Source organism: Marmota monax, unplaced genomic scaffold (genome assembly GCF_021218885.2).
Source record: "Marmota monax isolate L192 unplaced genomic scaffold, Marmota_monax_Labrador192_F-V1.1 WCK01_AAM20220418_F8-fsc00156, whole genome shotgun sequence".
NCBI lineage: Eukaryota > Metazoa > Chordata > Mammalia > Rodentia > Sciuridae > Marmota > Marmota monax.
Window position 1 is genome coordinate 2,142,554 of NW_026694013.1, and position 273,990 is coordinate 2,416,543.

The window sequence follows — 273,990 nt, forward strand, 5'->3', positions numbered from 1 at the left end:
TTTTTTTTTTCCCCATAGAAACCATAATAAAGGCTCTTTACTATGAGTTTTCCCTCTTTCTCTGCCTCCTGACTGATTATGGCACTTCTTTATATTCATACCTCCATAACATGACATGACACTCCTCTTGGAAATTATGACTTACAAACGTAACTTTTAGAGTCAATCATCTTTGATCTGTTTGTCTCAGCACACCTAAATAATAAAACCAATCAAAATAGTGCAAGCATGTTATGCCAACTGGCAAATCAGGAGGTGGGAATATCAGGAGTGAATACAATCAACTTGAACAAAAAGATGAGAAAGAGACTTCCAGAGAGGAAAAAAGTTGTGAGCCAGGTTACTGACAGAATTAACTGCCAAGGTTATTATGCAACACAGGCAGATCAATTTTGTTGAAGCAGAGGCACCAAAGAGAGACGATTGCAAATGAGGATGAAAGTTTGATTACAAATTCTAGACTAATACATTTGGACATTGAATGATTCATTTGAGCAAGAGAGAGTTATCATTAAAGCAATGTTCCCAAATGAATTTTAATATTAGATAGGATGTTTTGGAGGAAGAAGGAATTAGATTGAGCTGCCTGGTGAGGCAGGAAATTCTGGGACTGCATGTACAGTATAGTCAGGGTTGTCACTTTGGTTGGCAGTGGGGTATTGCAGGTAAGCAAATCACTCGGGAGATCTTGATAAAATGTAGTGTCTGATTCTGCAGGTCCAAGATGAGGCCCCATATTCTACATTTTGAACAAACTGATGATGTGGGTCCCCAACCACACCATCAGTTGCATGGAAATAGATGACCTCTAAATTTACTTACAACCTGTGGTTCCTTGATTTTATTACTTATCATGCTGAGAAAACAGGCTGAACATTTGCATCCAATATCATCTTGAGCTGTTCAGCTTGCCCTTATTTGTGAAATTGTGAATTCCAGAATGCCAAGCCAAACCATGCAAAAAGGATTATACATAGCCTCTTGCCTTGCTTTCACCTCACCACTGAATTAATGGGGGCAGGAAAAAAAATGAGCATGAGATTCTGAAAAGATTGGAGCTAGATTTGAAATTTAGAGAGGAAAAAAAATGTAATATTCAAAACAAAAGATATAAGGGGAATAATTGTGGGGTTTATTCATAAAAATGAACAATATATTTGATTTAAGAATACAGTTAAACCTTTTCCTTGAATATAGAGCTTAATCTCATCACATCATCTTATTGCTATGAAGCTGCACATGAACTAAATTGTTTCTTTTTTAAGTTTTTAATTTTTTTTAATTAGTTATACATGACAGTAGAATGCATTTATGCACTTCATATCATACTTAGATGGGATATAATTTCTTATTTTTCTGAGTGCACATTGCAGAATCATATTGGTCATGCAGTCCTATATATACATACAATAATAATGTCTGTTTCATTCTACTATCTTTTCTATCCACACATCCCCTCCCCTCACCTCCTATCACTTCCCTTTACCTAATCTAAGGTAATGCTATTCTTCCCTAGTGCCCCCTGCCTTGTTGTGAATTAGCATCCACATATTAGAGAAAACATTCAGCCTTTGGTTTTGTGGAATTGGCTTATTTTGCTTAGCATGATATTCTCTAACTCAATAGTACAGAAGAGAGGACACAGAGACAAACCCATATAAATATGGTTATGTCATACTAGACAAAGGTACCAAAAACATTCACTGGAGAAAAGATAATCTATTCAATAAATGGTGCTGCAAAAACTGGAAATCCATATGTAGCAAAGTGAAACTAACCTCTATCTCTCACCCTGCACAAAAATCAACTCAAAGTGGATCAAAGACTTAGGCACTAGAACAGAGACCCTGAGCCTAATAAAAGAAAAAATAGGCCCAAATCTTGACCACATCAGCCTAGGATCTGACTTCCTTAACAAGACTCCTAAAGCTCAAGAAATAAAATCAAGAATTAATAACTGGGATGGATTCAAATTAAAAAGCTTTTTCTCAGCAAAAGCAGCAATTAATAATGTGAGGAGAGAGCCTACAGACTGGGAGAAAATCTTTACCACTTCTACCTCCAATAAAACATTAATCTCGATTTTGAAGGTTCCTTTCCTTGAACTTCATGCAGAGAGCACAGAGTATGTGGGTCGTGCTGAGGATGCCATCATTGCCCTTTCAAATTATAGACTTCACATCAAGTTCAAGGAGTCTCTTGTTAATGTTCCATTACAGCTTATAGAAAGCGTTGAATGCCGAGATATATTTCAGCTTCATTTGACTTGCAAAGACTGCAAAGTTTTAAGGTGTCAGTTCTCAACCTTTGAACAGTGTCAAGATTGGCTTAATGGACTGAACAATGCAATCCGACCACCTGCTAAAAAAGAAGATCTCTTCTCATTTGCATACCATGCTTGGTGCATGGAGGTCTATGCCAGTGAAAAAGAGCAACATGGAGACCTGTGCAGACCAGTTGGCTTTCAGCTCTTGAAAGCACAAAGTGGCTTCATCACCTATCTGTGCTTTTGAAGTTGGCCCTTCTGGTGGTGCATGCTGTGGATTGTGACCAGCGACCTGTACTAGTGCACTGTTCAGATGGCTGGGACCGCACCCCTCAGATTGTGGCACTGGCTAAGCTCTTGCTGGACCCTTATTACCGAACCATAGAGGTGAAACTGGTGCAGCATACCTATTCCTGCCTCTTTGGAACATTCCTGTGCAACAATGCCAAGGAGAGAGGTGAACAGCATACTCAGGAATGAACATGTTCTGTATGGTCGCTTCTTCGGGCTGGCAACAAGGCTTTCAAAAACCTACTGTATTCCTCCCAGTCAGAAGCCGTACTGTACCCTGTGTGCCATGTGCGTAACCTGATGCTGTGGAGTGCAGTGTATCTGCCCTGCCCATCTCCTTCTACCCCTGTGGATGACAGCTGTGCACCATATCCAGTCCCAGGGACCAGCCCTGATGATCCTCCCCTGAGCCGCCTACCAAAGACTAGATCATTTGACAATCTGACCATAGCCTGCGACAGCACAGTGCCTCTGGCCAGCCGGTGAAGCAGCGACCCCAGCTTGAATGAGAAGTGGCAGGAGCACCGGCGATCTCTGGAACTGAGCAACCTTGCTGGTCCTGGAGAGGAGCCATCTGCTGACACCCGGGTGCCCAGGGTGCTGAGCTGTCCGTGGCAGCTGGGGTGGCTGAGGGGCAGATGGAGAACATTTTGCAAGAGGCCACCAAAGAAGAGAGTGGGGCTGAAGAGCCTGCACACAGGGGTAGTGTGGAGATGCCACAGATCAAAGAGGAGAACAGGATAGCAACTGAAGGCTCAGCCATTGTACTTTACCAAGAAGCAGAGTTGGGGGTTGCTATTCTGAGGAGCCATCCAGACTCCAGCCTGTCTCTATTCTCACAGGGTATTCCTGAAGAGCACGGTGGGCCCAGTGTTCTCTCCAGTTCACTCCAGGAACCCTACAGGGGAGAGGATTCTCTGGAGGTTCCTTTGGAGCAGCCTCCAATAGAGGATATTGCAGAGAACCAGGAGGATGCAGCTCCTTCCATCCCAGTAGATGTAAAAGTTGTTTATGGTACCTCACTGTCTAGTTCTCTGCCACCTTCCCAAGTCCCTTTTGAGACCAGAGGACCAAACATGGACATTTCCATGGATATGTTGATGGAAGATAATGTGAAGTCAGAAAGTGGACCCCAAGTCCACCGTAAGCCTTGCCTGGTTATCACTGGCAGGTTCAGTGGCAAAGACGTGCTTCCCCCAGCACTGGAGCCCAGGCCTGCTGAGAGGAGCCTCATTGAGAAGCCACAAGGGGGGTCTGTGGTCCACAGGACTTCTCCTGGCAGCACTCTTAGCCCAACACAGGCCCCTTGTGCCTTGCCTTTAGCCGAATGTAAAGAGGGGTTTGTGTGTAACGGTGCCCCAGAGACTGAAAACAAGGCCTCAGAGCAGCCCCCAGCACTTGGCACCCTCCAGAAGAACTCCACACCCAATGGGCACTGTGCCAATGCGGAGGCTGGGAGGAGCAAGGACTCGCTGAGCCGCCAGCTGTCTGTCACAAGCTGCAACTCTGTCCATTTACACTCTTGGAAACTTGCACCACAAGTGGCTGCATAGCCACTCGGGGAAGGCCATCCGCAGTCAGCAGCCCTAAGCACCCTTCCCACAACCACCTGGATGATGATGGCATGCCTGTGTACACAGACACAATCCAACAGCACCTGCGTCAGATCGAGTCAGGCCACCAGCAGGAAGCGGAGACCTTGAAGAAACAAGTCCAGGAGCTGAAGAGTCGCCTGGAGAGCCAATACCTGACTGGATCACTGTGCTTCAATGGGGACTTTGGAGATGAAGTGGTGAGTGGGTCATGGTTCCTCTGTAGCCATCTGAGAGAAGATGGCAGAACGAGGATGGGCACACTTTTTTACCCAGTGCATGGTGACTGGTGAGGATTTCTAAATGAATTGAAAAGGTTTAAAGTAGCCCTGTTCACGGAGGCTGAAGATCAGCCTCAGCCATGTAAATGGAAGACTGTCTCTTTTCTGCTTTGCTTACTTTCATGTCTTGTTTGGGCAGTTAGAGAAAGGAAAGAGCATGCACTACATGGACCTTCAGATCTCTTCAGAGAGAGGATTCTCTGTTTTCAGAATGACATTTGAAGAGTAATGCCAAGTATTTTGTGAAATTGTAAAAGCTAGTAAATTGATAGGTTAGATTTTTTTTTTTTTTAAACAAATGTTTGTATCCACTTTTTGGTAGATGCTGGCAGTAAAAATGGAGAGAAGGAATTGGTTTCTAACTGATGAAGCTTGCCAATCAGAAATGAGAGTAACAGAGTAGGGTTTTCAAAGAGGGGCTCTCTTCTTTGGTGGGTCTTGTCAAGTGCAATTGTGAACTGGGCTCTGAAGCTGTCATTGTACATTAAAGGCGGGCACATCCAAAAAAAAAAAAACATTAATCTCTAGGATATGTAAAGAACTAAATAGTTTCTTAATTTCCTAATTGCTCTTGTTAGACCTTAAAGCTATGGTCAAACAGAAAATGCTTCATTAGAAGCATGTTAAAAATATTTAAGAGTCACAAACTTTCATTTTAAATTTTCTAATTATTATTATTATTATTTTTAATATTTATTTTTTAGTTATTGGCGGACACAACATCTTTGTTTGTATGTGGTGCTGAGGATCAAACCCGGGCCGCACGCATGCCAGGCGAGCGCGCTACCGCTTGAGCCACATCCCCAGCCCTAAATTTTCTAATTATAAGCACACATTTTGTGTGCTTTTAATTCTTTGACCTGATCACTTACAAAATTAGTTATTTTTTTAAAAAATTTTCATTTTAACCTCTCATTAAAGTACTTACATGTTGTTTTATCTTTTGGCAAGGTATGAAGTTGATCTTTCAGAGAAACAGAATGAAAACTGATAGTGAACAGAATAATTCATGTGTATGATACTGGGGATTGAACCCAGGGATACTCTACCATTGAACTATATCTCCAGTCCTTTCTGTGTTTTTGTTTGTTTGTTTGTTTGTTTTTAATATTGAGACAAGATCTCACTAAATTTTCCAGGTAAACTGGCCTTGAACTTGCAACCCTTCTGTCTCTGTCCCAGTGAGTTGCTGGGATTATAGCATATGCCATTGTACCTAGCCAGAATTACTCTTAATATGAAATATTAGAAAAGGGCGAATATAAAATAAAACATGATGAAGCTGACTTGTTTCAAAATCAGATGACATTAACTTTACGTATGAAAACAGGTTCTATGATTTATGTTTATAGAAAGCATATTTCTTCTAGGATAATGGAGTTTAAAAAATGGTAATTATTCTTCGGAATCGCAAATCCTACTACCTTCATTTTACAAATGGGTAAACCAAGGCTCAGAGAAGTTAAGCAGCTTGCTCAGGACCATTTGGTATATTAATGTCATGGTTACTAATATACTACATTCTCTCTCCACGTCCTAAGCTCTTTCAACAACAGCATATTAATATATTTTGGATAATATAATGTAGTAATAGCATCATTACTAAAGTTAAATATTGTCTATCAGAATCATTTAGAAGAGAGATATGAGTAATATGCTTTTTAACCAATAATATTCCCAAACCTTAGGTTCTTCTTCCCGGGAGCAGACCCAATACAACACCAGAGAACAATCAAATGTTTATTCAATGTCTGGTAAAGGGGGAAATGGGAGTCTCCATTCTCAAATTGTGTTCTCCTCTGAGCAAAAAAAAAAAAAAAAAAGATTATTTTTATAGATCTTTGGGGTGTGGAGGGACCAGTGGGCAGAATATTCATGATTTTTCCACAAAGGTGCCACTTTGTCTCTAAGAAACTCATTCCCTTTCACCTACAAATTCACCACATTTGGTCATTCCCAGGGTTTCCATAGAAATTGTAAACTTGTATGGCACTAGAGAGTGGGAGATTTACAGAAATGCACTACAAGAAGGTGGAAATGAAACTAGAGGGCAAATGCCATCAAGATGGTATTCAAAACGTCTTTAAACCTGTCTGACCCTGCTGAGTCTAACATCCTATTTTGCAGACCCCCTTGGTCATACATCTTACTTTCTGTAGAATTAATCACATCTCTGGCAGAGATCAGGCTAACCCTGGAAACTAAGGATATTGACTAGTTAGGAGTATTGGGCAGCACAATTGGACGAGAGGATAAAGGAGATACAAGAAAACAAAGCAGGTTTTTGAACTTGACGTTATCAAAGTCAATGGGCCAGAACCAATGTTGTACCGAGAACCAACTAAAACAAGTCAATTATGTGCTTCTTGCCCCAGCTTGCAGTTTGGAAACATCACCTTAATAGCTTGAGACTGACCATGGTCGAAATATTTACTCCCTGGGAAATCGGCAAATCGCTACAAACTAGAGATTTTTTGTTTTTTTTTTAACTCACAGGAAGAAGGGGAAATTGAGAGAGGGCTCGGGAGATGGGACTCTCTACCACCCAGTCTAACAATAGGCTTTAGGGCTTGGTGTTCATAGATTCAGGAGAACATGCTTCTAGACCTCTGGAATCATAGAAATCAAGATTTAAGGGCAGGCTCTGCCTATGTTGAATTGTACAGTCTTGAGGGAAGGACACATGGTTTCTGAGCTTGTTTTCTCACCTGCAAATGAGAACAAAATCTTCCTCAGGGGAGCGCTGAGAGGATGAAATGAGCCTCTAAACACAAGCATAGTCCAGTTTCTTACATTCAGAGACAAGTGTTAAAAAGATGTTACTTCCTTTTCCTTAGTACAGTGACCCCGTAACTTATCAAAACAAATGGAATGCTGTTGAGAACAGAGGGAGGCACAGTTAACAATTACACCTGGACAATGGATACATTGGATCATCCTGCAGGTTGCATGATCACTTTTTCTCTAGGTAAAATTTTCTGGAATGTGGATTGATGCTGGCACTGCTATAGTTTGGTAAAGTCAGAGTAGTGCTTTTTCCCCCTTTTTTCTTTCCTTATTAGAAATAGACTTTATTAAAAATAAACTTCTTTTTTCTTCCTTATATTGAGAATAAACTTTCATTTTTAGAAGTTTCATATTATCGGAGAGTTTGCAGAGAGTTCCATATGCCATCATCTCTACACATATGATTTTCCCTATTAACATCTTTCTTTGGGAAATTCATATGAAAAAAATAAGAAACCCAGAGTAGCTAAAGCAATCCTTAGCAGGAAGAGTGAAGCAGGTGACATCACTAGACCAGACCTTAAACTATACTAAAGAGCAATAGTAACAAAAACAGCATGATATTGGCACCAATGGTACAGAATAGAGGACACGGAGACTAACCCACATAATGACAGTTTTCTTATATTAGACAAAGGCTCCAAAAACATACATTGGAGAAAAGACAGCCTCTTCAACAAATGGTTCTGGAAAAACTGGAAATCCATAGGCAACAAAATGAAATTAAGCCCCTATTTCTCACAATGCACAAAACTCAACTCAAAGTGGATCAAGGACCTAGGAATTAAACCAAAGACACTGTACCTATTAGTAGAAAAAGTAGGCCCAAATCTCCATCATGTGGGATTAGGCCCTGACTTCCTTAATAAGACTCCTATGGCACAAGAATTAAAACCAAGAATCAATAAATGGGATGGATCCAAACTAAAAAGCTTCTCAGCAAAAGAAACAATCAGTGAGGTGAATAGAGAGGCTACAGAATAGGAGCAAATATTTATCCCTCACACATCAGATAGAGAACTAGTCTCTGGGGTATATAAAGAACTCAAAAACCTAAGCACTAAAGAAACCAAATAACCCAATCAATAAATGGGCCAAGGAACTGAACAGACACTTCTCAGAAGAAGATGTACAATCAATCAACAAATATATAAAAAAAATGTTCATCATCGCTAACAATTAGAGAAATGTAAATCAAAACTACCTTAAGATTTTATTTCACTCCACTCAGAATGGAAGCTATTAAGAATACAAACAACAATAAGTGTTAGTGACGATGTGGGTGAAAAGGCACCCTCATACATTCCAGGTAGGACTGCAAATTGGTGCAGCCAATTTAGAAAGCAGTATGGAGAATCCCTGGAAAACTGGGAATGGAACCACCATTTGACCCAGCTATCCCACTCTTTGGTCTATACCCAAAGAACTTAAAAACAGCATACTCCAGGGACACAGCCACATCAATGTTTATAGCAGCACAATTCACAATAGCTAAATTGTGGAACCAATCTGGATGCCCTTCAGAAGATGAATGGATAAAGAAAATATGGTATTTTTACACAATGGAATATTATTTAGCAATAAAAGAGAATAAAATCATGGCATTTGCAGGTAAGTGGATGAAGTTGGAGAATATAATGCTAAGTGAAGCAAGCCAATCACAAAAAACCAAATGTCAGATGTTTTCTCTGATATAAGGAGGCTGATTCATAGTGGGGTTGGGAGGGGGATCATGGAAGGATTAGAGGAACTCTAATTAGGGCAAAGGGGTGCATGGGGGTGGAAAAGATGGTGGAATGAGATGGACATCATTACCCTAAGTACATGTAGGAAGACATGAATGGTGTGAATATACTTTGTATACAACCAGAGACATGAAAAATTGTGCTATATATGTGTAATATGAATTGTCATGTATTCTGCTGTCATATACAACAAATTGGGATTAAAAAATAAATAAATTAAAAATTTTGCTTTGAGGTCATATATATACATAGTTTATACTAAGTTCACTTTGTGTTGTACAGTTCTATTACAATATCATTTTACACATTTTAAAATCTACCTGTGCCCCACTTCTTCTTTTTTTTCCTGCCTCCAAACCTCTGGCAACCACTAATCTTTTATTCTCTTTATAATTATGTCTTTTCTAGGCTACAATGTACTTGGAATCATCAGTATGTAGTCTTTTTTTTTTACTTTTCTGTTTTTATTTTATTTTTTTTTAATTTTTAATGTTGGTTGTTCAAAACATTACATAGTTCTTGATATATCATATTTCACACTTTGATTCAAGTGGGTTATGAACTCCCATTTTTACCCCGTATACAGATTGCAGAATCACATCAGTTACACATCCATTGATTTACATATTGCCATACTAGTGTCTGTTGTATTCTGCTGCCTTTCCTATCCTCTACTATCCCCCCTCCCCTCCCCTCCCCTCCCCTCTTCTCTCTCTACCCCCTCTACTGTCATTCATTTCTCCCCCTTGTATTATTTTTCCCTTTCCCCTCACTTCCTCTTGTATGTAATTCTGTATAACCCTGAGGGTCTCCTTCCATTTCCATGCAATTTCCCTTCTCTCTCCCTTTCCCTCCCACCTCTCATCCCTGTTTAATGTTAATCTTCTTCTCATGCAGTATGTAGTCTTTCCTGACTGACTTAACTTAGCAATATGGGTTTAAAATTCCTCCATGTTTATTTTTAATTTGTGGCTTGATAGTTTATTTCTTTTTATTGCTGAATAATGTCCCACTGTATCAATATGACACAGTTTGTTTGTTCTTTCCACTCATTGAAACACATCTTGATTGCTTCCAGATGGGACAGTTATGAATACTGTTAGTATAAACATTCAAATGAAAGTAGATGTAAGTTTTCAGCTTAATTATTAAATTCCTAAGAGCACGACTGCTATATTTTATGATAAGACTGTGTTTAAGATTTATAAGAAACTGCCACATTGTCCTCCAAAGTAGCTGTGCCATTTTGTAGTCGTACTAGCAATGAACAGGAAGGAGTTCCTGCTGCTTTGCTTCTGTCAGCATTTGATAGTGGCAGTTTTAAAAATTCCTCCTGTTTCTTTAAGATTGTCTATAATTTACGTAGGCCTCACCATCTAAGTAGATTTCCTTAATGCTGTAAATCACTTTGTGCTTGTATCAAAGTAGTTGAACTTCTTCACCAAGGTGGATCTCCTAAAATTTACCAATCATGGCTAATTAAAGAGACAGTCTTAGGCGTCAATAATAAGTTAGACTGTTGTGATTACTTTTGGTCAGATATAGGATTATATAAGACAGTGTTTTCTTTTTTTATTAAATTATTTATTTATTCTAATTTGGTGTACATGATGGCAGAATGCAATTCATTTCATATTACACATACAGAGCACAATTTTTCTAATTGCTTTTATCTTTTAAATACATGACAGTGGAATGCATCACAATTCTATTGCACATAGAGAACACAATTTTTCATACCTCTGTTTGTATATAAAGTATGTTCACACCAATTCATGTCTTCATACAAGTACTTTGAATAATTATGTCCATCACATTCCACCGTCCTTACTAACCCCTTGCCCCCTCCTTTTCCCTCCCACCCCTCTGCCCTATCTAGAATTTGTCTATTCCTCCCATGCTCCCTCTCCCTACCCCACTGTGAGTCAGTCACCTTATATCAGAGAAAACATTTGCCATTTGTTTTTTGGGGATTGTAGAGCACAATTTTTCAAGTCACTGGTTGTACACAAAGTGATTGGCTTGCTTCTCTTAGCATTATATTCTCTAACTTTATCCATTTACCTGCAAATGCCATGATTTTATTCTCTTTTAATGCTGAGTAATGTTCCATTATGTCTGTATACCAAAGTTTCCATATCCATTCATCTACTGAAAGACATCTAGGTTGGTTCCATAATTTAGCTATTGTGAATTGTGCTGCTATATACATTGATGTGGCTGGGCCCCTGGAGTATGCTGTTTTTAAGTTCTTTGAGTATAAACTGAGGAGTGGGATAGCTGGGTCAAATGGTAGTTCCATTACTAGTTTTCCAAGAAACCTCTATACTGCTTTCCTGATTGGCTGTATCAATTTGCAGTCCTATCTGCAATGTATGAGTGTGCCTTTTCCCCCACATCCTCACTAACACTTACTGTTGTTTGTATTCTTAATAGCTGCCATTCTGAGTGGAGTGAGATGAAATCTTAAGGTAGTTTTGATTTGCATTTCTCTAATTGCTAGAGATGTTGAACATTTTTTTCATGCTTGTTGATTGATTGTATATCCTCTGAACAGAAGTGTCTGTTCAGTTCCTTGGCCCATTTATTGATTGTTGTTTTTTTTGTTTGTTTGTTTGTTTTTGGCTTTTTTTTTTTTTTGGTGTTAATGTTTTCTACAAACTATTATTGTTATTATTGCTATAATGGTACAGAGGAGTTAATCAGGGATGTTCAACTGCTGAGTTATACCCTCAGCTTTTTTATTAAAAAAATTTTTCAGTTTAAAATAAGGTCTCATTATGTTGCTGAGATTGGCCTTGAACTTGTCATGCTCCTGCCTCAGCCTCTTAGGTCACTTGGGTTACAGGTGCATCCTACCGTGCCCAGCCCATAAACTATTATTTGGAAATAAATTTCTTTTAAACTGAAAAGTAAAACAATTTTTAAATATTAACATTTATATTTTCATGTATTTCATTACATTTTTCAAAATGTGCCACTATATAAATGAGAGAAAAAGAGAAAGAGAAGCATGTAGCAATTTATCAAATACCAAGGCTTTGTTTGTTCATTGGTGTCTTATTTGTTTTGTTTTTGCCAGAATCACACTAGCTAATTGCCTTTTTCATATAAAAATCTTTAATTAGGAAATGAGTTCATAACTTCCCAAATTTAATACCTGTTTGTGCATTAAGTGTTCTGAACAGGATCTGGGAAAAAGTGAGAATAAAGCATGAAATTGCATGTTTAAAATGAGCCGGGCACCATGGTGCACACCTGCAATCCCAGCAGCTCAGGAGGCTGAGGCAGGAGGATCATGAGTTCAAAGCCAGCCTCAGCAATGCAAGCCACTGAGCAACTCCTCTGTCTCTAAATAAAATACAAAATAGGGCTGGGGATGTAGCTTAGTGATTGAATGGTCCTGAGTTCAATCCCCGGTACTCCCCCCGCAAAAAAAATGCTTAAAACCAAACACATCACCTCTCAACTTCACGGACCTGTCACCTTTTCCTGCTGCCATCCCTCTTTTCTGTTTTCAAGTCCCTCTTTATCCATGTCACCCATACTTGAAATTTTAATATCATCTTTGACTCTTTCTCTTCCTTATTGCTTAGGTATAACCTATATTCAAATGGAAGGTTTTTTGTTTTGTTTATACAATTATACATTTAGATCAAGTGAGAAAAAGATTGCTCAAATATCCCCAAATGTAACTTTTGTGTCACATTTCCAGCCTGGTACTTATAAAATTAAATAGTTCAGTTTTTTTTTTTTCATTAGGCCGGTGGACTTTATAAAATGTGTTCTCCTTAAGATTTGAAAATTATGATCTTACGAAGGCACCTCATATGGTTCTTGTAATATTGTGAAATACGTATTTGGTTTTGCCTCCTTTCCTGGCATCTAACTCCTAAAATATTTGGAATGTCCAAAGTAGTAATTGTCTTGTATGCTAATGTTGGCTGAAGGGTGTCAGCAACTCCTTAAATTCAAACTAAGGCTGGACCCCTCATCACCACAAAGACTAAGGCAGAATTAGAGAGTTGGGATTCCTAGCCCCACTTCCCAAACTCTAGGAATGGGAGGAGTGTTAAAGTTTAAGTCAATCACCAGTGGTCAGTGATGTAATCAATCATTCCTATGTCATGAAGCTTCCATAAAAATAAAAAAGGACAAAATACACAGAGCATTCTGGAGAGGTTCCTGAATCACTATGCACTCTGAGAGGGCATGGAAGCTCCTCAGCTCTTCCATATAACCTCACCCTGTGTGTCTCTTCATGGGTATCCTTTATAATAGCTTTGATAATAACCGCTAGGCAAATCAGGTGTGGCGGCATAGTTCTATAACTCCAGCAACTAGGGAAGCTAAGGCAGGAGGATCACAAGTTTGAGGCCAGACTCAACAACTTAGACCTTCAATATTTAAAAAAAAAAAGAAGGAGGATTAGGGATGTAACTCAGTGGTAGAGTGTCCTGGGTTCAATCACCAGGAGGTGGGAAGGGAGGTGGGAAAACCAAGGTTAGGTAAGTGGCATAAAGAACTATCTCTCCGTGTTCCGTGGGTTGCTCCAGCAAAGTGGCCGAACCAGAGAAGAAGGGCTCATGGCAACCTCTACCTATCGCTGGTCGTCTGTTTGCTCAGAAGCACAATTAAAATAAATTTCCAAGACTGGCATTGGAAACAGTCTTGAGAGACAGTGCTTGAGCACTCAGGAGCACCAGCATGTTGTCATTCTACGATGACCTTGCTTGTCCTTGTACATGCTGGAAAGTCCACCCTCTGAGTTTCACCCAACCATCTCATTTTTTTTGCATCATGTCCTCTTGGAAGCTTACACTAGTCACCAAAACTGAGTTTATTCATTTAACAGGAGTTTATTGAGTGCCTATTACATGCCAAGTGTTGCTCCAGGAGCTAGGGATGCTGATGTGATCAAGGTAGGTCAAGTTCTTACTCTCAAGATTACAGAATAGTGCAGGGTAAATAGAGCACTATGGTTTTAGTGTCCCACAACAGTTGATGTTTTGGGAATTTGGTCCTCAGTGTGGCAATGAGGGAGCTGATGGAACCTTTAAATGATGAGGCCAACTGGGAGGTCCTTGGCTTGTGGCAGGTGCTGCCTTTGGAAAGAAACACTGGTGTTTTGGAGTGTGTTCTTAAGGGAGTGAGTTGCAAAGGCCTGAGTCTGACCCTTGAGTTGCTCTCTGGCTTCCTGTTTTCAGATTTGATTCTTCCTTCTTCATGTGCTCCTGCCACAATGTGATGTTGTCTGGCATAAGGATTTTCCACCAGAGATCAAACCAATGCCCTGTCCAATCACTTGATCTTGGACTTTGAAACTCTGCACTGAGAGCTAAGAAAACTGCTTTTCTTTACAAAGTTAGCCTTCCCCAGATATTTTGTTCTAGGAAAAAATCCTGACTAATACAGGGGTCTTTTCATATAAAATGTATAATAATAATTATTAAATGATTGGCAAATAAGGTAAACAACAGCATTTCAATATTGCTATAGAAGTAAGAACAAAAAGGCAATGTAATAGAAAGACTTGGGTGGGGAAGGTTATATGTGGTTGTTAGGGCAATGAACTTTCAAACATGTCCATACCCTAATCCTGGAGTTCTGTGACTATGTAATCTTATATGGTGTGTTAGTAAGCTTTTCATTGCTGTACCAAAATATCCAACAAGAACAATTTAGAGGAGGAAAAGTTTACTTTGGCTCATGATTTAAGAGGTTTAGTCCATGCTTAGCTGGTTCCATCTCTCTGGACCTGAGGTGAGGCAGATCATCATGGCCAAACAGCACAGCAGAGGAAAGCTGCTTATCACACAGTGGTCATGAAGTAGAGAGAGAGTGACGAAGGAGCCAAGGGCTCAAGATAGACTCACCAAGCCCTGCCCCCCACCTCCTCCACTTACACTCCACTTGCTCATCAGGCAACTCAGTTGACTCAATTAGGGTGAATTGACTAGGTTACGGCTCCCATACTTTAATCATTTCACCTCTGAACATTTCTGCATTAACACAAACGCTTTGAGGGGACACCTCCTATCCAAACCATAACACATGACATAAAGGATTTTTGCTAATGTAGTTGTCATTCCACAATGACCTTGCTTGCCCTTGTACATGCTGGAAAGTCCACCCTTAAGATCCTTGAGTTGGGAGTATTATGTGACAATTTCCTCGATTCCATTCAGGGTGTGTGTGTGTGTGTGTGTGTGTGTGTGAGAGAGAGAGAGAGAGAGAGAGAGAGAGAAGGAATATTAGTGGAAGAAGAGAAGTAGAAGCAGATGATGCAGTAATACTGGCTTTGATGATGGAGGAAAAGGACCTTGAGCCAAATCGTGAGGATCCTAGACAATGGAAAGGAAAGGAAATGGATATTCCCCAAGATCATCTAGAAAGGAAGACAGCCCTGCTGATACCTTGCAGCTAAGCCAGTGAGACCAATGTTAGCCTTCTGACTTAGAGGACTATATTAAGTAAAATTATATTTATAATTTATAAGTAAGATTATAAATTCATGTTGTTTGGGCAAATAAATTTTTGTAACTTTGTTAGATCAGCAAGCATAAAGCAATGAAGTAGGCCAGTTAGTCTGGATGATTTGTCTAAGGAGTAATTCTTGAGCTGAGACCTAAATGATGAAAAGAAATCAACATTTTAACTTCAGGGGAAAGAAAAGCCCAGGCAGAATGAAGAATAAGTCTCTGAGGTTGAAGTGACCTTGGCATGCTATTTTCTAAAGAATAGTAGTGAAGGCCGTAAGCCAATGTGGCTGAAGAGACCTGGAGAGAGAAATTAGTCCAGGAGGAAATCACTGTCCATGACAGTGACAGGCATCTAGAATCTTAGCTACCAGGACATTTTTTTTTTTAATTTTTCAGTGCTGGGGATCTAACCCCCAAGGCCTCTACCACAGAGCCATGACTTCTACTATGGCAGTGTCCTAATCAAAGTGTTCACATATAGCAAACCCCTCATCACACCCTAGACAGCCTTAAGACCAGGGACTATTCCCATTCACCTTTGACCCCAGCACAAAGTAGATGTAATGCCTCAAACAGAGCAGACCTACAAATGTATAGTTATGGGATGGTTGTGTGAGATTCTTTAGAAAACAAAACAGTAGTAAAATTAATTCCTGTGTCTTTGGGATTATGCTACCGGGAGCTTCTCGAGTTTTCATTTCTTTCCAGTGGTCAATATCTGAGTAATCATTTTGTGGAACACCAAGGGCAATGAGATGTAGTGGTATGTGAATCAAAAGCAAAAATCAGATAAAAGAAATTGTTGGCTAGAATTCCCAGGAGGAATTTCCTCAACAGTTCCACCATGATCAGGTATATTTCTAGCTTTAAAAATAGGAGCCCTTGGGTATTTATAAGATGAAGAATTCTCCTACAGTTAAATAAATTCTCTGAAATCAAAGTGGAGATATGTGCATTCTATTACTATAAGTGAGTACATATATCCCTTGGTATTCTTGGGCGACTGGTTCCAGGACTCCTGCGGATTCCAAAATCCATGGATGCTTAAGTATTTTATACAATATGGCATAGTATTTGCATATAACATATGCACATTATCCTGTTGTACTCCAAATCATCTCTAGATTACCGATAACACATAATGCAATGTAAATGGTATGTAAATAGTTGTTGTATTGTTTAAAGAATAATGACAAAAAAAGATCTATGCATGTTAAGTACAGATGAAATTTTGCTTTAATACTTTTGATCTGTGGTTGATTGAATCTATGCATGCAGAACCATATGGAGATACGAAGGGCCAGCTGTATTTGCTGAAGGCTCATTATGTACCAGCAGCTCGTCCCATTCAAGCTTTGCTCCACTCATGAGCTAGGTGCTTGCATCATTCACATTTCACAAAAAGGAAGGCCAGCCACAACTGAGTTAAGTAAACTAGCCCAGTAGATATCAGCAGTTTATAGACTCTGACCCCAGAATGTTCCAGAGGCTACATTCTTAAATACCAGACCATGTTAGTCAGCTTTACATAGCTGTGACCAAAATATCCAACAAGACCAACTCAGAGGAGAAAAAGTTTATTTTGGGCTCAAAGGTTGGTTTCAGTGGTTCAGTCCATGTGAGCTGACTCTATAGTTGTGGGCCAGAGGTGAGGCATCACATCCTGGGGGGAAGGGTGGAGGTGGAGTGAAGCTGCTTACTTTGTGGCAGCCAGCAAACAGAGAGAGGGAGAGCCTCAGGGAAGAAGAACCCTTCCAGAGCATTCCCCCAGTGACCCACCTGCTTATGGTTACCACACAGTCAGTCCACTCAAACTAGGACAAACAGATTAGGTTACAGTTCTCATATCTTAATCATTATACTTAATCATTATATTCCTGCATTAACAGAGAAGTTTTAGAGGGACATGTCATATCCAAACCATAACACAGGCCTCACCCGTCCCTTTTCCCCAAGAAAGGAGTATAAATAGAAATTGAACATTAAGCCTTTCAGGAAAAAATGGCAGAGAGTTCATATTTCATGTTCAAAATGTCTACTATAGCGCAAGTCAGAATATATATGTATAAGTATATATATGAAGAAATGCACATCAGATGTTGTCCTGGATATTTTTGGAGGTGCAAATATAAATCTCAATTCAATTCTAACCTTAAAAATATTACAGTATAATGGTATAAGTATGTATTATAATAATAGTATAATATGTTAGTTTAAGTATAAATACTCTGTGTGTGTGTGTGTGTGTATTTTTTCCCTTCCTTGAAATTACTGTGGGATTAAAGGAAAAAAAAACATGTTTTTAAAAAATATTTATTTTTTATTTTGTAGTTGGACACACAATACCTTTATTTCACTTATTTATTTTTATGTGGTACTGAGGATGGAGCCCAGGGTCTCGCACGTGTGACACAAGCATTCTGCCACTGAGTCACAGCCTCAGCCCAAGAAAAAAACATTTTAAAATACACTTTTGGTGGAGCAAAAGGAGGGAGAACTAAGAAGGCATACCTTTCTTTAAACTGTTAAAAATAATTAGCTTGTTTACTAATATTATGATCAGAGGGAAAAATGCAGATGCTTTTGTCACTGTGATGAGTGTAATAAAATATTTTATATTTAGATGATTTATTTCATTTTTACATTTGAACTGCCTGCCAAGACAGTTCCAATTTGTGAAGTAATCTCCAAACATTTATTTCTTTGTCTCTAATTTGAAGGAGTCTGGCAATATCTCTGATTCAGATGGGTAGTTTGTATATTTAACCAGTCAATGCTAAATTACTTTTAATAAAATCCATTTGGACTGCTGCTGTCATTGATGATAACAGTGAGATATATACATATATATTCTCTGCCTGGTTAAATTGCCTGAGATATTTTAGATCATTCTGAGGAAAATAATAAATGGGAGAAGTAAAATCAACACATGAAAATAATTTGTTCTATGTATACAGTAGCTCCCATCCATTAGTTATTCTATTTAAATTATAATGAATTGGCACAGAAGGATGTATGTCATTTGAGATTGGGTCTGGTATGTGGAAGAAACTAAAGAGGAGAAATAAGAAACTACTATCAAGTTCTTATTCAGTTCTCTTATGGATACACAGGATAGCAGGTTGATAAATTATATCACATCTTATTTGTCCTGCTATTGACATAAGAACAGTAAGAGTAAAATCATGTGAATATGGCTTCATTCTTCATCTATACCCATTTATTCATCAAATACTTGATGTATGTCAGACATTGTTGGAGGTGCAAATATAAATCTCACTTCAATTCTAACCTTAAGAATATTATAGTATTATAGAATAGATATACATCATCATAATAGTATAAGTATGTAAGTATACTATGTGTATAAAATACCTATAATAGAAAGACTATAATTATAGCAATTTCATATATTAATCTTATGCATTAAGACCTAAATTTAGATTTAAGATCTAAAGTCTCATCTTCAGTGAAGCCTTCCCTAATTCTCCCAAGTCTAAGTTGTCTGTCTCTTCACACAGGATTTGCAATCAGAGTTTCTGTAATGATCATCAATAGCAATACAGTTGATGCTTCTCTTTCTTACTGAATTTAAGGCTCTTGGGGGAAGAGAGGGGACTCAATACTCTTTGTACCTCCACTGAGACTATGTCAGAGAGAGCTGGCAACAGTGTTTGCTAAATGAGGAAATAAATGAATCAATAAATAATGCAAGATAGAATTTCTGAGGGGAATAGATGAAGTCACAAGAAAGGGGCAAAGTAATAAGGAACTTTTATGAGTTATGGTTAACAAAATTCTTGGGATGTGTTGTGAAATAGTGAAAAAAAAAACATGGGCTTTCATGTTCCCTAGGAAAGCTAATAACTAATAGCTAAATTTCATTAAGTGCTCAGTTACATGCTAGGCACTTTTCTAGGTGTTTTATGTGTAGCATCTTATTTATTTCTCACAATAAGTAGAGTCAATTATTTCCATTTTACTGAAGAGGAAACTGAAGCACAGAGGAACTGTCATATGTAAGATTATGCAGATGTGCTCTATATGCGTAATATGAATCATAATGCATTCTGTTGTCATATATAACAAATTAAATTTTTTAAACAAAGATTGTGCAGGTAGAAGCAGTGAAACCATGATTCAAGTCTAGAAAGTCTTAATTGCTAGTTAGCTACATCAATGTTATCTATCCAAGCCTTAGTTTTAATCTATAAAATAAGTTATGTAGGTCCACCCTTATCAAATTGTCACAAATCAATAGGTAAAAGTATACATAAACTGTCTAAGATAGTGCACAGCAAAATCTACATCTCAAGAAGTGTTATTTCCTCACTTTTTGTCAGTCAAAAGTTCTTTTAGAAATAAGTTTTGAACATGTTAGATAACAAGATTAGAACTATACTTTTTATGCTATCAAGGGAAGATTTGAAATTGTTCCCCTGGATTCATTTAGCATTGGAATTCCCACGGGGAGACCAAGTCAGTCAGCATCACAGGAATGCTAGAGGACAAAATGCCCTATAGCCCATAAAAGAGTCACTTTGACACTGAGCATATTTGTATTTTTCCTCTATTGTGTATAGTTCCAATCACAGCTGTGCACGTGAATGTGATGTGTGTTGATAATCTATGTAACAGGTTGTAATGGTCAGTTTCATGTGTCAACTTGATTGAGCAACAGTACCCAGATATATGGTGAAACATTATTCTGGAAGCTTCAGTGAGAATGCTTTTGGGTGGGTTTTACTTTTAAATCATGGACTTTGAATAAAGCAGATTATTCTCTATAATGTGAGTGGGCCTCATCTAGTCAGTTGAAGTCCTGAAGAGAACAGTAGACATACCTACCAGAAGCAGAAGGGAATTTGGCCAGCAGGCAGCCTTAGAGACTGAACTGCAGAATTGGATCTTCTCTGGTTTCCAGTCTGTCAGCCTGTCCTGCAGATTTTGGACTTGCCATTCTTCATAACTGCATGAGCCAATTCCTTACAATAGATTTCTTTTGCCTGGTGCAAAGGTGCATGCCTGTAATCTCAGTAGCTTGGGAGGCAGGAAGGCTGCAAGTTCAAAGACAGCCTCAGCAATTTAGTGAGTCCATAGGAAACTTAACAAGACCCTGTCTTAAAATAAAAAGGTCTGGGAATGTGGTTCAGTGGTTAAACAGTCTTGGGTTCAATCCCAGGGGTGTTTTTGGTACCAAAATCAATCAATCAATCAATCTCTTTTTACACATATACATATCTTATTGGTTTTATTTTTTGAGAGCACCCTAATGGAAGGCATCCTCTAATTTTTAATTGAATGATCAATAATAGAATTTTGTAGTAGAAAAAAAATTTTGTGTATTATTGTTGAAACACTGAAGATATGTTTGTGTGTAATCTCAAGTTTATTTCTTACTGTAAAACTAGTTAATCCATCTTCTGTGATCTTTCCATTCAGTTGTATTTTGAGTGTGTGTGTATGTGAGTGTGTGTGTATGTGAGTGTGTGTGTGTGTGTGTGTGTGTGTGTGTGTGTGGTGCTGGGGATAAAACCCGGGATCCCTCATATACTAGGCAAATGTTTTACCCCTGAGCTGCACTGCACTCTCAGCACCATTCATTTGTACTTTGATTTAAAAACATGTATTTATATTTATTGGAAATATATAACAGTCAATATAAGTTACAAATTATAAGATATATTGTCAGTTATAGAATAGCTTTAAAGTTCTCCCTGCAGATGAAGATAGGCACTGGGGATAGGAAATGGGTGATACTCTTGGGGAAGAAAGTGCTGGGGTCAAAGACTTACAGTGTAGCTTCTTGGCATCTGTTTTTTTTCTGATTTACTTGCTGCTCCAAAATTTCTTAAGATTGTCATAAGACAACATAAGACCAATGATGGTCTTGAGACTATGCTTCGATTTACCTCAAAATTTCAAGAGAAATTGTCCCAGACGGTAATTGACCTAGGTATATGGAGAAAAAAAAACTTTTGAAGATAAAAATTTCATTTATCTGTGATTTGGGGGCACAATCTTGGCAGTTGGTTATAATATGTCAGTACTTCCCCAGTGATGTGGTATTCTATATATATATGGAAAGTTAAAGGATACATACCACCTACTTTTCTCCAGAGTAAATGTCAGTTTTATTGAAAAAGAATAATTTGCTCAAACAGTATGTTAAAATTGTTGTTTCTTATTGACATACACATCAATTATATTATGGAACAGAATGCAAAACATGCACATATTTGAGAAGTTCATTGTCTATCCCCCCCAACCCCAACCCCCAGGACTGGGAATTGAAACCAGGGCCTTGCACATGCTAGACAAGTGCTTTACCACTGAGCTACATCCTCAGCCTTTGTTATTTTTTATTTTTTTATTTTGAGAGAGGATCTCACTAAGTTGTTCTGGTTGTCCTTGAACTTGCCGTTCTTCTACCTCAGCCTCTTGAATAGCTGGGACCACAGGCATGTATCACTATGCTCCGCCCATACTTTACAAAACTTCTAAGAAAGTTTGCACTTATAGATGAGTGGCTTCTGGTGGTTTCCTAGCTCCATGAACCAGTGGTGCTTTCCACTGGTTTGTACTATAGCCCCCAAAACACCACATTGGTTCATTATATTTCTAATACTACATTTTAATATTATACTTTCACCATTCTCAGCAGTATGTTTTGAATGAAGAATTTTCAAAAGCATGGTCTTCCACTAGTTTTAGAAAGTGATAAATATTGAAGAAAAGGGGAAGGTAGTAGCTCCATTTGAGATGAATTAAAAAACGAACCCACTCTCTTAAAGAAGAGGTAACAGAAAGCCAGAGAGTTTTAATGACACTATTTTATTTTGCTTTTGCTTTTCTTTTCTACAAAAGCTCACTTTTTAGTAAATGTTTTTACAGCCTTCATTTTAGTTCTTATTTCAAGCGCAACAATTTATTAAGAACCTCTAATTCTAGGTCTCTACATGGGATTTCATAATTCTCCTTTCAGCAACTCTATGGGATAGACACAACAAATAACTTAGTAAATGGCACAGATTTGTCTTCAGGTCTCCAAAGCCTAGGGTTTTGGCACATGGTCATGCAGACTCCCACCATCTTTGTTTTCCAGCTTTACCCAGTGAAACTCCTTTGCTGGGCCGTAGACATGTTAGAGGTGAAGGTTTGTGTCCAAATAATGCTGTGCAGTTTGTTTCAAGAAAGTCCATGTTTCATGAGCCTGCAACAGAGGTAAACACAAGTCATGATCTATGAGTATGGAAAATATATACTGCTTTGGTGATTCTGATTATCATGCAGATTTTCCTAAAAGGGGAGAAATATGATGGAAGAATTGTATCCACTAGCGTGTAATTTTCATACTTTCAGTGATCTGTTTGTGGCTTTTTTATGATGCTTGGGCTAGAACCCAGGGCCTCATGCATACTCACAAGCCCTCTGCCACTGAGCTACATCCCCATCCTTTTTATTTTAAGACAAGGTTTGGCTAGTTGCCCAGACTGGCTCGGAATTTGTGATCCTTCTGCCTCAACCTCCTGAGTTGCTCGGATTGCAATATGCATCACTGCACTGCTATCTATTTGTTTTATGCTCAAATGTGTTGTAGCACTTGTGGGGCTACAGTATGGACCGATATGGGAGTCTTGTTATGTTACAGAATCTGTCTGTTGATTACAGAACTGTTCTACAATCACAGGCAGGAGTGTGCTTGAAAATTTCAACATTCCATAAAGAAGACACAGTCTGCCAGCCTCTGTAATTATTTAATTTGCCAAATAAACAAATGTCTTGTTTCAATACTTCTAAATGATGCCTGTTGGAGGAAAACAGGCATAAAACTAGATGTGATATTCAAGCTGGTGGTTTTCATCAGCAAATGCTAAGCAGAAACAAGATCATCCTGGTAGAGCAGTTAAGACCCAGCCATGCGAGTAAGTATAGGACTGAGGCTACATGAAAACAAGAACATTCAACGTTTTATAACCTTATACAACCCTCATGCCTGGTGATGGTGAGAGTCTGATACACGTGGAAAGAAAGAATAAATAAGTGAATGAGAATTAATGAAATGATTTGTTGTATAGACTTTCCCCCTTGAAATTGTTAAGTTGTAATAGAGAAATTGCGAGCAATTAAAATCCTCAGATAATTTAGCAATTTCATTTGGCTCAGAGTTTCCATGTTTTCTTCCATCAGAAAAGTACACGTGAGATAAAACTGGCTAATACAAGTTTCTTCTTTATTTCTCTTGCAGTGGGAATGCAAATGAATAGGAAAATGTACAAAAGCCAAACAAATGAAGGAAAAACATAAAAGACCTGGAGAATTATCACAGGGGAAAATTACCCACTCTACAGCTGAGAGTAAATGACAATGGACCCACTATCCATTTATCCATCTAGCCAAACATGCACTCATTTATTAAGCCTTGATTGCATAACAGTCATTTTACTAGATCCAAAGGATAATTACCCTCATTGATAAGACATAGACATTATCTTTATAATCTAGATAGGGAAGTTGCATCATGAAAGAAATAATTCCAAAATTTCGAGAGCTATTCACAAAAGAGAGGGACAATTACTTCCTTGAAAAGAATGGGAAGACTTCAAAGAGGAGAGCACACTTGAGCTTGTTTTTAAAGAAAGAGATGGCATGTATTAAGTATGAGCCACTTTAGGGAAAGGAAAGAGCATATAGCCCAGAACAGTTAGAGAGAAAAAACTGAGCCCAGGCTAGCAGTATGCTACCATCAGCTGATGCACTGCCAATTTTAAAAGATAAATGGGGAAGGATGATTTGTTTCAAAGAGAAGTACCTGATGAGCCAGTGTGATTCCCCACCCATTGGAACTGTAATCTGGGTCCCAGTAATCTTGCAAGTATACATGTCTTTTGAGACGTAGGAACTGGTTTGCTGGGTCCTCCAACAAAAATGGCGCTCCCAATGCTCCTGCAATTCAGAGTCCAAGAGCATCACATCTTTTAGGGCAATAGTTTACATTTTGATGTTTCCTCTTAAAGAGACACAACTGTGGTCTTTGGAAGTCTGGATGCCTCAGAAAGAAACTCTGGAAAAATGAAGTCCTGAAGGAGATGGTTACTCCTTGGCCCTTTGTCACTATTACAATGTCACAACTCTGACCTGCATGTAGTTCAGTGCAGAAGCCAGCATAGTGTGGTGGATGAAGAAGGATTTCAGAATTTCTTTACATGCATGGGAGCCTACAGGCCTGGATTAAAGTTCAATCTTTATCTGCTCCTTCTGGCACCCTTAATTTTTGAAAGTTGCTTGATTACTCTGAGGTTCAGTGTTCTCATGTGTAAAGGGGTGTAATGATAATAACACACCCCAAATTGCTATGAGGACTGGATAAATTAAAGAACATAGGCTACCAGGTTGAAACAAGCCAGCCAACAAATCTTATTCTTGCTTCTCTGGCCTTCTAATATAGATTGTGTCCTTCAATTTGAAATAGACTGTTTCCAAATCTGACTCTGTGGTTTAAATTTTTAATATTCATAGAGCCCTCATTAAATCAAACAAGTTTATTATTTTGTATCTTCTTCCTACTCTAGAATTACTGTGGGAGGAATGATAATTTTTGAAACCCAGACTTTCTTAGGACCCTGAAATTTTAACTGTGTATATTGTATTTTCATTCCTAAGTAACACAAAATACTGTTCAAAATCGTAATTTGAGTCAATAATGTTCTCATAATTGCTTCTTACCTATATATGGCAACAATATAATCTGTTTCTTATTTGTGATATAGAATCATTCATTGCAAAATATAATTATAAGTAATATTACATTAGGTATCTTACAGCCTTATAATTAACAGGTTTTGTCGACCAATTCTCCATACAGACAAGCATTATATGAACTATATAAATCTCCCGTTTGTAAGGCAGAAAGTTTAGTTGGAATCAAAGGTCAAAGATACAAAACAGAATAAAACAACACATGATTTGATTGCATAAGAAGACCAGGGATGGCATTATTGAGCATCAAGCAGGTGTTTTGGCACGGGCAGGTGTTTTCATGGTCAAGGAAGTTGCTGAACCTTTTTCTTGAAGGGAATATTAGATTTAGTTGGATGGGAGAAGAGGCCACATTATTTATTATAAGCTGGAGGAATGATGTGAGCAAAAGAATTGGTAATCTTTAAGATCAATATCTGGAAATAATGGTGATAGGTGCTAGATAGAAAAGTTTTTAATGTGAACATTTAACTTCAAACTATATTAGTGACAGATGCCATAAGTAATACTGCCCTGCTATCAACCAGCATGTCTGCAGAAGCCATCCTCTAGGGTGACTCCCAAAGATCATTGCCTCCTATCCTTGTGCAGCCTTTCTTTCATGTAACGGGGCTGCCCTGTGTCACCATAGGACATTGCAGAAATGAAGGAGTATGATTTGGGGGGCTAGGACATAAGGAAACATTATAGCTTCCATCTTTCCCTGACTTGGTTCATCAGCTCTAAATCAGATGTTATGTTCTGAAGAGACTCAAGCAGCCCTGAGAGAGACAGGCTCACAGGACAAAAGAAATAAAGCTTTCCACCCACAATTATGTAAGTGAGCCACAGTGGAACCTGATGCTTTTGCTCCAGTCAGATGACCGTAGCCCCCATGGACATCTTCACTGTAACATCATAAAACAAAACAAAACAAACAAACAAACAAACCCTGAGCCAGAACCCCAGAAATAAGCCACTCCTAAATACTTGACCTTGAAACTGAAATCATAAATGTTCAACATTTTAAGGTGTTAAGAATTGAGGAAAATAGTTATGCAGTAGTACATCATAGTTACAATGCATTTTAAGCGTTTACTAATGCCAAGGTAAATTGCTAATCATCAGGGTTGGATCTAGAGTGAGGCAAGTGAGGCCCTTAGGGGTACAAAATCCTAAAAGAAACTCATGGGGTTATGCACATTTTGTGCTCTAAGTCCCTCAATTTTCTTACTCCTCACTCTGATAATCATTGCATGGGAATACAAACAAAAAATAATCCTTACCAATCACTACTGCATGGAAAGATAGGCAATAAACTGCTGATGTCATCAAGGAGTTCACATTACAGTCAAAGTTCCTGGACAATTAGATCCTCATAGTGGAGGTGATTAATTCTGATATTGACACGGAGGATCATGCAGAAATTGATTTTGAGTTGGGAGTCAGTGGATATACACAGTCTCGATGTCCAGGGGGAAGGGAGTGGAAGCAGAGTGTGTTCCAGACTAAAAAGGACTGGAAACCCAAGGCGCAGAAGAGTCACTCGAGATCAGGTTCAGGGACTCTCACTTTGCCAATGTGTTTAAAATGTTGGGCTTTGGGACCGACCTAGTGAGAATGTTGGAAAATTGAAGCTCCAGCCAGAAGGGTTTTTACTGTCATACTAAGGAGCTTGCACGTTATTCTGCAAATATTTAATGATTATTTCTGAACAAGAAGATGATAGGGCCAGATCCAAGAGTTTGAAAACACTTTTACTGTGATAATATTATCTAAAACGTATGTAACATAAGAATTATCACTTAACTTTTGTCGAATGTCTAATTCAGTGGTATTAAGTACATTTACAATACTGTATATCCATCACCACTGTCCACCTCCAGAACCATTTCATCATCCCAAACAAAAACTCTGTACTCTTTCAACAGTAACCTTGCACTCCCTTCGCAGTGCTGGGTAACCACAATTCTCCTTTCTGTTTCTGTGAATGTCTATTCTAGGTACCTCAAATCAGTGGACTCATACAATATTGGTTCACTTAGCATAATGTCCTTAAGGTTCATCCATGTTATGAGAGAGGCAGCATTTCATTCCTTTTTAAGGCTGAATAATGTGTTGTATGTCTGTACCACATTGTGTTCATCCACTCAGATTCACTCTGAAAGATCCTTTTGCCAGTGATGTGGAGGACAGATGGGAAGACAGCAGAGTGGGGGACACAAGGTTGGAGACTCTTCCAATGACTCTCAATGAGAGATGATTAATTGACAGCAGGGACGGGAAGACACGATTGATTTGATGAAAATTCAAGGGAATTTCCATTTATTCGCCTAGTATGAGCAAACCAGCACTGGAAGTTTCTGTTTTACCTGAGAGATACTAATAGGCAACTTTTCAGAATTCTTTTTATTCTTTTTGTTAAAAAAGTGTGAGGGGGTGTTAGTCACAGTGTTACAATATCTATGTATGATCCTGTTTCCAAACAAAGAGAGTAGCTATGTGAAGTCAATTCAGTACTGTCAATAAGTAATAAATATTTGTGAATAAATGAGGCTTATGATATAATTTCCAGGTAGAAAAATAAGCTATAGTAATGGCTTACCATAGTGTTATTTGGAATCACCCCAAAGTAAAACCTATATTCCACTACAATTATTCTGGTGTATGGTACAATCACTATGAAAAAAAGTACTAGTATGTAAATCTTGGCAAAGAAAGATGCTTTAAAATCGTGCCATGATTGTTTTAAGCTCTAATAATTCTGTCTTTCGTAAATCTTCTATCTTTTACTCATGGAAAATATTTCACTGATATAATCTTCTCTCTATCTCTCTCAAAGGTAAAACTCCTACTTCAGCATTATAGGTCCAACAGGCATCCAATAAATATTAATTGATGGTGATAATAACATCACCCAGGAGAGAGACAGAAAGTAGTATTTATTATCCTGCATTACAAATGAGAAAATCGACACACAGGGATGAAATGACTCACTCAAGGTCACATAGTAAATCAGTGGCAGGATTGGAAATAAAATGCAAGTCAGATAGAAGGGCATGCTATTATCCTCTCTGCTTGAGAAATTTCTCCACCCTTTTTCATTTTGCCTAATCAACCTTGAAAGTTAGTGAGAACAAAGCCAGGGTTTTGAGTTTGTGAATCTATATAATACTTCTAGGGCTTGAAAACTCAAACCTGAGTTTTATTGCTTTGTTGGTTTTTAACTAGGTATTTTTTTAAATGTAGTCACTATCAGCTAGGTTAATGCCTTTTATAAAGTTTATGATCATGAGCCATGAAAAATATCTTTCTCTTTTTCTTTCCAACTCCCTGCACAACCTCTTTCTCTTCCTCTTGCATCAGTCCATTTTAATAGGATTTGTCAATGTTCTTTCTAAATATTTCACAAATATCTTCAGTGGAAAATTCTGTACCATAGAAATAATTCAGTCACATCAGAGTACGGAGCTATTCAGAGTCACAATTCCCCAGGTAAGCCAAGAAGATCCAAGTCTTTTCCTGGCCCTGCTAGTGCTTAGCTAGTTCACTGAGCCACTTCTTATTTCTGCACCTGTCTTTCTGTTGTCAAAAGAGGCAGAATTGCCTTCTCTCTAAGATCTCTTCTTGATTAATTGCTTTGAACTGGAATGTATTTATGACAAATAGGTGATTAACCAGAAACTCTCTTCTCTGCATGTTATCATGTTAGTTACATACCAGCATATAGAATAGGCTAAGTGGGCACTAGACCTTGCCAATAATGAAAGCAAAACAAAGGAAAACGTATTCACATTATGAACAAAGGGCTGAGTGCCCATCCCAAGCTGACGAAGAACCCGTGAATACTGGAAAGGGCACCTTTAGAAATGGGAAGACACCTCTCACTAGCATACTAGCATCACCCAGGAGGGCTGCAAAAGTCTTTAAACTTAATGGTAAAGAAATGACCGAATATTCTATATACTTATGATGAAAATGATACTTGCAGTAGGAGCCTCTGTACTAAAAAGATCAGAAAGCCTAATGTGAAACTTCATGCACAGAATTACAGGCTCTGATAGTAAATTCTGTTTTCTTTCACACACAGGCACTACTCTTAAAGTAAATCTCGGGTTCCTTTTCACTCCTTTGCATACCCTGTCCCTGGAAAGAGCAGTGCCTCATTCAACTGATAAATCTGAGAAGCATAACTTGGTATGTCTAATTCAGCTCTTGCTTTTTCCTCTTGAGTGAGCTGCCCTCAGAGGACACTTTCTCTTCTGTTTCTGCAATCAACAATTGGATATTAAGTTTGCCAAATTTGGATTCAAATCATCCAGCCCTTTATGCACTTTGACTAAGCTACGTCTTCCAAATTAGCTTTTCTCAGTAGAAAGGAAATAGATTGCCTTGTACAATCAGCTTTGGTTTATTTCTCAGTTTGTTAAGAACCAGGAAAATGAAGAGGAGTGTTATCTACTGGAATGAGGGGTGGCTTAGAGAATTCAAAAATTGGTTGTCTCAGAGATTCACTAAGAAACAGGGAAATTAAAAAAAAAAAATGAGCTCAGACCAGAGTACTTTAGCCAGTGGGAACTTGTCATCCCTGGACAGCCATGACTGTGAATTCCTTCTCCCATGTAACCTTTGACACCTATATATCTTTGAAATAAATGAGATGGATTTAGTAGGGGCAGAAGACATATAGCATCTGCCAGATCTACAGGATAGGTCTGCCTCTTGCTACTTCCACTGGGCTCTGGGTGATACTGATATTTGTGGTGCTGATACCTTGTAGTGGAGATGGAGGATAAGCCCCATAGTTCTCATCAAGTTAAAAAATACTAAGGTACAGGATACCAGAAGTAAAACACTGAGCCTTCAGTAAAAGTGTTTAAGGAATAATTCTTTTTGCTATTTCAAATGGACAGTCTCAGCCCCTGCTTTTAGTATGTTTGTCTTTAAAGAAAAAATTGAAATACATGCCTAGGAAATTATGTGCATACCTAAATTAAGAACTGAAATAAAATATATATGGTCCCTAGCAATTAAGCATAAAAGAGGATGAGGAGAAAAGGATATACAAATGTCTTGGAATGTAAAATTTTTAAAAATGTCCTGTAACTGTAGGAGACATTTTATGATAGTGTAAGAGATTAAAAGACTCATGTTTAGTTTAATATTTTCTTAGATATAAATATTCTCTGTGTCAACCATTTTTTAAAAATAATGAAACAGCTTATCTATTTTTATTTCTCATTCATAAAATTGGTCACTGAATCAGAAGTTTGTGTTGGAAGAAAGGATAATTGTATTTAGTACAATAGGTTCTCTCTTGTTATTTTAATGCAGATAAAAACTGGTGAGATAGAGAAAGAATGGGAGAGAAACAGTTTGGGTTATAAGAGAAATGTGAAGGAGAAAAGGAAGACAAAGAAAATAAGAAATGGAAGAGAAAAATCAAAAAAGTCAAAGAAAGGATAAAAAATAGAAGGGAGGAAAAAATGACAGAAGATTACAAAAGGTTAAAAACCACCTGAAAAAGAACAGGGCAGAAAAAGGAAGTAAAAAGGACCAAGAGAGTGGACTGAAGGTGACCCAAGAAACAGAAGAGAGCCCAGTTGCAGGACCACCTTAGCTTCTCTGTTCCAGTCTATTCAAGTGTCTGTTAATAGGGTAATTTGGTGACTTAACTTCCAACCCAGACATTTTTGCTTCGTTGACCTTAGAATTACTGATGTGTTGAGAATTTTGAAATGTAACATAAATGAGAATCACTTTAGGGTAACTTAAATCTGTTTTAAGTCGTTCTCAAAGCCCATGCAATGACATCGGCGCTCACACATGGCCATGCAACTTCCCTGAATAGGCTTTGGGACCTAACAGGATTTTTGTTAGTTTTTAATCCTGTACTCTGGGAACTTCGTGACACACGGAAGGCAGCATTATATATGATGGAACAGTGACAGCTTCTGGGCCCATGCCTGTGTGTGTAGATGGGATCCTCCTCTCCACGGCCGTGATAAATGACACCACGTGGGTTAGGAAAATAGACAGTATTTCTACAACATCTGGAGCACTCGATGAATCTAGTCATGAACAATGACATTTTTCTCTGATCCAATTGTTTCCCAGTTTATTCTCACTAACATTGATCTTAAGTCCAACTGAGTAGATAAAATTAAGAACAAAATCTTATAAAATACACTAAAATTATATGAGGGAATACAGACTCTCCAAGGAATTGGAGGGCTGAAGGGATGGCTAAAAGGAGTTACTCTTCTGGCTGAGGAGAAGGCAAGAGGAGGGACTGAGGTGTTGAAAGTGTCATGGGGAAGAAAATGTGAGCTTAAGAGCTCTTGTCAAAAAGCAAAACTGAATAAAAAATCCTGCAAGATAAATTGGCTTTAGTTACCAAGTAGGTAGTGCAAAACAAGAGCTAGAACTCTGAGGGAAAAACAGACCAAAGACAGTTTGTTTATTTATTTTTTTCTGTCTACAACCAGAAGATGAACCCACACTTTATGGGTAGATGGGATTGCAGGTCAATAGTGTGGCCATGGACCCCCAAACTGCTTCATATAGGGTCAACTCCAACTGCCAAATCAAGTCAGGAGAACATGGTTGCTGAGGGAAAGAAATCTATTTTTTTATTTTAGCAGAGTAGGAATGAAAGCAATCTTAAAAAAATAAAATAAAATAAAAGCAAATTAGAAATAACCAAAAACATTAATTTAATTCTTAATAATGTTCAAAGATTGGTTTACTTAGTGAAATATTTTTCAAATATATTTTCCCTATTTCCTCTTTATGCTTGATTTTAATAAATGCCCTACAGATGCAAAGTGCTGAGTTCAGTGCACCTCGCAGCTGTCATTGAAAGTTGTTGGTTAGGTGCTGGTGCTGCTACATTTTGTCAGATAATGTCACTCAGCTCCCTAACTATTGCTCTTTTTTGGTGGAACCAAGGCTTATACTGACTCTACTGCTTTTTCAGGAGGAGATCTTGCCTGAGCTCTGATACCTTTTGCATCTCTGGCATTGCAGTACCAGGAGGAACAGATTGTGTGGTAGAAAGGATGGTTTGCTCTCATAAGTTCTAGATGTGAAAATTTAGATATGTACACAGCATCCACTACTGGTTACTTATGTAGCTTGGTCATGTCACTTTTCTAAGCCCTCAGTTTTTTCTTGGTAAAATGGGATGCATCTCACTTGTTTTCAGAATGATCCTGAGGACTGAACTTACATGTAAAGCCCCAGATACATAAAAGGAACTTAGAGTAGTACAATTAACATTTTCCAATTTTACTATAGAAGGCAGTTGTTAACCTAAATGTTCAATGGTGGCGTATTAATTTATATTTTCTATTAAATTATGACACTCGAACTTCTTCTGTGACCAGGGAATCGGTTCCAATGTATCTAAGTTATTATTTTTGAAAAAGATCAATAAGATAATTTGGGAGCCTTGTTGATAAATTTAATCACTTGAGTAAGGCCTGTCATCATTTTCAGTTTCAGCATTCCTTCAGGAAAGTGCATAATGAGACCTTCTCCCTGCTGACCTTAAATCAAGTTCTAGAGAAAAGGAATTCATTAGGCAGCTAATCTGACCTGGAGAGAACTTTATTTATTTATTTACTTATTTATGGTGGTGTTGAGAATTGAACACAGGGATGCTTACCACTGAGCTATCTCCTTAGCCCCCCTTTTTTAAAATTTTCTTTAAGATGGGTGTCTCAATAAATTACCAATGCTGGTCTGGAACATGTGATCTTCCTGCCTTATCCTCCAAAGTTGCTGGGATTATAAGCATGTGCCACCACACCTGCCTTGAAAAAACCCATTTTTTAAATATTAAAAGTAAACAAATTCCTTTTCTGGTTATTTTCTTGTGATGAGCAGAAGGGCTCTAGGGAAGTTCAGAGAGCAGGGTCCATTCTTGAAAGAAAAAGGGAGCCCAGCAAAGAAAGTTGATTCAAGCAATTAGTCCCTACTCTAGAGCTATTTGATTTAGAAAATGTCCGACGAACTAGTTGGGGTGTTTGAAATGAGTCTGCCTATAACGACTATCAGACTCCTCAGCCTGCAAGTGGCACAGGCATCTGTCCTAAGCTCTGAAGGGCTAACCCAGCAAAGTAAATATTTCTCTGTGCTTTCTTTCTATTCCCAACTTATATTTTTACGAACTCCAACTACACAACTTAAATATGTATTTTTTTAAAGTGAAGTCAGTCAAACTAGTTGTCTGGAAGTTCATGTATGCTTGTTTCTGAAAAGGGTATATGAGAAATTATGGCATTTGCTGTTAAATGGGTGGAACTGTAGAGTGTCACGCTAAGTAAAACAAGCCAATCCCCCCAAACCAAAGGCCAGATGCTCTCTCTGATATGTGGATGCTAACACACAATAAGGGTGAGGGGGAATAAAAGTTCATTGGGTTAGACAAAGGGAAGTGAAGGGAAGGAAGGGAAGGAATAGGAAAGACGGTAGAATGAGTTGCATATAACTTTCCCATGTTCATATATGAATACAGGACCAGTGAAATTCCACATCATGTACACCCATAAGAACGGGATCCTAATTAGAGTAAGTTATACTCCATGTATGTATAATATGTCAAAATATACTCTACTTTTAGATAAAACAACAAATTAAAATATAAAAAAATAAAGTATTTTAGGTTTCCTAAGGGATTTGGCAGAAATGTTTTCTTTTGTCAGATACTTCTGACCCTGCAACTTTCTTAGGGGAATGTGGCCCAGAGTAATGTGTCAGCTTGCAGGGTTCTGCCATTGATCCCTCTAACTGCTGCTGCATGGGTGGGGTGGTCAAGGTAAAGCATCACACCAATAGTTACAACCAGCCCATGACTAACTTCCAGTGTGCTCTCAAACACTCGCTAAAACTGAGCCACCCTCACTTTTCTCATCTAGATATGTGGTCTGGATCTATCATTGCATATGCCTTGGTTTAACTGCTTAGTTATAACTTAATTAAAAATTTCTAAATCATGTGCAATATTTAAACCTGACCCAAATGCAAAGTGCAATGTTGATGATTACAATTCTTTAATAAAATTATTTCTGTGCTTAGGAATTAAGACTAATCACACACACACACACACACACACATACACACACGGCTGTTGCTATCTGTCTGAGGCGTGCATCAAGCAAGAAATAATTTTTTGCATAGGTCTCAAGCTTATCATAGAAGCAGAAATTTATTCTGATTTAAGCATCTTTATCAGAAATATTTATAAATTGTATAGGTTTAACTGAAAGTTAATTTATGCCTTTGTAAGTATTTTCAGTCTGTTACAAAGAAAACAAATGACTGCTCAGTTCAACTCTAATACCAACCACAGAATTACCAGGTCAATTTGGCAGCAAATCAGCTGGTCTCTGGTGCCTTCCTTGATCTGCCTCTAAAACGCCACTTCTCTGTGCTGTAGCTCAGAGAAGGTTAATGAATTCATGCTCCCAAAGTACTTTGAGGTCTCCTTATAATGGTATTCTGTATCACTGTTTCTAAAAGATATTTTAAATTTTTCTTTGTTCAGGGACACCAGAGCACTTCTTTGGAGGCAGCAATTAAATTGACTTCTTAGCAAGAGTAACGTGTTAATATGTTAATACATAATTAGGAATTAAATGATCTTACTTTCACCATTGACATTAACCTCTTCAAAGCCACAGCATAACACAATTGTTTGATCCCCTCAATGCTTTAGAATGTGTCCACGCATAAAACATGTTTATTTCTTTTAAAAGTTAAGACAAGTATCAACCCAAAAGTTGTAAAAGATACAATAAATGAAAAGGAAATGGACTTCTTACCTATAAGCAATGTGGAACACAGGACTACTTGGAGCATTTTATAGGCCATGATCCTGTTTTGGAAAGAAAAGATTTTTTATTTTAATTTAACCCAGATGAAGGTTTGAGGCATATTGGGTATTTTCTAAAAGCATAAAGCATTTGCTCTGTACCTGGAGGCCCTGAAAACTGAAACAAGTCAGAGAAAGGCCTTTTCTTGAGCTGGCTGTTTTATATACCTCCACCTTTTTACCCTTTGGACTTTTTGAACTGACTTTTTATAGATTACTCTTATATGTGTCATTTACTTATTTACTAATGTTATCACCCACATATATTTTTTTTAAAGATGGAAAAAGCAGATCACTCATACATTGCTGGTGGATATTGAAAGTAGTACAGACACTTTGGAAAATAGTTCAGCAATTTCTTAAAAATTGGAATATGTAATCACTTTCCAGCCCAACAATTGACCCACTGGGCTTTATCTCAGGGAAATGAAAATTTATATGCACAACAACTTTATTAGTAACAAACAAAAACTGAAGATGTCATTCAACACTAAATGATAAATTTGTGGTATATCATAAATTACTATCAACAATAAAAATAAGAACTATTATTTATGAATAGGACAACTTGGATAAATCACAAGGGAATTACATGAGTGAAAAAGCAAACCTAAATAGTTATGTACACCTGTGGTTCCATTTGTATAATCTTCTTGAAAACAACATAACTATGGAAATGAAGACTGGATTAGCAGTTGCCAGGGAATAGGGATGAGGGGAGAAGGTAGATGGGTATAGTTAATAAAATGGAATTATGAGAGATCCTTGTGGTGGGGGAACTGTTCTGCATGTGGACTGTGGTGGTGCATATATGAACATAAACGTGGTGAAGTTACATAGAACTAAATGCACACATCATACACACACATGTACATACACAAATGAGTACATGTGGAGCTGAAGTAAACTGAGTAAGACCAATAAATTATATCAATGTTGATATAATTGATATCCTGGTTGTGATATAGTGCTCTAGTTTTGCAAAATGCAGTCAATGTGGAAGGTTCATAAAAGACACATAGAATCTCAATGCTTTAGGGGTTTTTGTTTTGTTTTGTTTTAAACTGGCAATTGAGCCCAGGGTCATTTAACCACTGAGCTATATCCCAGGCCTATTTTGTATTTTATTTAGAGACAGAGACAGGGTCTCACTGAGTTGCTTAGTGCCTTACTGGCTGGCTTTGAACTTGCAATTCTCCTGCCTCAGCCTCCCTAGCTGCTGGGATTACAGCCGTGCACCACTGTGCCTGGCTCTGTATTAGTTTTTACAAATGTGTGCAAATCTACATATCTCAAAATAAAAAGTTTACTTAAAACAAGGAACATTTAACTGCACTGTCAAATTTGTTTGTTTCCAACAAATGCACATAATAAATAAAACTAGAACACTACTTCCATTTTTCAAATAATAGCTGTCTCAGTGGCATGATGAGCAGTTAACCAAATAAGTTTATCATCTAATAAAGTTTACTCTTAATAAGTGATCATAGGCAAATTGTACATCCATTATCCATGGAATTAAGATTATGCAATCTGTAATGAGTAGCTATAAATATATAATAAAGTTTTAGTGAATAACTTTTTTGATGCCTACCTTTTAATTAGAAAGGGTGTGTGGAAACCTAGATCTACCCAGCTGGGATTTCTGCCTGCATTTTCGGATAGATGAAAGGCTTGGGAAGAAAGACACTGAAAACAAGCCCAGCAAAATACAGAAAGCCTATCCCACGTGTTCATTTGTAAAAAATTCTGGAGGCATAACTGCCATTGCCACAATTCTGTAAGCCCTCTTCTTGTTTTACTTTGTAGAAATGTGAAAATTTTAGTTATGTGATGTACTAGAAGAATCACAGAAAAATCATGGGGAAATTAAAAAATAAATAAATAAAAACCTTTAAGGCCGTAAAACCAAAAGATAATTTTTTTTTCTTTCCTCTACTTCCATCATTCTTCAACTTGTGGACTTCAAATGAACATTTTCTGGAGGACCAATGGGGCAGGGTTGCTTCCATATCTTTTATCTTACTTCTTTTGCAAAATGGATGGGATATATAATGTAAACAGAAAATGATAATAGCTATTCTATGAATTTTAAACACATTATCATTTAAACACTTTATCATTTAAACTCATTTACTCCTCACAGCCATTCTATACAGAAGATATTAGTATTGTTTCATAGATGAATAAAATTAGGTCAGAGATTTCCTAACTCATCTAAGGAGTGTTCAGAAATTATAGGGTGAAACTTTGCAACAGAAGTAGAAGGACTACTTATGCATAGGGGCATAAGCCATGCAATTAGATCAATTAGGTGAATGTCACCTCAAAAGAGGCCCACAGTTGAATGTGGCCTGAGCAACTTGGCTTTGTAGGGGAGGTATAGATATAATATATGATCCTTTTTAGGCCAGAAAATGTCCTTCATGATGAATGAAGCCTTCCTTGACCCCCAGTCAGACTGGATTGTTCTTTCTCATATCTGCATCCTGTAGTAATTAGGCCACATTTCTCGGCATCATAGTGACATATGTAAATTTCAATATTATTGAGTAGATTGCAAGCTTCCTGAGGGCTGGTATTGCATCTTACTCCTGTTTGTTTGTCTTCAGTGCCTAGTACAATGGCTGTCATATATAAGCATTATGGAACATGATTGAATCAACTGGTTCAAATTAAACTAAACTGCATTAAAATGAGTCACTGGTCTGTCATTTCATAGCCTTATCCAGCTGGCTATAGAAAATGAGTATAAGGTAGCAGGTTTGTTTTTATATTGCGGTTTGGACTTTAAACAATTTTCCCCAGAGATTGCCTCTTTTTATTATCTGTGAAAGAAAAAGTTTGGAATCCATGAAAATTGGCAACCTTGATTATAAAGAAATAGAAATGCTCTTTGAAATAAAATTGGAACATCTATCTTTGAAAAGCAGAAAGATCAAGTGGACGAATTAATGAAGCTCATCAATGGGAACTGTTTACATCTTTGATGCTTTGTACTTAAAAATCATTAATATGCTATGATAGACCTTGATAAGCCCTCATAGTCTCTTCCATATCAATGAAATATAAATGTTAGAAGAAAAATATGTGAAATCACATCCAATAATGTTAAAAGATTTTTTTTAGAGAAGAAAAATAAAGGAAAGAAAAGTTTATTCAAAAGGAATAAGACAATTTTTTTTTTCTGCTTAAAGACATGTCACTAATACAAGCAGAATCAACAAGCTGCAAAGCTTTGGAGAATGAAGCACTCATTTATAAAAGTCTGATAACAAGTGATGGAGGGCATGGTACAGACTGACATGACACAATGGCGTCAGCATCTGTAAGAGGTGGAGGGTCAGCCAGTGCCTTGTGGGAGGAGAACTATTAGTCCTTATTAAATGTTGCACTGAACTTTCAACTGCATTCAATCTCTTGGAAATGAGCTGGTGATAGCACTTCTTCTTATGTAATTATGTGACATTCTCAAAAAGCTACTCCATGAGAACATTTTACTGTAGCACTGGTAAAGTGGTCATTTTAAAACCAATTTGACTGCAAGTACAGGTTTGCTCTGATTTTTATTCTGAGTATCCTACAACTGAAGGAATATCCCATTCCTCCTGGACTTACCAGCTGATTTTTTAGGCAGAGAATGACACAGCAACCACTTGCTAAGAAGAAATAAGGGTTTCTATAAAGTTTCAAGCTACATGCAGACAGTAGCTCTTTAGAGAGGCACAAGATGTCAGATTCCAACCCAATTGGCATAATGCAGAAATTTTGATTTACCTTGTAGAATATGGTTTTGTCTTGGAAAGTGGGAGACAGAGATTTGGGGTTCTTTTTTGCTGTTGTTTCTTTTTAGGTCAATTTTTAAGTAAAACGAAGAACAAAGACTTGTTTGGACAAACATCAGGCATAGTCTCTCTTATCCCTCCACTCAAGGCCACTATTTTCCCTCTTACCACGGTTAATGGAGACTTCGTTGCGGCTGTCACCAGCATACAGAAGCATACATCCACCAAGCATTAACTGTAGGAGCAAGACTAATTCGAACAAACTGGCCAAACGTGTATTCATTTTTAGCATGGTTGCTTTAGGTTTAGCAATTTGCTATAGCTTAAGATGTCATAGGTTTAATGTAATTTGGAAATGTAGTTTAAGAATTTTATAATAGACTTCCTTTTTAGCAGATGTAGGTAGCTCAGGGTCTTTGAAAGATGGAACTGGTCCAACCTGATTTCAGGAAGAAGGGGTTTCCTATTATATGGGGACTGATTGTCATCTTAAGAAGTAAGTCACCCATATTATCCAGGGTCTCCTTATTCTCCCTCACTCTCATCCATTTGCTAATTTGTACATACAACACAGAGGAGCATAAAAATGCAACGAGGAATTTGTGGTCTTATTCTGCAGTTGCTATTCATTCATTCAGCAACTACTTATTGGGCACTTCCTATGTTTAAGATACTTTTCAAAATCCATTTATTCTGAACACATTTCATGTGCATTGTTTCAAGAAATAGGGTCACGAAGAGATAATAAAATGGTTTCTAGTGTAGGAGAAAATAATTTCAAGGAAGTTTCCCATTGAGGTGAATTGGAGTTTCTCATAAAAATTCCAGGACAGGAAAGCACAGGTAAAGGTCAATACATCAATCAGGCATCGTTTGGGACTGCCTCAGTGGCATTTGTGAATAGTCTACCTGTGTACGTTAAACGTTCTTGGTGTTATTGATGTTCAATAATTTTAGTGACTTCTATTGATTGTCACTATAAACAAATTGTACTAATTTAAAGATGTGTCATTAATACAAATGTATACTGTTTAGCAGTTTAAGTAAAAATGCCAATCTGTTTTCTGATGTGGCACCGGAATCACACAGCTTCTTGATTAAGCTTTGAGGCAGCTTTTGCCAAGGCATTATCCTCATTACACACTGAATAATTGATAGTTGACAATATGCGACATTTATTGAGCATCAGCAATGTGCTAGTTAGTTTACAGAGCACAGAACTATCAAGGGGCCCTGCCCAATTGGCTCACTGTCAAGATGCAGTCTGTCATTTGCTAAGTCTTCCATGCTTGGCAAAACTAAAAGCAAAGAAAGCATTTCAGGAGATTCACTGTAGAAGTGAATGGGACCAGATTTTTCTCCACAGGTAGCTCTGTGGGCGTTAGTATTAGTTCCATGGGAAGGCAATCTGTTCCTATGGCTCTGGTAATCTCAGAAGATAAACTTGATAATGTCATATTGGTCTGAAATAAAGGCTCTTGTCATTTTATGATCTTCTTCTGCTGTAACCTGTAGTTGAGCCTTCATCAGTGTCGCTTTCTCAAACTCAAAATCTAAGAGTGTCTGTTTCAGCCTTGTGCATGTAAAAACAACAGTGGGATTCTCCAGGGAAAGGCTTAGTGTTAAATGGTTTAAAGTATTGCTTGAAATTCCCGGATCCTTGAGAGAAAGATGGGAGACTTAAGATAGAGCAGAGAGACACAGGAGAGGGCCATGAAAACTGAATGCCATGATAGGAAGCAGAAGTGGGGAGTATTCTTTCCGAGTTCTGGATGGGAAGGTTGAAGCAGTTAAAAGGAGAAAATGAAAGATGCATGGTAGCTGGCTGTGAATGGCAGCAATTACTTCCCGCTGATTGGTGTAGGGTAGTTGTGTTAGTTTGCTAGGGCTGCCATAACCAAATGCCACAGACTGAGTTTTTGCATAATTGAAATTTATTTCTCACAGTTCTGTGGGCTCAAAGTTCAAGACTGAGGTGTACTTTGGTTTCCTCTGAGGCCTCTCTTTTTAGCTCCATTTTGGCCATTCTCATGCTGAGTCTGCACGTGGCTGCTTCTTTGTGTACCTGTGTGTCTCTGGTGACTGTGACCTAATCTTCTCTCTTTATAAGGACACCAGTGATATTGAATTAGGGCTCACCCTAACCATTTCACTGTAAAATAATTCCCCTGATCAAAGGCACTTTCTCCAAATACCAGACACATTCTGAATTATTGAAGGTTGGGATTCTACATTTGAATTTTGAGGGGACATTTTGGTTCAGAACATAGAATAGAAAAAGCATTAAATTGCAGGTATTTCTGTTTCTCCTTACTCTTGACTCTTGTTTTCCATAACAATTAGGAATATTGGGAAGTTTGACAGAGAATATTAGAGGGAAGGAAGAGCCATAGTGAGGGTCTATTTACTGATGGCTGTTTTTACTTTGTGAGATTGCCTTTCTCTCTTGGATGGAATAGAGATTTAAGAAAGACAAGAAGCCTTTCCCACAGTCTTCCCTCTCCATCTACCCGGATTCAGTTTCTTTCATAGAAATTCCAAATTTGTGAAATTATTTGTATTCCTGCCACTTTCAACACATTGAGGTTAATGTACAATTTAGTTCCCATTCCCACTGAGATTAACCAATAAGTTGATAGATTATTTTTCATGGAAAAATGATATGTGAGGGCAGGTACAAATGGGAAATATTGAGTTGGGAAACTTGGCAAGTGTTGGTTTCATTTTTAGGAGATTACTCATAATTCACAAATTTCTCATAAGCCCCCCAAAATAGATTATTTAGTTGTTCTGTTATATAATAAGAATTAAATGGATTATTACAGTCACTTTTGTTTATTATCAGTTGTAGTATATTTCTCATGTAAGCCTGAGAATATTATCCTTCAGACTACCCAATCAAACTTGGTGCATAGTCCAAAGCTCTTGAAATTATTATTATCCCCATACAGAGAATTCCTAGAAGGGATTTTTATAGAGCTTTAACTTTTAATAGAGGTATAATGCTTACAAAGCCCCAGGCCCTTTTAATGCCCCAGTGCCCTCTATATAAGAGGGGTATCATATTTTCCACAGTTACCATCAGATTTTCTGCTCAGGATTAATGATCCTTTTGGTCACTTAAGATGAAAATTTATAGTGCTATAAAAGGTGAGCTTTGGGTAGACAAGTGAGGAGGGGAAGTTCTGCAAGGGAGAATGAGAAAAACGAAAAGAAATTATAAACCCAGAAAGAACAAGCAACACTGGGACTCAGTCTAAGATAATTAAAGATATTGTGCGTTCTGAATGAGATACGGGCACAAAGATAAGTCCCTCATGGAAGTTGGGATATGTTTGTGCACCAGGAAAATGAGAAAGAGAAAAGAGGGGTAATCATATGATCGGCTGTATGTTATGCTATCATGCATCTCTCTGTCATGAAGAAAGTTTTGAATTCCTAAGTTGGTAAAATAATGTGGGGCAAAATTTAATAAAGCTATCCAAGTACCTTGAACTTGGAATATCATGGCATACACCTTTCTAGGGGAAATTCTGCCAATGGGAAATGGATAATATTAGGAGTATAATTGATAATCTTACAATAATATTACCTCTGGAATTCAAAGAGATTTTTATTATTATTATTATTATTATTATATATGTCCCCTTCTCCACAGGGCCCAGGACCCCATCAAGCTAGGAAAGTCCAGCCAAGCCTTTGAGTCAGAAGAGCAGGGTAACATCAGCTTCTGACTCGGAACTTCAAAAACTACTTACTGCCACATTCAGTCCACGCTCAGCAATTCTCTGTCACAACCTATCATTTTTCTCCACAGTGAAATGAAAGGCTTCATGCCTCATTGAAGAAATTTAAGTCTACAAATAAAAAGATAGAGTGTTGGGCCAAAGAAGGTAGAGGGTCCCTGACATCAGGTCACAGGCTCCTTTCCTTTATATATTGTTTTTTTTTTTTTTTTTTTTTTTTTACTTTATTGTCATATGATAATTATGGTGGCACAGAGGTAATTAAAACTCAACAATATAATACATCAAACAAAAAGCTATTCCCAAAAAGTGTTATGTAGCTTTGGTTACACACAAACACCAAGCCTGCTCTGCAGTTCTTTTGTTAGAACAGGCTTTGAGCTTATCTCCAGTGACAGAGTTCTGGCAATTGGACATGGGAGTGATGTGACAATAGTAAGAAACAACCAGTGAGCAATTTTATTAAAACAATAGTTTATTTGAATGTCTACATTAAACCAGGTATTTTTCTGGATGTTGTTGTGGTATGATATGAGGTTAAGATAATGTAATTATGGGTAAATAATTTTCCCAGACAGAAAAGTATCCTTTGAAGAACATACAGGACAATTTGATTCATTTAAAAGTTCTGCAATTTAGAGTTAGGAAAGAAATTTAAAGAGATATTTCTTTTTGCCACAGCAGGAAAAATGTGCTTATCTTTCCCCTTGGAATTACCAGTGATTCATTCCGTGTCCCTAAGTGCTGAGCTCAAAGGTCAACATGCGGATCTTGCTTACATGCGTGAGGGTTTTTTCCTACCTTTGAACTTTTAAAGCAACTTTTATTACGTAGTGCCCCAAAGTTCAATGTGTCTTGTTTTATCAATTTGCATTCTAATAATGCTTCACAGTTGGCTATTTGCAATGGTTCTTAAAAGGGTTATGCTGAAAAGATGAAGTAAATTTGATTGAGATTTGGACACATTATTTTCCCTTCATTTCCCATGGACAAATCCTGGGAAATATAATTATCAAAATCCCTGTATTGTCTTTTCAGACGGAAGATGGAGCATAATTCTTGGAAGTCAAGACATACCATCTCAGTTCAGGATTGGACATCAGTATCTAACTGGGGGTTCTGTGAAGAAATTTTTCTTTACATATTTTTGGCCAATTTTGAAAAATACTAACTTATATCCACAAAGTTTGCATTTCTCCATCTATTTACCTCTGTTTCTATCTATCTCCTGGTATCTTTAACAGGATTCTTCGATTTCCGTGAGCTTCTTAGCTTTTTATTTCAGAGGCATATAAGGCTCAATAACTTTACTAACACTTTCCATAGCTCAAAATTATATTTCATTGAAAAATGACAGCCTATTGTTAGCTACTTCCATGGAAGACAGAAAATCTATATATTTATTTTAACTGTATTGACAATTTTCTACTACTTGGTTGTGCTGTTTAATGCTAAATCCTGCCACGCCAAAAATGAACTCATGCTCTTCTAATTCTCAGTTTGATAATTTTTTTTGTGTGTGTGACTTGCCCAATATTCTCACCTACAATGCCATGATTTAAAGCTTAAGAGCATAGAGTCACCTTAGCCCCTTTTTCTTTTCTGCTTTCCTCAGACCCCAAAATAACTGTATCAAGCCACCTAAATTTGTATTCTGCCCATATAATTACTGCTGTCTGCTGATCCCTCTGTTAGTCAGCTTTTTGTTGCTGTTACCAACACCTGAGCAAAACAATTAAAAGGAAGAAAGATTTATTTTGGCTCATGGTTTCGGGTACTTCAGGCAATGGTCAGCTTTGGGCCTGAAGTGAGTGAGGCAGAACATCATGTCGGAAGGGTGTGGTGGAGGAAAGTTGCTCAGCTCATGATAGCCAGGAAGAAAGCAGGGGAGGGTCCAGGAACAAGAAATACACTTCCAAGGCACCTACTCCCCCCCCCCCCGCCCAGCAACTTAATTCCTCCCACCATGTCCCACCTACCTACACTTTCTATGGCTTCCCAATAGTCCATTCAGCTATCCATGGATTAATCCATGTATGAGGTCAGAGCTCTTGTGATCTAATCACTTCCCTAGAGCCCCACCCCTGAATATTGCTACTCTGGGAGCCAAGACTTTAATGCATGATATTTGGGGGGGAAATTCCAGAACCAAATTGTAATAATCCCATTTCAGAATGCTTGCTTGACTGATAGTCAGACTCCCCTGCCCCATGATCTGACTTCCACTTCCTTTCTAGACCTCTCTAAACTTGCACCCCTCTGTTCCTACCCTACTCTGTACCCCATGCTCCAGACATGATTTAGCTACTTACTGAATTCCCAGGCAGACTCATGTTTTTCCTTGTTTTCAACTGAGCCCTCTATCTAAAATGGCAATCCCAATTCTATTTACCTAACTAGTGTAAATTCATCTTTCAAGGCATGGTTCCAATTTCATTACAACTTTAAAGCACCTCTCTGCTTGAAGCCCGACTTCTCTCAAAGGACCTATAACACCGTAATGCACTAATTGATGTCTTAAAAAAGCCCATCAGTGTGGCAGAAATTGCATATTGCCTCCCTTAGTCTCCTTGCACTTTCTCTCTGATCTGATTAGAGAGATTGAAAAGCTAGAAACTGCATTTGGATGCCTTAGTAGCATCTAAATCCTATCAATTATGGTTGTACCAACTTCTGTGAGAAGACATTGGATGCATCTCCCCCTTTTCCTTTACTTCAGTGCTATCGTTCTCTCTCCTTCTCTTTCTTTTTTGATGCTTTGCTGCCCACATGCAGGACACAGAAATGAGTGTTGAAAGGCAATGGCCAACTTTCGCAGTCCATCACCAAGAAGCTTCCTCCCCAGGAAGTGAAGAAGCTACAGCAGTGGTATCAACAGACTGCTGCCTTCTATTCTGCTGCTTCCTGATGGGAGTCTGAGTTCAACTGTCCAGTGGTGGGTCCCTCATTTGGGCACTTATTCCCTCCCAGAGGTTTTGTGCTTCCCTGTATTTTATTTCTTTGCACCTTACATACCTACAATGTTTTTTTTTTTTTTTCTACACTGAATCCTGATATGATTTGCTTCTATTAAACTGTAACGGCATTGAAAGTAAGAACAAGGTGTTTCTGTTTTTAAATTCTTGTGGACACAGTGGACTTTCTTCAAATAAATAACTGATTCACTGAATGAGCCAATAATGACTGTAAATTATGTATCACACTAAACAGGAAATTCACCCTGAGGCACAAATCCCTTTTCTAACACTCTTATTCTTTCCTGGCCAACCTGGTCTCAGGCTCTCCTGTAATTCAGTCTAATGATTCTAGTTGTTACACTTTGTGCAACTATGTTTTGTATCGTTCTCTACCTTCTTGTTCGGATGGCTGCTCCTGTCTACAATATCTTCCTTCCTCTCTGCCACCACACATTCACCAGTATGGGAAAAAGAATACCCAAACATCACACTCCATAATAAATACTCCTCTGCTCATGTCAGAATTGATGGAAAGAAAGTATGTTTTTTGGGGGAATGAAGGTTTGCCTCTCTCAGTTAGAAATAGTTTGGGCTGTAGGTATAGGAAAATACAATTCTAATGACTTAAATAAGGATTAATTTTATTTATTTATTTTATTTATTTTATTTTTTAATTTTTTATTGTGGGTTGTTCAAAACATTACAAATTTCTTGACATATCATATTCCACACTTTGATTCAAGTGGGTTATGAACTCCCACCTTCACCCCATACACAGATTGCAGAATCACATCAGTTACACATCCATTGATTTACAAATTGCCATACTAGTGTCTGTTGTGCTCCGCTGCCTTTCCCATCCTCCACCCTCCCCCCTCCCCACCTCTCCCCTCCCCTCCCCTCCTCTCTCTCTACCTCCTCCACTGTATAACCCTGAGGGTCTCCTTCCATTACCATGCAATTTCCCTTCTCTCTCCCTTTCCCTCCCACCTCTCATCCCTGTTAAATGTTAATCTTCTTCTCCTGCTCTTCGTCCCTACTCTGTTCTTAGTTACTCTCCTTATATCAAAGAAGACATTTGGCATTTATTTTTTAGGGATTGGCTAGCTTCACTTAGCATAATCTGCTCTAATGCCATCCATTTCCCTGTAAATTCTATGATTTTGTCATTTTTTAATGCAGAGTAATACTCCATTGTGTATAAATGCCACATTTTTTTTATCCATTCGTCTATTGAAGGGCATCTAGGTTGGTTCCACAGTCTTGCTATTGTGAACTGTGCTGCTATGAACATCGATGTAGCAGTGTCCCTGTAGCATGCTCTTTTTAGGTCTTTAGGGAATAGACCGAGAAGGGGAATAGCTGGGTCAAATGGTGGCTCCATTCCCAGCTTTCCAAGAAATCTCCATACTGCTTTCCAAATTGGCTGCACCAATCTGCAGTCCCACCAGCAATGTACAAGTGTACCCTTTTCCCCACATCCTCGCCAGCACTTGTTGTTGTTTGACTTCCTAATGGCTGCCAATCTTACTGGAGTGAGATGGTATCTTAGGGTGGTTTTGATTTGCATTTCTCTGACTGCTAGAGATGGTGAGCATTTTTTCATGTACTTGTTGATTGACTGTATGTCCTCCTCTAAGAAGTGTCTGTTCAGGTCCTTGGCCCATTTGTTGATTGGGTTGTTTGTTCTCTTATTGTCTAATTTTTTGAGTTCTTTGTATACTCTGGATATTAGGGCTCTATCTGAAGTGTGAGGAGTAAAGATTTGTTCCCAGGGTGTAGGCTCCCTATTTACCTCTCTTATTGTTTCTTTTGCTGAGAAAAAACTTTTTAGTTTGAGTAAGTCCCATTTGTTGATTCTAGTTATTACCTTTTGTGCTATGGGTGTCCTATTGAGGAATTTGGAGCCCGACCCCACCGACTGTAGATCGTAGCCAACTTTTTCTTCTATCAGACGGCACGTCTCTGATTTGATATCAAGCTCCTTGATCCATTTTGAATTCACTTTTGTGCATGGCGAGAGAAAGGGATTCAGTTTCATTTTGTTGCATATGGATTTCCAGTTTTCCCAGCACCATTTGTTGAAGATGCTATCCTTCCTCCATTGCATGCTTTTAGCCCCTTTATCAAATATAAGATAGTTGTAGTTTTGTGGATTGGTTTCTGTGTCCTCTATTCTGTACCATTGGTCCACCCGCCTGTTTTGGTACCAGTACCATGCTGTTTTTGTTACTATTGCTCTGTAGTATAGTTTGAAGTCTGGTATCGCTATACCGCCTGATTCACACTTCCTGCTTAGCATTGTTTTTGCTATTCTGGGTCTTTTATTTTTCCATATGAATTTCATGATTGCTTTCTCTATTTCTACAAGAAATGCCGTTGGGATTTTGATTGGCATTGCATTAAACCTATAGAGAACTTTTGGTAATATCGCCATTTTGATGATGTTAGTTCTGCCTATCCATGAACAGGGTATATTTTTCCATCTTCTAAGATCTTCTTCTATTTCTCTCTTTAGGGTTCTGTAGTTTTCATTGTATAAGTCTTTCACCTCTTTTGTTAGGTTGATTCCCAAGTATTTTATTTTTTTTGAAGATATTTTGAATGGAGTGGTTGTCCTCATTTCCATTTCAGAGGATTTGTCGCTGATATACAGGAATGCCTTTGATTTATGCGTGTTGATTTTATATCCTGCCACTTTGCTGAATTCATTTATTAGCTCTAATAGTTTCTTTGTAGAGCCTTTTGGGTCTGCTAGGTATAGAATCATATCATCTGCAAATAGTGATAATTTAAGTTCTTCTTTTCCTATTTTGATGCCTTTAATTTCTTTCGTCTAATTGCTCTGGCCAGTGTTTCGAGAACTATGTTGAAGAGAAGTGGAGAGAGAGGGCATCCCTGTCTTGCTCCAGATTTTAGAGGGAATGCCTTCAGTTTTTCTCCATTCAGAATGATGCTAGCCTGAGGCTTAGCATAGATTGCTTTTACAATATTGAGGTATGTTCCTGTTATCCCTAGTTTTTCTAGAGTTTTGAACATAAAGGGATGCTGTACTTTGTTGAATGCTTTTTCCGCATCTATCGAGATGATCATATGGTTCTTATTTTTAAGTCTATTGATGTGGTGAATAACATTTATTGATTTCCGTATATTGAACCAGCCTTGCATCCCAGGGATGAATCCTACTTGATCATGGTGTACAATTTTTTTGATATGTTTTTGTATCCGATTCGCCAGAATTTTATTGAGGATTTTTGCATCTAGGTTCATTAGAGATATTGGTCTGTAGTTTTCTTTCTTTGAAGTGAGGATTAATTTTAAATATTGTTTCATTACGAAAAACCTGGAACTTTGGGTTAGTAATTCAGAATGGTTTGGGATGCTTTCATAGAGTCTCTTGACTTTTCCCTCATGGATGCAAATGACAACCAAAGATCCAGGTATTGTGCTTGTTTTCAAGATAGAAAGAAGGGAGATGGAGCCAGCCCTGTGTGTGCCTTTATCAGGAGAGCAAAGGCCTTCCTACAAGCCACTTAGTAAATGACTTTTGCTTCTATTTCATTTATGATAGCCCAGTAGCCATCCCTTACTACACAAGTCCAGGAATATAAGTTTTCAGCAAGTTTTCCTTTGTGAAGGAGAGAAAACAGTTGGGAATGACTGTTGGATTATTTGACTGGAAGGCAACCATATTTTCAAAATCACTTAGTACTTTTGGCATTCTTTTGGAAAGCTCTATGCCTCATATTTTCCAAGTCTCCAGAGGTACTTACTCTGCCGCATACCTGGGTGTAATGAAAACCTCACCAATGTGCTACATGGAGTAAATTAGAAGAGAGGAAAACATATTACCCAGACTCAGTCTTGCCTGAATGCAATTAAATGAGCAGGAAGGTCATATGTTGCTTTCAGAGACATTTTACTCTTCTCAATTGAGCATCATTGGTCTCTTTCAAACATCAACAATTTAATAGCATTCACTTTCTGTGTTTATTACAATATGCTAAGATAACTAATTATAGTGCTAGGTATATGGCATACCAGTGCAGATAGTTGGTAAATTCAAACACTAAATTTTTATATTTATAAACTTTATCTCAATTTAAATATTCATTAAGAGTAATGAAATGTTGGTTCATACTTATGTCAATAAAAGGGAAAGCATAGTTTGAAAAGTTTAAGCCATTATTTATGACTAGAATGTGTGTGTTGCAAATCTGAAATGTTTAGTTAGGAAGAACTGAAGAGTCTCTTAGCCCAAAATGACTCTCCTTAGAATCAGGATCAATCATATGATGATCAAAGGGCCTTCTCATTTTAATTTTCCCTCCCTGTCACTAATGTAGTATTTTTGTCATGAAATAATGTTGAAATGAATCTTGAGGGAGGTGAGTCAAACTAGAAATCCCAAAAGCACATCTTGAAGAGGAGTGAGTTTGTCTTTTTTGATGGGAGAATGGCTGAACAGAGCTGAAATAGGGAAGGGGAAAAGGCTTTTGGTGGATTTGTGCAGTGACTCTCCAGCCTCTTTTTTAGAATAATCTAGTGGATTCTCCTCTGTGTCTGTCAACCAGGCCAACCCGTACTGCCTAGTGCTTTGGGGCTGGCCACATGCGGTTGAAAGGCTCTGTTCAGATTATTAGAAGGAGTGCTTCTGTTATAATCACATCCTTCCCTTTGGTAGAAATTAGATATTACAACCTCTACTAATTACAGGCTGGTGGCTCTGGTGCCCTCCCAGAAGCAAATTGCTTTGAGATAGCAGCTGGAAATTGGGGTTATAAAATAAATCCAGAAGAAGCTTGTCAAGCTTTTCTTGCCCATAAAATGAAAATAAAATATCATATTTGTGAAGTTCCATGGAAAAAAATTGGAAAGATAGCTTAAGTTGCTTAGTAAAGAGAATTTTGCTATCAAAACACCACCATAGCAGCCACTGTTAAAAACAAAAATGCAATCAGGAAAATTACTTGAAATGTTTATGTTTACTTTCAGTCTTCAAATTAAAGTAGAACATCATGTTCCTTTGGGTTGCCATTCAAATTCTCTCTTCCTCTCCTGATTCCTATAAATGCAGTAGCTGATAAATTTCTCTCTTTTGAAGTAGAATGACTCCTCAAAATTTAACATTTTTTTTCTTTTCTGAGAGCTTTCTTGCCTGTATGATGCCCGAAATCACAAACACATCTAGTTCAAGTTCCCGTAAAATAGATGCTTCTTTCTGACTTTAAGACTATCATGTAAAATTTTTGCTGAATATTATTAAGCTATTTTAATTTCCCAATCAAATAGTTACAGACATTAAATCAGAGTTTGACCTCTTTTTAGAGGTTGGCTAGGTCGACTATTTTCCCATCCCAAATAGGAACATTCCCTTTAGCATCTTTGACAAATTCTATTTCAGCTTGGATTTTGGTGACTCAGAGTAGAGTTAAAAAAAATGTGGACAGCTACAAGGTGGAAAGAGCCCTCTCTCCACCTTGCACCTGTCCAGTTATGTCTTCTGGAACATTACTGAATGTCTAGTCCTTGAGCCAAGTCAACGCATCAAATAGTTGAATGTCAACCAACAGGTGAAGATTTAGTGACCCATGCAGATGGGAACAGCTGTTCTCATAGAGGGACAGGCAAGCCTCCACATTGCAGCTAAGTCCAAATTTTGTTCTCATTGTCTTCAGCTTTTCTTTCTGGTTTATCTCTTTTTTTCCTTTTCTTTCTTCCAAATGGCAGAAGCATGATTAAACTCAAAAGGCACAGTAGGGTAAGCAGACTGCACAAGCAAAGAGAAACTGCCTATTTCTCCAACAGGAACTCACAAAATTTTAGTTCTCTGCAACACAAAGCAGATTCTCTACGTTCGTGTGTGTGTGTGTGTGTGTGTGTGTGTGTGTAATTTCTGATCAAATTTTAATCCCACAATTTCCAACCAGAGAATGACTGAAAGGGACAGCAAGAAGAACAATAGTCTGGGAAGGTTATAGAAATCTCAATTCCTGAGAAGGGACCTAACTCTGATGCCTTATTTTCCAAACGAAGGACTCAAGACCAAGAAACTAAGAACCTGGCCAGATACCTGAATCCATTGCGCAGGGTGAGCTTTGCGCCGCCCACAGGGGGCGCTGGTGTTTGCCCATCCGCTGATCCATGCGTGGGCGTGGGCGTGGGCGTGGGCGTGGGCAAGGGCTTGGCAAGCAGCTGCGGTTCGGCGTCGCTGTCCCCTCGGGTTGCGCGGGTCGCGTTCGAGGACATGAGCCACAAGTATGCTGCATTGCGTCGGGCCCAACTCCATCTGGATTTCATCCATGCTAACTCGTGAGTGCCTAGCTGGGGTCAGAGAGGGGTAGGGTCTCCACGCAATGGAGAAAAGTTTTGTCCCCGTCGGAATCAAATACCTGATTGAAAAACCAAAAGAACTTGGTGTGGTTGATTTATGGATTTCTTTATTTATGTTGTATATGTGTTTCTAAAAACATTGAGCAAGTGATAAAGATGTTGATATTCTTCAATTAACACCAAGTGGTAGAAAGGCTTCACACTTACCTTTGAATGAAACTATTTAATTGTTGGTCAGCGGGTCGCTTAATTCTACCAATTCTGCCTGCTCCAGACTGATCCCCACCACGATTGAAAGATTCAAGTGACCTTTCAAACGCAGTAATTTGCATTCATTGATTTCAACCTCTTTGGTCTCCTGAGGTTTCCAGAAACCTCTCTGAAGATAGGAATCTCACTTTTCATTTGTTATTCTGGTACTTTTTCTGCTCTTTCCAGGCCCAGATGCCTTTTTGGGCTCCTTGCCAGGTGTTATTTGGAATACAGTGTTCATGGGAATGCTGTCCCAAGGCCCCCTAGTGGATGCCTGAAATTGGGAATCATATTGAACCGTGATAGATTTACAAATTAGGTACAAAAAGAGATGAACAATCACTAATGATAAAATAGAACAATTTCAGCAACATACTGTAATAAAGGGGGGACCACTCAGTGTTTCATCATGTTGTTCAGAATGGTACACAATTTAAATCATTAATTGTTTATTTCTGGAACTTTCCATTGAATAATTTTGGTTGGAGATTGACCAGTAAAAACTAAAACCACAGAAAGTGAAACCCTGGATAAGGGGAAACTGCTGTGCTCAGATTGTAGAGGCAGGTGACGGAATATTCCATGTCATTTGCCGGTTCTAGTACTGCAAAGTATAGTGATGAGTGCTGTGTAATTCACAGTGGTATGTCAGTGTTTGGGAATCTTTGTGTTTACTAAAAGTAGCAGCTGATAGAATGGATGTATCAAAGTAGAAACCACAGAAATGGAGGAATAAAGAAGGCCAGGGAATGCCAGCCTTGTTATGTGGGACAAACTGTGCAATTTTAAGATAATAGAGTAAATCAAGCAATATCCAGTAATATTTAGTTTTTATATCTCTTTGGAGAATGACTTCTAGCTGGTGATGGTGGAATAAATACTTAAAAGGTGGCTGGAGTAGAAGAAAAATGAAGAAATAGCAGTTCTGAGTGATTTTAAGAAAAACCATAAGTCCAATACTGGAATGACTGTGAACTTTATTTTGGGAAAGTTACTCAGACTCCATTTTGTATCATTTCTGCAGCTATTACTTTCCAGCTTCCCTCTCCCCTGAACCACTCGGTGATAACCACTTCTCCAGCCTCTCTCCTCCTCCTCTTTTTTTTTTTTCTTTTTTTGAGATACTGGGTATTGAACACAGGAGACATAGTCCTGCCACTGAGCTATGTCCCAGCCCTTTATATATATTTTTTTGAACTTTGAGACATGGTCTTGCTAAACTGCCTAGGCTGGCTTTCAACTTGTGATCCTTCTGCCTCAGCCTCCTGAGTTGCTGGAATTGCAGGCATGGACCATGGGCCTCTCCAGCCCCTTTTCAGTTGGTAAATATTAATATTAAAAATAATACCTTTTAAAAAAGACAGCTGCATGAAGCAACAAAAAATCAGGTACAAATTGACATCTTCTTAGCTGTTCAGATAAATGTTGGTTTGAGACTTCCATGCATAAAAGAGAAGTATTTTTAAAAATATCTGCTTTGCTTCACTGGGCATTCAGCCCATCAAGGGTATGCTTTCTCTAAATGTGTCTTACATTCATCCATTTCTCTTTGACTCCACTGCCATTGACCTTAGGGGAATCCACCACCATGTCTTCTAGACCACCCTCCACACAACCTTTTTCTTTCTTTTTTTTTTAAATTTATTTTTTACTTGTAGTTGGATGCAATACCTTTATTTATTTATTTATTTATTTTTATGTGGTGCTGAGGATTGAACCTAGGGCCTTGCACGTGCTACCAGGGCCTTGCATCTTTGCATCTCCTGTTCTTGCTGGAAGGTTTTCACTCTGTCCCTGCAAGAGACCAGGTTCTCATCCTTCAAAGATCAGTTTAAATGTTTTCTATCAAGAGAGGTTTCCCTGGGCACCCTGCCCTCCCCCAGCAATTACTCTGTCCCATTATTGCTGTGAAGAAAGTATTTAACCACCACCTGTGAGGTCATCATTGTGCATTTATTTGTGTGTTTTTCACATACCCCACCACCTTGATCTCCAAGATAGCAAAGACCCTACCTGTACAAATGGTTACAAGGTGGGTAGTTACAAAAACTCTTGAATGAACTAATACAAAAACTCATATGGCATTTTTGGTCATAGTTATTACAATGACTTTCACAAAGGATATGTATATATCGAATTGTTGTGTACTGAATCATTCAGTATACAAATTTTAAATTCACCAGAAGGGCTGTGGCTTAAAGTTCTGATTTTATAAAACATGTCACTTATATTCTCTTTTATAGAGTATAAAATTTTTATACCAGTTGTGTGTGTGTGTGTGTGTGTGTGTGTGTGTGTGAGAGAGAGAGAGAGAGAGAGAGAGAGAGGGAGAAGAACATCTTTTTAAACAAAAGCATTATTTAGTAATTTCTAGATTTTTTAATAAACTTTAAAGCTGACCATACTCAAGTGACCTTTCATTAGTATCTATGTTTAAAGTTTAAAATCCCCCCAAATGAAGACACATGCATGTACACACACACACACACACACAGAGAGAGAGAGAGAGAGAGAGAGAAATGTAATTTTTAAAATAAATTTTAAGTTAAGGTATTGTCTCATGTCCTGAGGTGTGTCTGGAGATTTAGACATTGCAGTTGATGCTTTCTCTTATACAAATGGTAAATGGGTTTCTTGCTTTTGCAACCTGCTTACTAAACATAAAAAGGAAAGTGCAAATATTGAATTTTGAATTTTCCCTTGATGCCCTGATAAGGTTGCTAATTGAAATAGCCACATCAGAAAAGGAAAAGCAAACTTGGAACCACTGAAAGCAACCTGTTCACCCACAGATATCCCTTTAGCCTTCCAAGTGTCATGAGTAGTGCAGGCTGTTTACCATGTTCTTTCACCAAGCAACTGGTACTGAGGGTACAGGAGCAAGGGACTAAAGATAATCCATAAGGTCATTTAAAGAGTAGGCTTTTCATAGGTGGAAAGCTTCTACAGAGATATGGAGATTGGTAGGGTGAACAGCAGCCTCCTGCCAATTTCTTAGCCAACCAATGGAACCCTGTGGCTTTTTAGTAGATTAAGGTCTTGATCAATATTGCTCCTTATTTATTTGGTATTAAGTAATACAATTTCAATGAAACTTCTTTAGAAATAGTACTTGAATATGTACTTGTAAAGAAAGTTTAAAACATGAAAGTTTGTTCCTGCAACAGTAAGATCCTCAATAGTCTTCATTATATTAGAAGTAAACAAGATATTTTGCAAATGAGTTCTTGCCTTGGCTTTATAATATAGTATGTCCTTCAGAATCTTGGCCATGCTAAACACACTATTTCTGGAAAAAATTCAACATTGATTGTCTAGAACTGGGGAACATTTGTGTGTTGAGTGTCTTAAAGCATTTGCCCTGATTTAACTTCCTGTTTTCCCTTTCTCTCTTCTCATCAGCACAACCCACAGTTTCCTTTTTGGAGCTCTGGCTGAATTGCTGGACAATGCCAGGTAGGTTTACCTGTGAACAAAGGCTGTTGTTGGAATTCCATGACATAAATCTAGTCCAGTTATCTTTGAAGATAAAGATATACTGTCATTTCCCCCCATTTAGAATGTTTTGCTCGATTTCTGTTTTAGTCAGCTTTTTTTTTTGCTGCTGTGACTGAGGAACCCCACCAGAACAATAGTAGAGGAGTAAAGGTTTATTTAGAGGCTCGCAATTTCAGAGGTCAATCCATAGCAGCAGGCTCCACTACTCATAGATCAAGGTGAGGAAGGATATCATGGCAGAAGACTCACATGATGATCAGAAAGCACAGAGACTCCACTCTCCAAATATAAAATGTATACCCCATAGCCATGCCTCCAATGAACCACTTCCTCCAACCACACCCCATCTGCCTTCAGTTATCACTCAGTTAATCCCTATCAAGGGATTAATTCACTGATTGGATTAAGACTCTCACAACCCAATCATTTCTCCTCTGAACCTTCTTGCATTGTCTCACATGTGAACTTTTGGGGGACACTTCACATAAACAACCATAACAATTTCCAGCATAATCAAAATACTATGGGAAAAAGAACAGATGAAAGAAGGAATTAGTCACCTTTGTTTAATTTGCCTTTATGATTAAACTTGAAATGAAGGCAAACTGGACTTCTGCATTAGTGTTGATAGCCATGTAATAGCAGACATTTGGATGTTTCTTCAGTTACAGATCAGTGTACACTTTGTCTTGAGAAATGACATTTGGGTTTGAGCCTTTATTGAAGTCTGCCTTGAGGTGAATTGTGTGGTTAGTCAGAAAACAGCTAACTGTTCTCTTCTACCTTTGTGAGTGACATGCGCAGTGTTCACTCATTCATCCTATGACATCACCCTGAGGGGGGAATCATTACCCTGGTTTTACATATGTGGAAATCTGTGCATAGAGAAGTTAGATGATTTATTCAAAGTTCTATAATTACTCTTTGGCAGAGATAGAGTTCAGATTTGTACCATTTGGCTACAGAACCCCAGTACCCTATTTCACTGTCTCTGACAAAGGAATGGAGGTTTAAAGAACCTCTTTAATCATTTTAGTTCCACTCAATAATATATGTGTGGAGAATTGGGAGGGACTCAGTTTTCTAGCTAAACTGAATACGGCCTTTGATGGTTTTTATACTTGTACTTCACTGTTGCACAGATTTTTTTTGTCCCTTCTCTGCAGAAAGCAAAGTCTATCTAGAAAATAATGTGCCGTTGTTAGATCAGAGATCCCAGTAGGGGGACTTAAATTTCCTGCCACTGGTTTATAGGATATGTTAGCTTTTCGTGTTTATCTTCCATTTTTGACCTTCAAAGAAATGACCTTTCTGACAGGGTGTGGTCAGTTAACCAGCCATCCACGAATTTCTACCCAGCACTGTGCCCATTGCTAGGTAAAAAATTACTAGTTCCTCCTTTTATGAAACACTCTGTAGGGATAATGCAATCACAAAAAGGGAGGGAAAAAGGAGAAAAAGCATAAAGTTGATTGGTCAGGGAGTCATGAACCCAAGCAAATTAGAAGGAGCTCACAGGGAAAGGGCCTGGGCAGATGAACACTCATGGTTAGTTTCTTTGTGGGAGATAAGACTGGCTGCTGTTGTTTCTGAAGCAAGGCTTTCCTACCTTTCCTTTGAGGACAAGTTGCTGAAAAGTGCTCCTTTTCAGCAACTTGTTCTCAAAGAGCACATTTGTCCATAGCGCCATCTGTCTTTTCTCCTCTGAAGTTGTTTCGTTCATTCATTCATTCTACAAGGCACAGGAAATCAGCACGTAGCAGATGTAGAACAATGGGAACACTTTACGTGATTGAGGGTGATTGGGTGACTGGGGAAGAAAGATTAACTTTGGACTTGAAGGAAGGAGAGAAATGTGATCAATAAAGCAATTCTTAGAGCAGCATTTGTAAACTGGCAGCCCCTTGACCAGGTCTAGCTTGTCTCATGTTTGTTTGTCTCATAGTGAAAGTTTACACAGTGTTCAGAAACAAAAGGAAGAGAAAAGGTAATTGTAAGGTTTAAGACACAAGAGGCACCACATACAAAATCGGGTCCCCTATTTTTCCTGAAAGATGAGAAGGAGAAGCATCCTTGAGAGTACACTCCTCTGGGATCAGGGCTGGAGGGGGAGCTGGGGCTTTGGTGGGACCAGCCTGTGCCTTCAGGTATGTCTCATGACCAGTGTTACCCCAACAGCTTGAACCTCTCAGTTCTTCTGTCTTCCATGGATACCTCAGTTCTCTGCCACTGCTTAGATGCTAGTATTTGACAGCAAATGAAACTATTTTGCAGACTTATTCAAGATGCTCAGTTGGTCTTATGTGTTATTTTAAGAATTTTCAAATATTATTGTATTCAAAATTTTGGTGATACCCTGTAGTTGTGAAAATTATAACTGAAAGATATTAAAAAATATTGCAGAGAGAGGAGAAAAATGTGATGGTATAGGAATGGATGATTAGGGTCCTCCTCCTAATACCTCAGCTATTCAAAAAGCAAGTATCTAGGGCTGAAACACAAAGGTCATTATAAAGTGTCTTAATATGATAAAAAGGTGAGTCCTTATGTTATGCCTCAACTGTAAAAAGAAACTATTTCTTTATAAACTTTCTTTTCAGTATATTGGCATTTACTGAGCACATACTATACAATGTGGTACTTTGTACAAAGCATAATTACATAATAGAGATATTGATACATACATGTCATGGGATTGTGGTAAGGATTAGAAGAGAATTTTCAAAAAGACTTCATTTAGTGTTTAGTTGATACATGAAATGCTCCAGAAATGGCAGTGGTAGCTCTAGAACTTCTGTGTAAGGAGGACTTAGAAGCATCAATTGACTAGAGGAACGAATTATAAAGAACTAACTTCTAGGGTCATAGGGCAAATACAGTGTTACTACTCAAATTTGTTTGGGATAGTTTTAGCTTGGGACTAAAGGAAATTTGGGGCAAGACTCCAGTTTCCCCATCAGAGTTGCACTCATTATCTTACCGAGCTTCCCTTTCTAAAAGGATCTATCATCCTTCCCTTCCATACTTTCTTCCTCATTAGCTATACCTCCTTTTTCTCATACCTATGAAACATATCATGAAAATCATTCTATGACTTCTGGATCATTCTTTGGCCAGTTTTTTTAAAAATACAAAATTCATGTTCATTCTAATGAGCTTTTTTGTGTAACTACCACTAGATTCCATCTCTTTTTAAAAATTTCTGAGTTTTAGCTTTTGTAATATTCTCAAATCATCAGTGATGATAGTTGTTAGTATATAAATGCACAGTGAAACATTATAGTAATTGATTTTGAAGCAATTTAAGTGGCTTTTTGTATTGTTTGATATCTGACAGTAGGTTATACCTCACATAAGCAAGTTAGATTAATGTAATTTTTTAAACATAATTTCAATTGAAGCTGTGATATTTTTATATTGTTTTCAGAGATTCAGGGGCTGCAAGACTTGATGTGTTTTCAGGTGAGTAGACTTCCTTTCTTCTTTTTCCTTCTTTTTCTAAGGGAAATTCTTGTAGCTATTTTGCATGTATTTTATTTCATGGAATCAAGTCACATTCTATAGATTTTAATGTAATCTAAGTGCTTTGTGAACGTAGGAACCCTATGGGGAGCCAGGTCGGGAAAAGTACACCCTAAGAGTCAAATTGTTCTTTTATTAGAAGACCCATTTACAAAATTAGGCCTTCCAGAGTTTTGTGAAAGAACCAGAGTGGTTTGGAGCTGTAGATTTGTTTGCTGTGAGAAACAGTTTTCTTATAAAAAGCAGATTAACTTAATGGTTATTCATAATTAAGCAAACATTATTTTAAACTTATCATAGTTTTAAAATGCACAAGTGAATGTGCAGTATGAATATTTTAGTGCTGCAAAATTCAAACCAAATGTTTTCTTCATTGACTTCATTTTGTAGTTCCAAGTTTTTATTGCACTTATTAGTTAATCTCATTTAATATGATGCCAGTGACAGTAGGTTCTGCAATCCTGCCCTGTATATACTCAGTGCCACCCAGAAAATTGCCCCTAATGCTAACACCGCTTCTCTACCCTGATTCTGTCAGCTGCTCTGTTATATTGGTAATTGATCACAAGTGAGAGGATATTGTCCATGATGTTAATCCATGTCGGCACTGAAAAAGCAACTCAGTTCTGTTCGCTTTTCTGTGCATTTAGGATTCTGAGCCAGATGAGTGCCATGGTTCATGAAGGAGATAGATGTGGATGTCTTGAGGTATCTGAGGAAACAATAAATGACACTCTTTTCCTCCTTCTACTCTCCAAGTCCTGAAAAGTTTGAGAAATAAATGCAAGAATCATCCTCTGTCGCTGATAGATGTTAGGTTGGAGCGTCTAGCTTTCATGACAGAGTGAAGGTCCCAGGATGGGGCTGCTCACAGCTGTGGAATCAGCTTCCACCCCAGACTGGTCCACTCTGGGATGAAGGGAGCAGACTTCAGGCTGTCTGTAGGCAGCTCTCTCCCAAGAGGAAAAGGGGTTTGAATTGAGCCTCACCAGGGGTTCTTCCCTCAGGGACCAATAAAAGGAGGGAGCCTATATTGACAAGGGAAAATGAGTCAAAGAAAGAGTGGGGCTCCTTCATGGAGGAAAACTAGCCTTCCCTTTCATATTCAGTTACAGATGCTCTTTGACTTCCAGTGGAAACCCACTGTAAGTTGAAAATACCATGAGTTAAAAATGCATTTAATACATCCAAGCTACTGAACACCAAAGCTTAGTCACACAGGATTCTGTAGAGTATTGATTTGTTTTAATCCTGAAATTGTGTGGCTGACTAGAGACTGTGGCTTCTTGCTGCTACCCAGTATTGGGATATAATATTCCAGGATCATTGCTAGCCCAAGAAAAGATAAAAATTTAAAGTTTAAAGTATAATTTCTACTTTGTTTGTATCATAGAGTCAAAAAAGTTTTAAGTTAGAAACCATCATAAGTTAGGGAACTTCTGTGTATAGCGTAATATAAATGTCTCCTATCTGGGAAAGAATCAGAGTATGGTGGAAACCGAAAGAAGACATTAAGTTCATATTATGGATCTAGAGCTTGAAATATGGAGGTGATTTTTCTCAAATAATCTAGAAAAATATTCTTGTCTGAAGAATTATTTTGAGAAAAAGAATGGAGGTAGAGTAGTTGAGGGATTTATTCATTTATTCAATGACAATTTATTGAGTGTCTGTTACTGTAGGTGCTGGGGATAGAGTATTGAGCAAAATGTTCTGTGCTCTCATGGAACAGGCATTCTATTGGGGGAGAGATGGACAATAAAGAAATGAACAAATAAATCATATTCCAGCAATAAGAAGTATTAAAAGGGAAATAACAAGAGCAGATTTGGACAATAGAGAGTGATGGGAAGATTGTAGTTTTACACAGGGGGCGGTTCCCTTAATAGGTGAAATACCATTGAAGACCTGCGTGATGTGGGAGTGAGGCATGGAGATAAGTGGAGAAAAAGCATTCAGGAAAGAGTGACTAGGCTCCTTGGCTAGAGCTAAGGGTCAGAGGCAATTGGATGAGTGTCTTGAATATTCTGCACAGTGTCATTACCCTAAGTAGACATGTCCTCTTTTTCTCTTTTTAAAGAAAGATACTCCAGTAATAGCATAGAAAGTATTCTGAGGAAATATGAAAGCAGGGATCACAGGGAGTGTGGCTATGAAAATTAAGCAAGATTTCATGAAAATTTGAATTAGGGCAAGGGTCCTGGAAATTTGAGAATAGAGACGAATGTAAGCGACACTTCATTCAGAGAATGTGCAGTATTGGCAAGGGCCAAGAAGACATCCAGAATCACAAAGTACTACAAATTTCATTAGAATGCACATGCTACACTCTGGGTGTGTGACAGGACTCCAGGAGGGGATGGGAGTGCTGATTTCACTGCTCAGTATTATCATATGCAAACAAAATAGGATCTAGGCTGATTAAAAATGGAGGTGGTACTCGTTCTTTCTTTAGGTTATACGTATTTTGTGAAAAACCGAATTTATCATTTTCAGTTTTAAATTACCTATTCATATTGTAACATTTTTTATTGCAGAAAACCATCATTCATATCACTTTCAACCTAGTAAAATTGATTTTTTTAAAGCGAGGGCCAGTGCTTAATACTCATAAATAGAATTGTTCTGGGTATGCATAGTTAATCTAAGATTGGACTAATTTTCAAATGATTTACTGAGGCCTTGAATTACTCCCCAGTTGGTTTCCTTCAAGTAATTTGAGGTCTATAAAATTCAAACTAAATATGTTTCACTGTGGTGTTTAAATGCCTCTGTACATCAATTCTAGTAAAGATGGATATGCATTGAATAGATTTTTTTTCAGTGCTCACCAAGTGCCAGGCACTAAGCTAAGTACTGAGTATACACAGTGCTCACTTTTAAGAAGTTGACATCCCTGTGCAGGGGTCCATGGAAAATGTATTATATATCTACATGGGTGGAGGATGCATAGATTTTGTCTATCTCTGGGGTAACTGTGATCCTCGAAACTAAAGGAACCATTGATCTGGAAGAGAAGTAAAGACCTATGAAAGTGGGAAAACACAAGTTAGGAAGAGAACATTCATTCTGGGCACACAGTGACATTGCAAGATTAAGAAACCTTTCTAGGGGTTGGGGATATAGCTCAGTTGGCAGAGTGCTTGCCTGGCATGTGCAAAGCCCTGGGTTCTATCCCTAGCACCACACACACACGCGCACACAAAAGTAATCTTCCTAGGAGAAGTCTTCTATGAACCAGTCCACAGGGACAGTAGACGTCCACCTGTGAAGAAGGCATGGGAAAGATGGGTGCAGTGCCTGTGACGCCTTGACTCTTAGGAGAACTGTGAAAACCTGCGATGTTCAGGATTAGTTCGAGGGAAGTGTTTGTGTGCAACAGGAGGGTGGCAGCATTGGCTGGTCAGGAATGACAGGAGATGGGCCTGGAGAGGTGAGAGGGCCAGATCATAAGGGGCAAGCATTTGCTAAGTGGTTTGTGTTTTATCCTGAGAGCAACAGGAAGCCATAGAAGGTGTTGGCAGGAGAGTGGCAAAATGCACAGATCACTGCAAACAGGCTGCACCCTTTGATTTAGGGATAGAAGTTAGGGAACAGTTTTCATAATCCAGAAAAAAAATGATGTCTTCCTAAACCAAAGCAGAGTACTGGGGATAGAGAAAGTGGTCAAATCAGAGAGGTGGGGGTCTACTGGGAGATAGTTAGGTCCTTTGAACCACTGCCCTTGGGAGGGACTAATGCTGGGCTCATAGAGCAAGTGAATTCTCACATAAGTGGGTTGTTATAAAAGACTGAGGGGCTTGGGTTGTAGCTCAGTTGTAGAGTGCTTGCCTAGCACGTGTGAGGCACTGGGTTTGATCCTCAGCAACATAAAAATAAATAAATAAAATAAAGGTATTGTGTCCATCTACAACTAATATATATATATATATATATATATATATATATATATATATCTTTTTAAATAAATAAATAAATAAAATTGAGTCTGACCCCTAGGTCTCTGGCTTCCTGTTTTTCCATGTGATCACTCTAGCATGTGCTCCCACATGCCTTTTGCCAATGTGACACCATTTACCATGAACCCATCACCAGAGCTGAAGTCCATGGAGGTCTCAAACCTCCAGAATTGTGAGATAAACCTCTTTTCTTCATAAATTATCCAGCCTCAAGTATTTTGCGATAGCAACAGAGAATGGGCTAACACACTTATAAGATATGTCTTTTAGGTATTTATTCATAGGCTATTTTAAACATGATTTAATTTTTAAACGTGAGTGAATGAATTCTAGTTAACCTTTGAACAGAAAGATTTGCTTAAATGTATTAGAAAGTACTCCATGGAGACAAAGCAGATTATGGATTGCCTAGGCGTGAGACAAGAGTGAGGGGCCATGAAAGCAGAAGAACGGAGGGAGTACTGAGGGCGAGGAGGAAACATTTGGGGTGATGACTATGTTCATTGCCTTGATTGTGATGATGGGTTACTGATTTGTCAAAATTTATCAAATTATGTACTTTAAACATACACAGTTTATTGGCAAAAATTATTTCTTAATAACAGTTATCAAAAAAGGAATGTTCTTGAACTCATATATCCAGCTGTTTGAAATTATCTTCAGAGTCAGTTTACAAACTGTGCACTGAAATTATTCTCATTAGTTTTAGTTCCCTCTTTAACATTTTTAAAGCCAGAGATTATATTATGTAATTTAATGGTGTCTTTTAATTATCAAAACTGATTTCAGATAACTTAGCCATTTTCAAAAACCCAAATGCATTTTCAAGAGGCAAATATTTGCTGCCACAAAGAAACACTCACAAAAGACTCTTTTGGGAATTAACTACTTAGAAGGGAGCCTGATGAATTTAATAAGAATGTCCTAGATTTATTTTAGAATCAGTGCTTTGGTGGAAAGGCATAAAGGTCGATCAGTTTGACAGAGGGATCCTGGGGTCACATTGCCATCTCCCTTTTTCCTTCCCCTTGGGAAGAAATACCTGAAGTTGAAGGGATTGGTCCAATTCCAGAGCAGGGCATGTCCTGCTGCACACATAATTCCTTAACATGTAGATGTTTTATGTTAATGTAAAGCCTTTGTTGCATGGTTGTTCTTCCCCTGCAGTTTCTTATGAAGCTGTAGCCAGGACTCCATTCTGAGCTTCGTCATTGTGCCATAACTCTGTCATTCTCTGGCTGCAATTGAGAAGGACGAATAATTATGCGAGCAGCATGACTTTCTGACGAACCAATTAAGCCCAATATTTATTAGTAATAACTCCTTTCTCTTACAGTGGATAATGAAAAACTGCAGGGTGGATTCATGTTATGCTTCCTGGATGATGGATGTGGCATGAGCCCTGGTAAGTTAATTATCTAGACACCTAACTGGCTGTTAAAGGGAACAGCCTGAAAACCCATAAAATAAATAAAAATAAATTGAGCTCTCTATTGAAAAACAGGTATGGATCTATTAGGGAAAATAAAGCCCAGACTTATTGTCAAAGTTTTCAGGTTTAAATATTCCAGCTGGCAGAGTAAATTCATTACAATCATCGAAATCAAGATAAAAAAGTGAAAGTAAATAAATTTTGTCAGAAAAATGAAAGACAAATGGTACTGATTGCAAGACAAAGTATCTTACCTCTAGTATCTGAATGGGCTTTAAGATTGTTTTAGTCCATTCTTTTAGCTATTGTTTACAAGAGCCCCAAGGCAGTTTCCAGTGCCTTTAGGCTATTTTAAATTTTCCCTGTAACCCTGAAGAAAAGGTCACTTCTCCTTGTCTTTAGTAGTTTGCATGGATTTTTTTTTCCTCTGAATGTTCAAAGGTTTAGTTGTTTCAGATAAATTTTCTCATCATAACAAAGACATCTACAATATATTGCATGACTTATCCTTAGATATTTAAAGCTACCACAAAGCCAGCACATAGTAGGTGTGTTCAAATGCTGTGTTGTTGAAAAGTTACTCCCTCTAATAAAAGCTTTGCATAGTTTTAGTATTCATATTCCTGAATTCTTATAATACTTTGTGTATCACAAGCTACAGTCTTGGCTACTATGCTTAAAAAATGCTGAGAGAGTTGAGATATATTATGGAAATGTCCTGGTTGGCTGCACATCTGAGGAAAGTGTGATAATCAATGCTGATATAAGCTGAGAATACGAAGTAGAGCTAATTACCTTCTTCCAAATCTGAAGTCTCCCCTTGGTCTGAATAGTCAAAGAATATTTATTAGCAAGCTTAGAAAATGCTCAACTGTCCCACCCATTTCTTGTTCTGACTTTGTTGGAATAATTTTGATGATCTCAGTTCATTTTGGTTAAAGTATTATTGATTCCCCAGTGTTTAAATAAGAGAAGATTAAGAGGCTGTAAGAAAACCATGCTGAAAATGTCTTATTTTTCACTACTAGCCTGAATGCTAAGTGTGTTTTCCTGAATTCTTAAAATAAATGACAGAATATATGTGAAATGGTCTAAAGGAATGCCTTACAAAAAGAAGCAGTTTTAAAATATGGGTCATGAAGAAATCATTAAAGCACAAACAAATTTTCAGACCTTCAGAAGGAACTCATACCTCAGTAGACATACAGATGGTCCCTGTCTTAGGGCCATTTTTTGACTTTACCATGGTACTGTAGGGATATGCATTTAGTAGGAACTGAACTTTGAATTTGTGTCTTTTCTTAGATTAGCAGAGTACAACTGTTAGGTTGTACTAGAGTACTCTTTAGTGATGCTGGTCTATGGTAGGTAGCCTGAGCCCCAAGTCAGCCTCATGATTGTAAGGGGAAAGTAGCACGGTCCAACATGTACTGTGTAGCTGAGGTATTGATAGTGTTAGGAGTATTAAATGAATTATCTACTTTTTATACTTTCAATTTATTATGGATTTAGCAGGGATGGATTTAACCTCATTGGAAATTGAGGAGCATATTCATGTAGTAGGACAAGCAGAGTATTATTGAGAAAGCACTTCTTAATGAATATTGGAAATCAAGTATTAAGTTTAAAGGAAGAGTTTATCTTAGGTGACTGAATATAGAACTTACCAGTTGTTCAAACAGAGCTTGACCCATAGAAGATGACTACAGAAATTTTCAAATTTTGGTTTCTTATTTTCCTCCTGTGTTTCCCATCATGGTCTGTTCCCTATACATCAACCTTTCTTTTTTTTTTTTTTTTTATACCTTTTTATTTATTTATTTTTATGTGGTGCTGAGGATTGAACCCAGGGCCTTGTACATGCTAGGCTTGTGCTGTACCACTGAGCCACAACCTCAGCCCTCAACCTTTCTTTAAATATTATATATTTATCCTGTTGAATCAGTGATTTTTCCATTGCATAAGAATAAAATTCAGTAACACTCTCCAGATTAACTTCTGAGATCTTGCTTATTTGGCTCTGCCCACCTTCCTGGCCTTTTCTAGTTCTGCTCATTTCCAAGCTCTGATTACACTCCAGCCATTCCTGGTTGGACCCTCATCATTTGAATCTCTCCCCAGATGTTAACCTTCTGAAAGTGGCCTTACCCCTGAAGACCATACCCCTGTTAAATTTTTAACACATTTTCCTGGTTTTGTTACCTTCACTTAATCCTCTCAAAAATTATCTTATTTTCTATGTATTTCCATTTCTTTCTCCTACAATGACACAATGCAAATCATAATATCTTCCTTGTAGATTTATTATAAATATTAAATAGGAACAATGAATGTCAATCAATCAATAACAAACAATCAATCAATAAGTGGCTAACATTGTTATCATGGATTCCTTCCTCATAAGGCTCATCCCTGTATGAGAACATAGGATCAAATGTCCAGCACACACCACCTACCAATTGCCCCTGAACTATAAACATGTCTGTACCTGACACAGGGTCCTCAAGACAATTCTAAAACATGTATCCAGGTAGGCTAACAAGAATATTCTTGGTTCTAGAGATCAGAGTATTCTGAAATCCAGAAGATTCCTCTCTAGAACTTAGGAACTTCTGGGAGAGATCAGGAGAATGACTCTAAAGGTCTGAGATGGTTAGCCATTTTCCCCTACCTAGGTGGTGTCGAAGCAGAAGCCATTCTGTCCCTAGTCTCACCTGGGCCTGGATAAGGGCCAAATTTATGACGAAATTATTAGTAGTACAAATAATTATAACACTTATAATCTCTTAACGCTTATCAAGTGCCAAGTTGTGTGCCCAGAGTTTCACAGATACGTCTTCTTATTTAAGTGTTTTCTTCATCTTCATCAATAACTGTGATAGAAGTGCTAGCATTTCTATCGCTTTTTTAAAAATATTTTTTAGCTATTGATGGACCTTTATTTTATTTATTTGTGTGTGGTGCCAAGAATCGAACCCAGTATCTCACACATGCTAGGCAAGCGTTCTACCATTGAGCCACAACCCCAGCCCCAGCAGTTCTCTTTTAAAAACAAGGAAATCAAGGCTCAGAGTTTTAAACTCTACCCCTACCTGGTGAGGTCACAGGGTATGGTCTATCTGACCTCCTTCATTATAACTGCTTTAAGATCCTGAAGTATGAGATTTACAGTAGATACATCAGTTTAAAAGAGGCTTATATAAAATTAACATAAATTAATCCCAGAAACCCAAACCAAACTTTTTCCATTCCAGTATATTGTTATTGTAATTCTGATATTTTCATAGCACTATAGCATCCATGGAAATTCTTCAATTCAATCACTATAGATATTTGAGGATAAATGTTCAAGATTATTTTCACATTTTTATTATTATGACTAATAAGACAGTGAACAATCTCATACAGCTATCCATCTCTTTACCTGTGTGAGAATTTTCATGGGATTCATATCTAGAAACAGACTTGCTTTGTCAAATTAAACTTGGGCTTTGAAAACTGAAAAAAAAAAAAAAAGATCCTTCTCAGAGATTATGGGTCCTGACATGAATCTTCGTCTTTGGGCTGCCCAAGAGCTGTGGACTTGTCCCACAGTCCTGTGGTCCATGTGGAGTCCTGACAACTGGGCCTTAGGCTAGTGTCGAAGTCTGTTCCTAAGCACCTTAAAAGATAGTCTTTTGTCAATTACAGAGGAAGCTTCAGACATCATTTACTTTGGCACATCCAAGAAACGGTTATCAACCTTGAAGTTCATTGGACAATATGGCAATGGTCTTAAAAGGTGAGAATTTCCCCCCTTAGGGCATGTGTTATTCATACTGGAAACACAGAATGTTGCAAACCTGTACAGCTTTTAAAAAAGAGCATAAATCCTGGGAGGGAGTCTTGTTTTGGAATCTCCAAAACTGACTAGGATCTTTAAAGCATTTAAAAAACTAATTCTCAGATATATTAAGATGAGTCTTCTTGCAGGCACTTCCTGAAGCAGTAACTTTGGAGTTTTATGTTCTATTATTTCTCAACATTCATTTTAGCCAATGTGTTGTGTGTCAGCTTTTTCTTACTTTGCTTCAGTGAGAGGTGAGGACATGGTGCTTACCTGAGTGGTTCCTGCTTCTGGGTTGATCTTTGAACCTTGGATGGAACATTATCCCAGTAGCCATGTCTCAAACATGAGTTGGGGCTGCATCCATTCAAATTCATTGTCTCTGTTTTGAGAAATAATACTTGTGCTCTCTTGGTGATGGGTCAGTAAGACCAGTTGCTAAAAAGAACAAACCCATGCCCACTTGTTTCTTCTTGGTTTAGTGTTTGAGATATAAATCATTATGTTATTTATCTTTGATACAGTGGGTCCATGAGAATTGGAAAAGACTTTATTCTTTTTACGAAGAAGGAAGAAACGATGACCTGTGTGTTTTTCTCTCAGACATTTTGTGAAGGAGAAGGTCTTAGTGAGGTAAGATTTGAGGATTTCCTTCCATTCCCATGGCAATAATGCTGTTTTCATTTATCCTCTCAGGAGGTGAAGTCTGTTATGACTGAAGGTGCCTGTGCACTCTTGGGGGGTCACTGGAAGCCATTGCTGAGATTCCAGGTCACAGTCTCACACATGCTAGGCAAGTGCTCTACTTCTGAGCAGCATCTCTAGCCCCTGGAAGTCTTTCTTAAGAACTTTATTTTCATTCTCCTTATGTCCAGATCTCCCAAAATAGAGGCTTCCTTGCATATAAGGAGCTTTCTAGAAGAAGCCTGCAAAATCTTTCTACTGTTTGTGGCATAAATGTATTATTGCTTTTAAAATAAATAAAATATTAGGGGCAAAGACTTAGAAAACAAAATGTAAAAAAAAAAAAAATGAATGCAAAATAGACTTAAAACCATAATTCTTGTGACCATACTTTTAACTTAGCATTTGCTGACCCAGAAACATTTTATTAATGTCAGTTATGATTCAGTACAACAAATGGGTGCTGGGGAGCGGCTGTGTGCTCAGCACTGGACAGACTGTGATGGGCAGAAAACTAGCTAAAGACCAAGTGACCATCAAAAAGCTTTCAGTCTTGTTGGGAAATAAGGTAGACACGTGATTGGACAAATGACAAATGAGGCTATATAAAAACAATGTTGTTGAAATAGTGCGTGTGAGTGTTGTTATGGAAATTGTCCAAAACTGTAATAAAGAGGGAGGATGAGAGAGCTTTGAGTGGTCAGTGAGTGTTCTATGGAGAGAGCATGGCTCGAAGCTGGACAGGCTGGTGTATGGAAAAAAATGGCCCACAGCCAGTCTTGGGCTTGTAGATGCACTGGAAAGCCAGGTGGAGGTGTGAGCCTGTCTTAGGGTGGGGTGGGGCTTGACAACACGGGTGAGGGGCAGCTGTAAGGGGTGGCTGAAGGGAGCCTGACAGCAGGAAAAGAGGTGCTGTCAGTGGTTATGTTGAACCTTGTACCTGTGAAGAGCCTGGGGTTTGGGCTAAAGCTGAGGTCATAGCTCCCCAAATGGGGCATTTCCCTATTTATTTATTTGTTTATTTTTCATTTTTTAATTGATTTTATTTTTTTAAATACATGACAACAGTGGAATGCATTACAATCCTTATTACACATATAGAGCACAATTTTTCATAAAAATAACTCTTAAAAACACTCACCACTTTCGCATCCACAGAAGCAACTTCTTCCAACCGTATTAAATGATTTCGTTGAGATTTACCTGTGTGTCTCTAAGGAGCATGCTTGCACTTGAATTTATTTAGGTGTTCTCCACTAACCTCCTACTATGAAGGGGATTTAAACCTATCTACCTTCTCTTCTGTGCTCCTGTCACCCCTGGACTTCCAGCCCTCCACCTCACTAGCGCTCTCCTAACTTTGGTTATGCCAGTGCTCAGTGTGTCCATTTTAGACTGTGTATACACTATTCACAGGAGCTCATGTCATAAACTGTTCTGTTTTTCCTCATGTGTACAACTTTTTATTTCTCTAGAATGACTGACTGCTTTCTTTTCTGGACACTCACCACTGTCGCTGAAAACTGCCCTGCTTCTCTGTTACACGGCATGGTTAATCCTGGTCTAGCTCGCTCTCCTCAGCTCCAGCTTCCTGATGCACTCTGTTCAGAGCCCTGTCATGTGCTGCAGCTCCCACTCCTGCTCTCCATGGCCGGAGGTCAGCAGGCATCCTAGGATCTGCCCTTGCAGTGGTCCTGGGTGTCAGATCTCTTCTCTGTCAGATCCCAGATCCTAAATCTCATGTCTTCTTTCACAACTTGTATAACATAGTCTGTCATTTTATCTTGGGATGCGAAGCAAGATCTTCTTAGACCACCACACATTAGAATGCTGTTATTCTTCCCCAACACTCAGTTATAGTTTGGGTTGTTATCATCTTTGAGCTGAAATTCATTTTCCTTCAAGATTTTATCTTTATACCTTTTCATTTAGTACCAGTGATTGAACCCTGGGGCGCTTAACCACTGAGCCACGTCGCCAGCTCATTTTTATTTTTTATTTTGAGACAGACTCTCACTGAGTTGCTTAGGGCCTCACTAAGTTACTAGCTTTGAACTCATGATCCTCCCGCATCAGCCTCTTGAGACGCTGGGTTACAGGCGTGTACCACTGTTCCTTCAAAATTTACTGAGAAAACTGAAGCCATTGAATTTTATTCCTTAATCTCTACTTTTTGAAGGTCAAAAGCAACTTTGTCCCCAGTGTTCTGAATTCAGAATTTTACCTGTCTGATCTATTTATATCCATTGTCCTTGGCACATACAGAATCTTTTCAATCTGGAAATCATATCCTTGCAATTCTGGGGTAACCTGCTGTAACACTGATGAATTTCTCTTCTTCTTCTCTCCCTCCCTCCCTCCTTTCCTCCCTCCCTTCCTTCCTTTTTATATCTTTCTCACCCATTTCCCTCCCCCTCTCTCCCTCTTTCAGGACTGAGGCCAGGAGTGCTCTATCACTAAATTACATCCCCAGACATTTTAAATTTTTAATTTGAGACAGGGTCTTGTTAAGTTGCCCAGGCTGGACTTGAACTTATGATCCTTTTGCATCGGTCTCCCAAGTAGTTGTGATTATAGTTGTGTGCCGCTGTGCCCTGCAACACTGATGATTGTCTTTCATCCATATTTTCTTTACTCTCCTTTTGCCACTGTTTTTAGCTCTTGGACTTCTATAAGTGGTTCTTTGATTTTCTTATTTTTCTCTTCTATTTTCTGTCTTTCATAGTTTTGTTTTCTGGGAGATTTTTAAACATTTATTTTCCAATTCTTTCATAAATTTCTTTTATAATTATATTTTTAATTTCTAAAAGGTCTTTTTTTATTCTCTCAATAATCTTTTTTCCAAAGATATCTGGTTCTTATTTCATGGATACAGTATTTTTCTTATAGCACTGAAGATTTTAATAATGTTTTTTTTTTTTTTTTAATCAAAATTGTCGTCCTCCTCTTATGGTTTCTATTTCCACTGAGATGCTTAGTTTTTATTTGTTGACCTGGTTTCTGTTTATCATATTAGAGGCTTTTCTTAGATGGCTGTTATTCCTAAACATTTAAAAAAGTAGTCCAACAAAATGCTGATTGAGCTGGGCGTGGGAGTTTCAATGATATGATCTAAACAGGTTGTTTTATTGGGGGATTCTTGTTGTCATTTTCTTTAGGGCTTTCCTTCTGAGCTGGTCCGATTTCTAAGAGAAGACTCTTGCAGTCTTCTGCCTGGAGGCTTAGCTGCCAGCCTTCTGGGGGCAGATGAGACGAGATGCTGAGGTTTTTGGCATCCAGCATGTACACTTTGACTCAGTCCCTTACATCTCAATAGGCTTCCCCTAACAACTCTGTGTCTTCTCATCCATAAACACATTGTTCCAGTCTTCAGAGAGTGAGCATCCAGGGGCTCTGGGGTTTGGAGGAACTGTTGCCAGATGGGGATCTAGATGCTGCTTCTGGCTTTCATGCCATCAATCTGAATTGTAAATCAGGCTGACTCTTCTCTTTTCTGGCAAGGGCTGTGGACTGTATTTCTTGGTATGCTGTCATCTGCTTTTCCATTTCTAAAGTGCTGATACTATTGTTTCCTCTGCCATTCCATCCATCTTTCAAAAGGGCATGGAGTTGGCCTCCATCTGTCCGCACATTCCACAAGTATACAAATTTGTTATCTGTCTCTTCTTTATAAAACTAAAATATGGGAGGAAAATAAACTTTTAACTTTGTATTTTATGATTTGTTTGAATAGTAAATAAACTAGGATCAGACAAAAAGATGGTGGGTCTTGTGAATTTAATAATAAATCAATGTGGGCTGGGGATGTGGCTCAAGCGGTAGCTCGCTCGCCTGGCATGTGCAGGGCACTGGGTTCAGTCCTCAGCACCACATTAAAAAATAAAATAAAATAAAGATGTTGTGTCCACCAAAAACTGGAAAATATATATTAAAAAATTCTCTCTCTCTCTCTTAAAAATAATAATAATAAATCAATGTGTGTGTGTGTGTGTGTTTGTTTTTTTGTTTGTTTTTAAACAGGTTGTAGTTCCAATGCCTTCATGGCTGACAAGAACCAGAGAATCTGTCACAGATGATCCACAAAAATTCTCAACAGAATTATCTATAATTTATAAATACTCCCCATTCAAAAATGAAGCTGAATTAATGCAGCAATTTGATGTGATCTATGGAAAATGTGGTAAGATCATCAGAATTCTGAAATTTGATGGAAGTTTTTGTTTTGGTGTCTTATGAAAGTCACTCTATATATGTTTTTATGTTAATAATATCATGTGAATTCTCACATGGGGGCAGCCATTCATTTTAGCCATATGAATTTTGTCTTAAGAGAATTGAAACAGGAGTTGCTGTAAATCCTTGGCACAAAGAGGAAGGTTCATTGTGCTTGTGGAGCTTTGTGAAACTGAAGGAGAAGAGGATGATGCAGGCCATGACCCAGTGCTGTATCATGCAGCAGAGTTATTTGTTATTTGCACCATGTAGCCGAGATGCTTATTACATCTGAGATTATGAGTTACAAGGCTGATAAGACTCACAAATTTATAAAACAATGAATCTATGCTTCTGTGGCAGAGATAGCAAGAGCTTTGTTGATATTCTTTTCCAGGATTTTCAGATTTTCCCTCATTCTCTCCTTCTCTCCCAACTTTCTGCTCAACATGTAGAATGTACCATCTTTGCTGATGTTTCCAGTGCCAGTCTTTCTCCAGATTCCCATATTTCTCATACCTTGCTTTAAGGAAAACTGTGAAACTCTTCGATTTATGTATTGTTTGTGGTGAAATTTTATTAAAATTATTTCAGACTTGATTTGCTTTACCTCAAAAATTTCTCCTCCATTCTGTGGCATTTTGTTTAAAAATGATGTTTTAAGTCACTTCTCTTTGTCTCAGCGGAAAAATAATGGCAGTTAAGTTGGTATTCTTTTTATTAATATATACACAATATATTTTAAGAACAGTGATTCACTTCCAATTGTGAAATACAAACATTAATGAAGAGTTTCTTTTTGAATACTTTCCCAAGTGCTTTCTAAAAATTAAGTTATTTTATTCTCAGAACAACTATATGTGGTAGGTCCCTCGTGATCTCCATTGTATCGAAAAATTACGTTTAGAGATAATAAAAAATTTACCTGAGATTACTGTACTAGTAAATGGTTGACTCAGTATTTAGACACAGGCAGTTAAGCTTCAAAGTCCACATTCTTAGCCACCACACTCTTTTTATTTCTACCAACAAAAAGTATAATTATCTTTCTTTTAAAATTTTTCCAACAGCTCGGTTTGTCAGGAATCCAACTTTGTAAATGATTTGGACTTCTTTGATATGAAAAGTTACTTAGAGCAGGGGTCAGCAAACTATGGTGACATACCTGTTTCTCTAAATAAATAGAATACAACTACACTCATTCAGTTATGTCTTCTCTGTGGCTGCTTTCATGCTACAGTGGCAGAGTAGGAGTTATGAGTAGATGTGACAGAGACCATATGGCCTGTAAAGCCTAAAATATTTACTGTCTGTCTCTTTGCAGAAAAAGTTTGCCAATACCAGCAATAGAGTCTAAAAGCAACACTTTGTACAAATTAAAAAACTCGCCTTTGTTCTCTTATGCATTGATTTCAAGCTCACCAATGAGAGCTTCACTTATAATACAAACTTGGCTCAACTTCCTAACACTTTTCATAATGCAAATTATGATGAGTGCTAAAGTTTGAAAGACTTACAATGAATTGAATTAGTAATAAGAAACACCATATTGTAGCAATTCAACATTCTTTGGCAGAGAGTAGAGTTTGCTATAAGATATGAATTTTGGAACATAGTCAAATATATTATTTATTGAAGTGCAAAAGGAAGCTTAGTTATAGTGTATTTAGTTATTCCAAGGATGAGATGGTAGCACAATACCTAGCATTTAGTATGTTTAAAATACTGGCAAGTCAAACATCTCCTTTTTTTTTTTACTAGGTACTTTGCTGGTTATTTATAACTTGAAGCTGCTGCTTAGTGGAGAACCAGAATTGGATGTTAAAACTGACAAAGAAGATATACTGATGGCTGGGGCTGATGAGGAGTGAGTAATGTGTGTGTATGGAGAATGTCTTTCCACAGTGGCATGAGCTATGGTTAGGAGACCTTGCATCCGGGTTCCAGGTCTGAGGCCCCTGGGCCTTACAACTGGCACATAAATTTTACACAAATTATAGAAATAAGAGGGCTAGACCAGGTTCCAAAACCATGTCTAAGTTTCAAAGTGATCTTAAGGCTTCTTAAGAAATAAAGGGCCCTGGGCTTCATCAAGACCCACTGAGTCAGAATATCCAGAAAGCAAGCTTAGAAATCAATACTTTTTAGATATTCCCCACGTGATTCAGAGATATCAGCATGTTTGGGGATTACCAGATTATAAGACTTCTGAAGTTCTGTAATACCATAACTCCCTTTTACTTCGTATTTTTATTTGTTATTCTTAGTTATACATAACAATAGAATCTATTTTGATATAATTATACAAGCATGGAATATATCTTTTTCTAATTAGGACCACAGTCTTATGGATGTACATGATGGTATATTCTCTGTGGTGTATTCATATATGAACATAGGAATGTTATGTCAGATTCATTCCACTGTCCTATTCCTATTCCACCTCCCTTTCCTTCATTTCTCTTTGTGTAATTCACTGAACTTCTGTTCTTTTTTAAAAATTAACAGAATTATCTTAGAGTAGTTTCGATTTGCATTTATCTATTTGCTAGTGATTATGAGCATTTTTTCATATATTTGTTGATTGATTGTAGATCCTCTTCTGAGAAGTGTCTGTTCAGTTCCATGACCCATTTGTTGATTGGGTTATTTGATTTTTTTGGTGCTTAGCTTTTTGATTTCTTTATATACCCTAGAGATTAGTGCTCTCTCTGACGTGTGAGGGGTAAAGATTTGCTCCCAAGATGTAGGCTCTCTATTCACCTCACAGATTGTTTCTTTTGCTGAGAAGAAACTTTTTAGTTTGAGTTCATCCCATTTATTGATTTTTTATTTTAATTCTTGCACCAAAGGAGTCTTATTATTAAGTCTTATCTTGCTCCAAAGGAAGTTGGGGCCTGACCCCACATGATGGAGATTAGGGCCTACTTTTTCTTCTATTAGATGCAGAGTCTCTGGTTTAATTCCTAGGTTCCTGATCCACTTTGAGTTGAATTTTGTGCATGGTGAGAGATAGGGGTTTAATTTCATTTTGTTGCCCATGGATTTCCAGTTTTTCCAGCACCGTTTGTTGAAGAAGCTATCTTTTCTCCAGTGAATGTTTTTGGTGCCTTTGTCTAATATAAGATAATTGTAGTTTTGTGGATTAGTCTCTGTGTCCTCTATTCTGTACCATTGGTCTACAAGTCTGTTTTGGTGCCAATACCATGCTGTTTTTGTTACTATTGCTCTGTAGTATAGTTTAAGGTCTGGTATAGTGATGCCACCTGCTTCACTCTTCCTGCTAAGGATTGCTTTAGCTATTCTGGGTCTCTTATTTTTCCAGATGAATTTCATGATTGCTTTTTCTATTTCTATGAGGAATGTCATTGGGATTTTGATCAGAATTGCATTAAATTTGTATAGTGCTTTTGGTAGTGTGGTCATTTTGATAATATTAATTCTGCCTATCCAAGAGTAAGGTAGATCTTTCCATCTTCTAAGGCCTTTTTGATTTCTTTCTTTAGAGTTCTGTAATTTTCATTATATAGATCTTTCACCTCTTTTGTTAAGTTGATTCTCAAGTATTTTATTTTATTTTATTTTACTTTGAGGCTATTGTAAATGGGATAGTTTTCCTGGTTTCCCTTTCTGAGGATTTGTCACTGATATACAGAAATGCCTTTGATTTATGGGTGTTAGTTTAATATCCTGCTACTTTGCTGCATTCATTTACTAGTTCTAGAAGTTTTCTGGTGGAGCTTTTAGGGTTTTCTAGGTATAGAATCATATCATCAGCAAATAGTGCCAGTTTGACTCCTTCTTTTCCTATGTGTTTTTCTTTAATTTCTTTCATCTAATTGCTCTGGCCAGTGTTTCAAGAACTATGTTAAACAGAAATGATGAAAGAGGGAATCCTGTCTTGTTCCAGTTTTTAGAGGGAATGCTTTCAATTTTTCTCCATTTAGAATGAGGTTGGCCTGGAGCTTAGCATAGATAGCCTTTATGATGTTGAGATAGGTTCCTGTTATCCCTGTTTTTTCTAGTGTTTTCAACATAAAGGGATTCTGTATTTTGTCAAATGCTGTTTCTGTGACTGTTGAGATGATCATATGATTCTTATCTTTGAGTCTATTGATGTGATGAATTATTTTATTGATTTCTGTAATGTTGAACTAACCTTGCATTCCTGGGATGAATCCCACTTGATCATGGTGCACGATCTTTTTGATATATTTTTATATTCGATTTTCCAGAATTTTATTGAGAATTTTTACATCTATGTTCATTAGAGATATTGGATGGAAGTTTTCTTTTTTTGATGTATCTTTGCTTGGTTTTGAAATCAGGGTGATATTGGCCTCATAGAATGAGCTTGGAAGTGCTCCTTCTTTTTCTATTTTCAGAAATAAATTGAGGAGTATGGGTATCTGCTGAGATACAAATTGGTCTTCTTTAAAGGTCTTGTATAACTTGGCTGTGTATCCATCTGGTCCTGGGCTTTTTTTTTTTTTTTTTGGTTGGTAGACTTCTGATAGTGTCTCCTATTTTGTCACTTGAAATTGAGCTGTTTAAATTGTGTATATCATCTTGATTCAATTTGGGCAAATTATATGACTCTAGAAATTTGTTATTCTATGCCTTTGATATTTTCTACTTTATTGTAGTACAGTTTTCAAAATAATTTCTAATTATTTTCTTATTTCTGTAGTGTCTGTTGTGATAGTTCCTTTTTCATTATGTATGTTAGTAATTTGAGTTCTCTCTCTCCTTCTCTTTGTTATCATGGCTAAGGGTCTGTCAATTTTATTTTTTTCAAAGAACCAACTTTTTGTTCTGTCAGTTTTTTCAGTTGTTTCTTTTGTTTCAGTTTCATTGATTTGAGCTCTTATTTTAATTATTTCTTGTCTTCTACTGCTTTTGTGTTGATTTGTTCTTTTTCTAGGGCTTTGAGATGTAATGTTAACTCATTTATTTGTTGACTGTTTCTTCTTTTAAGGAATGAATTCTATACAATGAACTTTTCTCTTAGAATTGCTTTCATAGTGTCCCAGAGATTTCAATATGTTGTATCTGTGTTCTCATTCACCTCTAAAATTTTTTAATCTCCTCCTTGATGTCTTCTGTTCATTCAGTAGCATATTTAGTCTCCAGGTGTTGGAGTAGCTTTTATTTCTTATTTTATCATTGATTTTTAATTTCATTCCATAATGATCTGATAGAATTCAGGGTAGTATCTCTTTTTTTTTATATTTGCTAAGAGTTGCTTTGTGGCATAATATATGGTCTATTTTAGAGAAGGATCCATGTGCTGCTGAGAAGAAAGTGTATTCTCTTGTTGAAGGATGAAATATTCTATATATGTCAGTTAAAGTCTAAGTTATTGATTGTATTATTGAGTTCTATATTCTCTTTGTTCAGCTTTTATTTGAAAGATCTATCTAGTGCTGAAAGAGGTGTGTTAAAGTCCCCTAAAATTATTGTGTTGTGGTCTATTTGACTCTTGAGCTTGAGAAGAGTTTGTTTGGTGAACATAGATGCTCCATTGTTTGTGGCATATATATTTATAATTGTGAAGTCTTGTTGGTGTATGGTTCCCTTGAGCAGTATGTAATGTCCATCTTTATCCTTTTTGATTGACTCTAGCTTGAAGTCTACTTTATTTGATATAAGGATAGAAACCCCTGCTTGCTTCCACAGTCTATGTGAGTGGTATGATTTTTCCCAACCCTTCACCTTCAGTCTGTGGATGTCTTTTCCTATAAGATGAGTCTCTTGAAGGCAGCATATTGTTGGATCTTTTTTTTTTTAAATCCAATCTTCTAGTCTATGTCTTTTGACTGCTGAGTTTAGGCCTTTAACATTCAGGGTTAGTATTGAGACATGATTTGTATTCCCAGCCATTTTTGTTTAATTTTGGTATTTAACGTGATTTGGTTTCTACTCTGATTAGGTTTTCCTTTAGTGTAATACCTCCCTCTGCTGATTTTTATCATTGTTTTTAATTTCCTCTTTGTGGAATATTTTGCTGAGGATGTTTTGTAGTGCAGGCTTTCTAGTTGTAAATTCTCTTAATTTTTGTTTATCATGGAAGGTTTTTATTTTATCATCGAATCTAAAGCTTAGTTTTGCTGGATATAAGATTCTTGGTTGGCATCCATTTTCTTTCAGAACTTGATATATGTTGTTCCATGATTTCCTGGCTTTGAGGGTCTGGGTTGAAAAATCTGCTGAGATACAAATTGGTCTCCCCCTATATGTAATCTGATTCTTCTCTCTTGTGGCTTTTAAGATTCTATCCTTATTCTATATGCTAGGCATTTTCATTATAATGTGCCTTGGTATATATTTGTTATAATTTTGTACATTTGGTGTCCTGTAAGCCTCTTGTATTTGGTTTTCCAATTCATTCTTTATGCTTGGGAAATTTTCTGATATTATCTCATTGAAGAGATTGTGCATTCCTTTGGTTTGAAACTTTGTGCCTTTCCCTATCCCAATAACTCTTAGATTTGGTCTTTTGATGCTGTCCCATAATTTGTGGATGTTCTGTTCATGGTTTCTTACTATCTTCACTATGTGATCAACTTTGTCTTCATTATCTGAAATTCTTTCTTGCAAGTGATCTAGTTTGTTGATTATGCTTTCTATTGAGTTTTTTATTTGGTTTATTGTATCTTTCATTTCGAGGATTTATGACTGTCTTTTTTTTTTTTTTCAGAGTCTCTATCTCTCTCCTGAAGTAATCTTTTGCTGCCTGTATTTGCTTTCTTATCTCTTTGTTGGAGTGATCAGTTTTTGCCTGTATTTGCTCTTTTAGCACATTCTTTAATTCACAGATCATTTTAATTATGAACCTTCTGAACTCCTTCTCTGACATTTCATCAATCTCATTGTCCATGGGTTCTGTTATTATAGTGTCCTGGTTTGTTTGGGGCACTTTCCTCCCTTGTTTTTTCATGTTGTCTATGTGTCTTCCTTTCTTGCAGTGTGGATCTGAGATATGACAGTTTCTACCCTACATTCTTGTAGTACTTGTGCAGATTGTCTGTGGTGGCAGCAATAACTGAGGTAATTCGTGATAATAGTTGAGTGACCCAAGATGGAAGCAATGTCTTACAGAGATGGGGTTAAAAGGGTGGGCCTCACTCACGCTCTCTTTGGGATGCCTGCTCTGAGATGCAGATGCTTCTGGGCTCTGTCTGTTGTCAAAAAGTTCGGGACTACTGTGTGGAGAAGGCTATGGCAGTGACTACAGTGTCCCAAGATAGAAGTGGTTTAGGCTTAGGCTCCAGGTGGGGAAGGGGGAAAACTCAGACCTACCCTGGACCTGTGGGTGGATCTGGGTCAGGCCTGGGCTCCTGTGGCAGTTTGCTGTTCGGAAGTGGGAGTCCTGTGCCGGAGGCTGGGCTCAGGTGGGTGCCCGCTGGTGGAGGGGATGGACCTGGGCTTAATGTGAACCTGGGTTCCTGCAGGCTGGTGTCTGAACTTCTATTCTTACAGTTTCCCCATTATTGTGGGTTAGCTTCTGCATAGGAAAGAAAACATTTGACCTTTATTTTTGGGAGATTGGCTTATTTCACTTAGCATGAGAGTCTCCAACTCTATCCATTTACTGGCAAATGCCATAAGGTCATCTTTTAAGTAGATATGAAAACCCACAGTCCAAAATTTATTGTTCATTGCAAATCATCAAAAACAGATATTAGCTTGTATGAGAATTTATCGAGAAATTAAAAGGAATATGACCAAATGGAAATATTTTTATTTTGCCAGGATAGCCTTATAAACTTCCATTTGAAGTTTTCAAATAAATAGACGCATTCATTCTTCTTGACTATTAGAGATCCATGGGAAACAGAAAGAGAAGGTCAAGAGGGGCTTTTATGACTAAGTTTGGAGAAAGAACCAAAGAGTGACAAGAGCCAGGTTTCTCATTAGAGACCTATTAACTTGTGTCTGCTGTTTCTTAATGTCAGACCTGTAGATATAGAAAAGATTTTAAAGGTAATTTAATTCTCAATTTATTTTATATACCACTGTTTGATAGTAATGTAAGAGCTACAAATAGGAGTGACATACCTAATCTTAAATTTTCTAGTAACCACATTAGGTAAAAGGAAGCAAATGAGATTGATTTTTAATAATGTTTTAATCTAGTATACCCCAAATATTACCATTTCAGTTTCAGTATGAAAAATATTAATGAGATCATTTAGGTTCTTTTTTTTCAGTCTTTGAATCCAGTGTGTGTTTTACTCATACAGTACACAGGAATTTGTATTAGCGTCCAATAACCACTTTGTTACTATATTGGACAGTGGATCTTTAGACTGAGTATTGAGAGACCCAAGTGAACAGACCAAATTACTAGACACCCTCTTTTCTTTTGCCTTTGAAGTGAAATTTAGAATGTCCCTTTGACAGATAATTAAATGTTTGACAACACACCCTTGGATTATTGTTTCTACTTCATTCTGATGTATTTTTTCTCATATTCCAACATGTGGATTTCTGAATATACATAGATAGGATGTTTTTGTTCTTTTAGGAAAAAATACATTCAACCTAATTTCTGTTGTAAAAATGCTGGGAACCCTGTTGCCCACAGTAAAATGCTAATTTCAGTAAGGAGGTTCAAAATTGTTACCGGCACCTCCATTACTGTCTTCTCCTATTCCCACTGCCACTGCCCTCTGCTGAACAGCTGGTTCCCAAACCAATATTTCATGCTATTTAAAAGCTTTGAATACAAAGTCTCTAACAATTATCTGTCAGAGTGTCTTGGCATTTCAACACCAGTGTCAGAAAACAATGCGTTACTAGAGGAATAATTTGACACAGCCAAGTTTTGAGGAAAGTTTTTGCTGTTTCTAGAGTATTAAATGAAGCCAGAATTTCTCAAGCTATTTAAGCAGTTAATAAGAAAAGAAAGAAAATGAATCACATCCATGACACATACAGTTTCACTCTGGAAAATTGACTGCTAGAATTTTTTTTCAACAAAATTTTTCATCATTTAGTCACAAGAAAAGTCTTTCCATGACAGGGATAGGGTTTTGTGAGGAAGGATTGTTATAAATAGGAGACATAATTTCTGTAACAAGGATTCTGTACTTCACGGCTCTGATGTGAGTTCTTTCATGGGTCCAAGAAGCCACCGTAGCTTCTTTAGTGGTAGTAAAGCCACTCCTGTTTTCTCTGCTGTCTCCTGCCTGTCGCTTGCAAGCACCTTTAAACTAAGAGCCTGCATATTTTAAATTTATTCACATGTAGCAATTTGCTGCATACGGTTACCAATTATGGGCTGATCAGTTGTTTCTGACCCAACTCCTCCTCACTAAAGGACTAGATAAAACATAGCTCTTAGGGCTAAAAGAGTAATTAGTTCTAATCCATTATGGGTCTTTTCCTTGGTCCTCCTCTGTTTATGGCTTCTGATATTTAATCTTCTAATTAGGTGAAGTTTTCATATTCTCAGTTTTGAGAAGAGGTGGTGTGTAATATAACAAATCCTCTATATTCCTTTTTCTTGTTATCCTGTCTCCTGATAACCACTGGGCAGGACTCTGAATCTGTCCAAAACAGATTTCCAACCTTGAAACTATAATTTTAAGGTTTGGTTTTAAATGGGGGTAATACTGATGATTCTGTGAAAATAATTAAATTGTATAGAATTATAAAAATTAAAACTTTTTAAGCTCTTATTGTCCTCAGAGAACAAGTTTTTTATGGTATCATTTACTTTCCTCCCATTTTTTTTATTTATTGCAAAATCTGTGAAAAATAATATTTTAAATTTTTTAAAGAAAATGAATTCATGTGTCATAATTGATAATTAATTTTATTATTGCAGTCTAGTGTTTTCAAGTGCCATTTCTCATTTTTATTTTTTCACTTATGATTTGCTACTAAACTGTCTTTTAAATTATTACATAGTTTTGGTAAGTTGAATTTCTTAATAATTTCATAATAAAAAGCTACTCATAAAGTAGCTTTATAAATAGTCCTTTGAATTGATTTGCCATAATTTACATAACTATTCCTATATTTTTGGGTAGTAGCATTGGTCCTAATGCTTCACATTCTTTGGATAATATTGAAATAAACATTCATACTGGTAGTTTTTATTTATTCCTTTGGATTATTCTCTTATGACACATTCCCAGGTAGGAAACTACTTACTGCATCAAAGAGTCTAAATTTCACATAGATCTTATGAATATTTGACATTGATTTTAAATATAGAAATCAAAATCCTTTATCATTCTGCTTTAGGCAAAGGCTCTAGCAGTAGTCATCAGTCAGTGGGAGGCAGAAAGAAGGCAGTGTCTTCTTTCACAATGACAGTGACATTATGAAGATTTCTGTAGCGATGATGTTCAAACACATAATCAGTGGTATTAAATAATTTGGCAATTATCACTCTCAAGATGACCCTGTTTACAATTAAAAATTTTAAAATCTCTTTGGGTAGATAACACTCAGAAGATTTTTAGAATGCAACTGACACGGAAGTTTGCATTTTATGTGTGATATACTAAATTGGATTTTGAAACTGAGAATATGGTACCTGGACAAAGCCAGGGAATCACACATAGGTTCCAGGCTGCAGGTAGAAAATGGATTGTACTTTCAGTGTTAAGAATCATCTTAAATTGAGGGCTGGAGTTGTGACTCAGTGGTAGAGCACTTGCCTAGCATGTGTGAGGCCCAGGGTTCAATCCTAAGCACCACATATAAATAAATAAAATAAAAAGATCCATTTACAACTAAAAAATATTTTTAAAAAAAAGAATCATCTTAAATTGAATGTCAGGTTAAACTTAGGCACAGTTCCTTGAGAGGGAAAAATACATGAAAATGAACTTCATAAAAAAATCAAAAGAAAATCAAGAGTTTGAAATGAGAAAGGAAAGTACTGAGGATATTGAATATTGAAGAAAACAAAAATGCACTGATAGATAACAGAAAAAGAGATGGTGTTTTTGCAGAGCTGCACTGTGTATGTGTATTAATTTTATGTTGTAGTGATTTTTTTGAAACTCCAGACTTAAGCCCCATAGCTCAAACATTTGTAAACTTTTTTCCCTATCAAGTTGTGCATGTTTCTCCTCTTTTGAAGGAGTTCATTTTCAGAAAACAAAATCTTGAGTGAATCTTTTTCTCTTCTTCTTCCTGGTAGATGTTTGTAATCTTCAATCACAATCACATAGATGATTAAAATTTACAGTTATTTTCAAAGGTCCTATGTTGATTGGGCACAGTAGGACTGAGAAAATGGAAGATGGATGGCTGGTGGAGGGTTTTAAAATGCGTCTGTGCCATCATTAACTCATGTGTTGTTAGCATGAATTTTCATCTGCAAAATCCACAGGATTGTGATTTTACTTCCACATTCTTGCCAGATATGGAATCACAGTGCTACAATTCAGATGTTTTTAATTTCATTCAAAGGACATAGAACCTTTTATGTGAGTACAGATGTGGAATTATAATTTCGTGGTTTGGATTTGCAATCTCATGTAAGAGATGCCTTTGAATGCTGGATCTAAGCATTGGTTTTTTTTACTCTTACACCTCACTTTCCTCTCCCCTGCTTTCCTGGCTTAGCACCTGTCCCAGGGGCATTAATCTTTGGATCAGAGGTGGAGTGGGAGCGAAGGAATTTATTGAAAAGTATTCCAACTTGCATGAACATAAAGCAATGTAAAAGTGCCTCTTGATTCATTCAGCTCCCTCAACCTCCCTCTCCTAGCCATAGAAATTATTTTGCCACTGGAGTTTTAAAATGCATCATCTAGATTTTTCAGTATCTGTCATTCACATTAGATTTCACCCACTGTTTTTTTTTCTGCTTTTTATTTTGAAATAACTTATTCAAATCTTTTATGTCTTTCTTAAGATCATTTTCTTAATAACTCAGTTTCTGGGAGCAGTCTGTTTGGATCTTCTTCAACATTTAGGGCTTGTCCGTATTTCTTGCATTTCTTCTAGTTTTGGCTATTTATATTTCTGAGTCATTAAATTTGTGACTTATATATCATTTGCAGGGAGGACCGGGATGGGGGGTTACTGGAGAATTAACTACTGAACCAAATCCCCAGCCCTTTTTATTTTTTATTTAGAGATAGGGTCTCATTGATTCACTTAGGGCCTCACTGAGTTGCGGAGGTTGGCTTTGAACTTGCCATCCTCCTGCCTCAGCCTCCTGAGTTATTGGGACCATAAGTGTGCACCACCATGCCTGGCATAATTTGCATATCATCTTACCTGAACATTTTACTAATGTGTAATATCCTTATATGTCCCAGTTAATGTTTCTCCCTTGTTTCCATTTTGCTGAATATTAACCTCTACACTTGCTCTTTTTGGTTAACTTTTCTTACTCTATATGTTGCCCCAACTTTGTTTCCAACAGTGATATTTTGATTTTGGCTTGTCTCTTATAAACAATATATAAATTTCCTCTCAATTTGAGTGTGTTTATATTTTATTTAATTTACATTTATTATGACAAATGTGTGGTCAGACTCACTCTCTCATATTATGTTTTGTATTCAACTTCTTTTGCTGTTTGTCTTTTCTTGTTTTTCTATGTTTTCATTTTATTTTGTTCTTTATTTTCCCTCTCTTTCCCTTTGTGAGAATGGTTGAACTGTGAATTTTTTTCACATTCCATTGGTTTGAAAATTGCTTGTTCCATTGTATTCCTTCAGTGGTTTACTTTTACATTTTTATAAACATGTTTTAACTTGCAATTTTATTAGTTGTAAGTTAGTTTTTACTATATTGTATCACAAATAAGACAATACCTTACTATGCTTTCACTTTTTGAACTCCCCAGTTCCACCATTTTGTATTGGTTTATTTAGAAGTTTAGTTACACATTTTTACACTGTCTCATCATGCATAAATAACCATTTACCCTAAATCTTGAGATTTACTATTTTCTTTACTTACTACTCTATCTTCCACCCCATTCTCTTGTTTCTTGAATGTATTGGTTCATTTGCTGGATTATATCCTTGAGTGATTCTTTCAAAATGTGTTAGAAATAAACTTCAGGGAACTTTGTATTCTAAGAGTATTTTTATTTTTCTCTTTCATTATGAAATTGTTTAAATGGATATAGAAATATTGGTTCCAAAATACTTTCCTTTAGAACTTATTAATCTTTTGACTTCTTAAATCCGTGTTGGTAATGAGAATTCTGATGTAGATGTGCTAATTGAATTTTTATAAATGACTTATTTTCCCCTTGAATAGCTTTTTTCTCTTAACCTTTAATAATCTCCACTGTGTGTGTATCTGTGGGTTTTGTCTATTTATTATTTTTTACATTCAGCCATCGGAGGGCTCTGATGGGCTTTGTTCATATTGGTTCTGCCTTAAAATAGATCCAAATCCAACCATTTATCATCTCTACTGCCACAATCCTGCCACCATCATATCTCACTCACCTGGTTTATTATAGTAGTGCTCCACTGGTACACTGGTCTCTCTGCTTCTACCCTTGGCCCCATCTAAAAACTATTCCACCATTGCCCCTCAGTAGCAGCCAGAGCAGTCTTCTAAATCCTCTGTGTACAAAGTCTTTGATGACTTCCTGTTTCACTCTGCGAGAGAGCTGAAGTGTTAACAGTGTTCTGCAACAGGCTGCGTGATACGCTGCCTATCATCTCCTAGACTGGCTTTCCTGGCTCTCACTCCTCTCTAGACTCACAGGTGTCATTAATATTCTTCCTTGGTTGTCGCCAGGAGACTAATGTATTCCCACTCTGCCACACTGATTCTGTCTTAATTTTTCAAAACATGTTCCTTTAACTGGTGGCATGGTTTGCCAGCAGAGATGTTAAGATTAATTGAATGGCTGGGGGCTGTTGGTTGTCTAATGTCGCATCATTTACTCTGTGTATAGTAAGGTATGTATAGAATTAGAAAGCAGTGGCACCAGATCCCCATTTGTGGTAACAAGTTGAAGAGACCAGAGTCCGCAGCTTACTGTCTATCAGTGGCTTGAGTTCTGTTGGAAGAGCTGTTTTAGTGACAAGTTACCTATGGTCTCTGAACTTCTCTGGTTTCATCTATAAATTCAGGCTGGAACACTATCTATGGGCTGGGATTGTAGCTCAGAGGTAGAGCACTTGCTTTGCATGAGTGAGGAGGCCCTGGGTTCAATCCTCAGCACCACATAAAAAAATAAACAAAAATAGAAGACTATCTACTTCCTATGAGTGCTATTGAAACAGAATACACACAGTACCCAGCACATAGAAAACCTCAGTGCATTTTACTTCCAGCTCCCTGTAGCCATTCTGCTTTCCCCTACATTTCTTTCTAGCACTTGCTAGAATGTTTCTTAGCTTCTGTAATAGAAAACTAAGTCAGTGCTGGTGCATAGCAAACAATAAATGAACTAACTTCAGGTAAACTGAATGAAGTGTCAATGTCTAGGTAATTTTCTAAGGATATGGCAAATCACTCTCAGTGATGAATCCCCGTGTCCTCCATCCCTGAAGATTATTGGTGGTATTTATTAGGCTGGAGAGGGGTAGTTTCAGAAGTTTTGTAAAGTGTTTCTGTCACCTTCAGAATCTCTTTAATCCCAATAGTGTTTTTCCTAATTCCCCTTTTGGGGGTCAAGATCATCTGTCCTTTTCAGCTGGCCAATATAGGCAGACACATGATTTCCTTGTGCTCTTAGTGCTTTCCGTTACTTAATATCTTCTAAACATTGTAAATATTATCTATATTTAACTTTGTAAAAAATTGAAAGAAAGTGCAGATTCTAATTAAAAAAAAAAAAAAAAAGCATGTTGTAGAATTGGCTGTCATCAGAGGGGCCTGCCATGTCCTTGGAATCCACATGGCTGAGGAACTCAGGCATTTAGAGAAATCGATCCAAACAACAGCTCTGAGACTGATGACATAATACAGATTAATGGAGTTAAAATTTTGCCCTAAGTAATGTTTTGAAATTAGGTGCCACGGCCAACATGTTTCTTAATTGACAGTCATTGGGCAGCATTCCATAATGTCTGTAGTTGTGTCTTAACTGAGCCGGCTGGGAACACTTCGAGTTACAGCATCAAACTGTCTTACTGTGCTGCTTGCCATACCATAGTTGTCACATAAGACTTGCTTTTATTACTTCGAGGAGCTTATAACTTTTCTTTTAAATTACCTTTTTGAGTTGCCATTTTTTCTTAGATGTAATCTACCCTTAAGATTAAATTTAGATAAACCTTCAAAGCTCAAAAATTCAACTAGTTAAAAAAATTTTAGGTAAAATTCAGAAAACAATTTATATACAGTATTTTTGTCAATGAAACAATTTATATACAGTATTTTTGTGAATAAAACTTCTGAGATATTACAAAAGGGACCTGTTTCAGTGCCTAGAATTAGTGTCTCAACTAAGCATCTAATAAGGTGCTTTACTCTGTTTTCTGTTGCTATAACAAAATATTTGACTTCAGGATATATCATAGAGAATAGTTTTATTCAGTTCATGTGTCTGGAGCCTGGGAGGTCCAAGGTCAAGGCTCTTCTTCTGACAAAGGCCTTTTTGAAATTGGAGTTTTCTGTTAATTCCCAAAGCAGCAAAGGACATCAGTAAGAGGGGCCCATGCAAAAGACAGAGTCAAATGGAGCTTTTTATAATAGACACACACTTGAAATAACCTACCAACTCATTAATCTGTAAAGCTATGAATGCATTATTCTGTTCAGGAGAGCAGAGCTCTTGTGACCTCTTATAGATCCCACCAGGTCCCTCTTCATACTGCACAATGGGGGTTAAGTTTCAATTTGAGTTTTGATGGGGACAATCAGACTGTAGAATAGGGGCAGCACAGTTGTTGGACTGGTTGGGGGTCTGTTGTCTTTGTGCCCAGTGTGGACAAATGTAGAGATGGTATTAGGTCTCAAGACCTGCAAGTTTTTAGGCAACATGCCTTATATACCACCTATCCTCTAGGTCTGCTGGGCAGTGGTCTATGAACCTGGCAGAGTTAAAGGAGTCTTATGGGCACTTCTAACAAACTCACATTCTCAACTCTACACACAGAGCATCTGAATCAGTAAAGGAGATGTGACATTGATACAGAGCCCTGCAGCACCAGCCCACCCACCATATGCCATGCATAGAGCAGCATTTTAAACCACATAATGTGGACAAGTTGGGAGAAGAAAGAGATCACACGGAAGGTACAGCCAGAGCTGAAGGATACAGTGGGGAGTGACTTAAGAAACCAAGGCTGAATAGGGACAATAACATTGATTCTACTCTGTCTCCCTTTATTATATTCCACAGACTCCAAAGCCACTTACAGCCATAAGATACTCTTCTTCTTTTTCATGTCTGTCATGTGACTCTGTGTGTCTGTCTACATGTTGGGGAGTTTTCCTCTATCTTCTTTTGTTCATTTCTTTGCCATAGACACTTAAGTAGAAAGTAAGAATGATACACATGATAGAGAGATGTAGATTTCTGGTAAAGTGAATTGAGACTGAAAAGAAAGACACTTAGGCGGAAACAAGACAAGAAAAAGCCCCGAGGAGCATATATTAAGTGGTTCCTTATGAATGGAGAATAACAGTATTATTTTCTTTCATCTTCTGAAGATGTCCTGACTACTGAGCACATTAATTTTTCAGTTTCCCAAGTGAATGGCTTTATTTATAAAGATGATAGTATCATCATTGAAAATGATTTTCCATCAAAAGTCCTATAAAGAAAATTCTCTGCTGTTCTTTCTGAAAGATTGCCATTCATTCAGCAGATATTCATCACTGAGGATATTAGCCTCACGGATTTTACACCCTGATGGGGAGACACATATACAGGCAGGTGCAATGCTGAGGGGTAGGTGATGCAGGAAAGGAGCCCTGAGGAGAAGGCTTCACCATTCTTGGGAAGTGATGGAGGACTTGGAAAGGAAGTGAGATCTCAAAGCCGTATCCTAAAGGGTGGAAAGAGCTAACCAAGAGTGACCAGAGAATTGACTATGCCATGCCTTGGAGATGAGAAAGCAAGATCCCTTGTCTGGGAACTAAGAGTGGTCCTAAATGGCTCCACTGAAGTGGACAAGAAGAGATGAGGCTGAGAGCCAGATCACGAAGAATCTTATGCATTATCCAAAGAAGTTTGAAATGTATACTCCATTCCATATACAGTTTTTTTTTAGAGAGAGAGAGAGAGAGAGAGAGAGAGAGAGAGAATTTTTTTTTAATATTTATTTTTTAGTTTTCGGTGGGCACAACATCTTTATTTTATTTTTATGTGGTGCTGAGGATCGAACCCAGCACCCCGCGCATGCCAGGCGAGCGTGTGACCGCTTGAGCCACATCCCCAGCCCAACAGTTTTTATATTTAACCTTCTTTTTTTTCTTTCTACCACAGACCTCACAAGTTAGAGGCATTACCATTCTGTTTTTCACAAGTAAACAGACACTTGGAGAAGTAGGCATGTAAGCAGAAACATAACTGGTGTCCAGGCTTGCTTGCAAGGTTGGCCCATGGCTGGATTTGGGGAACTTTATTTTTTTTATTTTTTTTGGGGGGGGAACTTTAATGAGACACAATTCCCAATATGGATATAAAATTTTTCCAAACTGAGAAGGGTGGATTTCTATGTCTAGACTGTGCAAACAATATGACATGCTAGAAATCTACTTTCCTTCTGTGTTCCTGGAACTTTGATACATGCTAAAGCAGAAGATGCCTAAAAAACTTTAGTATTGAGTCTCTAGGGGTCTTTCCTAGACAGATACATCACACATATGTTGCTGTATTTTCATAGTTGAGTGAAGAGTGTGTTCTGTGTGATCCTTCTTGAGAGGAAGACAACTTAAGAAAGCTGACATATGGATTCCTCCAGTCTCCATGTATTTTTTCCTCCCATGAACCTCTGCATATTCTTACTACAACTCTGTGATAAAGCTTAGTCATGAATACAATTACATAATAAGAAACATGAGGGGCTGGGGATGTGGCTCGGGCGGTGTCGCGCTCGCCTGGCATGCGTGCGACCCGGGTTCGATCCTCAGCATCACATACAAACAAGGATGTTTTGTCCGCCGAAAACTAAAAAATTAGTATTAAAAAAAAATTCTCTCTCTCTCTCTCTGTCTCTCACTCTCTCTTTAAAAAAAAAAAAAGAAAAAAGAAACATGAGTCCTTCCAGGAGTCTTCTAACAGAGCGAGGACATCCAATATTCATGCTATGAATATTTACCTATCAACGTTTATAGAATGAGAAGATAAATTGAGCTTTCAAAAGGTAGAGGTATTATTCAGATATACACACAGGTATACACATATTCCGTAGTTATACACCAAAACTTGTTTAATCAGTTTGATCTCTCACCATATTTCTCAAATTCTCAAACACCACTTTGACTTACTTTTGACTCATCCCTTTAAATTATAGATATTTGCTAGCTTTAGGAGAATATAAAGAAGGAGCCGCTCATTCTTAGGGTAATTTCCAAACAGGAGATCCAGAAAGGGCAGAACTCCAAGGTATTTTTTAAAATGAAGGTGAATCCATAAGAAATCCAAGGATTTCCTGGTTAGATGTGAGCAGTCCCTCTTAGGTAAGCCTTTGGGATCCTTTCCACCACGTTTGTCTTGCTCTGGTCCAAGGAGGAATTGTGAAAATGATGCATTTACTGCTCCCTGCTCTCTATTTGACCTTGGAGCCCTTCAAATCAGGAGATCCAGAAAGGGTTTCAACAATGGCACAAGCCCTATGGATGTTTATAACATCCCAGGAAAGCTTTCTTCTTTTCTTTTATAAGTGAAGAAAGAATTAATTGTACAACTTCTGGTACTCTAAAAGCAACCACATTATTGTTGTGTGTCACTCTAATGAAGAAGATTTTTCTGGTTACATTAAAAAATGCATTAGTGTTGATGAAGTAATAGCCATGGACTAGATTCTTTTATTAATTTATATTGGGAAAATTCTACTCCAGGCTTACTTTAAAAGAATTTCCCTTTAAACAATTAAAAGAAATTCTTGACCTTTTCATTGAACTTTGGATAACGTCTGAAGGAACTTATATTCAATCAGGAAATCTTGGATTTCTTATGGCTTCATTTTCAAAAATACCTTGGAGTTCTGTCCTTTACTGAGAACTGGCAATGGGGTAACCGTATTGAGTAGTCCTTCTTAGGTGGGCCTTTTAGTTCCTTTTCATAGTCGTCTCACTCTGGTCCAAGGAAGAATTGTGAAGCAATGGGCTTACTGCTCCCCACTCTCTATGTGATCTGGAAGCCCTTCATGATAGCCAAGTTCGTCTGCAGTCTGGAAGTAGAGAGCATCACTTCCTAAGTGTGGCTGGGCTGGTTTTTATCTTTATTTCTTGTCTAACTGCTTGTTTGATGTCAGGTCTTGTGTAAGCAAAGAGGACTTACGGTCTGTAAGTGGACTTTGACATAGAAGTCCCTGGAGCTCGTCTACGTGGTGATTTCCAGCAACGTGCAGCTTCTGAGGGAAGTTTTCTTCCTAGGCTCTTTGCACTGTTTCTGCTCCTACTTTGTTGCCTTCCATATTTCACTTTTCTCTCTTTTCTTCTTTCACTGATTGCATTGTCAGATGTCTCCCCCCAGCTGGTCATAAATGTTTATCTTCATACTTACTGCACTTCCAAAATGTAGTGTTGTGTGTCTTGTTCATAATTCTAAAAACAAATGAAGCATTTTACTGTATTTCCCTCTTTATAACAGCTTAATAGAAATGCCCTTTATTCATATGAGCCTAGATTCTTTCAGTCATGTTTGAACAGGGGATTGTTTTATTTATTTGACTTCATTGTGTCCTTCTGGGTCAGTTGTTCAAGGAAAGTATATTTCAATTGCTGATATGCCTACCTAGAACCAATTGAATGCCAGTAATAGTTGGGTTTTAACCAAAGTGTAGGTTATGTATGCAGGCCCTTGTGTTCAGGGGATTGATTAATGAAGCGAGTGTTGGGGTTTTCATTGTTGCTTGTGGCATTGTTAGTTTCAGAAGAAAAATTTCCTGAGGATTCTAGTAGTATAAAATCTGACTCTCTTAATTCTCAAAAAGAAATAGTTATTGTATTATGTTCATTGTGGCCTTTTGTATTTTCCTTTCCAGTTTTCCAGAGAGATGGTCCTTCAGAGCCTACACATCTGTTCTGTATTTTGACCCCTGGATGAGAATATTCATTCAAGCCAAAAGAGTTCAAACAAAACACCTATGTTATTGCCTCTACCAACCCAGGTAACTCGCCCTCCTTCAATTATCTTCCTAGAGCTTTAATTTAGAAAATTGATATACTCCCCCAAATTGTCAAAGTGAGGGCACTAGCTTTGATAGTAAGATTTTTATTTTGTAAGCAAAATTCAAACTGCATTCAGGAAGAATCTCTTTAGCAAAGACTTTTTGCTACAGAGTGCTCACATATGACAATATTTGTCAGTAATTGGAACACACTGAAGTGAGCATTCAAGGTTAGATAATCACCCCAAAGCAGGAAGTTGTTTTTCACTTCAGTGAATCTCATGTGCTTTTATTATGATTGGTTCCATCAAGAAATCACAGTTCACTTATAATTTCTCATATAATATATTTGAACTATTAAATAATATGTTGTCTGTGCTCACATGTTTTGTTCAATGATGGACTGCATGCATGATGGTGGCCCCATAAGATACATGCCCCTTTAGGAAGCAATGATTGAATATATGTATTTACCTATATTATACATATAGAATGAACATCTATTCATACACACTTGGTTTATTTATATTTAATTTACTTTTTTGTGTTTTAGTGTGAAAATTTTTAAATTTAAATTTTCTTACCAAAAAATATATTATCCAGCTATCCATTAAGTCAGAATGGTCATGTTTTGTGCAGTTATTCACTTATATGCCAAATACTTATAAAAAATCAGAGAGTCTGATCATTCTCAAAAGAATAAATACAAATGGCTGACAAATGTATGAAAAATGTTCAATATCATTAGCAATTAGGGAGATGCAAATCAAAACCACACTGAGATTTTATCTCATTTCAATGAGAACGGCCACCATCAAGAAAACAATAATAAATGCCAGAGAAAATATGAAAGAAAAGAAACACTTTTACACTGTTGGTGGGACTATAAATTAGTACAACCACTATGGAAATCAGTATGAAGGTTCATCAAAAGACAAGGCATGGAACCCCATATGACCCAGCTATACCACTCCTTGGTATCTATCCTAAAGAATTAAAGTCATCTTAACTACTGTGATACATTCATACCCATGTTTACAGCAGCATAATTCACAATAGCCAAACTGGAACCAGCCTGTTTCCATCAATGGATGAATGGATAAGGAAAATGTAGCATATAAACACAATGGAATTTTCTTCAACCATAAAGAAATATGAAATTAAGTCATTTGCAGGAAAATGGATGGAAATAGAGACCGTCATGTTAAGTGAAATAAGTCAAACTCAGAAAGTCAAGGATTGTATGTTTTCTCTCATGTGTGGAAGCTAGAGAGGAAAAAGAAAAAGAAAGGTGGGAGTGGATCAGTAGAGAAAGGGACCAAGGTTGGAGAACAAGAGGGAAGGGAGTAGTGCTGGAGAGTGATAGTGGCCAGATTATATTGTTCTATTGTGTGCATGTATGAATATGTAAAACACATCCTATCATTATGTCAACTACAATGCACCAATAAAAATGTGGGGGGGAAAGAAAAAGAAAAGAGAAAAAAACTGTATGAGATTGTACTGTACAAAGCATAAAAAAGACAGGGTTAATTCTAATTCTCAGGAGTTTAATATCTACTGGGAGAGACATTTACTTGCACACTGTCTATATATGTGTCTTTGTACCTGCATTAGCGTTTGATTTCTGCAGTGATCCTGTGGATTGGTTTTCAATCACCATTTTAGACATCAAGACAAGAACCCAAATAATCTGGCTCCAGTTCTTTACCTATCCAAATTTGATGCTCCTTTTCCTGTATCACATTCACTCTTTATAATAGACCAACATTTTTCATGTTGTCTTATTTTCATGAAAAAACATTTGCTGACCTGGAGCTTTGCAACCATTAGTGTAAGTATTAAAATAAAAAATAAAAATAGACCTCTGTGTTTCCCTGATGACAAACAGTTTTACTGATTCCTCAACTGTTTTACTTTTTGTTTCTAATTATATCAAAGATCATTTTTTGAAAATAAAGTATACAAAGCTGAACTTTTTCGGTACGTCCATTTCTGTGTTCCCTAGCAAATATCAAAGCAATGTTTCCTTTCAGTCTCATTCTTCTGGAAGGTACCCAGGATCTCTTGGATTATTCAGGAGAGCTGATTTTTTCAAATTAATCATTCTTCTCTTAGAGGTCATAGGTAAAAAAAAAATAGCTAAACCAATAGAAAATGTGAATTTGTCTCTTTCCAAGGGAATTTTAGTAAATTGAGTTTCATCCAGCAAAATTACTTCCCTCAAGTGATAGGTGTTTCCAATTCTAGTATGTTTTTTATTCTCCTTTCAAAGTAATATTCTTAGATATATAGTACCATGAATAGATACTGTAATGTGTATATATATATATATATATATATATATATATATATATATATATGTTTGTATGTATTTGTTTGGTTTCATAAAAAAAATTCAAAGAGGCTTAAATCTTAGCCAAGTTTTATTTAGAGTGCTGATAAACTGTTAAATCTGATATTTGTTATCTACCATATAGAAAGATGTCTTTTGTGACCTTATACCTTAGGGTTTGCCTCTCTATTTGCTTGCCATCTTTACTTATATATAATTCCCCTCAGATTCTCTGGTGGCAGAAATCTTGCATAAGAAATATGTGGAATTCCCTAATGGGACAACCCCTATTTTTTCTTTTCTAAAAGACACTGTAGCTCCAATGTCTGCATTAAAATATATTAAGAGCTGGGATTGTCCCTGTTTGACCAAAGTAGAGGCATTTAAAGGGTATTAAAAAGTGATTGCTCTGTCCACTTGGCCACCCTGGCTTCACCCTGGAAACCAAGGTTGCCCCTAAAAGAACTCTGTCATCCTGAAGTTTTATTTACAAGAATATGTGACTACTCTTCATGATCAATTATTCTTCTACACTTTTGTAACAAGCAGGAAAATGTCTGGATCCATATGGGTCTGTAGTTGCTTTAGCAGTAGCCCTCAAATATGCTTAACAAGTTCAGAAGAGGGGAATTTCTGATGTCATGTCATTGGTTTCCTTCCTTGATCATATTCTGTTCAGTATTTTTATTAGTGACTTGGATAAAAAACAAACTTGTGTATTTCTAAGAGGAATGTCTTACATTCCTAACAGAAAGAATATGTGCAAGAGTTGAAGTCCAATAGATATGTGTGATATAGACAATGTATAGATCAGAATTATTATGTGAGTGTAGATTTGACAATGATTTACATGAAAAATTGCATGCACACTTTAATTGACCACAAGGTCACTACTAGCTGATTGTGTTTTAGGGTTGCTAAAACATGGTTTTGGAATACCAATAGGATAGTTAAAATACCAATCCACCGTGTTGTGCTTACACTATGTTTAGAGGGAGATGCCCAGACAGGAATCCTTCAAGAGGGACACACTGACTTACTGAAAAGTTTCCAGCTCATAGGAAAGTAACTATCTGGTAAGAGAATAGCTATGGAACTGAGGCTTATCCATGGAAGAGAGAGAGTTTACAGCTGAGTGGAAACATGAAATGCTATCATGTGATAGTTGGAATTCCTGAAGGCAGAACTTGAAAGCTAAATGAAAGTAGAAGACAGTTACAAATGGCTCCTCATGGAGTGTTAGGCTGTTTTTACAAGGAAGAGACAAATGGATTTCCTTTTTCCATTGGTGTTTAATATAAAGATAGTCCTAGGAGTTATGTAGTAGGGAGTGTTAAAACTGCCTCACCGTCAACATTGACTCAGTGTTTCAATGCCTGTGATGTTCTGGAGAACACAAATGATAGACCAGTGTTGCTCAGGATATACGTTAGTTCCACGGACCTCTTTGCTGAGTATACGCAGCATTTGGTCCTCTCAGGGAGTTTTCAACCATAAAATTCAAAAGCTTCCCCATTGGGTTGAATTTGGGGACCAGTCACTTGAGAAGGCTTTACTGCTTATATGGCTTCCTTAGGTTGAGCATGAGTCCCTAGTCTATTTAGCAGATTAGGGGTTCAACTACTAAATCTAGTGTGTCCAGGATAGCAGATTAATTTCTGTGGACACCCATGGCACAGGGTATAGCAACTCATAGAGGGCTATGAATGTAGCATGAGATCAATGAAATGCCTCATGCCCTCCAGCACTAGAAGAAAGTCCCACCCAAAAAGAGCAGTAGAGATTTGTCTTTTGAGGGATGTAGATTGTGGAATTATTAGCTTAGGAAGAATTTTAGCAAGATGATATCTAGCATCGCTTTTAACTTACAATTTTATAAACCTCTAATTCCTCTTTTATAAACCTCTACTTAAATAATAAAGGCAGGTTACTATATAGCCATGTTACTTACTGTTTAGGCAACAAGCATCACTAATTTTCTTTGAATTTGAATTCTACAGAGAAATAACTCTCAGATTTATAAACACATTAAAGCTATGCACATTAGGACTAAAGAAGGGAGTAAAATGGCCACCTGTGAAAGCTCTTCAAGGGAGACAGAGCCACAGTGTCTGCTTGAAGAACTCATTTGTCATTAGCATTGCTAATTTATTGTAGACCCACAACTTGGAAAGAAGCCCAATGAGATGGAATTGGCATCATCCTGCTTTCCTCAGAGTAGCATGGTCCTTTCCTCAGAGTAGCATGGTCCATTCCAAGCCATTTAGGGATCTCTTGTGAATACTGTGCAACACTACCTTCTGGGACAGTCTTCATTTTTTTCAGTCTGTTCTCCACATGATCACAGCCTAACCACATAGACTAATAACTTGTGAAAAGTGTCTCTTACAAACTCTGTGTCTTATGTATCTGTTCAAGAATTTTTTTTTCTTTATTTATTTTACAATACAATTCTTAATACAAGAATTTTTAAATTTTAGAATATTTAATCTTTCCATTTGAGATACAAAATTAAGATCTGCCAAACCCAGGTTAGTATTTCAGTTGTGTCATTTGCTAGTTGGAGACCTTTCTCAGCTACTTAAGCCTCACCTCTCCTTACTGTGAATTAGGAATTCCTCTGCCATTTAGGGATGTTGTGAAGATTAAAACAAAACTGTGTGTTTTACTTTAAACATAAGAACCCTCAGCAAAGTTCCCAAAGTATTTGTAAACCAGCAGTAGTTATTACATGAATGAATATAAAGTGGATGGAATGACCACTGTGTGCAAGGCACTCCTGCAGGCACTGGGAGTTCAGCATAAGCAACAATAAAAAATTGCTGCCCTCATGGTGCTTACATTCTAATGTGAGTAAGATAGTAAGTTAATAAAAATATAGAATACATTATTGGGTATTTTTAAGTGCTACTAGGAAAAGTAAGGTAGGGCAGGAGATTATAGGAACATTGGATGACACTTTTAGAAAGGGGAGCAAGAAGCAACTTTTGTGCAGAGAATTGCATAGTTGAGAGAGTGAATGCATTGGTAATCTATCCAGGCATAACACACCAGCCCCCAATTTAGTGGCCAAATGTTAAAAATAACCATTAATTACCTCTCAGTTTCTGTGAGTCTGTGATTTGATGGTATCTGTTGGGTGTCATTGGCTTTCAGTCTCTTATGCAGGTGCTGAGAGATTTTGACTGGGTTTGCTGATGGCTTGGACTGGAGCTAGAAGACCCACTTCCAAGGTGGATCACTCACAAGTGAGCACATTGGTTCCTCTTTACAGGAGTCATTGCTCAGCACAGGTCTTCCTGAGCTTTGTCATGGCAGAGGGACTGGCCTCTACCAGACTGAGCAATTCAAGAGACCCAAGTGAAAACTGCAGCTTTTTAGAACCCGGCCTCAAAAACCACATATCATCTCCTCTATAATATTCTGCTGGTCACACAGGTCAGGCTAGATTCAGTGTGTGTGTGTGTGTGTGTGTGTGTGTGTGTGTGTGTGTGTGTGTTTTGGGGGAGACTCTACACAAAGGCATGAATACCAAGATGTAAAAAATCCCAGGGGACATCTAGGAGGGTGGATTGCTCAGTGAGTCATGGAAGTGTTTTGGGAGGGGAAGGCTCTAGGAAGAGAAGACAGCAAGTGAAAAGGCAGAAGTCAAAGGTGTTAGAATGAGAGCACAGTGCTCAGGAAGAAAATGGAAGGGGCAGATGAATGGATCCTGGAGCAGCAGGGCCAGAGGAGGGGCCTGTACTGAGAATGGAGTAACTTTGGAGCAGAGGAGTAGCATTATTGATTTCGATTTTTAAAAGATTACTCTGAGTGGAGAATTGGTTTTATGGGACCAAAAGGGAGGATGAAAGGTCAGGTAGAATAGATACCATTACTTTACTTGAGTGGCTTGGGCTTAGGAAGTGATGAGAAGAGCATTGTTACAGATTTGCTGGGAACGGCAACCAGCATGATTTGCAGAGGGTAGATGTGGAGCAGGGAAACAATCAGGAGTCTGGAAGGTTTTCTAAGTTTTTTTCCCTCATCAAAAATTTGGGACAGGAGCAGTGGTGCACACCTGTAATCCCAGCGGCTCAGGAAGCTGAGGCAAGAGGATCATGAGTTCAAAGCCAGCCTCAGCAACAGCGAGGCACTAAGCAACTCAGTGAGACTCTGTCTCTAGATAAAATACAAAATAGGGCTGGAGATGTGGCTTAGTGGTCGAATGCCTCTGAGTTCAATCCCCAATGTCCTCCCCCGAAAAAAATGGGAATTGGGGTAGGTGCAGTGGTAGGGATTAGGAGTAACAGTTGACAAAGTAATCTCTGCTTCTTTCTGGATACTTTACATTTGAGAGGTCTATTTGACATCCCAGGCCTGGCTATCAGCGTTGACTAGCCAGAAAATTCTTGATCCTACCTCATTACATTTTAAGGAATGATTAGGATTACAACTATTTACAATACAGCTGAACCAGGTAAACTCTCATAATTTAAAATAATTATGATGTGAATACTAAAATATAATTAAGATTTTTAACTGTGGGCTAATTTTTTTTCCATTTGTAAAGAAGTTCAGAACTGTACTTGTCTTGTAATCTTTTTCAACTTAAATTTTAAAAAATATTTTCTACTAGCCAACATTTTTTGGACAAATGTATAGCTATGTAAATTAAATGTCAATAAATTTTAAATTTCTGCAAGTTGTTTTGATCAATCAGTCAGTCAGAATGATGTATCATGCTGTACTCCACTTTGCCAACAAAAAGCCTTAAAAGTTACTCAATGTTTCTTTCTATTTTTAAATTCTCTTGTGTTGAGAATTGTTATGTTTTGTTCTTAAAATAGTAAAATGAATAAAATTTCAAAAGTACAGAATTAGTTATGGGGAAAAAAACCCAAGTAACAAAGAGCCTCCTTTATAAACACATTTATTCTGTGTTCTAACAATCCATTATCTCTCCAAAAGGAGAACCTCTGCTACGAGTTTACTAAATACGGTTGCAGATTATTTTCAACACATTAGCATGCATACTCAGTCCTTTTGTTAAAAAAAATACAGCCTACTCTTTTCACTTAAAATTAATCTTGGAGATCTTTGCCATCATTAAATATGTCATAGTATTCTGTGGCTTAATTATTTTCTTATTGGTGTACATTAAGAATTTTTAGGGTTTACTCTGTTATAAACAAGGCTGAAATGGACACGCTTAGGTGTCTTTGAACATATGTATTTATGGTCATATGCAGTTATTTCTGTAGAACAGATTATAGAAGTGAATTTCTGGATCAGAAGGAATGCATACCATTAATCTTGATGGGTGCTGTTAATTTATCCTCTAAGAACTGGGAATCACTTTGTTCTTATACCAACAGTGGGTAAGACTGCCCTTTGTCTCATTTCAAATCAACACTTAACAGCCAGACATGGTGGCGTACACCTGTAATCCCAGAGTTTAGGGAGGCTGAGGCAGGAGGATCGAAAGTTCAAAGCCAGTCTCAGCAAAAATGAGGCACTAAGCAACTCAGTGAGACCCTGTCTCTAAATAAAATACAATAAAAAAAAATTAGGGCTGGGATGGCGTGGCTCATTGGTAGAGTGCTCCTGAGTTCAATCCCTGGTACCCACCCCATCCCCACTCTCCCCTCAAATATCAACACTTAATATTAACAGTGTTTTCTTTTTTCATATGTGCTTTATCCAAGAAGCAAATTTTTTTTATATTGTTTTAGTTTTTATTCTCTTCAATATTTTTCATTAACCATGTTTTCTAGCTCTTTGGAAAGAAAATATTGAATATGTTGTTTTATGCTGAAAGCAGACATAACCAAAATATTTAAATTCAGTTTCACTGGTGGAAAATAGAAGGTGAAATGTGTGAGATGAAAAAGAGTGGAGGCCTGAGATATGCCCAAAGACACGGAATTTATAGAGAGATGGCAGAAAGAAAGATGGAGGCAGAGGCTGTGAGCTGGCTTTATGGACAGAGAGGCAGGTAAATGCAGAGGGTGGACACATGATGAGTTTGAAGAAAAGTCCAGCCACTGAGGCACGGAAGGCCTGTCCTGGAGAGGACACACTTCCCTTCCCCTCCACTGCAAAGACTGAAGAGTTGAGAGCTGACTGGGTTCTCTTCGTTCTCCTCCATGGATGCATCACACTGGCCTTTTTATCTTCAAGAGTCCAGTTATAGGAAAAATAGAGGAAGTGCCAAGTTTACACAGGCTCCCGATTCTGGATGTAGATTTCAACAAACATTCTTTCATTTATAAGAGACAGATTAATTGCTCTGGAATTATAGAAGTGAGTGAGTACATACACTTAATTAGCTTGTTTAAATGGTAATGAGCAATTGTAAAATTCAAGTTGCACACGGGCATGCAGATCATCTGGGATCAGGCTACCTCACTGATGGACATGGAAGACAGCACATTTTGGGACCTTTGCTATTTAAAATTAAGCACTAATGCAGAGTTGGCACCTTTTGTGCCTCCTTTCCTTTCTATAAAAAAATACTTAAATAGGTTAACTCACATCATTTTGAAGTATTAACTCATTGTTTAGTCTCCTCTTGATTTCCTCCTGATTCTGAAAAAATGATTTGATCTAAAATAAATGATTCAAACCAGATAAAGCATGAGATTAGTGTTTTCTTTTTAAATGATATTCTAGTATGTAGTAACTAAATATTTTTTTTTTACATTTAAACTTAAGTTTTACTGTTTTCTTAATGTAATAGAGACTAATTTGGAATACACATAGGTTATCACTTAACTGAATAATGTTCATTGTAAAAGAAAACCAAGGGAATAAATTGATAATTATTTTACATTAGATTTTATGGGTATTTCTTTCTTGTAGTTACCCATATAATCATCTCTGAAATGGTCTTAAATTTATCAATAATAAAAACAAAGTTATTATAACTTGAATTCTTTATTAAGCCATTGAAGTAGATGACTATAGGATGATACGTAGGGTTTTTTTGTTGTTGTTTTCTTTTGGGTACCGGGGAGTAAACTCAGGGGCACTTGACCACTGGGCCACATCCCCTAGTTTGTATTTTTATTTAGAGATAGGGTCTCACTGAGTTGCTTAGCGCCTCGGTTTTGCTGGCTGTGAACTCGTGATCCTTCTGCTTCAGCCTCTAGAGTCGCTGGGATTATAGGCATGCGCCACTGTGCCTGGCTATAGTTATTTTTTAACATTAGCCTTTCTGTGTTTTAACCCAGCAAATTTCTATAAGTCCTTCCAACTCTTAGAAGAAAAACAATTCATCCACTGACTCATTTCATTTTCCCATCTGCAGTGCACTTCTCCAAAACACTTATTGGGGAAATTAGATAATAATGAGGCACAATGAGCTCTTACTGTGAACCAGCTTTGTTCTAAGTTCTCTAGCTGTATTGACAGCTTTGCTTCTCATAATAGCCCTGAAGACAGTCACCATTGTTATCACCCACTCAGAGATCAGGAAGTAGAATCATTGGAAATACTATCTTACACTACAGTAAGGGGTACACCTCACCTTGAACCCAGGTAGATGGACTCCAGACAGTTCTACTTTTAACATCTAATCATGAAGTGTTTTCTGTCTAGAGTACATCTGTACTGTTTCTGTTGAGATAATGGAAGAAATTCTTAAACTATAAACAGATTCTAGCTAAGAAACATTTAAATTATGTGTGACCTGTTTGATCAGCAGTCAGCGAAATATTTGCATTACTGCTTACATTGTTTAAAAGTCAGATCATATAAAGGCAATTCTAAATCGAGCTATCATTTAACAGCGATTACTATTAACATAGATTCCAGAGGTTGGCAAACCTTTTCTGTAATAGGCCTGATAGTAAATATATGTGTGCATTCAGTCCTCTTACATCATTTTATTTTTTTATCCTTTACTTTTAGAACCATTGAAAAATGAAAAACTGATCTAGGTCTGAGGCCGAACCAAGAGAAGTCAGTGGCTCAGTTTGGCCCATAGGCTGGTATAAATTTATTGGTGCATATGGGTTTAGACTCCTGCATCTGCCTGAGCAAACACCTGTTTTATACATCTTAAAACATTTTGGCTTCAAGAAAGATCTATAGGTCTCTGCCTGCCTCTTGCTGAAATGTTGATATCTTTATTAGGGTTCTCCAGAGAAACAGAACCAATAGCATAAAGTCAGTGACTTTATTGTGGGAATTCTCCCTCAGGATTATGGAGGTTGTGAAGTCCCACAGTCTGCAGTTTGCACACCAGCAGACCAGGAAAATCCGATGGTACAGTTCAGCCTGAATCCAAAGGCCTGAGAAGGTGGTGCAGCTTTCATTCTGAGGCCAAAGGCACAGGAACTAGGCAGGGAGAGATGCTGGTGTAAAACCTGGAGTTCAAAGGCCTGAGAACCTAAATTTATGATGTCCTGGGTCAGGAGAAGATGTATGTCCCAGTTCAAACAGAGATTACCTTATCCTTCCTTTTTTCTATTTTGGCCTTCAGTAGATTGAATGATGCCAATCACATTGATGAGGGAGGACATTCTTAGGCTACTTATTCAGAGGCTAGTCTCTTACAGTAAAACCCTCACAGACATCCCCAGAATGTTTTACCAGCTATCTGTGCATCCCTCAGCCCTGTCAGGTTGACACATAAAGCTAACCATCATATGCCTTATAAACATTGAAGATGTCAGAGAATTATGCACTCCTGACATTCCCAGAGTTTGAGAGTGAATGCTGCTGCTTTAGGAGTTGCAAGGGACTAGACTGGGCCACAGGTTCCACAGTGCCACTTTAAGAGACTAGCAGAGGTGAAGACAGGAAGGAGCTTTCATCAGTGTGGCTGCACCGAGGAACTGAGAAAGGTCGAGGATCTAAGATCTGTGTTCCAGGGGCTGACAAGTACTTTGAGGCTACAGAAAAAGGGAACAAAAGGAAGGGTGGATGTGTTGCATAGCTGGGACTTTTCATAGCAGGCAAAACAGACACTCTTGATCAGACAGTTATCAGATTGATCATTATCTCAGGACTGGTTCCATAAAACTCCAGGGAAGTCAGCATCCCCTGAGAGGCCAATTTGGTTCCCACTGTTAGATGATTGCTCTTGCTTAAGGAAACAGCCTTGGTTTCACTCATGGAGTGACTGCCCCTGCTTAGGGGGTAAAGTCATCGTGGGGTGATCTGTCTTCAAGGCTTGCTGCTGCTTTGGGGTCATTTTGGTTCCTTGTCATAAAGATGCTTATATATAGATCTGTTGTTCCTGGATCCGAGCTAAAGAACAGCAGAAGAACTTAGGAGGAAAAAAAAATGTCAAAAAGGCAATACAGAACCAGGGATGGACAAGATGGAGCTAGTTAAGTCAGTGCCTGGATTTTCCTTCACTGAGTCCGCAAACCAAATATTATTCTGGAATGTTTCTTTCCATGATGGTTTAAACAAATATTTAGAAGCCTAGTTCCAAGAAAAGTCCTCTATAACAGATTCAGATAGTGTCAACTGTGTTCATGGAGCTTCTGCTCTGCAGAACTCTTCTAACTCACACTTTGTTCTCTTGTGTTTATAGAAATATACATTTTTCTTTTTCCTTGATTGCTCTAGAGCTCTTTGCTGTCACTAAAACAATGGACCTTGAAAATAGGTTTTTTGAGCAATAATGTAGAAAATGTGCTCTTAGTAGCTTTAAGATGATATGAATGTGTGTTTCTGCGCAATTCAGTTAGAGATAATTGTTTGGAGACTGGGAGAAGAATTTTATCCAGTGCCAATGATGATCTGAGCAAGAGGGCTGTGCATATTGACCAGAAACTTTGACAATGGGGCACTTGCATAATTTTTTTTTCTGTTTAAGAAAATGACCATTTTATATGTACAAGTGAACGTGTATGGGGGCAGAGATTTTCTTACCTTGTTCCTGAAGTTCCCTTACCAAGTATTAAAAGGCAAGGGATTACTTCTCAGGTATAAAGTTTGCTAATTTACCAGCTGGATGTAACTTACTTGATGAATCTTCCTTAATAATTGCCTATCTCTGGAGTATGTAGTAAGTTAAGGAATATTCCCTTATTCTCTTATATTACTTTAAAATGACATTATGACTTGATTAGGTTCTTTTTTTTTCTTTTCAGAAAGTATCTGTATGTCACATGTTCTTTTAAAGGAACACTTAAAAATGAAGTAAAAAAGGCAGAAGAAGCAGTAAAGATCGGTATGTGGTTACCTGTGGCCCATGACACTACTGTTCATTCACTCAGCAAATGTTAATCAGGCACTTATGAGACATTCACTGCTGTAGGTGATGCTGGAATTGAATGTCATTCCTACCTCTGAGAAACTTCATAACACATTCCTTTATCTTTATCCCTTTATCTCTGGGTTTGTTTAATTGTGATCTGATTTGTAATTTTAAGCATGATCCTGATTATACTTGGAACTCGTTGAAAACCTGGTGGTCGTGATGCTGTGTTAGATCACAAGTGAGACCAGCATCACATCTACGTTAAAAAGGCTGTTCTGCACATTCAGTCCTCCCACAGCAAGGACAAAGCCATGCTTCCCCTGTCATCTTGGGGTAGAAATAGCTCTCCATCATATTTCATAGATTTTAGAGCATTTTCAGTCAGCCAAAGGTTGACTCATACTTTTGAATTTATGTGTAAACTTAGGTTCTATAAATTGTCATGCCTAAGAAGAAGCCCAATAGAAGAGATTTAAAAGGCGTATGAGCTATGAAAGGTTTTCCGCGATTATAATCAGTATGCCATTATCTCTGGTCATGACTGTGTGTATAGAAAACGCTCACTTAAAAATTGCTTGCAAGAATCTCACTGTATTATAACTAACTATTAAGCTTCTGCTTGTAGCTGAACTTTCATTGAAAGAAGCACAAATCAAAGTAAACCAGCCTGACATAACTTCTTCGTCCTCCGCCAAGGTACGATGTGGAAAGAGTGATCTTAAATGGCAAACAACATGACTTGCTTTTTCTTGGGCATAGATGTATGTCCCTTATCATTTACTTCCTAAACTCTTAAGCACAGATGAGCTCCAAAGATTAAGTTGATTTTAACACAGGTATACAGAAAAGTTGAATTCAGAGAAAAAAGAGACCCAGCACATAGGGGGATGGCTGAGACAGCAAAGATGAACGAAATGTGGGTGAATTTGGTATGTGGGGAAGAGCAACTTATTTAAAAGGAAAGTAATAATAAGAAAAGGAGAAAATAATGAAAAGCTAGCAGGAAAAAACTAGCGTATCCAGTCTCCTTGAAAATATCTATTCAACTTTTAGCTCTCCATGGACCCAAATAAATGGGGAAAGCAAGAAGAGGACTAATAAGCAGTCCTTCTTTCTAGTGCTAGGAATTATATCCCATAATTATGAATATTAATAACAATGCTTCCAGCTTACAAAGCTCTTTTATTATGAGTTGCTTTGCACAGTTCATAAACATTCTTTGTAATCCTTGCAATATGCCCATGAGTAAAATAAGTTATAAAGAACTATTATTATTAATTATAGTATATTGCAGCTAAGAGAAAAGGAATATTGCTGCAGGATATGTATTGTAATCTTGCTAACTTTTACCAAAATTATGGTACAAAGCTTTCCTCACTATGACTCATTGAGCAGAATATCTATTTGCTTGAATACAAAGGGATGAGCAGCAATATGGGGGTTGGGGGCGGGGAATGCTTTTCTTCACCACCTTTTTCTTCCCCTGGCTAAATGTCTGAACCTTTTCAATGACTTGCCCTTAAGCTTTCAAGGGCCAGGGTGGGGTCTGAAAAAGCTCCCTCCTAGCTAAGGGCTGGGAGTAAGGGATCAAATCAAAGAGCTGTGCTTGGTAATGCCCCCAAGCTAAATCTATCTAGGTTTTCTCAAGATTCTCTTACCTTTTCTTTTCTTTCTTTCTTTTTTTTAAGTTAACGGTAAACCTATCTTATTGTTATTGATTTTTTCATAGTTTAAGCTTTTTTATTTTGTATCTAAGAAATCGATTCCCTTTGCTTTCTGTCGTTGAGAGTAGAGAAAAACAGACTCTAATAGGCCAGACCCTTGCTTTGCTGCCTCCGCCTGCTTCTTCTCACCACCCCTTTGCTCTGTGCTGATACCAGGAAGGGTGGGGATGTCTTTGACTAGTTTGCTTTGTTGCTCTGAGGTGCCCTGGTTACTTTAATGCAGAGAAGGGAGCAAAGCAGAATGACCTGAGTTTTTGACCTTTTAAATACTTCCAGGCAGTTGAATTTGAAATGAAATGCTTACCAACCATTTTTCATTGTATTACTTGAAAGACAAGGAAAATAGTATCTGTAGGTGGTATATCCATCAAAAGAGATATCCATCTTTTACTTCTGGTGAATAAAACTCATTAGAAGTCATTTCCTATTTGTGAGAATGATAGTGACCTGTTTTTCCTTTTTCTGCCTGGGTTACAGCATACTTGAGATAGGGTACTGAAGTAGCCAGTGTATGAAATCACTGACATTAGAGCAGACTGAAAGGGAGAAAGCCTCCACATGGGGTATTCTACGCAGGGAAATTTGGGGAGTATTGTTCAAAGGTATCTAACTTGATAGTAAGGAGACATTTTCTTCTGGCTATTAGCAATATTTATTAATAACTACTTTTTCTCTGAAAGAAGTCTTAGATAACATAATTGAAAATAACATTTTCTGTTCCCAAAAGCCAGAGCCTAGATACAAGAAATAACTTACCCAAGTTTTCATGAAGTTTATGTCAGAGGCATTGTGGCATTATGGGGTGTACAGATTCTTTCTCTTTTTTAGGACATCTGAATATGTGCGAAAAGAGACAAGTGGGTTAGGACTGGTTTTTATGTTCTAAGCTTTTGGAACTTAAGGGTTTCTCAAATATTTACTGAGTATCTACTATGGTAAATTGCATTAAGCAGTGTGATCTGCCTTGAGATATTTGGATGATAGGATAATAGTACTCACCTTTCATTAATTTAATGGCTTTATGTTCTTTCTCAACCAAATGTACTTCTCTAGGATATATTACAGAAAGCTTTGGAAGATGTAGAAGCCAAGCGTAAGAATCTTAAAGAGAAACAGAGGTAAGACATGAGTTTTTCTGTTTGAAAGAATCCTCTATGCTGTGTTAAAACAAACTCGGATTTCTAAGTGGACAGACTTGGTGGTTATTGTGACAATTTCTCTTTTTCAGCTTGTGATATCTTAGTATATTCATCCTAATATGATCAGCATTCTTCAACCAAGATAAAACAGTGTAAAATGTCTGTAACTATATATTGGTGTGTGTACATATGTATCTACATAATGTTCAAACTTCTGAAAAATAGTGAGAAACGAGTCCAGCATTGGTAGTTGAATCTGCCGTTATGTCGGGATAAAGAAGTGCACTGCCCAAGAGATCCACAGACAGCTTTCCTGTCCCTCTGTTCTTTTTACTTAACTCTGGAGGGTTGGTCCCCATTATTTCCTTTGTCTAGTGGACTGAAACTTAGATAGGAAATAATATATCGTTTATATGTGCCTAAAGTAAAATTAACAAGATTATGTAAAAAAGAAGTAAAATATTTACATTTGTAAGGCTGACTGTAGCACAAATACTGATCAAATTAATTTGGGTATAGCCACTGCCGCCCAACTAAGGTCAGATTTTGAAAACTGATACTTTTGGGAAACCCATTTTTTAGGGAAAAATGATTCATTTTGGTTTTCAACATTACTTTTTGGTGAATCAGCCACTGTCATATAACTATAATCTTCCTCAAAACTTAAATTTGAAATGTTACTTATGCATTTATAAGAATAATTAAAGAAATGTCATAGAAATTTTAATTGAAAGGCAACACTTTCTCTAAAGTCTTCAGAGTGAGAAACCTTGTGGATGACTTGTTTATAATATAGTGTAATTTATAAAAAGTGAATGTCTATATTTCACTACTAATTATGCCAATTGCCTTGAACTTGTTTATGTAGAAAAATGATACTTAAAAAAAAAACTTGAACATAATCAATATGTCACTTACCACAGAGTGACATATCATGTCCTCTTTTGTAGTCCCTTAAACAGTACTCTTGTTTAGAGTTCTGATCTCCTAGTTGAGTAAAGATTTTTGAGAAAAAGTTCAATCCTTGCTTACCTAAGATATACATGCATTTAATAAATGCATACTATGTTGACCCACGCCTACAACTTCTCATTGAGTCTGTGGTACTCTGTGATACCATATTCACAGAGGTGGACAGATGGAACTTCATTATTTCCTTGAATCATCCCAGTAGGTCTATCATGTCTGTTGTAATAGTACATGGTCATGAACCTGGAGAGAACAGCTGTGTTTGTGGAGGGAGGGAGGCTATAGGGGGAGAACAAAGAAAGAATTCTACTAGTTGTCATTCTTGGTTAGAAAAGGAAAACTATTTATTTTGCACTTCATTTGTTTCAGGTTAATATTTTAAAATTATCTAGGTAGATGTCATCCCCATGTTTTAGGTGAGATGGAATGTTTTAGTAGTTCCTCTGTAGTTGCCCAGTTGTTACAATGGTAAACTTGTGTTTGAAGTCAAGTCCACCCCTTCATATGACACAGACTTTCGACAGTTCGCAGTAACCTCTTCAGACTGTAGTTCTTTCTGTCACATTCTTCTATTTCTCAATTTCTGAGAAATATATATATATATATATATATATATATATATATATATATATATATAAATAATACTTTTAATAGAAAAATCACACAAAACATAGTACAGGACAGAAAAATAGGAGCTCATATCTGTTGCTCTTGTAAACTTGCCTTATTAACTTTTATTTACCTTTGATATTTAGAAAAGGTTAGAGAGAAAGCTAAAGAACATCTTTTGACACATTCTGATCTGTATCAGATATTTGGAGACTTGAGAACATTCTGAAAGTTAGAAGTGACATCCAGTGTAAGAAATAGCTAAAATTTTGAAAAAAGTCAAATTAACATTTTCCAAAAATGCTAAAATGTACATATCAGATCAGTTAACATTTCAGAACTCTTTTGGCTTTTTCTGGCTTTTCTAAGTTTAAATTAACAGGTTTGTTTTTGAATCAAAGAATGCTTATGTTATTTGCATCATATCTATGCAGAAAACTTGGCTATAGAGATACTGAGTATACCCACCAGGTTTTGCAAAATATCTGGAAATGTTATATGTCATTCCTTTTATGTGTACCTTCTGAGTTTAACTATTAGCAGTTTTGTAAACTGTGTATTTTATTTAATAAAAAACTTTTCTACATATAACTCTAGAGAATTAAAAAAAGCAAGAACGCTCTTCCTGTTCTTTGGAGTGAACATAGAAAACCGAAGCCGAGCTGGCATGTTCATTTACAGTAATAACCGTTTGATCAAAATGCATGAGAAAGTGGGGCCACAGTTGAAACTGAAGTCCTTGTAAGTATGGTTTTGTTTTCAGATGCACAAGCAGGAAAAGGGAGATTGTATTAAGGGTTTGTGGAATGAGATGAATGATTAATCCTAATGGGGGCAGGTGTCATATTCTCTGTTCACCCTTCCTGTCAATATGCAGGCATTAATTTGCCTAATTTATATTACCAGTGAAGCTGTGTGCTTGCTCTAAAGCAAAAACACACTTTTGGAAACATTTTTTTTTCAATGCATTTCTTAAACAGCTTGATGTTTTAACCATACCTTGAGCCATTTCTTTGGGTTTTTAATGTTTCACCAATTTAAAAATAATACAGACACATTAAAGAAATTTTAGAAGAGGAAAGAGAAGAAATATCCACAGGCTTGGAGAGCAACCATGTTTAACATTCTGTATAGCCCCTACGTGTGTGAGGTCTTGCCAGTGACCTTCATGAGGACATGTTTTTTGAAGACTTCAGCCCCTTTAAATTCCAGAGTAATACATTCTGTTGTTTTCCAATGGTCTGTACTTCACAAGCGGCTTTCATCAGTCATGTAGAGGCCTGAAGAGACACCATACAAAAGGACAGAGTCAGACAGAATATCCACGCAGAGTAGAAAGGGTCAGGAGCACTTATCACCTTCCTCTTGAGGAATAGCAATTCATTTATTATTCACGCAGTATTATTGCTGTTTATGTGCCAGGCACTGTACTCAGCTTTTAGGACAAAATGCTCAAGAACTAATAAATATCTTTTGCTAAAGAACATGTAGTTCAGGGAAAGAGATAAGCATTTGAATATGCTTTTTTTTTTTTTTTTCTTTTTTGGTGCAAGGCAAGCACTCTACCTACTGAGCTATGTCTCCAACCCCTCAAATATGCATTTTCTTTTAAACAGCAATAATGAACTTTAAAACCTGAAATAATTGATTCTTTTGCTTAAACCTCAAAGCTGTTTGTAGAAATGCCTACTACATCTTCCAGGGATCTGGCCTCTGCCTGGCTGGGAGCCCCACTCCTTTGCCCATCCCCAAACTCTTTGCATTCTGTTCCTCCCATCACCTAAGCTCATTTCTGCTTCAGGGTCTAGGCACTTGCCCTTCCCTGGACCTTGAGATATGTGTCCTATTAGACCTTCCTACTGTTGGTCCTAGTATGTCATTCAGAGCTCTAAAGTTCCCTCTGTAGGAAGGTCTTCCTTCATTGAATAAGTAACTCAGATGCTGCTGTCACCTTCACCTGCCACTGTTTGCATATTACAGCACCTACTGCATTTTCCTCATACCACTTATCACCATCTGAAATGACCTTGTTCACTTATCTGTTTATTAGAATCATACCAGTCACCCTTTAGTAGATGGGAGAACCGTCCTAACCAGGACCTTGTCTTTCTTGTTCTTAACTATATTCCTAGTTCCTGGAATAGGGCCACGTATCGTGCTTGAATGAATGAATGATGGAGTAAATGAATGAGTACTCTATTAGAGGTGAACATCAACTACAATAAAAAGCATTTAGGAGAGGCAGTAAACCAAACTGGGGGAAGTCGGGTCAGGACTCCTGGATGAAGCGATGCCCACATTTAGACTTATAGCAGGAATAATGAAGGGAAGGCAGGTGGAAGAGCAAGTGATGAGAAGCACAACAGACAGGCTCATTGGTCTGGGAAAGTGACATTTGTGTTCCAGGGTTGGGCAATGGGGAACCTCCAAAAGTGCTAGACAACCAAAGCTTTTTCCCAGAACAAACAGGATGGGCAAAGTACCCCAGGTATTTACAGTCTGTGCCACTAAAAAAGTGGAGCAAGCAAACCCCCAAACCCTCTGTTCTAACAGTCAGATCCTGTTGCCCTTTGGGATAATGGAACTCTCTGTTCCCTAGTAGAATTCACTGAGCACCCCATGGGCCTCTGCAAGGTGTAGAAATTCAGCCTGACACATGAAATAGGGACAAAGAAAGTGATTTTCTACCAGTATCATTCAAAGGATCATGCTGGTTTGTTCAGTTAGGTCCTCCATCACTGGTGTTTATGCTAAAAAGCTTCTTTCCATCAGCCCTTACTGTCCATGTAAGGAGATAGATTTGGAAGAAGAGTTACATTGATTCAGTAATGATGTGCTGAAGGGATTTCATATGATGTGACATCTAGGATAACCATTGATTTATGATAATAAAATACAATCATGAGATAACTTGTTTGACTTTGACATGGTATAAATCAAGAGAATGAATGTATTATTTTTTAAAGTTGATTGCACCCAATAACCCCATCATAAGTTGAATGTGTCATAAATAAAAAATGCATCTAACACACCTAACCTATCAAACATCATGGCTTAGCTGACCAGCGTTCTGTAGAATGGGAATTATTTTCTAATTGGGAGCTGTGGCTTGCTGCCCCCTGCCCATCGTTACAACAGAGTACCATACTGCATGTCACTAATTCAGGAAAAGATCAAAATTCACAATTTAAAGCAGTTTGTTTCCTTCCTTCCTCCCATCAGCCCACCCGTCCTTCCTTTCCAGTACTGGGAATAGAACACAGGCTTGACAAAGGCTTTACTACTGAACTACGTCCCCAGCCCTGTTTCTGTTGCATCTGAACAACTTCTACACTATCAAAAAGTTGGAAAATTATAAAATTCAAGCTATCACAATTCAGAGACTGTGAAGAATATATTTGGTCTTGGTACTTCATTCCTAACACAAAGCCCCTAAAATTTATAATTTCCTGAGAGATAGGAGTATCTCTTGATCCAGTAATGTGACTCTTGGCAGGATGGGTGTTGGTCACTAGAAAGACAGCACCTTGAATCCAAACCTAGTATTTTCAGTACTACCACCCCTGATGGAATAGAAGACAGGAGAGAAGCTAGAGATAAGTCAATCACGAATTGATTATATCTAAAAAGTGGTGTTTAGACAGCTTCTGGGCTCATGAATGCATCCACATGTGGGGAGGGTGGCAACTCCATGGGACAGAAGTGATCCTTCCAGACTTTACCAATGTTCCTCTTCATTTGGCTCTTCATTTGTATCTTTTATAAAATCCTTTATATTAAATTGGTAATCATAAAAAAGTTGATTGCAAATTACCAGCATATATTTGATATTTCTTTTTGTGCAGCTAAATTTCATAAAATTTATATGTGTGTTTATTCCATCAGACTTGGTGCAGGTGTAGTTGGAATTGTTAACATACCCTTGGAGATCATGGAACCATCCCACAATAAACAAGAATTTCTCAATGTCCAAGAGTATAATCATCTACTGAAAGTCATGGGACAGTACTTGGTTCAGTACTGTAAGGACACTGGGCTCAGTGAGTATTCAATGCTTATAGTAAGAGATGCTTAAAAGGGTTCAAACTGTGTGATTTCTTTAAGCTGAAATGATTATATAGGTATCCAGTAACCTAAAGCCCCAAAAGAGTTCCAACTTTAAAAACAGAGAGAGAAGGGCTGGGGCATAGCTCAGTGATGGAGTTTTTGCCCAGCGTGCTCCAGACTCTCGGTTTCATCCAAACACTGTAGAAAAGAAAGAGAGAAAAAAAAAAAAAAAGAAAGAGAGAAGAAAAAAAAAAGGTGAGATAGGAACTAGTTTTAGAACTTTTACCAGAATTTCATATGAAAAACAAATCAGCAGACTAGAAATTATAAGAGGGCATCCAGAGAGCAGAGTGTGGTTGTGTCTGACTATGAGGAGGGAGACAGAAGGTCTCCAAACACATTGAGAAGCCACCAGAGGACACTGAGACTCCACAGTGCAGGAACACATGAGCCTGCACAGGCCCTCATAGACCTTAGTAGCTCTTAGAGCCTTCCTATATCACACCATACAATAGTAATTATTGTCCCTGGGTAATATGTTAAACATTGTTATATATATTTAACATTTATTAAGAATGTTAATTCCAGAGAGATTTCACAAAATCAGTATGTTTAGAAACTTCAAAGATAAACTTTAGTTGTCTGGAGAATTTGACCAACCCAGGTCGCCTCATTCCTCAGTGATACTTAAACATTTAGTTGGTGTGCTGCTTATTAAAAATGCATCTAACACATCTAACCTATCAAATATAGTGGCTTAGCTGACCAGTCAAATAGACACTTGTTTTTAACTTACTCAGATGTAGGACTTCATTTATGGAAAGAAATTGACAAGCTACTGTGTATTTGTTATGAATTTGTTCAGTGATTTACATGAAAGTATGTATAATTCATTTGTGTCCAAAAAAAAAAAGTCTCTCCTTGAAACAACTTAAAATCTTATTGCTAGGCTTAATGTTGGAAGTTTAGAATATTTTCTTTTCTTTTGTACCCACCTATTTGGACCTAAAATTTTCTCACCAGTGAACCAGAGGGAAGAGTACAGGAACTCAGGGGGAAAGTTAAAACAGGGAATGAGATTGCATGGCCTAAAACCTGCTCAGTGTGTGATCTGTGCCTCAGCAGGCATTTGTCCACTTGGAGGTTGTTAGAAAGCAGAATGAATTCGAAGCTCCACTTGAGACCTACTGATTTAAAATCTGCATTTTCACATGATCTCAAAGTGGCTTCTCTGCACATTCAAGTTTGAAAAGCACTGCTCTGAAGAGCACACTCATGAAATTTTTCTTTGGGTAGACATACTTTTTTCACATGTGCTTTTTTTTCCCTCAGAGAGATGTTTGAAATTCCAATATAGGAATGACTGTATTGTTCGACAGGGTTTGTTTAAAGCTGTGGAAAATGTAGGAAGATATAAATATAAAACATAAATATAAACAGGGAAATATAAATCACACATCCATGTCCTGGTTTTTAAAGGGTGTCATGACATGGTACTAAAGGAAAACACTATGCATTGGAAAATTGTCTAATTCCCCATTATTTTCATATCTTCACTACGATCCCATCTTTGTCTTCCTCACAAAGATGTAGGTATTGAATATAAGGTCAGAGGAGTCATCTCCATCCAGCACACACTTAGGAGAGGTATCGATACCTACACCCTGTTCGTGGGTGGACCTCTCATCCCCTTTCCCTGTGTCTGGGTACAAACCCTGCAGTTTTCTCTCCAATCTGGGTATCACGTGCCAGCCTCTCTACACCAGCTCTATGTAACTCTTTGTCCTTATCCTATCTATTTTTTTTCCAAACATTTCTTAAGGGACATAATAGGGTTCAAAATAAATATATTTATATTTTTATTGTTACTCATTTATAACATCTTATTTTCCTGTTTCTATAATTGTCTACAAGTTGATTTAGGGCTAGCAGATTCTCTCACAAAATTGTTCCTCTAGAAGGAAGACAGAGAATGGAACAGGGATAGAAAATAGCAAGCATGTGTAGTTGTTCATACATCTCACAACTTCATTCCCAAACTTCATTATCAACCTGAAATAAATCATGAAGGTCAGGATTGATAGTCTCAGTAACTTCTGAGGAGCTCCGTCTTCAAGGTCTTTGCTTATCAATTCCTACAGGGGTGTGGGACAGAAGTAATGTAATGCTTGACTAATACTCTGAAAGCTAGTATTGCAGGGCACACATTTTTAATGAAAAGTATGTGGGTAGTTTTTTTGCCTTATAAATAAAAGATGCAATCTTTGTATTTGCTGTAAATCTGATCTGATTCTGTGGAAAATTGGGCTCTTGTAAAAATCGAATCAGCAGAAAGGGAAATGGAAAGGTAATGACTTTGTGTCATTTACAAATCTGCATTTACTTTTGGCACAGTGGATGCTAAGAATCTCAGAAATATTTTTCTTGACTCTGAATCTGACCTCAGCTCGCTGTCTGCTACTGTTTTCTAAAGCTTTATGCTTCGTTGCAATAAGATGGAATTATTATTTCAGCTTTGGGAAATAGGGAGAGAAGAAGACAGAAAAGATGGAGAGAAACAGCAAATGAAGTTTGGGTTAGAACAGAAGCAATTATGTAGAAATGTGTTACTAAACTTTTCCAAAATGGATCAGAATTGAGCTGATGTGTTAAAATGAAATCTGTGGTATAAAATTATGACATATTTTTTTCCAGCAAATTCAAATCATAGGTCCTCAGTTTACAAAGAGGCTAAATTACATTTACCCAATCACCCTAATCCCCTGTACCTCACAGTCATTAAAGCCTGAGCAAGAAGGGCTTCCCATGAGGAAAATCGCTACCTCTTGAGGCAGGCCATGAATCTTGGCACCACTCAGAGTTCACCCTGTCTGGGAACTTTCAGTTCACAGGACACTGTGGTCTTGAGTGCTTGCGTTTGCACAAACTGATAAGTTGAAATTCTTCTAAGAGGATGGTTTTGCTAGGAGGGACCTTTGGGATAAGTCATGAGAGCAGAGGCCCCCTGATTGGGATTGATGCCATTGTGAAGGAGACACAGGGAGGCTCCTCACCACTGCACCAAAGTGAGGTCAAAGGGAGAAGATAACTCTGTAAACTAGGAAGTGAGCACTCACCAGTCTCTAAATCGACCAGGATCTTGATCTTGGGTGCCCATCCTCCAGAATTATAAGAAATAAATCCTATTGTTTATAAGCCACCCAGTCTAGGGTATTTTGTTAGAGCAATCCAGATGGTCTAAGATGACTTGACAATTAGAAGTAGGATTGGTTCCTAACAGAGAAAAATGAAGCCAGAAGCCAGTTTCTGGGAAGTGATGAGTTGTTAGCCAAGCCAACTTGATCCTTCCCTTTTGGGGCCACGGGATATATGCCTAAAGCCTTTCCAGAGCACAGCCTTTCAGGTATTTGAAGACAAGCTGATCTCCCTCTTCAGTCTTGTTTTATCCTGACTAATATTTCTTTTTTTTTCATTTTTAAAATTTTAATTTCATATATGTGACAGCAGAATGCATTACAATTCACATTACACATATAGAGCACAATTTTTCATGTCTCTGGTTGTACACAAAGTAGCGTCACACCATTCGTGTCTTTATACATGTACTTAGGGTAATGATGTCCATCTCATATCCTAATAGTTCTACGTCTTATTATTGTTCTTCATTTGACATGGAATTGAATATATTTGCTATTCTAGCATGACAATGATAAGTTTATTGCCTAGAAACAAAATGTTCCCAGTGAAATCTGGACATCCTCGAGTGAGATGGAATCATTATTTTTCTTCTGAGATTTTGTAATGTTGATGGTGTAACCTAATCATATACTAACTCTCAGTAAGCACATTATTTGACCCTTAGTGTCTTTATTACCAAAAATTTTCAACAAAATTTCTAATGCGTGTTCCTATAGAGTTATACTTCTCTCTACACTTCTCTACGCTTCTCTCTACTTATATTTTTCCAGTTAGTGTTTTTGGGCCTTACTGTACCATGAAGCACTTTTCCTTATTAAATTTTATCACCTTATTTGGTTTCATTCATTCAAATTGTCAGGACTTTTCTTTGAATCTAGTGCTGACTTATAACTAACGTATTGTTTTTCCATATTTGTGCAAAGCCTGGCTAGCATTTTCTCTGTGATTTCACATAAATCCTATTGCATAGAGAAAGAAACACAAGCTCTGTGATCTCTCCTGATATAGAAATGGGCACATGGCACATGATTGAGGACAGTGAACCAATTATAGGTTTTCCTAGTGATGCTGTCATCTAACTCTTGTCAATTTCCCAGTTTATGCACAATATTTGTAAGATGAATATTTCTGTTAAGATAATGTCTAGTCGTGGATATAGCTAGCTTCTCACAACAAAATTTTCTTTCATTATGTATTTAGTCTCTAAAATCTCAAAAGTGCACTGTCAGAAAATGAAATATGGGCTGGGGGTGTGGTTTAGTGGTAGAGTGCTCGCCTAACACTGGGTTCGATCCTCAGAACCACATAAAAATAAATAAGTAAAAGTATTGTGTCCAACTACAACTAAAAAAAATTAGAAAAAAATGAAATACAACTTCTAGGCTGGGGATATATGTTGAGTGGGAGAGATATATAAATATTAAAGGGGGAAAACATGAGCAAGTTTAAGATATAGGCTGAGAAACAATTGATGTCTTGTTAATTTCGTTTTCCAAGCTATAGGTTTTATGTATTTATTTTACTTTGTCTTAAAACATTGTGTTACAAATATTATATTCTATTGTTTATATAAATTTTTGTATGGTGTTTTGGATAGAATCATGTCCCTCTCAAATGCATATCTTCAGGCCCTACTTCCAGTACTTTAGAATGTGGCTGCATTTGGAGATGGGCCCTTTAAGTAGTATTTAAGTTAAAATGGGCTCTAATCCCCACTGACTGGAGTGTAAAGGGAGGAAATTTGGATACACAAAGAGACACCAGGGATGGGTTGAACAGAGAAAAGATCATGTGAGGCTGCAGCAAGAAGGTTGGGACCCTCAGAAGAGACTCTGCCTGCCATTATCTTGATCTTGGACTTCCAGCCTCTGGAACAGAAAATAAATTCCTGTTGTTTAAGACACCCACTCTGTGACATTTTGTTATAGTAACCTTAGTAAACTAATCAATATGGAAATTTCAAAATTAGAAATAAAGAGAATATTGTACAGAAGCCATATAAACCCATCATCTAGTTTCAACACTTATCAATTCATAGAGAAGCTGATTTCATCTATATTTCTGGCTTTTCTCTCACCTCAATGAAGAAGACAATTCCAAAATTATTTCTAAGTTTTTAGCATGTATTTCTAAAAAAGTAAGTGCTCTTTGAAAACCACAGTACAAATATCACACCTAAAAATTGTCAATACCTCTTCAGTATAATAAAGTACCCGATTGTTATTGTTCCTATTTCTAATGATCTCCTGTCATAGTATAATACATAGGCCCCTCCCTTCCTTCTGACCTCTTCGTCCCCACTTGTTTATACTTCCTATTTATTTGTGGGGCTGATTGTCCTATGGTTTCCACACAGTCTAGATTATCCTGCAGTATGGCACATTCTTCCAGTCTGTTTATTTATTTTTTTTTTTTGTAAATTGGTAGATTATGGACTAGCAGTTTGATCAACTTCAGGTGTGCTTTTTGTGGAGTCATATTATCCAATTATCTCTCTTTTAATGATATTAGAGAAAATAACGATCAATGCTCAAAATCCACAGAAGTTAAAAAAAACTTGTATCGTAACACATTTTATTATTTCACTAGCTCTAATACTTCTATCAAGAAAAACTTTCTTACATATACTATTTGGTTATATATATTAGTTGGTAATTTGACTATGTAACAAAAGCAACAGAACTATGCTAAAAACTTGCTTTGAATAAAAGCTTAATGTAAGAGGAGTTAGAGACAATTAAAACATTAAGACACGATTGACTCTAATTGTTTGTGCGGCATCAATGTATGCTTTAAAACCATTACTTCATGTCAGCTGCCAGCAAATAACAAGATGATTCAGAAGTTCATCAGATTGACTTTTCTTGGGGGAAAAAAATCACAGTTTCAGATTTGATCCATTTACATTGCTTTCACCTGGTAATTGGAATTATCACCATTGAAAGCACTTATGCTTCCTATTCTTTCTGACTACACTTGTATTATAATGATAAATGACATTTTTTACATCTACAGTCAAGTTTCTTGCTAAAATATCTCATAGGATCTCACCCATGTTGCAAATAAAATACTAAAAGTCTAGCACTATTATTTTGTCTGGGAATTTGATACCATTTGATTCTCACAGTTCAGTTTCCCTCTCCAATTTTGAGCAAGACTTCAAAACTCTCTTCACCAGTCGGCTAACGTGTACCTTAGTAAAGAAGAATAAGTTATATTCAACTACTCTGCACTTAATGCAACCAGCAATCTAATGTACATTATAAAGACTATAGGGAATAAAATTATACTATATATTGATTCATGCTAAATGAGTATATTTTATCAGCTATTGCCAAAAAGACAAAGAAAAAAGGTAACTGTGAGATGATGGATAAGTTCAACGGTGTCACTATAGTAAGTAACCTTTATATTAACTATATGTGTCACATAAAGACTTGTATACCTTAAATAGGTAGCACAGTAAAATTTATTTAAAAATATTCTTCCTATTCATGAAAAATAAAGCAATGCAATCAGAATTGAACATAAATTGTATTAATGGGAAGATCAAATATGAATCTTTAGCATTTTAAGAACATTAACTAATTCAGCAGGCTTCCTATATGCCTGAGTAATGTAAGGAGAGTCCTTGTAGAAAGTTAATCTGTCCTAACCCAGATAGTAGGGAGACACATATCTGACTAGGCTATTATCCTCGATAGCACAGAACTCTAAATATGTGTTTTTGATTATTAAATTGAGTTTTGATTTCCACATTTTAGAGAGAATAAGAGAAATGAATGTATCCAAAGGAAAACAGTGATAGTACTAAATAGAAATGTAGCCTAAATAGAAATATAGCCTAAGTACAGAAGGTAAAAGTTATTTCTTCCTGAGAAAAGAACCAGAGGAAGCACAGCTTTCCTCAGTCTTGCTTTTGAGGTCAAGGAGGTCCCTAGACCTTCTCCTGTACTTTCCATGCACATGTGGTTTTCATTTGGGAGCCAAGTTGCCCTGGGGAACCTGAAAGTATACTAGGCAGTTCTTGAGTAACTTGGTGTGCCAGTTATTGTCTAAAACGGCACTATACATCATTCAAAAATATGCTACACATGTTCAAGCATATGTAGATGTAGTTGGGAGTAGTAAAATATAAATTTTCTCATAAGTATTATTAAAAATGGTGCTGAGAAAACTGGATGTTATTTGTAGAAAATGGAAATTTGACCTCTGTCCCTCACCCTATACAAAAATCAACTCAAAATAGATTAAATACCTAAAAGTAAGATCTAAAACTACAAGAAGAAAAGAGAGAACACACTTTTAGACATTGATACGAGAAGTGACTTTTCTGGATGTGGCCTCTACAGCATACCAAACAAAATTAAAATAGTCAAATAGAATTACAGATAATCGGGCTAGGGATGTGGCTCAAGTGGTAGCACGCTCGCCTGGCATGCGTGCGGCCCGGGTTTGATCCTCAGCACCACATACAAAAACAAAGATGTTGTGTCCGCCGATAACTAAAAAAATAAATATTAAAAAATTCTTTCTCTTTCTCTCTCTCTCTCTCTTTTAAAAAAAAAGAATTACAGATAATCTGTCAAATGGAACAAAGTATTTGCCAACTGTTAATCAAACAAAGGACTAATATCTAGAATATAAAAAGAACTCAAAAAGGTTAACAACAACAACAAAACCCCCCAAACAATCCAATAAAAATGGGCAAATAATCTGAATAGACACTTCACAAAAGAAGTACAAATGGCTAACAAATACATGAAAAATATGCTCAGTGTCATTAGCTATGAGGGAATACAAATCAAAACTTCAATAATATATATCATCTCACCCCAGTTAGAATGGCTATTATCAAAACAATAACAAATGCTGGTGAGGACCTGGAGCAAAAGCAGCTTTCATACACTGTTAGGAATGTAAATCAGTGCAACCATTATGGGAACAGTAGGGAGGGTCCTCAGAAAAATAAAAATAGATTTGCCATATGACCCAGCTGTCCCACTTCTAGGTATATATCTAAAGGGAATGAAATAAGTATAGCAAAGAGATACTGTATGTTTACTGTGGCACTGTTCACAATAGCTAAACTATGGAATCAACCTCAGTGCTCATCAACAGCTCATCAATAAAATTTTATATATATGCATATATATATATGCATGCACACAACAGAATATTATTCAGCCATAAAGAAGAATGAAATCCTATCATTTGCAACAAAAATGGATGGAATAGGAAGATTTATGTTAAGTAAAATAAGCAGGACATAGAAAAACAACTACTACGTGTTCTCTCATATGGGGAAGCTAATGTGTTGTCCTGAACATAGAGTGATTATTAGAGGTTGGGAAGGGTAGAGGGATGAATAAGGGAAGGCTGCATTTGTCAAAATATCACATTTCATTAGTATGTAAAATTTATGCATATTAATAAAAATAAAGCATTAGAAAGTTATTAAATTTATAGTTTGTATCATGTATTTTCTTAGGTTGGGGGAATGGTTCTGAATATTTTTGCAGCTTAAAGAAGTCCTCATATTTAAGGTGGATAACCACTGGTAAGGAACTGTAGAGTGACAGTTCCCTTTCAGCTCCCTTGCCAGGTGAAATAATGCAGGTAACAGAGTGCGCTGGGCCAACTCTGCAGATGCCTGGAGATTTGCTCTGCAGCATACTGTGCTTACAGTACACTGTGTAATGGAAAAGCAGCTGTCACATGCTTCTACCACTGACTGTACCCATAATACCTGACTGCCAAACCCCACTCGGCCAAACCCAAGATCCAAGAGAAAGAATGGGAAGGAGGACTGTGGCACTTCACCACCACATTTCTTGCCTTGCTTTCCTTCCATTCAAGTACACTGATGTAGAAAGTGAAAAACAAGGGGAACAAACCTGCCTCAGATCTCAGGAGCTTTCTCGTATCACATGAACCATATGTAAGCCATCACAGTGTTTCCTCCTGAGGCAGCAATACCCTGGTGGCTCTTCTCAAGAGTGGTCCAGGCATCATCATCAATGGACCAGAGTTGGCATTATTCTCTGAAACCACTTTGGCCTCCCTGATCCAGAGTTTCCATTAAGAATATAGAGGATAATCGATCACATCTTGGACCTAATTAAGAAGGGTCAAGCGTCTGCCCATTACATTAGCCAAGAGTGAGAGTTGCAAGAAAAACAGGACTGTATCCACCAGAGGAGGAACTGTGATTGAACAGTGCCCTGAGAAGAGAGATAATTTCTATCTCAGGAGAACCTCAAAAACAGAATATCATTGTTGACTTAGATGCAGCACCACCTGAAGGCATCACCTGAAGGCAGGAACCCGATTTAAACAGCTTCTCTAGTTTATGATTTTCCTGGTGCCTTGAGTTTATAAACTGTTATAAGCTCTTTATTTTGATGGAGACCATCAGAGCTTCGCTTTGATAGTTTACTATTGACTTTTATTATTATTGTTTTTCTTCTGACTGATTGATTCCCTGGATGTCACTGTACACCTATAGATGAATATGAAGCTAATGTGCTGGAGGATGTTGCATTTATCCTATTTTTTTAAGAGACAGAAATTAACTGTGTGAACTACTCGTTTAGTTACTGAATTTTGGTAAAATTTGAGTAAGCTATTGCAGTATTTTTGATTATTTTTTCCTGTTCTAAAAGGCTCCTGAAAAATTAATCAGATTAATTTAAGCATTAAGAATCCTCTGAATAAAGTATTCCAAACATAGCTAGCAGTAAATTAACCTTTCACAGTTTTTCTCAAATACTTATTCTAGAAATTGAGACTTTAATTCTGTGTGCATTAATCCCAGATTATCCCATTAATTTAATGAGTTTGTCGGTTTTTAAAACAAAAGTTTCAAGATACAGATTATTTTATAATTCTAAATATTAGCTGTGTTTGCTTTCATTTGTTTGCACTGTACAATAGTAAACTGAATTTTTAAATCAGCCTACCTCAAGGATGCCAAAATAATTGGGAGTCAGTAAATTGTGGATTAGCTGCATGGCTTGTTTCATAGGTACCCTGATATATTTAACACATTTTAGAAAGTCAGTTACTCTTAAGTTTTGAAATTTAGCTCTTGATTTTTTATTCACATCCAGGTGAAAGGGCAATTTTAAAACCTTTGTTAAGACACATTAACACGAATATCAGATATTAAAGCCCAATGTTAAAAACATCAATAATTACATTCCACTGTATTTGTGAAGGCCAACCTCAAACTAAGAATAATTATTGTTATTGGTTTTATTATTTCTTGCAAGACTAGGTCAGACAAGAATTTTTATAAATGTAAACTCTCAGCCTGTTTCCTGCAGATACAGTTTGGAGAATGTCAGTAGGTATGCACCTTCCAACGTCAGTCATCACTATCAGTTTGTAATATGTGGATTTTGAAGAAAACAAGGAGTGGTGGTATAAAACCGTGTAGACTGAGCACTGCATAAACAAAAAGAGAAACGATGTGATGTTTTTCTTCCCACTGCCATCCCTCTGCCTTCTTACCTATCCGCTTGCTGAAGCACCTCCCTAAACCTCCAGAATCTACTCCATGGAAAACTTGTTTTAATACCACAATAAGCACAAATGCAAGTTGTGCATTTTGGAGTCATCTTTATTTGAAGGAAAATAGTTGAGATTCCATTGCTACTTGTCAAAAACTATTTCTAAACTCTGCCCCCAATAACTTTGATTTCTTTACCCTGGTAACTACCTCAAATATTGTCAAGTCTTTTATTAAACCTGGTCTTCAGATGTTTGGCTAGTGAATTTTCCATTTCTGCCTTTCATAGGCAACACTTCTTCAAGAGTATTTACTCCCTTAAGAAAATGGGACTGTGAGCCAGCTACTGTAAATAAGATGCGGTGAATAACCCCTGTCTTCAAGGATTTCACTATTCAGAGGGGAAAATAGAGAGTAAATAAGAGCATAATGTGTAAGTATTTAAGGGTAGTGTGATCACAGAGCAGGAGGGAGAAGATCACTGTGCCCTTGAGGAACACATGCTTATGTTTTTAACAACCTACTAGTTTTACCACTCTTAAACTGTTTGTGTTGGGATCACAGTGGATGTTCATCTTGCAAGTTAGCTGTGTTTTATTAACTGTTTTAATGTTTCTGATGTTTTTCTGGGAGAAACATTATGACACTTCATTTTACCACAAACAACAAATTATCGAGGAATTTTGTCAAGAATAGCAACAGCAACATTTTTTGAGGGCTTTTGAGGCACAAGATGCTGAGCTCTGTGTGGAAGATGCACCAACAAGAAAGCATGGCTCTTCCTTTGGAACGGTGTGGTCTTCCTGAGGAAGTGATGTTTAGAAAGGGGACAAATACAATACAGCAGCAAGTTAAATTTCTGCAGAGTTCTATTGTATCCCCCCCCCCATTTTTTTTAATTGTGGTAAAATCCACACCACATAACATTGACCATCTTCACATGGTGTATAATCCTTTCTATTATGCTGATGAACTCAGTTTGCTAGTATTTTGTTGAGAATTTTTGCATTATTCTCATAAGGAATATTGATTTGTAGTTTTCTTTTGTTGTAGTGGTTTTTTGTTTATTTGTTTGTTTCTGATTCTGACATAGGAGTAATGCCAGCTTCATAGAATGAGTTAAGGAGGAAGGTTTCTTCCTCTTTCATTTTTTCTTCTTGTTGTTTTTAAAGTTTGAGAAGAATTGACATTACTTTTATTGAACATTTAGTAGAATTCACTGGTGAAACCATCAGTCCAGGGCATTTTGCTAGGAAATTTTTGATTACTGACTTAATGTTCTCATTAGTTACAGGTCTATTCAGAGTTCGTATTTATTCATAGTTTAGCCCTGGTAGGTTCTGATTCTAGGAATTTGGCTGTTTCATCTAAGTCATCCAGTTTGTAGTGTGTAATTGCTCACAGTACTGTCTGTCCTGAAGTCCTTTATTTATATAAAATTGGTGGTAATGTTCCCAGTTTCATTTCTGGTTTTGGTAATTTGAATCTCCTCTTTTTTTCCTAGTCCATCAGCAAAGGTTTATCAATTTCATCTTTTTGAAAAACTAAATTTTGACTTTGTCATTTTACCCTATTATTTATTCTCTATTTATTTCTTCTCCAATTTTGTGTGTCTTTGGTATTGGGGAATGAACCCAGGGCTTTGTGCATGCTAGCAATTGCTGAGTCTCTAAGCTACATATCTCAAAGCCTTTTAATTTTTTTAAAGATTTTGAGACATGATTTGGTTAAGTTGTGCAGGCTGGCCTTGAAGTTGCATTCCTCCTGCCTGAGCCTCCCAAGTAGCTGCGATTATAGGCCTGCACCTCCACACCTGACTACTGCTCTATCCTTTATTTTTTTCTTTCTGAAAGCTTTGCATTTGTTCTTTTGTTTGCTTGTTTATTACAGTGTAAAGTTAGATTTTTAAATTTGAGACCTTCTCTTTTTTATTTTTTTTTTAATTATAGCATTTGTAGATATAAATGCCCCTTGAAGCACTGCTTTTGATGTGTACCATAAGTTATTCATGTGGTGTGTTTTTGTTTTCTTTCACCTTTAAGTATTTTCAGTTTCCAATTGTGATATCTTCCTTGATTCTTTAGGCTGTTTTAATAGTACATTGTATAATTTAAATCTGTGAATTTTCCTATATTTCTTTCTTTTATTTGTTTATTCATTTATTTTTTTCCTCAAGATGGTTTCCGGTTTTGTTGTCCAAATGGGTCTCAAACTTCTGGGCTCAAGAGATCTTACTGCATCAGCCTTTCTAGTTCTGGGACTACATTTTACTGTGATCCGAGAAGATACTTTCTATTTTATCTGTTTGTTTATTCTGAATTAGATGGTTTATCATGTTTAAATCTGAGGGGGTTTCTGTAGCTGAGCATAACAAGCCAAAAGACAGCCATGAAATGAATTGGGAAACAAGGGTGGAGACTAGATAAGAGAAACCTTGAAAGCCTTGTTAGGGGATTGCATTTCATTCTTCATATTGTGGGAAGTCATTGGAAGGGTTAAAAGGAATTATTTAAGTCATATTATTTAACCATGTTACTGTGATGTCTGCGTGAAAGTGGATTGTGAAGAGGCAAGAGGGAAAGCATGTCCAGGGGATTGTTTACAGGTAGAGATGTCAAATACGATGTATTAGGTTAGGCTGTTGTAGTCTGGTTGACTTAAACAATAGACATTATTTTCTGGCAGTTCTAGAGGTTGAAGAATCCAAGATCAAAGTGTTAAGATTTTAACTATCTCCAGTCAGAATGGAAATTATCAAGAATACAAACAACAATAAGTTAGCAAAGATGTCGGGGGAAAAGGTATACTTACTTATACATTGCTGGTGGGACTGAAAATTGGTGTCACCACTCTGGAAAGCATTATGGGATTCTTTAGAAAACTTGGAAAGGTACTCACCATTTCACCCGGCTATCCCACTCCTCAGATTATACCCAAATCACTTAAAATCAACCAGCATACTACAGTGATGCAGCCATGTCAATGTTTATAGCAGCTCAATTCACAGTAGCTAAACTATGGAACCAACCTAGATGCCCTTCAATAGATGAATGGATAAAGAATCTATGGTCTATACACAGTGGAATGTTATTCAGCTTTAAAAGACAATAAGATTATGACATTTGCAGGAAATGCATGGAGTTGGAGAATATCATGCTAAGTGAAATAAGCTAATCCCAAAAAAACCAAAGGCGAAATGTTTTCTCTGATATGTGGATGCTGATTCATAATGGTGAGGGGGCGGGCAAGGGAAGGGAAGAATGAACTTTGGATTGGGTGGAGGGGAATCAGTGGAGTGGAGGAGGCATAGTGGTGGGAAAGATGGTGGAATAAGAGAACATCCTTATCCTAAGTACATATATGATTGCACAAATGGTGCGACTCTATATCAGGTACAACCAGAGAAATGAAAAGTTGTGCTCCAGTTGTGTACAATGAATTGAAACGTATTCTGCTGTCATGTACAACTAATTAGAACAAATAAAATTTTAAAAAAGATGCTGGCAAGGTAGAATTCACTCCAAGGCCTCTTTTGGAGGTTTGTAGCTACTCTCAGGAGCTGTTTTCTTGTGCACATACATGTAGGGGAAGAGAGAGAGAGAGTGCAACCGCACATGCCCACAAACTCGCTGGTGTTGCTTCTCAAGATTTTGAAAATAATATTTTCAACAATAAAATTAGTGACCAATTGAATTTTTATTTAAGTTTGATACATGAAAACTGACAAAGTGATTAATCAGAGGAGATTCATTTTTTAGACATAACAGTAATGTTAGCATTAATGCAGGCTTTTTATATATTTTTAAATCTATCAACTCTTAATTTTTAGATCTGGTCAGTTCATTGTCCTGTTTAATTCCCCTGTCTTCTTACTCTTACTTATTTTCTGTCTCATTTTTCTATCCATATTGAGAGTAAGTTATTGAAATCTCCATTTACTATTGTAAAACTGTTTCTCACTCCAGTTTTGTCAAATTTTTCTTCCTAGGTGTATAAATGTTTATATTTGTTTGATCTTCTTGCTATAGTGAACCTTTGATTAAATATAACATCCTTCATTGTCTCTTATAATGATTTTTTATTTGAAGTTTGTTTTGCCTGTTATTAGCATAGCCCCCCCACCCTTGTTGTATTTTGGTTACTTTTTGCAAGAAATACCTTGTTTCATCATCTCATTTGCAAATAATTTGTGCCTAGACAGCATAAACTGGGATCATTTTTAATCCATTCTGCTAATCTATCTTTTGAATGGTGAGTTCATTCCATTTATATTCAAAATAATTACTGATAAGCACTTTAATCATGTTACTAATTGTTTTCTATGTGCTTTACAGCTTTTTTGTTTCTCATTTCCTGCATTACTGTTTCTTTTGTGTCTAGTTGATTTTTTTTGTAGCAAAACATTTAAATTCCTTTTTCATCTCTTATTGTATCTATTCTTCAGCCATTTCTTTTGTGGGTATCACATTTAACACAATAAAGTTAGAACTTCTAATTTGAATTTATATCAGCTTAACTTCAATAACATAAAAAGGTCTCCTTGAAAAGCTCTTCCACCCTTTTCGGTTGTGTCACAAAATGATACATTTATACACTGTCTATAAAAAGCATGAAATAATAATCTTTTAATGCATTAGTCTTTTAAATTCTGTAGAGGAAAAAAGTATAGTTTTACACAATTGCAACAATACTACTAGGTTTTATAATTCTTATGTTTTTACCTTTAATTATATCTGTATTTCTTTAGACAGTTTCTAGTTATTATCATGTATCCTTTTATTTCAACCTGCAGGACTCTCAGTAGCTCCCATTAGCATTTCTTGTAGGACAGGTATAGTGGTAATGAAATCTCTCAGCTTTTGTTTATCTATTTATGAATGCCTTAATTTCTCTCTCACTTTTGAAGGATTTTTTTTTTTTTGCCAGAAATAGGATTCTTTTTTGGATGTTTATTTTGTTTGAGCGACTTTGAATACTGGATCACTGCTTTCTAACCTCTAAGGTTTCTGACGAGAAATCTGCTGATAACCTTATTGAGCATCTCCTGTATGGAATGAATTATTTTTCTCTTTGTTTTCAAAATTCTTTTTCTCTTCACCTTTCAACAGTTTAATTATAATGTGTCTTGATCTGAGTCTCTTTGACTTTACCATACTTGGAGTTGTTTAAGTTACTTGAATGTTTATGTTTTTAATCAAATGTGGTACATTTCAACCATTGTTTCTTTAAGTAATCTCTGTCTCTTAATTTTCTCTCTTCTCCTTTGGTGGTTATTGAGACAAGGCATATGTTGGTTCCCTTGATAAAATCTTCTTGGTCCCTTGGACTCTGTTCTCTTTTCTTCAGTTGTTCTTTTTATTATATTTTCTTCAAATTTATTGGTTCTTTTGCCAATAAATATGCATTTGAATCCTGTCAGTGAATTTTTTTCATTTCACTTATTGTATATTTTTTGCTCCAGAATTTCTTTCTGATTTTTTAAGTCTTCTATTTCTTTATTGGTATTCTACTCTCTCTCTCTCTCTCTCTCTCTCTCTCTCTCTCTGTATGTATGTGTGTGTATATATACACACACACACTACACACATACATTTACCATGATTTTCTCTAGTTCTTTTTTTCTTTTTTCTTTTCTTTTTTAATTTCCTAACATTTTTAAGATTATTGTTTTAAAGACTTTGTGTGGTAGATCTGCCATTATTTCTTTTTCAGAGACAGTTTCTGTTGGTTTATTGTTTTTCCTTTTGAATGAACTCTATTTCCCTCAAATACCTTGTGTGTTTTTTGCTGTTATTTGTAAGCTGTACTTTGAATCTGATAAGTTGTAACTCTGGAAATCAGATTCTCACTATTCCATACTAATGTTTGCTTTTTTGTTGTTATTTTAAAAAAATATTATAGACAATCTCTGTGTAGCTCGAGATGTAAACTCCAGAATTCCAAAACAATTATATTAAGTTCTGTTCATTCACTTTTTGTCTAGGTGGTGAAACAGATTTCTGGTGTCTCTTTTTTTTTTTTTTAAAGAGAGAGTGAGAGAAAGAGAGAGAATTTTTTTAATATTTATTTTTTAGTTTTTGGCGGACACAACATCTTTGTTTGTATGTGGTGCTGAGGATCGAACGTGGGTCGCATGCATGCCAGGCGAGCGCGCTACCGCTTGAGCCACATCCCCAGCCCCTCTGGTGTCTCTTACTCCCAGAATCCTCGAGGTTCTGTTTTTTAAAGTGCCTTCATATTTAGTCTATAATGATGTTGATCCTGTAAGTCAAGTTCTTGTCATCACTCACTTTATGGGTAATAAAACTTGGTGGCTTGCCCACTACAACTAATGCCTGACAGAGCCAACACTCATTTCCATATGTCTTTTAACTCGGTAGAACCCCTGCCTTGATGTAGTAAAGACCAAGGGTTAATATGGAAGTCAGGGAAGCAGAGCCTCAGATTCCAGAGTAGTGCACCAGGATCTACTGTGCAGAGAGGTGAAGTGTGAGGTGGACTAAAACTAAATACTGAGCCAAGAGCTGAAACTGAGAGTTGGAACTGAAAGCAGAAAAAGCAGAATACAAAGGAGAATTTGGGGGCAAGAGCAGCTTGGAATTCTCTAAGGAGACAAGACCAGAAGAAATTTATGAGGTTTGTTTTTAGTCCAGCCCAATAAGTATGTCCATTTAAAGCTGAGATTTTCCTCTACTGGTCTTAAAAGTACATAGCATTCTGGGCCTGAATTTTAGCAGGAATAGGAAGGTCACTTATTTGTGTTTTGCATGAATTACACAGCCATATATCAAAGTATTTCAGTGGTGACACAATTTTATGTATTTCTAGGTTTGCCTTTCAGAACACATTTTTGAAATTTGGACATTGATGAAAATGTTCTGTATCTGTCACATTTCAAGAGCTCGGTAGCCACATGGCTTTGTGGTTAGTGGTTACCATATTGGATAGGTCAGCAAAAATGGATTCTCTTTGTCTTAAAAAAAAGAGGGGAGGGAAGCTTTTCCAAGTAATACATGCACATGTAAAAATACTGAAAATATTCAAAAAAGTGAAAAGTAAAAGTTTTTTCCCTTGACTTCTCTTAGCTGCTTCTTTTTTTTTTTTCTCTAATGATATCTACTATTAAAACTTTCTTTTGTATATCAGGTGCATATGTGACTGTATAACAATGAATTCCACTATCATGTATAATGAATGCACTAATAAAAGAAACTTTCTTTTGTATCTCTTTAGGAAAAGTGTATTCATAACAATTTTTTATGTATATGGTTTATCTATGTGTGTGTTTGTACACACACACACACGCACACACACAGGGGATTGAATCCATGGGTGCTTTACCACAGAACGACATCCCAGTACTTATTTTTCATTTTGAGACAGGGTTTCACTTTGTTGCCCAGACTGGCCTCAAACTTGGGATCCTCCTGCTTCAGCCTCCCAAGTTGCTGGGATTACAGGCGTGTACCACCAGACCCAGTTTGTATATGCTTTCCATGAGTTAAAAAAGTTTATTATGTTGGGAATAGTGTTTTATATCTGTTTTAAAAATTTTAAACTGTATCTGGAAGCTTTTGGTGCAGTACTACACATATTTCTATCTTCCTCTTATTAAAGGGTGCCCAGTGTTCCATTGTTTGGAAATGGAACTTATCAGTTCTCTATTCATAGGCTTTTATAATATTTCTAGTTTTTCCCCAAACAATGTTGTAATATATTCCTAACTATACACTTGTTAGATCAAAGGATAAGAGCACAGCTTCTCAAAGAGGTCTCTACAATGGTCTTCTGTAAAGTGTGATGTTTCTAAGCAAGGAGGGTATATAGAGTTTGGGACTAGGGTAGGGCACAAATAATGCAGACTGAAAAGAAAAGGAAACAGAGTTAATAAAAGATAAAGAAACTCTGGCTCTGTGATGGGAATAATAAATATTTGTATCAATAATTTTAAAAGTGGCCCTTAAAATTTAATTAGTACATTCCTTCCTGGGAATGCCTAAGAATAATACTTTAAATGTCAATATGCTGAATTGTAATTTTTTAAGTAAAAAAATTGTAACTGCTATTGTCTTTAGTTTTATTGTAAAGATAGTGCACTTTCGTTGCAAGTAATTTAAAAAATGCAAAAAAGTATAAATTAGAAAACATTTCATCTATAATATCACCACTTAGAGAACCACTATTAGTATATGATATTTTTGCCTGTATATGTTTTCACACAGCTGAGATCATATGTATTTATATCCAAACATCTTGATAATGTTGATTTTATTTTCTTTCATTATTCTTTGCCTGCTTTCTTTGTTTTAGGTAACAGAAATCTAACGTCATTTTGGAATGAATTTGGATACCAACATAGCAAGGACATGGAGACATCTTTAGATTCTCTTCAGTATCAAAGAAGACAAGCCATGGCCATCCCATTCATGGTACAGTGTGGTATGTATATAATTCCATTCTAGTTACCAAATACTAACGAATATCTAAATACGCAAGTCATGGTGTTAAGAAATGGTGGATTAGGGAGATGAAGATGGGTAAGCCATGGTCTTTGCTTTCAGGGAGGTTACAGTCTAGAAGAGAGGTTAAAATAATTGTAGTAGGGGAAAAGTCAGTTGAACAGTTGGGTCTTAAACCTCAACTAGATCAAGCTAGACAATACCAGTGCCTTGCTGGCCTCAGCTCCAAGACTTCTCCCTGGCTGGGCACTTCCTCCTTCACCATAGACAGGAATTAGTATCAGGTATACATCTCAGCTTGACTATTTATAGTGGAGTCATAGAAACAGCCATTTTTCTATTTTTAATATGTAGTACTCAGTCTAATTCACAAGGACTTTGTAATTGTCAGCTTAATGCATAAATAATGACTAAATAATCAAAGACAAAAATATTATGTTGGATAACATGTTATAGGGCCTTGAATTCTAGGATAAGTTTTAATTTTAATAAGTAATAAGGAAGCATTGGGCATTTTTCAATGGAAGCATTGATTTTTCAATGGAAGAAATTTTCACTGAGCGCTTGGTCTGCTTTCTAGCTATGAACAAAGTGTTATGGAATTGAGGACAGTTTATGTTCTTTGGCAAATAGTCCAATAGAGAAAATAGACAAGCAAACACTAAAGACCCCTATAGCATGTACAACTTCATAGAAGTCTTGACACAGTGCCAGGGGCACCTCCCCAATCCTTTGCCTAGGTGGACCCATCTAGCAAGGTGGAACTTGTATGTAAGTCACCTCAGTGAAGGGTGATTTGTGGAGGGTCAGACAAAGGGAGGAGTCACACCTCTGAGGATCTTTTGCAATCTAAGATCCATATGAGAAATTGTAAATGTCCGAACTAGTGTGTGGCAATAAGACTTTAGAGGAACACATGAAACAGATATTTAGAAGGTCTGAGGAAATCAATGAAAGTATCTGACAACCTATCAGAATATAATAATGGCTAATAATTACTTTATATAGTTTTGATGTGCCAGATACTGTTAGAATTTTACTGTAGTACCTGAGGTCTGGATGCAACAGGGAAAAATATTTGTCCTCTCAAAGGCTCAGTTTCTTCATTTATAGAATGAGACTAGTACTTGTAGTTCCATTGTGGAGGTGTTGTGAGAATATTGTGCATTAATAAGTGTGAAGTTTCCTAACCCTTAGGAAGGTCTTTAGCAATGTCAACTTTTATCATCAACATCATTATGCCATTTAACCTTTAATAACCTTTATAGATAGGTGCTAATGTTAATCATTTTCACAGACCACCATACTGAACATAGAGAAGTTAAGTCATTTGTCCAAGATCATAGAAGTTGTAAGAGCTGGAGCTGTTCAGGTTTTAAACCACCATGCAAACTGTCCCTGTTGTAGATGAACAAAGACAGGTTATTAACTCAATAGCAAGTAGCACTGTGTCAAGAGGGAATCCAGATTCGATTTAAGTGTAACCTAGAGAGAGTGATGTACCCTGGCCTACAGGCCAGCAGGGTCTGTTAGGGGAAATGGACAATCAGAAACTTCATACTGAGACTGGAATAAGAACAAAGGAAAGTACAGAAGAAGAAAATGCATAAATGACTTAGAGGCCTTGATTTTCCTTTGTTAGTCTTGTGGTTGGCGACAGCAAGTGGTGGTGTCAACAATTGAGGAAGAGGCCAGAGGAAATGGGAGAGTCAGGGTCACTGGGATTCATAATGTGGTTTAAGAAGAGGTAGAGTGGAATCTATTAAGGGTCTTCTGGCTAAAAGTAGCAGAATCCAACTGGAAAGAATTGAAGCCATAGTATTAATAGTAACAACTACATTTCTTGATAGCAGCTTAAAGTAACTCATAGAATTCATCAAGCAAAGTGATGTGAGATGAAGGATTCTCTACTTTGGTGGATGTAAACTTGACAGATTTCTGTGACAGATTCATTTCTGATATGGTCTCTTGTGTGTGTGATTTTGTTTTGCTTATCAGATCTTTGCCTTAAATGGAGAGTCTTGCCTTCCTCTATGAATTATCAGGAAAAAGAATTTCATGACATGTGGATTTGTGCTAATAATCCTAACCTCTTGGAAAACAGGTAGTTTTTAATAGTTTTTTAAAAAAATTCTTTGTCCCTGCTTATTTCCTGAAGTCCACATTATGAAACTGGAAAATGTCAGTGATAGATTTTAGCTTAGTAGCTGGTCTCTAGTTGAACTCTTTCTAGCCCCTTGCTACTTGTGAAAAGATCATTTTGTTAGTGTGCTTTTCTACTGGATGAAAGCGATCTGGATGTGGCAATCTGCACGTGTCGGGCATGCAGTTCTGCACTTCCACAGGCAGAGGCTACAGGCTCCTGAGTTCTGCCTTCCAGTTCATTTCCCACACAGCATACAACCTGATCTTACAGGAGTCTGACCCAGGGTGTGTATCCAGGGGCATTAAACTGATAGACCATGTGCCTTTCCTATTTAAGTCGTATATTGATTTCATTGCTTCATGCTCTTAGAGAAAGAAGTTTAGACTAAAACAGGAAAAAGACTGATTAAATATTGATGAATGTCAATGTTATTACAAGCCCTTTTAGATTAATATTCTTTCCCTAGGGGAGAAAAGAACTAGTACTCCTCTTTAACAAAGGCACCCCTAACTCAAACATTGCTTCCACACAGTTAAGTCCACCTAAGTGGATCAATATTGCTAATTTAGACATTGGGGTAATAATTCCTGTTTGGTTATTTTTATCCAGCTCTGAGAAAAAGAGCAAATGTTTTTTAAAAATAGTACATATTTAGAAACTGCTGTTAAACCCTTTCTGCCTAGAGTCTCCAGGTTCGTCATGTTTACAGAATGAAGGAAAATGTCAGGGGGTATAAGGGCTTTTATATTTCACATGACCTGGAGGTTTTTCACTCTCCCTTTCTTGTTTTGAAACATGACCTGTGTTTTCCCAAGTAAAATTTGTCACAGAACTGAAATACATACAACAGATAGATGCAGAACTAGTTGAATGGGAGGCTGGAAACTGAGGACCAGAGGTAGCCACTTCCCATTTCTGTCCCCTACTCTCTACAGAAGGCTGAGTGCTCCAGGGAACATGACTCTGAGACACACATCTAGTTTCACTTCTTCATTGAGAAACATCAGAATCAAAGCCCAAACCTGTGACTAAGACAGCTATTCATGAGCCCTGACCAGGATCCTTTGACTATTATTCTACTTTGAGTGTGCATCCCCCTAAGGAAGGTGACCAGGATCACCATCAACTTGACCATCAACTTGAGTCCATCCCTAACTTGGCACTTAAATGTCTCCTAAATAACAACACAGCATTGGCTCAGTTTCAATATTTAGAATAATTAATGATATTAATCACTTACCATGAGCTAAGAACTTTTCCCAGAGCCTACGATTATATTTAGAGTCCAAACTCTGGGGCCAGACTGCCCAGGGTTTGACTCCGAGCTCCACTGGCTCATGAAACCTGATCAAATGAGATAACGAACCTCTCTTTATCTTGGCTTCCTCTTTCTTAGAATGGGATATAATAAAGAATCTCAGTGCATTTTCTCCAAGTCCTGTGATTCACTTATCAGGACAATCTACAGAATGTTCCTGGCCTTTTGCAGGGGAGTTGGAGAGGGGCTTGATAACAGACGGCCGGGATTGAGGCTACTCCCACAGATTTAACCCCATAGCTGTGACTTTGACCAATCTGGGGTGTCAGCCTCACCGAACAGTCCTTTACAACTTCCTTTATTTACAGTTTACCATGGTCCCTGAATTGACTCATTCTCATCCTCTTCTTTGAAATGTAGGAATACCACTGCAGAACTTTGTAGAATAAGTTTCAAAGCTACATTAATTGTCTCTTACACATCAGAATAACACCACTTGTGAAGAGAGAGGCAAGACAAATTTAGTCGTGTTGACATAAAACTAACAGACTTTAAAATATATAAAATGCAAAAGTGTTTATAATTTTTTAAGTTCTTGTTTCTTTAAATACACCAACATAATATTGACCATCTGTATTTCATTTCCACTGAAGACTGTGATAAAAATATTCATAAAGTGGCAGAGGAGATTTAGGGGAGATGTAAAGAAAAACTGATTCGATTCCATTGTATTCATTCAAAGATTTGGGGATATAATGAAATTTTAGTATACAATACAACCCATACATATTTTTAAACATCTTTTCCAAAATTACTTTTGAAGTTAATTGAGAGCACTTAAATGTCTCTTGGGGAGAAAGAAATTTGTCTGGTTCCCTCAGTCCTCTATTTCAATATGGTAGACTGGGCCTTGCTCCTGCTAAGGTATGCCTTGAAATATTCCCTGAGTCATATGTACCATTAGATTTGAATAGATCATGTAAAATAAGTGCATTAAATTGATGAGGAGTGAAATAAAGCTGTTTATTAGACAACATTGTATGAGTACAGGAACAGAGTAATGAGGTGAAAAGTGGCATTGTCTGTATTTACAGAAAATATAGCTTGTTGTCAGTAGTTAATTGCCACTCGTCACAGGCTTGGTGGCAATAAAGAGCATTTGAATAAACAACGTCCATGTTGTTGGAACAGAACTTGGATCAGAAACAGAATAAGTTCTTTTATAAGTTCTATGAGCTTTCCCCGTTTCTCAGAGAAGAAAACAGGTGTGCTGAGAAAGGTTCAGTGCCTGGCCCAGGATTCCTCTTTAGCGCTGAACTGGAAGCCAATGTTCCGAAGCAGAATCTATACTCTTTCTGCCTTACCAGTCTCTCTCAGAAAGCATCCTTTTACATTTCAGGAAGCCCAGTTCCATTTAAATACTTTATAGTGACCAAAATACACCATTTTTACAAGTGGTAGTATTCAGGGTCAATAACCTGGACAGGGTAAAACGGAGACATTCTTTTTCAAACCACCAAAGCCTCATTTTGTTTTCTACTTTGGGCACAGAGGAAGGCTGGGTATTGATTGTTATCACAGTGCCTGAGAAATAGGTATCAGTACACTTCCATTACGTTCATGCTATGCATTTATCTGCATTGAAAATAGGAATCATTTTACCAGCAGGGTAAAAATGATGCCTTTTACTTGGCTGAGCCAAAAAAAGTCTCAATTTTGAAAAGGATGTTAAAAAAACATCTGTGGGTTGTATTGCATATCCAAATTGTATTATTTTCAAAAATAAATTTTAAATGAAGACAATTGAATGGGCTTAATTTTAATAAAATACTTGAGGTTTTTCTTTTATGAATTAAAATTTGCTGTTGCTGCAAGGTTCTTTTCTCAAATGAAATAGAAGCTTATGTAAGTACCACCCCACAGATGTCTTCAAATCCAAACTATGGGTGGCAGTATATATAGTAGTTGTCCCTAGAATTTGTTTACCTAGCACCTTTCTTTGAAAGTAACAATAATAGCAAACACCATATGTGGGTGGAACTAAGTGTTTTTTTTTCACAGTAGTGCGTGAATTTGATTGTCGTTTCTCACTCTTCTCTGTTGGTAGAGGGCAAGAAAAATATATGCTGTAGCCCAGAAAAACAGAGAAATGGCAGTTTTCATTTGCTTCACTGTTTTATTTTATTTTATTTTTTTAAATTTTTTATTGTTGGTTGTTCAAAACATTACAAATTTCTTGATATATCATATTTCACACTTTGATTCAAGTGGGTTATGAACTCCCATTTTTACCCCATATACAGATTGCAGAATCACATCAGTTACACATCCATTGATTTACATATTGCCATACTAGTGTCTGTTGTGTTCTGCTGCCTTTCCTATCCTCTACTATCCCCCCTCCCCTCCCCTCCCCTCCCCTCTTCTCTCTCTACCCCCTCTACTGTCATTCATTTCTCCCCCTTGTATTATTTTTCCCTTTCCCCTCACTTCCTCTTGTATGTACTTTTGTATAACCCTGAGGGTCTCCTTCCATTTCCATGCAATTTCCCTTCTCTCTCCCTTTCCCTCCCACCTCTCATCCCTGTTAAATGTTAATCTTCTTCTCATGCTCTTCGTCCCTACTCTGTTCTTAGTTACTCTCCTTATATCAAAGAAGACATTTGGCATTTGTTTTTTAGGGATTGGCTAGCTTCACTTAGCATAATCTGCTCTAATGCCATCCATTTCCCTGCAAATTCTATGATTTTGTCATTTTTTAATTCGGAGTAATACTCCATTGTGTATAAATGCCACATTTTTTTTATCCATTCGTCTATTGAAGGGCATCTAGGTTGGTTCCACAGTCTTGCTATTGTGAATTGTGCTTCACTGTTTTAGATGAAAGGCCTTCTTCCTCTCCTCACCATCTTCTTCCTCTCCTAGCCTAACATACATGCATTTTTCTACAAACTTTGACCCTTCCTCCTCTTTTTGGTAACCAAGTGAACCTCCCACCACCTCTCACCTATCAATAATAGAAAACTCCTTAACCTAGAACTTGACCAAGACCTGACCTCAGCATTTCACCCTCCTCCTGCTCCTCCCTGCTATGCCCTGAGTCAGCCCTGTGTCCAGTGGGAAATGAACTTGCTGTCCATGTCAAGCCTTGGTACCAAGGTGAACAAAATAAAGTCTCTTGAACAGTTTGGCTAACTCAGTTTCCCAGAATATAGTCACCAAAGCAAAGGTAAGGAGGAAAAATGGCCTCAAACCTCCCAAACATATGTCTCCAAAGTGTCTCTCTCTCTCTCTCTCTCTCTCTCTCTCTCTCTCTCTCTCTCTCTCTCTCTTTTGTAACCATAATGAGGAAAGTACTTACACACAGAATTCTACCTGAGTCTAGTACAGAGGCTGGGAGGTAGGGTGACTACCAAGTGCAGACACTGACAGCAGCAGAGTGTTAGGGAAGCATGCTGTAGTCAGACATCGGAGCCATTTGGTGACAGGTCTAAAATCTCAAGACACCCCCACACCCCGCCCTGCCCAGACTAACACCTCATACTGCGTCACAGGTCTTCTCAGTGATCCTGAGTCACCAAACAAAGGATTCGTGTGTTTCATAGGCATAATTAATTGATATATTTTAGAGAGAGATATATATTTCTACCCTTGATTTTTTGCGGGGGTGGGGGAAGTGTTTGGCAGTAATGAGATAAAGCTCAATGATCCAAAAAACGTTTTTGTAAAAGCCTTCATTTCATAATAATGTGGGATAAATGAAGCATTAGCAAAATAATGAATAGTCTCCCATCTTCCTAAATATATGCTACCCTCCTCCTTTTCCATTTAGCTTTTTTCCATGTGAATTGGAAATATAAGGTCCTATGTTACCTAAAGTCGTCAATATAATGATCTTTGTTTGCATTTGATCTTTAAAGACAATACAGAAAATATAATTCCTTGCTGAAGTAAACTATCTTTCACAGACAATAGATAGCTTTGCATTTCCTCCTGATGTTAATCTTTTACTTGTTGATTCTGAAGTTGTCGGCAGGTAGAACGTCTGCCTTCCATCCCCCTGGGCACCATGAGCACAGTATTACCATCAAAAAATGAGAAAGAGAAGCAACTTAGAGAGTCGGTCCTAAGGTATCAAAATAAACTGGCAGAACAGCAGTCACAGGTGAGCTGTAATTAACTCTTTACAAATTCAAGTGTGACTCTTGAGCTGTTGGTTTCATATGTGCAAATTGACTAATGTGGTTTATTCAAGAAAAATGTGTAGGCTCTTTTTTTCTTCCTTTTGTTATTTTCTTTTAATTTTTGATCTAAGAACTATTCCAGAGAGTGAGTCCAAGAAAGGTAGAGAGTTCTATAAAAAAAAAAAAACTTTGCACATGTGATACCTAAGCTTCTCAACGCAACAACAATGCCTGTGAGGAGCAGGAACATTTATTTTTACTTTGCAGCTGCAGGTGAAGTTTCATAGAGTTCAGCCAGCATGTCCAAGGTCACCTGGTCAAGATGGGGATATGAATCTATATGATTCCAAAGGTTAGGCTATTTCTGTTTCATTAGGATTCTTTCCTGAGGGTGGACATTTTTAGGTAAAGAACTTTTTAAAACAGTATTATCCTATTAACACAGAAAGTCAAAGTCATATTTATTTGTTAAGAAAACTCAATAAATAAAACATTAGTATTAATAAACATGGATAAGCGTAATAGTTTCTGGTGACATGTAGAAAAATTGTTTTATTTTCTTAGTAAAGTAATTATGTCTCTGTTTATTTTAAAGAGTTAGCATCCAAATTCAGTATTTTCACCTTTATTATGTATAGCCTGTCAGCTTTTTCAAATAGCACTTGAGATGGTCAGCAGCATATGTCCAAACATGTTGACTCCTCTGTAAAGGTCAGGAAATAAAAGGCTCATTAGAATAGAAAATTCTGTGATGGAGCTGGAGTCAAGACCCCCAGTCTTTCTGGACTCTTCCAAGGTAAAGAGTTTTACCTTCATATCTCTTACACCTGGTGAGAGATCTGAAGTGCAGGTCAGACACAGCATGAGATGACAGACACACCTGACCCTCCTTTAGCAGGGATTTTGGTCTGTCTTGGAAAGATCCTGAGAACCTCTTTGGAAACATTTTCTGAGCACTCCCATATCCAGACAATAGCTAATCTTTCTATACGAAGTGGAATTTCTAGTCATTGGTTTGGTAACAGAAGTCAGAGGTAAAGTTATTACAGCCTGAGATTATTGTAATAAATAAGCAAGTAGCTCAATTCAGATCTTCCCATTCTGGAACATCTTACTTATGTGTAGTTTCTTGTGTTGCTTAGCACTCCTTGCAGCTTTGTAAAGGCATGCAGCATATCCAGAATTGATTTTACTTTTTGGCTGTCTCTGGATTTTGTTTTTTCCTTTCCTCAAGAGGTCAGAGCAGACCCTTGGATATTAATAGTGTCAATCATGAAGACTTAATTAGCTTGTTTGTTAAGGTTTGAATGTTTTATTTATCATTGAGGTAGAAATTTTGATGGCAGCTGATGGAATAACAGATTTGGGCCTTCAGTTCCACTCAGTCTTTCTTGATAGTTGATTTTTCAGTAAAAATGTAAGCCAGGGTTATAGATTCAGTTTGTTTCAAATATAACAAAGAAGTTGAACAGTACTTATGTAGAAATCTACTGGTATTAGTTCAGAGGACATAAGAATCCTCACTATCCTTTTTTTTCCTTTTGTGAATAAAAAATTTCACAAGATCCATTTGTGAAAATAGCCCTAAAATCTTTAAATACTTTCTCATAATCATTGCCCTTAAGTAACCTACCCATAGGCAATCAACCAATTTTGAGGTGGTCACTGAATACAAACTTGTCCTTTAGGCTGTTCCAGGCAAGGCATTGTGGGGAATTCAGAGTAACCCTAATATCAGATTGTACCTTGAGAACAGGGATAGTCTCAGCTATACTTACTGAGACTCTGTGTTACCTAAAACAATGCCTGGCACATAGGTAAAACACACATCCGGACAATATACCAACCTCAAAGAAGTTTAAAAAATAGTAATCACTAATAAGGCAATCTTAGTTCCATACTTGTCTGGTCATACCGGACACTGTAATAGAAATTTGTTATAAGATAGTAAGGGTGCTGTCAAAGAAAGTTCCATAGAGGAGATGGACAGGAACTTATGCCTTGAGTCTATTTAGGGTAAATAGAGGGAAATGGACTGAGCTTTCCAGTTGACAACAACATAAAGAAAATCTTGTAAATGAGCACTGATTTTTTCCTTCATGGAACCAACCTTTCAAATTACCTGCCAAGCTTAAGTCTTTTAAAAATAAACCCAGTACTTATATGGTGGATCAGTCTTTTTAAAACAATGCAATTCTTTATTAAATATGGTCATTGCTGAATAGGAGATTCTGAAAGGTCACCTTAGTTCCCCTTCACAAAAATAATCCATCAAACTGTTCAAAAACTCCATTTTGATGCTATCCACCTGATGCTAGCAAGAGGACTCACAATTATCTGATGCCGTGTGTGGATTTACCATGTTTCTGACTGTCATTCAGGAGAAGTGTTCTTAGGATGTGATCTAAGAACAGGTGGGGACGCCAGAAAAGCAGGGCTCTGGTTCTGTTCAGGTGCAGTGTAGACAGGTTCAAGTGTGGACGAGATGCCTCTGGAAGATCAACCTAGCTTATCACTGTGATCCACTGTGTTTATTGCCCATTCTCTCAAGTCAGGAGACCATAAGTTTTATGCCATGTATGTTTTGCCCACCTCCACTTCTCTCTTCCTGCCTCCCACTACCAGCTGGGGAACAAGCAACAGAAATGACTTAAACCTGCTCACTTTATTTCATACCCTCTTACATTTCAGCTCTGATGGCAGCTGGCATCCTGATTTGGAAAATAAAGGCGGGGTTAGGTAAATCCAAGGTCTTTCTGGATCTCAGGCTTTGTGGTTCTAGGTGTTGTGTTACCAATACTCGGGAGAGTAGAGTGATGAGAGGAATGGTACTATTGTAATGGGAGTCCCAGCTTGCACACATCTCACCCAGGTGTAGGGACAAAGTCTGACTTCCACCAGTACCCCCTAAACGCAAATTTAGGATTTGTTTCCTTTTTTATTTTTGCCTCATTCCAGCCCAGTTTGTTCCTAGTCTCACAGGATAAATTCAGACAAAAGGACATAAGAATATTTACAAAGCAACAAACTAATTTATTGCAAATTGTATTTGTTAAAGGAAATAGCCAAGTTCAGTAAACCTAACAGGAGAGGGCAAACTCAAGAGCTATCATCTGTGGTGCATTTCATAGAGTAAAGGGCTGCCCTCATGCAATTGATAAGCTGTGTCGACAAGTCAAGACCCTCATTATGGGTTGTGCTGCTGAAGGACACATTCCAATCTTTCTTTTTCTGAATAGATGACAGAGTAATCTGTGCCTGACTCCACTCGGCTACATTCCTCATTACAAGCCGTTTCTATACTGAGTGACAAGTGCCACCTGCTGGCCAAATAAAGCGTTTCCCTTTTCACTGCGTCACTTGATTGCCTGGCTGCTGATTGGCAAATTAACTGGATAATTGTTATTCTGTTTTTCGTGTATCCAGACAATAACTTAAAAACCTTACAGCAAGTTATAAAACCAGCACCTGCGCATTTGAGGACTTTCTCAGTTTCGAGTCACAATTAGATTTCTCTTCTGCCTTCCATTTTATGACGAGGATGACTGTGCACACAGATTGTAGTTTTAGTTACATTTCATTCAGGATTTTTTTTGGTACTACTTAAAATGCATTTGATACTCCTCATCCCAATGAAAAGACAGATCATAACTTCATTTCCTGAATTAAATTACACTATATTGACCCCCATTGAATCTAGGTAATGTTACTAAGTATATATTTGTATAATCAGTCAGTTTGTGCAGAGAATACCTTATTGCTTAGGTATCCTCTAGGCCTTTCTGAGTTAATAGTTCCTAATTAATGCTAAGTTGTTATTCCAGTGTTCAGGCTCACTCTAATCTGACACGCCTTGCCTTTCTAGCTTCACTTTCTTCCATTCTGCATGGTGCTTTTCTGAGCTGCTCTGTGTCCACACACCCCCACACCACTCCCACCCCGTGATCTCCACTTCTACTCTGAGTGCCTTTGTCCCCACCATTCTTGTCTGTCCTGGCTTCTGGTCCTCCCCAGTCCCTCAAGATCCAAAACCAAAATGCCAAACCCTTATGAAATCTTCTATTTTCCTGTCCGAAAAAACATTTCCTTCCTTTCAATTCTTTTCGTCCTGTGTATGCCCTTCTTAGAGCATGTTTTTACCTTCTACCTGGTATATTATGGCTACTTATGCATCCAGTCCATCTCCTACATTAGACTATAATGGCCCTTTCTTTGAAAATAAAGAATGATTTGGTGGGGGGTGGTGTACTGAGGATTGAACTCAGGGACACTGGGTCACTGAACCACATCCCCAGCCCTATTTTGTATTTTATTTAGAGACAGGGTCTCACTGAGTTGCTTAGTGCCTGACTTTTGCTGAGGCTGGCTTTGAACTGAGATCCTCCTGCCTTAAACTCCCGAGCCACTGGGATTATGGATGTGTGCTACTGTGCCTGACAAGAATGATTTTTTATTCATCTGGGTATTCTCATCAGAACATAGGCCAGGATTTTTCATGTAATACGATTGACCAAACAATGAATGAAGGGTGGAAGGAATAATTTGGTTCATAAAAAATTGGCTTCACAAGACAAACAATTTTTATTTGATCAGATTGGCTGAGTATAGGTTGAAACTTACTGACTTTTGCATATATTATTGGAAACTAAAATGTTCTTACATTTGTTCACAATAAAAGAGTTATGTTTGGGATTACAGAGGCTGAATTTGGATTTCATTTGTTATGTTCCCAGCCTTCCCACCAAATGAATATCCCTCATAAAATCCCATGCCTATGGAAAAGGAACTTCAGCAATAGCGTCTGATTCTTTTACAGTGCTTATATGGACTCACAAAAAGAAAAATGAAATGGTATAATCTAGCAATTCCCATGTGGGTTGTTTTAGCAGTAAAATGTAGAGCAAAGGCGGCTTGATGAACTTTTAGCTGTGTGTTTCAAATTGAAATTGCATATTGAGTACAACTTTGTAATGAAGAATGTGAACACATTTTTCCATTTTAGAGTTTAATCTTTTTAATGCGTCATTATTGTGCAGGATGCCGAGATCTCCGATCTGTGTAACTATAGTGACAGATGCCTTTGAAAACATATTTATTCATCCAGAGTACTTTTCATCCTCCTTACATAAACTGCCATGATCTAAAATTTATGACACCAAAAGACCCTTGTCTTTTTTTTTATTGGTTGTTCAAAACATTACAAAGCTCTTGACATATCATATTTCATACATTAGATTCAAGTGGGTTATGAACTCCCATTTTTACCCCAAATACAGATTGCAGAATCACATCGGTTACACATCCACATTTTTACATAATACCATATTAGTAACTGTTGTATTCTGCTACCTTTCCTATCCTCTACTATCCCCCCTCCCCTCCCCTCCCATCTTCTCTCTCTACCCCATCTACTGTAATTCATTTCTCTCCTCGTTTATTTTCCCATTCCCCTCATAACCTCTTATATGAAATTTTGTATAACAATGAGGAAGACCCTTGTCTTGCAACAGGCTATTATACTCATTGTAGTTGAAATATTTTACTTTATTACTTTTGCTACAAAGATCTCATTCCTCTATGGTGATGCATTGCTTTCCCAAGAGGGATAATGCCTCATGTGTTCACACTTGTGGGCCCTGGGTTCACGGCATACCAGATGAGATGGTAAAAGAATTGATGATGATTAACGAGTCCAGAAGTCCCCCGAAGGCAAGCATCAGGTGCTGCTCCTCTTCTCTGTGCTTCCCACCACCACCACATCTGGCTCCGCTCTGGGCAAGTAAGTACCTAGCAGAAGCTGTTCCACTTCTCAGTTCAAATTGCTTGTCTAAATTCTTTCTTACTCATCCCTTCTCAAGTAGTTGATGTCACACTTCCTTGACAAAAGAACATTTTTAGTTCACTAAAAGAAACCCAGACAGCCCCAGTGTTAGTGTGACATCATAGCAGCCTGGCTTTTGTGGCATGGTGTGGTTCAGGGAGCCCAAGATATTCTGTCTCTGGTTTCATAAGTCATCTTTTTTTCCTGGAGATGGGGACTGAGGAATACTGTTCACTGTCTGCTCCTGCCTTTCATGGAAGTGACTAAACACTGCTGCTCAAGGCCAAAATGAGTCTGAGTCCAGAGGGGACACAGCCTTTTTCTGAGAAGGTCAGAAACAGCTTTGACAGAGGCCAGCAGTCATGCCACAATACATCCCTGTCTGCATGCCTCACATTCCTGCTCACATCAACAGAGACAGAGAGGGGGAGAGAGGTTCCGGTATGTTGCCTGAAATTGTTTTCACTGGAGAGAATATTGATTTGGATTTTAATACAAATACACCTGTTTGATCTCTGCTCCACAAAAACTCCTTGAGCACCTGAACTATGTGTCCAACCAATTCTCAGCGAGTGTGCATGCCAAGCAAGGAATCTCAGGCTCCCTGGTATCCTGGATATACTTCAGGGCCTGTTTTCTGACTGCTGAGTAAAATACAGGTATTTGGCTTCCTTCTAAAGCAAGCTACTCCCCAGCATGCCTATGTCCTCCCACTCTGAGCTTGAATCTTGTTTGTCCTAATTTCTCCTCTTACTCAGGACCCAGCTTTGCATTTTGAATTCCATTTCAGGAAAGTGGACTTCATGGTTTCTGTTTCAGTTTTGAACTTAAACCCCTTTCATCACATCCCTGATTTACCATTGTTAAATCTTTGTCTCCTGGTAATTTATGGTTCCTTCCTCTGGCCCAACTCTATAGGACTAAGTGAAATTCAAAACTCAGGTCCTGTTTTCCACCTTGAATCTTGCCGATGTGTCTTTAAGACTCCCATTCCTTTGGCTGGTCTTCCCTGACCAGCTCCAGCCTCCTATGCAGGTGGGAAGACTGCGGACAAATGAGAGGTTTTCATATACCCCTAGAGAATAGGCCAGTGTTCGTCCATGACCTTTGTTCTACAGTGGTCTAGAATCATCTTTCTCCTGTTCAATAGAATCTCAAGAAGGCCCTCTAGATATGAGCTAAGACCACTGTTAATAATTCCTAGCATTTTAAGATAACTAAGTATTGTTTAAAATACTTCAGAACCAGGGCAAATCTAAGTCTGGTTTTTGTAGGCTTTTATATCATCTTGGGGACCACTATTTTAAAAAAAAGAAAACAGCATTATAAATACAAAGTTGTGCTAGGATCATGAAAGAAGTTCGTCTAGGGGAGGGGTACTGAAGTTTAGCTTCATTTGCTTCATGTTGCATCTGCCATTTGTTTCTAAATATGCAATACAATTTGATTGCCATGGGATATTTTAATGTACAAAGCAAAGACTTATCGTAATTCTAATTCCCTTTCTTCTTTCCAGTTTCTCCCTCAAGATTTCCATAATTCTGTATATTTTTGGTGATTTTAAAACTACCTGAATGATTATTATCACTCGACATGTCACATAGATGGAGGAGCTTAAATGAGAAGGCTGAATGGAAGCATTAAATACTAGCACTTAGAATGTGACCCTGTAAAAGGTGCTCTAAATGTACTGACTTATTTAATCCTGATGATGGTCGTATGGTTGTTTGATTCCTGTTTTATAAATGAGGAAGCTGAGACACAGGGAAGTAATTTGCCAAAGATAGAGTTAGGAACTGCAGAGCCCTGATTTCAACAAGTGCACTCTGTCTCCAGACCCAGCCCTCCTGCACTAAACTCTATTTCCTATCTGGATAAGGTCACATAAACAACTAGGAATAAAAGTAGATTTTACACATATGATTAATTTTAATTCGCAGCTGTTTAAACTACTGTGTTCTTCTTTGTTCACTTAAGATTGATACTTTTTCTGGGTAGGGAAAATTGAAAACAGCTAATACTAATTATATATATATATATATTTTTTTTTTTTTTTTGAGGAGCTCTGTGAATAGTAGGCAGATTTGGAGAGCAGAGTGGTCACTTTGGAAAGCTGTGCAGAAGGAGTGATGCTCAGGAGCTCGTTGAAGGAGGAAGAAGTAGCAGGAGGCAGTGACAGCACTGGCCTGGTGTCAGGGTACCTGGTTTCAGGTCCTGACTGTGTAGTGTATAAGTTGAGTGACCTCAGGTCTGTCTAATGTATCTAGTCCTCCATCATTAAATCACCCCCACCCCCAGCTCTGTAGAAAAAAGAGGATTAGGCTAGACACTTGCAAGGACCCACCCAAATTTTAGAACTATGAGCACTGGTTGCACATCTCCTATCCTAAGCTATTATTTTAAAAATATCTATGGTTATTAGTATTATTTTGAATGCAAATGTGAGAATAATGGAGGAGGGCAGATTGTTATTTAATTATAGTACACAATTATGTGGATTCCCCTTTACTCTAGTTCTTACCTCTAGGGTGAAGGATGCATGGAAGTAAAACCAGATGTTCTCCTGCATATGCACTGGAGTTTGTATTATAGGCAAGGAATTCTGAAAGAAAAAGAAAATTGAATCTGGGCATTTATATAGGACAGTGGCAGTCCTCACACTATTTTGCTCTTTGGAAGGAGCCTGGGCTTTTACTCTTATTATATGGAGTAAAAATAAGTTTTTCCAGGGTGAGATAAGACCAGCTTCTGCAGCTTTACAGCAAAGGTGCATCTCTATGGTCCCAGATCCTATCCCTCCCTTAGAATGTAAGCACACCCTCCAGAGACCACTGTCCCCAGGGAAGTCCCCCAGGTGCTGTCTCACTGATAATCAGTCATACATTAAGTTCCAGGATTCATTCCTTTTAGCCCAGGTCTCAAGTTCAGTAAAATGGAATCAGAAAGTACTAACTGCAGAAACACAGAAGTATTCTCTCTATAGTCCCACACAGCATGGGTATAGAATTAGAAAGGAGAATCTCCAAGGCTGTGAATCTAAGATTATTGGACCATCTGTTTAAGAACAACTTCACATGTTTGTAGAAAAGCAGATTCCTGGATCTACACCACATGGACTGAACAAATATCTCTAGAGCTGCAATTTCAAAATCCGGATTTCTGTCTCTTTCTCTAAATCGTTCACCACAGATATTTCCCTTTCATTCCTGGCTAAAGGATTCCTCAGTTTTTCCTGCTCCAGAGACAGTTCATTTTATGCAGCTTTCACTGATTCAGTTTGAGATTTACAGGTCTTTTTGAAATGTAATAGTTTTGTCGAAAGAGTTTATGACAGTCATTTAAAAATAACAGTGATATTTGCAAAATTTCCAGGGTAATTATTCTTTTTTGATATTTGAAAAGATGATGATGATGATAAAAAAGACACTATCATTAGTAAACAGCTACTCATTAAGTAACTGAGACAGAATTTGAAGTAGATTAACTGTTGACAGATTTCTATTTTGCAAAATGCAATCAAAGATATAAAAATGTATTCCTCAAATTTAAAAATGTGATTTTTAAAAAAAACTGCACTTTAAAAATTATAGGCCAACCCCCAAACCAATGCTGAATATCATCATCTATTAGCAGAAATATATTTTAGATGAAAACTCCATTTCTAATTGGAATCAAAGAGCAAATTTTTAGGTAAACTTTTTAACTTTTTTTTTTATTAAGGTCAACTTCATATACTACACTTAACATGCAAATTTATTTTAGTGCACTAATTATATATGTATTCCTATGTCCTATGTCAACAGAAGGTGTTTCAATTAAAAAAAACTCTTTTTTTTTTTTGTATTTTGCTTTGGTCTGTTGTCTTCCATTCTGCTGCATTATTTAGTTAAGTAGGCAAATATGTTTTTACTACTAATATCTGGGCTTTGTGCTAAATCCATTTGGGTTTTATAACTTAAAGGTTCTCATTTAGACCACTTAAACATAAGTTTTAGTACTGGTAAACACTGAGAAGTATCATATTATCTGATCAGACAGTGGAATAAAAATGTATAGTCATTAGGAAAAATAAAAAAAGGAAAATGTAATCTATCATTACCACCCAGCTAATCCATTCAAGTGGATTAGTTCACTGATTGTGTTAAGGCTCTCATAGCCCAATCATTTCACCTCTGACTCTCTTGCATTGTCTCACACTTGAGTTTTGGGAGGACACCTTATATCTAAACCATAACAAAGGGATGAAGAAGCTCTGTAAGTACTAAAAGAGAAAGAATGCTAGGAAATATCTTTAAGTGAAAAAGTAGGGTGTGGACTGTGTACATAATACACTATCATTTTTCCCTACCCCCAAAATGGGGAAATTTACATGTAAGTACACATATAAGTATATAATGTATAAACAAATCTCTGGAAAGATAAACTAGAAAGTGGTAGCAGTGGTTATGTGTTGGTGGACTATGAGCTGGGTAAATGCAAAACACAGTGGTAAGGAAATTTCTTTTTAATGTACTTTTAAAATGTATGTTGTCCCAATGTAAATATGTTATCTACATAAACATCTAAAAAGGAACAATGGCATGAGGGCATAGATGATAAACAGTTAATTGGGCAATTGGGGTAAGTATTTGGTGTGGATAATTTTTAAACTGAGATTGAAAGGGCGAGTGGAATTTGACAAAAGGACAGGCTTGCTAAGGCCATCCTAGGACGAGGAAATGGATTATTCAGAAGCAGGACAGCATGGAAGTGGGTTGTAAAAATGTAATTGGGCCTTCAGTGCATGAGGGCAACTTGGTGGAGGTGGATGGGGGATGACTCAGAAGAGGATTTCAAAAGCCCACCTGCAACTGTTTGAAAACAGTTCGTGTGTTGTGCCAAGTGCTGTTAGTTCCACTCAGTAACCCTGCACTGACTGTGTATGCCATTCCTTGTACTGTAGAGTGAGTCTCTACCCTCCAGGCTTGTGGTACTCCATTCCGACTGTATATTAGAATCCTTTGGAGAACATGTGAAAGGACTAAGCCAGGCCCCACCCCACATAATTAAATGAAAGTTTCTGATTGTAAAGACATGGCATCGTTTTTCTTTTTTAAAGGCTTATCAGATGATTCTAATAATATGTATCCAATTTTGAGAATGTTGCTCTTCTCTGCCATTCTCCATCTTCTCTCTCATCCTCTTTATTTTAATGAAAGGAATAACATGGTATATAAAATGGTTGTGGCATGGGGCTAGAGAAATCACTGAACTGGAAGCAGGAAAAGAGGGGATAGGCCTTTAGAAAGGGTGTTGACTTGAGGTTACTGAAAGATTTTGAATTTATAAAAGACTTAAGTGCAGAAATTCACTGATTAGGTATGGGGTGTTGTCTTGATGAACCAAGACAAACTGGGGCCTCTAGTGTGGTTGTCTCAGTGTTTGGTGATGCTGTTAATCGAGAGGGAAGTCAAATTAGGAAGTACTGATTGGGGTGAGTGCATATGCAGAGGTGATATGATGAATTCAGTTTGGAAGTATTGCCTTGAAGCTACCTGCAGGTGTAAGGTACCACTTAGAGGCATTTGAATCTAAGAACACAGAAAAAGACACTATTTCAAAATCTATACAGGCAAACTGCATCAGAAAATTTTTCAACAGAGCATATCCAAATCTTAATTAGAACTGGGATTCCAATTTATGAGGTAAGGTACTTACAAGAGTGAGGTAAATGGTCTCTCCTGGAGAATCCAGACATGGAGCTGGACACCACGATGAAGTTTGTGGCCCAGGAAAGGACAAGGGGCATGTCAGAAAGGAAGTACAAGCAGACACCTAACTAGAATCTCACAAGAGCAGAAGACCTGGGCCCAGAGGGCAGGGTCTGCACTACTCCTAAACGATCTTGATCACATCCAAATATTTAAAGGGAGTTCCTTTTTTGGAGAGGGCAACTACCTGCCTGTTCCCTCACTGTGCTTCAGAGTACAGGGCTAACAATGGATGCTGAAGATACAGCAGCATTTCTGTTAGTAGGAAAACAGGTAGAGTGAGTTTACCCTTGGAGTCCATTGAATCTCAGATCCAGATCTCTGAGCCAGAGAGAGCCGCTGTCAGAGGTCAGGAGTCACTACAGACCCTGGGTCCTACAGGTGGGGAACAGAGGGTCTCAACAAAGGGAAGACAAGGGATGCAGAGGCTGGACAGAGGGAGAGTATCACACAGACACCCCAAAGTTACTCACAAGACATTTAACCTTCAATGTTTGAACAAACCATCTGATTGTTTTATAATAGTCATTACTAATCAGGACAGCGTTGCAGTACATCTAAAGTGTTACACATGGGGTGTGTATCTTGACACTTCTTTCACAAATAAGAAATACTGAATTACTATAATAAGCCAATTGAAAGTTATTTTTACTTAAATCTGTCTTATTGATTTTTCCCCCATAAAAGCTTAGATTTATACCAGCGAGTAGGATTGCTGAGTTCACTCCCACCTGCCTTACTTCAACACTTAAGGTGAGTACTTAAAGTAGGTGAGAGCCACTTTTTGTCATATTTTCCATGTGAAAGATGAGTCTTATCAAGGGCCAAATGTTATATGAGATTCAGAGAGTGAAGCACTTAGATTTAATGCCATTGTTTTTGTTTTTGTTTTTTTTTAAGAGTGATATCTGTTTATTAGGGGAAACTTACAAAATAAAACATAAACAAAATTTAAGTCACCAATAATTTTACTGCCTGAGCATGATGACCATTTAAAATATTTTAATGTATTTCTTTCCAAGATTGTACGTGTGCATGTGGGAGAGAGAGAGAGAGAGAGAGAGAGAGAGAGAGAGAGAGATGGGGGAGGGAGGAGGAGGAGAGAGAGAGATTCAGTCCATGGATGTACATTTGTTTAGAAATTTGTTGTATATATTGTATGTACAATTCCTACGTTCTTTCTTGTATTTGCTAAATGTCATATAGTATCATATTTCTCAAATGTCTATTATCTAAAATTTAAAATTCAGAGAACATTTTGAACCTTAGAGCTTCTTTAAGAAAAATATTTATAAAGTCTTAGAGCCTCTTAGTCTTATCAGCCACACACACACAAATATACAAAAAACTCTTTGCAATTTTAATTATTAATATTTCTAAACAGGCAGGTGATGAGATTGAGAAGCCCCAGCCAACCTTTAAATAGATAGATAGATAGATGTAAATATTTATGTCTTTGGTTTCTTCACTATTCAAGTTAAAAACTGGAAACTTGTTGCAGAGTGTCTTTTTTTTTCTGTTTTCTTTATTTGCTTCTTCTGCTTCTGTATCAAGGAGTCAGGAACTGATAGAGTGTTTTAATACAAACTCACAATACAGTTCCTCTTATAGGAATTTTCTTAAAATCACTACATAGCTAAATTGCACAACCAGGCTCAGAATCTACTGACTTTACTTATACTAAATTATCATCATAGTCTGAGAGTTAGATCAGGAACAGGATTTTCCTGAAGTGGAGAACAGGAAAAATCATTTGCCAGTGACTCGCCATGAGAAATAAGTTCCTAATGTGTTGGCAAAATATTAATAAAAACCTACAATAATAATATACTCTCATGCCTTAAGATTTTACCTAAATATAAACAAAGTAGTATATACAACTGTAATGCGACTTTACTAAGTGTGGGTGGTTTATATGAAGGAAAATAAGAGCTGAACACTTACTTGAGCCCTCCCAATGTTGAGGAGAGGGTTCACTGAGCAGTAGTGGGTAATGATACGCTTAGAAACTCTACAGTGTCCCTCGTGCTACACTCTTTAGTCTTCTACTCGTTACTTTTGGCTTCTTATAGGAGAGAACAAACTCTCAGGAGCAGGCACATATAGACTAGTTCTCTCAGCAAGTGTGTCCTCCATTGGTTGAAGCCACAGCCAGGAAGGTGCAAGAAGCAGGATGTGAGATGGAATAGGGATGGGGACCGTCTTGCATGCACCAGGGAGCCAACAGCAAGTAAATCTTTGTGGGAGAAAGACAGAATGTAGTATGCCCTCAATCTGAGGTCTTCTGCAGCCTCAAAATCAGACCTCTTGGTTCAGCCCTGCTCTGCAGCTATTTCTGAATCAAATTCTTAATGAGTCATTACAGCAGTGTACACCTGCTAAAGTTGACTAAGCCTTTGATTTTTAAATGTTTTGTTAGCCACAAGAAATATCACCTACTGTAATATTAGGGAAATGGCAATTGATTATAAAGAAGCTGGCTACCAAAAAAATAAAAACATGCTTTTTGTTCTTCAAGGAAAATACCAAAACTCAGAAAATCAGACCTTCAGGTGTTGATTTGAAGCATGAATCTCTTTCACCCATTGAGCTTTCAGTCGGTCAAAGAAGCCAAAAAAGAAACACAGAACATACAGACTCTGATGTAGAGTATGTTTCGGATTATAAAATTATGAAAAAGTCTGTGCAAAAGAAGATGAAACCCCTACAGCAGAGACATGTGGTGCCAGAAAACATCCAACTAGCTGAGAGACCTCAGGTATTTTTTTCTTTTTTCTTATTCATAAAATGGATAACAATTCACTTGTTCTGGAAATAGCATTAGCTAAAGGTTTTTGCTTCATTTTCACATTTTTTTAAAGCACTCTAATTATAGGATATACATTGCAATCTGTGATTTCTGGACAGGGTCCCGATTTCTATTTTTTCCCTCCTGTATTCTCTGTTTTGGGAGAAAAGTCAGGTTGTTAATATCAGCACAGTGTCTGGAGAACTCAGCCAAGTGGAGGCCCCCAAAGAATGCCTGGGTGGGCAAAGGATTGTAGATCTCTATTTAAGAAAGAAATATTCATATAGAACAAACCTTAAGTTTTAGGATTTTGCATTCAAAACATTATAGGAAAAATGCTTAGCTAAAACATATAGGTTGTTACTCCTGTAGTCTAGGTTCTAGGAAATGCAGTATTACCAGGTACAATAGCATGTACCTATAATCCCAGCAACTTGAAGAACTGAGGAAGGAGGATTACAGGTTTGAGGCCAACCTGGGCAACCCAGAGAGACTCTGTATCAAAAATTTTTTAAAGAGCTGGAATGCAGCTCTGTGGTAGAATGCCCCTGAGTTCAATCTGAAAGGAAGGAAGGTAGGAAGGAAGGAAGGGAGGGAAGGAGGGAGGGAGAAGTAGGGAGGGAGGGAGGGAGGGAGGGAAGAGAGGAAAGGAGGGAGGGGGAAGGGAGGGAGGGAGAGAGGGATATAAGATCAATTTACAACTGTGTTGCTACTGATTTTAATAATTGTACCTCCCCAGAATTCCTCTGTTTTCACATGAGCTTGTTTCTTTTAGAATAATCACAATACATTCATTCTTACAATGTTACTATTATTTAATTCATTTTTGAGAATTTCCCCTAAGATTCTGTTTATAATAATAATAATGCCTACAATCAAATAGGCATTTACCCTGTGATCTTTCAGTGCTGAAAGATTATAAACATTATCTTACTCATTTTCATTTTGTATCTTTCATAAGCCAAAATTTATTGTCTAGGTTATCTACCTTGTTTATCATTTTTGGCTTCTAATGCCTTTTAACTATTTCCAGAATTTAAATTCACCCATAAAGGGCAGCTATGGGCCACCATGGCAGATACATGAATTGCCATAGGTTCACACAAATTGCGGTAGGCTCTCTGAAAACAGTGTAAATTTATCTGATAAGAAAATATCTACTGAGCTTCTGCCCTGGGTAGACACAGCATTAAGCACGGTGGGAGACAAGATATTTTGGGCATGGTTCTTTCAAAAGGAATTATTTTTGAACAATAGTTACTTTACTATCTCACACATTCCTTTGTTCTGTCTTTTGGCAAATAGTGTTCAGACTCTTTTTGAAAATCTTTAGTGAAAATCTTTACCCCCTGAAGAAGTCTTTTCTTATTCTCTTTTTGAGTAGCTCATCCTCTTAAAATATTTGAAATCCATTTCCCTGTAATTTGGAATTTTTGGTCCTTCATCTTTCTTGAAACTATAGGAGCCAAGCTGAACTTGTTTATCTATAGAATTTTATTTTTTCTGTGACTCTGAATTATCTGTCATATTTGAATATGTGGGTTCATACAGTCAGTAGGTATTTACTCAGTCCTTGCTGTGTTCAAAGTACTGCATGTTTATAATAGAAAAGGTGGTTTAATCGTATCTCCTTTAACCTTGAATTCCAGAAAAACTCATTAGCTGTGCATTTCAAGATCTTTGTATTTGGGAGCTTATTTTGTATACATGTTGTATGTTTTAAAAAACACATAATAGATTGAGAAGTAGAGAGTTTGCCCAAGTATTAAAACAACACACTTTGGACTCTGGATAGAGGGATTAACTTAGTCTAGTATGTATGTGTGTGTGTGTGTGTATATATATATATATATATATATATATATATATATATATATATATATATATACACATATGTAAAACTACACAAAGTAAATACATTTCCACAGTGTATATACATGTATATTTATATACACACTTTGTGTACCTTTATGTATTTATTTATACACACATGTGATGTTATTATGTTCTACTCAGTGTATCACCTTGGAAGGGGGTTCAACTGTAAACAAAGCCACATATAGTTCTGACTCTCATCAAACACAGTCTGATGATAAAGACAAATAATTCAGTAATTATTTGAATTACAAATGTAAATTGCAACTGTGGCAGCAGAATCCCCGCCCCCCACCACCAACCTCCCCCAAGATAAAGTCCCAGCCTGGCCTCAAACTGCTGGGCTCAAGTGATCCTCTTACCTCAGCCTCCCAAGTAGCTGGGACTAGAGGCATGTGCCACCACACCTATTTGTGGCAGTTTTTAGGACACAATAGCACAAGTGCTAATAATGGGGGATTCAACTGTATCTGACAGGAGAGTGATAGCTTCCCAGAAAAAAAAAAAAAATTAATTCCTAAGATTTTAGGATTGAATTCCAATTAAATTGGTATCAAAAGAGGAAGAACATTTCCAAACAATGCAAACAGCATTTGTTAAAGAGGGACACCATGATGAATACCAAGTGTTAAGACAGGCAGTGGCAGGACAGAGAGATGGAAAGGGGATGTGTAGGGAATAACTGAAACCATACAAGTCCTGTGGGCCTTGAGAAAGAAGATTTGCATCGATTCCCAAAGCAGTGGGAGGCCATGGGGAAGCTTCATGCAGGGGAGTGGTGTGACCATATTTTCCTTTAGAAAAGTTTGCTTTGGCTCAGTTAGGAAGTAAGGTTATTAGAGAGCAGAGGTGTTGAGAAAAGCATTCTCATGCCATGCAGTCTTTTGACCCCTGCTTGGCCAACTAATAATAATGGACCTTAAGCCTGGGGCATTTCCTTACCAAGAGATAAAGAGCCCACACAGTGTGCTCTAGTCTTATCTCCTTGTGTGGGAATATCCTTCTCTGTTGCAAGCCCAATGTATGCTCTCTGTTTAAGTGTTTGTTTCACAAGATCAACCCCACTACTACATTTGTCTTTCTTGGGGAGGAGAAGGGGCTACTGCAGCAAGAAAGGAATTTGTGTAGGCAATTTCCCTGCCTTGGCTACCAGGGTTCCTACTGGCACAGGGGAATGATGCACACTACTGAAGTTAATTTTGCTCTCTTCTTTCTCCGTAAGTAAGACATTTTTTTTTCCATCTAGAACTTGACTGCATTGTTTCCTTTGGAAATTCCAAAATGGAAAGTGTTTAGAGTACTCGCAAGAGATTGACAACCAGTGCATGGTATTCTGCTTAAAATTTATGCTTAATAAGAGTCATTAGGGCAGAGCAGCTAGGAGGCTTTAATGGAGAAATAAAGGTAGCACAGCCTAGGATGATGGTTGTTATGCTTTGTATGTGAAATGTTCGCCGAAAAGCTCGTGGGTGAGAAAATGCAAGAAGGTTTAGAGGACCAGTGACTGGATTATAAGAGCCTTAATCCAATCGGTGAATTAATACCCTGATGGGGATTAACTGAGTGGTAACTAAAGGCAGATAGGTTGTGACTAGAAGAGGTGGTCCCTGGTTGGTGTGCCCTTGATGTATATAAATTTGTGTCTGGTGAGTCTCTCTCTGCTTCCTGATCATTATGTGAGCTCCTTCCCTCTATCAATTTCTTCCACCATGATGTCCTGCCTCATTTTGGGCTCTGAGGAATGGAGCCAGCTGTCTATGGACTGAGACCTCTGAAACTATGAGCCCTCAAATGAACTTTTCCTCCTCTACAATTGTTCTGATCAGATCTTTTAGTCACAGCAGTGAAAAAGCTGACTAAAACAATGGTGGTGGGTTACACTGCCCCCCATCTTGGTGATACATTGGGTATAGAAGGTGAAGCAGAGGAATATGGCAGGAATGATCACAGATTTTTTTTTAGCTCTTTGACCTGCTTGGGTAGTAATCACATCCATCAAAATAGGGATCCTTGAAGGCTTGTAGATAGAAGCATGAATTCAGCTTACACGGTTTGAGATGTCACATATTTGAATCTGGATGTCAGAGCTGAGGTTTTACTAGAAGGCCTGAACTTATAAGGTACTCAGATACACAAGTATCTGCGTGTGAGCAGGGTTGAAGGGGAAGAAGAAAGAAGGACTAGTCAGAAACTTGGGGACTGGGGGACAGTTGTGCGCAGATGGTTTTGGGGGAATCACCTGAGCAGTAAAGGAATTAGGAATTTGTTATATCATTGAAGCCAAGAGGGGAAAAATCGTTCAAGGAGAGGTGGTCCAATGGGCTAAATCCTTTCGAGAACCAACTCAGCTGGCCAAAGACCTACAAAGGGCTGTTTGGCTTAATGACTTAGAAGCAATAAGAATGATTTCAGGAAAAAATTGTTGTTGATGAAGAGGTTGGAAACCAGATTAGAGAGCATTGATTAGTAAATGGGAGATGAAGAAACCGTTTGCATATCAATTCTTGGGAAGGTAAGCTGACTGTCACTTCAGAAGACAGTCTATACTTATGAAAATCAAGCAGTGAGGTGGACAAATAAGGAGGCCATGAAATTCTTTATAAGTACTTATGCTAATTTTATCAGGTTAAACTGCAATTGAAGCAATTTTGGATTACTTGAGGATTACTTGCTCATCTCCTGTCCAATAAACACACTAGGTATTGCCCCTAACAGACAGAGGAGGTGCAGGAAATGAAACTTAATTCCTGTATGAGTCTAAGCAGCATGGCATTAGGAAGACATATGTGCTCCAAGTAAATCTTGCCAAGTGATTCAAAAGTTTGATAAAAATGATTCTGGAATTAGTTAATATTTGGGCTTTTATGTATTACAGTTCAGGTCTATTAAGAGGAGTCATTCATGTGCATGGGCAAAAATGTAACAACGAATCCTGCAATTATGTATAATTATAATGTACCAGTAAAAATACAGAAAAAAAGACAAGTCATTAATTAGCTTATTGTTCTTCCTGGAGGATTGTTTTTATCACACCCTTGCTTTTCTCAGAAGGTTCCACTTTATTTATCTGAAATGATTTTCTCCCTATTTCATGAAGATAGAACTTTCAATAAAAATAATATGCTTATTGTTCCCTATATCTGCACCTTGTAATTCCTCCGAATTTTTCCCCAAGGCTGTTTGTAAGTTCCCTTCACTCAACAAACATATTAATCATTTTCTCTGAACCAGGTGCTGAAGACTCAGATATTAATCAAACACATCCCCCCACCCCACCCCAAGAAGCTGAGAGTCAACCTCTAGCCATTCTAATTAAGGGAGACCTTTTCCTGCATCATAAGTTTCCAACCTTTTCAAGTATGAAAATACTTTTTCAGTGTCACAAAATGACTGCAGACATTCCATGTGATAGTAACCATTGATTAATAGCTATATCTAGTCAGAGAAAACTATCGTAGATACTTTTAAATAAATGCCTATCTCATTTGTCTTAGCAACAGCTACCTAAGTTTGAAAAACAATGTACATCCACACAAGATGTTATTCAGTGTATAATGGTAATTCATGCAGGCCTTGGCAAAATACTGTAGCAACTTCGATTCACTTTTGAGCTCTATGGTCTGTGTGACTCATATTTACCTGATTTGCCTTGTGACATTCTTTTTTATTGTGTATTGTTAGTGAACTTCACATGTGTTTTTCTAAATTATATACATTTTAAGGACAAAGATCAGAAATTGAGTCTATGTTGTATATCCGAGGGATGTCATGAATCATGAGTGAAGGTGGTTTAATGTGTCATTGCTTGATCCTAATCTTTGCACTTTTTCTGTTAATACTTTACAATAGGCCTCTTCCGGGGAAATGAAAAGGAAACAGAGTCTCAACCTCACACAGGAATGTAAGGTGTTGAGTGAAATTCAGACCAGCGACAGTGATCCAGATATAATCCTGGTGAGATAAAATTTAGTGACTAAATAACACCTGAATTTTTTTTACATTTATGAAAATGAGCAGGATCATTAGTGCCTCAAAGTCACCAAAACTTTTAGTTGAGTAACCTAATTTTTTGAAGAAGAAGTAAAACTAAGAAGAGTTGTTTGTCACTTTCCCAAGGCTGTGTATCTAGTAGAGATAACTGGAACTTAGGCCTCCTGACCCCCTTGTCCCTGACCTCCTTTCGTTTCAATTATCATAGTGAGATAGGTTTTTAAAAATTTGTTCTTTTTAGTCACATATGACAGTCGAAACTATTTTGACATATTTATACAACCATGGAGTATATTCTTTTCTAACCAGGGTCCTAGTTTTGTGGATGTACACGATGTTGATTCACTGTGGTATATTCATATATATCCATAGGAAAGTTATGTCAGATTCATTCCACTGTCTTTACTCTTCCTATTCCCCCTCTCTTCCTTTCATTCCCCTTTTTCTAGTAGTCCAATTAACTTCTATTCCCCTCACCTTGTTATGGGTTAGCAACCACATCCGGGAACATTCAATCTTTGGTTTTGGAGGCTTGGTTTATTTCACTTAGCTTGAGTGTCTCCAGATCCATTCATTTACTGGCAAATGTCATAAAGTCATTCTTCTTTATGGCTGAGTAGTATTCCATTGTGTATATACCACATTTCTTTATACCACAATTTCTTTATCCATATTTCTGTTGAAGGACACCTAGGTTGGTTCTATAACTTAGCTATTGTGAATTGAGCTGCTACGAACATTGATATGGTTCTGTCACTGTAGTATGCTGATTTTAATTCCTTTGGCTATATACTGAGGAGTGATATAACTGGGTCATATGGTGGTTCTAATCCTAGTTTTCTTGAGGAATCTCCATACTGCTTTCCAGAGTGATTGCACCAATTTACAGTCCCATCAGTAATCTATGTGTACCCTTTCCCCCACATCCTTGCCAACATTTATTGTTACTTGTATTGGATCTTGATAATTGCCCTTCTGATTGGAGTGAGGTAAAATATCAGTGCAGTTTTAATTTGCATTTCTCTAATTGCTAGAAATGCAGTTGGTCAACAAATGTATGAAAAATGTTTAACATCTCTAGCAATTAGAGTTTTAATATACATTTGAATGTATAAAATTATAGAGATGTATATAACTTGAAGGTTATCTCAAAACTTCCTACCCCCAAATCCAAACCATACCTTTCTGTAATTCCAGCAAGTATAATTCTAAATTGATTTAAATTAGACCACTACCAAAGTCCTGATGAGAGAAGTCCATTCAATAAACATGGGCATGCTTTCCATTTGCTCCTCTAAAGAGTGTGTCCAGATTCTACCCTGATGGTTGATATCAAAGAGCCACATGTCCTGCCTAGTGTAGAGGTGTTGTGGCTTCACTGAGCTGAGGGTGTGTTGGGAGAATCCATTCAAGGGCTGACCATATGAGAAGCACTCCACGTGAAGCCATGTGTAAGATATTGTCTATTGTTATATAGTACCGTATGTGTGATGATAAAACACTAACATGTCTTTACACATTAGAATTTAATGCCAGGAAAGATCTATTTGGTATATTATTTTTGTTGGAGCATAAATTTTATTGCTGTATCTTTCTCTTTACCTCAATTGCTAAGAAGCTTACAGCTAAACTTTAACCTAGTGAAAATAGGTACAGTAGCCTAGATGGTTGCTATTTTTGACATAAGTCAAGAGTATTTATAAAAGAGCCTGGCATCATTGTGCATGTCTTTAGGTAAGGTACCTCAAGATGCTATTTAGAATTATGGATTAGGTTTCACTTACACTTGAGCCAATTAGGAACATATTATTGAACATATTATTTCTTCTGACTAGCCTAATTTCACCAACATCATTGTCACAGGGTACATGATATGACTGTCATGAACATCTTAGTTTTAGAATTTTCCATTGTAGAAAATTACAGACAGCTCTGTTAACTCCCGTGTGCCCATTCTCCAGGTTCCAACAGTGTTAGGCCCATATTAGTCTCATTTATCCATATTCCCTCCCTGTCCCCATTGTTCCCAGGCACTACATCATGTCATCTGAAAATTGTGATTGTCTTAAGAAGCCACTGGAAGGGATTTAGGAAAGGACTAGAAGTGATATTGACAATAAGAAAAACCATATATGGGATGGTTAGAAAGTAAACACCAAGTATTGCAAAAGGAAAAGAGTCAAGTCTTAGTCAGAGGCTAGAGAAGAGGACAACACTGCCACTAGTATTGTAAAAAAGGCCACCGCTTCTAAGCAAAGGTGTAGTGATACCTGTGAACATTACAAGTCATCCCTTGCATTACAGAATCTTTCAAGTTTCTGTGTATTTTTCATGTTGCCAGTACTTTGTCATCCTCTGACCTTTGCACAGAGATTTCAGCAAGTGCTTTTTCATGAATTAGCTGTGACATGTATATTAAAAATATTGTTGTCTTTTTATGTAGCATTTCTGAAGTTTTTAGGTTAGTTGTGGGTATGTGTGTGGTATATGATTTATTTATGTCTCTGTGATCTTAGCAGGAAGTCTTGCTTTCAAAATCATGACATCTAATTAATTTGGATAAACATACATTATCCAGATGTGCATTGATTTCTCTGTCTGTAGGTAGAATGATTCAACTAGGAAGTAATTACTTTAGAAAGCTTATCTATTAATGGGGGCTATGTCCATTGTCTTATTGGGGGGTCTTCCTCCTGCCCAGAGGATGTAAGCCACCCTAAAACTTAAAGTCTCAGATAATTAGTGAAGAACAAAACACAAATAGAAATATATTAACAAAAGTGAAGCTCTTGATAAATCTAGTCCACATGGGTGCTGAACTAGACAAAGGAAAGGTGGATCAAAGGTTTATTTAAAGGGGTGCATCAAAGGCAGGGATAAGGTTTCAAGGGTGGAGTCTTACTTTGTGATGTCTTATAGTCAGCAGGTTGATTGAAATCTTGGCAGGTCACACCCATCTCAGCTGCTGTGTGGGATTTTGGGCAGAGCTTGAGCAGGAAGTTCACCTGCATCAGGTGGGCAATCTCTGTGGGGGGAGGGTGCTACAGGAAGTTGCCAATGCCAGATTTATCCCTTTTATCCCTTCACTAAGCTGTGATGAGCAACATAGTCCACACCCAACCCATGGATGGCTCCTGACAGTTTATACTTTCTTAAACTCAGAAATTTAAAGAGAGAGAGAGAGAGAGAGAGAGAGAGAGAGAGAGAGAGAGAGAGAGAGAGAGGTTCTTCTTAACACCTATCTTCCTTGGAGTGCATGGAGGGGTGTTCTACTTGCTGCCTGTTAAATTTGAAGAAGTAAGGCACTCAGTGCTAACAGGAGGTTGCCACTTAGGAAGAAAAATTATCTATAGCACAGAACACACTCCTCCTACCCTCCAAAGCAGTATTTATTATTTTGGTGAATTTACTGGGTTGGAATCCATGTCTTTATTTTTAGGTTTAAAAGCCTCAGAAATAAGATATGTTCAGCATACCAAAGAAAATCCAATTCACAGGGATGATTTTGCATTATCCCAACTCATGATGTATGATAGCATAATGACAGTTTAGCCATTTAAAAGATAAATACAGCCTTCATTCAACTGGGCAGCGCATATTGATTTAAGCTATACATTCTTTCCTTTATGCCAACTTTCATGGGCTGCCCAGTTACTCTCTGATGGTATTTGAATACTTAAAAGGCTTCCATCTAAAATAGCCTGTTATGTACTTTTCCAAAAGGGATGAGAGTGATGACGTTACCAAAGCAACTGTAGCCAACAGGGCACTGTCTCAGGGCGCCCTTTTCCCACGCCTGCCTGTGCCCCAGTATTGGTGTCACCTTGTCTGGAGAATAACTCCATTCGGATTGATTGGCACATTTTTTTCCCTTTATCATGCAGTCAGTAGTGTCTATAAGTCTGCCCTTTGAAAGATTTTTCTTTCTTTCTTTCTTTTTTTTTTTTTTTTTTTTTGGTACTAGGGATTGAACTCAGGGGCACTTGACCACTGAGCCACATCGCCTGCCCTATTTTGTATTTTATTTAGAGACAGGGTCTCACTGAATTGCTAAGTGCCTCACTTTTTTGCTGATGCTGGCTTTGAATTTGCAATCCTCCTGTCTCAGCCTCCTGAGCCCCTGAGATTATAGGCAAGTGTTACTGCACCTGGCTGAAAGGTGACTTTGTTTGTCTGTTTGTTTCATGTCAGGGTACCTGATTTCCCTCTCTTCCAAGTTCTGAGCAACACCTCACTATGGCTCTTGCACCAACAGTTTATGATTTCAACTGAAATGATAGTATTGATTACTTTTCAGATTTATATTTAATTTTACCGTTGCTGATTATTTCAGCCAAATGATCACTCCTCCAAAATCACCTCCCTGCTATGGCTCAGTGTTATAACAGATTGATGGATTATTTCTTCCTTCTCCTCTTCCACCCAATTCTCGGTTGAATGATTTTTCTTATAACTTTAACACCAAGGCCTGTGGTCTATTAGAGCTGTTTTTAAGAACTGTATTCTTCTTTTGTTGCTTCTCTCCCCAGTGGGATTATCCTTGTTTTCTGATCATGTTTAATGTCTAGCTCCCTGTTATCCACCGTGCCTCACATTTAACACACTCTCAAATGAGTCATGAGCTGCTGAGCTCATTTGTTCTATCTTCAGTTGCTGCTGGTCATATAGATTCTTGGTGTCACTTCCTTGGCATTTCTCCTTTTTTATATTAATTTATGCTTGGCCTTTAAGCCAATGCTGGCCATTCATTTCCACAGTCCATGTGATGAGCATGTTCTTGCTAAGACCTTGCACATCATTTGGAGATGTGGAAGTTTCCAACTGGGATTCAGTTAAAGCTTTGGGCATTTTCTAGAGATTAAAAAACTGTCATGAAAATAATGAGCAGTTTTTTAAAAAGACATCTTAATCCTCTTCAAAACACCCTAGTTAGCCTCCCAGTCAGACCTTTGGAGCATTTGGTGTGGGATTCTCTTGCACTTCAGCGAACCTCTTTTATTACTTTTTACTGTCTTATTAACACAGCGACCATTCTCTCCCCCATTTCAGGACAACTAATATGATCCAGACTTATTATCTGTGACCGTGTAAAACTGAATTGTTCTGATACTATAGGGTGTGTATGTAGGTGTGTACACATGCACAGGTATGTTTTAGTGAAATTAATCATTCCTCCATCACAAAACTCAGGAACTGTACTTCCCATGTATCATCTCATCAAATCCTCCTAATAATCTAAGAGGCAAGCACTATTTTCATCCCCATTTTACAGATGAGGAAAATAAAAGTTGCTGAAGTCACACTGCCAGGAGTTGAGCACTCGGAGTCCTAGCTATTCAACCCCCATTTCTTTTATGACTTTTTCCCTTTATTTTTCACCTGCATAGATGTCCCCTATATCAATTCAAGCAATCCCTTCCGCTCGGGTGAGGAGAAACACACAAACATACAGTAAGTGTAATAGTAATGATTTTGGTTTAGGCAACCTTGCAAAGTTCTGTAGATGGACATCACAAGCCAAGAATCTTCAGTAATTTTAAAAGAGCAACCCATCTTAAAAATGTGGTCTACATGCACAAAAGGATATTATTCATCCATGAAAGGATGAAATTCTGTCAGTTGCAACAACATAGTTGGAACCAGGTTGGGGGGTAAGGGGGACACTCTTATGTACAACAAACCAGACCCAGAAAGACAAATACCGCATGTTCTCACTCATTTGTGGAAACTAAAAAAGTTGATCACATAGAAGAGGAGAGTGAAACAGAGATCACTAGAGGCTAGGAAGTGGGGGGAGGGTAGGGAGGGGGTGGATAATGGGCATTAAAACATGGGAGTGAAGAAGTTCTAAGGTTATATGAAACAATAGGGCAACTATAGTCTACAATAATTATACATTTCAAACTAACTAGAGGAACGAAGTTTGGAGACTCCCAATACAAAGGAGTGTTAATATTTGAAGAGATGGCAATGCTGACTAGCTTAATTTGGTTGCTATACATTATGTACATGGATTAAATTGTGATACTGTTCCCTATAAATAAATACAAATATTAAATGTCAATTTAAAAAATTTTTAAAGACCAACTCATCAAAAACTCCTTGTGTTGGGCTGGGGATATAGCTCAGTTGGTAGAGTCCTTGCCTCACATGCACAAGACCTTGGGTTTAATCTCCAGCACCACAAAACAAAACAAAACAAAAAACCTTGCCTAGATAAAGTTAACTTCCCTTTAGCTTGTTTCTCCCCTATCCACCCTAAATCTGGTCTATGAAATTTACTTCTTTTCTTCTCAGTTACTGGTTCTTGTTCTAGCTAATATAGGGTCCCATAATTATCATCAGATCATCTTGTTAAGGCCTCCTCTACTTTCTGCCTTCTAGAAAAGAGAGTCTTACTTCCATGTCCAAGCTTATCACCCTGGGAATATGAAGGTGGTTGTAACCTTACCACTAACCCCTCCCATGAGCCTTACCTCCAGCCAACAGAAAATCCCTGTTATATACTATTTTCTGTGTTAAAAGCACATGTTCTTCCCTCTTTTTTAAAGAATACTTGATATTTTGACCTGCTTTCTCTCAAGCATTTCCAAACTTGTCTGTAAAGTTCAAAATTGCCCCAGTTAATCCCAGATAGGAAGGAAGAAGAAATTATCCTACAGCACCTCTTATAAGTATGTCAGACTCTGTTAGGAGAATCTGTGTGAGTAAATGTTGCTGTAGTTCTGCTGTTACTGAAGGTGCCCTGTATAACCCTGTTGTTTGCTTAAGTCCAATTAAAAACTCCTGTGCACTGCTGTGTGATAAATTGGCAGGTGAACTTTACTCCAAGCAAAAATTTGACATATGAGCTTTATACCTCCCCAGAATGGGAATTAATGCATCCGGAGTGATACAGTCTGATCTGTGCTTAATAGAATCAATAAAAATAAAAATGGGATCAGATTGCCGAACATTATATCAAAAAGCTAAGTAGGCCATTCATGTTATGTCACAACTTGAGATATAAGAAGCAGTTATAACAGACTAAATATCTTAGGGGATCACTCTGGACGGTAACTGGGAAAATCAGTTGCCAGACCACAACAGATGGTTGGGACAGCAAGTGATAAGTTTGAAGAAAACTCAATTTGAGAAAAATCCAAATTTGAAGAACTGAGTAGAATTAATGAGATGAGACTCAGTTTGGAGTGGTAAAGGTACTGACTCCTACTATACATACACATGCTTTAATTCACCTTGGTGTACTTCATGCTCCAAGTTGACATTGTACATTTTCTGATCCTGAAATGAAGCAGTGTTTACTTTTTTCTTACTGATATTTTCATTTTTTTGTACTTTATAATAACCATTCTTCAGTTACTATTCTGAATATAAGAGATAAACTCAGATTGCTAAAACAAGAAAGATTATCCATGGTGTTATAAAGGTTAGGTTAGACCTGTATAATAGCCAGAAATCATAGAACCTTTTTGATTGCACCAACAACTTAAGCCCTTTTGTCCTCTGTGGCCATTTTTTATTTGTTTTTGTTTTTGTTTTTGTTTTGTTTTGTTTCATTTTGGTTTTGCCTTTCATCTGGCCCTACAGCAGACTAGCAGATGGATGAATTTCATTTCTCCCAGTCTGCACACATTTTAAAAAAAAACTTGATGGCTAGATCATCCCTGCCAGAAAGATTTTAAAGGTTTGATAATGGATTCTCTGGAAATTATTATGAAAGATATTTGTAGTCCCTAGAACAGAGCGTAGCATCTTCTGGGGTCCAAGAAAGATATGTAAATGAAGGAGTGGATGCAACCATGTCTCCATCTCAGAACTGAGCTACATTATTACCAGTTGTGCCTGGTTGGCTCTTTGGGGAATCCTTCAAAAGAAGCACATTGCAGCTCAGAGAAAGGCATGGGCACACTCTGCATCTCTAGAATCATTGACAGGGCTTAACCAACCAAAAAGCAACTACATGTCCCCTACTTTGGCCTCAGTGTTACAAGATAATGAGAGTGAAAAGGTGACCAAGTAACCCAAAGAAAGAGAAAGAATAGCAAACATCCTGCATAAATGAGTATCTAAATCATCTGCAATTCCCCTAAATACACATTAATTTATTTTACTTTTATTTGTTCTTTTCAGTTATACTTGACAATAGACTCTATTTTGATATATTTGTGCAAGCATTGGGATCCTAATATTCTAATTAGGATCCCAGTCTTGTGGTGTACATGATGTGGAGATTCACTGTGGTGTATTCATATATGTACATAGGAAAGTTATGTCACATCCATTCCACTTTCTTTACTATTCCTATTTTCCCTTTCCTTCATTCCCCTTTATCTAATCCAATGTGCTTCTATTCTTCCTTCCCCCTTCCCTTATTTTATGTTAGCATCCACATATCAGAGAGAAGATTAGACCTTTTAATTTTGGGAGATTGGCTTATTTTACTTAGCATGATAGTCTCCAGAGCCATCCGTTTACTGGTAAATGCCATGATTCTATTCTTCTTTATGGCGGAGTAATTTTTCATTGTGTATATAGATCACAATTTCTTTATCCAATCATCTGTTGAAGGGCACTTGGTTGGTCCTATAGCTTAGCTATTGTGAATTGTGCTGCTAAAAACATTGATGAATACAAACGATTTTAAAACTGTACTGGTATTGTAATAACATGCCCTGGATGCTTCAATACATGAGTTCAGATTACTGAAGTTGCCTCAATTTCAAAAGCAGACCATCTGTCAGTCAGCTCTCCTGGCTGATGATCTACCATTGCCTCTTCAGATGCCTGTAAGTGCTGTGATTGTTGCTGACAGTACCAGAAGCTTCATGATCCCAGAATTGCCCCAAGGGCTTTGGAGGAAAAATTACACATACTCAGCCTCCACAGTGTCATTCATCAACTCTCCAACAGACTCTGTAGACAGTCACAAGAGCAATTAGTGAAGCCGTCCCTGACAGAAAGGACATCTTGTGAGCGACTCATAATGGTTCTAAATATTAAGGGCCAGTATGTGAACTACCATGAGCCAATTAATCACAACAAATTTATTGAACAACAACATGTTAGAGATTTTGAGAGACAAAAAAAAAGGTAATGTATGTGATCTTTGCCCTGAAGGAATAGGAAAATTGGAACAATTTTATAAAATCATGGAGAGTAGCATTATATTATGGAAAGAAGGCAGCTTGCACTCTGACAGACTGACCCAGTTTCAAATTCAGGGCTTCGTGCTGAATTTGATCTTCTTTTACACACACACACACACACACACACACACACACATGAAGTAAGAATAATAATATCCCCTACTTTTAAAGTTGTTACAGGATTAATGGGATGATTGATTTGTGATAGAATGAAAATAATTTTTGTGTGATGAAAAGTGTGTTTTAAAATCTACCTACTATAGTTCTAAAGCAGGCAGATTCAGCCTTTATTGGGTGATTCAGAATGAGAATGAAAAGTGAGAATGTAAAATTGCTTTGTGATGGAAAGGGGAGAACTAAAGACCTCACATAGGAGATGAGGGGAATAGGTAATCCCAGAAGCAGAAATCCCCAGAGCTCCAGACAGGGAGGCTTGATGGGGAAAGTGTGCAGAAGTGAGGCACTCACAGTGGAAAGCTAAAAAATAGATGCTTAATGGTAATTTTAAATTGATTTTTGCTATATATATTCATTTCCTCCATTTTCCAGCATGATCTTAAGTAATATTTTGTACAATTGAATTTTGTGTGTGTGTGTGTGGGGGGGGATATGCAACCAAGTTTTGAATTCTGCATTGATGTGACATGGCAAGAATCAAGGTTGCTATGGGGAATCAGTCTTATTTATCTGAGTTACATAGATAAGATGCTTAGCTATCAATGTGTTTAGCTAATGCCAGTAAATGGTCTGCAGTTCACTGTTAATAGTTGTTCAGAAGGAAGAAATCAATATGGGCTAAAGAAAAAATAGGATTTATGTTTATCTTTTTAAAATTTTATTTTTAGTTGTCGGTGGACCTTTATTTCATTTATTTATTTATATGCGGTGCTGAGAATCAAATCCAGTGCCTCACACATGTTAGGCAAGTGCTGTACCACTGAGCCACAACCCCAGCCCAGACTTATGTTTATCTTAAAAAAATGTGTGGAACTTTTAAGAAAGAAAGAGGGAAGAGGACATACCAGACGGAACCTTTGCATGGGCAATGATGTTGAAGTGTGTGTATGGTGAATCCAGGGAATTCTAAAGACAGCCTTTAAATTGTAGCAGAGGATGTTCCTTAAGAAGTATTAAGCCAGGTACATGGCGCATGCTTGTAATCCCAGGGGCTCAGGAGGCTGAAGAAGGAAGATCATGAGTTCAAAGCCAGCTTCAGGAATGCAGAGAGGCCATAAGCAACTTAATGAGAACCTGCCTCTGAATAAAATATTTTAAAAGGGTTGGGGATGTGGCTTAGTGGTTAAGCACTCCTGGCTTCAGTTCCTGGTGTGTGTGTGTGTGTGTGTGTGTGTGTGTGTGTGTGTGTGTATATAAATATATATAAGTTAGAATCACTCTGAAAAGGATTTTGAAAGTCAGACAAAGAGATCCCACTTGAGATAGTAAGTAGGCAGAACTTTCGGGAATCGTTTTTAGAAGGAACATCTAATTATGAGGATTTTGTTTATAAAAATAATCAGTTTGTGATAATGTCTTGGACTGGAAAGAGAAGAAACTAAAGGAAAAAAATGAGAGAGAGAGAGAGAGAGAGAGAGAGAGAGAGAGAGAGAGAGAGAGACACTCAAAATAAGGAAAAGAGTATGAAAGACTATATAAAGCAATGTTGAAATGCCAACCCAGGGAAAAAAGGTGTGTGGAGGGGATCTCATGAAAATAGAAGGCATACAAGGAGATGCCAGAGGAAAGACAGACCAGGAGATTAGAGGAAGGGGACCAGAAAAACAGAGGAGGGAAGGAAAAGGGAAGATACTGAGACTTGATACTGACTGAGTTATATTATCCCATTGTGTGCACATATGAATATGTAACAGTGACTTCTATTGTTATGTATAATTATAATGCACCCATAAAAATATGAAGAAAAAAAAACAAAGTAGCAATCTGGAAAAAAAATGGTGTTATAAATAAGAAGAGGACAGGTGATCAGGGACTGCGACTAAGTGGATAAAAATAAGACTGAAAATTTGAACTTTCAGCAAGATGTTTGAATGTGAGGTTCATGAAGATGAGTTGTATGTAGCTGGAGCAAAGGTGAAAAGTTAGGGTTGTTTAATGCCGATAAAACCATGGTTTACACAATAAAGTTCACTAGCTTAGCCCCCCGAAATTTTAATAAGTCCATTGAGGAATTGAGAGTAGGCAGGAAAGAATAAATTACCCAGGGAGAGTTAAGACACAGAGGGTTACAGAAATCAAGAGAGCAAAGGATCCAAGCAACATTCACATTTCCCTAACTTAATAAATAGCACCACCACTCAGTAACTCAGACCCTAGCCTTGGGAATCATTCGGAATCTCTCTCCTCCTTTCTCAGCCTGCACTCAACCCACAGCCTGTCTCGTGAATCAGCCTTCACACGTGGAACCTGTCCTCCTGCCTCTGCAGCTACCACTCTGGCCAACTCACCACATCTCTTTCCAGAGACACAATGGCAGGCCTAAAAGTGATCTATTTTGTCCTCCACGAACTTAAAAAGCTGAGTAGTCCATCTGAAGGACAAGTTTTATTATGCCATTCTCCTGCTCTCAATCCCCCAATGGCTTCTCATTCTTAGAAAAAAAATTGGTTTCCTTGCTGTAGCTCCCAAATCCCTAGAAGACTGGCCAGATGACTTTACCCCAATGTCTTTGGTGACCTCATCTCCACTGCTCATCCCTTCTCCAGTCCCCTGGAGCCAAAGGGACTACACCTTGGCTTCCAGCACCCCAAGAGATACCAAATAAATACAAAGCCCAAAATGTCCTATCATGTTAAGTAATTTAAATTCTATGAACACAGGTAAGGAGAGCAATGTGAACCTAAGTCTTTTTCTTTGTTCCTACCTGGTCTCCACTACACACACCATCCCCACCATACCACCAATACCACCCATGTCTTCATGACTTGCTTTTTTACTTTTTATTCTGTGTGTTATCAGTTACTGATCTAGATATTGGGAATCCAGCAGGGGAAAGAAAAACAGATAATGCTCCCTATATTCAGGCAGTGTCCATTCTAGTGGGGGGATCAGACAAGAGACAAGATGATTAAGTAAAGCATTTTGCATAACAGATAATGGTAAATGCCAGTCCAGTTACAAGGAAGAGGACAGGAGGTATCGGTGCTAGATATGGTGAGTGTTGCAATTTTTGGCAATTTTGGCACAGCGATCAGTTTTTGGCACAGGATGCACCAAGGAGATGTCAGAGGAAAGACTAGTAAAAGCTGAGGGATCAACAAGTCTGTAGTACACAAAGCCTGAGAGCTGAAGAGGCGTGTGGCTGGCTGCTTGGTGAGAGAGTGGGGCATGGGGTGAAAACAGCGCCACTGGCAGGAACCTTTGTTATTCTCTCTCTCACCTGTATTATTTTTCTTCAGTGAGTTTGCATCACCTGATATTATATTGCATATTTATCTTTTTATTTGTTTAATGTCTTTCTCCCTTATTAGAAAAATAAGTTCCACAAAGGCAGGACTTTGAATTCTTCACCATGACAGTGTCTGACCCATGCTGAGAATTTTATTAATAGATTAATGAGTGAAGGGGAAGGGTCTGGGAAATAATGTTAACCATAGAAGAGTGAAAGCAGAAAGGATTGTTGGATGTGGTGGGAAGACATGTCCTGGTCTGGTGGTCTTGATGAGTCCCTGAATAGGGACTGAGGTGGAGAGAGAAGGGCAAGGCAATAGAAGGAAAGAGACAGATAAAGTGACATCCAGTTCTTGAGTTTCCTTTAACAGCAGTTAATGAGATAGGTATTACACAGCTTTCTGAGGTATGTTATTGTTTTGTCTTCTTCATGATTTATTTATCTTCTTAAATAGATATTTTACAAAATGAAAAATGTGGCATTACCCTGATCCTTTGAGTTCCTTGGGGAACTGACAAGTCCCACCCTGCTTGTTGTTAAATTAATTATAACTAAAGTGTCTTCAATCTCATGTTAAGACTTAACTGTAATCTCATTTACTGTGTGGGAAGTGTTATCTGTTGCATGATTTAGGTAAAAATCTTACGAAAGAGATATTCCCAAACTACAGAGTGTGAACCACAGCTAAGCCTGAGCAAATGAAGAACACTTCTCTAACAAAATGAATTCATGTACATGAAAGAGCTTTGTAGATAAGATAAAAACATATAAATGAAGGCATTTCAAAGATAGCCACATGCCTTGTCTCACCTTGAAAGCATTCAGGTCCTCAACACTACAACTACACCATAATAAAAGCAGCATCTTATGAAATCAGATATTTATAGTGTTATTAAGATACTATAGGCAGTGAATTTATCAAAAAATATGTTTTAAACATTTCTATGTTTTCAAGCTAAAGAATAAAGAACAGACAGAAAGGTAAAAGAAATCTCTCCTTCAATAGAAATGGTCAACTTTGTATTCGTACCGTCTTTGGGGTGAGGGCAGATACCATCCTCAATGGAAACAGCCCTAGCAAGGCAGAGTTCAAAGGAGAGGAGTCAACAATAGAATGTAAAAATAATTAATTTCATGAAGCTGTGTTAATAACACTACCAACAGTTGTTCTCTGGTGAAAATAGTAATTAAAAAAGAGTCTTAGATACTTGCATCTTGTTCAAGTTCATCAAGTTCATAAGAAAAAGTCACTAAAGAAAAGTAACACATTGTGAATAAGATTATCGTGGGTTATAGCAACATGATTATAACTAAAAGCATTAAGAAGTTATCTCATAAGCTTTTGTGTGTGTGTGTGTGTGTGTGTGTGTGAGACTACTATTAACTGTTTTGAAAAATAGTATATACTGCTTTAAACTGATCAAAAAATATTTAGTCCAGATTTGGAAACACTTATATCACATAGATTTCAGCACATTAGAAGAAAACTTTAAATTTTACGTTACATCAGAAATAAGTAAGGCATACATTTTAAAGTCACTTTCAAGATTTTTGCAAAATCAACCTTTAAAAATATGCATTTTTATTATTTCCTGGAGCATGCACTTATTTGTATTGTAAGTATAAACATATTTTGAATTGGACAACAGTAGCTTAAGAGCAGTTTTGTTTATTTTCCACTGCCTGGGAGGCTTTTTTTTTTTTTCTGTTTGGGTGAAATAGAAAATGACAATGTTGGAAAGCTACATAGTAACTTCATTGCTAGGCTACATGTATGCCCATTTAATCTTCCTGACAGAAGTTTCCAGAGTGCTATGTACAAATATGTCATTGTTTCCTGGGACAGGAAGAGGAGGTAGGTTGACATCTTCTCCATACCATGTTTGTTTAGCAGGCTAGAGGGGCTTTAAAGGCAAAGGATACATATTCAATGAATAAACTTCAAAAAAAAAATACCTGACAACTCCACACTTTACACCAGGTAACAGAGGTGAGGGACACAGTTTTGTCTCAGTGTGTATTCAGGAGTCTTAGATCAAAGAGCAGACAGGTGGTTTTTTCTTTCTCTGTTCTTTAAAAACTGCCTGCTTTTCTACCTTCTTACATATTTATAAAATACATAAAGGGAGCATTCTGGGTCTTTTCCCCTGAAGGTCATATAAATTTTTCTCTATCTTTTTTATCTATTTGTCTATTTGTCTCTTTTCCCCATCTCTGTCTCTCTGTCTCATCTGAAGAACTTTAGTACTGTATGTTTGTTTTATGTGAGCCTTGTAAAATGCTTCTTTCAGCATTCCCAAAGTGATGCAGATGTGACTTATGAGTGGCACGACCTACGTTCCACCTGTGCCCCACCCACCCTCACCCTTTCTCCACCCAGACTCCCCACATCACACATGCACATCCCCTCACTCCAGGTGCCACTAGCCCTTCTGGATGCTGCATGCAACACATTAAGACTTTTAGATAGCTTCCCAGAAATTCTATCAGAAGATGAGAGAAAGCACATTCCCCAACATTCCAGGTGAGCTCTCCATCATGCTTTGGTGTCCCCACCTCTTAAAAGTTTTCCTTGCATTGGTGTTGAGTTCCCACACTATGTCTCCTTTGGAGCAGCTGGGATTATGATGAGGCTTGGAATGATAGAGGCTTGATGGTTGTTCCTGGTAAATCAAATACTTGATTTATTTGTTGGAGACATAGTTACATTCATATAAAATAACAGTTTATAAATTAGCTATGCAAGTATCAGTAGAAACATGAAAATCCTATTAAAGAAATGGTAACAGTATCCCAGCAGCTCAGGATGCTGAGGCAGAAAGATCACAAGTTCAAAGTCAGCCAAAGCAACAGTGAGGCGCTAAGCAACTCAGTGAGACCCTATCTCTAAATAAAAAACAAAATAGGGCTGGAGATGTGGCTCAGTGGTCGAGTGCTCCCTGAGTTCAATCCCCGGTAGCAAGAAAAAAAGAAAGAAAAAAAAAGGAAAAGAAAGAGAGAAATGGTAACATGGTAACAGTAAACATGAGGTTGGTAATGTGGTCTTCCTGTGGCACAACAGTATTGTTTTCTAGCACTGTACTGTTCTCTCCTCTAAAACCTGTAATAGCTTTACTGTAGTACCAGTATGATCTCTTTTCTCTGACATGGGCACTGCTCTTCAAGGTATTTTCTCAACCCTGTCGTATGTCCTTGTTTTTGGTACAATTTTAAATAACGAGGTTATCTTTCAGGTTTTAGATAAAAGCAGCACTGATGTTTCATTGAAACAAGAACAAAAGGAAGTTCCACTCATAAACGAAGGTAAAAATAAATCATTTTACAGAGATTAGCTCTAATATTTGAACCACTTTCCATAGGGCTTATGTGACAGCCTGAGATATAATCAGAAGTTTGCCAGCAATTTGTATTTTAGAAAATTAAATTTGTTGTTCCATCCAGAACTAGAAGGAGGGGTGGAGAAAGAATCAAGGGCTAATCTCACTCGTCTGGGTTGGACAGAGACACCTCCTGGTTGAGAACCGGGTCTCCCAAACTGCCACACTGCCTGAAATACCCATAGACTTGTGCCACTCTCTACATTGAATTTTATTTAGAATTTTGCCAAGGATTGATTATCAGGTCTATCATTTTGAGAATCTGTTTTGAAAATTGTAATGAAATTCCTTATTTTAATTGTTTAGTTCCTTTCCTGCCTTTCATGATTCCTCTGAAATCCATAAGAGTATTTCAACATATGTATTTATGAGTTCTTTCATTTCTGTGGGATATATATGTATATGTATATTTAAAGCATAAACTTGCCCTCATGATATTTAAGTCAAATTTAATCTCTTCAATTTTAAAATAATTGAAACAAATTGAATTTGGAATATTTTCATTTCTCAGTGTTCATTCGTCGTCATTACTATAATTCTTGTATTAGGCATTGTATTATTATTATCCCATTCTCTTTTTATTTTAATGTTATCTCATTGGGCCTGGGCAACACGTACATTATTTTCATCATTCTTGTCTTTATTCTGAAATAAGCTTGAAATCACTTCTTAGTCTCTTTAGTGAATCCCTGCTCAGTTGGCTTCATCCTTCCAGCCCTTTTTTGTGCCAATCCATGCCATCATTTTGTGTTCACTTTGGTGGTCAACTCTTCCTTCCTGTACATTCTGTTGCTTAGGTAACCTAATCAGCTATTCATTCACAACTTTATGTTTTCAAGCCCTTTACTGATGTCCCTAAGAAATCACATTTTTTTCTTTTTCATCTTAATTAGGATAATTTGTAATTCCACAATCAGGATTTCTTTTGTAAGACTCTCTTAATTCTAAAGCTGATCTTTTGTAGATGTTTCAAACTATTACTGTGCCTTCAAGCACTTCCAGATTGTAATGGAAAAATTGTTACTATAACTTTAATCCTGAAATTAATATTTAATTTTAAATATCCATCCTGGGTTTGGCAGGAACAAATTGTAAAATATTTTTTAAATGATTGTAATTATAGATTAATTGACTGTTGAGTTAATTTTTTTTACTTTGTATGCAAGTCAGAAAGTACAGCCAATGGTGCTTACCCTGTGCTTGGAAAACCTCTGGCCACCTGTTTTCTTTTATGTTTTCCTTGAAGAACTTGGCAGATCCTCAGCATTCTCCCACCATGTAAAACTTTTCTTCTTTGTGTCCTGTTCTCCTTGACCTTCAATATTCCTAAACTTATTGACAGAGGTCTACTTAATAGAACAAGATATCTGGGTATTTTTCAACAAAGAATTATAGAGAAGAATGGAAGGAGAACAGATTGACTCGTTGCTTACACTGTCTCCAAGACTCTTAGCCAATCCAAGGGAAGCTTATATTTCTACTTACAAAGGATTAGGAACAGATCATCAGCCTGAGGTCCCTTGAGTGAAAAGACTGACATGTGACTCTAGGTCTCTTTCTGCTTTCAAGTTTAGCTCTCAATTGGTGACACATTTTTCATGGGGATCTGTTAGAATAGCTTTGAAATGGAACTCAAAATGAGAGAGAATAAGATAGTAGAGGGCAGACAGTGTATATTTTGGCAGAAGTTAGGGAGCGCAGGGACTATGAACAGTCCTGATCAGTCACCCATACACTCATAATAAACACCAATAAAAATATATACATAAACAACCCACATAACAGAGGCTCTTGAATTATTATTATATATGCAATATTATTATATATGCATTACATACCTTATTAAAATTATTATAAAATACCTAAAGAACATATTTATAGATTGCCTCAAAATTGGTACAATTTACAGGTGGATATTTGAATCAGAACTAAATCATATAGTTAATGTAACAGTCAACATTTTTTTTGTGTGTGTGTGTGTGTGTGTGATTATCAAAATTGACTTCATTTTGTCTCTGTTCTTATGAAGAAAAACAGGAGCTGTGCAGTGATACTCCAGCAATAAAAAGAAACTCTTCATTTCCTAACCAGGAAAGGTGAGTGTACTACAATTATACAAATTCCAAGTAAGTGCAATTATACTGTTGAAAAGTAATTATCAATGTTTCAATACAAGACGAAAGAAAATAGTAGCAACAAAGACAATTAAGAATAGAACCAAATTTTACAGCAGAGACAAGAAAGAATGAAAATCCACCTTTTCCCCAAACCTTCTCATTTCTTTTGTGAGAATTTGGGGATAATAAAATGGAGCAGGATTAGCTTTCTACCCACTGCAAGTAAACAATTCTGGTTACTATGACGTAGTCAAAGCACTAAAATGTCACACACATATGAGGTATGACTGTGAAACCACAAACTGACTTTTTTTTCATGTGTGGGTCATTGACTTACTGCCTGATATGCCTATAATTATTATTATAATTGCATTCTAGACTTTCCTTGACATGAGAATTTTATCACTCATAAAATCAACTGGATATTTTAGAAAATCAGTAGAATTAAAAGAATGCTTTCAAAAAAGAAGATTCTTAACTTCTACTACAGATTTATTTAAGTGGGGTTTCAGGTGTTCAGACTCAGTTTCTCTGAATTCAGATGCTGTGCCTCTTACATAACAGCACATTAAATTAAGGGCAAGAAAAGAGAGAGGACCTTTCATTTCCCTGTACTTGGTAACAGAGTAGTTACTCCAGCACTAAAATCCAGCTTTACTGTTCTATTCAGAAACCTTCAGTTATAGTCAGCTTTTTCACTGCTATGACTAAAGGATCTAACTATAACAATTTTAAAGGAGAAAACGTTTATTTGAGGGCTCACAGTTTCAGAGGTCTTACTCCATAGAAGGCTGGCTCCATTCCTCAGGGCTTTAGGTGAGGCAGAACCTCATGATGGAAGAGTGTGGCAGAGGGAAGCAGATCACATGTTGATCAGAAAACAAAGACAGTCCACTGGCCAAATACACATATATACCCAAAGACATGCCGCAATTTCCACCTCCTCCAGCCACACTCTACCACTTTAGTTACCACTCAGTTAATCCCTGTCAGGGGATTAAATCACTAATTGGGTTAAGACTCTTATAACCCAATCATTTCTCCTATGAACCTTCTTGCATTGCTCTCACATGTGAGCTTTTGGGCAACACCTCCCATCCAAACCAGAACACCTTCCATAGCCTCTGTAGCCCTATCACTTTTAAGGTCAAGTACAGACCTCCACTCCTGCCCCTCCTTCTAATCAACACCTTGCTTTCCAGAAGTTCCAAATTACTTATAGTTTATTTTATCACATTATATCACCTGTTTGTCTACACTACTTCCCTTGCTTGTGTGTCCTCTGCAACTTGTGTACCCATCTCCCTTATCCTTTCATTCAAGCCTCAGTTCAAGCACTCTTTTCTGACTCTCCCAGGAAAACCCAGTTGTTCAGAGTCACTGCTGCACTGATTAGGTTGCATCATCATTCCTTCAATTTCAATAATTATTTGTTAAACACTAGCTAAGTTTTGACCCACAAGGGTGAGTCAAATGGAATTGTGTGGTCAAATATCTGTCTTTGCACTGCACAGATGCTCCTTAAAGACATGTCTTGTCTTCTTTGTAACTCTGAATCTGAGAGGCCTTCCCTGAGAAAAGAAACCTGCCCATGGTGGCAAGTCACATTCCCACTATGAAGTCATTCTGTGCTGGGTTTTTCAAAGCACTGATTACTGTTTTAAATTATCTGTTTTACTCATCCATTTATTTTACCACTTTAATTCTAGCTTGCTTGTTTTCCACTAGACACTAACTCACTCCAACAGAACAGAGTCAATCTTGTATCCAAAATGGCACCAGACTCATAATCATCAGTATCTGCTGATTGAATGAATGAATGCATTCCTTCCTCCAGTGCTGTTGCTAGGCTTTTTCATGGACAATGCTTTAATCTAGAATTATTTATTAAAATTTGAGCTATAATTTAAGATTCATGCAGACACTAAAACATAATTGTGCATGTATTATTTTCTATGACTTTTAGATATTTATTAAGTTGTGGAGGGTTTTTTTTAAATCATTGTTGACTCAAATACAATATGAATGTTAGAACTCCAACCCAACTAAAACAATCTTAATGGAAGAAATTTATGAAATGTATTACTAATGATAGTGATGCCAAGGATAATCATAATAATTATTGGATTCTATTTGACAAGTACTTACTACCAAGTATTGAGATAAAGTCTTTGTATATCCATTTAATCCTCAACAGAACTCTGCAAGGTAGGTCCTAGAATTCTTTGACAGAAAAAGGTCGAGAGAGGTATACCCTATGGTCTGATGTAGCATATTTTGCCTTCTGTTCCCAACACCAACATGAATTTCCAGTATCCCTGAAATATTTTTTTAAAGAAAGATTTCTCTTACTAAAATGTTAGCATAAAAGAAGTTATAACTAATGAACATTTAGACATTGGGTAAATATTCTTTAATAGGCATTCATTTATACAGTGTTCTTAATCTTAAAAAAAAAAGTCAGCTGAAGTTAGACAGTATAATTAAAGCCAAAGAACTGTTCACAATAGAAGTACATTCCATTTGATATAAGCTATTGTCCAATTCTAAAAGGCCATCTCCATATAAACACATAAACCTCTCAGGAACTGTGTCTGTGTGATAGGATTACAGAAATCTTCTTATTACTTGATACATAAGGCTCTGCAAGATCTGACCTCTACCCATCTTCACTTTGCATATTTTACTACCCTTGGCCTTTTGAATTTTTCTGTTCCCACCATTCCAAATCTTTGGTGTCCATAGCATGCTACACTATTTTGTGCTTCCTCACTGTGATGTATTTTCCATTTTACATCCAGGGGTCCTTTTAAAACTTGTATCTCATCATCCTGCCTCTGTGCCTGAAACCTTCCCATGCTAGTGCCTTCTGCATGGAAGGAACACAGTTCCCTCTCCAAGGCCACCAACTCTCTCTCACCTCAGCCTTCTCCCTCTGCTTCCTGCTTCCTCCATCCACCAGCTTCGACCTTCTTGTTCTTCCTTGAACAGCTCTCTACCCCAGGATCATTACACTTTACCTGGAGCACTCTTCCTCTGGATCTTTGCTAGTTATTTCTCTTAACTGCCTTTATTCTTTTTGGTTTTGTGTCAGTGCATTTCTCTGGGTTTTTTTTTTTTTAAAGAGACAGAGAGAGAGAGAATTTTTTAATATTTATTTATTTATTTTAGTTTTCGGCGGACACAACATCTTTGTTTGTATGTGGTGCTGAGGATGGAACCCGGGCCGCACGCATGCCCGGCGAGCGCGCTACCGCTTGAGCCACATCCCCAACCCTTCTCTGGGTTTAAAACAGAACTTAAGTCTTTTCCTGCAGAGAAGAAACAAGTGTTAAATGACTAGTGTCATTAAGAATAAATTATCACCAATGCTGTTTAGTTGTGGCTACCCAAAAACTTGACACAATATATAATAAGAATAAATGGTGATAAGTCTAATTAAGAACTTATTTTATATAATGACTACATATGTGGAAATTTATGCCATTTTATTTGTTGTGTATTAAGATTCCATTTGTTTCTGAAACTATTAGTATCTAATGTGGTTCCTACTTTGGAATTATGCACCCCAGCTCGTCCTTTGCGCCAATGGAAGATTTCAGTCCAATTTCTGGACACGAAGCCAAAGTTTCTGTGGGTGATGGTTGTAAAGTTGCATCTTCACTGGTGACATCTTCTCAAAGCACAATTGTCAAGGAAACGGCAAGAAAACTGATGTCTAATTTAAGGTAAATTCAGTTACTTTGTTTTCCCACATGCTTTGTTGAACTTTCAAAACAGTGACAACTGTGTTTTATTTTTCCTGAGTGGTCATATAATGGAGTAAATTCCATGGAGTGACTTTGTGACTTGTCTTCTAACCATACTGAATTAGATATACCACAGGTTGAAATAGAACTACAGTCACTAACTGCCTACCATCATATGGCCCTGCAGTATGGTGGACATTGGTCCTCATTTGAATGCAATAAAGAATTTGTACTGAAATTGCTTATTACTTTTTTTTTCTCCCATACAAAACCTCTCAGGATACTTTTAGGCCTTTTAAAATATCTATTTTTGTATTAACTTACTGAGAGAAACTGAGCTTTACCTTGTTGTTCGGTGCAGCATGTTGGCACGTGTAGTCATGGTTAGTGAAGAGGTTAGGTATTTGGAGCTCTGTTCTCAAAGGATGGAGACATGGAAGAGTAAAACCCAGGATTCAGGGGCTCTCCAAATAGGGACTGATGATGGAAGGGGGCTTTATGACCAAGCACCAGACATCTGTGTACAAGAGGGCTCTAAATAGGTGTCATGTAGTAGAAGGAGTGGGGGAGCAGGAGTAGCACTGAATTAGCACACCTCCTGGTTTCCTAGGGTTTAGTCTGGGAGGGGCCTCTGTGGGGAGAGGCTCTGGACCAAGGAGAGCATGCAGCATGCTCTAGCTCAAGTAGTGATTTTCTCATCAGTGACTGACAGAATCCTCCTGAAGGGGAGAGGAAGGAAGAAAAGGTGGAGGAAAGGCCTGTCTGGAAGTGCTACAGCCTCTCCTAGTGCTCTGGCTTTGGTCATATTTGTGAAAGTAGACCACTGAGCACAGTGGGCACAAACTCACTTCTGCAGCTGCCCAGGGCTTTATGGAAGTCTCTGTGGCAGTATGCAGGGCTTCAAGGCTCAATTTAAATGGTATGTATTTACCTGATACACCCTAGCATCCATGCCTAATACCCGTCCTGCCCCAGGAGATAGAAAGCACTCTGGTTATAGGTAACAAGACAAGGTGTTAACTGAGCAATTAAGCCAGTGTCCTCATCACTAGGTTCTGACCACCTAGATTGCCTGGGCTACCCAACTTACACAATCCTGGAAGTGAGACAGGAGGAGGATAGACCTTAGCATTGGACAGGTGTCATGAGGTTGTAAAGGCCACTAGTCCAATGATCTGGAATGATATCAGTATTGTACTGCTATGTGCCTCCGCAGAATCCTTGAAGAGTCAAAATCTCCAACTGGCTTCTTACCCTGTGTCAGGATTTTTTCCAAAATTAGTATATAAGAACCTAAGTTTTAAGTTGGGTAGCCTTAAATTTAAATACTGGTTGATTATTAACTATTTCTTAGATTTGGGCAAATCCATTGGTCACTAAAGTGTGGTAGTATGCAATAAATTGTGTGTGTGTGTATGTGTGTGTGTGAAAGAGAGAGAGAGAGAGAGAGAGAGAGAGAGAGAGAGAACAAGAGTGAATGCACACACACACACAAGCACATGTTGTAAACCCTACTGTTAACCAAATATAAATTGATTAAGTGTGAAAAGTCTCCAAATCATCATTGCCTCTTACATTGAGTCTTTCTTGATGATATTAATCACTACCATTTTGAACCTTTATTTTAGGCATTCATTTAAGTATTAATTAATTAATTCCTTAGTTTTATAAATTTACAAGATTGATATCATATTTTTTTCTTTTTTTTCTTTTTTTAAATGGATGAGGAAATTGAAGCTTAGAAAAGCTAAATAACACATTGGAAGTCCTACCAACAATTACAAAGCTACTAAGAATGAGGCTGGGTGTAAGCCCAGAGTCCTTGATTTGAATGCCCACACTCTTAATCCTAGGCAAACAGGTGTATGTCTTTCCTTGCTCTCCATACTAGGGGACTGGAGAGACCCGAGCATGTTGGCAGCAACTTGGAAACACTTCACTTTTATTTCCAGTTGGATAAACTTTCTTTTCCAAATTCATTATTTTCCTTATTTTCACTTAGCTAATTTTTGTTCTTCATATACATTCCTATTTATTTTAATGATTGCATGTGATCAAAAAGGAGGTAATTTCATTCAATGTACTAAGACTTTAAAGATTAAGCATCAATAGAACATTAAAATTACCCACCCATGTCCCTCTCTGAACCTCCTGCCTAATGAAAACGCAGGTACCTCCTTATTGCTTAGAATTGTCACACTACCATCACCCCACCACCACCATCACCCCAACATTCTGAAAGCCAAATGTATTAGTATGTCAGCTCTATTCTGTGCCAACTTAAATTTTCTCTGGTGATTGATTTATTCAAACCATTCAGTGGGGAAAGTAAAGGTGTGCAGAACACAAGTCCTCACTGGAGTAGAACACGTTCCTCATTTTACCTGTTTTCTTCCTTTAGGAGCATTTACAAAGAAAACAGAGTTCTTGTTTTCTTTGCTAAGTGCTTGTTTTATTTTTTGCGCTCCTCTATTTTGTATGTGGTCCACATGTCGTATCTTGAGTCAACTAGACTTTACCTCAAGAGGAAAAAATTGTGGCTGGTAGTGTGTGATATGAAGGGGACAGTGTTGTCCCTACCCAGAATTGCTTACCATCTTCACCTTGATTGTCACATGGCAGAGAGCAATGCCTGACCTTCCTTTGTGAAGAGTCCTGACTCTCCCAGACCTGCTGCCAGCCTCTCTTCCCACATAGCCCCAGTAGGTCTCACCCTCCTCCATTTCATGATGCTAGCTGAATAAATTCATTTAGAAGGTAGCTTTATTGTCTTTTTCATTACCCGATTATGCTCAGTTTAAAAGTTTTTCTTATGTTATTTTTGTTCTATATGTATCACTTTAATTCCCAAATAGAATAAATTCTTTGAAAATAGATTGGCTTTTTCATATTATGTCTAACATTTATTTGCATGTATTCAAAGAATAAACTAAATAGAAAGGAAAATATCAAAAGTGGATAGTGTTGCTGGATGTTAAAATATTTTCATATAATGGGGTGGGACTAAGTCTTGTTAAGTTAGAGGGAAATAAGCTGAACTGGGATACAGACTATTAAATTTTCTAGGCAGGTCCTAAACATTGGAGTAGTATCAAATTTCAAATCACTTTGAACAGTAATAATAGTAATAGTATTAATATAGATTTGTACATACTTGGTATGTACCAGACACTATCTGAAGGGCTTTGCATGTGTTAACTCTCTTAAACTTTACGATGATCTATAACTACGTACTTTTATTATTCTAATTAATGGTTGATAAAACTGAGACATGTACAGGTTAAATAATTTGCATAACACTAAAGTAGCACACCTGGGATTTGAATCTGTCTGTCTGGCCCAACAGTCCTTGCTTTAATTGCTAAATTCTAATACCTTGTTTGGCTTATTATTGTATTTATGAACTTGAAAATATATTCTTGATTTATTTTAACTCTATAAAAACCTGCTCTGTGTTATCTTTAATTTTAAAAATAACAAAAATTCAATTTAAAAAGAAAGCCACTTTTTAAGGTTGCTGCCTGTTGCTCAAGTAAAAGAAAAGACCACAAAAATACAACTAGCAGACAGGTCTGTTAGAAACCATGGCTGGATTCCTGGTTTTAGAAAGTGGAATCCTGTAATTTCCATTGCATCCTGGTCTTTCACTGGGTTGACAAAGAGAGTTTTAATCAACCTCAAGTAGGAGACTTGCTCTTCTTAGCCAGCACTAAGCTGATTAACCAGATTAATGTTTTAAAAGATTCGGTGGATTCAGGTACCTCTACGTGGCCCTGCCCACGTCTGCTGTGTCTAGAAGGGGAATTCTGTTAATTAAGTCAGAGATTCTTCTTGCCATTTCCACTAAGAAAACACTCATTTGGTTGAGACAGTAGTATGATTATGGAATGAAAGGGAAATGACCTTTAGCAGGAACATTCAAAGCTTGTCCATCATATTTAGAGATAGCTCTGAGTGTCGGCTCCCTCATTGAATCCTGTGAAAGCTTCTAGATAGAGATTCTACAGAAATCCAACTGAGATGGGCACCATCGCCAAGTCCTGGAAGCAGGTAGTAGCTCTGGAAGAGTTCTTTGGAAGATTTAATTCTTGAGTTCTTAAGGAGAGAAAAAATGTTAAAGATAAATTCCTGGTATTATTGTTAAGTCTGGATGTAAAACTGTGAGTCAGTGCTTCAGGGGAAGGACTGTTCCTAGGCAGGACAAGAGTCCTGTTGAACAGCAGTATTTGGTTCAGGAGTCCCTTAAAATGGACAGTATCTTCTTAATTCAGCAAAGGAATGAATGGACAGTTGTTTTATTCCTATAATTTTACACTGCATGTCTCCTGGCCCATCTCCTTGAAGGGCCCTTATATATATGAATAGGATCATGTGTCCTAAAGAAAGGCTGAAATTTGAGGGCAGAAGAGGTTTGATAAGATGTACTCTTCAGAACAAAAGAGAACATCTCTGGCGGATTCCACAGAAGACTCAAGCCAGTAACTGAAGGAGTTTTTAAAGAACCGTTCAACGTCTACAATGAGATGTTTGGTAATATTTTAGTATCTTCTATGTGTGATTTTTTATATCTTTACACTTATTATTAATACTAATATTTTTCCTGAATTAATTTGGCAGGAAAAGGAGAGGGCCTATATGTTTGTGCTTAGAGACTGCAAGTCACTGGCTGGGTTATCTTTCTCTTTAGTCAGTCTTGTGGGACAAAATCCCCAAGGGAGAAGCTACTTAGCAGCAACTCTATTTAGAAGAAAGTAAAGATGAAATCCTGAGAGGGAGAGAGAAGGAGAGAGAGAGAGAGAGAGAGAGAGAGAGAGAGAGAGAGAGAGAGAGAGAGAGAGAGAGAGAGAGAGAAAGAGAGAGAGAATGAGAATGGTATAGGGAATCTGCGTTGGCCTGAAGGAGTGTGTCCTTCACAGCCAGAAAACAAGAGAGCTTCCAAATAGGAATCTCTCCTCAAAGTGTTTTCATAAAGATGACATGAAATTATGAACACAAGACAGCAGTGGTTGGCACATTTCTGGAACTCTGTAAAGGTAGTTAGATCTGACCCAAGTGTCTCAGATCTTTTACCAAAAAGAACATACCCAATTTCCCAATGTTGGGTGCAAATGAAGAATACTTATTCACATCCCCACCCCCATGTTTGTCTAACTCCAACTCTTTCTTTGGGGCTCCCAAATATGAATGAGGGCTTTCAAATATAAGCCAGGGCTCCCAAATACATGAGTTAGGGCTCCCAGTAGGAGTCGGGGCCTCTCCTCGGGGCTGTAGTGCTACATGCTCATCCTCTTGGAGCGCTGCCCACATGGTTGTGGAGTGGCCCACTTCTTGGCATTCCACATTATGTTGAATCAGTGCAGAAAATAGTATTGGGATCCTAACATGGAGGGCATGATGTGGGCTCTGTGAGGCTCCACAGAGCAAATGCTGTTTTAGTAGTTTGAAGACAAATTATCCGTGAAATTAATGAGTTTGAGAAAATATGAAATCACAAAAGCTGCAGTGATTTCAGTAAAACCTTCACATGAAGTAGTGTTCAATTGTTAAATTGCATCTGTCTATCATCTATTGATTTGTGGAAATAATAGTACATGTGTGAGACACATTCTTCAGGCTGTAGATGATGTTTAGGGGACATTTTGATGTAGAGACAACACAGATGAGAATTATCCAAAATGAAACCAGAGGGTTTTCTCTCCCCAACCTATCCCTTCACCCCCTCCCACTTCCCCCCAAATACCAGCACCATATATTTGTTTATCTAAGAGTATTTCTTAGATGACTGTTGAATTTGCTCTAAATTTAAATAGCAAAAAATGTATGCTTACCATGGAAAGGGTCCACATTTAGGAGTGGTTTCAACCCTGTGGTGGGGAAGCATGGCAGATCTGAATGGAAGTGGGAATGTTTCGTATGGAAGACTTCTCACCACTCCTGTCCCACCAAACCAGTCACAAGGCCAACAGGTTCCCTTTCCCAGGGACTCCAGTTGCAGCTTTCTTTCTGTGCCATCTGATTTCTTCTCATCTCAGATACCTGGAAGCTCATTTTCATCCCATCCCCACCCCATCCATCTTCTTCTAGCCAGGCAAGTCAGTCTGGGGGGCTGTGTGTATTACATTTAATATTTGGGCAATGCTGAAACTTTCTGGCTTAAATCTCCTTGAAACTATAAATGCAGATAAAATACTAGGAATTCATTATAAGAAAGAACTGTTTTATCTCTGGTGTACCATATTATTTTACAACGGAAAAGATTTTGTCAATCCTTTAGATAATATGCATGAGCATCTTGGAGCTGATCAACATCAAAACACTATACACTTTTAAGATGTGATGTTTATGAATTTCTATATTTCATATTCTCCCAGAAATGAAATATGTGTCATCTAAGTGATTAATCACAGAAAAGCTGTCACATTAGTAGGGTGGGTGCCACTGTCTTTTGGTAAAGTAAAGCACCTGTCGGAGCAATGGCCACCACTGTTTTGAAAGAGCAGACTAGATATGATTTCTAAGAGTAGTCCCAGATACCCTAATGAAGATAATTGCTTTGCAGAATTAAGCTCTTTGAATTCCTTGGAGAAAAAGTCAATAATCGAGGAGCTGCTTATTTTCCTCCAGGAAGTTTGCAATGCTGAGTTCTCTGCAGAAAAGAACACTCAGGCAGGTGCCCGGCTTTCTTGGACTGGTTGGTGACAAATTGCTAGGCTTTGTGAGCTATTTTTTTTCTTCCTGTTCCCATTTTCTTTTCTTTTTCTTTCTTTGCCTTTCCTTCAATATTTTTAAAAATTTTTCAAAGAATGTAAATTTGCCTTCTGTTTTAAGAAATAATGCAGAAATCAGACTGTACCCTTCACTCAGTTTCTCCCAGTTGCAACCTCTTGCAAAACTAATCAGAATGTCGATGTTGACACAGTGAAGACACAGAACATTTCCATCACTGCAAGGGTCCCTTCTATTGCCCTTTTATAGCTACATTCATGTCCTTTCCCCCAGTCTGTGCTTCTTGAAGAGCACTTTAATGCCAATGGTAACAAAATATTTGGGAGGAGTTAATGTTGATCTTTGCCAGATATTTAATACCCAGGGGACAAAACCAATTCTGACAGGTGAATGCTGCACCTCTTGTCTTGGTATATTCCTATTTCTGCTCTGCTTGCATTCCTAGGGAGGTCCTTCTGTATTTTTTTCCTGAGTATCAGCTACCATCAGTATTTGACTGCACATCTGCAGAAGAACTCAGAGCAAGTTCTGAGGTAAGCGGTCTTTTTGGAACTCTGAAGGATGACAAAATAGCTTGGATTTAGTCCTCAGTGAAGAAAAATGTAAAATGGTACCAGTGAGAGAACCTAGAATGGCTTAATGGAGTGAAGATAGGATCTTTATACTGACTTTGTATCAGAATCAACAGTGTCTATGAAATCACATTGGTAGAGCCAGGTGGAGAAGATCTTACAGATGGAGAACAGTCACAGGGATCAAAAGAAATGGGACATGGTGACTGACTCCCCTCTCCCTGACCCAAAATGGTTTCTATTCCATAGATGCAATTCCTCAGTGGCTGGTTAGGAGGGGCTGAGCTGAGGTTTGGGTGGGTCACCATATCAGGTGCCAAGAGCACTAGTCTGATTAGAATCAATAAAACGTCACAAGAGGTGATGAAGATGATTGTATTTTCCAAGCCTCCTTGTGTATGAGTGGAAGGAACCTTGGTCAACCACCTGAGGTGCAAAGGGTGAGCCTAGTTGTCATGTCCCCATCAGTAACATCTAGCAGTACTACACATTCCTCCCGCCCAGTAGGGCTGAGGGGCTACTGAGGAGTGCAGGCCAGCTGGGCAGCTCCAGGGTAGAGGAGACAGCCAGCGCAGCACAGGAGCACAGGAGGACCCTTCTCCACACCATGCTCAGCATCTCTTGTGGGATTGACAGATATGGAAGGAAAGGCTCTCAGTGAAAAGAGCACAAATTATTAATTAGACAAAAGTGCCACATGCCCCAACTGAACCTGGGTGAAATTCCTTGATTTCCATTGTACAGTCTACTTTTTTACCTTCTCCTTTTACCCTGTACTCTCCGTGGAACGTCCAGCTCCATTACCTAACTGGGACCTTCCTCCTCAGTGCCCCCAAGAGCTCTTAGCTGACAAATGCTTAGTCACTTCTCTGTCCTGACTTCCCCAGGCTCTCGACCCAACCATCCCCTTTCCCCTTCCTGGAGCACTCTCTCTGCATGGCTTCCCCGCACTACACACTTCTCACTTTCTTCGACTACCTCCCTCTTTATGGTGATTCCTTTTCTGCTTGGATTCTGAATGTCATCATGTCTGAGGGTGTGTTCCTGAACTGCTTTCTTCTATCAAATGCCATTTCTGGATGATTCTTACACTAACCAGCGACTCCCAGGCTATTTTTTAACTTTCTCTTTCAAGAAATCCAGACTCCAGTTGCCTTTAGACAGCTCTTTTTTCAATATTTACAATTTTATCACTTAATTTTCTTTCAAGCTTATTTTTTTATCACACATTTTTTAACCATGCTGTATTTATTTATGTAAACCGCTTTAACCATTTTTTAGTTTTGTTTGGAATGAAATGAGGTATACTTTAGTTAATTAATTTATTGGGATCCAAGCTTAAAAGACCAATAGTACCACTGTTGGCTGGTTCTAGGTTTGTTTATACTAGATACTTGCATGATATAACTCTGTTGGAGGCACTGCATTCTCCAAAGTTAATATCTTGTTCTCTTATCACTTATGAAAACAGCTGGAGCAATGCCCAGAGCAGACGAACAAAAAGCTGAAAATATGTTTCAACCAGGTAAGTCTGTCTTCAGTGTAGTCATTTATATTCTAAATGACCCATGTTCCAAAGGAGAAATAATATAAATTTCCAAATGTTAGTTTGGAAGGAAATCAAATTTGCATTTACTTATCAAGACTGAGATTAATGTGTAGTACATCAGATGTCATAAAGCAACATCTTTTGAATTTTAAAATGCAAATGTTCCCACAACATACAGCTTATGAAGCACTTGGAGTAGAACTGTTTTGACAGGAAACAGGAAATTCTCAGCCTTTAAGAATTATTTGCCATCAATAAATGGGCAAAAGAATCAAACAGACACTTCTAAAAAAAAAAAAAAAAGAAATACAAATGGACAACAAATACATGATAAAAATGTTTAGTATCCCTAGCAGTCAGGGGAATGCAAATCAAAACTACATTGAAATTTCATCTTATTCCAGTTGGAATGGCAATCATCAAGAATACAAATAATAATAAATGCTAGTGAGGATGAGGGGGAAAATATACACTCATACATTGTTGATGGAACTGAAAATTAGGACACATTTCTGGAATGCAGTATGAAAATTCCTCAGAAAACTAGGAATGGAACCACCATATGACCCACCTATTCCACTCCTTAGTATTTATCCTAAAGAACTGAAATCAGCATACTATTGTGATACAGTTATATCAACGTTTGTAGCAGCACAATTCATAATAGCCAAGTTAGGATCCAGCTCAGGCACCCATCAACAAATGAATGGATAACATCTCTTTGAGTTTTTTCCCTTAGTATCTTATCAGTAGTTACTAAGAGTATGATTTTTCCATTTTAAAAGTAATTATTAATAATCTAAAGAAAGAATTTAAAGAAATTTATCCATTGTCCCATATCATCCAAGTTTACTGATTGATGCTAATAGTTTTTGGTACTTTATTACAACCTTTCTTTCTCTCTATATATAGATTTTTTTAACAGTATCTAGTTTTTAAAGATTTCCTGGGGCATAATAGAGTGCACAATGTCCATCAGTTTTGTGATAGAAATTGCCCTCAATTCCCTTATTTCACACTTTAGGGAACAGGGACTCCAAGATGTGAACTCAGCCAAGCTAAGAGGGGGAATTCATGCTGGAGCTGGGATGACCAGTTGTCATTCAGACATCTCCCTGGTGCCATAAGAGCCTAGAATTTTTCATGGCACAAGATCAATACTGAGATGTCAGGTCATCATTCACACTTTACCTGTGTTTTCTCAGACCTACACCAGCTCCATCACCAGCACATACATTAGCATCTTCTTCCATGTGCTGGTGCCTATAGCCTTCTTCTGGAAACTACCATAACAGTATGCACATGTATAAAGACTAGGAGGTGAATGGTTCCCCTGGAGCTCTTCAAAGCACAGCTGTAAGAAGAGAGCCTCATATCTCTCTCTCTCTCTCTCTCTCTCTCTCTCTCTCTCTCTCTCTCTCTCTCTTAAATTCTAGTTATACATGACACTAGAATGCATTTTGACTCATCATACAGAGATGGAGTATAACTTCTCATTCTTCTGGTTATACATGATATAGAGTTGCACAGGTCATGTTATATAATGTATGCACAAAGGGTAATAATATCTGATTCATTCTACTGTCATTCCTGCTCCCATACTGCCTCTCCTCCCTTCACTCCCCTCTGTCTAATACAAACTACCTCTATTCTTCCCTAGCCCCACCCTTATTGTGAATTAGCATCTACATTTCAGAGAAAACATTCAACCTTTGGTTCTTTGGGATTGGCTTATTTCACTTAGCATGATATTCTCCAGCTCCATCCATTTACTGGCAAATGCCATAATTTTATTCTTTTTTAAGGCTGAGTAATATTCTATTGTATATACATATACCACAATTTCTTTATTCATTCATCTGTTGAAGAACACCTAGGTTGGTTCCATAGTTTCGCTATTGTGAATTGGGCTGCTATAAACATTGAAGCCTCATCTCTTTTATAGAGAATGATGTATACTTGAATATTCATACTTTGTAAGTGAAAAAGAATTGTGAATTCTCAGAAGACATATGACTAGGAAGACTTGAAATGAAAATTAGAACCTAAACCAAATTACTTTTTATAAAGGCACTATCATCATAATATATTCAATTTTTTAGCTTTCCCAAATTTAAAAACCTTTGTTGGTATGTTTGCCTCTAATGTTTCAGACTGAGTGTCTGGTTGACTATGCTAAGCAACTAGGAATGAAAGGAGATTGTACTTAGTTTCTCATTACTGTTTAACTGCAAAGTAAATTTGTTTTCTGAATAATGTTTTTTTTTTAAAAAAAAACAGGAATTAAACATTTTAGTTTGAAGCTATCTTGTCAATGTTTCTTATGTAGAATAAAAGACAAAGTTTACTTTCAGTTTGTTTTTGCCCCTATTTTAGCACTAATGTTATTTTAATCAACTAATATGGAATTGTGATTGATTGAGCCAGATGCTAAAGTCCATTTCTGTATGTTACCTAATGTCACCCTTACAGCTTTGGGAGGCAAGTGCCACTATCTCCATTTTAGCAATGAAGAAATAGAAATTCAGAAAGATAATATCCCAATGCCATGTTGCAAATAAGTATTAGATTTGGGATTTCAATTCAAATTTGTCCTGCTTTTAAGTTCTTTCCATTATACTACTTTTCCCCCATCTTATTCTTATCCAGACTTCAGTGCTTGATCTTTGTGAAACAGTTTGCACATATTACTTGCAGTAGTTCTATTATAGCTCCTCAGCAGGTCGATATTGAAGAATTGTCTTCAAATTATTTGAGACCTTGAAATTATAACATGAGATGTATGTAGTAAAGATGCTCAAAGTGGAATCTTTAGGTATAGTGTGTGTGTGTGGTAGCAGGTTGGCTTAGTGCCCAGCAGGAATTGATTATCCCAAATGAAAGTCTGGCTATGGAGAGTGGTGTTGTCCCACAGGTTTTCATCTAATGATCAGGAACTCCGGTTTATACACTTACGCTATAAAACTTAGAAATCGGTTAAGAATTAGACTGTCATCATTGAAGTTTATCCAATTATGTTTTCCTTTTCATATGTATTTACAAGTGATATTTTTCCCAGTGTCTACACTGTCAGTAAAGGGGCCAGGTTGTTGGGTCTTGGAGGTCAGAGTGAATAATATAAGTGTTAGGGTCAACAGTGTTAGCATATAGGATGACTAGAATCTTCTTGATATTCAGGACAAGTGAGATTCAAAGGATCAAAGTAAGCTAAACAGTCAAGAAGGCAGGATTTCCTGTTGAAACTGAGATAGGGAACAACTAAAATCATAGCTTTCCTAACAATGAAAGTGTGGTCTTAAGGACTTTCTAAATAACCAGTGGCTTTAGGCAAATGGTTATAAGAACCATACGAATTTTTTCTTGAAATCCACGTGAAGGACTAATCTATGCCATTTGCTTTAGGGTGTGTACCTTTAATAAAGAAATCCACATAGAATACTTGGTGAAAGTTACCTCATCTCAACTACATCCGTAGTTTTTGTAACTACTGTTAGAGTGGTAGGTGTTCCGGCCACAGTGGCCCTGCACCATCCGACCTGAACTGCCATCTTTTTTTTTCATTTCTGCTCAAAAGTCATTTGCTCCATCTAAAATGAATATCTCAACATCACTTCAACCTCCATTACCTGGTCTACCTCGGAGCCTTGCCACATGCTGCCCCCTAGCTTATCCATACTCCCAGCCTACAGTGGGTCCTTTGAAGACCTCCCACTCTATTTAGAACTTGTCATGATAATCTTTTACAAAATCATTGCCTTGTCTTGCTGTCTGAAATAAATTATGACCTCTCTGTACTATGAGAGAACCTAAAAATTTTGATTTTATCATTGATTAAAATGTCTACTTTCTATTACAATAATTTCTTGTGTCATTTTCTCCTCAACTGGATTACAAAGTCCTTGAAGTTAGTAATCCTATCTTATCCAAATATGTATCCTAGCAGCATTCAGTAGGTACCTTTGCATCTGGATTTTAACATTTATGTATTGAATCGTAGTTGATTATTTCTGCTGTAGTGTCTTCCTGTAGAAATTCTTACATGAATACCCCCATTTGTGTGGTACAAAAGCTGTAGATCCCACAGGTCTTCTTTATTTCATAGCTTGTTAAGATTGTGGCACTGCAAAGTTGCTAGAGCTGGATTTTATGAACTCAAGGCAGAAGATTTAAATCTTTGTTGAATATTCTTTCCTTCAAAACTTTTTTTTAATTAGTTTCTCATGACAATACAATGATCTTGTCATATCCTTCAAATCTTAATTCTGCTCTGTGACTCTGCCCTCCTGGGTTGAATCATTTACTGTCCTTGACCTTCAGGCCAGGGGAGAGGACAACCCCTAGGTTTTCCTGAAACCTCTGAGAAGCTTCTGAGAAGCCTCCTAGAGGTAGTTGTTGCCTTAGTTTTAAGTTATCAACTTTGTATAGGATGAATTAAAGATGTTCAAAAGTGGATTCCTTATAGCTAACAACAATGTATTATATATGTACAACAATGTATGTATATATGTATATTACAAGAGACAATTTGAAACATAATTCATCATAAAGTTACAAGAGAGGATTTTGAATATACTCATCATAGAGAAATGATGAAAGTTTAAGGTGATGGATATGATATGTTAATTACCATGCTTTGATCATTGCTCAATATATACATTAATCAAAGCAAAACAAAACAAACAAGCAGATTCCTCTCCAAGATGTTTGCAGCCTGGAAAAGCAGGCTGGCTCCATGTGTTTGAAATTCTCTTGCTGTGATTGCTGCATATCTGCTCTCTTGACTCCCTGCTATTTAGTGCTATGTTCCAGACCTTGGAAATGTGGAGAGGAATAAAAATAAATCCTTTTTACATGGAGGTTATATGTAAAGAGGGAGGGACAGATAACAAACCCACAAAGGAAAAGGAATTCAGAGGCACATATTGACAGATGATAAACCCATAAATACGTAATCATGATATAATTTGCCATAAAATAATTGTGCAGGGCCAGGCACAGCGATGGTGTGTTTGGGAAGAAGGAGGTGATTTTCAGAAACAGTGGGCAAGGGGCATCTCAGACCTGAAGCAGGGAAGGAGCTTTGTGCTAATATGAGTTGAATTTACTGGACTGAGAAAGCAGCAGGAGCAAGAGGCAGGAATGAGGTTGGTGAATGCTTAGAAGAATGAGTCCTGGAACTCAGGAAACAAGGCGAGAACAGGTGGACACAGACCAGGGATTTCAGAGTCTAATTCTTGGTGCCTAACACCAGCTTTCAGGAAGTTTAAGCCACTAAAAATCTAAGATTTCTTTACATAGCCATCTGCAAACCTGAGAATTAGTCTCATCTTTAACATGTTGTTATCCACACACACGGCCCATGCTTGATGCCAAAATGGAGTGTTGTTTGGTCCCTGCTCCCACATACTCCTCTCCACTAATGGTGGGTGAAGTGTGTACATAGTCGAGGTGAGTTGCTCATATAACCCAAAGTCAAGTACTCCGAGTCAGGATTTCCATGCTCTTTAATTGAATGGAGACTCCTCACCCTTCTATCAACTCTAACAATACCCAAGCCTTACCTGGGGACATAGTACCCTTTCTCCCATAAGATATAAAGTTTGCATACTTGAATTGGCTCATGCTGTCAACTAGAAAGTTCTTGGGGACAAAGACTACCTTACGTATTGTATTTTTCTATCACCTATAATTAATGCCTCAAATTTACAAAGTACTGATGTTTATTAGAATTATAGATAATACAAGATTTTTTTGTTTAAATAATTTCATAGAAAGAGGAGAAACTAGTGAGAGCAGAGTGTGTAATAGTGATGGTGTGGGCAGTGCCTGAGAAGGGTCTACTTGTGTTCATGAAGGTGATGGATGGAGGTGAGCGGGCAGGGCAGGCCCAAGAGATGAACGTGGCTGCTTTACAATTCTCCTTGCAACCCAGTCATGTTAGAATTCAGAAATCTTCTTATTATAGGAAACATTAAAATGTTTGTCAAAATGGGATTTTTCCCTGTATGTCTTTTCTCAGAATATCCCCTGTTCTCTTATAATGGTAATCAGAGCAATTAATGCCATTCTAAAATTGAAGCATCTTTCCTCTCTGTTGCCTATCCTGCTTTATGAGATCCCCAAGCACAACATGCCATCTTGGAAAACAGCCATGACCTCTGAATTAGCAAGAGGTCAATGGTTAGCAGTCCATACTCTTCACAGTAGGATAAAGAACGTACACAGAGTGAGGAAACAAAATTCCTCATTCTGTAGCTTCTGTGCTTTACAGTTACTACACTTGAGTCACAGATAACATATCATCTTTAAGGTGGCCCAAGCATTGGCCATCTGTCATTGTCCATGAGCTGCTGGTGCTGTGGAGAGTAGGCCATAGGAACCTTCCCCCTTTGTGCATTGAATGATTTTACATTGCTAATGGGAGAAGAAATTCACATTCATGGAGTTCTTCATTCCAAAGCAAGGGTCTCTGAGTCTACCTTGGTGTGCCTCTCCAGTTCTTATAATTATAGGAATATGGTACATATTACCTCCTCTCTCTCCCTTTCCCATCAGAGAGTTAGTTCCTTAAAGGTATCCTCAGTTTGGACCACCTGTCAAACTTAGATGCAGGGTTGATGCTTGGTACATGTGTGCAGTTGGAATATGAAATCACCTCATTTATTAGGGGGAATGGTAATATTTTAAAAACATACTAAGACTGTTTAAAAAACGTTCTCAGATCCAGAATGTTTACATGGTCCAATATGAAAAGAAAATAAAAAGAAAAATGCAGTGCATCATCCATGATGCAAATAGAAGAGGAATTCTTAATGAAATATCTCTGGGACACTGTGAACAAAAAAGAAAAACTACTGAGGATAAACTGAAGAATCTTCGTGTAAAACTGGCAATGTTGTTGCAGACACTTCAGCTGGTGAGTGATGACACTGTATATGAGTAATAGGAATATGCTCTGTGGCTAGACTCCCCTCCTAACATCATCATTTGCTTACTGACCTGGGACAAGTCACCTAACCCCATCCTTGCTGCCACTTAAAGAGTATCAAAATCATCAATAAATGAATTTTGGAAAAAATATAAGAATATTTATAAAATTTCATTCTTTTTTTCTTAAAAAATCAGAATTTTTAATTGTTCTCTTACAGTGATAATAAGAGCAATTAATGCCATTCTATTGGTAAAAGACAATGATCGATCACTTTTGAGTCTCCTCAATAGCATGTGTCCATTAAGAATTTTTTCCCAACTTGGTCAGGAAGCAAGATATTTTATTTTTATCCTCATACAGAAATTAAAAAAAAAACCCTCCTAATCTTAGAGGAGAGGTTGGAGAGGCCAGGAAACATGGAAGTGTGAGTTACTGTCAGATGACTTTGTATATTTTAATGCATAAAGAATTGAGTTTCTATGATAGATTGAACTAATGAGGAAGAGCTCAATTTCTGTGACAGCACATAGAAATGTAGTAAAAATTAAAATGTATTAGCCAAGGTTGAGAAGTATTTCTATAGGTTCTAGAAATAAATTGAAAAATGCAAGCCAGGGCAGTGGAGTTTAGGGAGCCCATGACATTTTATCCTCAGATACAGGCCCTGAGGGCAGGGACAGGAGACAGAATCCTCCCAGGAGAGAACTGTGTAAGAGAACTGTGTCCCCTATAGAAAGCCTGGAGGATGGTCCTGGTGAATGAAGCACATACACTTCACAGCTGAGCCCACATATAAAACCAAACATGAGCAGTGTTGCCTGCCAACCTCTCTCTGTCTCTCTCTCATTTATGTTTGTGGTGCTGAGGATTGAATCCAGGGCCTTGTACATATGAGGCAAACACTCTACCAACTGAGCTATTTCCCCAGCCCCCAAACCTGGAGGATAGATGGGGATGACCTTGCCCATGAATTAGATAGTGGAGAGACTAGGAGACTGGCCACACACTGGTATAAAATGGGACTTTCAAGCCCAACTGCCTGGGTTTCAGTCCTAGCTGTGAACATTTCAAGGTGAAAGTTTATTTTCCCTTTAAAACATATACATCTTTTAGTTTACATGAAGTTTCTCTTATATTAAGTAGAAATTAAATGCAGAAAATGTTTCTGCTTACTATTTGGTAAATTGCTGAAAGAGAAGTTACCCCCCTTCATTAATATAGGCACAATTAAAATGCTACGCTATTAAAATAAAAATGAATGATTAATGCTATGTCTACATTATGGTAACAGTATCCGTGCTTCTATCAACACCACCACTTCAGCCAGTTTTTCAAGTTCATTATTGTTGTGAGAGTGGGATTTAGCAGAGCTCCTTGTGGTCTTGTGGCCATAAATGCTTTTCCATGTAAATGATTTTATAAATAAAAAGATTGGAATGGAACCTGGGCATGGTAGGGTTTCAGTGACAATTTTGGTTTTAATAACAGTGAACGCTTGAAAGAACAGAGAAATTCTGTATCATAGAAATTGAATACCACTTAATGAGAATAAAAAAAAAACCTTAAAAATTTTTGGTTCTCAGCATAGAAAATCTGTTTGGCTAGAGAAAAAAATGAAAGAATAATAATTTACTAACTTTTTAAAAAATTAAAAAATTATCTTCAATACCAAACCCCTTGGCTAATTACCTTGGCCAGTTTTCTCAGACTAGCCAAGATAATTATATTAGTTAAATTTGCTTTATTCACAAAGTTTAGTAGGGATGTGAGGGACTTTAGCCAGCAGAATAGAAATCTTTTACCTAGTATCAGTGAAGACATACCCAAAGAGTTCTGACTCAAATATATTTATCACTCTCATTCCACCACTTGAAGTTTCCATCATTACTTTTCTGACTACTGGAGCAACTGTGGTAAAATAAAACAGAGAACTGAGTTGTGATGGGCCTGAAGCAGATAAGAGTAGGGCAGACACACAAGAAACGGAGTGTAAAATCCACATAAGGTCCTAAGAGGAAGTTTCATCTGCCAGGCAGAGACTAATAGCCAAAGGATTAGACTATACCTAAAAGGTAAGTCCTGGCTGTGTTAGCAAGAGCCACAGGGAACTCTTTGTGGTTATTATATTTGGAAACTTAGGTAAATATCAATGTCATTGAAACCCTTTTGCAGGAACAGGACCCCAGTCACAAAACTGGAACCCTTGTTAGAAAACTGAGCTAGTCTAGAGCAGAAGGAATAAAGCTGAAGCATATTTAATGGACTGAGGAAAGGGAAGAGGAGATGAAGATGAAGGAGTTGGACACTTGGTGGGACAGTAGTAAAACTGGGATAGTTTTTGGAAGGTCCATCCTAACAGTCTCCTCATCCATCTGCTCAGTTGGAGAGATAGTCGACTCCCTGATTGGGCCTGAAGGAGAGAGATTTAGCATATCCCATGGATCTGTCCAGGGATCCAGAAGCCCAGGGAAGGAGACTGTGAAATTACACCGATGTGGAGCTGAGGGGGAGTGGGAAAGGAAGGATAGAGAGACGGAGCAGGGCAGCAAGGCAGAGGCTGGGAGAAAAAAGGCTATAGTAGGAAGAGGAGAAACAGAAGCCAAATTTTTATCTGTCTGGTTTGGCCTAAAAGGCTGAAGATTCATAAATTTTTTAAATAGGACACGAGAGCCTAAAACAGAAAAGGATGATATGGGGGTGGGGAGGGGCAAGTGATATGACAAGTAATTTTTAAAAAGGAGGAAAATGCCAGTGGAACTAACCTCCAGTAGAGAAGAAAATACGATATGAATTCCTAGCCCCTTGTGAGCATAAAATGAGATTAAACGAGAAAACACTTGGAAAAGGTTAAAAGCATTATTCAAACACAGGACAGGTTCTGTTGCTACATGAATCATAGAGAAGACTGTCAGGAGCCTGCCCAGAAAACGTGAGTAAACTCTCAGCTGCTTTCCCTGGTGTGAGTATCGCTTCTCTCTTCCAGGGTGGTCCAGCAGATGACCTGGAGCAGATTGACGTTTATTTAGAAGCTTTGCTGAAAGAAGATGATCTCCTTTCTAGACCCCTTAAACAAAGTGTTGCAGGGCATGGTCTCCCTTTAGAGAGCAATGGAAGGACTTCTCAAAACTAAAAGTCAGCAAAGGTATTCCCTTTCAAAAATGCTAATAAGAAAATTGGAAGATTTTTAAAAAATTCCTTTCTTTATTGTTGTTGTAAATTTTTTTAACTTCCAACTTTAAAAAATTGTATACTTTAGAGATGGAGACTGATTTGCAATTTATAAATTTGCCAACCCTATTTCCTATTTTTTCTTGTTTCTTGGAAATAATTTTTAGAGTTCTCTAATCTTCATGCAAGCTACTAAGACAAATGAAAATGTCACTTAAGCTTAAATTTTGCTTTTACTAAGATAATTGTAAGAGCTCGAAAACAGTGGATTTCAAAATCAATATACAAAGGACTGTAGAATCTTGTTCTTTTGAAATGTGTGTTGAAAGATATTGTACCTTTTCTCCACTGCAGCCAATCCTCAGGAAAGCAGAAAGTATAAATCCTCCAAAACATCTTTGAGTTAAAGTTTATATGATTGTTTTACAATTTAATTATAGTTAAATAATAAATCTCTTAAGCAGAACATATATATAACAGATGCTAAGAATTGTATTTTTATATTTAGACACATGTAAGAAACTGTTTTAACACTTTCCTTAATAACTGATTATGTTGTTTGTTCAGAAATGTCTTCAGCTTTGAACAAAATCAATAAAAGCATTAAGACTCATTTGTGGAATTGTACAATCTTAATTTACATAATGCACATAGTACAAAATGTGGAATGTGTTCAATATGATATTATGAAAATTCTTCATTCATTTGTGTCCTTAGCCCCTTAATTATTCCTCCTAAGAAGCATGCTCTTACTAGTTTTCTTATTGAAATTCTATATTAGTTTGTTCTACCAATCACTTGTGAATCTACTCCCAAACACTCAATGTATGTAAAACCATGTTGACCATTATATAACGGGAAATATGATGTTATTGCATCCAAAAGATGATGTTGCATTGTCTCTCTCTGAATACCATCAAGAACTTTTCAAATCAGAATGGATATATGTAATAATATATAATGTACTAAGAGGTAATGAGATCATATTTTGTTATTTTTAACTATTCCTCATAATTCCATTCTGTGGAAATTCCCAAATATACTTAACCATTCCCTTATCAATGGATATTTATTAATTTTTTTGTTCTTTTGGATTTGCATGCATATAATCGTGAGTATCCTTATAATAGTGAATATCCTTATAATTCACACATTTGCAATTTTTTCTGTCAAACCTAACAAGGTGTATTACAGAGTGAAAGATACATAGATGCTATTACAGTAGACATTGCCTAACAACACTGCATAAAAATTACATTAAAATACCCTCCTCTGTAATGTATGAACACCTATTTCTTCATACCTTTGGCTATCCAGTGAATTGTCACACTCTTATCTTGCTGATCAAATAGGTTAAACGTGATATGTCTTTGTTGTTTTAATGTAGGTTAGAAGTAAAGAAATCTATCCCTCCCTCCCTCCCTCCCTTCCTTCCTTCCTTCCTTCTTTCCTTCCTTCCTCTGGGGATTGAACCCAAGGCCTCAAGCACGCTAGGCAATCACTTTACCACTGGGCTATTTCCCCAACAGAAACCCCATTTTGTTTGTGTATGTGTGTATATATGTTTCCACATAGCCCCAGCACTGTCCCAGAATTATCATGTGGATAATCAATCCTTTCCCCACTAATCTTCAATGCTATCTTTGTATGTTAGATTGCTCTTTGTATTTTAAACAAAACAAAAAAAACAAAAAGTCCCTCTGCTTTTTCACTGATTGTTCAGTATTTTCTCATGCCAGACCCAGGTTGTTTTGGTAAGGATATTTAATAATTTTATTTTTTATAATTTCTTGTGTATACTTACCTGTTAAATTCTCATTAAAACTTAGAATTGGGCTAAGGCTGTAACTCAACGGTAGAGTGCTTGCCTCTCGTGTGTGAGGCACTAGGTTTGATCCTCAACACCACATAAAAATAAAAATGAATAAATAAAGATATTGTGTCCATATATAACTAAAGAAAAAATTTTTTAAAAAAACGCAGAATTAACTTTTTCAGTAGCTACTACCCCCTAAGTTTTATTTGCATTTTCTTGAGTTTGTGGTTGTAGCATAGAATAATATATAGAGAATAGACTTACTTTTAATGAAGCTTTTCTAAATTCAATATCAAAATATACCTTTCTATATGTTCAAGTCTTGGTGTCCTAGAGTACCAGTTTACATTTTTCTTCAAGCATTTTTCACATTTATAGTTATATTTATTGTAATTATTTGAATTATTCTTTGACATATTATAAATGAAGATATTTCCCCACTTCCTTATGACTGGTTAATGTTTTACACTAAACAATTCCTGATTTTTGGAAACAGATATCGTATTCAATGTAAGAAATCTCATAGTAGAGATAGTTTAAAACTTTTTTTTGCATCAGCAACTCATCTTTATATACACTTTAATATGTGTAATTTATGTGAAGAAACACAGCTTTTGTGTTTCAAGTCCTTGGATTCTTGTATTATCTAAAGTTTTTCCTCCACAAGGGACGTTCTTGTTCTTCTTCTGCCATCATCGGTATCCATTTCTCCCTCAGTGTAAAAACAGGTGATGAATAGAAGGTCATGGTGATAAGAAGCCAGTCTTCTGGGCATCCTTTTGGCAGACATGTAAGGAATCTGATGAAAAACACCCCAGAAGAATGCTGACAGAATATTCAGCATAGTTCCTACCTGGATCATCCACAGGGCTCAGGCACCCCTGTCTCAGCTTCTTTTGACTCGACGTAAGAAACCTCATCTCCTGTAATGGTTTCAAGTGATACTTCCACCTGAATGAGTTACAAATTACTATGGCTCATTCATCCACCTATTATTTAACTCTAGTTGTGAAGTAGAGCATGTTCTACTGAAAGTCTGCACTGATATGTTTGAAACAGAATTAATCATATTCACTTTAACCACTCCCACTTCCTGTCAAGACAGTTTATTTCAGGTCTAATGGTTCCAGTTCTTGGGGAACCGGGGATTTATTAAATAGGTAATTAGTCCAGGACTAACACAGAGATCCATCTATGGTTAGGAGGTGGTAACCAGAATTCAGGATTAACAGAATTGCATTCCACCTGGGAATCTGATCCTGCATATGATTGATAGCAAGATGCTTGAGGACCACTTGAGGTGCTTTGTTTCCGTTACTGGACGGTGGATACACTCTTAGGTTCTTTGACTCGGTTCTCAAGTCCATTTGCAATTGGGACTTAGCCAGGACAAGATTAGATTAGCTTGGGAACTGAAGTGAGACAAAACTAGCAGGAAGAAAGCATACAAAGATACAGACTTGAGAGACAAAAAAGAGGAACAAAGAGAAAAACAAAAACAAACAAAAAAAGGAAGCCAGAAGACACAGCCATGTATGTTCTTTTATCTTCAGACCAGACTCCACTTGCTACTACATCCACAGCTTGACTTACCACCAATCATCTGATTTTCTCTAGCCATGATTCCTTTCTTATACATAGACTTCCTTTTAATTTAACAATACTCCAAATGTATAATTTTCCCTTGAGAAAAATGTTCTTCATCTAAATTTATGTTTAGACTATCAGGAACAAATAGATACTCATATTACAATTTTAGATTGGGGAACGATACTTGAGAAGATAATATTTCAATGAAGTTAGTAAGTGATGGGATAATGTCTAGAACCTATGCTAGACTTTGTTCCACCTCCCCTAACCCACTGAAATATTCCTTAGATTCACAAGTCTCAGTTTCCACATCCGTAAAATAGCAATGAAAAGTTACTATTTCAAAACACCTGAAAAGTTCCTTCACCTGGACTCACTGTGCTAGTTGATAATGTAGGCATAGTGGATGACCAACAAGATGACAATGATCGCACTCACTAAAAAAATATTGCCCTTGTTCTTTGTAGAAAACCATCCTCTGGGATGCTGTAAGCATAATACCATCAGAGGTGAGTGACCTCAGTCTTAAAACTGTACAGATAAGTTAATCTCACTGGCTTTCTGTTCTTATTTAGCCTGTAGCTAGTAAGAGGTTTAGAGTAGCTTTCCAAGAGCATATGTCAGTTTCCAAGAGCATATGTCAGTAGTGAAGAGCGAGAGACTAAATGAAGAGAGAACTTACATGAAAACAACTTGAGAAAAAGACCGGAGATTTCGAATCACCATGGGGAATGGGGAATCCATAGCTGGTGATCAGACAGGAATTCTTGTACAAGACCCCTATGTGTGGTACAGAGCATTTATGATGGAGTATCCATCTGGCCTGCAAACGCTGCATGAATTTAAGGCACTTTTGGGTCTGCAAGGTCTGAATCAAAAGGCCAATGAACATGTTGATCAAGTTTATAACACCTTTGACACCAACAAGGTAAGACTGTTTACTTTTCATTCGGCTTTGATTCTGCATTTTTCCTTTTTTTCTTGTCCCTATAATGTTGCCATAGGTAAAAATGTGTGCAGCCCACCAAACAGAGAAGTTTCCAGACAACCCACAGCTTGTAGGTAAGTCAGTCATTTAAACACATTTGGCACAGACGACATGAAAATAATTGGGAACTAGCCTCTCCACCCTTGGAAATGTTCTGCATGTAGGGAGTTATTTTAAAACCAAATTAAATCTCAGCATGGAATTCTAATGTTATCGCTTAAATAAATCTAATAAGTGTGGATTGATTTACAAAGACTGTTTTCAAAGTATTTAATGCATTGGTGACATTTTATAGAAAAGCAAATTATAGGAATCTGCTTTTAAAATCATGAATGCATCTAAATTAGCAGGTAAAATCAATACAAATTAGCCAACATGTTGTCTGTGCTCAAATAAAAAGTTAGAATGCTTTATATTGCTTTTTTTTCATATCTGACCAATTTAGTTTGGGGAAAAAACAAAACAGTTTACAGTTTTAAATTCAGATGAAGTTTAGTTTCTATAGATTGTTATGCAACTATTAATCTTGAATTGACTTGTCCCTGAGGAGCTGTAGCATCTTTGCTTTTTCTTTTTTTTTTCTTGAAAAAATACAACATGAGAAGAGAAAAGTGAGATGGGAAAGGGAAAATGAGACAAAGATGTAACAATCTGAAATATCATGTGCACTCTCCACCTGCTTTTCCTGTGCATTATTTTAGCTATAGTTTTGTATCATTCAAAATGTGAAGATGTCATCTAGAATAAAAGGAAGGGGGAAATACTACTAGCAAACAAAAACAGATGACTTTAGGAAGCTGAACCAATGATACCAAGGGAGAAAGAAGGGATCATTAAGTGAATAAAATTAATAGAACTAATTCTGTGAGGAGTATGGAATGAAGCACAATCCTCGGATCCCTTTTCCAAAGCCATGAATCAAGGGATTTAAAAAGAGTCAACAGGCAGGACCTGGAGAACATTAAACCTATGAGAAATCAACAGCTATTTCAGTCCTCATATTGATGTGGGGAACAGATTTCTTTTAGGACACTATTGTCTTTTGTGCTTTGCTATCAAACGTGAGTTAAATGTTGCCTATTTAGAGTGGCCGTTTTCCTCCTCATAAATTTTAGTAAGCGTAGATGCTAGTGAAAGGAGGTTACAAGTCTGTGGGAAAATGAGGGTATTCTGCTTTTGTTCTTAACCCTGAAATGCGTCCCAGATACAGCAAGCACATTGGCACGTCTGTTTCCCTCCTCCCCTACCTCTGGGTCTCTCTGGCTCTCTCTGGCTCTCTCCCTCTTTGTGTGTGGTTGATGCTCTCTCAGTGTGCCTGCCGTAAGCAGCCCAGTTTCAGGATGGCAGGCTGTTGCTCTAAACAGAAGCTTCTCAAGTTCTTAGGGTAATTTCCAGAGATTAGAAGATGAGCTGTCCTGGAGTTCTGCAGTGTTCTCCAGAGGCGTTGATGTTTACCCCATGCCGGTGATCTTGCTGTCAGCCCCATGAAAGTGAATGCGCTCTGCATGCCCGCGGTGCCTGTGCAAGAGAGGAACCATGAAAAGGAGGTTAGACTGTGGAACCAACCCAGATACCCTTCAACAGATGAATGGATAAAAAAAAAATATGTGGCATTTATACACAATGGAATATTACTCAGCACTAAAAAGTAACAAAATTATGGCATTTGCAGGGAAGTGGATGGCACTAGAGCAGATTATGCTAAGCGAAGTTAGCCAATCCCTAAAAAACAAATGCCAAATGTCTTCTCTAATATAAGGGAGGTGACTCAAAACAGAGTAGGAACGAAGAGCATGAGAAGAAGATTACAACGAAACAAGGAAAAGAGGAGGGAGGGAAAGGGAGGGAGAAGGGGAATTGCATGGAAGATGGAAGGAGACCCTCATGGGTTCACAAAATACATATATGATGGTGTGAGGGGGAAGGGAAGAAAAAAAAAGAGAGATAAGTGTCACAGTAGAATGGGTAGAGAATAGTGATGGTAGGGGAGGGGAGGGGAGGGGAGGGGATAGGGAGGGCAGCAGAATACAACTGACACTAGGATTGCTGTATGTATACACATGGATGTATAACCAATGTGATCCTGCAATCTGAACACATGGAAAAATGAGAATTCATACCCCATTTGAATCAAATGTATGATATGTCAAGATCATTGTATTGCCATGAGCAACTACTAAAAAAAAAAGGAGGCTGGGTGGAACCTAGGCCTGCTGTCAAGGAAGCAGAGGCAGAGAGGTATCCAGAGAGGTATCCCAGGTGCATGCGCCATTGGCATGAGACCCTGTGTGTCCACCCCAGGAATGTCCAGGCCCACCTCAGGAGCTTGCGAGTTCTCCCTGGGTTCTTGATTTGTCATAGAGATTTTATGTCTGCTGGGAAGCGAGGGGGGAGCCTGAGCAGTGATGACATATGCCACAGGAAAGGTGGGGCTCACAACATGACCTCAGGTTGTGAAATGAGAAGCATAAGGATTGTTCATTACCAAGTGACACTAAGAAATGGCGTGTAATTGTGCACAGGGAAACCAAAAAATAAAAAAAAAAGTATTTAGACGAATCAATAAAACTATCACTGTCCAAAACCCCTGAGGATTTACAATTTCTATGGAGCTCCTTTGTGATTTTAAGTATTCTGGATGGAAATCACTCAAAATGCCTTTCTTACATTTCTACCTCCTCAAAGTGCTAGTGAAACATTTTCTTGATAAATCAAAGACATGAATATGAACATCAGTGGTTACATTTTGTGTAATACTAGGAGGTACTCATGCCCTGGTTAAGTTTCTGGGATTGAGTTTCCTAATGTTACAAACCCTGAAAGCATGTGCTTCTGTCATTGTGTTTGGTGTTTATTGTTTTTCTATCTCTTCTGCTGTCAAACTCATATTTCACAGCTTTCTGGTCGTTATGATACTCATAAGCTTTTGATCTCTTTTTTAATCTGCTGTTTCTAACCTGGCTTTAGCTTATACTTCAGCTAAACAAGTCTATTAGAACAGCGCTTAACATAAAAGTAAACAGGTCCTGAAGTTTGGAGTGTAAAATTTACAGTGATTCCTTTGGCTAATCACACACCCGAGGGCCTCTCCTTGGCACTTCAGTATTACTTCTTGAATGTCCAAGATGTCGGGTAAAGGGGTCCCTTGTCCACTGTTGGTGGACATGTAATTGGAACAGTCACTGTGGAGAACAGTATGGAGAAAAATAATGTGGAGTTTCCTCAAGAAAATGAAAAATACTACCCTAACTAACATATCATCCTGCAATCCCATTTCTGAGTAGATACCCAAGGAACATGAAATTGGTATGTTGGAGAGACATCTGAACACATTGTAATGTTACTCACAATAGACAAGATATAAAATCAAGCTCACTGTCCATCAGTGGATAAATGGATTAAGACACACACACACACACACACACACACACACACACACACACACACACACACACACTGAATACTATTCAGCCTTAAAAAGGAAAGAAATCCTGCCACTTGCAACAACTTGAATGAACCTAGAGGACATTATGCTGTGTGAAATAATCTAGGCACTGAATGATCTCACTTATATGTGGAATATAAAAAGTGAAATTCATAGAAGCAGAGAGTAGAGTGGTGGTTGTCAGGGTCTGGGGGTGTTGGGAGTGGAGGGGAATGGGAGGATATTAGTCATTGGGTACAAAGTTCTAATTGAGCAGGATGAATAAGTGATATGTTAATAATAATGTACTGGATACCTGGAAATAGTCAAGAGAGAAGGTCTTAAATGTTCTCAGCACAAAAATAAGTCTGGGAGGTGATTCACATGTTAATTAACTTGATTTAATCATTTTATAGACTATATCAATATATCATGTTGTATACTATAAATATATGCAATTTTTATTTGTCAATTATACCTTAGCAAAACTCAATAAACCTCTTTGGATTACCTATGAGATGCCTGGCATCTTCTAGGCATGTTGCATGATGAACACACTTGATCATCACAGTAGTGATGGAACCTACTTCACCACAGCAGCCATGACAGCTGCACCTTAGACATCCTGGGACCATAACGAGGCTTCCTGTGGGAATCCTTCACTGCGTTTGTGCTGAGCCCAGGATGCCTGAGCTTAGACTACTATCAGGGATTGATGCTGCAGAAATCCTGAGGCTTCATGTGGGAATCCCTCACTGTGCTTGTGCTGAGCCCAGGGTGCCATCAGGGATTGATGCTGCAGAAATCCTGAGGCCGACTCATTCCTCACAGACTCTTCACCTAGATCAGGTCAGCGCCCTGGTCTGAGAAGTGCCCCCGCCCTCCCTGACTCTCTTGGTATATCACTTTACACACGCATATCTCTGGATAAAATCTCTCCCTTTCTGGGGTTGCATGTAATCCTCAAGAATGTGCCTGAACTTTAACTTCCTAGGGGCTGGGAGCCTCTGTCCACACTGATGCTCACTGAGACACCATCTCCCTTCACCTCCAGATTCACTCAGGGGCTGTTATCTCCACACAGCTCACCTCCTTGGTGGAATTCGCTCTCAACTCCTTCGTACTCCTAGACTTGGAAGCCCCAAGCGATGACCCGGCTTGACTTTACAGAAATGCTTATAGCCCTTTCCTCCAAGCTGTGCCAAGACCATGAATCCCTGGTGCTTCTGCTGGGCCAAACCTGTTGTCCGTCCCCCCTGCTACCTTCTTGGCCCTCTCCAAACAGTGTCCACTTCCATGGATGTCTGCCACCCTCTCTTCCCTCCCTCATTCCACCCTCCCAAGCCTCTGGAATCATTATCTAGATTATCTAGATTGGAAGTAGCTAGGAAAAAACAGAAAAACTGCCTCCAAGTCCCCCCCCCCTTTTTTTTTTACTGGCACAAATGTTATGCTCTGAAACATAAATAGTGTTAACCACTGAAACTCAAGAGCTAACACTGAACTTCTGATTTCTGCTTTTCTGCTAAGTGACTTATCTCTCTGGAAATGAATCTTTTTTTTAATTAACCTGTTATTGGTACATTATAATTATGCATAATAGTGGAATTCATTGTGACATATTTGTACATGAACAGAACATAATTTGGTCATTTTCACCCCCCAGTCCCTCAATTTAACTTCCCCTCCTCCCTCCCCCTGGTCCCTCTCCTCTGCTGTACTGATCTCTCTTCTAATTTCATGAGACACCCGGGCACCCACCTTTCTCTCTAGCTTCCACATATGAGAGAGAGCATACAACCCTTGCCTTTCTGAGTCTGGCTTATTTTGCTTAACATAATACTCTTAGGTTCCATCCATTTTCCTGTAAATGACATAACTTGATTCTTCTTTATGGCTGAAGAAAACTCCATTGTGTATCTATCACATTCATCCGTTGATAGACACTTAGGTTGGTTCCATATCTTGGCAATGGTGAATTGTGTTTTTGTACACATGGGTATGCATGTATCACCATAGTATGCTGACTTGAGGTCTTCTAGGTAAATACTGAGGAGTGGTACAGCTGGGTGATATGCTGTTTTGAGTCATAGTCTTTGAGGAACCTGCATAATGATTTCCAAGGTAGCTGTGCCAATTTACAATCCCACAATAATGTGTTTCTTTCCCGCCACATCTTCACCAGCATTTGGAAGTGAGAGTTTCTGTGAATGTAGGGAGAGCTGAATAATGGAAGGGATTGTCAGGGGCGAAGTGACATCATGAACACACACTGCATTCTTATCCCGTTGCACTTGCAAATACTGAGCCTTGGAGGCACCCCGTGGAAGGAAGGTAGAAACCAAGGTGAATAGGAATGGGTCTCTGTTACCAGGTGTGTTCACAATCAAGTGGGGAAGATAGATACATACTCGAAAAATAAAAGGAGGTAAATGAAGAATCCAAGACTGAGGGAGACGAGCTCACCAGGCTTGTTCTCTGGTTCCACACTATTCAACCAGTCTGTTAATGTGTCTGTCCACCTGGATGGAAGGTATGGCCAGGTGAACGCTTCAGTTCTATCCAGGCAGAACAGGAAATGGTACAAAAATTGCCCTCACTTTTTTAAGGAAGTGAGGGTAGAAGCAGGTGGGCAAGTAGAAGTCATTATTCTGTGTGTTCCTAAACAGTTCACAGCCTAATTGAGAATAGTCACGTCCAGGGGACTGGCAGTGTAATATAACAGACTATGGCAGGACTGGGCTAACCAAGGCACATTTCTTGGGATTGGGAGATGTAACAATGGCTTAGCTGGGAAAGGCTGGCTAGAGAAGTTGTGACATTTTCAGATCTTGAAAGAAGTGCAGGACTTGGATTTTTACTAATGAAAGTTAACAATGGACATTCCTGTCCCAGTCACTATATTAAGCATTTGTATTTATTATCTCGTAGAATCCTCACCATCATATTACAGAGTAAGTACTATTTTTATCATTCCTACTTTATAGTGGGCATAGAGAGTTTTTTGCCTAAAAACTGCACAGTACAATTGGGAAGCTGGCAGTCTGACTCCAAGGACAGCACCCTAAACTGGTGTGGTATTCCACCTTTAACAAAGGAGTTGGGAATTACAATGAAGATAACTGTTCAAATTAAAGTACATGGTAGGAGGGAGCATGGTTTGTGAGGTATCTAACCAAGACAGAGGGTTTCTACTAGTGCATGTCTGGGGCCACCCATCCCCAGAATCTCACCTGTATCTATTGCTTCCTGTAGATAACCAGCCTTTTGGGGGGATTATACTTGTGTGGTAGCTCAGAGCACTAGGATGCCTGGAGAGTATTAGAACAGAGTCAGCTTTTGGTTCTTGGGGTTTCTGCTCCATGTTCTCATTGCTGTAATAGGTGTGAAGGTAAATGAATAGGCCATACCTATGCATCTGTGTTTTATCTAAATAGAAGGACACCATCAGATTTTAAAATTTAGACTCCTCTAAAAACAATCCCGTGAAAAATAAATGCAAAAATCAAAGCAAAAAAACAGCAACAACAACGACAACAAAATCTTGTGTCAGATTAAGGAAGGCAGGGGTGAGGCCATTTCTCACAGGCAAATGGGGTAATAGCTGCCTTCTTATTGATAATAGGAGGGTTTGGGGAAACCAGTCAAAAAGACTTATCAAAAGTCTTTGCCTCAACCTGGTGCAGTGGTGCATGCCTGTAATCCCAGCAGCTCAGGAGGCCAAAGTAGGAAGATGGCAAATTCAAAGCCAGCCTCAACAACTTAGTGAGACCCTGTCTCACTGAAATAGTTCCCCTAGTTCAATCCCCAGTATCAAAAAAAAAAAAAAAAAAAAAGTCTTTGCCTCCCACAGGAAGCAAAAGGTCTCACTGAGAGATGTAAATGATTTCATTTATGGGGTTTGAAACTCAAACCACAAATAGAGTGAGAGTTTAATTCAGAACATCTAGATACTAGGATAAACAAAGCAGAAAAGCTATTTTACCTTAGCAGTCCCAGACAGACTCTGGGGATCGGGAATGAGGGAAGGGGTGAATTAGAAATATGGATGGTTAAACCTGTTAGAGAAAGAAGACTAAGAAGTAGCAGCCTGTGGGGTGGTGCATATGGTCATTACAATGTACAGGATAATAACTCACCTATAAATCTGTTTACAAATCAAATCTTAGCTTTGATGTACCAGAAGTCCTTGATGTTACTTTCTAAATGAGCCCTTTGGCAAATCTCTTTATAATATGACTCACAGCCCAACCCAGCGACAATAGAGGTAGCCCCTTGGGAAGAACCAGGATTCCTGGGCTCCTGTCCCAGTTTGTCCCTTACTTGCTGTGTATAATCTTGGACAAAACAGCTAATCTCTCTGTATCTCAAATTCTTCATTTCCAGAACAGGGACAAGACCTATCCTGCCTATATTGTCATTGAGCTCATGTGACAAAATGTAGGTGAAAGAACTTTGGGGAAAAAAAAAAAAAAAACTACACAACACAGTTAGAAAGAGATGCCTTGCTTATCAGCAAAATGCAGATAGCGCTGACCTCAGCCCCCTCAGGTTTGATAACAGTTCTGACTAACAGTACTTCTTATCAAGCTTGAATTATATTTCCGAAGAAAAGGGTGGGTTTTTATGAATGCAGGCCTTGTTTTCCTGCTTTTCTCATCTCGGATTTCCCTAGTGCTTTGGACATTTATTTGTGTTCTTTGGACAGCATTTGCTCCTTGCGATGGTTGCCAAATGCATAATGAAATTAATTAAATGGTATTTTGCCTATTTTCTTTGATAGTCCTAAAATGTAAATTCAGTATAATTGACGATTTTTGACCAGGACACATGTGGGGCCTCAGCTCTACTTGAAATTCATAAGTGACCTTTGGTTATATGAGTTTTAGCTTCTCTCTGCGTAGGAGTGCTTAGCAATTAGAGCCAGAAATCTGTCTTTTAACTTGTATTGTACTTGCAGCTACCTGCAATTAACCCCTGACTGCCTGCAACCTATACCTCTGTATCAGGTTGTTTGGTTTACAAGGTGACCATAATTACTGTTGCTCCTCATAAACCATATTTACTAGAAACAAATGACTACCTATTCCATTGCATACTGTTAAGCTACAATCTCCTAAGGTTAAACCAAGGCTACTCATTCCAAAGCCACTTTTAATAGAACTCTCAAGAAGCATTTATTGTGATAATAAAACACCTCATATTTGTTGAGCACTTCATAATTTACAAAGAATTTTCACATATATAACCAACTGTCAACATTTTGCCTGAGGTTTTTCCATAATATTCCCTGTTAAAGACATCAGCTTTATCGGCTGACATACATTTAAATGTAAGCTCTAGAAACTCATATATATTTTAATAAAATCTGTTGCATTTGTGGATCTTAATTCTGACTATGAATTTAAAACACCTGGGAGCATTATGAAACATATCAGTGACTGGGCTTCTACCTAAGACCAATTGAATCAAAACAGTAGTTTCCTTTTTAACCTTCCAGGTGATTCTAATGTGCAGCCACAATCTGATTGGCAGAAAACGGTTCAAGGCCCATTTCTATCATCAAAGAGCTGAGGACCATGAGGACATAGGCGAAGGGGATTCTGGGCTCAAAACTTCTAATTCTGAAGCAATGCTTATGACTCCTGTTTTAGTTACAGTATTGAAAAATACAACCTTGAGCAAGTGATGTAGTTGTATTAATTTTACCATCAATTCTGCCATTTTCTACATCCTTAACTCACCTATTCAGTAAAGAACACAGATCTAGGCTCTTACACAGGAAATAAAAAAATTTCTCAGGAGACTGATGGAGTGAATCAGGGTGAAGCTAGGTTTTATTTATTTTCTCTGTTATGAGTTTAGGAAGACAGATGCTTGTAATAGTAAATCTGTAATGCTACCTGAGGAAATTCCTTGCAAAATACTGCTGTTACTCTAATTGTGGATCTCAAATAGCTCCTCCAGACGTGATCAGACTTGAGTCATTGTCTTGCCCTCCCCTGTCAAATAGACTGACTCCTAGTTCACAGAGGCCCGGACATCTCTAAACTGACTGCATTCTGGGAGCAGATGGTCAGGAATTCCTTATATCCAGGAAACCTATTAATAATCATATTATGAGAAGGCCTTTGTCTCAAACCCTTGAATTTTGTACAGTCATGGTCAAAAATAACTGTGTCTAATCTGCATAAAGATCACATTATAAAACCAATTTACCATATCAGCAGTGTATTTTTCATCCTACAGAGGTGAGTCTCTCCTCTGGACATTCTAGCAATTCCATGTCAGATAGAGATGATGTGTAGTGTTAATATTTGTATCCATATGTAAAAACGAGCTAGTTCATAAACCCTGAGCATAAATAGCATTTCTCTTGCAGATTTTTAAAATTTACAAAAGGGATTAGGATGTTTTGAATCTGGTTGGGGTGGCCCTTATTTTGTGTACTTTCATTGATATTCCTAACATAAAAATTCCATACAATTGCCAATTGTTGATCAATCACATAATGCTGGCTAGTTGGAGTTTTTATATCTATTGACTGAATAGCCATTTTCAGGCAGATGTTTCAATTCACAGGTTGCTACTAACCTAGCACAGCTGTTAAAATTTCATTGAAACATATCATGTAAAAGAAGGAAAACACCCAGAAGTTTCCAGTTTAGTAAGTTGTGAAAATTCATGACTCTTCCACAGATAGTGATGCTCTGAAAAGTAACACAAAATTGGTGTAGGGACGGAAATGTTTTTTTTTTCTTATTTTTTTTAAATTTAAAAATGTTTCTTTGAAAATTAATAGAAATTTGATATTTAAAATGTTAACATTTTTACTATTTTTTCCATATTTTTAAATTGGTGTATTATAGTTATACATAATGGTGGGATTTGTTGTTATGTATTTGTTCATGCACACAGTATAACAACATACTTTGGCCAATATCATTCCCAATGTGTCCCCTGTCCCTCCTCTATACCTTCTCCCTCTTCTTTTCCTCTACTCTTCTGATGGAGATAGTTGTAGTCTGGGTCTATGGTTTGGTAAAATTTTGTTGCAACTGGATTATTTATTTTCCTGAACTACAAGGTATATAGAAATATATGGTACCTCACTAGTTACTGTACAATAATTTCTATGGTTTGTGCTGGGAGTTGTTCTTTTTGGTAATCTCAGGGCCTTGTGCAAGCCTAGCATGTGTTCTACCACCAAACTACGTCTCCAGGCTCCCTGGACTTAGTGATACTAGAACTCAAACAGCCGGGGTTCTTGGTTAATACCGTATAAGGTCTCATTGGTGTTAAATAAGTTTATATGTACAAAGCACAATGCCTGGCCTTATATGGATGACAAGTTTACATAATATCAATAATATCACTGTCATCATGATTACTAGTATAATAGTTATTGTTATTCAAGCCTACTTCCCTTCTGAAAATGAAGGAATTCTTCTAGAATGGAAATTGTAGAACTTACGTCAATGAGATGAAGCCAAGTTCCCTCAATGACATTATGCAGTTTATAAATTCATGCCTCCAACATTCAAATCACATGCCTCTGAAATTAGCTTAGACAATATGTCAGTGTATGTTTCTGGAGTCACTCAGGCAAACAGAAAACCATAGCGGAACCATAGCAAGATCAGATGATCTCTGCAGTGAGACTTCACAGGGTAGGAGTGTGGAGGGATCAGTCGGGTCTGCCATGTGGGTATGAAGCCCTGCAGAGGGGGGAGAAATGCTGAGCCAAAGCAAGGAAAAGGTTTGCAGCAAAGGACAACTGGGGATTCCTAGCCAAACATGTAGGTGAAAACCAAGAAAGTATCAATTGAGGAAGGCCCAGGATGGACACACCAGGTCGTGGAGGGGCAGCGGAGAACATTTCCTGAGGAAACTGTGCTGGAGGCTAAACACAAGGGTGGTGGAAGTTGGGCTAAGGATTTGAAAATAGAAAAAAAATAACATTTTTGAAAGGTATCAGGTGGCAGGAAGGGGAAGAGGAGAATGAATACCTCTTTTCCAGCTAAGCCAGATGGCACTGGGGTTGGGGTGGAGTTGGAGCTGGAAGTGGTGGCCCTGAGGGACCTTTGCTCTCAAAGTCTCTCTGAAGCTGAGCTGCTTATTGCACCCATGCCAGGTTTTCCTTGAGTAACATAGGTGTATAGGTAGCACAGGCTCCAGGTACAGCACCTTCAGATTTCTGAGCTATCTCACTTTACACAGTTCTGTCTACACTCACACAGCTAACACTCAGGAACCCAGCATAGCATACTGCATCAAATGCACCCCATCTATGCAAGTCCATGGTGCCTCTTCTAGAAAGAGGATTCCATCTTAATGAGTTCTGAGGGCCTTATTAGGAGCTACATAGAAAAAAGGATTGGCTAAGTTTAAATTCACAGTTCACCCACATCCTAGTTTTGTTCCTTTGGCTCACTTTTTTAACCTCTCTCAAAGACAGTTCTGTACTCTATAAAAATGAGACTAATAAGGTGACCTGCAAGGTTACTGTTAGAATTAGAGATAATGCATAGAAAGTGGCTGGCTTCATGACTTAGAACATAGACTTTTTTATATGCTTTATTTTATTTTTTTTTAAATATTTATTTATTTATTTATTTTAGTTTTAGGCGGACACAACATCTTTGTTTGTATGTGGTGCTGAGGATCGAACCCGGGCCACACGCACGCCAGGCGAGTGCGCTACCACTTGAGCCACATCCCCAGCCCTATGCTTTATTTTTTTGAAATTAATGGTAGCTTTTACACTTACTAGTAAATAATAAAAATTATTTTAATATGCATACATGCTTTATATATTAACTTCTACTTACACTTCAAATTGATCATACCCTGAAAACAGTGATTATGGTATGTCATAGACATTGCCTGGAGACTACAGCCCACCTATGGATTTTCTGTTGGGCAAAAGTTCTCAAGATCTTATTTTCCTCCTCCTTCTTCTTTTTTTTTTTTTTCCTTTGATACCAGGGATTGAACCCAGTGGCACTTAACCACTGAGCCACATCCTCAGCCCTTTTTACTATTTTTATTTTGAGACAGGGTCTCAGTAAGTTGCTTAGTGCCTTGCTAAATTGCTGAGGCTGGCTTTGCACTTGTGATCCTCCTGCCTCAGCCTCCCAAGTTGCTGGACTACAGGCATATGCCATCATGCCTGGCGTGTTTTCCTTATTTTAAAAATTACATTGTACTACAAAAATAATGGCAGAAACTAAATTTTTAAACATATATTTTTTTTTAAATTTTTTTATTGTTGGCTGTTCAAAACATTACATAGTTCTTGATATATCATATTTCACAATTTGATTCAAGTGGGTTATGAGCTTCCATTTTTACCCCATATACAGATTGCAGAATCACATCAGTTACACATCCATTGATTTACATATTGCCATACTAGTGTCTGTTGTGTTCTGCTGCCTTTCCTATCCTCTACTATCCCCCCTCTCCTCCCCTCCCCTCCCCTCTTCTCTCTCTGCCCCCTCTACTGACATTCGTTTGTCCCCCTTGTATTATTTTTCCCCTTCCCCTCACTTCCTCTTGTATGTACTTTTGTATAACTCTGAGGGTCTCCTTCCATTTCCATGCAAATTCCCTTCTCTCTCCCTTTCCCTCCCACCTCTCATCCCTGTTTAATGTTAATCTTCTTCTCATGCTCTTCGACCCTACTCTGTTCTTAGTTACTCTCCTTATATCAAAGAAGACATTTGGCATTTGTTTTTTAGGGATTGGCTAGCTTCACTTAGCATAATCTGCTCTAATGCCATCCATTTCCCTGTAAATTCTATGATTTTGTCATTTTTTAATGCAGAGTAGTACTCCATTGTGTATAAATGCCACATTTTTTTTAACCATTCATCCATTGAAGGGCATCTAGGTTGGTTCCACAGTCTAGCTATTGTGAATTGTGCTGCTATGAACATCGATGTAGCAGTGTCCCTGTAGCATGCTCTTTTTAGGTCTTTAGGGAATAGACCGAGAAGGGGAACAGCTGGGTCAAATGGTGGCTCCATTCCCAGCTTTCCAAGAAATCTCCATACTGCTTTCCAAATTGGCTGCACCAATTTGCAGTCCCACCAGCAATGTACAAGTGTACCCTTTTCCCCACATCCTCGCCAGCACTTGTTGTTGTTTGACTTCATAATGGCTGCCAATCTTACTGGAGTGAGATGGTATCTTAGGGTGGTTTTGATTTGCATTTCTCTGACTGCTAGAGATGGTGAGCATTTTTTCATGTACTTGTTGATTGATTGTATGTCCTCCTCTGAGAAGTGTCTGTTCAGGTCCTTGGCCCATTTGTTGATTGGGTTGTTTGTTCTCTTATTGTCTAATTTTTTGAGTTCTTTGTATACTCTGGATATTAGGGCTCTATCTGAAGTGTGAGGAGTAAAGATTTGTTCCCAGGATGTAGGCTCTCTATTTACCTCTCTTATTGTATCTTTTGCTGAGAAAAAACTTTTTAGTTTGAGTAAGTCCCATTTGTTGATTCTAGTTATTAACTTTTGTGCTATGGGTGTCCTATTGAGGAATTTGGAGCCCGACCCCACAGTATGTAGATCGTAGCCAACTTTTTCTTCTATCAGACGGCGTGTCTCTGATTTGATATCAAGCTCCTTGATCCATTTTGAATTAACTTTTGTGCATGGCGAGAGAAAGGGATTCAGTTTCATTTTGTTGCATATGGATTTCCAGTTTTCCCAGCACCATTTGTTGAAGATGCTATCCTTCCTCCATTGCATGCTTTTAGCCCCTTTATCAAATATAAGGTAGTTGTAGTTTTGTGGATTGGTTTCTGTGTCCTCTATTCTGTAGCATTGGTCCACCCGCCTGTTTTGGTACCAGTACCATGCTGTTTTTGTTACTATTGCTCTGTAGTATAGTTTGAAGTCTGCCGCTATACCGCCTGATTCACACTTCCTGCTTAGCATTGTTTTTGCTATTCTGGGTCTTTTATTTTTCCATATGAATTTCATGATTGCTTTCTCTATTTCTACAAGAAATGCCGTTGGGATTTTGATTGGCATTGCATTAAACCTATAGAGAACTTTTGGTAATATCGCCATTTTGATGATGTTAGTTCTGCCTATCCATGAACAGGGTATATTTTTCGATCTTCTAAGATCTTCTTCTATTTCTCTCTTTAGGGTTCTGTAGTTTTCATTGTATAAGTCTTTCACCTCTTTTGTTAGGTTGATTCCCAAGTTTTTTATTTTATTTTTTTTGAAGATATTGTGAATGGAGTGGTTGTCCTCATTTCCATTTCAGAGGATTTGTCGCTGATATACAGGAATGCCTTTGATTTATGCGTGTTGATTTTATATCCTGCCACTTTGCTGAATTCATTTATTAGCTCTAATAGTTTCTTTGTAGACCCTTTTGGGTCTGCTAGGTATAGAATCATGTCATCTGCAAATAGTGATAATTTAAGTTCTTCTTTTCCTATTTTGATGCCTTTAATTTCTTTTGTCTGTCTAATTGCTCTGGCCAGTGTTTCGAGAACTATGTTGAACAGAAGTGGTGAGAGAGGGCATCCCTGTCTTGTTCCAGATTTTAGAGGGAATGCCTTCAATTGTTCTCCATTCAGAATGATGCTAGCCTGAGGCTTAGCATAGATTGCTTTTACAATATTGAGGTATGTTCCTGTTATCCCTAGTTTTTCTAGAGTTTTGAACATAAAGGGATGCTGTACTTTGTCGAATGCTTTTTCCGCATCTATCGAGATGATCATATGATTCTTATTTTTAAGTCTATTGATGTGGTGAATAACATTTATTGATTTCCGTATATTGAACCAGCCTTGCATCCCAGGGATGAATCCTACTTGATCATGGTGCACAATTTTTTTGATGTTTTTGTATCCGAGTGGCCAGAATTTTATTGAGGATTTTTGCATCTAGGTTCATTAGAGATATTGGTCTGTAGTTTTCTTTCTTTGAAGTGTCTTTGTCTGGTTTAGGTATCAGGGTGATGTTTTGCCTCGTAGAATGAATTTGGAAGTTCTCCCTCTTTTTCTTTTTCTATTTCCCGAAGTAGCTTCAAAAGTATTGGTATTAGTTCCTCTTTAAAGGTTTTGTAAAACTCTGCTGTATACCCATCCGGTCCTGGGCTTTTCTTAGTTGGTAGTCTTTTGATGGTTTCTTCTATTTCCTCAATTGATATTGGTCTGTTTAGGTTGTCTATATCCTCCTGACTCAATCTGGGCAGATCATATGACTTAAGAAATTTATCTATGCCTTCACTATCTTCTAATTTATTGGAGTATAAGGATTCAAAATAATTTTTGATTATCTTCTGTATTTCTGAAGTGTCTGTTGTGATATTGCCTTTTTCATCCCGTATGCTAGTAATTTGAGTTCTCTCTCTTCTTCTCTTCGCTAGCATGGCTAAGGGTCTGTCGATTTTGTTTATTTTTTTTAAAAAACCAACTTTTAGTTTTGTCAATTTTTTCAATTGTTAAACATATATTTTTAAAGATGATGAGAAAACTTAAATTTGATGTCTATATATATATATATATATATATATATACACACATATATGTCTCCATATATAGAGAGAATATATATTATACATGTTTATAATATATATTATATTCTCTCTCTCTCTCTCCCTCTCTCTCTCTCTCTCCCTCTCTCCTTCCTTCTACATAATGAAGTCAAACTGGCCTGGGAAACTGTCATGATTCTATATCCTTATTTCTCATTTAATGCTTTTCTGGAATCCACTCCATCCTAAAAACATGACATATAAATCTATAAACATGTTGGGATTGGAATCATTTTTATTTGCATGCTCTCTCCCTCTTCTTTCCTGAGGACTCCTTGAAGCAATTATGGCTTTTCATGCTTTTACCCCTCCCTCAGGGTCAAAGGACGTTCTGACATCACCAAACTAATTTTTTAGAATTTGTGATGCAGAATCTGATAAAAATTGGTGGGATAAAAGAAAGGAATATTCTCAGGCTAGGGCTGGCATTGAGCAAGCCGGGAACGGAGGCTGCTGAAGATAGAGCAGCAGGGTGTGCGTGGAGAGGCAGATGGGAGAGGAAGCAGGTGTTGTGAAGAAATCCAGAGAGGTCGTGCAACTTGTGTTATTCCAGAAGTGCAAGTGAAGACTTTTTATTATTTTGAAATTAATTTTTGATTGTTGGAACATGTTCTTATGAATGTGTCATTCTGGGATGGAAAGGTGTGAGCCCTATTTTTTTCCTAACCAGTTTTAATAAAGTTACGCTAATTCACCTTGGAATAGGTCACAGTTAAAAAGACCATTGGGAGAGATGGCTGGGATGGCAGAACTAGCTACAAAGTAAGATATGGATGGAAAAAAGCAATTAAGTCTGTGGTTCCCAAATCTTAGGATATATGAGGCCAAATGGGGAGCTTTTTAAAATCCAGGTTCTTAGAACTACATCTTGAGCAGCTTTGTTATTTGATACTGAGGTTTTTTGTTTTTTTTTTTTTTTTTGGTCTGTTTTTGTTTTAGAGATGGGGTAGGGATCTAGGAATCTGTGTATTTCATTACCATTCATAGGATTCTGATGCCAGGAATTTATGGATTCCACCTCAGCTCAGGCCACAAGAACCAGACATCTCTAGACAGTTCTGTGGTGCCACAGGAGCTTCTGTAGCTCAGCTATGGAAATATGAGGTTCAGAGTGTTCCCTTCGGTTACCCCCCAAAAAGCCATTGGGCATTCTCCCTGCATTCTTTTCAGTCACACTTGTAGGGACATCTCTTCACCTTTTCCATAATAATTATCTCCCTCTCCTGCCCTTGAAATCTACAGATCATCTGAAGACAATAATCATTTTTTCCTCTGATTTACACATAAACATTCTCCTAAAACCCTCCAAAATTAACAAAAGCTATTTATCAGAGTAGTGCACATTTTTACAAAATATTAATAGAGGGATAATTGGAAAGAAGAGTTGGCTATGGATTGTGAAGATTAATTTATCTGGCTGCATAAAAGAATATTGAAAGGAAAATGGAAAGATTTCCTTCCAGAAGTTTTTTAAAGAGAATGTCCTGGTCTAAGAGGACAGGTTCCCTCACCCCAAATCAGCTCTGGGTTTAGATTATCCAGGCTGCCTATTTAAAAACTGTTCAGTGGAAAGTACTTATGCTCACGTCCTGGTAGGGTCTGCCCAGAGCTATGGAGCCTGGATTGGAAGGTGTTATGGGCACACAGGCATTGTGCCTGATAATGAAATAACAAATGTTCTACAGGCAACAATGCTCAATCTAGCCTATTGCCATTCATCATGCAGGTGACACCAAAAGCTGTGATCACTGAGATGGAAATCATAAAGTGAAACAAACCATCATCAAATAAAATTTTTTATGGAAAATCTGGAAGATGACCTTATTAATAAGCCAGGTTTACAGAGAGGATGTTCCTGTGACCCTTGGTAAACTCATCCAGTAACTGCCCAGGGAAGAGCTGTACTGAATGGTCAGATCCAAAGGCCAGAAGAAAGGGCTGGGAGCAGATTAATCCACAGTTGGTTACTGTCTACCCTATTTATTTCCTCTAAATCTCCAGTCCTGTTTCCAAAAAAGTAACTGTCCTGTCCTGCCAAATTTGGATATAAGATGTCTGTTAAATATACTTCAGAGTTGTATACCTTTCTTAAGGTAGTTCAGCATTTTTGAGTGCAGGATTTGAAAATTATGACTCTTAAGAGTGACATAGACTATCTCTGTTTCAACTGAAAATGTTCTTTATCAGTTTAAAACAAGGGGAACTACCTAAGCTGGTAATCCTTAAATAATCTTTTCCAGAATTGACTAATAGAGCATAATCTTTATAGAAAAACAGACTCATAAATTGTGATTCATATTTTAAACTATGCATTTAAAGAATTTTCCTAGACTAAAGCTTATCTGCCCCAAAATATCAACCAGTTTCTATAAAAAGGTATACAGCATTTATTTGTTAGATATGTTTTCCTTCTATTAAAAATTCTCTGAGAAGAGGACCCAATCTGCAGATACTCAGAAGATACTCCTGAAAAGGGCTCAGGAGTAAGGATTCAGTCTTCTGTCACAACATTTCAAAATTTCATTGGCATAAGAAGTAGACATTTTTTTAAAGGCACTACATCTCCTCTTGGTAAAGAATATCTACAAAAACCCAACAGCAAGCATGAAACTTCATGGTGAGAAACCAGAATTTCTCCCAATAATATCAGGAACATGGCAAGGATGTCCATTCTCACTACTCTTCAACATCATATGGAAGTTCTCAATAATGCAATGAGACAAGAAAAAGAAATAAAAAGACATACAGATTGGAAAGGAATAATACTGTCTCTGTTTGCAAATGACATAATTGTCTATATAGAAAATCCAAAAGAACTGATAGAAAAACCTCCTGCAGTTAATGAAGGAGTAGAGCACTATTGTAGGAAACAAAGATACTATACAAAAGTAAATCATTTTCCAATATACCAGTAATCAACATGGGGTATGTGAAATCAAAAACACAGTGCCTTTTACAGTAGAAACAAAGAAATGAAGTAGGTATAAATACAACAAAATAAGTACAAGGTCTATATGAGGGAAACTACAAATCTCTGGTAAAATAATTCAGATAATTAATAAATGGAGAAATACTCCATATTCATGAATAGGTAGACTCACTATGGTTGAGATGTTCATTTTCTCAACTTGATCTAATGATTCAATGCAAACCAATCACAATCTTAGCAAGTCATTTTGTGGATATTGACAAACTGATTCTAGAATTTACCTGCAGGGGCAAGACCCAGAAGAGCCAACACAATATTGAAGGAGAGGAGTAAAATTGGAGGACTGACACTATCTGACCTCAAGATATATAATAAGATGTACCAATTAAGACAGTGTGGTGTTGACAAGAGAGTAGACAAATAAATCAATAGAACAGAATAGAAAGCCCAGAAATAGATTCACATGAATATGTCCAGCTACTATTTGACAAGAAACAAAGGCAAGTCCCTGTGAGAAAAGACAATCTTTTCAACAAATGGTGTTGGAACAATTGGACATCCGTATGCAAAGAAAAAAAGTAATCAAGACAAAGACCTTATACCCTTCATAAAAATTAACTCAAAATGAATCACACTCTTCAACACAAAATGTAAAGCTCTAAAACTCACAGAGAAAACATAAGAGAAAATCGAGATGATCTTGAATGTGGTGATGGCTTTTAAAAAAACAACACCAAAGGTGTGATCCATGAATGAAAGAATAAGTTGGAGTTCATTAAAAGGAAAATTTTCTGATCTGCAAAAGACACTGTCAAGGAATGAAAAGATAAGCTACAGACTGGGAGAAAATATTTGTCAAAGATCTCGCTGATAAAGAACTATTATCCAAAATACACAAAGAACTCTAACTTAGCCATAAAGAAAACAAAAACCTGATTAAGAAATGGACCAAAGAAGATACATAGATGGCAAATAAACATGGAAAGATGTTGAGTATCATATGTTACTAAGGAATTGGAAATTAAAACAAGGTGATGCCATTACATTCCTCTAGAATGGACAAAATCCAGGACTCTGAAAACACCAAGCTGGTGAAGATGTGGAGCAACAGGAACTCTCATTCATTGTTGTTGGAAAACAAAATTAAGAGCCACATTTGAGTTGGTGGTTTCTTAAAAACTGAACAAACCCTTACTATACTATCCAAATACCTTATATTTACCAAGTGGAGTTGAACACATATATCCACACAAAAATCTGCACTTGAATATTTTAGCAACTTTATTCATAATTGCCAATGTAGAAGCGATCAAGATGTTAGTAGGTGAAACAATAAACTTAGGGTATATCCAGATAATGGAATATTATTCAGTGCTGAAAAGACATGAGCTATTAAACCATGAAAAGACATGGAAGAAATTTAAATGCATATTATTAAGTGAAGAGGTTAATATGAAGTGACTATGCACTGTACAATTTCAACCTTATGACATTCTGGTCAAAGCAAAACTATGGAGACAATAAAATGATCACTGGTTACCAGAGGTTAAGGAAATCTGAATCAGCAGAGCACAGAGGATTTTCAGGGCAGTAAAACTACTCTACATGATGCCATCATCATGGGAATACCTCATTATTCATTTGTCCAAACCCAGAGAATTTATAACACTAAGAGTAAACTCTAATGTACTGTGAGCTTTGGATAAAAAGGTGTGCTGGTGTAGATTCATCAGTTGAAAAAACTGCCCCACTCCTGTAGGAGGTGTCAGTAATGGGGAAAGTTGTGCATGTGTAGGGATAGGGGACACACAGGAAATCTGTGCACCTTCTGTTGAATTTTGCTGGGAACCCAAAACTACTCTGACAATAATGCATATTTAAGGCATTTAACCATAAAATTAAAGTACTTATTTCTATAAATGGTAGGTATCTATTATTTTTTAACAAAATACTAGGGAAGAATTTATGCTGAAATATGTTGGGTTGTATCAACTTGTTCTAAAGGTCCTATTCATGAATGATCACTTATCAAGTAAAAAACAATTGCTCTTCTTAAATACTTATTTCCCTTTCTACCTTTCTTTCCATAGGATGGATTTATCGACTTTATAGAGTTCATTGCTGCCGTAAATCTAGTGGTACAAGGAAAAATTGAGCAAAAATTAAAATGGTATTTTAAATTGTGTGATTCTGATGGAAATGGTTCTATTGACAAAAAGGAGCTACTGAACATCTTTGTGGTAAGTGGTAGTGAAGTATCCTTTGCAAGAACAGGTGACAGCTTCCCATGTAGTTGGATATTCTTGGGATTGACATGTTGAATTGCTGAAGCAATGTGAGTCTCACTTTTCCTTTTGGTAACTGAATGTGCAACTGCAAATTAACATTTTTTTTCTTGGTGCAGTCCACTGTGAAGTTCACAAAATTTTGCAGAGCATTGGGATGAAAAAGGAAATAAATATGAATTTCTAAAGCAACTGGTATTTTTTCTCTGCCTCAGAGCAGAAAGTCTTGCGAGAATCCGTTAAAATGCAAGATGGTTTATAAATATATAGCAAGATACATGAACTAAGATTGAAGTACGTAAGGGCTAATCTTCTGGAACTGGACCAATATATTTCTAAGAGCTAGATCAGGGATCTCAGATCCTTTCCAACACTAAAGTTCAATGAGTGCCTTTATAATTCACCCTCCCAACTCTGCCCCCAGTGGAGTAGGAGGTAGTCATTTTAATGGTATGAGATAAAAAGGATCCAAGAGCAAAAAGTAATTAAGCAGGACACTGTACCCAAATGAAAATAAGAGGTACAATAAACACTATTAAGGTGATACACTGTCTTGTAACATGGCATGAAAGAGAGTTAAAGTCAGATGTCTTAGAGATAATCTGGTCCAAATTCTTTTATAGACAATGGAGCTAAGTTATAAACAAAGTATGCAGGAGAAATATCAGCAAAAAATGCTAGAAAAAAATAAGTGGGTAAAACTATCATTACAATCAGACATCTTAACAAATGGACAAAGCGGATAAAAATGTAAAGCTAAGTAAGCAAATGTAGAGTTAGCCAACATGAATGCCATTCAATACTGGCATTGTTACCACTTCAGTCTCACAGAGGTCATTTGCCAACAACAGCAAGAAAAATGTACTGATTCACTTTGCAATTAAACTCTCTAAACATGAAAATTCAGAAATTCTGCATTTATCTGACATGTTGCACCACAAAATCAGGAATTTAAAGTATCCGATGGAGTCTAATCTCACATAGATTTAAAATACACTTTTAAATGAATATACCCTAGGTTATTCTACACACAATTAAGATGTAAACATAATAGCATAAAAATCTTAGGGAACGCCACCAAAGCATTACTCAGAACAAATATCCTGGAAATGTGATAGTCTGCATCAGGCAGCTAAAAATCACCTTTATTTTAGAGTCAGCATTACTTACTTTTCATCAGAAAAAGCGATCATAAAGAATAAAAAGAATAGGATAATAAAAATTTATAAGGGAAAATGTTTAAATAAATTAGTGCACCTGGAACATATACTTATTTAAAAAGTGGCCTAAGAACATTCTATCAATGGCAACTGGAAAAAACAACAGGGGAAAGAATAATAATATTGTATAACCTAAGTTTTCTCTACATACAGTAAGGATGTTAAAGTGGAGTTCAGCCAGGTATCAAGAGAGTGGAGGAAGTACTGTACTAGAGCACATTTAGAATTTACAAAAGAGCTTCTTACATCTTAATCTTACTTCCAGGGCATGAAACAGTTGAGAGAAGGGTTTTTGAGAAGGAATTTTGAGAGGAGTTACCAGGTGGGACTCCTGAAGTTAGTAACAAGAGAAACAATTGAGATGTGGCTGCCACTGGGAAACATGATGTCTCATCTTCGAGTCCTGCGTGAGAAGTCTAAAGAAGCAGACCACGAGGGCAAAGGAGAGGGATGCAGTTTAAAATGAAATCATCCGCATTCCTAGAATTTGTTGTAACAAAGAATGCCTGAATGTGTTCCGTAGATCCTGTGTAGATCTCTGGAAGAGGAGGCTGGCAGAGTTTTGTTAGATTCTGTCCAAATGGGCCACCAGGAGGAGTAAGGGAGACTCTGGAGACCAGAGCCAGAGTAAATCTAGAGCAGAGGCTCTCACCCAGAAGAATTCCCACCCAGAGGACAGTTAGCAATGTCTGGAGACATTTTGGTTCATGGGAGAGTCAGGGACAGGGTGTGGTTATTGCCATCTATTGGTTAGAGACCAGGGATGCTGCTAAACATTCGATAATGCACAGAACAACCCCTCACAAGGAAGAATGATCTGTTCCAAAATGTCAGTGGTGTGGAGGTTGAGAAACTGCCCTGGAAAGTGATCGGCTGGAATCAAGATGCATGATTCATGTCTAGGGAATTGCAGAAGAGAGTCTCAATAACGGATGGGGGAGTATCTCAGAGAAAGAGCGAACTTAAAACACCTGATGGTTCCAGAGAGCACTGAAGCTAGCCAGCCATGATAGTACCTACCAAGTAATAATGCTCCTGTTTCCCTTCTCTCCTACTTCCTCCTGCTCAGAGACTGATTAGCAGAGGAGAAAGAGCAGAGATGCTAATGGAGAAGCACAAGAAGAAAGAAAACCCTGTCTCCTTGTCCATCCCCTACTCTGCTTCTCCTATGAGAAAAGGAGAAAAAACAGCAAGATGACAACTCCTTCCAGAAATATCCCCTTGGGCCTTGTCAACCTCCCAGTCAGTATTTCACTCTTGCTTAGGTTATCAGGAGATGAGTGATGGACGAATCAAGATATCACAATCTTTATTATGACTGTTATAATACTCTAGTATTGCTTCTAGAGGTGGGGATACTAGACACTTAGCCAAGTTTTCTAAGCTTTGGGGGTCTATGCCCTGAACACTGAGAAACCAAAGTTGTATTTAGCCAATTTGATACTACATGTATGTAATGGTCACTTTTAAGTTTTGTCCTGTGTTTAACTGTGAAGTCTGTGAGACCTGGACTCACTAAGGCCAAGAGTGGTGCTTTAGCATGGTTTATAATTATTAATTTTGGAATCAACATTAGTAGCGCTTGGAAAGCAGCAAGAGAGACAGTCATATTTAAGATGGTGACCTCTAAGTGAAATATGTTGCCAGCAAATTTTCTAAAGATTCCTTCATGCTCAATCAAGATAGTTATGTCCAAATTTCCAGATGACTAATCCTCTTTTATTATGAATTTCTATGTCAAATCTGGGTCATTTAATTTAGTTGCCTTTAGGGAGGGGCTAAATCTTCCTTCTAGGAAGGCTGGAAAATGTCATTTGCTCTGGGTCTCCTGACAACTTTTATGATGAAAAGGTGCTGGTAGAACGTGAGAGAAATTCAGCATTCTCCTAAGGCATATATATCTATCTTTCCAGTCCATCATCCTTCAAAAGGGGCACAAAGACCCAGAGTGCCAATGGCAGAAGCTGGAGAGGAAGCCCGACATACTGGCAGATTTCTGTTCATACACTTATGTTCATCTGTAAGATCCAAGTAAATCGATCCAAAATTGAGAACAATACCTCTTTTCAGAATTCTCATAAGCGTGACCACTACATTATTTTCTCCAAGGGGTTCTTTGCATCTTTTGAATGGATCCCTTTATGCTGGGTGAAATAAAAAAAAATCAGACTTTCTTCGGTTAATTTAATTTCCAAGCACCATTACCTAGAACTGACATGCAATCTTTTATCTTTATTTATTTTAAGCAACCGAAACAGGTTGGATAGCAAAACTTACATTAACATATCCTCAAATCCTGTCACACCAGGGAAGAAATGTTACAAAAAATATATATATATATATGTGCTTCCAGCAAAGTTGAATTCTCTGATTTAATGTCTTTTTGCAGGCTGTACAAGCCCTCAATGGCCAACATACTATGAATCCTGAGGAATTCGTCAACTTGGTGCTTCATAAGGCAGATATAAACAATGATGGTAAGGGGGCTACTCTCCTCTGACCCATTTTTCTTACAAAGTAGAAGATAGGGAATGGGGGCATCATATAGAAAAAGCAGGAAACTCCTGAGAGAACCCCACTTGTGACCTGGGTTTCATAACTCAGTGGGTCCAGTGTTCTCCCGTCAGTGCAATTCAACCAAGCAAATATTTGTTCACCATATTTATATTCAATGTGTGCTGCTTGACACTTTGGGGTCTATAAAGAGGATAACAGAATGGAATTGGGATAATATGGGATGATTTGCCTTCTATTTACTCCAGGTCATGCTTTATTAATTATTACCTCCCTAGTGGAGATCTTCCAAAAAAAATTTACAAATAAACTCACGATGTCCCACTGTAGGAAGCCTTCCTTTAACTAGAGTTTCTACAATCTGACTTTTTCCTCTCCTTTGACTATACTTTTCTGGTGGATGATCCATATTTGTCTTCATATCTGCCTTTTTTGTCCTTTCACATTTATGCTCTTTCTGCTCATTTCTCCATCTTCTCTTTCTTTCCTGAAATCTGCATTCCTCGTTAGCAGTGCCTTTCTTTTTAGAGGCAGGGGTAGAGAGAGAAGACAGACGTTCCAAGAGACCAGAGAATGCCTATACTTAGTGGATTTGATCTCAGTAAACCGGTAGGTGAACATTTGACTTGAGATTGAGGCAGAAATCTAGGAATGGTTCTTGAAAATCAAAAACTTTGTCAGTGTGAAAATATAAAGCTATCAGAAAGAGATTAAAGAAAAAGAGGCATGAAGATTCCAGTCATGGTTGTCATCCTTCCAAAGGAACCCTTCCATGGAATCAGCCTGCCCACTATAGGTCACTTCTTCCAGTGGACACAAGAGGGCAGTAGAAGCCAATGTTCCTAAGTTGACTGGCATTTGTATAGTCAAAGGTGGCGGCTCTGGGTAGCTGGTGAGGAGGCTGGGAAGAAGTTCAAAGGAAGCCACCATTGAGAAAGAATCTAGCGATGGGACATGAATAGAGTTATGAGAAAACAATTTGGAGTTACATCAATAGTAACAACCTTGCTCTCCATCCAAGGGCCAAATCCTAGATCTGCCTCTCCCCAGTCTCAAGTCAGTATATTCTCTTAGAACATTGAGGTCAAAGAATAAAATAAGCCCTTGCATGTGAAAGTTTGCAAGAAATAAAGTCAGCCTCCTCAGAGGAGATAAGGAGTCTGAGGGAGGCTGGAAACAGATCAGGGAAATGGAGAGAGGAGGGTTTGACAAGGCCAATGAAATCTTATTTGAAATTTGCAACTAAATTTGTTTGATGGAAGCCATCAAACAAGAGAAATGCTGTCAGTTTTGTTCTATTTCATTTTAAATTTAATCTAAGAGGTGCTGCAGGATGGCAGAAATCCAGCCCAGAGGAAAAAGCTTTTCAGGCCAGGGCTAACAACATTGGTACAGAAGGATGAGTACTTGGAGGTATTCAGGACCTCGTGAATGATTAAGGCCTTTTACAGTGAATTTCTAAAAGACAAGGCAAGCAGTTAGATAACATCCATGAGTACTGCTTCTGGTACCTGGAGTCAGGGAATAGAAAAGCCACCTACCTTGGAGAAGTAGGGGGAAAAAATGAACTTTCTAATAGTTGGAGGACACAAGACAATATGTTCCAGACAGCAAAAAAGGATGCAGGACCCTTTCTTTACTAACTAGAGTGATTCCACAGAGGCAAATGTAAGGAACCAATACAGGGGGGAATGTGGTTAGAAGGGGTCTTGAAATGGAAAGGGCTGGGTCAAAATGAGATGTGAATCCAGAAGAGAGAAGCTGTGTTCAAGCTATAGCTGAGCTTACAGAAACGGGCTCTGTGAGCTGGAAGAATTTGTCAATGACAGAAAAGAGCCAGTACAGTATGGTTTCTAGAATAATTTATAAAACTGTATACATTAATTGTTTTCTCTGACAGAAAGTTATATTTTAGGTAAAGAAAAAAATGCACATAAACAAACACATATAATTTAGAATAACAATGAGTTACTGATTCTTAGCAAATGCATATACAAAGTTAAATTGATAAAATTTGCTGGGTTTTTTGTTTTGTTTTGTTTTTTTAAACCAGGGATTGAACCCAGGGCACTTAACCATTGAGCTACATCCCTAGCCCTTTTTTATTTTTTATTTTAAGATAGTGTCTTGCTAAGTTACGTAAGGCCTCACTATGTTGCTGAGGCTGGCCTCGAAATTGCAATTCTCCTGCCTCAGTCTCTGGAATCACTGGGATTACAGGAATGTGCCACCGTGCCTGGCTAAAATTTGCTTTTATATGAAAAATTATCAGAGGCTTTTCCATCATCTCATCAAGACAGATGGGTCATGTCATGTGTCAAGCAAAAGATGCTAAAAATTCTACTGTTGGACAAAGCCCAGTATAACAGAGGACAAAAAAGAAAAAGTCATAAAAGCAAAAGAATTGGGCCAGTATTTGACAGAGAAGACAAACATAAAACATTTCATTCACACAAAGGAGGAGTTATTACAGAGGAGACTCTTCACATTTGCATAATAAGTATATATACCTCAATATAAATTTTAATTGCTTATGCCATTATTATCAAAACATCAGTATTGGTAGAAATATAGATGTTCAGTTAAGTGTATCAGGGCATTAGTGACTATATGCCTATATATTTTTGATCTCTCAAAATAAAAGGCAAAGAACATCATTGGTATCTGGTCATTTAATGAATATTGAAACCAAAAATAAAGATAATCATGCCAGGCATGATGGCACATGCCTGTAATCCCGGCAATTTAGGAGACTGAGGCAAGAGGATCATGTTAGAGGTTAGTCTCCGCAATTTAGTAAGGCCCTCAACAACTTAGTGAGACCCTGACTCAAAATGAAAAATAAAAAGGGATGGGGATATAGCTTATTAGTGAAGCATCCCCAGGTTAAATCTCCAGTACCACCCCCCCCAAAAAAAAAACAGAAAAGGATAAAGACAATCATAGCATACAAAGATATAGCAGCAACAACAAAACTTTCAAGAACATTCATGAGAATCTCAATTTGATTGTAAATTGTTTGCAAAAAAAGTGACCGACCTCCTCTCTCTGGATAGAAAAATGCAAAAGAATGAGGAAATATTCTATACATAAGTATCATAATAGTTAGCATGACAAAATTAAAAGATTAAGTAAAGAGTAATACAGGAATAATTCTAGAAAAAAATGAAATGGTAGAAGCTTCATGAAAGCAAGAACAATTTCTTGTTTGAATATTTGGATATTCCCTGCACTGGTACATGATAGGTAAACTGCCAAGTGAATGTCTCATAAAAAGAAGACATCAAATGAAAAATGAAAGAAGAAACAAAGAAACAAACACAATATGTGGTACTATCTGTAGAAAGAAAGACAATTAAAAATATTTTTTGAAATTAATGTATGTATGCCTTTGCAAAATGTAACTCCTGATTAGCAGGATTTAATGACCTATGGAAAGTGGAACTAAGGACCAGAGAAAAGTAAAAGGAGATTCTTTTTCACTACACCTTTCTGTAATGTTTGATCTTTTTTTTTACATGAGTCTACACTATTATTTAATTTAACAAATCAGTTTTATTTTTATGTTTTGAACAAAAGCATCAAGAAGGGGAGCTAGGACAGAATCACTACAACAGGAAATTGATGCTGAACATTCATATTATTATAAAATGAAAACAGAAAACAACAAGTCAGGATAATTTTAGCAGGGATTCTACAGGTTTTGCTATCCAAACGATAAAAGTCCACGTTCTCCCACTCTCTGGTCATGAGTCATTCTTGATATAATTGAAGGAAGGTTTGCAGATGTCGTCACAGTATCAAGTGCAAAAAGTGCCTAGGAAAGTTTAACACAGAGCCAAATAGTACAGAAAAAAAAGAGGACCTAAAAGGTTCATAATAAAGTGAAAAGGAGAGGCAGAGAGGGCGACCATGGAGCAGATATTTGAGGTAAAAGAAAAATAGAACATAAAAGGAGATATTCCACCGAGTGGCTGACCAGAAAGATCAGTGCCTTTAGGCTGGAACATTGTGAAAAGCCAGCAGGGTCCCACAGAACCCAACTGGGAAACTGAGAATCTCCAGGAAACAAGATGGAACTGAGTTTCCCCACGGAGAAGAAATGGCAGCAGGTGGAACCTTCTACAAAAGGCTGCTAAATGGCTCAGGTGTCTATCACCTTGCTGATGAACACAAAATTTCTATCTCATTGAGACTCTTCACCTGTATCCTCCCTGGAAAACCTGGTCATCCTCATCTCCACAATCACCCCCACCTCATCTTTGCTAATTTCTCAACCCCAGCCCAATTTTTCATGAAATCATGATAAACAGGAATGAGAACTTAAACACAGTTTTCTTTCTACTAGATGATTTCTTTTACAAGCAAGCTGACTTCTTCAGAGCAAAAAATGCTAATGTGGGCATGCACAATCAATTTTGGCTTTTTATTTTATTTTATTTTTTTGTGGGACAGGGATGTTTTCTATTATTATAAAAGATTATTTAAGATGTTAGTGAAAAGAAATGAATGATCCAGAATAGCAACAAGATAACCAGATTGCAAAACTAGAACTAAATTAAATATCTATGGGTAGCTGTCCAATTACTAATGATGCTGCTAAAATTGGATTGGGGGTGAGTGAGAGAGGAACACCTGTATTACTGAACTTTGGGTTTCCTAGTAGACCCTGTATCTACCAACACAACAAATAGCCTAAATAATGTAAGTATCAGTTACACAATATATATATATAAATATATATATATATATATATACACATATATATGTATATATATATACATATATATGTATATATATACTATATATATAAAATTACAAAATATATATACATATAAAAACAAATGTACAATTTCTAATTTATGTCCCACAAAAATTGAAACATAACTCTAAATATAAAGCAAGATAATAAACCCTCAGTAGCCACCTTAGGTCCCCCTGAGTCCTGTGATCTCACCTCAAACATCTCTTGCAGGCTTTGGCTCTTTGCTGGTAGATTCTTTGGTGGAAGCCACTAGATATTCACAGGTGATCCTCTCTAGGGCTCATCCTAGAAACCATCCTTTTAATTTGTTTGGGCATAAACCATAGTCAAATTCAAGAGGATTAGGAAGCAATGGAAAGAACAACAGATTAAAAAAGTAATTTGTCAGCATATGCTTTCTGAGCACCCAATGTTTACAGCCCTGAAGTGGGTTGTAGTGGTCGTAACCATTTGGTAGTGGAATGGAAATGGTACTTAGGTCTTAATAAATGTTTCATGAATGAATGTTGAGTGCTAGAAGGAAAAATGGGAAAATTTCAAACGAAGTAGTTTAGATATGGTAAACATTTTAAGCTACTATAGGTAGAAGTAAATAAGCTGCAAAAGGGATTTATTTTTACCGTAATTGGTTAGGTAACACAGAAAAAGTGAATATGTTGAGTTCACAGGTGTTCCGAAGAAAAGGGAAAAGACAGCTGTGAAGAATTCTCTTTCCCCATTTCCTGTCAGTAGCCGCGGTTGCTTTTTGGCTGAGATGGCAACTCTCTCCCAGGACCTTCAGCCACAGCTGCGAAAACCAAGCTTAGTAACCCAGCAATCGGAATAGATGCCAGCGCCCCATCTCTGTTCCCACTTCTCTTGTGGCCACCTCTGTTCCCACTTCTCTTTTGGCCATGATCCCCCACAAATTTGAATTGTTTGGGGTTGGAAATTTACCAGCCTTGAATTCCGTTTTCAAAGGTGGTTATACTTTGCTTATTTAGGTCCCCTGCCCCCATCATCATCACATACATGGGACTGGCCCACCACACCCTTACCTCTCCCGATTATTTGCAGTCTTCTCTACTTCACTTTGGTTTATTCCGTGTTATATTTTCCCTGTGATACACAGGGGGTTCTCCTCACTGCTGTGAGCTGGGGTTCTGGGCAGACTCTGTCATGAATGCTTTGTCAGCTTGACTTCTGAAGCAGTTCCTGCTGACTTTCTGTCTGAAGTGCCCTTTCTTTGGCTAAGAACTGCTTCCAACTTGTCCTTGGCTGATCTTTCACCTACTTACAAACCCTATCAGGGACGATCTCCTTGAGATCAAGAACTACATCTGTACCCCTCATTTTGATCACAATTATAATTTCAATCCAAATGATTTGTGTCAACATGGAAACCTCCCCCCCGGAAAAAAAAAGTTAACAAGTTATCTCATGGATGAGGCTAGTGAAAAACTACAGTAGCCAGTACCCAGGAGGATAAGGCGATGGATTTATAGCACTGGCTGGCCTGCACAGGCAAAGGCTTCGGTCAAAGTGATACAACTGGGCATCAAAAATCAGGAAAGGAGAAGAGAACTAGTGATCAATAATAATATATGGAAAAATTAATGTTTCTACTTCCTCACAGCTTTGAGCAGTCCCTGAAATTATTTCTCAGAAGAACATTGAAAACAGCCTGCTGAACAGTCATCCCCTCCTGACCCTAGAAGTCTACAACTTGTCAGGCTCTTATGAGTTGGTCATGTATTCAGGATTCAAGGTCAATTAACCAATATTGTGTAGAGATGCAAAAACATGTGTGCCTTTATTTCATTAGATACATTTCCTGATATTCTCATCTAAAACTAAAAGTATATTGTATTCATCATCTTTATTTTCACGGGCAATCCCATCATTGAATGCTTTTTCATATAAAGATCTTAAAGAACTTAACAGTCTCGTAGAGGTGAAAGGACACCAAAAGAAGAATATCAATAAATATCAACCATGGTGAATGTATTGCTATGTGCCAATGAGTGGTACGGACAAAGCCTCTTGTTAATTGCTCATTTGTTATTTTCCAGGGGAATTGACTTTAGAAGAATTTATCAATGGCATGGAAAAAGATCGGGATCTCCTGGAGATTGTTTCCAAGAGTTTTGACCTTTCCAATGTGCTGAAAATAATCTGCAATGGGAAGCAGCCAGATGCTGGAGAGAGACTCCTCCAAACACCCCGACAGGGCTGGTCTAGGGAAGGTGAAAATGAAGTCACTGTGAGAACCCCTTGCCAGAGTTCAGTGAGCACAAAACTTCAAGTAGAGAAGAAATGAAATCTTCCCTATGTGCATACTGTTGGTTTCAGTCTTTATTATAATTCATATAGGCTTATGAATATAGTATTACTTTAATCCAGTAGAAACTTCCATGAAGATCCTAACCAGTTGCATTGTTGATATTCTGTTTGTACCTCAGCACCCTCTCTGCAGATTCCAAGATGATGATTAAACTGAAGAATTGTCTCCACACCTTTCAGTTCAGAATAGAGCTTGCATGTATGCCCTTGCACACTTAAAATTAATCTGTATCTTGAAATAGATCTGCATTGTCTGGGAAGTACCCCCACATTTTAGCATCCTAAGATTAAACATGCATTTGGCAAATGTGTTCACTGCCTCTTGGCTCTGGTTGTATTTGTATATTATAAATGACTGAGTTCTGGTCTATTTGAGAATTTTTTTTTCTGAACTATTTCTCATTCCTTACACCGAATGCTGTCTTGAATCAGTAATTAATGTTTTGCTCCAAAGCAAAAGTCTTAAGCTATGCAGGAAAAGCAGAAAACTTCAGGCCGGGCAGTGAGAATGTTTCCATCTGATTTGTTATAAATCTGGATCCAGTTGTGCATGAAAATGTGATGTATCATCTGTAATTATTATGCCAGTTGGAGGTTTGATCAGAACAGCAGACAGCCTGGCTATGCAACAACAAGCACTTGACATTTGAAACGGTCCTGACATTATAGCTCTGACATTTCATTTTTTATATCCTTTCCAAAAAATGAAATGATGAATGGGATTTCTTGATGGGTTAGAACTTTTTAAGTTTTGGGTTCTATATCACAGGCCCATTAGTGTGTCTGTCAATGGATGGCTTTATCGTGGAAACATACTGGAGGTTTCCAAGACCAGATGTGAACCATCTTTGTGTCAAAAAGCTTCCTACTTATGCTTTCATATTCAAATCTGGGTATAAAAACACACAACTGGAAAACTAAAAGGGCAGAGTTGGACTGTCCCTGCCTCCCTCATAGTTATGAATGTGGATAAAGGTACAGATGGAGATAGATGAGGAATAATTGTCAGTAAAATTGAAATATTAGTGGACCCAGAGAAGAAACCATAGACCAATGTACAGATAAAGATGTCGTTGGAAGTAGAGATATCCTGGATAATTTTCCAAAAGATTTTGAAAGATTCACCAAGAGGTATGCAGTATAAGATAAAATATGTTGAAATAAAATGACAACAGATAAAATAAAGTGAGGGCAATCACTACAACCATAATACCACAGAGATCTAGCTTTTGTTGAAGTTGGGCTTCCCATTGGACTCTGAACTTCTTAGCTGTGAAAGGGAAAAGGGAAGCACCATTTTAACAGCCAGAATATCTTCACGGTAAACAGTTCCACAGTTATTGCATCATCAGATGGTACAATGTCTTAAACTGTACAGTGCTCCATATATTCTAAAAATTTTCAAATACAAGGTGCTAGAATAATGCTAAAGATATTTCATTTTCTTCATAGCTTAATCTTTCTCAGGGTGTCTAAACCTTCTTAGGAGAAAGGCAGACGTTTAAAGCAGCTTCTGCCCCTGCCCCAGTTGACCCCATCTTGGTTTGCCTGAAGCATTCTCAGCCAGTTCTCCCTTCCCTGGTTTGCCAATTTTCACTACTGAGGGAAGTAGTCTCACCCCAGGCATTGTATCCATGGGTCCCCCTATCTCAGTAGACTGCCTTTGGGACCTTATCATCCTCCTCTTCACCCATCTTTCATGGACAGACACTCAAGGCCCTGCTATTCCTCTGCTATTCCACTCCAGGAGAGGATGCCCACCTCCACATGCCCCACTCAGAGAAAGGAGCATCGGATGATGGGAGAGCAAAAGGAGGGAAGTCAGACACAGGCAGCGAGCTGGAATCCAAAGAGAAAGGCTTGCGCATCAGACAAACTTGGGTTTGAATCGAGTTCCTGCATATGCTGGGTGATTGTGGGACATGACATGACTTCTTTGAGTCACCAGAAATAAAGTGAAGACAGAAGCAACCTTACCAGGCTATCAGGATTAAGGGAGCCCACTCGGTGCAATTCCAGAAGAAGTATGAAGAGCATGTAGAAAATGAGGGTGGGCTCCCCACCTCAAACAGTCAGCCGGAGCCCACCCTCAGTCAGAATCTAGTCAGGGAAGCAGAAATATTAACAGAGAGAATTGGTACAAAGGACATTGGGGAGGAGAAAGAAAAGAGAGGACACTGAAGTAACATAGAACTATTGACAGCAGAAAGCAACCACCACCCTAGGCTGAGGGAGCACTGGGAAGAGGTTAGGGGGTTTTAGGACAGTTTTGAAAGAGGAGCTGGAAACCAGTTTTCTGTGGAAGGGAGACAGGGTGCCTTAGAGGAAGTGAGAAATAGTTGACATTGACTGTCCCTGCAGGATGGGGCTATTGCTGAGGCACAGAGGACAGGAAAAACTCCTCCCTCTCTCCTCTGGCCTAGAAGACTCTAGTATCCACTACAAACTGGCCTGACAAGGAAACAGCAGGAATGGAGAAGTTCAGTCAGTAGGGCCCTGGGCCAGCACCACAGGGGCTGAGGCTAGGAACTAGGAATTTAAAACTTGAGTACCAGCACAGATGGAACAGGTGGGGTGAGCCAAGAGACCCTGAAGGACAAACTCACGATCCATAGGTACAAATTTAGAGCATCCAAGTTTGCCTTTATCATTGGCTGTCTTCTTACTTTATTCTGTGAACCCTATAGTTCTCATGTGGCTTCCTTCAGGCTCCAGTCACCCTATTGCCTAGGACCTAAATCCACTAGCTCAGACCATTATCCCCATTGGAATCCTAACTGGTTTGTGAGATTTACTCAAATTTGGGTCCAGATTTTCCCTGGATGATGCCCCTTGCATTTCTAAGCTCATTTTATGCAAGATACCTAAAGCTCACTCCAGGTCTTCCTCTTCCCACACTGATTCCGAGGGGTCCCGGAGGAGAGGTGAAGGTCTCACTTTCCTTTCCAAAGAGCAGCTATTTCCTGTCTGTTCGGAGGACAGGCAGGAAACTGTGTTACAGAGTAGGGAGAATGGGAAGATCCTAGTTGTTTATCAAAATAAAGCAAGTCACAAAATTGCATCTATTCCATGATTCTCCTCAGGGTGTTCCTAAAGAGATAAATCTGAAATTCAGGAGCCTAAAAACTTTGGTTGGTCAATGCTTAGCTGACATGGGAACAAAAAGGAAAGACTGGGAAAAAACAAAAGCTGTGTTATTTCTCTCAAGTGTCCATCCCTTAAGTTCATATATCTCAAGTCACACTCCTTCTCCAGGATTCCCTCTGCGATTTAATTATGATGCTGAGTCCAAAGATAGTGTCCTAATCTACATGTGAAGCCATACATGAGCCAGATATTTTTAAATAAATATCTTCCTTTAGATTATAAGCTTTAAGCAGAGCCTACAACCCAACAACTACATTTGCATTTCAGTGTTATTTAATTAAAACTCTATGAGTTTTTTGCCATATGGTTATACAGTAACATTTTCAACTAAGAGATTCCATGACAAGTGGGCTGGTGTGTGAAGACCTTCAACAATCTTAATTTGTGAGCCTCTTTTTACCAAAGTGGCCCAACCAGAAACATGATACCAACTACAGAAAATCCAGATCCAATGTATTTCCTTTTCTTTCTCCTACAATCCCTTGACACTTTGAAGGAAAAAAAAATACTATTTTTAAAAGATAGAAAGATGAAGGGGGAGATTCTAAAGGTTAATAATTTTTGCCTTATTAAAATGACTTCCTAGGGGAAAAGAAGGCTAAAGTTGTATTACTAAATTCTCTGTATAAAGATGTACCTGGAAGCTTATGGCCTGATTCTTTGGGCCAAAATGTGGAGAAAGGGAACAAGAGGGAATGGTCCAGGATGAGGATAAGAGGTCATTTGTTTTCTCTTCCCCAAATCAGTGGCTAATGAGCTCCTTAACTAAGTCTTGGTTCTTTCTGGCACCAACAAAGAAACTTCCATCTAAATAGGTATCTGTCAAAAGCAGAAAGTGGATTGAGACTGGATTAAGTGGGGTAAATGTTTTCTTCAAAATGCATTGGCATAAAAATAACTGAGGAAGTAAATGAGAAAATACGCTTCACTTAAAATTGAATTGATGGCCGAGAGGCAAATGAAAAGATTTAAAAGAAGGGTTGGTGCATTAAAGAAACAATATGAGCACTAGAGAAAGGCTGCTTGCCTGACTTCCCTCTCCCCGCACTTAAATTAGAATAACCTTTAAAAATGAAAATGAAATATAGGGAAATCCTGACATTTAAAACTAAACTAGGGTCTTATGCTTGCTGGAGAAATCTAAATTATTAAAACTGAGTGGACAGGGACTACTCAGAGTTTGTTTCTGGGGACAGCTATCTATAGGTAGGCAAAATTGGATGTTCAGATTAAACCCAGAGAATACCAAGTTTGACCAGTTGAGTGACTGATGACATTGAGAAGCACAAAGGAGGGCAGAATTGCTTGGTGAAAAGAGCTCTGGACTAAGCATCAACTCTGCACTCTAGCGACCTTTAGCCTCCGAGTCTTGGTCTTCTCCGCTCTGAAGTCACAGGACCAGTTTCCAAGGTCCCTGCCCTTTCTCACATCTATGATTCCAGGAGATTCTTACAATGCAGGGAATGATGCCTCAGTACTTCAAAAAGATTACTCACTTAGAAACAAAATTGAAGAAAAGACTGTACATATTTCACTCAAATTGCAAGCCCAGACTTAAAAACAAAACCTCTTATGGCTAAAAACTCTTAGTTTGCTACCTGTGAGTTCTGTCTCAAGTTGCTAGTTTTTATCCCTACACCTAATTCATGAGATCTTCTCCATCATGCATGCAAGAGTAGGTGAGTGAAAAACTGTCTACATAGAAGTTACCTGGAAATATTTTGCAAAATAAAAAAAAGTAAGTATATCCCTGGTATTTCTGGTGATTCTAATGCACAATCAGTTATGGAAATCATACTGGCTTACATCTCTCTATAAGAGCCCATCCCTGTAGTTTTCATGCAAAAGGTTAGATGCCATCCACACTCTGTCTCCTAGCATCATCTTTACAGTACCTGAGGACCATGGGTCATGAATATTTCCTTTGTTAAGATACACCAAAAAAAAAGTCACAGACAAACATACCTCCATCACTCACTAAACAGATGACCATGGATGAGTCATTTTTCCTCATAAGCCAGAGAATTCCCTCTGGTAAAATTAGGTTAAAAATACCTGGTGGAGTTTTTATGAGGATGACATATGTAGGCATCTAGCACAAGGCGTGGCCATCATTATGGCTTAATGCATGCTTGTCTCTATAAATTTTAGAATTTTTAATGCCTCAGGTACATGAAGCCAAGGATACTTCTAAGGGGAGTATTTCCTTATCTTGCCAAGAGGTTGGCCATAGACTTGTACCAGACACACTAATCTCTGGGTTCTTGAATCACATTAACTAATTAAATTAAATCACAAATTAATTAATTAATTTTAGTATTGGAGATATAACCCAGTGGTGCTTTACCATTGAACTACATCCGCAGTCTTTTTAATTTTATTTTTTATTTTGAGGCAGGGTCTTGCTGAGTTGCTAAGGCCAGCTTCAAATTTGAGATTCTCCTGCCTCAGCCTCCCTACCTGCTGGGATTACAGGTGTACAACACTGCCCCCTATTTGAGTCACAATTAACGGGCCCTTCCACTGAGGCCTGAGCATACAACAATCTATAAACAATCTATAAACTATTATCTCTAGATGAACAATGCTTTTCAAATGCTAACAAGTCCTTTTGACTCTCAAACTAATAGTTATATAGGTATTAAAGAGTTTCCCTATGCTCTTAAAATGACAATGAGCCCTCACCTGTTTTCAGGGGGAAAAAAAAATCTTACAATTAGCATATTTGGCCTCTACTCCAGCATGTATGTCCACACCACTCCTTCTGAGCACAAATTTTCACATTTATGTATCATTTTATACTTTTAAGGAATATTTAGAGACACATAATATCAAAACTGATAGTCATTCATTAAGATAACATTTGCTTATATGTGGCTATTATCACCATCATATAATATACATTATTTAGATCACTACATATGAAAAAATAATGAAAATAAATCCAGAACTTGACCCCTTTCTGTACCAAGCTACCACCTCTCCTACCACCAGCCAGCTCTAGGCTGCCATTATCTCTCACCTGGATTTTTACAGCAAAGTCCTGGCTAGTTTCCCTATATACTTTATTCTCAATAGAGCAGCCAGAGTGGTCCAATTAAAGCAGAGGAAGGTCATGTCATTCACCACCCTAATAGGGTCCTATTCACATTCAAGATAAAAGTAGTAGTCCTTGAAGTGGCCTTAACAGCTACACACCATCTGCCCCTCTCTCTTCTCTCCTTACCTTTTTCACCTCCGCTGCTGCAACTCTTGACCCATTCACTTCTCTTCAGCCACAGTAACTACTTTTCTTTCCCTAAAACACTCTGGGCAGCGCTGTGGGTATTTTCTCTGTCTGGGATGTTTCTCTCCAGATAGCAACATGGCTTTGTCTCTCCCCTCCTTCAAGCGTTTCCTAAGTTGTCAACTTTCTCTCTTAGTGAAGCCTAAAGCTTTCTTTGGAAGATTTGGAGCAAGACAAGTTTTCCAACTTTCACCACTTTTATTTAACATAGTGCTGGAAATCCCAGCCAGAGCAATTAGGCAAGAGAAAGAAATAAAACCATCCAAATCGGAAAAAAAAGGAAGTCAAATTGTCACTGTTTGCAGATGACATGATCTTATATATAGACCCCCAAAGACTCCACCAAACACTATTTGAACTGATATATGAATTCAGCAAAGTTGCAGGACAAAAGGAGATACACAAATGGCTCACAGATACACACACAAAAAAGCTCATCATTACCAATCACAGGAAACGCATATCCAAACCACAACGAGATATCTCAGACCTCTAAGAATGGCTACCATGAAAATAAACTAAAGATAACAAGGAGGCTTAAGGGAAGGTTGATTGATGGATACTAAGCTGCAGTTAGACAATATTAAGATTCAGAAGCTCTGCCATAGGGTGACTGTAGATGACAATAAGCACTATACAAGAAAGAATTCTCCAGTTTTTGCCTTAAAGAAATAATAAATGTTTAAGGAGCAAGATATGTTTACACTGTACTGATTTAAGCATTACATGATTTATGCATGTATCAAAACATCACATGATACCCCATTAATATAATCTTTATGTTTTTATATACCAGAAAATAATATTAATTTAAATTAAGAAGAAATAAATAATATAAAATGGCAAATGTCTCCTTCCACCCCACATTCCCCATGCCCCTTCCTTACTTAAACAATTCAAAGGTCCTTATAACCTTTTGATCTACTATGTCATTTCTTATTTTGTTTACTTGTTGTCTTGCACAACTGGAATACAGAGTCTATAAGGTAAAGGTATTTGACTTTTTAGTTTATTGACATATTTCCAGCACTCAGGATAAAGTCTGCTACATAGTAGGCACTCAACAAATACATTGAAAGAGAAAATACAAAGCTTGCCAATGATCACATACCTTCACAGTAGCAGAGCTCACACGGTCTTCTGATTCTATTTGCAGATTCTTAATTCTATGCCATGTGTCCCTGCCTTATGTCATAAAAGTCAGGATTCGAAAATAATTTTTCCTATTATCCTTCAAATTAATTTCATGGGACCTCATATAATCCAACTGATGCCAGTGTTTTAAAATGCTTTTTAAATTGGCTTTTAGGAAGATTCTTGATCACATAAGAAATCACAATATTTTCAATTATCACCCCAGCTGCTAATGGTGCTATTTTGGGGTAGTTCATTCTATTACCAAAATGACCTTTATTTATCTGTATTCTGGTCACCTGACTTGACTACATATGATTTCTGATCCTTTCCAGAATTCACAATACATTCTCAAAAAATAGAAATGATGTGCCACTATTTAGAACAAATAGTTCTCTACACAGGAACAGATTCTTACAATACTTAATACAAAACTATTGCATCAAAAATTAAAAGATAATTAATTGAATTTACTTGTACACCGGTGGCAAAGAGCAATGCATTTAAATATAAAAGCTCAAGTTTACAAGATTCCAAAGATATGGAAATTATCAGGCTAAAACATGTTCAAGGAAGAAAAGTAAACTAGTTAATAAACAGAAAAAAAAAAACCTTAGAAGGTCACAGGTGTAGAGAAAATAGCAATGGAAACTAAAATAAAACAGAAACAACTTCACATGTCAAATTTAAAGTTTTTTAAGATCAATCACAAGATGGCAACATCAGGGGAAAGTGGAGTGACGGATATAAAGTATTCTTTATATTCATTTTTCAACTTTTCTGAAATTGTTTCAAAACCTTAAATGAAAGAATAGATGCTCTGTTTAGTGTCGTGCATCTGTGTATCTATCCCTGCATCAATACTGCGCTCTTTTAATTAGTAGTATTACAATGTCTTGATATCTAATATGGGCTTTTTATTTCTTTGTGATTATCTTGACTATTCATGACCCTTGGTATTTTTATATAAAATAAAAAATCAGTTTGTCAATTTCCACAAAATCTCTGCTGGGATTTCTACTCTACATAGATTTGTAGGTCATCATGAAAAGAACAGTGAAAGGTGCTGTAACAAAAAAAAAAAAAACACACACACACACAAACACTGTTTCTTCCTTTGTTAATGCTCCACATAGGCTGCTCCCCCTACCCACATACCGAGTAAAGCTGGACCTGACCAGAGCTTGGAGCCCTCCAATTTATTGTCTGGTCTGATGGGTGTGCAGTCTATTTTTCTATTAGGAATGTTCCTTTTCTGATAAAATTTCAATCTGATGTGAATGTAAAAATAAAGCTCACATTTCCTGACTTCTAAACTAAGTCCTGTTTTCACAGGTATGTGTATCCTGGTTTAGAATAAATTGATGACTCTGCTTATACCAGCCTAGGAGTGGAGAATAAGAATGAATTCCTATACAGTGGTCAAAAGCAGAAACATAGATCAAAATGGCTTAAGGAGAAAGAAAAATCGACTCACATAACTTACACATCTAGACAGCAGGTAACAGGGGCTCAAAGGATGACATTACCAGCTCTCTGGATCTCTCATTTTTGCTTATCTCTCTGTATGTTGCCTTATTCTCATCAAAGTTCTCTGTAGGCACAGGAATCTAATCCAATTCTCCATTTCAAAGGAAGAGACTCTTGCCTCATCTCTACATGTATCCAAACTGGGGGAAGACTGATTGGGTTGTTGTCTCCAACTGTCACTGTGGCCAAGAGATTGGAGGGTATGGCTGGCTTTGCTCACACAACCACCCTCTTTGACTTGGTGTATATGGGGTTGGGGGATAGATCGTGGAAGGAGCCATTGTCAGCCTCTCCTGAATTTCTACTTCCTGAAGAAAGGTGGGAGAAAGCTGGACAGACAAGAGAACACCTTATGTCACTAGTATAGGGCTCATTCAAGGTATAGGGCTCATTTCACATCACCTGTGGTAGTTATCAACTGACCCTTAGGGAAAAGAATGATAAAGCAATGCAAAATATCTTTTATTAAATACTGTAGGTACAAAACCCCATGGAACTTATGCAAATTTTAAGCATTCTCTGAAAAAAAAAGTTTTAAAAATGTAAACATGGCCTAAAATACTATAGAGATCCTTTCCTATTTAGAACACCCCCCCAGTTTTACTGAAGTATAATTGACAAGAAAAAATGTATATATTTGAGGTGTGCTATGTTATGATTTGATGTGATATACATTGTGAAATGATTACATTAATGAACACGTTCATTACCTCACAAAACAATAAGATATACTCTTTTAGTAATTTCTAAGCACACAATTCAGTATTAACTATAGTCACCATGCGGTACATCAGATCTCCAGATCATATTCATTCAGTAACTAAAAGTTGTGCTCTTTCACCAACATCTCTCCACCCCTCACCCCACTGCAGTTCCTGGCAACCCACATTCTACTCCCTGCTTCTATGAATTTGAATTTTATTTTTACCTTTCATGCGTAAGAAAATCATGAAGTACTTGTCTTTCTGTGTTTGCTTGATTGTACTTAGCATAATTTCCTCCAGTTTTATCCAGATTTTCACATATGGTAGGATTTCCTTCTTTTTTCTTTGCTAAATAATGGTCTATTTTATTTATCCATTCATCCATCCATGGATATTTCTCTAAATATGCAGCACTTTTTCCATTGCTGACCTAATCCCCATCAGAGTTGAGCACATTCCAACTGCTAGCTGAAGAATATACTCCTAACAGGTTACAAATGACCACTGCTCTAGGCACTGGGCAAACTCCCAATTTCCATTCCTCACTTCAGTGACCACAACCCCGACTGCATATTAGAATCTCTTGGGAAACTTTCACTATCTATTTGGTTCTAATTGAACTGTGTGAAGAAAAGCTTTGTGAAGTTTTCTACTTGATATATGAAGAAATTGAAGCTTAGATGATCTTAAAAGATCTTGGTTCATTATGTTCCCAAATCAGGACTTGGGACATATGCTTTTTACCCTAAATTTCAGACTCTCAATTATAACACACTGTACTTCTCCCCAAAGGCCAATAATAGTTTGAAAGGCATGTTCAAAAGTTGTACTGGGAAATAGGGGTAGAAATCTCAGGGACCTTATGGATGCTGATTATGTGTATAGGGATACTTCAGGCCATTCCTAGACCTGACACACCAGTGGCAACTTCCTGGCTTCCATGAAGCAGAGCCCCAAACTCATACATAACTGAGGAAAATATCAAGTAATAAAATATAGGTGGGTATTCTAGGGTGGGTGAGGCCAAAGGGAAGCCCATGTCTAGCTTTCTGCTCCTCTGTCCTTAAGTTTTGCTTCCATCCGTGTGTTAACGGGGGGCTCCTGATGCCTATCCTTGGGAATCACAATTACATTCCAAAGGGGAGTAGGAAGGGAGAGGACATGACAGCTGAGTCAGTGGCATTTAAAAGGCTTTTCTGAAAGCCTCATGTAATGGCCTTTGCTTTCATATCTTGGCCAGAACTGTGACATGCATCATCCCAGCTAGAAAAGGTGACATTTAATCTGGGTATATTGCCACCTTAAATAAAATCAGGAAGAAGGAAGAAGGGAAGAATAGATACTGGACTGACAAATAGCAATCTTTTCAACAACACTTGCATAACTGTAATTTATTAGGAATGTGCCAGATCCAAAACAGACTAGATAGATCTCCAAAAGATTTTGGTGAAAAAAAATTATCACAAGGATGGAAGCAAATGAAAAAGTTCTGGAAAAAACCTACTGTACAATGCCATTTCTACTTTTATACACATGGACACAGACAAAGAGAAAAGTAAATTGGCACAGAGAGAAGTCTGGAAGGATACAATCAGAAATCTTAAGAATGATTCCTTGAGGTACTACTGCCTGGGAGTCTCTAGCTCTACCTTGAATTCAAGATGAGGAGGACATGAAGATATGTTGTCCAAATACCCCTTTAAGGAAGGATTATTGCCCCAGTCACTGAGAATGTTTCCTGCAGACAACCTCCAACTCTCAGCCCCTTCTGGATGTGCTTCAGCTGCAGAGAGATGCTTCACCCAAGGTCATGCTCTTGTGGTAGGAGTGAGTGGCCACATTCAATAACCAATCGAGGGCAGAGTGTAAGGGCCAACCATTTAGGGAAATATTGAGCATTCTAATGTTCTAATGACTAGTTTGACTCCAGAGCTACCCAGTGGGGTCAGCTGAGCTGTTCAGTGACTTCTGAATAATCACCCTTGCAGTGACTTCTCGCCCTGCCTGCTCTCTTCCCATTCCTTCCATGCGTATTGTTCAAGATCCCTCCATGAGAAACATTTGGCACACCAAACTCTGGGCTAAGAATCTATTTCCCAGAGACACCAGCCTGTGCCAGTGATCTCGCTACTATTAAGTGGTATGTATATACCTGAAAAGCTAAATATCCTTCAAATTCCACACTAAAATCAGTCAGGCTTAGGGGAAAAAATAGGATCAGGGGAAAACACTATCTAAAACTTGTGCAATAGTTCAGTAAAACACCAGTAAAATCAACAGCAATTGTCATAAAAATACTAACCAGTTAAATCTCCAACCATAATCACTAGATTCTTGTAGCTTTAAACTCTGATTCCTCAGAATGTGCATCCTCAGAGCATGTTATTACAGTGCAGACCAGCCTCATCATAATTAAAAGAAAAGGGTAAACTTCTCTATCAACACTTCTTTTTAAAAAAACAGAAGGAAATACTTCTTTCACAGTTTTTTGTTTGTTTTTATTAACTCTCACAGCTTCATCAGATGGCTTCATGGGGAGGAAATTGTAGCAGATCAGCCACACCAAAGGAAGGCACTGGGACAGGATTCCCATTTTTTTCTGCTAAGGTCTTCATACATTAGCAAGACTTTCTCTTTAATATGAGAATGCTTGTCCTGATCACTTCACAAATGTTAATAACATGAAAAATTCCATGTGGGAGCTGGCACCCCTTATGTGTTGTCCTGACATCAATCCCTAATCTTCATCACAAATGTAAGACATGAAAGAGAGAAGACGGATCCTGTCAGATTTTTTGAAAAGGAGACTCCATTTGCATATTAGCTGCACTAAGATTTAAAATTTTTATCTATATGGAAGAAGAATACTAGAGAAAAGGGAAGAAAGTATAAGACTGATACTTTGGTATAGTTGGAATAACAGAGTCACAGCAGAATTTCTTCAGTTCCTGGGACTCCTTGGACACTAATCCATACGTACCAAGGATTGTTCTACTTTGTATATTTATTGATATTTATAGTTTACTGATATGCTATCAACTGAATTAGTCTTTTCCACTGTTATGGTTTAAATGAGTCCCCTCCCTATAGAGGTGTGGCCAATGTGCCAGTATTCGGAGGTGGGGCCTTCAGAGGTGACAAAGGCTGCTCCCTCATTAGTGGCTGAGGGTTCTTATAAAAGAGGCTTCTATAGTCTGCTCTTCTGCCTCCTGCCATGTGAGGATGAAGCAAGAGGTCCTAACCATACCAAATGCTAGTGTCTTGATCTTGGACTTCCTAGCCTTCAGAAAGGTAAGAGATTAAATTTCTGTACTTTATAAAGTACCCACTCTGGTATTCTGTGATAGTGGCATCAAGAATGGACAAAGACACCCACTCTTCTTGGATCCTCCTTTAACTTGGTGAGTGTGTATCAGGCAGTGAGGACCACATTCTATTGGGCTTCACACAATTGCCTCTGGGATCCCATATTACAAAATTAAAGGCAATTGTTTGGACCAATAGAAATAACCGAAAGGCAGCGGAGCACAACAGACACTAGTATGGCAATATGTAAATCAATGGATGTGTAACTGATGTGATTCTGCAATCTGTGTATGTGGTGAAGGTGGGAGTTCATAACCCACTTGAATCAAAGTGAGGAATATGATATGTCAAGAAATTTGTAATGTTTTGAACAACCAACAATAAAAAATTTTAAAAAAAAGAAATAACCTTGATTTGAAGTCAAGAACCTTCATTCTTTCCTTAAGTCTTTCCCTTGCAATATGAGCCCATGGGTGAAAAGAAATAAAGAATAAAATAGTAACAAGATCAATGAATGCCACTTTCTGTCACAATCTAATGACCAAACCATCTGTACTCCTGAAATGCCAGTTTCACTAGGTATCTTCTCATTTTAATTTCCACAGGTTGTTCCCAAGCCTTTTTTCCTAGAAGTTAACTACAAGACAGCAAATATTAAAACAGTAGAGATGTACATCAGGAACCAACCAGATATGGACAAGGGGATGTGGGTACCTTCTTTGGGGATGCATTTTAGTTGAAATAGTTCTGACAGCCTGGCTCAGAGGCAGGGGACAGCTTGCCATTCTTCTCTGATGTAAAAGTGACTACAGTCAATTTCAAAGAGGATCATGTTTAGGCTGTTCTACTCTGGTGAGCAGTTATTAGGTTTGAGATGCCTGAGAGAATTGGGCTATGACTTCAGTAGAAACTTTGTATAAAACAAACAATATCCTTGCTGATTTGGGACAACTAGATGATACTCACCAGGAGAATTCTTAAGTTGATTGGACTCTGTCTGTGTTGTCACTTACTTTTATGTATTTATGCTTTAAATTTATTTTGCTCAGATAAGGAGTTTTTCCTCTCCTAAGGAGAATAGACTTTTGTTTTAGTTGGTAAACAAAGTTCAGATTTAACACTACCAGTTTTATATTTGGTACGTGTCTCAAAAAGTCAGTCTAGTGGGACATGGTGGCACTCGACTGCAGCAGCTCAAAAGGCTGAGGCAGGAAGATCGCAAGTTCAAAGCCAGCCTCAGCCATTCAGCTATGCCCTAAACAACTTAATGAGACCCTGTCTCAAAAAAAAAAAAAAATTCAAAAGGGCTGGGTATGTGGCTCAGTGGTTAAGCGCCCCTGGGTTCAGTCCTTGTACCAAAAAACAAACAAACAAACAAACAAACAAAAACCCCAAATCCGTCTATCTGAAAATCCCCAATGCATGTTGCTATAAGCTTTAAGGAGTAGATCTGTAACTCTCAGCTCACACAGTTAGGTGTGTAGGGAACAATTGAACTCAAATTTTATTTTGAGTTTATAATTCCGGGAATGGAAATGTGATCTCAGTTCAGGAACTGTTTCCCATCTTCTCTTCCCTATCTAGGGAACTCACTAAGTTCCAGTGTAAGGGCTATGGTACCTGGTCTTTACTGCCTGATATCCAGATGACTTCTGCTGTGATCAGGGGTATGATCAAAACCTATTTTTAAAATGTCTAAAGTGGCCCAGTTGAAAACAGTCAGATGTCTTCCATTAAATAATTAGCTCACATCGTATACTGAGGCACTTTCTCTCCTCGTCTTCAATTGTTGATTCCCCAAGACACAACTATATCTTTTGGTCCCCACTAAGAAACCTGTTCAGGTCTCTGTGCCATATCCAAGTGATTCTCAGATGCATCAGTTCCATCATGGTACTCCTTTTGGCCATGAAACCACCTTTTTTTTTATTGGTTGTTCAAAACATTACAAAGCTCTTGACATATCATATTTCATACATTAGATTCAAGTTGGTTATGAACTCCCAAGGAAAGGTAGCAGAATACAACAGTTACTAATAGGGCATTATGTAAAAATGTGGATGTGTAACCGATGTGATTCTGCAATCTGTATTTGGGGTAAAATTGGGAGTTCATGAAACCACCTTGTACTCAACTGTTCCCTGGGGCACAGGTAAATCACAGTCCTTGCATCTTCTGGATTCTACTTGGAAATTGGGGGTGATGATATCAGAGGGTTACCTACTCTTCATTTCCTCATTCTTCTCGAGGTTTAACTTGAGTTTAGACCAGGTTAGAGGTAACAGTCAGGGATTGAAAATAGAGTAAAGATAATTTTCAGAAATATATCTCAATTTATTTTCAAGTCTCTTCTCCTTTCCAGCCCCCCACCAAAGAAATCTTTATTTAATACAGAGGACTGTGGGCTGACTTTTCTCATATTTTTCTCAAAGCCATTATTGAGATCAAATCTCTTGAACATTTGTTAAGCCCTGACTTTTGAAAATCAAGGATTATTATTATGATGATCATTATCATTTTGCTGTTTTGTTGTTTCAGACCCACTGAGCAGCGAAACAGGGCAATGTTCATACTTATAATAAAGAATGCTGGCGCCGGGGCTGTAGCCCAGTGGCAGAGCACTTGCCTGACATGTGTGAGGCACTGGGTTTGATCCTTAGCACCACATAAAAATAAAACAAATAAAGTCAAGCTGTCTACCTACAACTACAAAATTTTTTTTAAAAAAAAGAATGCCAAGATTGGCAAACATATTGGCTATTGTATATTTCCATGTTTACCCACTATCCTCACAGGTACCTGACCCACTTACTAAGTCTATACACAAACATCCTCAGCACCAGAGTGGTTTTCCTCCCAGAAAGCCCACCCAGTCTCTGGATGACTCTATAGGAACTTATTTGTTACAATGGCCTGAAATCTGTCTCTGTAAAACTTTCACAGGTACAGACCCATTTCCTGAGAATATTAAACCAAGGAGAAAGAGAAATGCTCATTCACTCCCATAGTGTGGCTCCTCCTCAGGCCTCCCTCAGGTATCCTCCTCTGTCCACCACTAATAAACACAAAACAGAATTCCAGACTAGTGTGCACAACAGGAAGTCAACTTTTTGGAGTTGCGGTTTTCTGCAGCTCTCCTGCCATCCAAAGTATGCCAACCAACTCTTGATCAGTAAGCTTTGTCTTCCATGGAAGGGGTTGTAGCCCAGTGACCGTGTTCGAGGAAGTTGTACACTGATGAGTGCAATTCAAAACCCTGTGCAGGTCATTAGTAGGAACCTCTGCAGGCTCTGCAGCCTGGCTTTGCCGGAATCTCCAGCCTCAGCTCACACTCCACCCTCTCTGTGCCTTCTCCATCCTGCACACCTGCCTTGGACTTCTTTCCATTTCTCATTGTTGTGCATCCTCTTAATGTCAGGCATTTTCTCTGCCGTACCATCCTCAGAGATGATTTGGGTTTTCTTTGACTTGCATCACTTTCCTTCAAATGTTACTTCAAATCGTAAGTGCTTGGGGAAGTTTCCCCACATTTCCTTTCAAGATTCCTTGTCTCTCTTATTCAAAGGCCACTGATTTATACTTCTTTGTATGATTGTTTATTTCCCCCATTCTAACCCCATGGTTCTTTTCAACAACACATTTAGAAGCCTACAACTGCCAGTTGGTAGGAACTGCACAAATACCTGTTGAATGAATAGATGACTAAAAAGATCATACCTATATGTAAAGCAAGATCCAAGCCTGCTTATTTAGCTTGTCCTTCTCCACTCTCTCCTACCTCTTTTTATCTCTACACATTTCTTTTTCCTCTTTAATCAGTGCCTGCTTCGAGAAGCACTAGAATCAAATGGATAAATGTGAGCAGTTTTCTTTTTTCTCCCTTAAGGCCAATTACACGCCGTGGTGATGATTATCCCATAAAGATATCCAGACCTTGTTTAATGAGCAACATGAATCTTCAGGGAAATACTCTCTCCCAAGATTGGGGTCAAAGATTGCAAAGATGGGCTGCAAAAAAAAAAAAAAAATCACAAAACCAGTGACAGTTCCCCCCCGCCAAATGCCATTTATTCAGCTTTGTGATATTTACAGCGTATCTTGCCAATGTAATAACACACTAATTAATGAGGAAAATGACAACTCATTAGCCTATGAAATAGAGTATTCAAGTTGGTTACATGTACTCAAAAGTATATAATCACAACTCTACATTTGTTCATATTCTCTGTATGGAATGTAGGATATCTTCCAATTAGATGTCATTATAAATCCTTTGATATACAGTTTCCCTTCAGATTTAGTGTTCTAAAAGCATAAAACATACAAGATATAGCTTCATTTTTCATGGCAATCAGATATGTTAATTTGAACACCTAGACCAGACTTAAACAAATTCTTTATTTTTTTTTTAATTTTTATGTGGTACTGAGGATGAAACCCAGTGCCTCACATGTGCTAGGCAATCACTCAACCACAGAGCTACCACCCAGCCCCCTGCCACAAATTCTTGATTAAACTTTTGTAAGTGGTGATGTTTTCTCGATACAATTTCTTTTCAACAACACATTTAGAAGCCCTACGAAAAGCAGATATTCAAGCTGTATTGTTTATTCTGACCAGTTGCCCCTTCAGAAAGATATTTTAGACATTCTGGTAGTATATTTTAAATGATGATCTTGTTATTTTGATCATAACAAAACATTTAAGACTGTAAGATGATGGCAATTTGGACATAAATATTTTACTATTTAACCGTTCCAAAGTGTGTTCCCACAGTTATAATTAAAACTGGTAAAGTTAAGGTGTAAAATGTATTTATAAAGAAATGATGTAAAGCTAAAAAATCATAATTTGCTTGAAATTAGGCAAAAGCAAAAAATAAATGAGCATGTATTTTATTTATGTTGTGAAATTTTGTTTATAACATAATCTGTATTACCAAGAATCCACATACCAATATTCATATGGAAAAATTCCCTGCAAATAATTCAGTTACACAAAAATGAATTGAAAAAGCATAAAATCACTATCTAACGCATTGATCACTCTTAATCTTTGCCTAATACTATTTATTTTGATAGTTTATATTATTGCTTAACAAAATGTGAAACTTACTATATTTTAAAAAATGGCAATTTGTCCCGTGATTTTGTTCAGTGATAATTTAAGGATACTATTGCAAATAAAATAATTGGACTTTAAAGTATGATTTTTGCTATTTTGATTTTTCCTAAGGTAATTTGTAAAGGCAGATTGTGATCCAACTGTAAATTTTGAGGGTCTGAATCCTGCATTCTTCTTTTATTGATTCTCCAATTTATTATGGGTCAGGAAAGAACAGGTAGTCAAAGTTAAAACAGAAATAGAGTCAATTTTTGAATGGGGAGACTAAAGAGGACACTGATAATCAAATGGGTGCATAAGTAATGCACTTCTGACACAGAAGCTCTAAATTGTTATTGTTTCTCACAGTTATTTGCTCACAACTTCCATTTTGAAAAAATGTGAATTTGTGCAGTGAAAGTCCAATGTAATTAACATATTACAGGTATTTGGATGACCTCTCTGTGGCAAATAATTGGCATCTACACAATTGAAAATAATAACCTTCTGTACTACCCTCAATTCTCATTAAAGTTGGGATTTTTTTTTCTATAGGAGAAGTTTGTCTTTGAAACACACTTCCTGTTTGATTTCCATTTTGAAAACTGTTCAGTGCTTTTAACTACATTCTCTTAGGTAGAAATACATTTCAACAAACAGGTATGGTCCCAGCTATTCTACCTGGTATACTGACTGAATAGCAATTTAAATGCTAAGGTTGTATCAAGTGAAATAAATACTACTTGTGCTTGTTTTGAACCCTGAAACATTAAAATGCAGGTACAACATGGAAGATCGGTTATTTTCTTTATACTTTTTACACTGACCTTTTGACTGAAGAAGTCATAAGGGAAAATAAACTAAGGGCCTGCCTGATTGCTTAAAGAAAGAAAGTCTCTCATCAAATCTAAATTATATGAACTTGGGTATATATTTTCCACAATTGCATTATTTCCAACTCAGGTGATACCAAGTAGTTTTATTTCTTCCTCTGCTTCTTTGTTTTTTGTTTGTTTGGCTGTTTTTTGTTTTTTTTTAACCATTCCTAACAGGAATAGGAGACAATAATAACAGTAACTACCCCAGATACAACTGGACACCCCTTAACCTTAAGAACTATGGAGAAAATGCATTCCCCATCCCTCCAATCACAGCTCCCATTGAGCCTGCTTAGCAAACTCTCAAGGCGGAATGTAAGACCATGAGCCTCCAGGACAGTGGAACTTTTGGAACAGGTGGGGACAGATAGAGTCATTCCTTAATTTGTTATGTAATTCATTAAAAAAAAAAACTATGCATCCAACTCTGAGATAGAAATTTCTGAGTGATATGGAAATTGCAAAGTTTTATAAAGAAATTGCCCTCTTATTTCCCAGGGAGCCTGTATCTTTTCACATTACCAACAGCAATGTGTGTGTGAATGGTCCACCGGTATCTCTGCTTCCCTGAAACCATGGGTATTGTGACTATTGTTCATTTTAGTTGTTCCCATAGGTATGTAATGGTGTCTTCTTGTGATTTTGAATTTCCCAAGGATGTTCAATACCTCTTAATGTGCTTATTTTCCATCTGTAAAGCCTGTTCAGTGAAATATCTCTTCATGTTTTTTGCCAGTTTCAATTTTGAAAACTGTTGAATGTTGAGTGTTCTTTATATATTTTAGATACTAGTCTTTTGTCAAGTATATGTTTTAAAAATATTTTCACCCTCTCCATAGCTTATTTTTTCTTCCTCTTAACAGGGTCTGGGTCTTTGCAGACCAATGTTTTTAATTTGATATTATCAATTTTATGGATAGTGCTTTTGGTATCAAATTTAAGAAATCTTTGATTAGTCCTAGATCCCAAAGATTCTCTATGTATTTTTCTCAATCTTTCATAGTTTTTTTTTTCACCTGCAGTTGTCTAGTAAGTAGTTCCAGAATTTTTAGTTAAGAAAGTGATCTTTTCTCTCAAATTACTCTTCACATGAACATCCTCCTGCAGCTAGAATTAATCTAGCTCTCTTCTGAGTCCTTGTAACATCTGAGAAATATATGTATACTGTCATATATTATTGAGTATCCTTTTTTACAGTACTGTTTTTTTCAGTTCTTATTTTTAGCTTTTATGCTCTTCAAAAGCATAGAACATTGTGGTATATATATTTAAGTGCCCTTTAGCCAGAATAGTGTTTCCACATATAATTAATTAGGTGTTAAAAAAAGATGTATGTAATGTATAAGAGAGTTGGTATTTGAATTACTGTCATTATGAGCGATCTGCCAAAATAAAGTTTAAATGAAAAAACTTTAAAAAAAAAGAAAGTGATCTTTTCTTTATTGAATTACTTGTGCAACTTTGTCGAACATGAATTGGGCATGTTTTTTGTAAGTTTATTTCCAGGTTTGCTATTCTGTTCCATTGATACATGTCCATCCTTCTGACACTACTACACCATCTTGATTACCTTAGCTACATACTAAGTATAGAAATCGGGTGAGCTGATTATTCTTACCTTATTTATATTTTCCAAAATCATTCAGCTGAATTTAACTACTTTGCCTTTTTCACATAAATTTTAGAATAAACTTGTCTATGTCTAAAATAAAATCTTAACAGAAATATTTATTCCCCTCATGGATATGAACATAAAAACTTCAGAAATATAAATAGAATTCAGCTACATACACCACCACCAAGTGTGGTTTATTCCAAGAATGCAAGTTTGATTCAGTATTTGAAAAATCAATCATTATAACATATTAAAAACCAAAGAAGAAAAATTAAATCATCATATCAATCCTTGCCAAGAAGGTATTTGACAAAATTCCATACATAATTAAGGCATGGATCATTTTGAGTTTATCCTGTTTGTGGTATGGTCAGTTTCTTGAATACGCAGGTTTATGTTCCTTGCCAAATGGGGAAGTTTCTTGCTATTACTTCTTTAAGGATTTTTCATTTCACTTTTTTCCCTCTCCTTTGAAAATGGCAGGAATCAAAGTGTTAGATCTTCTGTTATAACCCCACAAGTTCCTGAGATTCTGTTCATTTTTTTTAGTCTACTTTCTCTCTTTTGTTCACATTGGGTCATTTTTATTGTTCAATCTTCCAGTTCACTGTTCTTTCCTCTCCAATGTGTTACAGGGCCTATTTACTCAGTTTTCCATTTTGGTGGTTGTATCTTTCAATTCTAAAATTTACTTTTGGTTCTTCTTTATATATTTTATTTCTTGGATGAGGCTTTCTTCTTTTTCTTTTTTATTTTTTGTTGTTGGTTCATAATAGTTATACATAATATTAGGATTCATTTTCACATAATTACAAATGCATGTCATATCATGTGCTCCAATTCAGTCCCCCATTCTTCCCCTTCTCCTCCTCTCTCCCCCTGTTCCCTTTTCTCTACTTTTCTTATCTTTCTATTTATTAACATTTTTTTCACTTGCTTCAATATATTCATAATTTCCATCTAAGCATTGTTATCATGGTTCCTTTAAAATATTTTTCAAATTGGTACTATATTTGTTATCATCTTAGTGTTGGCATTACTTGATCGTTTTCTTTCATTCAGTTGAAATCATTCTGGCTCTTGTTATGATGTTGAATTTTTTTAAGAGCGGGACATTTTTGCACTGAGATTCTGGATATCATTTTAACTAGTTTTCTTGTGTTTCTCTCTCTCTCTCCCTCACCCCCTCTCTTCTCTATCTCCCCTAACAAGGGCAGGAGGGGTCCTGCCTTGATACTCTAAGGTGGATATAGAAGTTCCTCATTCAGCCTCCATTTACCCCTGAGTGTGGGTGGGAAATCTTTATTACTGCCGGATTGAGAGTTTCTCCACTGACACTAGGTTGAGGGTGTCTCGCTGTCATTGGATGATGCTGGGTGTTCTGACTCTTCACTACATCTCCTCTGATCCATGCCAAGTGTAAGAGGAAGGGGTGCTCCATTGTGGCTAGGTAAGGAATAGAAATCTAGGTTCCCCATCTGATTTCCACTGACACCACCAGGGATGATGGTGGAACTTCATTACTTGCTGAGGTGATGGCGGGATGAAAAGTCCTGCCTCACTGCTTGACTTTTGTTGATACCCTGGTGGGGACACAGGGAATGATTCACCATAGTTCAGTGAGTACATATATTTATGCTTCCACAATGACCTTGTTTGCATGGGTGGAAGTGGGGCCATAGTTTTCTCTGCAATATTTCATAGAGTAGAAAAGTCTGAATTTTTCTGTCTATGAGGCTTCCTCTTCCCTGGTTCTGTCTGTGCCAGTTGATATTTTCCATTTGTGAGCCTCTTCAGTTCCAAATATGGAATATACAATGCAAAAAGGAAGCCTAGGGAACTCACTGCTTCGTTGTTTCTTGAGTTCCTAGGTCCCTAGCTTGTCGTCTTCTCCCCACCTGTCGAGTCTTCTTCTTATGTAATATCCAGTGTTTTATTTGTACCAAGTAAAGGAAATAAGGACAAGTACTTTTACTCAGTCTTCTGGGAAGTAGAACTCGGTCAACAAGGTTTTCTGATTAATGTATTTTGATTAACAAATAAGCAACCCTAAATAGCTCAGAAAAAAACATGGACACACTCAAAATATATATCCAGAATCCTCTATTCAAAAATTTATCCTATTACAGCTGAAAATCTTCTAAGGGCTCCCATGACCTTCAGAGTAAAAGCAGAAATCTTTACAGTGGCTTACAGGGCCTTACATATTATCTACATGTCCTTGCCTCTTATTTCTACCCTTCACTTCATCTAATGCAGCCATTATGTTCCTGTCACATGTTAGGCCCATCCTCACCTCAGAACCATTGCACTTGCTCTTTTCACTGTTTTTGGAACACTCTCAATCCAGTTATCTTCATAGACAGCTCCTTTACATCCCGTAGATCTTTGCTTAAGTATTACTTTCTCAGGCTTTCCCCAACTGCCATATTTAATACTGCAACCCTCTGTTACTCCCTTTCCCTCAATGTTCCTCTTCTTACTTTATTTTCTCCATAGCAATTTCCCCTTCTAATATACTATAAAATTAACTAATTAATTTTGTTTGTTTTCTGTCTCTCCCCATTAAAATATGGCCTATATTTTATTTGAGCATAGAGTTTGTCTGCTGTTTCAATTCTGTATTGACCACATCAAGAACCATGCCCAACCTACAGTAAGTGCTCAGCATATATTTGCTAAATGAATAAATGACCTATGTTCCAGGCTCCATCAAGGAAGAAATATTTCATGACACATAGTAGCTCTAGTGGTCTGATGACAGCAACTCTAAGAACATAAGATGAACCTATTATGTGTTCCTTTTGAAGCATTTGTACATAGATCCCTGTTCTAATGGTATACTACTCTATTACTTAGCTATTCTTTCTTCCTCCACTTCCTTCAGTCTTTCTTGTTCTTGAACTGCTACCAACTGTAAGTATTTTTCCCAGAATCTCCAGATTTTTTTAAAGGAGAATCTGATCAGTGCAGTGTCTTATCATCAGGGCTTGTCTTGACAAAACTCTTAAAACCAATTATGCCATAGGCTAGTAGTCATGGAGCTCCCTTGGTTCAGTCATGGGTCAGGTGCTATATAGTCACCTTTGCTAGAAAGACTGCCTAACATGAACCTCTACGCAGCAGCTGGTGAACAAGACAGAAGATCAAAGAGGAACAGATTGTCTTCTAATGTGCTAGACCCATTGTAGGTTGTAGATTTGTAAAAAGAAAAAGAAATTATAGATTTAAAAAAATAAAATCTTCAAATATTTCCTTTGACAGTTACATCTACTCAAACGAGAAGCTACTGAGCTCACACCTTAGAAAACAGAAACAGAATCCTGGCTCAACACTTACCATACAGGATCCTTGTCCTCTCAGACATTCTGGCCAGGAAAGGACTTAGGTCCTTGAAGAAGTTAAGAATTTATGTAGTAAGTTTTCTCAGCAAACAGTTTGATTTAACTCAACTTTCATTTTTTAAATAAAACTGAATTTCGATATAGAACAAGTAGAAGGGCTTTCCTCTTGGGTTTAACTGGTTGTCAGAAAAATGACAAAACCCTTTGCTTTGAAGCATATCCTGGAGGGACACCACGAGACCCTTGAGAGTCCTAGCAGGTGGGGGGATTCTGCCTCAGATCTTAAGTCTCCACTACAGTGCTTTTTTGAGTTTTCTTGGAAGTTTATAAAAACAAAAGAAAAATGTCAAACCAACTGCTGCCCAGCATGACAGGTAAAAGACAGCAGTTCTGAATCAGTGTGGATTTTGGATTTTTGGAAGGAATTATTTTCCTGGCCCTACTCAGGGAAAAGGTGTTTCCAACATACAGGGCAAAATTAAACTCATTGTGTAATCTCACGCTTTTTCTATGACAAGACAAATACACCATAAACAAACTATTCAGTGACAAGCAGCTTTCAAAACATAACAAAAAGATGAGAAAAAAATAATATTAAGCCCATTTTCTTCCCTGGGAAATTTCTATCACAAACAGCTGTTTGTTATTACGTTGTTTGGTGAGCTTTTTCCCTCGTCTCAAGAGATGAAAGGGAAAAGTCATTATAAACAAACCATATAAAATGACTAAAGCCCAAAGACCAGTGGAATGATTTAATATGAGTATATTTAATTTTAGAGAAATGGGACCAATTTTAAATTTCAGCCAGCCCTTTGGTTTTCATTTTTCTTCAGAATCATTCTCTTTCCCTTATGGAGCACAAAGTATTGATTATTAAAGAAACCTTTTTCTACTTTTCATTGCACACTTCTGAGAGTAGAGCCCAAGAGTTTGCCTTTGGTTGGTGACACACAGGCAGGTGCTATTAAGCAAATGCACATGCAAATAGGGAAGCCTTTTCTGTTCTTCTACCTTGTGTAACATTTCTTTGTAATTGAGTGAGTTTTTTAATTCCCCTGATTAGAGAACGACATCGCCCGAATTGAAAGAAAGTAGCATGTCTGAACTCGATGAATTATCTGCTGATGAGAACAGAATGACAAGCGATTACCAGGCCTTTTTCATCTCCATTTGCCCAATTATCTTACTTGTCTAATTTTCCTGGATAGAAAATTAGGCCAATAAAGTTTTCAAGACAGAAATTTGCATCATTTTAGTGCAGCTAATATGGATAAAACAATAGCCAAGTAAAATAATCAGGACACAATGTCAACATTATTATACTGCTGTGCTAATGTGTTGTGTACTTTCTTCAGAGCTGGGTGAGCCAGGGTGAATCTGGCACAATCATTAATCAAAAGGCTTAAATGAGGTCAGGCCCCATGTTCTTGACTTTCCCCTTCTCTCTGACTCTAATGATACATCGGGGTCATAAATTTCTGAGAAATGAAACTCCAAGTTGGCCAGCAGCAAGCCTCAGAGAAGAATGCAACCCTGTCAACTGCTGCTAGTGAAGGACCTGAGACTTCTCTGACACAATGCAGCAGTGCAGATTTGAGGGGTCTGTACTAAACCCAAAGCTTCTTGAGGGCAGAGACTGTGACCATTTCCTCTTCATAACTTTAGTGCCTAGAACTGTGCCTGCCACATGGTAAGCCAACAATTAAATTTTGGCAAAGGTGAATACAGGTGGGAATAAATTATCTTTCCCACTCCACATATGCAATACTCAGCCTTCCCTTTGATATCTTCCTTCTATCAAGAAATGTTTACTTTATACAGCCAACATCTAACTTGAAGCACCAAACGTAAGTGGAGCACACTACCTGCCCCTTGTAGATACCATCTAACACTCACTATCTCCCCACAAAAAAAGCTAGTGTGCTTGCTCTCTCCATCTCTCCCAATACCTCCCACTATCAAGATTTGCTTTTTCAACTCCCAGCACCAGCTTCCTCTTTACTACATTTAATTCAACTCCCAAAGAAACAATGAAGACAAGAGATATTCTGGGGGTAGGGGAGAAGGAACTTGAAATTTTTCATTTTCTACTTTGAGGAACAAATTGTCAGAAGTGGGGACTGAATTATGAGTCTTGAACTGTCCTGTGAACTCTTTGGTGTGAAGGCATGGATTTAAGACTGCCCGGTTGCTGTGGTGACTCCCTGTCCAACAGGAGGTTCTGTGCCAGCCATGGAGCTAATCAGTTCTTAACCTTGGGTTCAAACACCAGTTGCTCAAGGCTAGAAAGTTATAGGCACAAGCTGATAATCATAATTGGGCTGCTCATACTGAATGTTCTGCTTACATTGAAGAAACTTTCTCACAATAAATCCGTTTGATGTTTAAATCTATAAAGTACATGTGCTGAGCTTGTTGTGTGTCACTACCTCCCTACCAGGGTTGCAGTAAACCACCAGGACCCAGCTTTTTCTCTGTTTGTGTGTCTATTTGTCTTTTCTCTATCTCCTCATTGCCCTGTTTGGTACCTGAGTTAATGGCCATCCAGGTTGTGGCAACAAATACCATAATTCAGATTCAGAAGAGAAGTGCTTGACTGGATTTTAGGATAAGGGAGTAAAAATACCTGAATCTCATCATAGCAGCAACAGCTAAACATTTAACAAATGATGTATGCATATAAGATGCTATTACTGTTGAGGCTTAAGATGGGAAGCATTTCTTGGTGAGGGTTGTACCAATGGAGTTCAGCTGTCCAACCATGAAGAAGACTCTCATTGAAGCATGATCTTTATTGTCACTTCACCATGACTTGGAGCTTAGCTGTTGTCTGGGCATTTAGGACTTGGATGCTGAATCATGCTAAAGAAGACTGCCAGATTCTAATTAAGAAGTCAAAATGTCTACCATTAATTTAAAATTGGAAATATAAATGGTAACTGACAGTAAATTCTCTCCCTGTAGACAATCCACCCAGGAGACCAAAATTTATCTGACAGTAAATTCTCTCCCTGTAGACAATCCACCCAGGAGACCAAATGATGAGCATGAGGCTAGATCAAAGTGAATCCCTTGCCTTTCTTAGCCTGATGCATCAGTTTCAGTAAGAAGTAAATAGTAGTCTTAGAAACTGGACTTAGTTTAGGAAATTGCTGGCCATACCCTCTAATTTTCCTTTCTTTTCTAGGCTTTAGTGCTAATTTACCTCTTTTTCCCCTTTGACTACTACCTTGTATTCATGTGTGTTAGTACATTAAATCTATATGTAATGATGTATATTGGCTCTAGATTATGATTTCCAGTGTATTTTAATGCACCTATGTCAATTTCATCTAAATATTCCCAGAATTGACAACTTGGAACTTAATGGGTTAAAGTCAGATGAGTCTTTAATGGTGAGGCTAAAGACAGCTTGCCTACCTTTATCTGTCCATATGATGAAGGGAATTAAGATCTAGACAGACTTTTAATCCTTTCACAGTATAATAGTTTGCCAGAGCACAGAAACTTATCAATTTTGCATAGTCAAGATTATTAACTGTACTTTCTGAATCTTTCTCTTAGTGATTTCTTTGTATATTTATTTATTGATTTAGAAAGAGTTGGGTTAAAGCATGATTTTGGTTAACATTAATATAGCTCTGTAAATCTTATTTAAGGGCATTTGGTTAGCATATTTTTTTCAACTTTTGTATCTTTATGTTTTGGGTATATTGTTTATAGGTAGCATGTTGACAGTTTTTTCCCTCTACTTTCAAAATATTTATCTTTTAAGTGAGAACTTAGTTGATTTACATTTGCTGAGGTTATTGAAATATCTGAAGCAAATTCTATTGTATTGTTTTCAATTTTTATCACTTTTTAAAATTCTTTTATATCCCTTCCTCTCCTTTTCTCCTCCTTATTTGGAAGTCGTTACGCTATTTCTTACAATGATTTTCCTAGGTATTTAACAATCATATTTTAATTAGTCTAAAAATAAAAAGTCTATTTTTACTTCTCATGAATAATATAAAGATTTTTAAACACTTTGATTATCCCTTCCTGATACATATGTTATTTTGGTCTACATTTTCTTTAATCCTGAAAAAATTTTTAATTTTTATAGTTTTATTCAATGCTTATTTTTAATTTATGCATACATTTACAATTTTCTTTGGTCTTTTTTTTTACCACCACTCAGACCTTTCTTGAATCAAATTTCTTCTTCCTAGAATTTCTCCTTAAATGTTCATTTTAGTAGTTCTAATAGTTGTAAACTCTATAAAAAAAATAAGACTAAATTTTTTTAAATGACTTTAACTTTATTTTTGAAGACAGTTTAGCTAGGTAGAAAATTCTAACTTGTCAGCATTTGTAGGATTTTATTCAATTACCTTCTGGCTTTTGTTGCTGCCTTTGAGGAGTCAACTGTCAAACTAGTAATTTCTTTTTCTTTTTTTTTTTCATTTTCTCCTCTCTCTCTTGAGGCATCCATCACCTGTAACAGTCTAGAATTGATATATAAAAACCATCAAATATGATCTGAGATATAAATTAACAAGTACAAGGCCTCACATTACATGATGTGAAAAGGCTAAAAACAGCGATAGAAACTACATTCATAAAAGTGCATCGTCAACATACAACGAAGGCTTTGGCTTGTTCTGTGCCCGTGGGGTAGTGGGCATGGCTGGCAGTGAGCTGCCTGGCGCTAATCCCCAGCTCCCTGGAGATGCCCATCCAAGGGCACTAGCTTTTTTTTTTCTTTCTTTCTTTCTTTTATGATAACTCCCAAGGAAACTCGGTGTTGGGAGGGAGGAGCTCTAGCAATAGGCACATTTTGGAGGGAAGGGGCCGGAAGAAAGGACCAGCGCCCAGGCTGAGGTAAATATGGCCAACTCTAAGCTGCTTGGAGATACTGGCTCCCCACTGCCATTCCTCCCTCAGGGGAGGAACAAGAAGGGAAAGAGGCTGAGACCTCACAGGGATGGGCAAGGCTAAGGAAGAACAGAGCTGGTGGTTTTGGACACTGCTGGTTGCAGCACATGGGCTTTTCCTTCTACTAGATGAAGTGGGTTTGGCCTGGCAGGGACTTGACTGACAGGCAGAGACAACCCCTGGGCTCTCCTGAACAGCCTTGCTGGGCCCACTGAGTTGTTCACCTTCCTCTCTGCTTCAGTGAGGAAAACATGCCAGGCCAGAAGCACAAAGGTCATCCCATCAACTCTTTAGAATCCAGCCCAAAGCCCAAGCTCACACAGGGGTACTCAGAACCCAGAGGGCACAGTCTCCAGTTTAGAAACTGGATACAGCATAAGAGTGACTCCAACTTGTAAAACAGAGACAATTGCATTGACAAACTAGTAATTTCTTTAGAATGATCTGACTGTTTTATCTGGCTACTTCTAAGCTTTCCTCTTGGTCTTTGGCATTCTACAGTTTAGTGATAAGATATCTAGGTTTGGATTTATTGGACTGAACCTGTGTGTTGGTTTATCCCATTTTTGGAAAATTCTCAGATATTTTGAATGTTGCAATTCTCCCATTATTTGTATTCTCTTCTTTAAGAACTTAAGTTAAATCTGCATAAAAATTCTTACTCTGTCCTCCAGGACTCTTTAACATTTTTCCCCATTTTTTATCTTTGTCTCTTTATACTGCACATCACATGTAATTTCTTCAGTTTCTATTAGCAATTAGCTACTCTAACTTGTTTAATCTCAAACATTATATATGCTTGTTTTATTTAATTTTTAATTTAGTATTTATATATTTATGTTATAAAATATATTTTTTAAACTTGGTTAATTTTGCTAATATATTCTCCCCTCTTCATATTTTTGATACCTTCTTTTATTTGAAAAAATCAAATAGTTACACTTGCACCTTATAATTATATCTTGTTAGGTCTGTACCGAATTTAAAATAATGAATAAAATAAAACTTCATCTGTTCAATGTTTATAATATACTGGAGATGCAAAAATGATTATGACTAATAAAGTATACAAAGTTGAGAATCAGTTTATGTGATTTTGTAATATATAGGGAGGACAAAGAATTCACAAAATGCTATTGAAGAGCAGATCAAAGGAGATCTCATGACAACCATGATGTTTAAACTAAATCTCAAGGATGGGAATGACTGACCACATTAGGCAGAGGAAGTTAAATCACAGGGTCTTGAAAACATATTGCATGCTTGGGGAAGACCAGTAGTCCTGGGTGGTGGGTGTGTGGGAGACATTGTGAATTAGTAGAATTTGAAAGGTGTTTGAGATCAGGGCAAGGAACACACAAGATGCTTGGAGAAGTAGTTTGGCTCTTTACATCTAAATAAGTGCTTGTTAAATGATCATTCAAGAACCATAGTATATAAGAATCACCAGAGCTCTTAGTAAAGATTTCTAAACTCTAATAAAAGAAAAAAAAACTACTGTCAGAATTATTGGAGTATGTGACTTATATTTGTATTCTTTATCAAATTTTTAGGTGATTGTTAATTCTCATTGAAGTTTTTTTAATTAATTAAAAAAATTTTTACACAAATGAAGCACAACTTTTCATTTCTCTAGTTGTATGTGATGTAGAGTAATACCATTCATGCAATCATACCCGTACATAGGGTAATAATGTCCATCTCATTCCACCATCTTCCCCTCTGCACACTCCCTCTCCTCTCTTTCCTCCCCTCTCCTTCCTCCTCTCTGCCCAATCCAAAGTTCCTCCATTATTCCCTTGCCCAACCCCCATTATGGATCAGCATTAGATTAACAGAGAAAACATTCAACCTTTGCTTTTTGGGGATTGGCTTACTTCACTTAGCATGATATTCTCCAACTCCATCCATTTACCTTGCAATGCCATAATTTCATTCTTCATTAAGGCCGAGTAATATTTCATTGTGTATATAGACCACAGTTTCTTTATCCATTTATCTATTGAAGGGCATATATGTTGGTTCCACAGTTTATCTATTGTGAATTAAAATGGTATACACATTGAGATGGCTGCATCACTGTAGTATGCTGATTTTTAGTCCTTTGGATATAGAAGGATGATGTATATTGGCTCTAGATTATGATTTCCACTGAGGAGTGGGATAGATAGGTCAAATGGTGGTTTCACTCCAAGTTTTCTAAGGAGTCTCCATACTGCTTTCCAAAGTGCTTGCACCATTTTGCAATCCCACCAGCAATGAATCAGTGTATCTTTTCCCCACATCCTCACCAGCACTTATTGGTGCTGGAATTCTTGATAATTGCCATTCTGATTGAAGTGAGATAAAATCTTAGAGTGGTTTTGATTTGCATTTCTCTAATTGCTAGAGATGAAGTTTGACAATTAATCTATGCAATGAGGATTAGTCTTTGAAAAGAGTAATGGTCTAATCTGAGCTGTTTCAGACACATTCCTGATAACAAACAAAAGACTTGAGGAAGAAAGGTCAATTACAAAGCTTTTGAAAGACACTGCAAGCCCAGATATTCAGAGAAAGAAAATATGAGATATAGAAATAGAATCCACAGGGCATGGTCCTTTAACTGGGTAAGTACCAATGGTGCAGGATGAGAAAGAGGGATTTGTAACTGCCCGAGTATTTTATGTTGTTTTCTTCTTCTCCATTCTCACAGTCTGTTGGCTTAATCCTTAAACTAGTACTAAGATGACTGTAGCCATTTTGAGTATCATGTCAGAAGCAAAAATCTCAGAGAAAGAGAAAGATAAATCCTTTCTTCCAGTGGCTGTATTATAAACTTCTAAATCGATTATGTCCTTCCCTGATATTCTTTCTTCTGGGAAAAACTCAGGTACATGGCTGAATGAAGCCATGGGGTAGGTGCAGAAGCAAATTCAGTGTATAGTCATTGATAGAAAGTAAGAAGGTAAAATGGGTGCCCTGGTTGGCCATTATAATAAAATCATGAGGGTAAAGTAGGTTTACAGAAATACTTGTAGGAGAATGTCTTCTAAGGTGTTTTTTTGTTTGTTTGTTTGTTTTTAATATCAGCTCTTCACTTTTGAATAGTGTTTACTTCTACACTTTATTGCTTAATTTGTTCCTTATAATAGCTCTGTAAGAGCCAGGCATGGTGGTATATGCCTGTAATCCCAGTGGCTCAGGAGGGTGAGGCAGGGGGTTTGCAAGTTCAAAGCCAGCTTCAGCAAAAGCAAGGTGCTAAACAACTCAGTGAGAGCCTGTCTCTAAATAAAATACAAAATAGGGCTGAGGATGTGGCTCAGTGGTCAAGTGCCCCTGAGTTCAATCCCCAGTTCTTGATAAATTAGCTAGACTCTCAACCTCTTTATTTAAACAAGAAAAGTTGCAGTCATAGTCTTTAACTTTTTTCATCAGACTTGTGAGAGAAGAAAACAGTGCCAGTGAGTCTTTCTGATATGATCTAATAATCTTACACATATTTATATTGTTTTAAAACCCTGGGATGTTGATTATAACAACACCAGGTCAAGTAAGATGCTAATCAGAATTGTGAATTTTCCTTGTTATTATCATAGAGCATGGCAACAATCTTTAAAGTCTTCAAAGTCTTAGGAAACTATCTTTTCTTGCAATGACACTTCCAAGGACAAATTTATATTAACAGAGAGAACAGAACAAGCTGCTAACAGTTATGAATATTCACACAGGTCTCCTTGTTGCACAGGAAACAAGATTGATATTCTTGTGAATGTTCTCAATTTAATACCTTATCAAATCAGACTATTTGAATTTGTTTTATGATGCAGAAAGCTGTTTCTATCTTGTACTTCAGGAAGAGAGGGGACATCTCTTCATCTCTTTTAGACTCCTTTTGTTAATTGTGAAGACTTTCATTTTCTTTAAGGCCAGATTCAGGAACTCCATTACTTGACATAAAAAGTAAAAAGCCAACCTAAGACTCATTTTTATTTGCAGAAATGAAATAAGGCATGAATAGAATTTTATTTATTAGCAGTGAAAGAAGGGACATATAGCATCAATCTTCCACATTCTGATTTTGCAAATGAGGAATGTGTTATTGTCCCCAAAGTGTCAAAATTGCCAAAAGAAAAGTCAACAAGCACAGGTGAAAGTATTTCTTTCTTAAGGTATTGGAAGGTTTAAAGACTTAGAGAATGGTGACAATGAAGTGCCCCTGGCAAAAGAGCAATTTTCCCTCTTCGCCAAGTCCCCTAAACAAGAGGCTGCAACTCCTGCCTCCCAGTTAAAGTCTCACTGTCTCACCTCTTCATTTTTTTTTCTTTCTTTTTTTTTGTTTTTGGGGTTTTCATTTTGGTACTGAGGATTGAAGCCTGGGGTGCTCGACCACTGAGCCACATTCCCAGCTATTTTTTTTTTTTTATTAGAGACAGGGTCTCACTGAGTTGCTTAGGCCCTTGCTAAACTGCTGAGGTTGGCTTTGAAGTTACAATCCTCCTGCCTTAGCCTAAAGCCACTGGGATCACAGCCATGCACCTTGCAGCCGGCTCATGGTTCCTCTTCTCTAACATGTGCTCAGAGTTGACCTCTATGGGTCATATGATTTTCATCTTCGCTGGAACCATGTCTTCCAGGGCCTGCTGGGATTGATCAAATTAGTTTGGATCAGTAACAGCTTGGTGAACATTCAGTGAGTGATATTGTCCTCAACACTTTGATATAATATTGAGAGACTAGATGAAGTGTTAATAACTAAGCAATTAATTGTTGGTCTTTTAAAAACAAGGTTTTAAAATAGATATTTATTTAAAATCTGTAAATGTCTTACCCAATATTTTCTTCTAAGTGATTTTCTAAGTACAATTTTATCTTTTTGATTGAATTTCCTCTGAACTTGTGAATATAATAATAATTGTATACAAATTTAGTTTTCACTGTTATATAAAAATCTAATTTTTAATGGAGAAAAAAAATTATACATTTGTGAGAAATTTTAATATTTATTTTATCAAAACTGCCTTTCTTTCTTTCTTTTTTTTTTTTTTTTGCTGGGTATGGTGTCACATGCCTGTGATCCCAGTGCCTCGGGAGGCTGAGGCAGGAGGATCATAAATTCAAAGCCAGCCTCAGTAATTTAGCAAGGCCCCAAGCAACTTAGTGAGACTGTATCTTAAAATAAAAAATAAAAACAGATTAAGGATGTTCTCAGTGGTTAAGCACCCCTGAGTTCAATCCCTGATACAAAAAAAAAAGAAAGAAAGAAAGAAAGACTGCCTTTTTTTAATATATGAAAAAATTCTGAGTGTCATGGAGGAGAAATACAACAAGGGATCTCAGTTCTGTTGCCTACTAATGTTTGTGTGATATTAAGCAAGTTCGTCTTTATTTACTTGGTTTCTTCATCTATAATATTATAATAATATCTATGTTTTAGGGTGATATGCTATTGAATTCAGTATGCAGGTAAGCATTTACTGTAGTGTCTTGCACTTAGCAAATTCTTAATAAATATTAGTTGTTCTTGTTATGGTTGTATTCTGCTTAATCTGATTAGTTATGGAGTCTTCAATTGACTCTCTACCATCTTGTGCTTATTCTTATTTTCTAACCCTTGTAGGTGTGCCTTGCTTTTGAAGGCCCAGATTCTATCTCATGGAATCTTTTTGAATTTGCCCCCACTGATTACTACCCAGGATATTGTGTATAGATGAGCTCATTAGATGAATCTACTGTCTTGATTCAGATACTCATTCCTGATCCCATCATCCATGAATTTCTAGTGTAAGAAGCATCTGCCACAGACATGCAGGGACATTCTGGGACTCATTAAGTTGCTGGTCATAAGGAACTGCTTAGTCATGTCTGCTTGCAATTGATAAACAGCTGTAAGAGGCATGAGCCACAGGCATACTTAGCAATGACTGGTTACAACTGATAGGAAGCACAGCTCCATGGACATGTGCAGAGAACATGCCCAGTTGCAATTACATCACCTCACTGGACATAACCAGTGGACATTGACTTTCACTGGGTTTAATCAATCACCAATATATACCACCTTGCTCCAAGGACATGGGTGAGACTGTCCATCTTGCTGTCCATCCCTGGACTGATTCCATCAATCACTGACATCCAGCCATCCCTGGAGAGAACCACCAGATAAGGACAACATCTTCTCATTGACTAAGAGAAATCACGTGACATCGGAGGCATTTTGGGACTCATGGTTTTCCTAGGATTGTGTGATTTGCTTATAGTGTTTAATTAGTATGCATTAAATTGTTGGGGTGCCCCAGTACACCCAACACTTTTTGCATTATTGTTTATATTTGATGATTGGTGTGATGGAATATATGCTTACATTTAAAG

General features: G+C 37.6%; 2 protein-coding genes and 1 pseudogene across 2 annotated transcripts; all 3 read left to right on the forward strand.

Moving 5' to 3' along the window:
* The first annotated feature begins 2,425 nt into the window (after positions 1-2,425).
* LOC124106434 (myotubularin-related protein 3-like) lies at positions 2,426-4,919 on the forward strand (annotated as a pseudogene).
* Positions 4,920-48,916: 43,997 nt separating this feature from the next.
* Positions 48,917-202,756, forward strand: Morc1 (MORC family CW-type zinc finger 1). The gene is made up of 29 exons (XM_046464058.2): positions 48,917-48,987; positions 51,584-51,859; positions 55,535-55,588; positions 59,058-59,092; positions 64,448-64,516; positions 68,234-68,324; positions 68,894-69,002; positions 73,074-73,233; positions 75,027-75,132; positions 93,377-93,502; positions 105,929-106,008; positions 106,664-106,734; positions 108,816-108,880; positions 111,077-111,220; positions 114,365-114,519; positions 133,548-133,676; positions 135,695-135,800; positions 141,127-141,272; positions 150,529-150,540; positions 153,559-153,608; positions 155,374-155,613; positions 161,368-161,472; positions 177,300-177,369; positions 179,473-179,539; positions 183,133-183,288; positions 190,481-190,568; positions 192,079-192,132; positions 198,878-199,072; positions 202,071-202,756. Exons 1-29 carry the CDS (start codon positions 48,917-48,919, stop codon positions 202,215-202,217), a joined length of 3,177 nt encoding a protein of 1,058 aa, XP_046320014.1. The 3' UTR covers positions 202,218-202,756.
* A 3,629-nt stretch (positions 202,757-206,385) lies between these two features.
* On the forward strand, positions 206,386-238,932 carry Guca1c (guanylate cyclase activator 1C). The gene is given in 5 exon segments (XM_046464059.2): positions 206,386-206,589; positions 227,657-227,806; positions 231,461-231,548; positions 238,402-238,526; positions 238,528-238,932. Coding segments are annotated over 5 exon segments (636 nt in total). The 3' UTR covers positions 238,597-238,932.
* The last annotated feature ends 35,058 nt before the right edge of the window (positions 238,933-273,990 follow it).

Coding starts and splice junctions, on each gene's coding strand:
- Morc1 (XM_046464058.2), top strand. CDS start 48,917: ATGGTTTGGGATGCTTTCATAGAGTCTCTTGACTTTTCCCTCATGGAT. Junction 59,093..64,447: donor AAGACTTGATGTGTTTTCAG/GTGAGTAGACTT, acceptor TTTCTCTTACAG/TGGATAATGAAAAACTGCAG. Junction 114,520..133,547: donor CTGTAAGGACACTGGGCTCA/GTGAGTATTCAA, acceptor TCTTTGTTTTAG/GTAACAGAAATCTAACGTCA.